Here is a 277,604-nt window from a genome sequence, read left to right as displayed (position 1 = left end):
TGCTGGAATGCAGCCACCTCTGGGGAAGGCCCATTTAACGGCACACAGCAACAGCAGGGAAGCAAAGGGAGACGCCTCACAGATTAAACCTGTCACCTAGAAAGCGGGATTACCTCGTAGGCATCCGTCAGTTGCCTCAGGCCTCTCTTCAAGTAGTGGTAATGCTTCTCGCGCTGCAGGACAAATCTGAAAGGCAAACGGGAGGTGAAGAGCATTCGGAGGCTTCACCCAGCATTTATCAGCCTGCTTGCGTCTTCCATCCCAGGGACACCTGCCATAGGCAGCAAACGGGCAGAGCAGCAAAGCTGTTGGGTTTGAAGACTCAGCAAATCACCCTAATGCTTAGCCGGGAGGTGACGACGGGGCCCTCGTTTTAGGGACGTTCGGCTATTCCTCCTGCCTCCCAACATGCAGCCCGACAGCTGGGGCCAAAGTGGAGCAATGCATGATGGGACCTGTAGTTTCTGAATGAATATGAAAGGCAACATTAGGCTGTGCCAGTAGCTCCGCTAGGCCCCACGTCCAGCCAGAGCACGCTGCAAGCAAACATGGAGTTGAAAAGCAGAGACAGGGATGTCTCGCTCCGGGGCTCGTTCGATGGGCAAAAGGAGAGCGCCCGGTTCAATTGAGTCCACTTAATACACCAGACAATCCGCAGCAAGCCCAGGTAGAGCATTCGAGGCCCTGCTGCGACTTCGGCTAAACCACGAGCGGCGGACATGACAGACAAACGCACCATGCTGCAAAGCTCACCCAAGAATTCCAGGTCAAACCCTCCCTGGGCTTTCACTGCGTCTGCCAGGGACTTACTGTGAGACGTGGTGGTTCGTCGTGTAAGCACTGAAGACCTCCTGCACCAAGTCCTCCACTTTGGTCTGCAGCGAGTGAGGAGAAGAGAAAGAAAAAGAGCCTTAGTTTTGAAAAGCAACTCACCACATTTACCCAGCAAGCAGCATTTGCGACCCCAGCCCATCCAGCTCAGCTCAGCGCAGGGCGTGCCCAAACAGCAGAGTCCCCGACAGAGTAACAGGATTCCAACATAAGCAAAGACTATGCGGGGTCAGAGCCACACATGGCTCCTGTCGCTCTGATCCCCCGGCCGGCGAAAAGGCCTGTAGCGTGGCTACACGGCAGCAGCCTGAACATCACCGGCGGCTTCTCACGAGTGCGTAAGTTCACGCTCACTGAGGGAACGGCGAGAGAAACGCAGGGCTCAGTATCGACATGTGCTCCCAATCCGCAGGGTGGTCTGGTCCCGGGGCAATGGGTCAGGAACGCTTCTGTTCTCAGCCTGGCTCCACCCCCTGGTGGGGCTGTCACTCACCCGCTCTGCCTCGCTTTCCCAGTGCGCAGGGGGCTTTGGAGAGGATCACTCCGGGAGGCGTAGCTGAGCGCTTCGGCCTTGCCAGCCACACGCTGAACAGCCTACACTGTGCGGACTAGGGAAAGTGGGATCGCCTCTCCCTGGTGCAGCTGCAGTTCCGTCAGCGGCCCGGTCCTTCTACTCTACTGGTCCCATAAGGAAAGGGGAAAGAACTACACCCTGTAACTGTCCCAACGAGGGGTTGGAGCGGTACGCCGAAACGGGTCAAACACCGCCCCAACTGAAATAGTCACGTGGGTACAAACCCCCGCGCAGGCGTGTTATCCCTGGCGAGAGAAAGCAACACTGGGGGATGTTCTCCCTGTCCACACACACACACACCTAGGCACTGCCACTAGCGCACGCGGAGGACCTACGAGGCACACCAGTCAACGTGCAGGTCACAGGTAGCTCCCAGCCACCACGGGACAGCGGTGTGTCAAGATGACCAACCTTCGCCAGTCAACAAGAAAGAGCAACAAGGAAACAAACCTTTGAAGCGAGCAGTAACACCCAGCCGGCAATTACACACTCGCCTGGCAACACCTGGCCATGAATTACACACTCACCCATGAATTACACACTCACCCATGAATTACACACTTGCCCAGTAACACGAGCTGTTAAAAACCTTCCTCAGGGTGAGTGAGTGAGTGAGTGAGTGTGTAAGAGGAAGCGGGACACACGCCTGCAAAGGATGGGCTACGTTGACTTGGCTCTGCCCCAGCCCAGGGCTGGACTAGGGATGTACGAGATTACAAAAATGCCAGTTCCACCCAGCACTGTCTCCACGGGGGGCAGGGGAGGTAGAGGCGCTGCGGGAAACGGCGCAAGCGGGGACTGGAGCAGTCTCTGCTCGCACTGCTTCTGCGGCGATTCTCCCGGGAGCCGACACAGTCACGTGGTGAGCAGTGTGCTGGAACAGGGCCTTGGCCATGCAGAAGACGCGGTCCAGGGCCGGGCTCTTTGCTAGAACATCCCAGCTAGTCGGTTTTCAGGCTGGTGCGTCCGTCTCTTCCAATTGGCTGCGATGCGTCAGCTGCTCCGTTTCTGAGACACGAGAGCAGAGATGTCTCAGAGCACGCTAAGAACCACCCAAATGCCCCCCGACAACTGGCCTATGGCCCAAGAGCATCACTGTGTACCCTCGGTTGCTAACGTACAAAGCTGGATCCGGCAGCAAGGAGCGACGTGTTCTGTAAATTTCACTGCTCCCCGAAGGAATCAATTGACGCCAATAACTCTCAAGAGCTTTTCCTCTCTCCTGTCAGAGTCCCTGCCTGATCCAGCAGGGTTTATTTAGCGACGTGTATTATTAGCATTGCCTCACTGGCGGCACCTTTTCAAGGAATCAAAACCCACCCGTAAGCCATCAGTCAATCTCTGATCTGACTTTCGTTTGTCCAGGGAGAATTCATCTCTCCCCAACAGAGAAGCAGCGTATGAGGAAGCTCGAAAAGAAAACCACTCCACAGCCAGGGTCCAGTCCAACCAGCCATGAAGGGGGAAACAGTCGTTAAAAACCTGTTCACTTCACTCTGGGACCCTCCCCTCCGCTCCAAAACGTACTGTCCTCTGTAGCGGAACCTCACTGGCACGGAGGTGGCTGTCACTCTGAAAGGTTCGTCACACTGAACACTCACGGAGGTCTTTCAAAAGTTCACAACTGCACCTGCCTTAATTCAGCTTTGACACTTTCCTGTGCAGAAGAAAAATGCTGCCCCCTCTCCCTTTCATTTGAGTAGTTTATTTTTTTTGGTGTCTGGACACAAAAATACGCAATCAGGCAGCAGCAAACAAGGTGTGTGACTGGCCGGTCAGTTCCTGAGGTTCTGTTTAGGGATGTTAAGAGGCGGGTAATCGACTGATCATGTAGTCGATACAATTCGTATTGACCACACGATTAATATTGATTAGGGGAGACGCTCAGTCCCAGCTCACACCGGTCCCGGAGCTACCTCGCTGCGGCTCTGCAGTTTAAATGTAGTAAGCGCTGCCCAGCTCTTACTGCCTTTAAAATGCAGAGCCGCAGCAGGTATAGCTCACGGACCCAGCACGAATCGGGACTGAGCAATCCTGGCTCGTGCCAGTTCGGGACCACTGCACCTCTGCTAGGCAGCTATTACTACATTTAAAATGCAGAGGTCCCAGACCACTGCTCAGTCCCGGCTCACACCAGGTCCAGCAACTGCTATTCATGGCAGCCAGGGCTGGCCGTGGACAGGGGCTGCTGCCCGAACAACTTTGGCCCACCACGGGCAGAGGTTGCTTTGTAGCAGCCTTCCCTAACTCCCCACCCCCAATACAGGCAGCAGCGGAGAGGAGGGGCAGACAGCACCATGGAGACAGTGCTTGGGGGAAACCAGCTTTTAAGCCAGCTCCTCCCAGCACTGGTTCCTGTTTCCCCCCCTCTTGCTGCCTCTGATGAGGGGGAGCAAGTAGTTGAGAACTTGACTCGATTGCTCAAGCAGCCTAGGCTTATCAGATAGCTGAGCAGTCAACTTCTCACTTACATCCCTAGCTCTACTGCAATTAGCGTGTTGTTATATGGCATCTCCTCCAGCTTGAGTTAAGGCTGGGGGGGTGCTCTACCTCTCCAGACCTTCAAGTGTCATGAATGCCAAGGCCAGAAGACACGACTGTGACCACCCAGTCTGACCTCCTGGATAGCACAGGCCATAGTAGAACCTCTCTGAATTAATCCCTGGATGAACTCGAGTAGAACTTTCACAGGAACATCCCATCAACCCACCAAAGCCGCACGCAAGTCGTTCCGACGGTTACGAACCCTTGCTGAGCCTTCTTTCTAGTCTGAATTTCTCTCTCCTCCCCGTCCAGCCACTGGGTTGCATTCGACCTTGGGATTTCTTTAAAATGGATTCTAATTTTCCCGGGTGCGTGGTGCTCGTTTGGGGAGAGAATCACAGCATCTCTGGGATGCCGCTGACTCTTCAGTTACTCCGTTTTAACTATTTGTTGGGTAGGAATCCAAGAGATTAAGACATTTTCACATGACGATGATCTAGCAACAGATTTTGGTCCCTCCTGGCCTTATTGTGAATCACCGGCAGAATCTCACCCGCTGGCCCCCGCATCCATCCCAGACCAGGGAGAGCACAGAGTCTGAATTTAAACATCAACTCGGTGTGTTAGTATGACCCACCAGCCTGGCTTGGAAGCACACACACTGCGTGGCAGCCAAAGCCCATGGCAATATCTTTTCATCATGTAACGATCTGGATGTGGCTTGAGTATTCTTTGGATCCGGAAACCAATCCAGGTTTTTCTAGTGTTGCCGTTGACAAAATGAGGTTTTATTCCATGGGGAGAGCTGGGAAACTATAAACACAGCTCGTCACGCTGCTCCCTGGAGATGCAAATTAGAGGCCAGGCCTTGTGTGAGTCAGAAATACTGAGCTCCCCTCGCTGCTGTAGGGAATCTCTCCAGGACAGGAGTGAAGCAGCTCGGCGCTTACAAAGCCACAGTGAGAACAGAGGCTACCAGTCTCCAAGGACCTTAAGCCAACACCTTTCATTAGCACTAGAAATTATTTAGTGTTTCTCTCACAGGAGCACTCCCAGGCCCCTACTGGGATCAGGGCCTCTCTGCAGTAGGGGCTGGGCATGAAGAAGATCACAAGCCCTTTCCCCTGAGCGCTTCCATGCTAACTAGACAAGCCAAATAAACCAGAACTAGACAGTAAGCCCCTTGGAGCAGGGACTGTCATCATCTTGTGCCTGTACAGCGCCTAGCACCACAATGGGGGCGCCCAGGTGCTAACATCATACGTACGATCACAAGCAGGACGTCAGAAGAGATTTTTCTTCTCCTCAAGTCTCCCCCGTGTTCACTCTGTGTCCATCTGCTTCCACCACTGCTGACCCAGTGGGGCCCCCGCTTTCCACCTCGCAGGCCTCAAAGAAAGCAAGCCAGGCTCAGCCTGGGGAGGGCAGAAGAGCAGCCAACACATGCTGATTAAAGCAACACCCAACAAAACAATCCTCTGTTTCTAGGAAAACGCTCACGCGAGACGCATCTCAAAAAGCACCACTCGGAGCGGAGGCGTTGGGTAAACTCTTCCTAACAAAGGAGGGGAAAGAAACACCACTCAGCTGAATCAGGCCCCACAAAACTCTAAGAAAAGGGTCACAACGGGCGCATGCTTGGGCCACGTGCGTGCTTTACCAACAGCGTGAACACAATCATGAGATGTGCTCTCTCAAGAGCACCGGCCTTGCCCAGCGTAGGAAGCATTTGCACTCAACTACCCCAAACCAGGCACACAAATAGTTGTTTACCTGCTCTACGATACTGGACACTCTCCAAGAAACACGGCGCTTTTCTTTTGTAAATACCTGATTAACATGCTCCCCATGGCTGCCTGGTTCATCTGTCACGTCCACCTGCTGTTGCTCATGTTACACATAGGCCACAAGCTCTTTAGGACAGGGCCACCTGTGTTCTCCCCAGCTAGCACCTACCAGGGAGAGGTCTCAGTCCACGACTGGGGTCTCGGCTGCTCAGCAACCCAGATAGTGAACAAGAGCAGCTTCAGGTGCGCAGGACTCGGAAACTCTTCCAGAACCAGAGCGCCTTCCTTCTTCCCCTAAGCCAGCGTGTCCTGGGGAGCAGGCGAGCTCTCTGCGCTACAGCAGGGGAAAGCCCCACCTATTCAAATCCTTGCTTTGGGAAACGGCTCTCTCGCCGCCTTCACAAAATCCAGCTCCTATTGGTGCTGAACCTAGACAGCCCTTCACAAGTCCTAGTTCCACCCATCACCTCATGTTTATATGAAACCAAGAGCACGTTAGCCACTGTGAGAACATAAGAACAGCAAGAGTCAGAGCAAATGGTCATCTAGCCCAGAATCCTTCTGACAGTGGCCAATGCAAGGTGTCCCAGAGAAAGTTAACAGAATGGGGAACCATTAAGTGATTCCCATCCCTGTCATCCATTCCCAGCCTCTGACAAACAGAGGCTAGGGACACCATTCCTACCCATCCTGGCTAATAGCCACTGATAGGCCTAACCTCCATGAATTTATCTAGCTCTTTTTTGAACCCTGTTCAAGTCCTGGTCTTCACAACATCCTCTAGCAAGGAGTTCCACAGGTTGACTGTGCACTGTGTGAAGAAAAACCTCCTTTTGTTTGTTTTAAACCTGCTGCCGATTAATTTCATTTGGTGACTCCTAGTACTTATGTTATGGGAACAAGTAAATAACTTTTCCTTGTTCATTTTCTCTAAACTGGTCGTGATTTTATAGACCTCTATTATATCTCACCCTTCTCTTTTTTCCAAACTGAAAAGTCCCAGTCTTATTCTTCTCTCCTCCTAGAGAAACTTGGGGGTAGGCAAGAGAAATCAGAATCCTAAAGGGGTACGGAACCTGGAAAGGTTGAAAGCTGCTGGTTTAAACAAGGCACTGTTGACTGCTAATATTTAAAGACAACATTTTGCAGGTGTGCCCCAAACCAGGGTTAGATGGCCCAGTGGCAGCCTGAGGCTTGCACATATGGCGTTTGGGCACAAACTACAGGCAAGGCTACATACGCCAGCACCTGTCTCCCAACTCAGTACAAAGCTGGAGTGTGAGCAGGGTATTCATAGGAACACCTCACTGTGATTCGGCCCAGGAAGAGTGCACAGACACTAGTGCAGAACACTTCCAGTACACACAACCTGGGCAAGCAGCCCCTTAATAACGAGTCAAAAGACTTACACTGTGGAAAGGGGATGTAGCACTAACTGAACAGGTCTCTCTCTGAGAATCACCCAGGATTAGGGATGTTAAGTATCAGTTAATTGAACAGTCAAGTAACCTCGTGAATTCTTATCAGTTACTCGATTATTCCATAGTCCCCAGGAGTTGGGCCAGCAGCCAGTGCGCTCTGGCCCCACACTTGAGCTGCCAGGCGGGAGCTGCTCCGTGAGGAGGGCCAGTTTACAAACCAGCTCCCCTTGTGGACTGACTGCCTGTCACCCCACACTGCTGCATCTGATACAGAGGTAGCAGCATGGGGTGACAGCAGCCCGTCTGGAGGATGAGGCTGAGCTCCCAGGCCCAGCGTGAGCTAGAACTGAGCCAGACTGCCCACCCACCTGCCACCTAATACACTTTAAATGCAGAGCCACAGTGGGGGTAGGTCCCCGGCCTGGCACAAGCCGGGACTGAGGTGGGCTGCTGGCCAGCCTGCTAAAAAATGTACTGGAGCGGGGCGGAAATGCATGTAGTCTACAGCATTAACCTATAAGCTTTTGCTTATTGGTTAATCGACTCGCCTATTACATCCCAACCCAGGATCCAAAAGCATTTTCCTGCACGCTGCCCTGCCCTGGGGGGTGAACTCCAGAAATCAAAGGCAGAGCATGAGCCAGTGGCTGGAAGCTAGAGCAATTCAGGCTGGAAGGAAGGTGTAAATGTTTAACAGGGCAGGGAATTAACTACTAGAAGAACTTACCAAAGGTCACGGTGGATTCTCCATTACTGGCAAAGGTTAAAGTAAGACTGGATGCTTTTCTAACAGCTCTAGGGAGCGTTAGAGGGCAGGGCTCAGGCCCGTGGGAGTCAGACTGCGATGGCGCCTTCTGGCCTTGGAATCCATGAACATCCGGATCAGCACCAATGCTGAGGTATCAACAGGCCCTGCCATGAGTCTGAGCTGTAACGGAGTCCCCAAGGGCCCTGCCGATTTCCAAAACTAAGCAAAGGGGAGGATTTAAGTGGCTGCCATGGGACATTCAGAGGGGGGGGCCATTTCTTTTTGCAGACACTAATCAGTGAGAAGCGGGTAATGTTTGCTTATCAGGCTGGACTCCACAGACCGGGAGTGTGGCCGTGTGGCCCAAACCCATGGCTACTGGAAACAACTCCGACGTGCAGCACCGAACAGCCAGCACGCCCAGCTGCTCAATGCTGAGAGGAAGCCTCCAACAAGACTCACTGCTGAAATCTACAAGGCCTCAGTACTTTGTGGAGCTGGGGAACATTTCCTGCAGCCGGAAGAAAGACTATGCACGGTTATGCTGGCGCAAGCAACGTTTTCTGACATCAAAGTGGAAGTGTTCTAATTGCAAGCATGTTGTTCCACAGTGAGAATTAAGCATCAAGCCAGAGGGCTGACGAGACAGACATCCAGGGAAGACAATCAGTGCACAAAACTCTGGGTGGGTTAAGTATCGGTTCTGTATCCTACACTTCAGAATGCCAGGGCCATACTGACCTATTCTCAGCATGCATCTCCATTTCTCAGTGTTTTCTCCTTGTTAAACACACTTGGATATTTCTCCCTCCCCATCAGGCCTCTGACCTGACAGAGGTGACACATACAGAAAGAGAGAAGGAAGAAACATGCTCATCTTTGTTACCACCAGAGAGAACATACCATTTTCAACACAGATGCATCAGGTTTGAGTCAGACAATTAACGCAGAGCTCTCAATAAATACCACCCCCGTGACTAAGCGCGCACACATGCACCACACAGCCAGCCAGCATAGGCACCCAAATCTCTCAAGAGAAGGGATCAGGAACCAACAGCCTGTAGGTTAGATCTGGCCCCCAGCTTACTTTCATCTGGCCTGCAGTGAGGCTTCAGATTTAAGTTGATCAGTGAGGGTTTTTTTGCTTGTTGGGAGCCAGGTCACTGAGTTTTCGGGGGTGGTTGTTTTTGCTTCTCACTTGTGTGTGATCCCTGATTAATTTTTCTGTGGGTCACTAGCTCCGGACTGAAAAGAGGGTCCCTGCCCCCCATCTCAATCCTAATCAGCTACCCTCTGTGTGAAGAACCGTGCCCCTTTATATAAAGAGACAGCAGCCAACTGGTCCTGATTATGAAAGCTATTAATGGATCAAAGCCCAGCTGCATTAGAGACTGCATCTCCCCCTCTGAAGCCATGCAGAGCAGGGCAAAGAGTGCGAGAACCTGTAAGAAACTGAGATAAGGGACACAGGGGATTTGGCTGCAGCACTAGCTCTTTCACAGGAAATTAAACTAAACCAAAGCCTGAGCAGCTTTAGGAAACGTCACCCCATCTCCTTTAACACAGCTTCTCTGCCAGAAACAGAACAACTCCGAGTACAACAAACCTACCCCCAAAAAGAGCTTCCCAAGGCCAGAGAAAGGAGAAGAGCCGGAAGACTCCATGTCCTCGTGATGCCTATCTGGTGAACGTGGAGGGGGCCCAGATCCTAGGGTGATGGGCACCAGTACAAAACCCTAAAGCGGATGGATCTTTTTTGAGATCTTTCCACCGCTCTGAGCCAATGCTAGTAGCTGCTTCTGAAATTGCCACTGGGCATAGAGATGAGGACAGAGATTATCACCCCCCCAGATAAAAAAACCCTTCTATTATCTGGGTCACTAACACCAGCCTGGCCTCTTTTGTCCGCTCCTTCCAGCCTTCCCATCGCTCCGGCCAACAGACCCAGGCAAGGCCAGCGCACGCGGCTCCACAGCCACATGCCCCTTTCCCATGCCTGGGAAGAGCCAGCCAAGCACCTTGCCACAGCAGCCGGTGGCCAGCGACGCTTAAACTAAGTCCCCACACGCGCGAGTCTGCAGGGAGCGGGGCGCTGGGCAGGGCACCCGCGCTGGGTGCCATGCGCCCTCCGCCCCGGGGGAAACTGAGGCAGGGGGCAAGGAAGGGATTTGCCCAGCGTCTCCCGGCAGGGCAGTGGCAGGGAGGGGGGGCAGCTCCCGGGCCGCTCAGGCCCCAGCCCAGGGCGCCGCTGGTTCGGCTACGCGGGCTCCTCGTTATAACCCCCCCCCCCGCACCCCAGCCAGCGGCAGGGCAGGTACCCGCCCGAGCTAGAGCCAGAATGGCCCCTCCCCCCGCTACACCCCCCTGCCCCCTTTTAACCCCTCCACCGCCGAGCCCCTCCCCCCTTTGCACCCCCCTGCCCCCCTTTTAACCCCTCCCCCGCCGAGCCCCTCCCCCCTTTGCACCCCCTGGCCTCCCCCTTTTAACCCCTCCCCCGCCGAGCCCCTCCCCCCTTTGCACCCCCCTGCCCCCCTTTTAACCCCTCCCCCGCCGAGCCCCTCCCCCCTTTGCACCCCCCTGCCCCCCCTTTTAACCCCTCCCCCGCCGAGCCCCTCCCCCCTTTGCACCCCCCTGCCCCCCCTTTTAACCCCTCCCCCGCCGAGCCCGACCCCGCGCGGGGCACGCCGGGAGCCGGAGCGGCCCGGGCCCCCACCTGCTCGGCCGAGGTGAGGCTGCGCACGCCGTCGTCCCGCAGGCGCTCCCGGCCGGGCCCGGAGCCGGGTGGGGGCCGGGCGGCGGCCGCCATGCTCCGCAGCGGAGGGAGCCGGACGGTGGCGCAGCGAGGACAGAAAAGCTCCGGCGCGAGCCGCTCGCCCGCGCCGCCTCCGGACGTGGAGCGGCCCCCGCCCGCGGCCTGCGCGGCGCCCGCTGCCTCCCCCTGCCGGCCCTGGCCGGGACTGCAGCGCTGCTGCCTCCTTGGCGCACGCGCGGCCCCTGCTGTGCGCGTCGCGTGTCTTCGCCATGCGCCTCGCGTGTGCCCCCTGTGCCCCCAAGCATGCCCGGGCCTGCCCCCTCCTGTGTGCCCCTCGCGGCTCCCCTTCCTCTGCCTGCCCCACACATGGCCTCTGCATTGCCCCTAGCATGTCTCCTCCCTCTGCCTGCCCCTCGCGGCTCCCCTTCCTCTGCCTGCCCCACACATGGCCTCTGCATTGCCCCTAGCATGTCTCCTTCCTCTGCCTGCCCCTCGCCGCTCCCCTTCCTCTGCCTGCCCCACACATGGCCTCTGCATTGCCCCTAGCATGTCTCCTTCCTCTGCCTGCCCCTCGCGGCTCCCCTTCCTCTGCCTGCCCCACACATGGCCTCTGCATTGCCCCTAGCATGTCTCCTTCCTCTGCCTGCCCCTCGCCGCTCCCCTTCCTCTGCCTGCCCACACATGGCCTCTGCATTGCCCCTAGCATGTCTCCTTCCTCTGCCTGCCCCTCGCCGCTCCCCTTCCTCTGCCTGCCCCACACATGGCCTCTGCATTGCCCCTAGCATGTCTCCTTCCTCTGCCTGCCCCTCGCCGCTCCCCTTCCTCTGCCTGCCCACACATGGCCTCTGCATTGCCCCTAGCATGTCTCCTTCCTCTGCCTGCCCCTCGCCGCTCCCCTTCCTCTGCCTGCCCACACATGGCCTCTGCATTGCCCCTAGCATGTCTCCTTCCTCTGCCTGCCCCTCGCCGCTCCCCTTCCTCTGCCTGCCCCACACATGGCCTCTGCATTGCCCCTAGCATGTCTCCTTCCTCTGCCTGCCCTTAGGGTTTTGCCTGCCTGCCCCAGCATGTCCCACACCCAGCTCCTGCTGGGACCCTCCCAGGATGCGGTGGCTGCCTGCCCCCACCCTCACTGGAGCATAAGAACTGCCAGACTGGGTCAGACCAAGGCTGTATCTAGACTACAAGCCTCTTTCGAAAGAGAGCATCTAGACGGCAACCCCTTCTTTCGAAAAAGCGAGCCGCTTTTTGGAAAGAGCGCACCCAGGACGTCTGCACGTTCTCTTTTGGAAAAGCCCTGTTTGCCTTCAAGAACGCCTTTTTTCGAAAAAGCACTTTGGAAAAAAAGGCATTCTTCCTCGTAAAATGAGGCTTACCGCAGTCGAAAAACTGCCACGTTCTTTTGATTTAATTTCAAAAGAACACGGAGGCAGCCTAGACGCAGGGGAAGTTTTTTTGGAAAAACCCTGTAGTCTAGATACACCCCAAAGCTCCATGTAGCCCAGTGTCCTGTATTCCAACAGTGGCCAATGCCAAGTGCCCCAGAGGGAGTGAACAGGACAGGGAATCATCAAGTGATCCCTCTCCTGTCACCCATTTCCAGCCCCTGACAGAGGCTACGGATGCCCTTCCCACCCATCCTGGCTAAGAGCCATTGATGGACCCATCCTTCAGCACTGTGGCGGGGGACAGAACCTGCCCACAAGGAATGGCAGGCAGCAGGCACCGGCTGGTCCTATTGAGGACACAGGAGTGGAAGTCCCAGCCCCAGCTCCCCCTTCCATCCATGCTCGTTCTCTCCCTCGCAGGGTGGGGTTGAGAGCAGGCAGAGGTGGCTGAAGCTCCGATTGGGCTTGGCGAGAGGGCTGTCAGATACTTGTTCTGCACTGGAAGCAAGAGGCAGGAAACCAGAAAGAGTCCCTCTTCCTCCATCCAGAGGGGGGTCCCCACGGGGGCCTTGGCCCAGTGCCAGGCAGATGGTAACCTGCTGCAGCTGGCACACGGGGGCAGAGAAAGCTGCCTGGCGAGCGAGATGCCCACAGTGGGCAGGGGCTGGAAATCTGCTTGAAGGGGAAAGCGGCTGGAGACTGAGACAGCACTGGGGGAGAGGAGATTTACTGAGGAAGCTGGACCACGGAGGGCCATGTGCCAGGAGCCCCACCACGAGGACACAGCGCATGTGGATCGGCGCAGGTAGCCACTGGGACACCGATGCCCATGGGACAGTGTTGGCCCTGTGGATTAGAAGCTGCCAGAAAGAGCTGCTGTGTGATGAGCCAGGGGAAGCAAAGACAGGCTGGCAGGGGTGAAACTGAACTTAGCAACCAGAGGAGGGAGAGTTGAGTCCCGCTTGGGGTGACAAGGCAGCATGGGGTGGAAAAACTCCTTTTGCAGGGATGGTATTTTACAGTTTTGTCTTTTCTTCAGCAGGCATCTGATGTTGCTTCTGATTCTTTCTGGTCTATTATTGTTTGGTTATTTCTTTTCTATTAGTCGGCCTGCCGCATTTCTGGGGATTTCTTCTAGACAGTTTAATGTAAGGGTCTCTCCAGTGGGTTGCTTTGCTCCAGCCTCTCCTCCCAGTAGGCAGAACCTAGCCAAGGCATGGATCACCGGTCAATTTCCTCCAACAGCCAAGCCCCGAGGGAGAATCCTGCAGTCTGTGCACATAGAAAGGTGTCTTTTTGCAAGTGAACGTGGGCCAAATCCGTATGCAGTTGGCAAAGGCAACATAATCCAGGAGGCAAAGGGTGCTGATGCCTACATGGAGTGCGCATGTCTGCCTCTTGTCAGTGAGCTCCCCTTTTCCTAGTGCCTAGCCCTGGCGCTGGGAGCTTGCACGGTGTTTGTGTGTGTGCTCGCTCTGCCTCCCCTTGGTTGCTATGGCAGATCTCCGCAGTGGTGCCCTCACATCCTGTGGGAACGGGGAGCCTGTTCGAGAGGCCTGAGCTCACACGCAGCACGGACTCTGCTCCAATCCATGCTGAGGGCGACACGATGGTTTGACTGTGTTTCCTGCTGCCTCCTTGCAGCCAGCCACAGCTGCCTCCAGCAGAGGAGGGAACAAGACGATTGGTGTCTCCTCACACAAGGACCAGAGGGTGATTAATAGAGAAAAAAAGGAAGAAATGGAAAACAGAGAGAAGGAAATCCCTTCTCGACCGGTCGGGCGATTGGCCTGTGGAACTCATTGCCACAGGAAGACATGAGGAGGGCCAAAAGCTGAGCAAGATTCCAAAAGGGACCAGACACTTCTGTGCAGGCCAAGACTATCCAGAGCTGGCACATGTTCTGGCAGACACAGGAGTTCATCGCTGTGGGAGACCAGGATGTCTAACCCACCTGGTTCTAGCCACTCTCAGGGCCAGGATCCTGAGTAGATGGGCCTGGGGTCTGATTCAGGCAGTGTTTATGCTCCTGAAAAGAGGAGTGACTTTATTCCATGTTACACAGCAGCACCTGATCCACATTGTGCCAGGCATGACATACCCACAGAACAGACAGGCCCTGCCAGCCTGGAGTTTGATGGAACAAACTGCCCACCATTCAAATAACAACACAGAACTTTTCAAATAAACCTAGGGGCTACGTCTAGACTGGTATGATTTTGCGGAAATACTTTTCACGGAAAAGTTTTTCCATTAAAAGTATTTCCGCAAAAGCGCGTCTAGATTGGCAAGGATGCTTTTGCGCAAGAAAGCTCTGATGGCCATTTTAGCCATCGGGTTTTCTTGCGCAAAAAATTAAGGTGCCTGTCTACATTGGCCCTCTTGCGCAAGTATTCTTGCACAAGAGGGCTTATCCCTGAGCGGGAGCATGAAAGTATTTGCGCAAGAAGCACTGATTTTGTACATTACAAAGTCAGTGCTCTTGCGCAAATTCAAGCGGCCAGTGTAGACAGCTGGCAAGTTTTTGCACAAAAGCAGCTGCTTTTACGGAAAAGCTTGCCAGTCTAGATGCAGCCAGGGAGTTCAGTACAAGTAAATATGTTAAAAAAAAACAACAACAACCCACATGCAAGTTGCAATGTCCAGCACTCAAAAGGCAGAAAACATTCCAAAACCAGGGGTTGCTTTTGCAGCCTGAACACAGCAGTCTGCAGCATCAGGCAGCCCATAACAACACGATCAGAGAGTTCTTTTTCCCATAGGCCCACTGCAGCGTTCAGCACGCAAACTGCCCTTCTTAGTTTGTTTGGTCTTTGTTTTCGTCTCAGCTAAAATGCTTCCACTGCTTCCTAGAAAAGGAGGAGGGGACGATCCATTAATTTGCCCCCCGGGCATCATTTCAGAAGAATTCTGGGGCAGGCAAATTGTGCCAGCACAGAGGAAAATATATATGATATAGACTGTGAAGTCGGGAGCAGGGGGATCAGAAAGGAGAGCAGGTAGACTTAGGAAGAGCAATGGAGCGGGCCAAATGCCCCATGTATAGGGCCCTACCAAATTCATGGCCATGAAAAACCCATCACAAACTATAACATCTGATCATCCCGCCATGAAATCTGGTCCTCTCTGTGCTTTTACTCTATATGGATTTCATGGGACAGATCAGCATTTCTCAAATGGGGGTTCTCACTCAAAAGGGAGTTGCATGGGATTGCAAGATTATTATGTATGGGGGGGGGGGTTACCGTACTGCCACCCTTACTTTTTTGCTGTTTTAAGAGCTGGGTGGCCAGAGAATGGCAGGTGTTGGTTGGATGCCCAGCTATGAAGGCAGAACCTTGCCAGCAATACCATTCCATGCCACCTTACTTCTGCACTGCTACCCCTCTGCTGCCAGAGTCGGGTTTCTGGCTAGCAGCTGCTGTTCTCCAGCCACCTACCTCTGAAGGCTGTGCTACCATCGGCAGCAGTGCAGAAGTAAGGTAGCAATACTATAACCCCTTTCCCTGCCCACAGCTCCTTTTTGGGTCAGGACCCCTACAATTACAACACTGTGAAATTTCAGATTCCAATATCAGAAATAATGACATTTATGCTATTTAAAATCCTATGCCGATGAAATTGACCAAAAGGGACTATGATTTTGCTAGCAAAAGGACAGCCCTGTTTTGCCCCTGTTACAAAATTCTTGGAACTGTTTCACTGAGAAGCACTAGCTTTTCCTTGCTTTGCAAGCAGGGGCTTTAGAGGGGCTTATTACAGTGAAAATCCAACTAAATCTGGCAAAATGACCAACCTTTTTAAAATGTCAGTTTGCACATGCTCAGAAGAGACTTGCTAGAGCTGGGCAGCTAAAATCTCAGTAGAGTTCATCCACCGGCCATGTTCCAGCCAAAGGCCACAGCACTTGTCCCTGCAATTGCAGCAGGGGAGAGGAATTGCAGACTGCAAGGGGGCCAAGGGCAGGAGCAGAAAGGGGTGGGAGAGAGGATAGAAGAGGGGAAAAGGTAAAGGGGAAAGGAGTTGGAGCAGGGAGGCAGTAGCAGGAGCTAGAGAGTGGAGATTGGGACAGAGAGAGGCAGGGACAGAAGAGTCTGTAACCACTAGACACTGCCCTCCAGACTCTTGGCAAGGGCAGCCTTCATCTCTCCGTGCCTCAGTTTCCCACGTGTGTCCACCATGAGTGCTGTGAAGATCATTCATTCATGTTTGAGATGTTCCCAGCCATAATGCCTCAGGGAATGCCCTGGAGGAAATGGACTGTTCTGTTTGGATGCTGCAGTGAATAACGCAGGGGATGTGCACTGACTCGGGAAGATAACAGGCCGTATTGAACAACTGCCCATGCCCAGAAGGAGACAGGGCTCTATGGAACCAATAGCAGACCGGGCATCTCCTAATTTTTAAGGGCTCTACATTGCAACTTAAATGTTCTTTCAGTGGAGGGCTTTCTAACGTTGTTATTCCTGTAGATTGTGTCTGCAGTGCGAGGTGTAGCTCCCTATCTCTTAGGGAGAGCTGCAGGGTGGGATTTCACACCCTGTCAAACGGGCAATCACCGGCAGATGTCTCGGAGAAGGAAAACCCACTACAAGCATTGGCTTCCCGAGAGGTCTCTGCTGGGCCTGCATGATGGCCAGAGAGGAAGGAGAAAGAGCGACTGTTGCCTGTAAAGAGGCAGGAACATTAGCTGTGCTTTAAGCAATAGGAGTTGCAGCTGGCCAGACTCAAAGCAGACTGAGGGGAAAGCAATTAGTCCGAATTCCCAGCACTATTGCAATGGCTGAAGGCAGAGAAATGAAGCCAGGGTACAGGTGTGTTGTGACAGCACTGGGAGCACCCTGTGGTGCCAGGTGCTGCCCAGACACACAGTGACAGACAGGCCCTGTCCCGGCTGAGATCAGGGTCCTGTGGGGCAGGGCGCTGCCCAGACACACAGCAAGAGACGGGCCCTGTTCCAGGGTACGCACTTCTGAGCCCCAGACACAGTGAGACAGGCTCTGCCCGGAACAGCTAACAGTCTAAATGCACAAGGGATGAGAGGGGAAGGCAGGTGCCCCTCTCCCCTCACCCCCAGGACCCTTTGGGTTAATCCGGTCTGTTCAGAGACCCATGGCTAGTAAATGTCATTCCACAGCCTCATTCCTCACAGCCTCTCCAGGCCAAGGAGGCATTTGAAAGCTGATGCCACCAAGCTCTCTGCAGCACGGTTCCATACCCAACAGGGTGCCCCTTTGCCTGGCAGCTCCCACAGAGCCAGGCACCGGAGACAGACAGGCACGTCCTAGGGCCTTTCCCCAGGGCAGAGTGTAGATCTGCAGCTGCAGGGCCATGCCCAGATATGCCACGGCCAACAGAGGCGCTTCGGGCCAGGAGCTGCCAGCAGGGCAGGATTAGCACTGCCCAGGGCAGCAGGCACACTCCAGCACGGCTCCCCCCTCACGCTGGAGCCCCGCCCCACCCCTGCTTGGGGTGGCAACGGCAGGGGCCAACCTCCCAAAAGCGACCGGTCTCTGAGTGAGTCACCCCAACCCATCCTGCCCAGAGCCACTGCCCTGGCCCCTACCCCCCCTCCTCCTGCCCACGGCCACTGCCCCCCACCTCTCCCCCTCCTGCCCACAGACACTGCCCCCCACCTCTCCCCTTCCTGCCCACAGACACTGCCCCCCACCTCTCCCCCTCCTGTCCACAGACACTGCCCCTCACCTCTCCCCCTCCTGTCCACAGACACTGCCCCCCACCTCTCCCCCTCCTGCCCACAGACAATGCCCCCCACCTCTCCCCCTCCTGCCCACAGACACTGCCCCCACCTTTCCCCCTCCTGCCCACGGACACTGCCCCCCACCTCTCCCCCTCCTGCCCACGGACACTGCCCCCCACCTCTCCCCCTCCTGCCCACGGACACTGCCCCCCACCTCTCCCCCTCCTGCCCACGGACACTGCCCCCACCTCTCCCCCTCCTGCCCACGGACACTGCCCCCCACCTCTCCCCCTCCTGCCCACGGACACTGCCCCCACCTCTCCCCCTCCTGCCCACGGACACTGCCCCCCACCTCTCCCCCTCCTGCCCACGGACACTGCCCCCACCTCTCCCCCTCCTGCCCACAGACACTGCCCCCCACCTCTCCCCCTCCTGCCCACGGACACTGCCCCCCACCTCTCCCCCTCCTGCCCACAGACACTGCCCCCCACCTCTCCCCCTCCTGCCCATAGACACTGCCCCCACCTCTCCCCTTCCTGCCCACGGACACTGCCCCCCACCTCTCCCCCTCCTGCCCACAGACACTGCCCCCCACCTCTCCCCCTCCTGCCCACGGACACTGCCCCCCACCTCTCCCCCTCCTGCCCATAGACACTGCCCCCACCTCTCCCCTTCCTGCCCACGGACACTGCCCCCCACCTCTCCCCCTCCTGCCCACAGACACTGCCCCCCACCTCTCCCCCTCCTGCCCATAGACACTGCCCCCACCTCTCCCCCTCCTGCCCACGGACACTGCTCCCCACCTCTCCCCCTCCTTCCCCTGGCCAGCGCCCCCGGCCCCGCCGCGCCCCCTGCAGCCCGGGCAGGTCCCCCCCCAGCCCGGCTCTGCGGCGGCGCGGCCCCGCTCTCCCCCCGCCGGCGGGCGCTGGGGCTGCAGCCGGGCCGGACGCGGCGGGCGGGCGGCGATGGCAGCGGCAGGCGCGGCGCGGGGCTGAGCCCGCAGCCCGCCCGGCTCCCCGCCATGGCCAAGCAGTACGACGTGCTGTTCCGCCTGCTGCTGCTGGGCGACTCGGGCGTGGGCAAGACCTGCCTGCTCTGCCGCTTCACCGACAGCGAGTTCCACCCCTCGCACATCTCCACCATCGGTACCGCCCTGCCCGGCCGGCGCGCGGGGGGGGGCGCTGGTGCCTTGCAGGTGGGGGAGAGGGGGCCCTGGTGCCGGGCAGAGGGGGGCCTTGCAAGGGGGCCCTGGTACCGGGGGTCTGGGCTTGCAGGTGGGGGAGAGGGGGCCCTGGTGCCGGGCAGAGGGGGGCCTTGCAAGGGGGCCCTGGTACCGGGGGTCTGGGCTTGCAGGTGGGGGAGAGGGGGCCCTGGTGCCGGGCAGAGGGGGGCCTTGCAAGGGGGCCCTGGTACCGGGCGATGGGCTTGCAGGTGGGGGAGGGGTCGCCCTGGTGCCGGGGGGCTGGGCTTGCAGGTGGGGGAGAGGGGGCCCTGGTGCCGGGGGGGGGCTTGCAGGTGGGGGAGAGGGGGCCCTGGTGCCGGGCAGAGGGGGGGCCTTGCAAGGGGGCCCTGGTACCGGGCGATGGGCTTGCAGGTGGGGGAGGGGTCGCCCTGGTGCCGGGGGGCTGGGCTTGCAGGTGGGGGAGAGGGGGCCCTGGTGCCGGGGGGGGGGCTTGCAGGTGGGGGAGAGGGGGCCCTGGTGCCGGGGGGGGGGCTTGCAGGTGGGGGAGAGGGGGCCCTGGTGCCGGGCAGAGGGGGGGCCTTGCAAGGGGCGCCCTGGTACCGGGGGTCTGGGCTTGCAGGTTGGGGAGGGCACCCTGGTACCGGGGAGAGGGGGGGCCTTGCAAGGGGCGCCCTAGTACCGGGGGTCTGGGCTTGCAGGTGGGAGAGGGGGCGCCCTGGTGCCGGGCGATGGGCTTGCAGGTGGGGGAGAGGGGGCCCTGGTGCCGGGGGGGGGGCTTGCAGGTGGGGGAGGGGGCGCCCTGGTGCCGGGGGCTGGGCTTGCAGGTGGGGGAGGGGGCGCCCTGGTGCTTGGGGGCTGGGCTTGCAGGTGGGGGAGAGGGCGCCCTGGTGCTGGAGGATGGACTTACAGGTGGGGGAGGGGGTGCCCTGGTACCGGGGGGGGGGGGGCCTTGCAGATGGGGGAGGGGGCGCCCAGGTGCCGGGGGATGGACTTGCAGGTGGGGGAAGGGGTGCCCTGGTACCCGGGGGGGGGGGCTTGCAGATGGGGGAGGGGGCACCCAGGTGCCGGGGGTCTGTGGGGAGCCAGAGGAGCTTGAGAGGGGGCGCCCTGGGATCCTGCGGCTTGTGCGGCGCGTGGGGTCCCTGTGGGGGCACCAGGGGAAGCGGCTCTTTGTTCATCCCCGCGCTGACCTGAGTGCGGGCTGCCGGAGGGGGGGGATCGATGGGGCCGGGCTGGGAGCAAGCAGGGGAAGGGAGAAATAGGCGGGGCTAGGCTGGGAACCACGCCGCGAGAGGGGGGAGTTGATGGGGTCTGTCTGGCAGCCATGGGGTGGAGGCAAGGCGGGAAATCAGTGGGGCTGGGGAGGGAACAAGGCCCCTTCCATGGAAGCTCTCCCCACTCTTGGGTGAGGGGCTGCTGGGGGCCCCATCAGCCGTCACCCACGTGAGTGGCTCCTGGGGGGACTTCAGCAAAGTTTTCTGCATGTGCCCTGTCCCCAAAGGGCCCCTGCACCTCTGCCAGGAAACCTCCTAGAGCAGGTGCTGTCCCTGCTCCGGGTCTCTCCTTGTCCCTGGGGGTATGTGCTGGCTCTTGGCCTAATGCCTGGGGGAGAAATCCTGTGTTCCACAGTCTGGTGACGCCTAAGGGGGCCTGGGTGCTGGAGATCCTACATGTGCTGCTGTAGCTAGTCTGTGACTGAGCCCTCCTGAACATGCCCTGCCCTCAGGTGTGAGGGGCTGGGGAGGAGTAAAACTAAGGTCCTGGCCACGCCATGCTGAGGAGAGGCCCTCTGGCGTGTGGTGCTAGGACGGTCCGTCTTGGTGTCAGGGACAGGTCCCACATTAGGGATGCCATCAGCCATACTCAGTTAGACCAAAGGCCCATCTGGCCCAGTGTCCTGTCTTCTGACAGTGGCCACTGCCAGGTTGCCCAAAAGGGCAGGGAATCATCAAGCAATCCCTCCCCTGTCACTCATTCCCAGCTTCTGATAAAGGCTAGCGGCACCATCCCTGCCCATCCTGGCTAATAGCCATTGAGGCACCTGTCCTCCATGAATTTATCTAGCTCTTTTTTTAACCCTGTTCTAGTCATGGATTTCACAACATCCTCTGGCAAGGAGTTCCACAGATTGACAGTGCGCTGTGTGAAGAAATACTGCCTTTTCTTTGTTTTAATCCTGCTACCTGTTAATTTCATTGGGTGACCCCTACTTCTTGTGTTGTGGGAAGGAGTAAATAATTCTTCTTTATTTACTTTCCCCTAACAAGTCATGCTTTTATAGACCTCTATCCTATCCCTCCTTAGTCTTCAGATAATGCCAAATAATTACCTCCTCTTCTGGAGTTTCTTCCCTTCCCAAACCGGAGCATAGGGCTGTGCGGTGGCTGCACATCAATGACTGTAGCATGTATTGAGTGTGTGGAAAATGTATAGGGTAGCTAGAACCAGGGAGAGAACTCCTGACTGCATATTCCCAGCTCTGCCATGGCTCTGTGGTGTGACCTGGGTTCTGTGCCTCAGTTTCCCTTCCCCAGTTAGTGTCTGTTCAGATGATGAGCTCTGTGGGGCAGGGCCAATCTCTGCTTTCGGCACAGTGCCTGGCACGAAGGGAACCTGAGCTGGGTTTCGAAGCACCGGGCGCTACTGAAATCCCCCTAATGATTAATAGAACCGCCCTTCCCTCCTCCCACACTTCTGGCTCCTTTCCACACTCCTCCAATTTCTCATCCCGCAGCTGATGTTGAGCATTTGCTGGCATCGATACGCTGCTCTTCTGTCTGGGCACACATGCCCTAATCTAGATCCACCAGGCAGGGTGTCAACTTTCTGATTCCCGGAGCAAACGAAGGGGAGTCTGGGTGGGGGTGGGGGTGCTGGAGCATGGGTAGCTCCTGAGGAGGCTTTGAAAGCTTCATAAGCTATTTTAGGAGCGCAGCGGATCAGGTGACTATTGTAACACTCACTGCCTGTCGGCTCCAGCCCTAGTTAAGGTTGCCTGATGCTTTCCATTATAAGACCCTTTTTTTCAATTGCGTACAACTTTGGCCACCTTTAACCGTTTGTATGGAAACCTCCCGGGCACGGTGTCTGCCTCGCTGGCAGGATTGCAGGGGCCTTGGGTAACGTGTGTGTACGGGGGACTTCACCTGCCTGGAAGGGGAGGGGCCTTGTGTGGAACTGGTGGGACTGGAGCAGCCAGCCCCCAGCACTGCCCGGACGATGCAGCTCCCCCTTCCCCTCCATCCCTCAAAGCCGGCTAGAGAGCCATGCGTGGGGCTCCTGTGGTAACAGCAGCCAGGAGCTCCGGGCCCTTTAGGATCGCAGGATCTGTGGGCAATTGCCCCTCTTTGCCCTCCCGCCCCCTGGCGTCAGGCCTTGCTCAGGTGCAATCTCTTTGGGAAGTTGATGCAAAACCCATTCAGCAGTTTCCAAGAAGGGGTGGGGGAGGGAAAACCGATTGTTTTGCCCGTGTTTAAAAAACATTGTTCCAATGAGCGGCTCTCGCACCTCCTTGCTTTGGTTCAGCTGGGAGCTTGCCCTGGGCGTGCGGAGCCTCCTTGTGAAAACAGGTCTGTTTTGGGCCAAGTTATAAACTCTCGTTGCCCCTAGAGCCCTGAGTCTGGCAGCTCCTGGTGGCCTTTCGTTCTGGGGTCCCCTAACCCTTGCGCGCTGGGGCGGGCTCAGCGTGGCTTTTGGCGTGTGCTGACCGTGTATGGTGCAGTGCTGCCTAGTGGCCACAGACACCTCGGGCCTGTTTGTGCTGGGTGTTGTACAAACATACCACAGTCCCTGCCCCAAAGAGCTTCCAGTCTAACTAGCTGAGACAAAGGGTGCTGTGCTCACTCAGCAGTAGGGAAGCGAACCGGTAGCTGGTTAAATGGTTACCCAGTAAGTATCACTCGTAACTGTTTACTGGGTAACAGTTAACTGGTACCTGGAAGCAATCCCCTGCCTGTGGCCCGCCATGGGCGGAGAGCTGCTCCAGCCCTGTCACGCCCACCGCACCACCGGTGGGGGCGGGAGCCAGATTGCCCTGCCTGGCATGGGGCTGGTGGATGTGGAGGCTGCCACCACATAGGGCTGCCAGGGCCTGGGGAGGCAGCAACCTGGACTGAGGGGGCCAGTGGTAGTCCCTGCAGACTGGGGACTGCTCCAGCTGGCCTGATGCGCCCCCCCTCCCCATCCCACTTAATGGGTTAAATGGGATTTTACATCCCTCCTCAGCAGATCGGCAGCAAAACTGGGAGTGTCTGGGGTTTATGGCCAACTTCTGAACAGGGCCGGCTCTAGGTTTTTTGCTGCCCCAAGCAAACTATTTTTTGGCCACCTGCCCTTTTTTTGTTGGCTGTTACACGTTTGCACTTTGCAATTTTTTTTGTTTTGTTTTTGTTTTCGTCCTGGCATTTTAGCCCTATAAAGAGCAAATATCATTTTAATTCTTTTTTTCCCCATAAAGTCAAAGGCGCTTCAAGTAAACTCCCCCTGCCCTGTCACTCGTGGCTGGGTCACAACAGCCTTTTCCCAGCCCTGTCCAGCCCCTCCCTATAGACAAGCACCCCTCACTCCCCACCCGCAGGGGAAGCAGGGTGCAGGGACAGCGCAGGGTGCTGGTCTGATGTTTCCCTGAGTCCTTCTAGTCCAAACACAGCTGGGCCTGCAGCTTCTCTAGAGCGTGCACGAGTCGCCACAAAAGCTTAACTGACTCTTTTTCTCTTTTTGAAGCAAATATAGGGTAACTAGCAGATATACCCAGCATGGCTCAGGTCTGTAACTCAGTTCTTAAAAAAAAAAAAAAAGGAAAGTGTCCATGCTTTACTGAAATGCTCGTGTTTTTCACAAATATAGTGCTGTTTTTATGAGTTAATTTTAGTATTTTTTTCAAGTGTATTTTTATCTTCATCCCTATACATTCTTTTCATTTGTTGTGCTTTAACAAAAAAGGGCTCTAGTCTATTTGGTTTTCAGTTAGGCATATAAAATTCTGTTTAATTAGTAAACTGGTTTTACATTGTTTAACCAGTTAACCGATTAAAGGAGGTATGCATGGCTGGGCTGGAATGGTGCCCCCCTCCTGCCGAGACTGTGCTGGAGCATCCCACCCCCCCCCCCACAAGCAGGGGCGTCTCCAGCTGTGCCCGTGGGGCACTCAGAGCTGCTCCAAAGGGCCAGATCAGCTCCCTGCGCACAGCAGGCAGCATGTGTTTCTACTAGTGGTGCACATCTGCCTGTGCCTGGGTGCACATAACAAAATTTATTCTGCACATGATTGGAAAAAGATTAGAGAGCGCACTGGATTCTTGTCCCTTTGGCAAATGGCAGGAATTGCCCCTTCCTTCCCTAGGGACACTTCCTGAAATGCACAGAGACGCGAGAAATGCACGCTGATCACAAAGGCCCTTGCTATTGCTCCTGGGACAGCTTGGCTCCTGGAGACATCTGGCCCACCCTGGCTGGCTGTCCTAGACACGCTTTTGTGCTGTGCTCATCCCCGCGGTAGCTGAGGGCCTTCCAGCGATGCCTGCGCAATGTGATTAACATCTGTCACATGCTGGCAGGTCTCTCCCCTTGAGTGAGGGCAGGGCTTGTTTTGGTCGTGTTTTTCCAATAGAGCTGCATTGAGAAGAGATGGATCTTGGAAATGAGGGACGTGAAAGGGGAACTGGTTAACCGGTAGGCACCCCCCTAAACAGATGATACTTACCGATTCTGGTTAAGGGTTGGAGCAGGGGAATGCTGAGGGGGCCGCCACAGACACGGTCTATTCTCTTTCGGAGCAGCACCTGTCCACGGGGAGCCTGGACACCCCACAGGTAGGGGCTGCTCCGGCAGGGGCTGGGAGCTGGCAGTAACCCCAGCCCCCGTGTCAGGGCTGGGAGCCAGCAGAACCGGCCGCAGCTCCAGAGTGGCGCTGGGTCAGGAGCCCCGCAAGGTGGGGGCTGCCCCATTCGGGCTGGAGCGGTCCTCAGCTTGAATCCCGTTTTAGCTGGTTAACCGGGATTTTACATCCCTAGCGGAAGTGTTCCTGGCCTCAGAGCAGGGGCGGGGAAGGTTGGGACAGAGCGTAGTTCCTGAGGGAGTTGGTTCCCCACACTGGGACCAGGCCCAGAGGGTGCTCTGTCTCCTGCACTGATGGGCGTTGCCACGGCGACAGAGTCCCTGGTCCCAGGAGCTGAGGTGTCTGTCCTGCCAAGCAGGCCGCTCATAAGAGCCCCAGGCCAAAAGCGACTGTTATGATCATCTTGTCTGACCTCCTGCGTACCTGCCTCCAAACAATCCCTAGCTGTGGGAGCTGAGAGAGAACCAGCCAGGCTTGCTTTTAAATAGGGCCAGGGATGGGTGTTAAAACAAACAAAAGGAAGTTTTTCTTCACGCAGCACACAATCAACCTGTGGAACTCCTTGCCAGAGGATGTTGTGAGCATTAGGAATGTGAAAAGTTAACTGGTAAGCATCACCCAGGGCTGTGAATGTGGATGGCGAACATGGGGCCCAAGCTAACTGGCAACCCCCCTCCCAGACCACCTTGTTCTGTGGGCTCTGGCTTACCCAGGGATGCAGGCCAGATTACATCGAATGGGCCCTTCTGGCCTTCATGCCATTCTGTGCGACTGTGCAGAGCATGGGCCCACGGGCACATACTGCAGGCTGGCAACGGCAGGCCAATCACCCACATGGCTTTGGAGGGCAGCAGACGAGACAACGATGAAGCAATTGCACTCGGAAACAGCGCTGGGGCTATTTTTGGCTTGCCGAGGCGCTCTTGGGCTGTGATGTATGGGAGAGCAGCCGGGCTCGGCACCGCAGCGTCTTGCAGCAAAAGGCCAAAGAAAGGTGCTTTTGCAAGCGTGGTTACCTTTAAGGGGCAGGAGGAGGGGTACAGCCCCAGAGGGAACCAAAGACACCGAATATCCAACAGAAGGACGAGCCTCCTGTTCAGTTCATTGTATGTCTCCAAAAACTGGTGTATCGAGGACTGGATTGGAAGTCAAGCGGTGGCTGTCAGTCGGAGTCAGGCCCACCAATGGGGAGGGGGCAAAGGGGGCAGTTGCCCTGGGCCCTGGCAATTCAAAGGGGCCCGGGGCTCCCAGCTGCTGCCACTCCTACTACGGTGGCGACTGGAGCCCTGAGCCCTTTCAATTGCTCCACGTGGCTCTGAGGGGAGCGGGCAGTCCTGTGGTTTGGGTGGCACTGAGGACTGGCTGCCTGAGGCCCCGCCCCTTCTGCCTGAGGCCCCGCCCCTTCTGCCTGAGGCCCCACCCCTTCTGCCTGAGGCCCCGCCCCTTCTGCCTGAGACCCCACCCCTTCTGCCTGAGGCCCCGCCCCTTCCACTCTTACTGCTGTCAGCTCCCTTGGTTGGGGGGATTACCCTCGGCCTGGAAGGAGCTCAGCTGGTCCAGAGCGAAGCGAATGGGCTGTTTTGTGTGGAACCAGGAGGGGAAAAGCTACTTGGCGGGAAACCAGCAGACTCTGGCAACCCTGCACATGGACACTGGCAAACAAAATGTCTTGTGGGCCACACATAGAACCCCCCTGAGCCGTAGGTCGCCCACCACGGATCTAACGTCTCCGTGAGTGTGAACATAACACACGCAGATCTTGACGTGGGTTGGGTTTTCTAGGGGCCCGGGCAGTGCTCTCCGGTTCTTCCCATGAAGACAGAGGGTGAAGAGTTGCTTGTTGCTTTGCAAAACGGTTGCCCATTCGGGCCGAGGCTTGGTCTCTACTGTGGGCTGGATTGCCCTGGGATATCGCCGCACAAAGGGCATGGCCTTGCCTGAGAACAGAGCTAGGGAAGAGGTAGTGCGGCCGGTGTCTGAATTATTTCCCCGCTCTTCCTGGTTTTAGCACTTCCCGGCTTTGGAGTCAGGATGCGAAATCTTATAGGGTCCTAGGATCACAGAGGGGGCTTTCACCTTCCCTTTGTCAATCCTTCAGGTCTGGCCCTGGTGCCAAGTCCTGGAAGGGCCCCTTGCACAGACACAGGAAAACTTGGGCTTGCCCTTAACCCTCTGCTTTTTCCAGCTGCATGGCACATGCTCGCAAGCCTGCATGAGATGCCTGGGCCAGCCGGTCTCTGACATCAACATGCTCACTACCCTAGAGAAATCACGGGACTCTGAGCCAGGATATCATGAGTTTGAGCCCCTCTTCTGCTGCCTGTTGCTAATACAGGTTGAACCTCTCTGGTCTGGCATCCTTGGGACCTAACCAGTGCCGAACCAGAGAATTTGCTGAACCATGGGAGATCTATATTGTCTAGTAGCATCACCAACACGTCCACTGCTTTCTGGTCTCTCAGAAGGCATTTAGGGGTAAATTAGAGCTAAATAATGGACGCACTAATTTACTATTTCTTCCCCTTTTTTTTCCTTCTTCCCCCCACATTCCCTATTTAGTCAGAAACTGGACCTTTAATAACTACATTCATCTGAAGAAGTGGGTTGTGCCTGAAAAAATTCACAATCCCATCTACATGTTTTGTTAGTCTCTAAGGTGCTGCAGGACCATTTGTTGATTTTTTAAAGTTTTTTTTTAGCACAGAATACTGAAGAGCCAAGACTGATGGCTGGAAACAAACTTTATGGGACTGCTAGAAATTTGGCCACACTCATGATATGTGGACATTTGGCTCACCAAAATCATGTCAGACCAGAGAGTGCCAGACCAGAGAGGTTCAACCCGTACTGTTGAGTATTTCACAGCCCTGATTAATAGGTCTCAGATCCCGACTGTCAGAAGCAGGCAGATATCCTCTTCCTGTGTCTGTGTGGCGACTTACGCTTGCGTAAGGTCACTCCTGGCAGAACTGGGAACAGGAGCAGAGGCTCAGCTGCCCTGCCTCTCAGAATGTACCTGGCAGACCTGTGTGCTAGGCTCTGCTCTTAGAACCGCTGCTCTGCTCACTAGGCCTCACTGCTGGCCCGGAAGCAACACTCTCCCCCCGCACGTAGCCCATTGGCCTAGGAAGCGCTGGTGGGGTATGTGTGCCATCCACGAACGAGGCTTGGGAGATTAGCGTCAGCGTCTGAGAGCAAGGGGCTGGTAATCTGAATGGTTGATGCTCATCTCTAAGGCTCAGATTTTGTCTCTGGTATTTTTAGTAAAAGTCAGGGGCAGGTTGTGGGGAATAAAAATTCACAGAAGCACAGCCTGTCCCCGACTTTTACTAGAAATGCCCAGGAGGTGGGTGGGGGCAGCTAACAGTCCCTGTCCAGCTGCTGTTCCTGCAGCCATGGCTTGAGGAGCGAGCCCCTTAAAGTCATGGAATGACCAAATCGTATCCTTGCTCATCTCCTAAGCCCACTGACGGACAGCTGCAAACACCGAGCCCAGAGCACTGCCCGGGGGGCGGGTGAGCCTGCGAAACAGCACTCCAAGCCTGCCTGGCCAGCACCTCCAGAGCACCGGCCTGCTCCCAGCAGGATGGTTGGAGATGATGCTGTTGCCTACTATTGGGAGCCACCAGGCTTGGGCCAGCACCCTGGCTTCCCCCTACTGCTGCCCCTCTGCAGCACAGAGCCAGCACGCAGTGCGCCAGAGTATGCCACCTGCTCCTCCGAACCCTCCTCTAACACCCAGACAGGTCTCCCAGTCTTATGGAAAGGGGGAGAGGGCATGTTAAGGATGCCTGGCTGAAATCCAGCAGATCCTGGAGAGCAGTGTTCCCTCTAATTTTTTCCATCCATGTGCAGAATAAATTTTGTTATATGCGCTGCGGCATGTGCACCAGCAGTAGGAACACAGGCTGCCGGCTGGGGGCACTCTGCTAATCAGCCGAGTGGCATTGGAATCTCTCCTGGGGGGTGCCCAAGTGCTCAGCTTACAGGGCACCCTGCGGAGAGGGGAGGCTGCGGGGTGCGCAGATGGGATTGGGTGTCTCCGAGGCGTGGGGACCCGTGGGAAATGGGGAGCAGCTTGGGCAAGGAGTGAGCATCCGCCTACTCCTCTCTAACCACGGCACATGCTGCCCTCGAGGGGGATGCACATGGTTGGAGCTGCACAGGACCCAGCCCGCTCTCCTGTCCAGGCTCTGGCCTTACGAGCACAGCCTGGCTGAGAGCTGGAGAGGAGACACGGGGCTGCGTCCAACAGGGGCGGCTCCTGCTGACTCCAGTCGTACCAGGGCACCGTTCTGTCCCTCCGGCCTAGAGGGAGGGGGTGAGAGATCCTGGTAGAACTGCCCATCTCAGCTGGTCAGGGGTTGTCTCTAGCCTAGCACACCCGGGGCGTGCAGGCCTGTGCAAGTAGCTTGCTGTGGCTGCTGATCGCTGGGACGCGGCTCCCGGGATGCAAGTGGTGATCGCGTGGCGTTTGGGGCAGTTTGCAGCCCCGCTCCCTGTAACAGCTCTCCCCTCCCCCTTCCCTCCCCCAGGGGTGGACTTCAAGATGAAGACCATAGAAGTGGATGGTATCAAGGTGCGAATACAGATCTGGTGAGTGCCGAGGGCGGGAAGGGTGCGCTGATCCAGGCCGGGACCCCCCCCCCCCCCCCCCGCACCTCCCCAGCTGGGCCAGTCCTCGGTTTCCAGACCTCTGCCGAATATGCGGCGGCTGCAGGGAGGGGTGGCCATCCGTAGGGGGCGTTCTTCTTTCCCAGGGCCCCAGGGGTTGTGACGGGGGGGGGGGGTGGGGGGTGTCAGCTGCGCAGCCTCCATCAGCTGCAGTGTTCCTGTTTGTCCCCATCCCCACCCCTCTCTGCTGTCCTGCTGTGCTCCGTTCTTGAGCTGCCCAATCCTTCTGCAGAGGTGGAAGCATTGCAGCGGGGATGGGCATGTAGCGTGTGAACTGCTGTGGGACCGAAGGTGCAGAAGTCACTCCTGGGGGGGGGGGTACACACACACACACACACACACACACACACACACTCTCTTTCTCTCTCCTCCCCCTCCCCCCCCCATCCAGAGCTGCAGGGCACTGGAGTCACAGCTTGTTCTCCTCCCCCCCCCTCACTGCCAACAGGCCCTCCCCCACTGGCTCATGGAGAGGGGCCGGAGCTGCTGGCTGCAGTGCTCCCTGGCAGAGGCGCCGTGGCCACAGCTGTCTAGTGCCCGTCCTGGCAGTGCCCACTCACCCGCCGGGTAGCCAGGTGACCCTGCAGATAATGGCACCCGGACCAGAGCTCAGATGGAGGCATGGAGGAAGGAGAGTGTGTGTGTTTGTGGCTTTGCTGGCAGGGATGAGCCCTGCTGGGTGTGCCCCGACGAGACTTTCGGTCCATACCTGGGGCTTCGGCCGGGCACGTCCTGGGGCAGCTGCCCCCTGGTGCCGTCCGGCTGTGTTCTGGTTGTCGCACGCTGGTAGGTGCCGAGCTACCGTGGGTCTGTCTCCTGGAGCTGCAATTCACAGCTGCAGTGCCCTTAGCGTGTGGGGCTTGGCTCCGTGGGGCACCAACAACCAGTCCCCACGACTTCTGTCCATCCCGGGTCTGCTACTGGTCCCCCGCACCTCCCCTCCCCACTGTGCTGTTGCTTGTTCCATGCCTCTTGCTCCCACCCTGGGGCAGCAGGAGGTGCTGTCTCCCTGTCGGGGGCGATGGCACCACGGGCGCGCCCACGCGGGACATAACACTGCTCTGCTGCAGGGACACGGCGGGCCAGGAGCGGTACCAGACCATAACGAAGCAGTACTACCGACGAGCCCAGGTAACGCCGCCGCCCTGGCTGTGACGGCCATACCGGGGGCTGCGGGGTGGGCGGTGTGTGTCTCTATAGACCCTGAAGCTGGGAGCCAGGCCCAGAGTGGCACTTGTAAGACCTGCTGCTCAGGGGTGACCCCGGTAGATTCCAGGCCAGAATTTGGGCCCCGGCCTTCGCTGGCTGAGGAGCCGAGGGCCAGATGTGCTGTGCCAGGGACCGAGGGAGAGGCTGGGTAGCCGTGTGGGCAAATGGCACGGTGGGGATGGGGTTCTCAGGGGGCCACCGAGTGAATCGCTGCCCTGCAAGGTTTCTGTGTCCAGGGCTAGGCTGCCGGGTAGGGCAGGATCCCCCCTCCCCCAAAGAGCTCAATAGAAGGTGGAAGGACACAGGGTCAGGGAAGAGACCCCCCTCTTCAAAATCACCCAGCAGAGCACAGGCAGAGCTGGGGGTGGAACCCCAGTCTCCCAGCCCCCCGCCCCAAGGCCACCTGGGTTCCCTTATGGCTCTTTGTGGCTTGGCCTAAGCGGCCGCCAGGGCTGGTCACTGGGATGGTGGAAGGACTGTAGGTTAGAGATTTGTGCCGGGGCCATGGTATGCGGGAGGGTGGCGTGTCCTCTGCCCTGGTGCACTGTGGGTAAGGCCTCCTCTGCTCCCCTGTGCGCCGGGTCCCGTTGCAGGGGATATTCTTGGTCTACGACATCAGCAGCGAGCGCTCCTACCAGCACATCATGAAATGGGCCAGCGACGTGGATGAGGTGGGCGTCGGCTCAGAGCCGCTTGTCTTCCCTGGGGTCCTCTGGCTCCAAGGGGGGGCCCTCAGTGCGCGGGCAGGCGGGCTCCCTGCTGCGGGAGCCTGGCTCCCAGGAAATGCTACTTGAGCCACCGTGGCCAAGGCTGCCATTAGCACTGGGGGTGATGGGTGCTCAGTGGAGACCCCTTGGAAGGGCTTGGCTCTCAGACGGGGCTGGGCACTGTCCTCTGGGTCCGGCTCAGCCAGCGGGTCCTAGCTGGGTCCCGGGTCACCTGTGGCTTCTGGAAGCCCGAGGGGGATCTCTGCAGTGAGGTTGGGGATATGTGGTGGGCAGTGCCCCAGTGCATGCTGGGAGCCCCGGGATCATGCGTTGGAGCAAGGGAAGATGCTGGGAGCCCCGGGATCATGCGGTGGAGCAAGGGAAGATGCTGGGTGGTGCCCCAGTGCATGCTGGGAGCCCAGAGATTATGCGGTGGAGCAAGGGAAGATGCTGGGTGATGCCCCAGTGCATGCTGGGAGCCCAGAGATCATGCGGTGGAGCAAGGGAAGATGCTGGGTGGCGCCCCAGTGCATGCTGGGAGCCAGAGATCATGCGGTGGAGCAAGGGAAGATGCTGGGTGATGCCCCAGTGCATGCTGGGAGCCCAGAGATCATGTGGTGGAGCAAGGGAAGATGCTGGGTGGCGCCCCAGTGCATGCTGGGAGCCCCAGGATCATGCGGTGGAGCAAGGGAAGATGCTGGGTGGCACCCCAGTGCATGCTGGGAGCCCCGGGATCATGCGGTGGAGCAAGGGAAGATGCTGGGTGGCGCCCCAGTGCATGCTGGGAGCCCCGGGATCATGTGGTGGAGCAAGGGAGGATGCTGGGTGGCGCCCCAGTGCATGCTGGGAGCCCCGGGATCATGCGTTGGAGCAAGGGAAGATGCTGGGTGGCGCCCCAGTGCATGCTGGGAGCCCAGAGATCATGCGGTGGAGCAAGGGAAGATGCTGGGTGGCGCCCCAGTGCATGCTGGGAGCCCCGGGCTCATGCAGCAGGGCTGGAGGAGAGCTAGGCAGTGCTCCGTTGCAGGGTCCTGTGGTGGAGCTCGGGGAGGGCTGGGTGGCGCCCCAGTGCATGCTGGGATGGGCTAACGAGTCCTCCCTTGCCCCCAGTACGCGCCGGATGGGGTCCAGAAGATCCTCATCGGGAACAAAGCGGACGAGGAGCAGAAGAGACAAGTGGGCAGGGAACAAGGCCTGCAGGTGAGTGCCGCTGTCGGGCCTCACGCCACAGAGCACGTCCTGCTCCCCTCAGCAGGTGCCCATGGCCTGGCTCTCTGTGGGGCCCCGTCTCCCCCCCCACTCTGCCTTCCTGGCATGCAGGAGTGAGCGTGCATGTCTAGCGGGAGGGTGGGCTGGTCCCCACGGCACCGGGCTTGGCTTGTCAACCCTCTGAGCCCTGCTCTGTGGCTGTCTAAGGGACTCTCTTGCCTTCCAGCTGGCTAAGGAGTACGGCATGGACTTCTACGAAACAAGTGCCTGCACCAACTTCAACATTAAGGAGGTGAGAGCCCAGCAGTGTTCTGAGATGGGGGGCAGGGTGTGGGGTGCAAGCTCCTTTCCTTTCCGTCAGACAGGCAAGCCTTGGAAAAGAGCCCAGAGTGGATTTTGAGTCAGTCCCTCCCCTCGTCTCCCGGGAGTTCTCCTTTGGCCCGGCTCATCTCCCAAGATGGTGGTGGCTGTCTTGTCCCATGACCGTTATCTCAGGCCACGAATCCGAGAATGACTTTGCAGCTGTGGGTTTCTGCAGCTGTGGACGCGGATGCCAATTGTGTACCCGCGCAGGACTCTCTACATTTGGCAATGTGTACACGGTCTCTTGTAAGGGCTCGACCCAAGCTGTCCCGCCCTAAAAGCCTCACTTTCCTTGCAACAAGAACATGAGAATGGCCATCTCTGTGTCAGACCAATGGTCTATCTAGACCAGTATCCTATCGTCCGACAGTGACCAGTACCGGGTGCTTCAGAGGGAGTGAACAGGACAAGTCAATCATCAAATGATTCCTCCCCCGTCATCCAGTGCCAGCTTCTGGCAGACATAACTTTAGGGACACCTAGCACATGGGGTTGCGTCCCTGACCCTGTGGGTTAATAGCCATTGATGGACCTGCCCTTGGTGAACTTATCTAGCTTTTTTCTGAACCCGGTTATACTTTTGGCCTTTACAACATCATCTGGCAGAGAGTTCCACAGGTTAACTGTGAAGAATTATCTTTCTTGTGTGTTAAACCTGCAGCCTGATAATTTCATTGGATGACCCCTACTTCTTGTGTCATGGGAAGGAGGAAATAAGACTTCCTTATTCACTTTCTCCACTCCATTTGTGATCCGATAGACCTGGGTCATATTCCTTCTTGGTCATCTCTTCTCTGAGCTGAACAGTCCCCGTCTTTTTAATCTCTCCTCATATGGAAACTGTTCCATGGCCCCTAATCATTTTGTTGCCCTTCCCTGCACCTTTACCATTTCTAATGTGTCTTTTTGGACATAGCAGGACCAGAACTGTAGGTGTGGGGGTACATGGATTTATAGCGTGGCACTGTGATATTTTCGATCTTATCATCTATCCCTTTCCTAAAGGTTTCTATCAGTGTTAGCTTCTGCTGCTGCACATTGAGCAGAGATTTTCGGACCGTGACTCCACGGTCTGTCTTGAGTGCTAACAACTAACTTAGCCCCCCTCATTTTGTACGTACAGTTGGGATGACGTTTTCCAATGTTCATCACTTTGCACTTATCAACATGGAATTTCATCCGCCACCCCGTTTTGTGAAATCCCTTTGTAATTCTTCACAGCCCCCATTGGACCTCACCATCTTGAGCAACTTTGTCAAAAGCTTTCGGAAAGTCCAAGTACTCTGTGTCCTCTGGATTTCCCTTGTCCGCAGGCCTTGATGCCCTCCAAGAATCCTAGTGGATTGGTGAGGGGTGATTTCCCTTTACAAATAGGGTTGCCAGGTGTCCGGTATTGAACTGGACAGTTCGATATTTTCGCCCCCCTCCCCCACAGTCTGGTAAAAAAAAAATTCAGAAAATACTGGACACCTAAAATGTCCTGTACTTTCTGATTTTTTCCCGGCCAAGAGGCGAAAATCCTGGGCTGTCCAGCTCAATACGGAGGCAGCCTGGCAACCCTAGTGCTTACCGGATTCCACAGAGGAGCTGTCCGGCCTGGTGTGTTTTTTGCTGTCGTCGTTGTTGGGTATTTTTCCTGAAACCATCTGGCAACCCTATTTACAAAACCCGTGTTGACTCTTCCCCAACAAATCCTGTTCATCTATATACCTGATACTTCTGTTCTTTACTCCAGTTTCAGCCTGTTTCCCTGAATTTAGCCCTACCAGTCTGTCACTCCAGGGATCGCCTCTGAAGGCTTTTAAAAAAATCGCTGTCACTGTAGCTACCTTCCAGGCATCACACCAGTTTACATCTCACGCTTAGTAATTCCGCAATTTTTCTTCAGAACTCTCGTGTGAATCCCGTCTGGTCCTGGTGACTCATCACAGTGTAATTTATTAGTTTATTCCAAAGCTGCTTCTGTCGGCACCTCACTCGGGGACAGCTCCTCAGAGTCACTTAAAAAGAATGACTCAGATGTGGGAATCTCCCTTCCATCCTCTGCAGGGAAGAGAGATACAAAGAATTCATTTCACTTCTCTGCAATGGCTTTGTTTTCCTCCAGTGCTCCATTAGCGCCTGGATCGTCCAGCGGCCCCACCGGCTGCTTGGCAGCCTTCCTGCTTCTGATGTACGTAAAGAAAAATTGCCGTTAATTCTTATGTCTTTTGCAAATTTGCTCTTTAGATCCTTTCATGGCCAGCCTAGCATTTTAGTCTTGTCTCACGAGAGTTCATGCTACATTCAAAAGCATGGGCAGATATTAAGCTCTGTTCCCGACACTACTAGCTGAGTGGCTACATCTTGGTGCCATCTCTATTGATTTTCGTTCCTGTCCGCGGTCGCGGCTGTGACTTTCTGAGATGCTCTGATATCGGTCAGAGGATCTGCCATCTTTGGAACATTAATTCAGCCAATATTTCCCTTGATGGGGTGTCAATATCTTCCACAGTCAGCCCAACCCGAGTTCCCTGTCTTTGGCCAGGCCATCAGCTGCCTCGCTTCCACAATCACCGACCGGTGGTGGAATTCATTGATCAGTCAAGGAATTGCCTTCACATACACATACATCTATCTAGATGTCTCAAGAGATCTGCAACCTTCACACCAAGCAGGCAAGTCACCATACGGTTCTCCCGGTCATCACAAACCCAGCTATCTATGTTTCTAATAACTGAATCTTCCATTACTAACACTTACCTTTTCCTAATGACTGGAGTTCCTTCCCCCGGAGAGGTATCCTCAGTGCACAGTTAACCTGCGGAACTCCTTGCGAGAGGATGTGGTGAAGACTAGGACTTTAACAGGGTTCAAAAAAGAGCTAGATAGATTCATGGAGATTAGGTTAGACAGGATAGTAGGAACAGTGTCCCTAGCCTCTGCTTGTCTGGGCTGGGAAAAGACAGGAGAGGGATCACTTGATGATTATCTGTTTCTATTCACTCCCTCTGAGGCACCTGGCATTGGCCACTGTCAGCAGACAGGATACTGGGCTAGATGGACCTCTGGGCTACGTCTAGACTTCGAGCCTCTTTCGAAAAAGAGCATCTAGACTACAACCAGTATTTTCGAAAAAGCGAGCCACTTTTTCGAAAGAGGGCACCCAGGCAGTCTGGATGCTCTCTTTTGAAAAAGCACAGTTTGCATTACATAGCGCCTTTTTTCGAAAGAGCACTTTCGAAAAAAGGCGTTCTTCCTCGTAAAACGAGGTTTTCTGCGGTCGAAAAAGCTGCCGCGTTCTTTGGATTGACTTTCGACAGAACGCGGCAGCAGTCTGGACGCAGGTAAAGATTTTTCGAATAAAGGCCACTTTTTTCGGGAAATCCTTCTAGTCTAGACACACCCTTGGTCTGACCCAGTGTGGCCGTTCTTATGTTCTCCACCATCGGGGCCTCCCACTGTTGCTGGCCTGGAGTGAGTTCTGCCGGGCGGGCGTTCCCTCTCTGAGCCAGGATGGGCTAGCTGGGAAGAGGGGGAGGAAAGGAGAACGTGTGGCAGCCAATGCTTGGAACTCTCCATTGTTTGCGTTACTGTAGGCGTGACACTCAAGGAGAAGGGAGAGGACCCGGATAGAAGAGGGGGAGACCCGCATCTGAACCTGCCGGGGGGGAGGCGGAGCCCGCATCTGAACAGTAGCATGGGTTGGAGGAGGACATGGTGGCGGGAGCTGCTAGGCTGCCAGCCCGGCCGGGGCCCCTAACGCTGGGCTCTCTCCCGCAGTCCTTCACCCGGCTGACGGAGCTCGTGCTGCAGGCTCACAGGAAGGAGCTGGACGGACTGCGCGCCTACGCGGCCGGTGAACTGAACTTGGCCGAGCTGGAGGAGGAGGAGGGCAAACCCGAGGGGGCGGAGAACTCTCCCAAAGCCTGCTGGTGCTGAAGGGCGTCTCTGCTGCCCGGGCCCCCCTGCCCCACCACCGGCAGGGGCATCCCCAGCTCTGGCTGGCCTGCTCTGCTCTGGCCTCTGCCCGCTCCCTGCGCTGCTGGAGTCCTCCGGCTCCCCAGTGTGTCTCCTCCGCTGTCCCCTGGGTCTGCCGTGCTCTGTCGAGTCCTCCCACCGTGCTGTGTGCACCAGACGTCCCGGGGTCGCCCTGCTGGATTCGTGGCCCCCCACTGGAACTGGATCAGCCTCACGTGACCCTCCTCAGAGGCCCGCGCCGGCGCCGGGTGGATTTTGCCTCTGGCCAGGCTCTCCAGGGAGTGCTTCCTTGTGCTCGCATGGGCTTTGCTGGAACAGGCCTGGCCCCACAGTAACCTGGGGAGGGAGGCTGGGAACCGCCCCTCCTGCCGGTGCCCTTCTCCAGGCGGGGCGTCCCCGGCTGTGGCTTCCTGGAGGGGCATCCTAGACACACAGCTGGAAGCAGCGGCTGGGAGCAATAACTTCAGCTAAATTCTCCCCAGCCGCTGGGCTGCCTGCCATCTGGTGCCAGGCAGGAATCCGGGAGCCACAGAGAAGTGGCTGGCCGGCTAGTGCCTCTGCGAATGGGGCTGCTTGCCTGAGGGCCCGCACTGGGTGTAAGGGCCTTGGGGTTAGCTGCAGGGCTCCCCTGGGCGGGTGAGGGAGGGAGGCAGAGGAGGCCAGGCCTGTAACGCCAGGGGCTAGGCCCCAGCCTCTCAGCACTTGGATAGGCTCAGGCCGGCCTGCACCCTCCTGTGTCCGAGGCCTCCCTCTGCTCCGGACCGGCCGAAGAGCGTCGCGAGTCACTCAGGCCATCTGGCTGGATCCCGGGGGAGCTGGCTGGGTACCAGGAACATGGCGGAGACCTAGAGCCAGCGCCAGCTCAGCCCCTCTCGTGCCTGACTCCTGCTTGGCCGGCTCGAGGTGCTCGGCACCCTCCGGGGTCTTGGGGCTGGTCCGCCATCTTACCTGTGGGACTGTGCCCCCGGGGGTGTCGGAGCATCGCTACTCGTGCCCGGCTGCCTGTCCACGCTGCATGGTTCTGAGGCCAGTTCCCAGCCTGCATCCAGGAGCTTCCGCGGGCCAGAGAAATGGGGGCTGCTGGTGGGTACCCCGGCGAGGAGCTGCCCCGCTCAAGCGGCCCCTGCCTGGCTGGCAGACGGACCCTCCCCGCTTTGCGCTCTGCCCCTCTTGTCCCTTAGGATGTTCTTCGGGGCAGGCAGGCCCCACCTCGCCGGCTGGGAAAGGGGTTTGCTGCCCCTCCCCACCCCAGGAATGTGTTACACCCTCCTGTCTCTTCTCCACCCCTCCTGGCGTTGTGTGTGGGGGGGGGGAGGGGGGCTCCCTTTGTAAGTATTAACCCTTCCTGGGCCAGTGTCAGGGGCCTGGGCAGGACTGAGCATCCTGGACTGCGCGGGTGGGGAGGTGGCTGCTGGGTGAATCGGGCACTGGCTGTGTCCCCTCCCCCATGTCCCTGCGTGTCCTGGGCAGGGCAGGCTCGGCTTGAGTGTCCCCTGGCAAGGAGCGCTCCCCTTGAATCCCAGCAGGGACATGGGGTGGCGGCCCCGCCCCACCGCCGCTGTATGGCAGCGCTGGCTGGGTGCGGCGCAGCATGAGGGCCCCTGACGCTGCGTGGAGGCAAGATTGCACCGTGGGGGGTTGGTTTCCTAGAGGAACGCGCCCAGCTCCTTGGCCCCCCTCCTCCATTGCTAATGGGCCAGGCTTCCCCCCGCGCATGGATTCCACAAGGCCCCTCTGAGCCGGGCGTCCTGCCTGCGCTGTTACCCGTGGCTCTGTGCCACTGGCCTCTGTCCGCGGCCGCGCGCATCCCGTCCTGTTGGAAAACACCCCGCTGCCCCTGTGACCCCCCGGCTGTGTCCCCCCTCGTGCCCTCCGCCCGCCGGGGGGGGCGGCGTGTGACCTGGAGTTGATTATTTTAGACAGATATTTACAGAATAAAGGTGGTTTCAAACCGGTGCAGGGGCTGCATGTTCCTGCTGCTCGGCTGTGGGATCTCGCTGCCTGGAGACAGGGCTGCGGTGCCTTTGGGGGCCTGGCCCGGGTGGGCCCGTGGACGGGCAGCTGCTGCTGCCTCAGCCCAGGGCCACCTGCTCTCTGGGGCTGGGTGGGCGAAGGAGCCCTGACCCGCCTGTCTCTCCTGGCCCTGGGGGCCATCCGCCCGCTGGGGTTTGGGCATGTGGCTCTGCACTGGCTGAGAGCCGCCCCCAGCAGGGCAGAAGGTCAGCGACGCAGACAGGCATTTGGCCCGTGGCCTCTTGTAAGGTAAGTGCAGGATAAGAGCCCCCATGTGCCCCCTGAGTGAAGCCAGGACGGGCCTGGCGTGGTAGCCTGGCCCTGGCCTGGGCAGCTGCTCGTGGTACCAGCTGCAGCCAGGACAGGTAAAGCTGATGTCACGTCCTCATCAGGGGGCTCTGGTTTCTCCGCTGCCCATGGGACGGCTCTGGTTCCAGGCAGCTGCCCGAGGGCCCCGCTGGGCTGGCAATCGGATCCTGCTGCCAGTAATTCCAGCACCTTCTGCCTGGGACAGCAGGGGCTGAGCACCTGGGACCGTGTCCTCTCCTGGAGGGGATGGGAGCACGCAGGGGTGTTCCCTTTCCTCAGGGTGGGGGAGTCTCAAAGGTGATGGAGGTGAGCACTGGGGGCATTCCCCTCGGGGTGTGGGGCAAACTCCCAGGGAGGTTCCCTTCCCCGGGGAGGGATTAGCTGAGCTGCACAGCTGGGGGCAGTAGAGCGATCCCTTTGAGGACTGAGTCCCCGGGCGGTGCCTTCGGGGAGGTGTCTATTTGAATTCTACGGCCCGGCTCTAATGGGAGGTATTTTAAAAGTGTGTCTATAGAAACACACTGGGGTTTAATTCTTTGGGCTGTAATAGTCAAAGGTACGGTCCCAACAGAGTGCATTTGGAAGCAGCCACCTTTCCGAAGGGAGACGTGAAAGGCTCTGTTCTGAGCCAGTCAAAATCCTTTGTCCATTTTTTTTCCCCGAAACCCAATTTCATTGGCATCGACCTGCACGCAGAGCGGGCTGCCTTGCCTCACAATGACTTTTTCTGATGGGAAATCCTCTCCGAAGTTTTGACCTACTCAGGCAGAAGGGAAAAGAAAAGGAAACCCCAATGGAGTCGTGTTATGTTTGAAACGGCCTGTGTTTTTCCCCAGGGTTGAACACTTGTGGCTGGGGAGGCTGAAACAGTTGAGAGACAGGGCCTGCCTCTTGCTGTATCTGAGCAACGCCCAGCCCCACAGAGCCCTTATCTCAGCTGTGTGTCTGGGCAGCACCAGGCCCTGTGGGGCCCTGATCTCCAGATGTCTAGGGCCAGTGGACACGTACCAGTCCTTGTCTGATTCTCCCCCCAGCGCAATGTCTCTGCTAGAGGAGCCGGCAGACTTGAATTACAAGCTAGCCAGCGTATCAGGTTGGCCTGGATTTCCTGCCTGCACTAGCTGGCTGTGCACTGACACCTGCACAGCTCTGACCTGCTGCTTTGTTCTCGGGCTGGAAAGAGCTGGCTCGCTGGCAGGTGAGCGCTCCAATCCCCTCCCACGCGTGCCAGGGCGGGAGAGACCTTTGGAGCCGCCAATCACGTGGCGGGCGCAGGGAGCCTTAAGCCGGCGCCCGCCGTGGGCAGGGCTCACTGCTCGGCTGCAGCCATGGCTCACGTCGCCAAGTCCTTCTACGACCTCAGCGCCACCGACCTCCACGGGGAGAAGGTGGATTTCAACAACTTCCGGGGCCGGGTGGTGCTGATCGAGAACGTGGCGTCTCTCTGAGGCACGACGGTGCGGGACTACACCCAGCTCAACCAGCTGCAGGCCCGCTACCCCCGCCGGCTGGTCGTGCTGGGCTTCCCGTGCAACCAGTTTGGCTACCAGGTACGTGGGCCCCCTCCCCCATGTCCCCTGCCTCCCCAGGGAGCCCTGGGGGTTGCAGGATCATCCCCCGCCGGCACTGGCTTGGCACTTGGGGGACTCCCACCAGCTGGGGCCTGGGAACGGGGGATGTATGCAGCCCCTGCTCCTCCTGTGGCGTCTTGCCAGAGCAGAGCAGCCGCGGGTGCGCACATGGCAGGGAGGAGCCCAGCCCTGGCCACGCAGCAGCATGGTGCTCAGTCCAGCCTGGAAATCAGTTCCAGAGCCCAGGGAACGGGCTGCTTTCTGCCACGCTGCCTTGCACCAGGACGTGGGGCAGGAGCACCCCCGCCCCAGCTCATGCCCTCTTGCACGGCACAAGCAGGTCTCATTGCACTAGCTCATGTCAGCCACCGCTGCATCCAAAAGCCCGGGGGCCTGTGCTGCGCAGCGTGTGGGTTTCGGGTGTTTCTCCTCTCGGCCTCCATCCCTCTCCCTGGCCTGGCTGGCTCCTCCTGGCCACAAGCCCCCAGAGGCAGCCGGGGGGGGGGGGGGTTGGAGCGGCTCCACCCTCAGGCGGCAGAGGCGGGCCCCAGCCTGCGGATGCCTCCCCGGGCTGCCCCCAGAACCAGGCCAGTGTGAGAACGAGAGCAGCTAGAGAGGGGGCAGGGTGGCTGGGTCCCTTCCAGGAGCCTGGCCAGGGGGCTTCCCTGCTGGGACCGTACAAGCCAGTTTTCATTGGCGCTGGTCAGGGTGTTTCCCAGCTCCACGCGCCCCAGGGGGCAAGTCAATGACACAGGACACCCGGGGTCTCTCCCCAGCCCTGCCACAGATCTACTGGGTGCCCAATGGCAAGTCACTTCTCTGCCTGCTGCCTCAGTTTCCCCTTTGCCTGTCTTGTCCGTTCAGCGTGTGGGCTTACCAGGCAGGGACTGTCTCTCAGCCAGGCACCTGGCACCGTGGAGGATGGGACCCCCGTCAGGCAGGACACTGCCCCCCACACACACACACACACTCCTGCTCAGCCAGGGGCTGTGCGGCTTAGGCTGGTGGGATCTCGGTCACGCCCTGCATTCCTGCCGGGGAGCGGGCCAGAGGGAAGGCAAACACACACCTGGCAGAACAGGCCTGGCCAGCGTGGCGGGGGCTGGGACCATCCATGAGTCACGGCAGCAGGGCAGGGGGGGGCCAGGCTGGGCTCCCGTCCATCCCCAGGCTCCACCACGCCCTGCGCTCTGCCCGGCAGGAGAACTGCACCAACGAGGAAATCCTCCCCAGCCTCAAGTACGTGCGGCCGGGCGGCGGCTTCGAGCCCAACTTCACGCTGCTGCAGAAGTGCCAGGTGAACGGGCAGGACGTGCACCCCGTCTTCGCCTACCTGAAGGCCCACCTGCCCGCCCCGGCCGACGAGCCCGCCGCCCTCATGGCCGACCCCAAGTTCCTCGTGTGGAGCCCGGTGCGCCGCGACGACCTCTCCTGGAACTTCGAGAAGTTCCTGGTGGGGCCCGAGGGGGAGCCCTTCAAGCGCTACAGCCCCCGCTTCCAGACCAGCGCCATCGAGCCCGACATCCAGCGCCTCCTCAAGCTCGCCAAATAGCCGGCCCACCGCTCCCTGGCCGCAGCCCCCGGGGCCGGCGCCAGCGCTTTACCGGGTGACGGCCCCCTTCTAAACTGCACGGGGGGGGCCCGACGGGGGTAAAGGAGCTGCCCGCTCGGCCCCTGGGCACAGCCTGGGTCCAATAAACAAGCTGGAAGGAGGCCTGCGTCTGTATTTCCTACCCCCGCCCTCGCGGCAAAGCCCAGCATCAGCCGCCTCCCTCGGCCAGGAGGAACCGGCCTTCCCAGGGGAGGAGGGCAGCCTGCAAGGCTTCGTTCCCCCCCCCCCCCCGGTCTCATCCCAGCCATGTGGGCAAAGGGGCCTGAGCCCTTGCTACTGCCAGGGGAGGATGGAGAAAACGGCAGGGCCCTGAGCGCTCCCAGGGGCTGTGCACAGAGCAGTGCGTGCCCAGGGCAGCAAGCTGGGCACAGGGATGCCCGTCACCCAGGCTGGCAGGGAGGGAGGGGCCCCGCCCGTTAAACTGGCTGAGAGGGCCGGTGCCCCAGGGCCAAGCGGGTTCACAGCTCTTTGTGAGGTGGGTGAAAGGGCTGCAGAGTCTTGCCAAAGGCCAACAGCCCCTCGGCATGGTACCAGCCCGGGCCCCACAGCAAACCCAGACACTCTGCAGCCCCTGGCAAGCCCAGCCCCTCTGCCGCACATCAGGGGCCGTGCCCGGCAGGGGCTGCATGCCCTCACCCAGGAAGCCTTCCCCACCCCCACCCGGTGCAAGGGACCAGGAAGTGATTTCTCCCCCAAGCTCGTCCCTCTACCAGCCCAGCCCCCAGTGTGGTAGCCCCCCCCCCCCCGTACAGCTGCCCAGGGCCTGCCTTCCAGGAGCACCACTCAGAGCTGCTGCCCCATGCCACAAGCCCCACCTGGGGGCCATCAGCCCTGGCGCTGCCCTGCCACCAACAGGGCCCATCTGGCTCCTCTGGGGCGGCTGGAGCAGCCCGTGGGTCAGAATGAGCCTATTGCCAGGCCCCCTTTGTGCGCCCCAGGGACTGGCCCCTCCCTTGCTGCCGAGCTGCGCTCCAGCCCCCGCTCCGCCTGCCGCGGGGGGGACCGACACGGCCAGAGGCTGCCGAGAGTCTGAGCCCGTTGCTGGGGGCAGGGCTGGCCCTGGACGCGACAGACCCAGCAATGGTACCGGAGACAGCAGAGAGCCGGGGGGCCTTCGTGGCTCCCGGCCCCAACTAAGGCAGCCCAAGGTGGGTCCCTGCTGCCATGGTCCCCTCCACGCCCCCTCCCTCCTCTGCTCTGCCCTGCCTCTAGGATTGCAGCCGGGGTGGCTCTGGGGTGGGAGTCACAGAGGGCACCTTGGCCTGGGCCTGTGGTCTAGCAGCTAGCGTGCTGGGCTAAGCTGCAGGGGAGCTGGGTTCTAGTCCCAGCCCTTCCCAATTCCCCTTCACCCCCAACCCTGGGGGGAAGACAGCATCTCCCACTGAGCACGTGCAGCACCTAGCACAATGGGGCTGCTGGGCGCCAGTATAACAGGGCCAAGTGTTTTGGGAGAGAAGCTGGCAGTGGTGTCTCCAGCCCTGCTCTCCTCCTGGCCCTGCTGGCCCTGCCCTGCCAGAGGGGGGGGAGTGGTCCCCAAATGTTCCTGAGGAACAAGGCTTTGTCCTGCTGGCAGCAATGAAGCGTCCCCAACCAGGCCAGGGGTTTTAGCTCCCTGCCTCCCATTACAGTGCCCCTGGGCAGCACAGCCTAGTGGTGAGGGCCCTGGCTGTAGATCTGGGGTCAGGCCCTTCTCACCCAATCCGACCTCCTGTGTAACAGGCCGCAGCCCTTGTGCGGGAGGCATGGTGCCTAGACTCCCGGGGCTGCCTTTGGGGCGGTGGCTCCGCCACTCACCCCCCTTCCTGTTAAAAGCTCCTCTGAATAGCTGGTTTCCGTTCCCCCCACCAGCCCTTGCTGTGCCCAGGCCTCTAGCAGGAAACTCCTCCCCGGTGGCCCCCTGGGAGGTGGGAGCAAGTCGCCTCTTCACCTCTCTCCTGCAGAACTTAACCCACCTGGCAGTCAGGCCAGGCTGCCCCCGCCCCCATGCCAAGCTTCACCTGCCCCACTTGTTGGGGGGGCACTTGGTGCAGCCCCTGGGGATGGCTGGAGGAAAAGGCCCAGCCAGGTGCTCCGTGCTAAAGCCAAGTGACAGCGCCTGGCTAGTCGGGGACACACGGGCACTAGCACGCAGGGTGCCCCCCAGCACCCCATTTCTGTGGGGCAGCACAGACCTGCCCACGCCTGGCCACCCCTCCCAGCGCAGGGGCCCTGGCTTCATGTGCTCTGCGGGGGCAGGGCGCCGGCTGGGCGTAACGTGGCCCATTTCCCTGCCCGTAACAGCTGTGGGCACCTCACCAGCCCAGCCCCTTTCCCTCTGTCAGGGGGCACAGCCCCCCCGCATGCAAACCCGCCCAGGCAGGTCGGCCAGCCCCACCCTGCCCCGGGCTTGGTGGGAAGCAGCCAGGGTCCTGCCGCCGGGCCCCATTCCCACCAGGCCCCTTAGCACTGGGCTCGGGGGTTCCCAGCAGCCGCGTTTCCACGGCACCCTGCGTGGGCAGGCTGTAGCCAGCAAACACGGTGACGGGCCGGCCCCGCTCTCCGCCCCGCCCGCTGAGGGGCACTGCCAGCCGGAGGGAGCTGCACGGCGGGGCCCACCAGAGCCTGGGGGGAAGGGGAAGGGGGTTATGGAGGGCAGCCCCCTGCGGGGATGAAACCACCGCTCCCCGGGGGCTGGGCTGGCTGCAGGCAGCTCCGCTGTTCTGTGCGGCTGCAGCACCAGGCAGGATCGGGGCCCGGTTGAGCCAGGCAGGGGACAGCAACCTGGGGGATCCCACCGCTGCCCCAAAGCGCTCAGTTCACGACCCTGCGCACGCCTGAACAGCCGCTCTGTGCCTCTTCCCGAGGGGGGCAGCCCACTCAGCCAGCCCCGCAGGCGGGCCCAGGGGAGCAGGCGGGGGGGCACCTGTGGGTTCTGTAATGGCAGCCAGGGTGAATTTTATTAGAAACGTGTAAAAACTAGATCCAAGCAGCGCCCCTGGGCACCGGCTGCCAAATTACCCTGGCAGAGGTGGGCACATCCAGAGGAGGGCCCCAGGACATGACAGTAGCTGTAACCCAGGTCTGAGCCAAGGCCCTACCCACTCCTCCCCCTCTGCTCCTAAACACACAGCCTGTCTCCCAGGCAGGCCGGCTACCCCCCATCGCCCCCTCCTTCCTCCAGGCAGGCCAGCTACCCCGTCCCCCTCTTCCTCCAGGCAGACCGGCTACCCCCCATCACCCCCTCCTTCCTCCAGGCAGGCCAGCTACCCTGTCCCCCTCTTCCTCCAGGCAGGCCGGCCACCCCGTCCCCCTCTTCCTCCAGGCAGGCCAGCAACCCCCCGTCCCCCTCTTCCTCCAGGCAGGCCAGCTACCCCGTCCCCCTCTTCCTCCAGGCAGGCCAGCTACCCCGTCCCCCTCTTCCTCCAGGCAGGCCGGCCACCCATCCCCGCATGCCAGGCGGGGGGCCGAGGCAGTGAGGGGGTGCAGGGCGCCAGGCTGTGGGCGACTCAGTCCCAACACAAGGCAGGTGTTTAATGACATGGCGCTGGCAAGAACAGGTGCAGGACGGCGGCCAGACGCTCAGAACAAGGGGGCCGCCTGGCGAGGGTCGTCGGGCAGGATGCTGATGGAGTCCTCGGCCCTGCCGCACAGCAGGCACAGCATGGTGTACTCCTGCAACGAGAGCGCGCGTCAGGCGGGGCCGGGGATCCGGGGGCAACACTCCTTTGGGCTGGGGCAGGGGACGTGGGGGCGCACCCCCACCCTGGCCACAGAGGGGTTACGGAGACCAGGCAGCCCCACCCCACTACACCCGATGCAGGGTCAGGCCAGGAGGGAGGAGTTAAGTCTAGCGGGGGCAGGAAGGCAGAAGGTCCAGCCTGGGCAGGGAAGCAGATCTGCTCTCACTGGCTGTGGGTTAGGGCCTCCTTGCCGGACATGGGGCAGGGCCCGACCCTGAGAGCCCAGGCAAGAGTTAACGGGCCCGGCCGACCCTCTGTTCTGAGCTCCTTGTATTTGTTTCACAGCTTGGCTACCCCTGTAGGGGCAGAGCGTGGGTGTGAGCCGGCTGGGGGGCAGGGCCACTGCGGCACCACACCACACCACACCACACCACACCACAGGGGGCTGCTGAGCAGCGAAGCCCTGGAGGGAAACTGAGGCTGGAGGAGCAGTGCCACAGTGGGCCACCAGGGGGCAGAGATTCCACAGCCTGTCCCCAGGACACAGCACGCCCAAGCGAGTGCCACGCTGGACGGCCGCCCAGAGCACGTTAGCTGGCGGCTTGCCCCTGCCTGGCTCATCCCCGGGGGACTTGTGCAGGCCTGAGAGAGCAAGGAAACGCCTGCACCCAGCTGGCAGGGAGCCTGCCCCCCAGAGCCACAGACCGAACGGGTGCCCGAGCCAGGCAAGCGGCAAAACGCCTCCCTGGCGGCCAGACCAGACCTATGGGGCCTGCTGGTTTCCCCCAGGGGCCAGGCTGCATTGCTCCCTCCCAGCTACTCAGCAGGGGAGTCTCTTCCAGTTTAAAACGCCCCAGGAACTGGGGCATCCACCGCTCCCCCGGGAGAGTGGCCCACAGCTCAGCCTCAGCCTGGCAGGCGCCTCCAGCCTCCTCCTCTCCCTCTCCAGACAAAGCGCCCAGGCTCCCACGCAATGCCCGGCAGGGCAGCAGCGCAGCTGGGAGCTGCCTGGGACCAGCATCAGCAGGCAAGCAGCCCCCGCCAGCCAACGGCTTCGCACGGTCGGGAGACGCAGCGTGGAGCGGGGGGGAGGGGCACAGACTATCCCTGAACAGTCGGCACCTCTACCTGGGAAGGGGACTTGCCCGTGGGCATCTCGAGCCCAGAAGGGCCTGTTCTGCCCAGCGAGCCTGGCCTCCTGCCTCAACCTCCCCCCCCCACGCCTGCATCCAGAACTGCGAGCTGAGCCAGAGCCGAGCTGCAGAGACCACCCAGCCCGGGGGTACAGCCGCCCCGCCCCTGGGTCAGACTGTGGTCCGTGGGTAACGTCCCTCCCTGTTAAACACTGGCACCCTCCAATCTGAACACGTCCCTCTGGGGCGCCTAGCCCCGGGAGCGCGCGCGGCCGGTCTCTGGCAGATCACAGGGCCCCTGCTCGCAGAAATCTGCCCTGCGGAACCGTGATCAAGTCTCTGCTCCGCCGTCTCTTGGGCAAACAAAACCGAGTGGGCTTCGTCCAGCCTCCGCTAGAAGCAGCTTTTCAGAGCTGGACTCCTCCTCTTCGCTCTTTTCTGAGCTGTCCCCTTTGTAGCCCCCGTCGGGGGGGGGCAGCCTCCGGTACCAGGCCAAAGAGGCCTCGTCACCTCCCTGTGCCTGTTGCATGTTTCTCTGCTTGCACATGTGGTCCTGGGGCTCGTCCACCTGGTTTGCACCCAGAGCACAAAGCTTGTCCAAGTGTCCGCTCCCCCGGCTGCAGCCCTTGTTCCTAGTCGCCGGAGGCTGCATTGGGCTGCCCTGGAACACGCTGCTCAGGGGAGCGCAAGACCTGGGACAGGGAGCTGGGTTTGTTCACAGATTCCTGGTTCAAAGTGCAGGTCTCGCCTCCCAAATAACTACGCACCAGGGAACGTGACCAGAGCCTCCCCTAGAGGAAGGGCCAGGGTTAGAGGCGCAAGGAATTTACCCAGCTCCATTTTCCTTTTCCCCAATCCCCCTCCTAGTCACACCTGACTGATGGCAGCTGGGGGCCCACACTATGACAAACCCTCCTCTGCTTCGCAGCGCCCCTCGGGCCCAGACCTGCACTTCCCCACTTGGGGCTCACAGGAGCTGCAGGTGGCTGGTCTTCCTCTCCCCGGAGGCTCACCACACCATGGCCAGGCAGCGCCATGCTGGCTTGGGCAATGCAGGCACCGCCAGGAGGGAAGGACAAGGCCACTGAAGCTTTTAGCCGTCCAGGCTGCAAACCGCTGGCCTTGTTTTCATGCCGCCAACTGCACAGGGAATCGGCCACCCCACACAGACGAGCGCTCCCACGGTGGCCCAGCAGCCCAGCCCTGCAGCAAGCAGAGCCGGGATCAGCTTTATACAGAGGCCTCTAGGTATCCCGGGGTGCGGGGCGTCTGGGCCTGACAGAAACACGCCCCTCCCAGATAGAAGGGGAGAGAGGAGCGGAGGCTTCTCACAGGTGGGACAACTCCGGAAATACACAGCCGAGCCCACTCGCTCCCTCTGGCGCTCACACACGGCGCCCAACCCCAGAATCAGAGCACGCTCCAGCAACGGCGGGCGTGGAACAGACACAGGCTAACTCCAGCTTCCCCAGCTTGGCTCCAGCCACTTCCCTGGCTTTGCCTCTGGTGCGGGCAGCCTGAAGGTGCACCTCAGAGCCGCTAGCAACGGCCCCACAGTGCTGGGATGCCCCACAGCCGCCTGTCCAGCCGACGCACTGCCAAACTCGGCAACCCGGCCCCTCTTGCTGAGGTGCAGCTGTGCCCACTGCCGGGGGGTAATCCAGGGTCCGCCCGAGCTGTCCCCTCTTCCAGCACCACCTGCTCCCCATCTGCCTCCACCGGTCTGGCCATCTCCCACCATGCTGCACAGGCAGGGCTGCCAAACCCGGTGCCAAGGGGGAGGGAGAACACAGCTAGCCAGGGTAGGGGGCGGGTTACACCCATCGGGCCGGAGGCTTGTGGGCCTGGGGCTGCCTCTTAGGCTGGACTCGACCTGAAGACCCCTGCGGACTTTCCTGTGCATAAGAAATGAACAGCTGTGGCTTTTCCAGCAGGCGTGCTGGCGGGGTGTCCACCCTAAGGCCTGATTCAGCGGGGTCCTGCGCTCTCTCCGCTCTGTGTGAGTGTGGGTGGGAGGTGCTCAGCCCTGCCCCTGTGGCATCGGGTCCTAAGCACTCGGGCTGGGATTCTCTATGGTGCCTAAGGGAGTTAGGACCCCAAGTCCTATTCAAAGTCCGTGGGACTAGTCACATAGGTGCTTTTGGAAACAGACCCTCCCCAAGGAGACTTGTGTTCCCTAACCACTACATCCATGCACGGGGGATACAGAGTCCAACCCCCATGCTGCCTGGTCGCTCATCCGCAGGGTGCCCCCGTCGACCGACTCGGGGACCAAGCCAAGCGGGCGGAAGCGCAGCAGTGGCAGCGTGGAGCGCCCAGCTGGGAAGTCAAGCCCCAGGTGGCAGTGAAGCTGCCCTAAGCAAGCCCAGGCAGGGCAGCGAATTCGACCCTTCCCCTGGCTGACGCAGGGCACCTCCCCACGGGCCCCACCACAACTACAGCCTGCAGAAGCCTACAAAGCAAGAGCAGCTCCAGACGGAAACCCACAGAGCTCAACTTCCTGCTCCGGCTGCTGTGGACTTCGGGGCACCTTGTGCTTCCGGGACCCCACTCGCTGGGCTTTGCAAGTCTCAAGGCATTCGTAGGAACAAAGGAGTGTGGTGTCTGTGATTGCTGCATGTGTGACAAAGGGGGGATTTTCAGTGACATAAGAACGGCCATTCTGGGTCAGACCAAAGGTCCATCTAGCCCAGTGTCCTGTCTGCCAACAGTGGCCAATACCAGGTGCTCCAGAGGGAGGGAACACACCAGGAAATCCTTATGTGATCCCTCCCCTGTCACCCACCTCCAGAGAAACAGAGGCTAGGTACTATTCCAACACATCCTGGCTAACAGCCATGGATGGACCTAACCTCCATGAATCTATCTAGCTCCTTTTTGAACCCTGTTAAAGTTCTAGCCTTCACCACATCATCTGGCAAGGAATTCCACAGGTTAACTGTGTGCTGAGTGAAGAAAAACTTCCTTTTGTTTGTTTTAAACCTGCTGCCTATTCATTTCATTTGGTGACCCCTAGTGGGAATAAGTAAATAACATTTAGGGGGTGATGTTTTTATGCCCCCTAGTTTCCCCCATATTTTGCATATGGGGCTCTTTGTTCTCACGGCAGAGAACCAGGAAGGTGGAGGATAAGAGCTGGCTGTAGGAAGGAGTCGGGGCTCTCCTGTGGGAACTGACCACAGAGGTCGGACTGAGACAGAGCCTGAACAAAGCTTGGCTGGGCTCTGGGTGGAGCAGGATGGGCTTGGTACAGCGGTACCCTTCATTTCTCTGTGCTCCCCTACGGCCCTCCCGTGCACTGACTCATAAACCCAGCTGTTTTGGTAGCCCTGAGCGTCAGCGCGCACACAGCCCCTGCAGAGTGGGCACGTCTCTCCCATGCATCCAGCTCAGCTGGACTCACTGGGCAGAGCTCACAGGGTGAAGCAGGAGGGCTGGAGCTGAAACGGTTCAGTCGAAGGAGTGGGGAAGCCAGGCAGCCTGCTGTCAGGGACGAGCGAGACCCCGTGGGGGCCCGGCGTGCTGAAGGATGATTCGAACGCGGGGGTCTGAGCCTGTGGCTCCATGGTAACGACAAGACAACGTACCTGGTACTCGTCCACCACGCTGAACGTGTACTCGTGTCTGGCTATCATGTGATGGCAGTTCTTACACACATCTGGAACGAAAACCAGAGAGCCTGGAGGGAGAGCTCGCTCACCACAGGGGCAGGGAGAGTCTCGTTTCTTTGGACTGAAAATTGCACTGATCAGAGACCAAGGGCCTACTATCTGGGATTGGTGACAAAAAGCCCTCCTGGCCCAAGAGGGTGGGGAGTGGGGTCTGAAAGGCAAAGCCAAGTCCCCTTGGATCCCCCATGGCTAGGCCCACCCAGGCTTCCATTACATTTTGTGGATGTACCAAAGCAATTTTAACATTTGTATTTTACAGCCCCCCAAAAGCTCGGAGAAACTCTTTTAGGGGAGCAGGGCTATTTGTGGCTGGGAGCAGGAGAAATAGTTCAGAACTAGCCAACTTGTCTAACTTGGACCAGAAAAGGAGACTTTCTACTCCTTGACATCCCCCAAAGCAGCACACGCATCTATCCCAAAACCTGAACTCATCGGGAAAGGAGCTGTCTGAATTCAGGGGACTAAGGGGAACATGCCACCTTTAACCATTCCCCACTCCTTACCCGTGTCAACCTACAACCTGGTGCGAATGGCCTCTATTTAAAAGAAAGACGGCAACGAATCTATGAACGCTCCACTGGAACGGACTCTCTGAGCCTACAACTGGCTAGTGCATCTCCGAAGTCACTAACCTGGCTGCCCAAATCCAGCAGTCACAGTCAAACACAATCCCTCTCGCGCCACATCCATTCCATTCTCCTTCCTTGCATTTTGATGTGACTTTAAAAAACTCACGCACGTGGCAAGTAGGAGGTTTACTCCGGGGATTAGGAAGCAAGTGCCAGAGAATTTATGTTCTAAAAACAAAGGGTGAGCTGGCATGGATGCAAAATGCGAACAGACCCAGTGCTGCTTCCCTGATTCTGCAGCCAGTTAACCCCAGTCCCTCTATTGCGTCTGAGGAAAGCCGCAAGCAGCAGCAGATTGACATTAATGAGTCAGGTCAGCGTCACGGGGCTGTTCACAACCTGGGAATATCAGTGAAGCTGTCGAGAATGGCATCAGTTTCAGGCAGCAGCTTATGGGGAGTAGTGGGCAGCCACAGAGGCAGGCGCTGGCGCTGATCCCAGGTGACTCACGAACAGGCGGGTGAGAGACTCTGGCGCTTGCCTTGTCTCGGCAGTGGAGAAGCCGGTGAGGGGGGAGGAGAATGTAGAGTAGTCCGGAATCCTCCAGCCCTGGAACAGCCCTGATTCTGAGCACGGTGACGCACACGCTTACTCGCTGTAGTGCCAGTGCCGTACCACACAGGGTTGTATTGCTCTAGCTCTGTCGGGGGAGGGTGTGTGTGTGTGTGTGTGTGTGTGTGTGTGTGTGTGTGTGTGTGTGTGTGTGTGTGTGTGTGTGTGTGTGTGTGTGTGTGTGTGTGTGTGTGTGTGTGTGTGTGTGTGTGTGTGTGTGTGTGTGTGTGTGTGTGTGTGTGTGTGTGTGTGTGTGTGTGTGTGTGTGTGTGATTTTTTTTAACCCATCTAGTTATACTGGTATGAGCTAAGTTATCCCAGAAAAGATCATCCCCTTTCCTGTACTGAGACAAACCACTCGGATATAAACTCCTTCACGCTGGTATCTCAGCATCCGTGCGAGGAGATGCCCATATTTATAGATTCTTAGCTTAAGGCCAGATGGGACCATCAGATCATCTCATCTGACCTCCTGGACCACCCAGGCCAGGACTAACAGATCTTCCCGGAGGCCTGCGGTCTGGATCTGAAGCCTTGGCGAGAGGGAGCAGAAGCCCCTTCCCTCAGGGGGGATTATTCCAACAGCTCCTCCGAGGGTCGTGACTAGAAACGTGGCCCTTACTGATCATTTAACCTTGTCTGGCCTTAAACCCCAGCGCCTGGTACGGGAACCGCCCTGGGCTCATTTCAGTTGGACAGATTATATGGGTAGACAAGGTCTTATGCACGTTCCAGCCAGGGAGTTATGTGCTAGGGAGCTTGCGAGGAAGATCACAGGAGAATGGCAAAGTAGAAATTTTAGCAACTTTCTCTTTCCCTGGCTCCCTGACTCAGAGCTCTTTCAGGAGCTCCAGCCATCTTTCCAACCACCCTCTGGCTCCATGGGTTCCTAAACTGGAGGGCATGCCCCCTGAGGGGGAGCATGAAGAAATTCCAGGGGGGGCATAAGGTGACCCAGCCCCTCCCCATCAATCCTCCTCTCCCTAAGTTTTGCTGCTATTTTTGTTTTTCAGCCCCAGTCAGTTCCTTTGTTTTTTTTTGCTCAACAAGTTTTGCTGCTATTTGGGGGTGTGTGTGTGTGAGGGTTTCTCAAAAATCAAAAAGGGGGCATGATGCCGAAAAGTCTGGGAACCACTGGAGCCTAACCGATAGCCTATAATTTATTCAAGCCAAGTAATGGGTCTACTCCTCCCCTAAACAGGTGAAATAATAAAGCACCTCGCCTCCTCTGCAGCCTGGGTTCCTAAGGCCTGTGGCTGTGTGCACAATCGCTAGATGGGCAAAATAAGGGGAACGCCTTACGGTCATAAGTGATGATTTCCTCTCCATCATCGTCGTCCATGGCCCTGTTTGTGATCAGCACAAAGTCCCGCTTGTTGCACTCCACACACCCCACGTAGTTGAGCAGGAAGGATCCATTCTCCAGGCAAGTGTTACCCTGCAGTGTTGAGAGAAGAAATGTCCACACCCATCTCCGTGCTACTGTCAAACACCCAATGCCACAATACTGTATGCAGTGGAAATTACTGACAGCACTCACACGGGTTAGAGGAATGGTCAATGTCATTGTGTATGAACCCTGTGTCTAATTCTTTGAATTCCACTAACCTCTTGGTCTCAGCAATACCCCGTGGCAACGAGTTCCATAAGTTTTACAGAGCACAATTAAGTATTTCCTTTTATAGTTTTAAATGCATGTATTGTATTTCAACTCCCATTGTGTTCTTGTGTTACAACGAAGGGCTTGACTTGCCTTCTCTTATCATTCATATTTTTGCATCTCTCTATTGTGTTCCCTCTAATTTAACTCCTCTCTGAACAGCCCCATCTTTTCAGTCTCTTCCCCCAGAGCAGTCTTTCTACGCCCTCATTGTTTTTGTTACTATCTCAGAGCTCTGCTCATTCTGCTCTTTTTCAAGGTAACTCCAGCCCAGAGGCGGAGGCATGGCTGGTTTATGTAACGGCATCGCGATCTCTGCAGCATCATTTCCTTATCCCTTAGGCAGCTTCACACTGTGACTCCTTTGCCGCCTACCACGGCATGGGCAGGGGCTGGCGTCAGGCCGTGCAGAGGCATCGGGATCCTGACATGTGGGGGGGTCCCAGACGCGGGAGGGATTTTCAGAAGTGCCAGGCGCTGGCCTGGGGCCGCACCCGATAAAATCACCAGGAGTCTGTGAACCTAGCAGGGCGCAGGACAAACCCGTTGGGCTGCACGCGGGGTGCACCTGGGCCGCCAAAGGTGCCCAGAGCAGCTGGTAGCCCAGCCTGGCCCGCAGCTGCTCACCGTGACCGGGGGGAGGGGTGGAAGGGAAGGAGAGCAAATTCTGCAGAGGGAGATGGGAGTCTCCCCTCCATCAAGTCTTGAGTCCCGGCGCCCAGCCCCTCCCCCTTTAGCCCCACCCCCCCGCAGGGAGAGAACCCAGGAGTCCCAGCTCCCAGCCCCTCCCCCTTTAGCCCCGCCCCCGAGCAGGGAGAGAACCCAGGAGTCCCGGCTCCCAGCCCCTCCCCCTTTAGCCCCGCCCCCCGAGCAGGGAGAGAACCCAGGAGTCCCGGCTCCCAGCCCCTCCCCCTTTAGCCCCGCCCCCGAGCAGGGAGCGAACCCAGGAGTCCCGGCTCCCAGCCCCTCCCCCTTTAGCCCCGCCCCCGAGCAGGGAGAGAACCCAGGAGTCCCGGCTCCCAGACCCTCCCCCTTTAGCCCCGCCCCCGAGCAGGGAGAGAACCCAGGAGTCCCGGCTCCCAGACCCTCCCCCTTTAGCCCCGCCCCCCGAGCAGGGAGAGAACCCAGGAGTCCCGGCTCCCAGCCCCTCCCCCTTTAGCCCCGCCCCCGAGCAGGGAGCGAACCCAGGAGTCCCGGCTCCCAGCCCCTCCCCCTTTAGCCCCGCCCCCGAGCAGGGAGAGAACCCAGGAGTCCCGGCTCCCAGACCCTCCCCCTTTAGCCCCGCCCCCGAGCAGGGAGAGAACCCAGGAGTCCCGGCTCCCAGACCCTCCCCCTTTAGCCCCGCCCCCCGAGCAGGGAGAGAACCCAGGAGTCCCGGCTCCCAGCCCCTCCCCCTTTAGCCCCGCCCCCGAGCAGGGAGCGAACCCAGGAGTCCTGGCTCCCAGCCCCTCCCCCTTTAGCCCCGCCCCCCGAGCAGGGAGAGAACCCAGGAGTCCCGGCTCCCAGCCCCTCCCCCTTTAGCCCCGCCCCCGAGCAGGGAGAGAACCCAGGAGTCCCGGCTCCCAGCCCCTCCCCCTTTAGCCCCGCCCCCCACAGGGAGAGAACCCAGGAGTCCCGCCCCCCAGTCCCTCCCCCTTTAGCCCCCCCCCCCGAGCAGGGAGAGAACCCAGGAGTCCCGCCCCCCAGCCCCTCCCCCTTTAGCCCCGCCCCCCCGAGCAGGGAGAGAACCCAGGAGTCCCGGCGCCCAGCGCCTCCCCCTTTAGCCCCGCCCCCGAGCAGGGAGAGAACCCAGGAGTCCCGGCGCCCAGCGCCTCCCCCTTTAGCCCCGCCCCCCGCAGGGAGAGAACCCAGGAGTCCCGCCCCCCAGCCCCTCCCCCTTTAGCCCCGCCCCCCAGCAGGGAGAGAACCCAGGAGTCCCGCCCCCAGCCCCTCCCCCTTTAGCCCCGCCCCCCAGAGCAGGGAGAGAACCCAGGAGTCCCGGCTCCCAGCCCCTCCCCCTTTAGCCCCGCCCCCCGCAGGGAGCGAGCCCAGGAGTCCCGGCTCCCAGCCCCTCCCCCTTTAGCCCCGCCCCCCGCAGGGAGCGAGCCCAGAGTCCCGGCTCCCAGCCCCTCCCCCTTTAGCCCCGCCCCCCGCAGGGAGCGAGCCCAGGAGTCCCGGCTCCCAGCCCCTCCCCCTTTAGCCCCGCCCCCCGCAGGGAGCGAGCCCAGGAGTCCCGGCGCCAGTCCCCACTGCCAGGTGTGACGCAGGGAGGGGCCAGGCCCCGCCCCTTACCCGGGCCGGGTACTCGGTCTCTACGCAGCCCCCGCACATGACGCCGCCGCTGCCGCTTCTGCCTTCCGGGAGCCGCCCAGCCTCTCGCGAGAGCGGCCAGCCCCGGCGCCGCGCGCGGCTGGGAGCGTTAGGGGCGGGGCCTGAGCGGCAGGGGCGGGGCCTACGGGTTTAGGGTGGGGCCATGAGGGCCTGGGCGTGGCCTGCAAGGCAGAGGCGGGACTATTTGAATGGGGCGTGGCTTGAAGCATCAAGGTGGGGGGGCTATTGGGAATGGGCGTGGCCTCTGGGAAGGGGGTGTGGCCTGTCAGGGGAGGGGAGGGAGAGTGGCTGGGCCCCTCCCAGAGCAGGGTCTGGGGTCTCTGTGCATGGGAAATCACAGCGTGTGCAGAGAGCTGGGGGGCTCTGCGAAGCCAGCACTAGCCCCCCTAGCCCCATCCCTGGTTTTGTTCTTTTAACAGCCGGTTTCCAGCAAGCAGCAGTAGCATGGGAAGCCAACCCCCCCCCCACCAGTGTTCCTGCTAATCTCTTACATCCATGTGCAGAATAAATGTGAGGTGCACCAAGGCATGTGCAAATGTGCACCACCAGCCGAAATAAAAGAAACTAACTTTGCTAATTAGCTGGGCGGCATGCGAATCTTTTCTCAGCGATCGCCCAAGCGCTCCACTTACAGGGAACACGGCTCCCCACTCTAGCATCACAGGGCTGGGAAAGAGGGGGCGCCACCTACTCAAGACCAAAGGCCTGGCCACTTAGCTAAGGGGCAGGAGCCATAGAGCCCTGGCTTCAAATGAGGGTGTGGCCCATCAAATGAAAAAACAGGGAGTAGGGGGAGCAAAGGTTAATAATGAGGGAGGAAGAGGGCGACACTGAATGGAGAATTCCTGGCAACACCCAGTGCCCCTCAAAGTCAGTTAAAGAGCCAGGGCATTAATGAATTTGAAGGCCTGGTCTCCTTACCAAGAGACATGACAGTGGACCACGCCCAAGAGGAGTGTGGGTTGTACTGGCAGTGGCACCCCCTTCAAAGCTGGGCAGCTAGGGAGTGGCAGCTGCTGGCCAGGAGCCCTGCTCTGAAGGTAGACTAATGAAGCTGCTCTACCCCTTAGCTACTAGGAAGCTGGGTTTTAGCTCCGGCAGTAGATGCTCATGCACTATGCTCCGGCGATCCCAGGTTTTATTCTACCTGCTGACTGGCTGGGCTCTGTATTACACCAGCAGTGCAAAAGCAAGGGAGGCTAAACTGTAACCCCTTCTACAATAACCTTGCAAACGTCCCTCCTCCCCCAACTCCTTTCTGAGTCAGGGCTCTGACCTCTACAATTACAACACTGTAGAATTTCAGATTTAAATTGATTTAAACCTCATGCAATGTATGATTGTTTAAAAATCCTGTGACCATGAAATTGACTAAAACGGACTGTGAATTTGGTAGGGACCTAAATATATATGCTCCTCACTGCTACAAATTCACCGCTCATATTTCAAGTGGGCGCGGGCAACCTACCTTCATTAATCTCTGCGCCAGTTGGAACAGCTGTCCCTTATGCTGTGAAGGGCACACAGACCGATGCAAACACAATTGTGTGGGACACAACACATCAGTGGCACATTTCCTTTGGCGTTCCTTCTGTCTGCTATTGTAGCTAGGACTTAGGATTTCACTGATAAAACACCCTCAATACCCCCAAAATGAAATTGGGGTTTCTCCAATAAATATCAGAAAAGCACCCAAATGATTACTTAGTTTGTGCTGCCTTCATCCCAGTGCAATTTGTATAGACGATGTGCTGCTCCCTGGTTTGTATCGAAGGGTTTGTCTCCAATGGGGCCTTATGTGTACAACAAGGGTGTGATTTTTAAAGTCCAAGGTGCTGTGCACTGGCGTATGTAGACCCTGCTGGTGTGCACTAACGGTTCCCTAGTGCACCGTAATGTAGTGCTGTTTGAAGCAGAACTATGGGAAAACCCACTAGAGGAAAAAAGGCATTGAACACTAAACTGGGCATTCGATAACAAGGATGCAAAGTTTTGCCTAATATGTAAGTTATTTGTCTATATAGCATACACATTTAAATAGATCCTGTTTAGGCAAGAATTTTGGGAAGTACCTCTTAACACTCTTTTTGTTACAGAATCAAAGAGAAAGTCCCACCCCTCCCCAACAAAAAATCCTATTCCCTGATTTTTGAACATCTACATAGAACTGAGAACTTGCTAAAAATAACCTCCCCCAAATGACGTGAATGACCACCCCCCCCCCAAAAAACAGAGCCCCTTCACTTTAGGGCTCTGGATAAAACAGTCTTGCCAGCCTCAGGGGGCAGAGTTAAGACTGTGGGGCACAGAATTCATCTGTGCTTTAGCCTCCACACACTAGTGATGGGTGGTGTGTGGTCCATCAGAGCTGCCCTTGCTAGGGTTTCTAGGAAGATCATCGTGACCGGTGAAGTCAATGACATCATTGTCCTGTCATTACTGCCTCTGATAGTGCTTTTAGAACCGTCCAGGTGACAGATGCTCAGAGGTGACGGAAGGAGATGGCTTTTCCTAATTCCAGTTCAGCCTCAGGCTCCCTAGGGCTTCCTACAGGGAGCTGAAAAAAAGGAAAAAACAGTAAAAAGAATCGTGCAGCACCTTACAGACTAACAAAACATGTCGATGGGCTCATGAGCTTTGGTGGGCACAGCCCACTTCTTCAGCAGCGCTGTTCTACCGTGGACTCTGGTGTGAAGAGGTCTGGCTGCCCTCCTGCCTAGTGCTGTACAAAATGTTTCATTCGCACCTTTCTTCCAGCAAAACAGGCGCGTTCTGTGAATTCACATCAGCTTCGCCCAATCGTTTGAGTCGAAAAAATTTAAAAAAAAAAGTCTGAAAAAGTCAAATGTTTTGTTTTGACATTCTCAAAATGAAACAGCCTGAGAATTCAACCTGATTTGAAAGTAAAAATGTATAAAATGATCAAAGTGAAAGGAAATGTTTTGTTTGACTTAAAACAATTTTGGGTTAGTTGCCTAAGAACGGCCATACTAGATCAAATGAAAGGTCCATCTGGCCCAGTGTTCTGTCTTCCAACAGCAGCCGATGCCAGGTGCCCCAGAGGAAATGAACAGACCAGACAATCATCAAGTGATCCCTCTCCTGTTGCCCATTCCCAGCTTTTGGCAGTCAGAGGCGTGAGACATTCACAGCATGGTGTTGCATCCCTGATCATCTTTTTTGGCTAATAGCCATTGATGGACCTATCCTCCGTGAATGTATCTACTGCTTTTTTAAACCCTGCTATAGTTTTGGCCTTCACAACATCCTCTGGCAAGGAGTTCCACTGGTTGACTGTGCTTTGGATGAAAAAATACTTCCTTTTGTTTGTTTTAAATGGGCTGCCTATTAATTTAATTGAGTGACCCATGGTTTTTGTGTTATGTGAAAGGGTAAATAACACTTCCTTATTTATTTTCTACACACTGTTTATAGACCTCTTTCATATCCCCCCACCCCCCTTAGCAGTCTCTTTTCCAAGTTGGACAGTCCCAGTCTTATTGATCTCGTCTCATACAGAAGCTGTTCCATACCCCTAATCATTTGTACCGTTTCCAATTTCTCTTTGAGATGGGACGACCCACAGTCAAGGTGAGGGCGTACCACCGATTTATATAGCTGCATTATGATATTTTCTGTCTGATTATCTTTCCTAATGGTTCCTAACATGGTTAGCTTTTTTGACTCTCCTGCTGCTGCACTTTGAGCGGCTGTTTTCAGAGTCACCTTGGAGTCACTATCCAAGGTCTCTCTCTGGAGTGGTAGAAGCCAAATGAGCTGCACATTAAAAAAATGGTTTTAGTTTGGCCCTGAAACATGTTCCCCCCCAATTTTTGGAATTGCCGGCAAAGGGAAGAATCCATTGTTTGCCTGGCTCTGCTAACGAGCATGGGCTTCCTCACCAGGGTACCTGGGTGCTGTTAATGAGTTGCTGGGCCAACGTGCTCTTGGCTGCAAGGGTTCCATTATAGGAACATAAAAACGGCCAGACTGGGTCAGACCAAAGGTCCATCCAGCCCAGTATCCTGTCTGCCGACAGTGGCCACTGCCACGTGTGAACAGGTAAACAGAAAAAACAACAAATGGTCTGGTGGCACTGTAAAGACAAACAATACACATAGATGGGATCATGAGCTTTCGTGGGCACAGCCCACTTCCTCAGATGAATGGAGTGTTGGATGTCTAGGACCAAAATAAATAGGGGAGATGACGATGGGGTGGAAGAAGGGAAAATTGGGAGGAGAGGAACAAGAAAAGGCAGTGGGTAAAAAATATATCAAGGGAAAGCAGAGACTATAAGCATCTAAAGACTAGATACCCGTGTGACGGCGCGTCGGGGAGCCCCCGACCCTGCACCCCTGTCCGCAGTAAGATGTGACTCCACCAGCCAGTAGATTAGAGAGGGTTTATTGCTTCTCCGAGGTACAGCCCAGCATAGGATTGATGCAGGCATAAGACGATAAGCCGACGGCCTTAGTTCTCTTGGGGGATGGTGTTACAGGCCCCTGAGCCCCCCTACACTGGTTAGTCTGTTTCCTCCATGCTTCGCCAGGCTCTCACTGCCCAGCTCCTAGGCTCTGCCCCCCAGCCAGGTGGCCGTCTCCGCCTTCCTTCCTTTGTCTCTCCCCCTGGGAAGAGTCTTGTTATCTGCTCAGGCTGGGACTAGGTGTCTGGGCCAATCCACATGTGGGTGAGTCCGTGGGAATCGCACATCCCAGCGCAGCCAGGTGGGGACACTGGGTGACAGAGCAGACAGCCCCGCACTACGTCACGACCCATCATCCGTTCCCAACTTCTGGCAAACAGAGGCTAGGGACACCATCCCTGCCGGACCCCTTCTGTTGCTGCTTGGCATAGAAACCGCGGCTGGGCTAACCACAATCAGAGCGGAGCTGTCCAGAGTCTTGGCTCGCCATATGTTATTCCATATCGGCCTTTTCCTCCCGCATACCCGTCACCCTCCCATCTTCGAGCATCACACGCTGTTGGTTCCCTCTGCTTCAGCGACCTGACAGTTTCCCTCCTGGGAACGCTCCCGCTGGGAACTCGCTTCCTTTTAATTACCTTCCCCTCCCCATGCCATTCGTCTTTTACTTCGTTGCACCGTTCCTCCCCCCCCGGAGCCACGGCAGCGCCAGAGCCACGGCCCGACTGTCTGGGTGCCAGCAGAGCTCTGACAACACGGCGCCGCTGCCAGATGTTAATTAAGCAAAATCAAATCAAGCAAATTAAAACACTGGCTTGTTAAGCTCCCATCTAGGTAGTGAGTCACAAGTGCTTGTTTCTTAGGGGCAGGGTGACTCAGCCCGTTGGAATAAAATAGTCTGAGAGTCACAGACTGGGCTGATGTTCCTCCTGGACGGGCGTCACTTAGAAAGGGGCAGCGAATCGGAGGGAGGGATGTGATGGCCGGTCTCTAGAGCAGCGCTTGGTCTCCCGCCTTTTCAAACACAAAGTCACTTCAACAGTTTAAGTCAATCCAGGATCCAACTCAAACCCAAATGCCTTGGCCCCGCCTCCTTCCCCGCCCCTTCTCCGAGTCCCGCCTCCTTCCCCGCCCCTTCTCTGAGTCCCGCCTCTATCCCAGCCTTGCCCCCTTCCCTGTCCCTTCTCCAAGGCCCCGCCTCCTTCTCCGCCCCTTCTCCAAGGCCCCGCCTCTTCTCCAAGGCCCTGCCCTCCTCACTGGGTGGAGACGGGGTCCAGGGATGTGATGAGGGTAACACCCTGGCATCCCCCTCTTCTGCCTCCCCCCCGCCCAGCAAGCAGAAGGCTCCTGGGGGCAGCTCCAAGGCAGAGCACCAAACCGGAAAGGATCCTCTGTCACAGGCTCCAAGATCGACCAGAGGATCCCGATCTCCTGCTTGGTGACCCCTGCTCTAGAGACGTGTCCCGGGATGGTCTAAGGAGGGCAGGGGACAGTTGTCCTGGCAGGTCTGGGTTGTTCTAGCCACAGGGACGATTTGGGTGCCATAAGAGCTAAAGCCAGGATTACAGGAGAAAAAATCGTCCTCGATGGGATCCTTAGCTGGGGTCAGAACTGGGACGTGGGCTGTCTGGCCTAGTGGGCGGAGCACAAATGGTCAGGCCTAGTGGTCCAGGCCAGAAACAAGAACCAAGGCACAGTCATTGTCCCCTTGTGGGCGGGGCCTGTGGGAGGAGGCGGAGCTCTGCTAGCCCCTTCCAACAGCCGGGCGTGGCTGCCTGGAATGGGAGGGCTGCCAAGGCCCTGGGTTCAAGCCCTGCAAGCGGTGTCACTCAGAAGAGCAGCAGTTGAAGGGAGGGGCCGGTGGAGCGACCCTAGTCCATGCCAGCGGAGGAGCTGGGCCCATGCCGCGCAGGGGAAGAGCCGAGAAGGAGCTGGGGCCGTTTGCTGTGGCTAAGGAGCTGCGACTAACGGACGCGTTATCGGCGAGCCAGCTGGAGGGCGGCGGCGGAGGGGCTGCTTGTACCACGGGCCCTCCCACACTGAGTGGGGTGGAGGGGGGGTCATGCCGCTTGCTTGGCCTGGCAAGGGCTTGGCTGGGACAGGCCATTATCTGAAGCAGGCTCAGGCCGGGGCTTTGTGTTCTGCACCCCTCTGGCTGCTGCTCTTTATCTTTCGCGCTCTAGTGTGTCCATTGTTCGCTGATGTTACTTTGTATTGCACCCGGGCGCGCTGGCTGCAAAGGACCTGGCCCCTAACAGAGCGGGGAGCAAATGGGAACGGACAGTTATTCATCCGGAGCACCCCCAGGCCTTAGCCAACCGCCCCCGCCTGCCCCGTGTGCTAGACATCCAGGGCCACATTTTCCACCTGGTTCAGGGCCAGATTTCTAAGGACTCAGCACCCGCTGTTGGGGGAAGCGGTGATCATCCAACATGCTGGGCTCTCCAGAGCTTGGGGTCTCTTAAAAACCCTGGCCCTAGTAATCCCCCGGCCCTGTCCCAAATGCTTCTAGCTCCGCAGCCGTTCCAGGTGTCTGGCCCTTCTCAAACAGAAAGGGCTCGGGAAGTTTTTAAAGCCCTGGGATCTTGCCAGGCTTTCCGGTCCGGAGAGCTGGGCCCTTCAGTAGGTTCCTCTCCATGTGCCCCTCGGACAGGGAGGGCCAGTGGCCCCAGGCCCAGTTCTCAGGGCAGTACAGCCAGCGTGGGTCACCCAGGATTCAAAGAGACACGGGGTTGCTTTAGGCCAGCGCTGGGCAACTGAGGCTAGTGAGTGGGCGGCATAAGTGGCCCAACTTCATCTCACTGGGCTGCAAGATGGTCGGAACCAGGACGGGTCTCCCGGGAGAGGGCCGTTTTGCTCACTGTGCTGGAGTACCTGGAATGTGCCGGTGGTGCCAACTGAACCGTAGCAGCGCTGGGATTGGCTGCCGAGGGAGCGCCGGGCGCTCATCATCAGTGTTGTGAGCAATCAGCTCGCACCTCCCTCCACGTACCCCGGCTTTAGGTGCATGTCACTTTAGTAAAAATAGGAAAAAACCGACATGGATGGAAACCAGTGGAATCTGGCCACCCTGCGCGTGGGCCGTAATAACTAACATGTCTCCTGGGCCACACACAGCGCCCGATGGGCTACAGACAGCGTTCCCTCTCATTTTTCCATCCGAGTGTGGAATGCATTTTGTTCTGTGCACCGAGGCATGTGAGGACGTGCACCACCAGTACAAACACATGCTGCTGGCTGTGAGCACTTTGCTAATCAGTGGGGTGGGATTGGAATTTCTCCTGGGCAGCCGCCCAAGGGCTCTGCTGACAGGGAACACTGGCCACAGGTTGCTCCCCTCTGCTTTAGGCTCAATGCGGTAGGGTTTGGGAAAAGCCTCCGGCAAAGGGGCACATGCTCCTGGTGGCCTAGTCCCCCCACCCCAGCAGAGTCGGGGCTGGCAGGCAGACTGGCCCGGGACAGGCAGTTGATAAAACCCCTCACTCCTAAGAGCCAGGGGCTAGTTCCTGCACCTGCCTCACCAAGGGAGCAGGAACTGGGGCAGGGGGCACCCCCAGCTTGGATAGCATGGGCGAGCTGGCACGGCCAAGGGGCACCCCAGCTTGGATAGCATGGGCGAGCTGGCACGGCCAAGGGGCACCCCCAGCTTGGATAGCATGGGCGAGCTGGCACGGCCAAGGGGCACCCCCAGCTTGGATAGCATGGGCGAGCTGGCACGGCCAAGGGGCACCCCCAGCTTGGATAGCATGGGCGAGCTGGCACGGCCAAGGGGCACCCCCAGCTTGGATAGCATGGGCGAGCTGGCACGGCCAAGGGGCACCCCAGCTTGGATAGCATGGGCGAGCTGGCACGGCCAAGGGGCACCCCCAGCTTGGATAGCATGGGCGAGCTGGCACGGCCAAGGGGCACCCCCAGCTTGGATAGCATGGGCGAGCTGGCACGGCCAAGGGGAACCCCAGCTTGGATAGCATGGACGAGCTGGCACGGCCAAGGGGCATCCCAGCTTGGATAGCATGGGCGAGCTGGCACGGCCAAGGGGCACCCCCAGCTTGGATAGCATGGGCGAGCTGGCACGGCCAAGGGGCACCCCCAGCTTGGATAGCATGGGCGAGCTGGCACGGCCAAGGGGCACCCCCAGCTTGGATAGCATGGGCGAGCTGGCACGGCCAAGGGGAACCCCAGCTTGGATAGCATGGGCGAGCTGGCACGGCCAAGGGGCACCCCCAGCTTGGATAGCATGGGCGAGCTGGCACGGCCAAGGGGCACCCCCAGCTTGGATAGCATGGGCGAGCTGGCACGGCCAAGGGGCACCCCCAGCTTGGATAGCATGGGCGAGCTGGCACGGCCAAGGGGCACCCCAGCTTGGATAGCATGGGCGAGCTGGCACGGCCAAGGGGCACCCCCAGCTTGGATAGCATGGGCGAGCTGGCACGGCCAAGGGGAACCCCAGCTTGGATAGCATGGGCGAGCTGGCACGGCCAAGGGGAACCCCAGCTTGGATAGCATGGGCGAGCTGGCACGGCCAAGGGGCACCCCCAGCTTGGATAGCATGGGCGAGCTGGCACGGCCAAGGGGCACCCCCAGCTTGGATAGCATGGGCGAGCTGGCACGGCCAAGGGGCACCCCCAGCTTGGATAGCATGGGCGAGCTGGCACGGCCAAGGGGCACCCCAGCTTGGATAGCATGGGCGAGCTGGCACGGCCAAGGGGCACCCCAGCTTGGATAGCATGGGCGAGCTGGCACAGCCAAGGGGCACCCCAGACTGGCTGGTGTGGAGGACCTGGAATGCCCAAGGAGCCAGGGGGAGCTGGCATGGCCCAGGGGCACCCCGCTGGCCAGGGTGTTGCCATGGCAGAGGCGGGCCCTGGTGCCACCCAACCTGCAAGCAGCAGCGGCAGCAGCAGCAGCAGCATCCCCTCCCCCCGCAGCGCCAGCCCCGCCGCACCGCGCCGGGTGTGGCTGAGCCCCGGTGCGGGCCTGCTGCCCTCGGCGCCGCCGCTGCGCTGGGCAGCGCCCGGTGCCCGCTGCTGGCGCTGGCCTGGGGGCCCGCCGTGCTGCATTGCGGGGCGGGCGGCGCCTCCCCCGCCCTCCCCTGGAGCCGCGGGACTATCTGGGCCGGGCAGCAGCGCTGTCCTCGGGCAGGAATGTCCCTGCTCGCCCAGATAATGTTATTTATATCGCAGGGCAGGGCGGCTCCGCGCCGCGCTCCCCCAGCCCCGCCGCGCCCCCGCCTCGCCGCCGCCCGGGACTCCGCGCTGCCGCCGCTGCTCGGCACAGGTGAGTCCGCGCCACCGGCCGGGACTTGCGAGGGGAGGGGGCCGGCTCCGAGGCGCACGAGGGGAGAAAGGGGCCGGATCGGGGGCTCGCGGAGAGGGGCCGCAGGGAGAGAGAAAGTGTCCGGCTCCGGGGCGCACGGCGGGGAAGGGTCCGGCTCCGGGACGCATGGTGAAGAGGGTCCGGATCCAGGGCGCACGGGGGGAAGGGTCCAACTCCGGGGCGCATGGAGGGGGACAGGGCCGGGGCGCACGGAGGAGAAGAGTCCGGCTCCGGGGCGCATGGTGAAGAGGGTCCGGATCTAGAGCGCGCGGAGGGGAAGGATCCAACTCCGGGGCGCACGGAGGGGGACAGAGCAGGGGCGCGCGGAGGGGAAGAGTCCGGCTTCGGGGCGCACGGAGGAGGACAGGGCAGGGGCGCACGGAGGGGAAAGGTTCGGCTCCGGGGCGCACTGAAAGGGGGCCGAACGCAAGGGGGCCGGGTGCAAGGGAGGCTGCAGGGGCGCAGAGAGGGACACAGCCGGGGCGCACAGAGAGGGGGCAGAACGGGGAGAGACCCCCCCACCCCCGCCTTGCTCTGGGCACCGGCCCAGCCCTCTGAGAGGGAGGGGTACTGTGCTGCAGGGAGCTGCCCGGAATGATGCGCCTGGAGAAGCCTATTTATAGCGAGGACTTGGAGACAGTTTCCTGGCAAGCAGCTGGCAGGTGTGCGGTGCGGGGTTGTTTCAGTCCCTCCGTGGCCCCTCCAGCAGGGAGAGTTGCTTGAGGGTCCCTCCCTCCTTCTGGGGGTGGGGAGAAGCCAGTTCCCGGTGTTTCCCCGTGTCCTGGGCTCAGGGACCCTCTCCCAGCAGGGCCCCCTGTGGCCCGGTCTCTGGAAAGCTCTGGTACAGCAGGAGTAAAAGCTGGAGTCGGTGTGTGTTTGGGGCCTGAGTGCCCTACCCCCCTGGTCACCTGGTTGTTCAGATTGCAAGGCCAAGACTGCAGGGCTGGTCCTGGCTTTTGTTCAGCACCCAGGGTCCCGGGCCTATCCCAGGGCTCCTAGGTCCTGCCACAGTGCGAATAAAAAACAAGGGAACGTGGGTGGAGGCAGCCGTCCTGGTACCAGCCTTGTAAAGGGCCGGTGGGCCCAGCTCCCTGTGGGGGTAGACGCTGTGTACAGCCCAGCTGGGTAGGAGGGGCAGGGTGGGTTATGGAGCCTTTCCCCTGGGGGGGCTCCGGCCTGAATCCAGCCGGTTGGTAAGAAGCTGCTGCCATTGTGTGGTGTCTGGCGTGAATGGAGCAGGTCTGGGTTTTGTGGTGGCAGCTGCCCGGAGCCCCTGCCAACCTCCGCTGCTGGCCCCATGGCCTTGCAGGCATCAGGATGGGGGAGGGGTACGCGAGATGGGATCCTGTCTTTGTTGAGTGATGGGAGCTTCCGTGTTTCCCTGGGGCAGGCCAGTGATTGAAAAGAAACTTCCTTGGAAGGTAGACGTGGCTCTTCCCCACTGGGCTGTGGGGGGCGGGGGCACGGGCCGCTCGGTGGCCCCCACGCCAGCAGTGTGGGTGTCTCTCAATCCAGCTCTTGGAAAGTGAGGGAGACTGCCCATGTTGCGTGTGTAGCGTCTGCTCTGAACCCTGGGCTGGGACAGCTGCCGTCCCCCAGCTCGGACTGGCTTCCCCACTTGTCCAGCTGACATGGCCCGCCCTTCCTGTACATGAGCCTGCCGTCTCGTCCTCCCGCCAGCCTCTCTCTGGGGCTGTGTCTCTCCAGCTATGGTCACTGTCGCGGACAGGAGCCAGGGAGGGGCTGTCTGGCACCCCTGTCATGTCTTTGGTGGTTACACCTGCCCAAATGCCAGAAAACACCCCTCTACCCTCCAGGCTGTTCTTTGAATACAACCGGGTGCCATGCCGGAGCACCTACAGCCCACAGGGACAGGGACGCTACAGGGTGTTTCCTGAACCGGCACAACACCCCAGTCGTGTCTCCATCCCCGAGCACCTGGCAGTCCCAGCCCCGGTTTTAGCTTCCTCCCCGCAGTTAATATCTAGACATCCAAGGTGCAAACCCTCAGGCAGAAGGCTCGAGGTGGTGGCTTGGCTCCGGACAGCTGTGCAGATGCTGGGTTGGATGGGGGCATCCTCCTGACACTGAGGATAGGAGCCAAGCGGGCGGTCAGCGCTTTCACGCTTCCGGACTTTCTCCCACGGTGCCCCTAGGGGTGTTAGGCGCTGCCCCGAGCAGGGCCGGTGCCCGAAAGAGCTGCCCAGGGACAGAGCTTGCAAAGAAAACATCTGCTGTTGGGGCCTCCCTGAGCTTCAGATTGGGTGGGCGAGGGGAGCCCCACTCAGCACGCGTGGATGTGCAGACTTTGCGAGAGAGGCCAAGAGGCCACCCAGGAGAGATTCAGGTGCTGCCCAGCTGGTTAGCAGAGCGCCCCCAGCCAGCACCATGTGTTCTTACTGGTGGTGCACATCCACACGTCTTGGTGCACAGAACAAAATTTATTCCACACATGGATGGAAAAAAATAGCGGGAACATGGGACCCCTCTGGATTCAGCTTCTTGCTCCACCACAGACCCCCTGTGTGACATTAGCTTGTCCGTTGGTCCCCTCTGCCGGTGTGTGGCGAGACACCTAAAGGTGGCGAGCTGCTTGGGGTGGGGAGGAGCCATGCGACTTACGCAGCCAGCGAATTCCGTGGGGCAGAGGCCCTGTGTTGTTCTGCATGGGCACAGCACCTCACCCGGCGGGGCTTGTCCTGGGAAACTGAGGCGCCACAAGAAGACACAAACAGGAGAGAGGAAGGGAGACAGGTGCCCAGCGCCCCAGCTGTGGTGGCCATGGCTGTGCACGAGGGGCTTTTACTGGCTGTTTTTGGCCTGGGTCTCAGACTGGCCAAGCGCCACCCTGCTCCCAATTCTGGGTTCTTTGGTTACACTCTTTGCCTTCATCAGAAAGCCTGGATAGCCAGAGCCTGTCCATAGATCCCGGCTCCCCTCAGCTAGGACCCTTGCCTAGGGCAGGCAGTGTTGCCTAGTGGATATAGCACCAGGCTGGGCTTCAGGAGACCTGGGTTTAGTCCCGGGTCTGTCACTGCCTTGCGGGGTGGCCTGGAATAAATCCTTTCTCCTGCCTTTGCTTCAGCTTCCCCATCAGTCAAAGGAGCCTGCTGGCTCTTTAATTATGAGGGCGGATACCTGAGCTTCCATATAGTCCTGACCGGAGCCGCTGGGTGCAGCTGTGACAGGAACATATTTCATTTTCTGACCCCAGATGCATAAGCCCCGACTTTGCCTCCATTTGGGGGGTGCTTGACCCTCTTTCTCCGCCCCAGGCCCCGCACTCACTCCACCCCTCCCCAAGCCCTTCCCCATCTCTGCCTGTGCCTCGTCCCCATTCCACTCCTTCCCCAAGCCCTGCCCCCATCCCACCTCCTCCCACGAGCGCACCCAGTCCCTGCCTCTCCCCAGCCTTCCTAGTGCTTCCTGAACACTGGGAATCAGCTGTTTGCGGCATTCTGGGAGTGCTGGAAGGGTGGGGGAGGAGGTCGGCGGGGCCGCCCACGCACGAGAGGCACAGGGGGGAAGAGATTGGTGCCGGTGGGTGTGCTGCACCCACTAATTTCCCCCTGTGGGTGTTCCAGCCCTGGGGCACCCACGGAGTTGGCACCTATGCCCAGATGCACACTAGCAAGTCAGATAGCGGAGCGGAAGGTAGTGGGAGGGATTTTCTGAGCTCCTCCCACAAAACAGGCTCCGCCCACATGATTTACAGGCCCTGTCACACTAGGCTATGTGGATGTGCAGGACAGGGGCCTGCTGCTTTCTTGGGCTGGGCTGAGCCCGGCTGCGCGTCCCAAAGGCCACACCCGTGCAGCACCAGGAGCCGCCGTGCGCCATGAGCCAGAGGGGCAGCCCCGTCCCTTCCTGACATCCCCTCCCTGCAAAGAACGGGGCAGCTCTCACCTGAGAGCGCCGTGGGCGCAGGCTCTCTGCAGACTCAGGGCTGGGTCCACGTGGCCCCCTGGCGGGCCTATTGCTTCTCACCGCCGGAGCGGCTGACGTCCGACTGTCTTTCGGTGAAAACTGGGATTCTGCAGCTGGAGCGGGAGGCGTCTCTTTGCTGTTCCTGCGCTAATTTCTCCTCTCCTCCTGGCCTGACGTGGCCAGAGCTTTAAAAAACCAGCGAAGCTGCAGGAAGGGGCCGATGGCCTCCGCAGACGGCCAGACCCTCAAATGGCGAGAGGCTTTAGACAGACCAGCCGCGCTTTTCCTTTTCCTCTGAGTTGTGCCCAGCCACGGCTGCTGTTCCCCTTGCTGCAGATTGTTTATCTCCCCACACAGGAAATCGAAGGAAGGTTTCGTCTCCACGACACAGCTTCCAGCCACCCGGGGCTGTGCGGTGTAGACAAAGCCTTATGACTAACTCTCAGCGTGTGTAATCTTCAAAGGGATTTCCAGAGAGTCCCTGACCCCAGGGAGCTCCTGAGCGAATCGTGCGGGATTAGCATCTTGATCCCTATAATGCTGTTTTCCTGGGGCAGCCGCTAACAATTGACACCAGTGACTTAAAAGGAGACCTCCTCCGCCCGGCCTGGCCGCGGGAGAGACGGAGAGGACACGTGAGTGGCAGCGTGCGTTTCCCTGTGGTCTCCCCAGACCCTCTAGGGAGGACTCAGAATTCACACGGATCAAATGCAGCACGAGCCGTGGGGGGGGGCAAGTGTTTGATCATCTGTTATAACTGGGTCACGGGGAAATGTGGATTTCCTCTGCAATAACCTGCAATTAGCCTGATGAAAGTCACCCAACTGGCTCTGTGATGGGGGGGGGCAGGGGGAGGCTACCGTTGCAGTGAAGCTGATCTGCCCATAAGTGCTGGCCGGCGCTAGGCCGGATCCCTTCCTGTTCAGCCGGTCCAGCCGAGTGTCGATTACCACGAAGGATTCCTCCCCGTCCACCTCATGCGCCGCACTGAGACGCCCACCCCCTGCGCTGGCAGTGCTGTGAATGGAAGCAGCCGCCACACCCGTCAGACTCTGCCCCTCCGAGGCCCGGTCTCTCACACCCTGCCCTGGTGTTTGAGACGGGGCTTGATTTCCCACCCGTGGCGCTTCGCGTTGGGGTTGAAAACAGGCCGGGCTCCCCGCGGGCTCTGGGGCTCTGAAGCTCTGTGCAGGGCCCAGAGCGAGTGTTGCTTTAGCTCCATCTCAGGCACCGACGTCTGGTCCTCGTTCTACCGGCGGCTTTGGGCAGGCGGCTCTATCCAGCTTTGGGGTCTGTGGGGTTCCCCCCATTGCTGGAGTCTCTCAATGGATTCAGCCTCGTGTCACGGAGTCATAGGAGCTGGTCTGTGCCGCAGTCCCCTGGCAGGGACCCCTTTAGTGTACCAGGCCTCCAGACCCCACACAGCTCCACAGGGGCGCCAGTAGCCCCCCCGAATTAAAATTGGGAGAGTGTTTGAATTTACAAGGGGGTGTCAGGGCCGATGAGGGGTGACACTGTGAGGGTGAAGGTGGGCTGAATAGCACCATCGTTCATAAAACTGGGGGCGGGTTGGGGAAATGTAGGGGAGTATACACCCACATAGGGGGGTGTAGGGAAAGCCATGCCTACGGCTTCCACCCCTCCCTCACGGTCCTCTCTCTCCATGACTCCTTGCACCAAATCCAGCAACACTAGGCCCCCTCCCCCCCCCGTAGGAGGCCTGTCCCATGGCCCCTGGAGCACAAAGCTCCCCCGGGTATATCCAGTGACAGGGGCAGCCTTTGCCTAACGAGTTGCTCCTTGATTAGTTGCCTGGCTGCAGACCCTGAGAGGCCGGAGAAACTCTGCCATCGCCTAGAGCCCCTCCCCACAAGCCAGTGCCCTGGTGTGATGAAGTGGTGCCGTATTCGCTTCGTTCGCTTTGTTACCTTACGTGTGATTGCGACTGTCCTGCGTTAACCTCCGGTGTGCCTCAGTTTCCCTGGGCACTGCACCAGTGGCAACATGGCGATGGGGTTTTGGGTGGGACGGCCTCCTGCAGGCACACAATAGCTGATGCTTTCTGTTACCGGAACCTGGGAGGGGGGTGTGACCAGGCAACACCTTTTGCCCAGGAAGCAGGAGGCAGGGCGGGCTGCAGGGGCAGACTGGCTGCTGGGGAGGTGAGTGACTCTGGCTGGCTTGGGGTGCAGAGATGGGGGCAGGGCCCTTGGCTCTGATCACCCCTCTTCCCAAGTTGGATGGTGCTGGCTGCTCCTGGTCCCTGTGCTGACCAGTCTGTGCTGCGCTGGGTCCCTGTCACCTAAGACACCTTCTCTCTCCCCACTGGCTGGAGGCTCCTCTGGCTGTGGATGGGGGTGCAGGGCCCGGTGGCTCCCCACCCCTCGGACACACCTGGTTAGCCAGCATCTCTGCTCTCCGTCGCGTCCCTTTGTCCACCAAGGAGAGAGCCCCGCCCCGTCCCTCCCGACTCCTTTTCCCCTTGTTCTCCAGGAACGGTCCCACCTCCTCCTGCCCGAGGGGGGTCGTTCTGCTGTGGGGCGCGACCTGCTCAGGCCTTGGGGGAAGCTCTTTGTCAGGCTGCTGATTTTTCTCCTTTCCAGGCCCTGGTGCCCGGGGAGGGGCTGGGGGGTGAGAAAGCCAGGAGCTTTGCAGCAGGGGTGGGAGTGAGGCTGGGGGGCAGCCGGGGGAAGGAAGCCTTGGCTGGAGCCCAGAGCAGAGGGAGGGTTTGCGTTCCCCGCCCCACTGCCGAGGAAGGTGGGATGAGCTCTGGGAGCAACAGAGCCCCCCCCCCCCAGCCTGCCCTGCACACTCACGGCTGGGGCAGCCTACTGCAGGGAGGGAAGCGACACCCCAGGAGAGCCAGAGCCCAGCAGTAGCCAGCACATGTGTGCGCCCGTCCCTGCCCTCGCCCCACCCAGCCCCTCTCCTAGTTCTGGCAAGGTCCTGGCTACGTGTTTGACACGTGTGTGTGAGAGAGAAAGAGAGAGAGAGAGAGAGAGACTATCGTGTGTGTGTATGCGTGTGTGTGTGTATGTGGGCAAGAGAGAGAGAGACTATCGTGTGTGTGTGTGGGTGTGTGTGGGTGTGAGAGAGAGAGAGACTATTATGTGTGGGTGTGTGTATGTGGGTGAGAGAGAGACTATCGTGTGTGTGTGTGTGTGTGTGAGAGAGAGAGAGAGAGAGAGAGAGAGAGACTATTGTGTGTGTGTGTGTGTGAGAGAGACACTATCGTGTGTGTGTGTGTGTGTGTGTGAGAGAGAGAGAGAGAGAGACTATTGTATGTGTGTGTGTGTATGTGGGTGAGAGAGACTATTGTGTGTGTGTGTGTGTGTGGGTATGTGGGTGTGAGAGAGAGAGACTATCATGTGTGTGGGTGTGAGAGAGAGACTATCGTGTGCGTGTGTGTGTATGTGTGTGTGAGTGTATGTGTGTGTGAGAGAGAGAGAGAGAGACTCTTCTGTCTCTGTGTGTGTGTGTGAAAGAGAAAGACTCGTATGGGTGGGTGTGAAAGAGAGAGACTTGTCTCTGTGTGTGAGACAGACTCTCGTGAGCATGTGAGACGGTGAGAGATTCTTGTGTGTGTGAGATACTCGTGTATCTGTGTGAGAGACAATTGTGTATATGTCTGTGAGTGAGAGAGACTCTTGTGTGTGACATTCATGTTGTATGTGAGATACGTGTGTATATGTGTGTGAGAAACTCGTGCGTGTTGACACTTGTGTGTGTGAGAGAGATATGTGTATGTGTGAGAGAGACTTGTGAGTGACACGTGTGTGAGAGAGATGTGTATGTGCGTGAGAGACTTGTGAGTGACACTTGTGTGTCAGAGAGATATGTGTATGTGTGAGAGACTTGTGAGTGACACTTGTGTGTGAGAGAGATATGTGTATGTGTGAGAGACTTGTGAGTGACACTTGTGTGTGAGAGAGATATGTGTATGTGTGAGAGACTTGTGAGTGACACTTGTGTGTGAGAGAGATATGTGTATGTGTGAGAGAGACTTGTGAGTGACACTTGTGTGTGAGAGAGATATGTGTATGTGTGAGAGAGACTTGTGAGTGACACTTGTGTGTGAGAGAGATATGTGTATGTGTGAGAGAGACTTGTGAGTGACACTTGTGTGTGAGAGAGATATGTGTATGTGTGAGAGACTTGTGAGTGACACTTGTGTGTGAGAGAGATATGTGTATGTGTGAGAGAGACTTGTGAGTGACACTTGTGTGTGAGAGAGATATGTGTATGTGTGAGAGACTTGTGAGTGACACTTGTGTGTGAGAGAGATATGTGTATGTGTGAGAGAAACTTGTGCGTGACACGTATGTGTGAGAGAGATATGTGTATGTGTGAGAGAGACTTGTGCGTGACACGTATGTGTGAGAGAGATATGTGTGTGTGTGTGTATGAGAGAGTCTCGTGCGTGTGACACCCGTGTGTGTGAAACAGACATGCGTGTGTAAGTGTGTGAGTGAGAGGCAGAGAGACTTTGTGTGTGTGTGTCTCATCCATTCCCAGTGGGAGTTGGTTTCTCGTGGGGCCTCCCTGTGACCCGACCTCTCGTTGTTTCGGCCCCACCTGGGCGTTCCCCAATTTCCACCCCTCTGTTCTAGGCCTGGCTGGCTCAGGGTGGACCCAGACCAAGCCTGCCGGAGAGTCTGAAATGGGGGCTTCCTTCCCTGTAATGCCCTGGAGTCTGGAAAGCTCCGGCCCAGCCAGCGTGACCGTGCTGGGCAGGCCGGGGCGCTGGGCAAAGCGCTGGCTCTCTGTGGAGAGCAGCAGGCGGCAGCTCCCGCCCTGGGCTAGCCCGGCAGTCGGTGCAGCGACGGTGGCAGCAGAAAGCTGTCCTCCGCGTCCCTCTGTCTGTCCTTGCCCCGCCCCCGGGCGCCAGCACAGCCGCATCTCTACCTCACTCGGGCCTCCAGCCGCTCGGAACGTGCTTGCGGGGGAGGTGGGCAGAGCCGTGGCTGTGGGGGAAATGACTTTGCCGGCGCCGTTAACCTTCCTCGCTCCTCCTTGTCAGAGCGTCTCTGCTGGCTCAGGCTCCTGCGGAGCCAGGGCACGCGCTTTGGCTGCCAACTCCTGCCCTCACGCCCAAAATACGACACCCAGCTGCTCTGGAGCCAAGAGCCACGGTTCCCAGCTCAGGGCAGAGCCAGACAAAGCCAGGCTGAGTGAGCCGGGGCTGGGAGCGGGGCCACCATGGGGGCTGGCCCACCTACTTCTGCTGGGTGTTTCTATTACAGTTATATCCACAGTCCTGACTGGCATCGGGGCCTCCCCGTGCTGGCTGTTGCGCCCTCATGCCTCATTGTGTCGAGACAGCCCACCGATAATGGCACGGCCAGGGAGGAGACAAGGGGGGAGGCGCTGTGCGTAGACACAGATACCCCCTCACTCTTTTGCCAGCTGCTTCGTTTTGCAATTTCGTAGACTCCAAGGTCAGAAGGGACCCCTGTGATCATCTTGTCCGATCTCTGGTGTTCACCCAGGCCAGCATCTGGCCCCCAAATAATTCCCTGAGCAGAGCTGTTAGAAAAACATCCAGGCTTTTAAAATAGCCAGGGAGGGAGAAACTTCTGCAAGCCTTGGTAAACTGGTCCAATGGGTAATTAATGTCAGTGTTAAAAATGTGCATCTTATTTCCAGGCTGGATTTGTCTAAATTCAGCTTCCAGCTGCTGGATCATGTTAGACCTCTCTTTGCTAGAGGATCATAGGATCCTCGAATTGGAAGGGACCTTGAGAGATCATCAAGTCCAGTCCTCTACCCTCACGGCAGGACCAAGCACCATCTAGATCATCCCTTACAGGTGTCTGTCTAACCTGCTCTTAAATATCTCCAGTGATGAAGATTCCACAACCTCCCTGGGCAATTTATTCCAGTGTTTAAGCACCGGGACAGTTCGGAACTTTTTTCTAATGTCCAACCTAAACCTCCCTTGCTGCAGTCTATCCTCAGAGGCCAAGGAATTTTTCTTCCACCTCTTTGTGACACCCTTTTAGATACTTGAAAACTGCTCTCATGTCCCCTCTCAGTCTTCTCTTTTCTGAACTAAACAAGCCCAATTCTTTCAGTCTTCGCTCACAGCTCATGTTTTCTAGGCTTTTAATTATTTTTGTTGCTCTTCTCTGGACTCTCTCCAGTTTCTCCACGTCTTTCTTGAAATGTGGTGTCCAGAACTGGCTGCAAGAGTGGTCCAAGGCGGGCCACGGCAGCTGGTGCCCCAGGCAGAACGCATGATCAGCACCCCCACCTGCAAAGCCGTCAATGGGGTGACATCATCATTGGGTGCCCCAGAAGCCCCGTGATGTCATCATCGGGTGCCCCAGAAGCCCCGTGATGTCATCATCGGGCACTGTTGAAGGCAGCGCCCTAGGCGATGGCCAAGTCGGCCTATAGTCACAGGCCGCCCCGACTGGACACAATACTCCAACTGAGGCCTGATCAGCGCAGAATAGAGTGGAAGAATGACTTCTTGTGTCTTGCTCACAACACTCCTGTTAATGCCTCCCAGAATAATGTTAGCTTTTTTTGCAACAGTGTCACATTGTTGACTCATATATTTCAATATATCAAATATTTCTTCCCCATGTGAATATTTATAGCCTGTCACCAAGTCACCTCTTTACTTTCTCTTTGTTAAGCTAAATAGAGTGACCCGCTTGAGTCTATTGCTGTGAGGCAGGTTTCTCTCCAGTCAGTTAATTAGTCTCATGACTCTTCTCTGAATCCTCTCCAATTTGTCAGCATCCTTCTGGAATTGTGGGCACCAGAACGGGCTGCAGGATTCCAGATGCAGTTGCACCCGTGTCAAAAGCAAAGGGAAAATAACCTCTCTGCTCCTACTCATGCTCTCCCTGTTTACACGTCCAGAGACTGCATTAGGAACTTGGCCACATCATTGCTCTAGGAGCTTCTGTTTGGCTGATTGTCCACCGCAACCCGTAAACCTGAAGAAGAGCTGTGTGTGGCTCCAAAGCTTTTCTTGCAGCAACAGAAGTGGGTAAAAGATAATATTACCTCACCCACCTTGTCTCCTGTCAATTTTATATCATTCTAGAATTTTCATCAAAATGTCACGTGGGACCAGGTCAAATGCTTGCCGAAGGCTAAGTGTATGACACCAAATGGGTAATCTCTTCAAGAAAAGGTATCATGTTAGTCTGGCAAGTTATCTCTTCCATAGACCCACGTTGCCTGGCCTTGATTACATTACCTCTCTTTAATTCTTGATTAGTCAAGTCCCAATTCAGCCTCTCCATTATCTTCTCCAGAACTGATGTCAGGCTGACAGATGTATAATCACCTGGCTCGTCCCATTTATCCTGTGTAAACATTAGCATAAACATTCACTTTCTTCCAGACTTCTAGAACCTCCCCAGCATTCCACAATGTATTGAAAATCAACATTCACAGGTGAGCAAGCTCCTCGGCCAGCTCTTTTACAACTCTTGGGTGCAGATTCTCTGGACCTGCTAATTGTAAAATGTCTGACTTCCACAGCCACTGCTTAACATCTTCCTGAGATACTAGTGGAATAAAAAAGTGTTATCATCATCACCACAAGATGTTTTTTCCCAAATGCAAACTGTCTTTTCCACATTAGTCTTTATGACTGTACCATTTTCATCTAGTAATGGACCAGTACTATGGTTAGGTTTCTTTTTGTTCCTATTATATTAAAACAATCATTTTTATTGTCCTCAGCTCTGCTGGCCATCCATTTCTAAACAGAGCATAAAAACGGCCACACTAGGTCAGAGCAAAGGTCCCTCTAGCCTAGTATCCTGTCTTCTGACTTTAGCCTTCAACTTTCTGAAGGGAGGTTCCAAAGAGGCCGGAGAGAGGCTGTTCTCAGTAGTGACAGATGGCAGACCGAGGGGCAATGGTCTCAAGTTACAGTGGAGGAGGTCTAGGTTGGATATTAGGAAAAGCTATTTCCCTAGGGGTGTGTCTAAACTACATGGCTCCATCAATGGAGCCATGTAGATTAGGCTGATCAGCAGAGGGAAATGAAGCTGCGATTTAAATAATCGCGGCTTCATTTAAATTTAAATGGCTGCCACGCTGAGCCAGACAAACAGCTGATCAGCTGTTTGTTGGCTTAGCACGCTAGTCTGGATGCTCCCGCACAGACCTGAAAGCCCTTTATCGACCTCCCGGTTATGCCTCGTAGGATGAGGTTTACCGGGGAGGTCGATAAAGGGCTTTCATGTCGGCAGGGGAGCGTCCAGACTGCCCCGATCTCCCGACAAACAGCTGATTGGCAGAGCGGGGCAGCCATTTAAATTTAAATGAAGCTGCGATTATTTAAATCGCATTTCCCTTTGCCGAACAAACAAATCTACATGGCTCCGTCGACGGAGCCATGTCGTCTAGACGTACCCTAGGCGCTTGGGGAAGCACTGGGATGGGTTACCTAGGGAGGGGGTGGAATCTCCATCCCTAGAGGTTTTTACGTCTCCGCTTGAAATTTCCCCATCTGGGATGCTTGAGTTGGGGTTGGCCCTGCCTTGAGCAGGGGGTTGGACTTGATGGTCTCTTGCGATCTCTTCCAGCTCTCATCTTCTATGATTCTACGGCAGTGGCCAGTGCCAGGTGCTTTAGATGGAGTGAACAGAACAGAACAATTTATCCAGTGATCTGTTGCCTGCCACCTAGTCCCAGGGTCTGGCAGTCAGGCGTTTAGGGACCCCCACGGCCCGAAGTTATGTCCCTGACCACTCTCTGGTCTGACAACATCCGTGGTCTGGCATGATTTTAGTGAGCCAGATGTCCACTAGTGTGGCCAACTTTCCACAGTCCCATAAAGTTTGTTTCCAGCCACCAGGCCTGGCTCTCAGTGCTCTGTGCTGTTATTTAGCACGAATTCACCCCTAGATGTCTTCTCAGAGCCCAGTAAGCAGTGGACGTGTTGGTAACATTGCTAGACAATATTGACCTCCTGTGGTTTGGCAAATTCTTTGGTTCGGCACCGGTCAGGTCCGAGGCTGCCGGACTAGAGAGGTTCAGCGTATAGATTGGTGATGCTTGATTTCCCTTTCCAAAAGCTTGCTTTGATTCTTCCCCAGCATGGCCCATCCTGTGCTTTTCCGCGTGGGATAATTCTGCTCTTTACTATTGTCTCAACCAACTTGCCCACCGCTGCGGAGTCGCAGGAGAATGCTGTAGCACTGCTCCCTTGGAAGCCTTTCAGGACACCGAGGCAGCATGCCTGCTGTGTTTGAGCACACTACCGCCGGGGCAAGAAACCGACGCAGCTTTGACCTTCCTGGGTCTAGCCCTGGAGCATTCAGCACTCCTGTTCACCGGGTTTTCGCCTGGACTGTCCGTTATTTGGGTCCCCCATCCAGTAAAAAAAACAGAAAATACCGGACATGTGAAATGTCCAATAGTTCCCGTTTCCCTCTGACGGAAGCCTGGCAGGGACAATTTTCCCCTGCCGCATCTGGCGGGGGAGTGAGGAGTGTGGGGCTATTTAAAGGCACAGCACCTTTTTTTTCCCCCCTTTTTTTTGTGCGGGGGGTGTTTGATCTGGCAACCCTAAGTGAGTCTGCCTGGATGGGCCTCTTGGAGATGCTAAAGGGTTCTGCCCCCTAACTCTGCAGTTCACCATGACTCTCGGCCAGTGTGTAAAATGGAAGGTTCTTTAGTCTCCAGGGACACCACATAGAAGGGCTGAAGGCCTCCCCTTGCACTCCTGACCTGCTTCCAGCTGCCTGGCTCCTAACATGCCCATTGCCTTTCCTCCAGTCTTTGCTTTCCGGGCAGTGTCGCCTAGTTGCAACCCCCTCCTGGTTTTCAGGTTACAAAAGGTTGCCTCCCCTACCCTGAGGGCCTCAGCAAAAGTCCCACACCCGTCCACCTTGGGGAGGCGCGGCTGTAATTTAGGCCTGGCCTACACTGCAGGGCTAGGTCCGTGTGACCTGCCTTGTGTCGACCTGGCTGGGGAAGGGTCTTCACTTAAATCTGGCTCCCAACGAGGTCAGCGACTTAGGAACTCAGCCTCCCCGTGCGGCGCCCAGTCACAGCCGGCGTGGTTAGGTTGACGCAGTGGCCGTGTAGATGCAGCGTTGCTCATGTCAACCGTCACCGGCTTTCAGGAGCCAATGGCGCCAGCTTTGTGGGGACTCCAGGGCTCAAGCACCCCCCCAAAAAATAGAAGATGGTCCCCACCCTTTTGTGGGGCCCAGCGCCTGGACCGGGACCCCGTATCCTGCTCTGCTCACACCCTCCCCTGAGACCCTGACCCCACTCAGCTTCTTTCCACTGAGGCCCCGCCCAGGCTCCCTTCGAGGCCCCGCCCACGCTCGGCCTCTTTCCCTTGAGGCCCCGCCTATGCTCCACTCCGAAGCTCCGCCCACGCTCGGCCTCTTTCCCTTGAGGCCCCGCCTATGCTCCGCTCCGAAGCTCCGCCCACGCTTGGCCTCTCCCGGCCACTGGCCTCTATATTCTTTTTGGCTTTGTGCTGGGGGTGGGCAGGCGCGGGCATGTGGTTTGCCATCACAGCACTCTGTTCAGATGTGACATGGTAGAGCCTCAGGCGCTCCCTAGACCTCGACTTGGACCCGCTTTGGTGGTCAGCGGGGCCAGTAGATAATCTGACCTCCCAGCCCTGCCCAGGGCTGTATCACTGATCACTCAGTTAGCAGAACAGTATCTGAGAAGTTCTTATTGGGTGGCCACATTGCAGGGATGGAAGGGGCTGGAGCTTTTGAGGCTGCAGCTGCTACTCCAGCTCTAAGCCCTGAGCAAAAACGCTTTGCGCAGATGAGCCCTAACGTGGGATCCTGTGCCCCTCAATGTTGCAATGCAGCGATTCCCTGGCCCACAGAGTGGGGAGCAAGCTGTGGCATCCGTGAGCACATGGTACCTGTCAGGGGAAGTAAGATTGGTGGGGGGCTGGTGTTTAATTGAATGACATGTGCCTGAGGCTGCAGGCAACCTGGAGCGCCAGCTCATGAGCCATTCCCAGGGGTGTGCTGCTTAAATGTCATCATTAGGCTCCAAAGTGAACACCATTACCTCTTTCAGTGCTGACTGTTTGAGGAGCAATGTCCACTGGAGGTGCCAGCATTATTGAGGGGAGATATCAGGGAGTTGGTTGCTGGGGTAACGGTGAAGGATTCTGGCTCTCCTGCTCTCAAAAAAAGTCCCCTCCATCTTACTTCAACCGGGTTGACGTGCCCTTTTCCCAAGCCAGATTGGCCCAGCGTGGCGCGCACCTCTCAGTCTGAACCATGGGGCTGGAGTGAGGAAAGGGAGAAACAGCTGTGGCACGGGATCTTTCATTGCTTGTGAAAGGCAGCCACCTCTGGGGCAGAATATGGCGGCTGTTTATTACACCATCCATCGGAAGCCCACACTTCCGCTTGAGAACGCTTCCCTCTGTCGCTGGCTCTGCTGACGGAAAATGTTCCTAAAACACGTGAGAGATTAGCAGGGCAGCTAGGCCCGGACCACTTGGCAGCGCTTTGTGGTGTGTCTTTCGTGCAGCAATCGGGGAGGGAAAAACGTGCTTTGAAAGACCCAGGAAAATGTGATTGGAAACCTCCCTCCCCTCCCCCTCCACTCCTGAGTCAGATCAGACTTGGTAACTGACTAGATTTGACCTTCACTGCGGCCCTTAGCAGCTCCCAGCCAGACTCCGCAGCCATCTGGGCTGCAGGTGGAACGGCCAGGAAAGTGAGGCTGGCAGCCGGCACCGAACCAGGGCCAGGGCGGTGGGGTTCCCAGGTGTCCTCCTTAGCAGAGTGCCTCAGGCTGGTGAACGACAAGGTGGGGAGGGCCTCGTTTGCCACCTGACCCAACTCACAGCCGTCCCAGCCCCACCGTGGGGCACCGGCTTTCTCTTGGATTCCTCCCTTCCTCACACTGCCAGTCAGGGTGGGCCCCGCAGAAGTGCCTGCCCTAGGCTCGGAGTTGGTCTGGCTTGTTGTCAGGCCAGAAGTGCGCACACACACAGACACACACACACACACGCCATTCTCTCTCCGTGCTCGGTGGCTAGCAGCTGGTAGGGCACGCCTGCTATTTGCTGTCCTCGCAAACTGCCCCCGCTGGCCTCGCATGCAGGATACTATCCGCTCTTGTCCTGTCTGCGACCGCTGCTGGCCTTGCACATGCACCTAACTGTGGTGGTTTTCAGCCAAGGGCAGATGCCTCCCCCCAGGCGTGCGCAGGGTCTTCCACGCGGGACAGCAACAATTTGCCTAGTTTTACAACAGGCTCCATAAAAAGTGGGTGCGAAGTCTGTACAGACGACACTTTGCTACCGATAATGACGTATTCGTACGGCTCTGTGTCCCGTCCGCTGACATGTGAGCACAAGAGTTGTGATCCAGTTGATGTATTTTACAGTGATGCGGTAAAAAGGAGGAAGTCAGCAATTTTGCAGTACTCGTGAGGCCGGGACACTTTTGTCGTCTTAGGTCCGGTTTTGTGAGCACGTGGTTTTGAAGTGAGGTGAAACGTGGGGGTTGATAAAACAAATCAGATTCCTGAAAGGGGTGCAGTCATCTGGAAGGGTCGAGAGCCCCTTCCTTACAGCTCCTTTGCCTGTGGTCACGCTGTGTACACAGGTGTGTACACGCCTGGCTGCTCTGGGACTGTGTCCACAATGCAGCCATGCTAGTAGCTAACCCATCACACCCGGCTCCAGTACTGTAGGGAAGGTGTCTTCGTGCTGTCCTCTCCCCACTCGTATTGCTACACACATGCGGCCCACCGTTGTGCTCTCCTGCTGTGAGAATGGGCACCCAGAGACGCTCTGTGCCATCGCCGGGTGCTTTGTGACTACTTGCTCTCTGCTCGCAGTCAGTGCACATGGAGATTCCTCTTTCTCGCTGCCTGGCTGCTGGGTCTTGCTCCCATGATCAGGGTCCCCCTGTTCCCCAGATTTGGGGTTAGGAAGGAATTTGCCCTTGGGTCGGATCAGCTGGGCTCTTGAGGGTTGTTTCTTCTGTCACTGAGGCATGGGGAGCAGCTGGCCTGCTGGGATTGGCTGGGCCCCTCTCAGTTCCCTGGGTGGTACCTTGGTCTCTCCTGGTCTCTGCGGGTGGCTTGCAACAGATTCAACGCTTGAGAGCTGAAATGCTTCAAGTCACTGGGTATCCGGACGGTGCAGGCGGCCTGTACCGGGGGACTGGAATCATCTGATTCCCCTTTTGGCCTGCCGCCGCAGAAACTCCTTGGGATGAGAGCAGGAGAAACGTGATAGCGGAACAAACGTCTGCAGCGCTGTGATGGGGCCAGTGGGTGGAGACTGGCCTGGCTCCAGCTGACGATCTGCCCCGGGAGGGGGAGGGATGAGACCCGCTGCTCACTGTGTGCGAGGTGGCCAGGAACACTCCGACTTGTGACAGCGTCCCCAGACAGGCAGTGAACCTGCAGCCCTCTCTGTGCCGGGTTGGATCCCAGGCAGCGCCAACGTGCTTCTATTCTCCAAGAGGCGTGGTGGCTGGGCCCCTGCTAAGCACGACTGGTTATCTCCAGTGAAACCATCCAGCAGCTTTTGACTGACAGGCCCTTTTGCTGTCTCTGTAGAAATCAGCTTTACTGTGGGGTGAATTAGACACACAGGCTGCCCTCCCCGCCCCCCACCCAGGGCCTGCTCCTGCCTGCCTGGGCTCAGTGCACCTACCTACCTGGGCTCTGCCTGCATGCATGGCGGCAGCCGGAGTCAATGCTACGGCTTCCTAGCTCCAAAGCGGTACCGAGCCAAGGGCCAGCCCTGGTATTTCTGATTAGGGCATTCCCATAGGTGTGGACGGAACGCACTGCGAGATAAGCCCGGGGTGCCGCACAGCCCTGCCTGCCCCAGATAAAGGGCGTTGGCTGGCTTGTTTGGAGAGGGAGGGGGCTTTTGCTTGTTTTTGTCTTCTTTAAAAAACGCTTGTGGCCCCACCAAAGAGCGTTCCAGGGTCTAGAACAGGGCTCTACCATGCTGGCCACGGGTGGGGCTGAGTGAGCCATGGCCCACCCACTTTGTACCCAGGCTCCCCCACCAGCTCGCCATGCACTCCAGCTGGGAGCAGGGCCAGAGCACCAGGGCTTACCCCCCCTTACTACCCCGCCCTCCATTTTTGCACCCCCCCCCGAAATCTGGGCCCATCTAAGTGGTCCCTTCTGGCTACGCCAGCACAGTAGAGCCAAGGGGGGCTGGCTCTGGGATTCTTCCATTTCAGGGCCAAAAAGGGATAAGAGTGATCTGCAAGTCCAGAGACCTGTCTCACCTGGGCCAGAGACCTGCCCCCAAATCATCCCTAGAGCTTGTAGAAAGCAAATCCAGTCTTGATTTTAAGCACCGACATCGCAGCCGGGGTAAATCATCCCAACGGCTTGCAGCTCGCTCTGTTACCGACATGCCTCGTCCTTCCAGCCGGAATTTGCCTCGCTCTGACGTCCAGCCATTGGAGCCCGTTAGACCTTTCTGGGCTAGACAGAAGAGCCCATTCCGAAGTCCTCGTTCCCCGGTGGGGATGTGGAGACTGGGGCGCGTTGAGTCGGTTGCTGTACGGTGGGATTTCTAGCACTTTCATCCTTTTCGGGGCTCTCCCCTCGCCTGGGTAGCAACACCCTTCTGGAATGCTGGGCCCCCCCAGCTGGACACAGGATTCCAGCTGCGGGTGCCCCCCAGCCAAAGGCTCCTCCTCGGGACTCTGCTGTTTATGCACCCAGGGTCCCATCAGCTGGTGTGACCAGAGCGTCCCACAGGGAGCTCATGTTCAGTTGACTGTCGGCCACGGCCCACAAGTGTTTTCAAATCCCAGCTCCCTGGGGAGAGGACCCCAGGCTGTAAGTGTGGCCGAAGCTCTTTGACACACACCCCCTTTGCGGAGCCCAAGTGACCCCGTGATCCGATCGCTCTGTATCTATGGGGTGTCTCCTCCGTCACTGGCCCCTCCCCCATCGGTGTCTTTGCACCCCCTGCGACCTTTCTCAGCCATCAGGTCACTGATGAAACTAACCCTCGGAAGGGCCAGGGGCTGGTCTGAGCTGATCCCCATCAGAAACACCCCCGTGGGATGCAGCCTGCCCATTTACAATGCCATGCTGAGACCTGCCAGCCGGGTTTAGGACTCGTGACGCAGGCCGCAGGCCGTTTATATTGTTCTGGGTTTCTAATGGACGTGTCCTGCGGGGCCAAGTCGAAGGCTTGCCCAAAGCAAGGCCCAGCCAAGCTGCATTTGTAGTTTCCAAGGGCTCCCCAGCTGGCAGTGCCGTTGGCTGGCGTGATGTGGCCCTTGCTCCCGGAGGAAGCAGGTGATGCTTCCCAGGTTCCCGGCTGGGACACGAGTGGGGTGCTGGACAGCCTGCCGGCATCCCCCAAAGGCACTGGCGTGGCTGCTGTCCTTAAAGCAACAGTCCCTGTGCGGCGTGGCCAGTGAGACGGGGCCATCCCTGATTCCTTGGAAAAGGGCCGGAGGTTCTGTGACATCCTCCAGGGAGAGCTCCAGAGACCGGCCGAGGGGACCTGGGTGCAAGACACGTCCCCAGCTGGTGTCAGTCCGTTCTAGCTCCCTGAGAGCCAGACACCAGATCCCCAGCGGCTGGCGTTCATGGGGCAGCGCTCCGGCTGATGCCCATTGGCACGGGCACCGTGGGACCCAACGGGACCCTCTCCCCAGTTGGTGTCAATCCGTGCAGCTGCCCTGCAGACAACGGGAGCAGCTGGTGGGAATCAGTGCCACTCCCTGGGCACCTCTTGCCACGAAGGGCCTGGCTGGGAACCTTTCCAGAGCAGGGGACGTAGCGCAGGCGGTGGCGCAGCTCTGAGCTGTGCTCCACCGGAGCCTTGCCCTGCCCGGCTGGGCTGTCTGTGTCGGATCCCTCGGGACGGCTGAGAGCTCGGGCAGGTCCCATGGGGAGGCAGGAAGCGGCGGCCTCCTGTGCTGGCTTCTCCAGACAAGGCTGAACGGCTGAGCCCCTGGGTGCCACCAGTGTTGGTGACAGAAGGGCCCTTCTGGGCCACGGAATCCGGCCCAGCCGTGGCAGGTCACCCCGCCCTAAGAGCCTCGGGTAGTCAGGTTCTGAGCCCGTGGGGCGCCTCGTGGCCCCATGGTCCTGGACCTCCCTCCCCTGGGGGTGGGAACCGTCTTCTCCTTCCCAGCCCCGGATCCCTGCTGGCCAGTCTGTCACCGCGTGTCCTCCTTCCAGCCCGTGCTCCCTCCCATTGTCCCCACACGGGCGCAGAAGGGCCTGTGTGATGCGCCCCAGCGCGGAGCGGGTGCGTCGCACCTCGCCTCCAGACGGGGGCACCCTCCGTATTCCTGGGGGAGGGGAGCCGAGGGCTTTGGAGTGTGGAAGGGGGCTCGGGGCCGGGGAAGAGGGCTGGGGTTTGGGATTACGAGCGCCAGCTGGGGGCGGGGTGAGCTCTGGGTTAGGCCGGGGACGAGCGGTTTGGGGTGCAGTCTCCACAGGGTCTGCGGCCGAGAGAGAGGACTCCCCGCAGCTCTCTCGCCCCACAGCAGCACTGGGGCTGGAGGGGAGAGGTGCCTCTCCCCTGGCCCTGCAGGGCCATGCTGGGGCTGGGGGCAAGTCCGGGTGCATCCGGGACAGGTCCATGTTGGGGCTGGCTGGCAGAGGCGCCTCTCCCCACTGCATCCCTGATCCCCTGTGTGGGGTTGACTAGGCAGGTGTGCAGCCCACAGGGAGCTTAGGCACCAGCGTTGGGAGCTTCCTGGCTCTTCACCCTGCCTGGGGCTCCCAGCCTGGCTACAGAGAGCGATCGGATCCCCTCCACCTGCACTGCCCAGCTCTTCCCGTCTCCTCCCACCGTATCGGCCTTACAATCCCCTGCTCATCCCACTAGCTCATCTCTGGGCCTTTTCTAGCTGCAGTTCATCGGCCTCGGCCCAGGGGACCTGCTTGGGATCGGTAGCGCAGACGCCACCTCCCGCATGCCCAGCGGTGAAAGTGACGTCACGTTCCTCACAGGCGCTGTCCTGTCGCAGCCCGGGGCCCTGCCAGCTCTGGGAATAGCTCCCTGCTGGCTGTTCCCAGCTCAGCCAGCTCTTGCCGGAGCCGCGCACCAGGGCGCCCCCGCGTACCGTCGCCTCTGCGTGCGCCTCCGACTCGAGGTGGAGGAGAGGGGCGGGACAGTTGGGTGCCGCGGGGAGGCCAGACTGGCCCTTTCTGCCCGTGAGATCTGTGCAGCCTTCCCCTGCCACCTTCCCTTTGGGGGGCCAAAGCGGGAAAACGAAGGGCTCCGTTTCCCAAGGGAGTCTGGGAAGCCTGGCCGGGCTTTGGCGTCCGCCGTGCTGCCGGGGCCGCGAGAGGCCTCCAACCCTTTCCGAACCGTCTCTTGCTTCCCGGCAGCTATAGATAGTAACCGTGCCGACGGAAATCTTTCAAATGACCCGCACGGGTGTGCGGCGCCTCCCTCCCCCCCCGCCTGGAGCATCGGACAGCTGGGCTGATAGCGTCTGAGCCAAGCTATTCAGAGCTGGGCTACTTTTAGAGGGGAATTTCCACCCCAGGCACGCTGCAAAGAGCTCTTCCGCCCACCAGGCCGAGGGGGGGTTGGAGGAGGGGGGCTTGTGTACTCGGAATAGCCGGGGCTTGGCTCCAGCTGCTCCGGGCGATACTGCCCCTTGCGCTATTCGGCAAGATGGACGATCATACCGTGGAGCTGTGCCTGGGGAACGCCTTCAGCACAACCCCCCATCCAGGGCCCTTTCGCTCCCCGCTCAGCTTTCAACCGCCTGCCGGCTTTCGGAGGAACGCCGGGGTTCCCATCCTGAGTATCTGATTGCACCGGGAAGCAACGTTCCCTCTAATCCTTTCCATTCCCTGCGTGGAACAAATTTTTAGGCGCACCGAGGCATGTGCACCACCAGTAGAAACAAAACCTCGCCGTGGGCACTCTCTGATCAGCTGGGCGGCACGGGAATGTCTCGTGAGCGGCTCCATACGCGCACGGGTTACAGGGGACGCTGCTGAGAAGACTCTTGCACCGTCTGGGCCATGGGCCATCAGCCCCTCTCCCTTCGAGCCGCCCTCCCCTGCGTGAAGTGGCCAAGCTGAGCAGTGAGGGCAAGGCCACACTTTTACCTCCCGGCCAGCTTTTCCTCCCCTCCCCCTGCGTTCAGTGCCCTCCGTGTGTACCTGCTGCTTTGCAATCCCGCCCTCACCTTGCACCTGCCCCCCGTTCGGAATGAGCGCTGAGCGTTCTGCTCCATCCCATGGTGCATTGCTCAGCCGCTGCTCTGCAGCCCTTCGGGGACTCAGAGTTGGGGGGAGCCCGCGATCTGGGCCGGGGGATGCTGCGTTCGTGGGCAGCCGGTGCTTTGCCCGAGCACGGGGCCCTCCCGCTTGGGCAGGGAGCTGGCAGGTGCCACGTTCATGATGCACGCCCCACGGGAGTTCTGAATCAGGGGCCTTGCTCATCTCATCCCTCCCCCCGTGTCCCACGTGGAATGGGGGTGGGAGCGAGGCCCCACGCCGGCTCGGCGGCGCATCGGGTCGCAGCCAGGCCAGCCTGGGAGAGGGACACGCATCCTGGAGAAGCAGCTGCGCCCAGGCAGGGGGCATGTGCCGCGAGCCAGGCCGGGGGGCTTCCTCCCCGACGAGCCCCTCTCAGAGACAAGGCTGGGAAAACTTCCTGCCCCTCCCTTGGGACCTGGCCTTGCCTATGCAGCTCTGGGGGGCCCCAGCTTCTCGGTGTAAAGGAGAAGTGGGCCGGGCTGTGCTCTCAAGGACCAGGGCGCGGTTCCTAGCTGTGCAGTCGACCTGCTACTGGTCTTGGACATTTCCTTTCCCTCTGCAGTTAGATGCAAACTCTTTGGGGCAGGACCTGTCTCTAGGCAGCACCTGGCCCCCCAGGGCTCCGATCTCAGCTGGGGCAGGGCCTGTCTCTCGCTGTGTCTGGGCAGCGCTCAGCACGACCAGGCCTTGATCTGCACTGGGGCCCCACGCGGCTATTGTAATGCCGATAATGAATACACGTATTGTGCCCTGTGTCTCTTCGAACGCAGCCGCTCCAGCCGTGTCGCTATCAACGCCTGCAGATGGGGCAGGCGGGTGGGGCCAGGGCAGTGGTCCAGCCTAGAAAACAGATGTACAGACCACCCTGCGGTTTGACCTGGTAACTAGTGATAGGCTGAACCTCCGAGGGTTGAAAAGCCCCTGAAATCCAGGCCTGCTTGGCCAGCCCTCGCTCCGCTGCGAGATCCTGCTGGTTGGTGTCGGCCCGGCTCTTCCTTAGCTCTGCGATGCCTCGCTGGACGGTGATAGCTGCTGGGCAAACAGCTGCGGGAACAGGATGCGTGGGGGAGTCTTAGTCACACTGGGGTGGACCTGGTGTGTGCTAGGGACAGCGCTGCTGCAGCAGTGTGGGTGCTGGAGGGGATGAGGGAGGATTTCTGGTGGCATTTCTCTGCCCCCCCAACAGTCACCCTGACAGAAAAGTGCTTTTGCGGGCGTTGCAGCTGACCCGGCCAACCTCTTCTCGCCTCGCCTTTGCCGGGGGCTAACGACAGTCCCCACACCAGGGGCAGGCCTGGTGAAGCACGCAGGGCAGCAGAGCGTCACTCGCCTCGCTCTTTCCGGGGGCTAATGACGGTCCCAACACCAGGGGCAGGCCTGGTGAAGCACGCAGGGCAGCACGGCGTCACTCGCCTCACCCTTGCCGGGGGCTAATGACTGTCCCGACACCAGGGGCAGGCCTAGTGAAGCACGCAGGGGAGCACAGCGTCACTCGCCTCACTCTTGCCGGGGGCTAACGATGGTCCCAATACCTGGGGCAGGCCCAGCAAAGCACTCAGGGCAGCACGGCGTCACTCGCCTCGCCCTTGCCAGGGGCTAATGACGGTCCCAACACCAGGGGCAGGCCCAGTGAAGCACGCAGGGCAGCACGGCGTCACATACCTGAGCCGGCGGAGGGGACCTGTGGGAGTGCCTAGGTTTCCCCTCCACCTGCTAACGCAGGGGAAGGCTCCCAGCTGCCCATGTCTTTGCTAGGCCTTCCCCGGGGAGAGCGAGAAGGCCCCTTTGTTTCCTTAGCGATGACTAGGCTGAACAGGCTCCTCTCGTGCAGCGTTTGGGTTCATGGACCAGCCCTGCCTTCGCCAATGGGCAGGCGGTGATTGTCCTATCTCAGGCTTGCTTTGAGGTTCAGCTGGATGGGGCTCAGGGGCCCGCCAGGACTGGGGGCAGGTATTTCTGTGCAGAGCAGTACAGTCACAAGGCACTTTGGGGTCCCACGCGCCCCCTGCCCCGAATCACCGGCAGCGGCAATGTAATGCAGGGTGCATGAGGGGAGGAAGCAGCAGGTGGGGATCGGCTTTTTAAGGGGTTCTCCGGTGTATGGACCTGGGGCGCCCCAAGGCAGTCAGGGGAAAGGATCCATGCACCTAGACAATGAGCTTTGCCCGCTTCCAAGCCCTAGCTAAACGGGTCTCCTTCCTTCTTCTCCCCACACCCTTCCCCAGCCCAGGGAGCAGCCCAGTGAAGCTGGTAACCATTCCCCAAGGGCGTTCTGCTGGGGTGGCCCTCCAGGGAACCGGCAGCGGGTCGGGGCCACAGCCCCATTTCTACCGAGGTGCCCATCAGAAGCCAGCCCCAGCCTGTACTGAAACCTCCATGGCTGGGCACCTCCCGCCCACCCTGCTTCCTTTCCGGGTGTGGGTCCCGCAGTGAGCTGCCTGGGGGGCTCTGGGAAGGGGGTAGCAGGGTCCTCTGCCATGCAGAGCATGCGCAGGGTCCCTGTGGCTCACTTCCTGTCCCACGCTACACTGTGGCGCGTCGTCTCCTCCCACTGCCCTCGGGCTGCTCCGGGATGGGGCGCAGAGCTGGGACAGTGCTGGCTGGCTGGCCGTTTGGAGGGGCTGTAGACCCGCAGCGGGGCCGTGCCTTACCCCAGAGAACGACGCAGGGCGTCGCGGGAGATCCTGGCCAAGCAAGCAGATAGGAAGTGGGCATTGCAGACTGGAACCTGCCGCCCGGGGTAGCAGATCCATACATAATGGGGCCTGGCGGCTTCCTGTCTGGGACACACCTCTCCCCCAGGCAGATTTATCGTTGCCTCCAGAGGCCTGGCCACGCTCCCAACCAGCCAGCGCCCGATGAGCGCGTCCAAAGCTGCGTGAGACACGACATCCTCATGGGCAGATTAAACATAGACTCATCGCGGGAACTCCCCAGCCGGGCCCATCCCCTGGCGCGACTCCACCTGCTGCAATGGAGAGAGCTCAGCCAAACAGCCCTGGCCGCCCATCGGCTCCCTGCCTGACAGGGCCCTGCCAGAGGCATGCCAGGGGCTTTCCTTGGGCGGGGTGCCCTGCAGAGAGGGGGCAGAGCCCTGCTGCTTGGGTAGTAGCTTCCCCGTTCTGCTCCTGGCCCGGCCCCGTGGGCAGAGATCAGGAAGTAACATTGGCCAAACTTTTTCAACTAAGCATTTTTTTTTTCCATTGGAAAATGCTGATTTATTATAGACATTGCATGGGAATGGACCAGTTTCCGTTACATTTGGCCTGGAAAGGTTTCGGGGGTCAGGGAGGGGTTTCTCGTCCCACCCCCTCTATAGCCCAATGGTTAGGGAACTCTTCAGGGGTGTGGGAGAGCCAGCATCACCTCTTCTCTAGCCATCAGTTGTTCTCAAAGCACTTTACAAAGTATCTCTCTCCATGAGGCAGATGGGGAAACTGAGGCACGGGAGGTGGGGAAGTGGCTCGTGTAGCTCACTCACATCCCCTGTGTCCTAGTGCAGGGCTCTCACTGGGCCTCAGGACACAGTTTAGGGCTGCTGACACAGGAGCCCTGCCCGGTTAGGCTGCTTGTTTTTTGTGGCTCCTGGCTCAGTGTTTCTATGGCAGTGGGAACTGGGCCGTTCTCCAGTGTTAGTCCAAGTCTAGCCTTGCGGAACGAGGCTGTGAGTTTGGCAGGTTTGAAATCGCACCCTGTAGCCCAGTAAGAGCCCTGGACTAGGACATAGGAGATGTGGGTGAGCCTGCGCAAGTTACTTCCCTGCGCTCTGTTCCTCAGTTTCCCCTTCTGCTCCATCGAAATAGAAATCTCCTTCTACTGGTGCAATTTCTGCTTCCTGGGCATGCCCACCGGACGGTCCTGCTCCATGCATTGACAACTGAAGTTGGCAGAGACGTGTCATTGTGCTTGATGGTTCATTTTTACATGTGGCTTCTACAGTGCCAGGGATTGGTCCTTTGCTCACTGCCTTGAAAGCATTGCTGCATGCTGTTAGACAGTGGACGTGTTTCGCCCCAGAGGAGGCTACATTTCCATGCAAAGTGCCTACTAGAGTGATAGCTAGAATGGCATGTGTATCCCTGGAACTCCTGGAGGTGGGACGCCCTGCCAGTAGCCTGCTATGGGATCACCTCTCTCCCTGGCCGCTTCCCCTTTGGATTTCCTGCAGGAGAAAGAGATTAGTCCTTGGCATTGCAAACAAAATGCCTTTGGCCAGTGCAGGCTTGTTAGGGAAGGTAACAAGTGACTCAGGGACTTTTTGGTGTAGAACATCTACCCACTCGGCAGGTGTGTAGCTGAATTCTGGGAGGACCTGGTGCTGGAACCATCGCATCAGCCGGGTCCTGCCTTCTGTAAAACACAAAAGCTGCTTCCTGGACCTCTCACTCTTTCACGGGGACTTTCTGTGGGAGCTGCCAACCTGGTCCGCAATGTTCCCTCTAATTGTTTCCATCCACGTGTGGAATAATTTGTGTTTCGTGCACTGAGGCATGTGCTGATGTGCACCACCAACAGAAACACATGCTGCCAGTTGTGGGAGGCTGTGGGTGCTCTGCTAATCAGCTGGGCAACATTGTGCCTCTCCTGGGCAGCCGCCCAAGCACTCAGCTTACAGGAAACACTGCTAGTCAGCATAGGCGACTGGTACCTGCGGGGAGAGGGAGTGCAGGGAGGGCCACCGAGAGGAACAGAGAGGGGCCATGAGGAGGCAATTCAAATTTTTGGTGGGGCAAAGAGGGGTGATGCACCTCCTGGCGGCTCATGGTAGCACTCTCTTCTGGTCAGGAAGCTTCCATCAACGTGTTTTTTCCATGGAAAATGCATTTTCTGCCAAAATTTTAATGGAATTTTACCAAATTTTTATGGAATTTTACCAAATGGTACCCCTGACAATTGATTTTTTTTTCCCCACTGGGGAAAATCTAAAGAAAATATTTCGGCCTATGGCACTTTGTGATTAATCTGTATCTGCCAGAGCGGTAATGGGGCCTCGTGCCTTCATTCTCCTCTGCGGGCGTGGGTGGACTACATCTCCCATGAGGCTCTGCGGCAGTTGAGCTTTGCCACCGGGCAGCGTGGACCTGAAACGTTTCGTGCTGAACTTTCTGGGGAACTTTCCATTTAGCACAATGTTTTGATGTGTCAGCTTTTCATCCTGCTTCAGGACACAATAGTGGGGTTTCCCGTAGGCCAGGCTGTCTGGCCCTCTGGCCTGACACGATGATTTACACACGCCAGGGCTGTTTTGACTCTGGCACGGTGTTTACCACTGGGCCTATCGGTTGTGCTGCTAGAGAGACGTAGATTGTGATTCAAGACGGGCTTGAAATCAAACCCATGCTTGTCTGACAGAAATCAGTGGAATTTAAGCACTGACCTAAATTGAATCATGCTGGGTCGCCAAACCCGAAACTTTAAAAATCACTGGAACAGCATTAAGACTGGTTTAAAAAAAATCTTGAGATTTTGACCAAGTTATCCTTTTCAGGTCACGTTTTCCAGCTTTTCTCTGCAACCGGGAGGGCTAGAAATATATTGCAAAAAACAAGTATTCCTGTGGCACCTTAGGGTATGTCTACACTACCCCCCCTAGTTCGAAGTAGGGGGGGGTAATGTAGTCATACGGAGTTGCAAATGAAGCTCGGGATTTGAATTTCCCGGGCTTCATTTGCATAAAGCCGGCCGGCGCCATTTTTAAATGCCGGCTAGGTCGGACCCCGTGTCGCGCGGCTACACGCGGCACGGACTAGCTATTTCGGATTAGGCTTCCTATCCGAACTAGCTGTACACCTCGTTCCATACCAGCACCTGGGGGCACCAGGCAAGTAGATTTTGTGTGCTCCAGCCTCACAGGGAAGTGGCAGGGGGGCTGGAGAGCCAGCATAGGCTCCCCAACACTGGGTGGGGAGCCCTGAGCCTCAGGGGCCAGATCCAGGCAAGCTGGAGGCCACATATGGCCCCCGGGCCTTTGGTTCCCCTCCCCTGGCTTATTGGAATGACAAGTTACGCAAGTGTTGTCCCTGCACGAGGAAAAAGGCCAGCATCCCCGCAGAGCTGTATGCACAAGCATCCCCGGTTTCTTGTGAGATACGTCCCCAGCTACTGGGCACAGAGACTCGAGCGCCTTCCGTTCTGCCGGGCTGTCCTACGCAATATTGCCTAGCGGGCCAGAAATCCCTGCAGGTGGCCGTCAGAAATGCCCATCTCAACGCAGGGCTCCTCTGCATGAGCTGGTCGCGTGGGAGGTGGCAAGTCACTTTCCCTGGAGTTTCCCAGGGAGGTGGTGACACTCTCCTGTGGCTTTCCTGCAGGGCCCCTTTCCCCGTAACCGAAGCCAGAGCAGCTGTGGCAGGCCCGGAACATGACCTCCACCCCCGACTACGATCACTTGGAGATACAGCAGCAGTACAGCCGGATTAACGCGCGCTGGGAGGCCTCCGACGATGAGCTGGACAACGACAACAGCTCTGCCAGGCTCTTCGAGAGATCCCGGATCAAAGCTCTGGCAGGTACCATGCTTAACCCTTTGGGGCGCTCGGTAGCGGCCTCTCCCCTCTGGGCCGCGGGGCCTCCTGGGTGGAACCCGTCTGGGCCTCTTCCCTCCTGAACCTTTGGGTTCCCCGATTCAGGAAGACACCTATGCACAGGCTTAAATTTGGGCTGTGCCGTTAAAAACCGGGCAGGTACTTGGAGAAAGGGTAGCGTGCTGAGCTGGGGCCCCAGCGAACACAGCGGAGTGCGGTAGACCATCCCCACCGTAGGGACTTTGGGGGAATCAGGGTTTCCCTTGGGTCGAAGAATTTGTGGGGCTCCTTCCATTCATGGATGGTCAGTCCCTGTGGGGGACATGTAGCCGTGTATCTCTGTAAGCACAAAGGCTCAGAGTGTGCCTGGTCTCTGGGGCTGAGGGGAGTAACGGGGACGTCGATGCCAGCTCTGCGGGTGCTCCAAAAACCAAGACTGGGTGTTCAGACACAATGCTGATCCCCTGTTCGTAGGGGTGGCAGGAGGCTCTTGGAGGGGAGGGCACAGGGTAGGGTAGGAAGAGGGGGGTCTCAGGGAAGAGGCTGGGTAAGGGCGGGGCCTGTGAGGAAGGGGCGGAGTAAGGGCGGGGCCTCAAAGAGGAATGGGTGTGGAACTCACCCGATAAAATACACGTCAAGGCCTGAGGCCTCAGACATAGCAGCAGCCAGACACAGAACTGTTCAGAGTGGTGGGCCCAGGTCGGGGCTGGCTGACTGGGACGGAGACAGAGCACCAGACAAGCCAAAACCCTGCAAGGTTCTTCTGTCCTTGCTGGGCCTCATACTGATGAATCCTAGAATCCTAGAACACTACAACTGGAAGGGACCATGAGAGATCGAGTCCAGTCCCCTCCCCTCACGGCAGGACCCAGCACCATCCCCGACAGGTGTCTGTCCAACCTGCTTTTCAATATCTCCAGAGATGGAAATTGCACAACCTCCCTGGGCCATTTATTCCAGTGTTTCACCACCCTGACAGTTAGGAACTTTTTCCTAATGTCCAACCTAACCCTCCCTTGCTGCAGTTTAAGCCCCTTGTTTCTTGTCCTATCCTCTGCGGCCAAAGAGAACAATTTTTCTCCTGCCTCCTTGCAACACCCTTTTAGGTACTTGAAAACGGCTCTCATGTCCCCCCTCAGTCTTCTCCTTTCCAAACTAAACAAGCCCAATTCTTTCAGTCTTCCCTCATAGTTCCTGTTTTCTAGACCTTTCATCATTTTTGTTGCTCTTCTCTGGACTCTCTTCAGTTTCTTGAAATGCGGTGCCCAGAACTGGACACGATACTCCAGCTGAGGCCTACCCAGCGCAGAGTAGAGCGGAAGAAGGACTTCTCCTGTCTTGCTCACAACCCCCGTTAATGCCTCCCAGAGTCGTGTTTGCTTTGAAGACTCAGCTGGCTCTCCCCTTCCCTGCAGGCAAAGTGCTTCCATCTAGGCCCCCTTCCCAATATCTCCCCCGCCCCTCGGCCACCCTCTGCTTCTTCCTCCTTGCTCTCTCTGCCCTCCAGCCATTAGCCCGCCTGCCTGCTGCCCCTGGCAGACCCAACAGGAAATGGGAGTCAGGGGTAAAGCCGGTGAGAAACGACAGGGGGGTTGTTCCTCCCCTCCCTCCCCAACCTTTTATCAGATACTTTCATTTTACTGCATGGGGCCAAGTGGAGGAGGGGAAAACGCTTCCCCAAGCAGCATTTTTTTAGCAAGGGAGAGTGGAGTGAGCCGCCAACGAAGGCTGCCTGCGTCTTTCAGCCCGTGAGTGCAGCAGCCCACGGAGCCGCCTCAGGCCCTGTGCTAATTGAAATAGTAATGGAAGGAAAAGCAGGCGGCCTCACTGTGCTGCGATTACTCACCCCCTATCCCGGCTTTGTGATGCAGCCTCTGGCCGCTCCTTTGTCCGGAGGAGCAATGCGTTCACTGAAGCTGGAAAGAGCGCAGCCAGCTGCAAAGGCGAAATGCCCTTCCCCCCCCCCCCCGACTGGCACACCCCAGAGCTGGGCGCAATGCAACCGCAGAAAGGTGTATGGAGAAGAAGGGGGATAGAGACACTGCCGCGCACTCGTCGTGGGTTCTAGCTGACTAAGTTGCAGCCCCAGTGGAAGAGAAACTGTAGCCAGTGCAAGAAGGACGCTGGGCCCAAGGGGAGGGGGGCAGAAAATATTCTTCTTATTCTGAAACAAAAAACAGGACAATGTAGCACTTTAAAGACTAACAAGATGGTTTATTAGATGATGAGCTTTCGTGGGCCAGACCCACTTCCTCAGATCAAATAGTGGAAGAAAATAGTCACAACTATATATACCAAAGGATACAGTTAAAAACACCAATTCTGGTTTGTCTTCAGGACCTATACATCTTTTGCCTTTCACTTGTGTTACATTGCCACCCACAGGCCATAGGCAGCATTACAGCCCCGGTGCACTGGGCACTCTACAAGCACCTGGCTGGTGGAAATATGTCTGCAGAGAAATCCGTTTTTGATGGAAAGCTGTTTTGGGCAAAAGAACTTGTTGTAGCAAAAAGTTCTGCTTCCTAAGGGAAGTGTTGATTTTTCCTCAAAAAACTGAATGTCCCCAAAATTGGGGATGTGAACAGGTAACTGGTTACCTGGTAAGCATCACCCTTTATACCAGGTAATGCTTAACCCATTACCTGGGAGCAGCCCTTTGTGCCTGCATGGGCTGGGAGTGGGCAGGCTTGCATGGGGTGAAAGCGGCAGCCCTCCCCGCCCCTCCACCGCTGCTGCTGCTTCTGCTCCCTCCTCCATGCAAGGTTGCTGACTCCTGAGCTAGCAGCCCATGGGGCTGGAGCAGCTCTTGCCCACGGCACAGGGGCTGCCCCAGCCGGATTGTGGCGGGAGCAGAGGGGGCTGCTCTGGAACGGCCCCCCCACCGATCCCCATTTAATCAGTTTACCAGTTAAACTTAATGTTTAACCAGTTAACTAATTAAACAGGATTTTACATCCCTAATTTCAATTCATAACAGTTGTAGTTCGGGGTGCGTCATATCCCCATTTTCCTTTGTGGGCTGCGCTTCCAGCTGGACTACATCTCCCACAATGCACCATGGCCAGGGACTCCCATGATGCACTACCTTCATTCCACAAGAGGGTGCATCTTGGGAGATGTAGTCTGAGCAGGTAGCCTGGCCTACCAACAAGAATGGGAGGATGGGGCACTGGCCTACCAACAAGAATGGGAGGATGGGGCACTTGAATGACTGCTCCCTGCAGACGGCGTGGCTGCCTTGCTAAATGGAAGGGTTTCGGTTTTCAGCCAGCATGTTCTGGTATTTGAATTCCTCCAGAAAAATAAAAAATGTGCTTGGTCGTGTTAAGGAGTGATCGATCACTGCCTGTAAGTAATGAAACCACAAACCAAAGCTTCGCTAGCTGGACAAATGCAGACAGGAATGAAGGTGCGACTGTTTAATGGTGAAGGTAATTAAGCAGTGCACCAATTTGCCAAGGCTCACGGTGGCTTCTCCATCACCAGCAATTTTTAAGTCCAGTTTGGCTGTTTGGCTACAAGTTTTGCTCTCGGGATTATTTTGGGGCAGTTCTCTGGGCCTGTGTCACACAGGAGGTCAGACCAGATGGCCTCGGGACCTAGGACGTGTGGTGGGCCCTGGTGAGCATGAGCGCTGTGGAGCAGGGCCGACAAGCTAAGTGCTTGCCTGTGGGCTCTCCTGAACGGGAACGTGGGCCTGGCCCGGGGCCCAGCTCCATGGTGCTTGGGGCAGTTGTTTCTCTGCTCCCTGTCCCAGAATGCCAGGGCGGGACTCATCAGCGGGGCGCCGGGCCTCTCTCCCCTTGCAGATGAGCGGGAAGCCGTGCAGAAGAAAACCTTCACCAAGTGGGTGAACTCCCACCTCGCCCGCGTGACCTGCCGCATTTCCGACCTGTACATGGACCTCCGGGACGGGCGGATGCTGATCAAGCTACTGGAAGTGCTTTCGGGAGAGCCCCTGGTGAGTTCCCCGCCGCCAGGCTGCGTGGCGCCAGCTGCCGGTGCCCCTCCGAGCCTTTCCTCTGCTGTCGGGAGCAGCAGCGTGGAAACGTGGCCATCTCAGGGGGTGCAGCGGGCGGGGCTGGTCTGGAAACGCTTTGCTATGAAGGACTTAGCTGTCTTAGCTGTCTTGGTGGGACAAAAAGATTTGAAACCCTTGCAGGGCTGCATGGGAGTTGCAGGCTGGCTGGCTGCCTTGTGCCGCCGGCAGGACTTCATCCCCCAGGATGCACCTTTCGGGGTGGAGAGGCAGTGCATCATGAGAGCCCCTCCCGTGGGAATCTAGGCCCTGCAGCTCCATTAAGGGTGGAGTGTGTGGTGGGCTGCAGGGGTCCCCCACCAGGGGGAACATGGACAAATGTCTGGCCCACAGAAACCACCATCAAGCTGGCCCCTTGCAGGCAGAGCTCAGAAGGAGCAGGGGGCCAGCACATGCCCAGCTGGTAGCTGGTAGCCTGCATGTGAACATGAGGCTCTCTCGCACACCTGTTGCAGCTACCACAAACAAGGGAACCTCCCTGAGCTACACTTGCCCTTGCCCCAGCTCAAGGAGCCTACTTGAGAGGGGGGTACTCTAGTCCACCACCCTGTAGCCAGCTCCATCCCTGGGGCACCGTGCATGGGCTGTGCTGCTGCTCCTAGGATGGGTGAGTGGGGAGAGGACTCGAACCCACCACCCTGTGCTCCCCAGGCAAATTCCCTATCCCTAAGCCACTGCAGAACCTCCCCTCCCTGTAGATGAGGGGCAGCACACGGAGCCACTGCTGAACATGCCAGCTGCTTTCAGGAGTGGTGCAGGGCCAGGGCCAGTAACGCCGGCCCGGCTGCCGCTTTCCAGCTCTGGCTTGTTGCCTTAACCTCGCTGAGCGGGAGTCCCTGCCCATAGCTCTGGGCCGAATCCCTTTATTTGAAGTCTGAGGCCTGCAGCGGGCTGGGGAGGGCGCAGGGAGAGCCCCGCCAGCCGGTCTCCTCGGCCTCCCCGGGTTCGTGTGCATGGCTCCGGCGCCTGCACGCTCCAGCGGCACCAGGCCTGGTGGCCGCACGGCCCCCTCGGGTGACCGGCGCGCTGTCGTGCCCCAGCCCAAGCCGACCAAGGGGCGGATGCGCATCCACTGCCTGGAGAACGTGGACAAGGCGCTGCAGTTCCTCAAGGAGAAGCACGTGCACCTGGAGAACATGGGCTCCCACGACATCGTGGACGGCAACCACCGCCTGGTGCTGGGCCTCATCTGGACCATCATCCTCCGCTTCCAGGTAGGCCCGGCTCCCAGCCCAGCCAGGGACCCGTTTCGGAGAGAGAAGCAGCCTCTCCCTGCCCGTCCCATGGAAAGCAGGGGGGCAGGAGCAGCGGAAGCTGCCTGAAAGTGTGGGGAGGCACTGGTGCCTAAAACGTGGCCCCGCCCTCATGTTGCCCCTTCCCCTACGATCCCACCCCGTCCCCATAGGCCCCGCCCCATCCACTGAGACCCTACCCTGTCCCCTAAGGCCCCGCCCCTTCCCCTGAGACTCTGCCCTGTCCCCTTAGGCCCCGCCCCATCCACTGAGACCCCGCCCTGTCCCCTAAGGCCCCGCCCCATCCACTGAGACCCCGCCCTGTCCCCTAAGGCCTCACCCCTTCCCCTGAGACCCTGCCCTGTCCCCTAAGGCCCCGCCCCATCCACTGAGACCCTGCCCTGTCCCCTAAGGCCCTACCCCATCCACTGAGACCCCGCCCTGTCCCCTAAGGCCCCGCCCCATCCACTGAGACCCCGCCCTGTCCCCTAAGGCCCCACTCCTTCCCCTGAGACCCTGCCCTGTCCCCTAAGGCCCCGCCCCATCCACTGAGACCCTGCCCTGTCCCCTAAGGCCCCGCCCTTTCCTCTGAGACCCCACCCTGTCCCCTAAGGCCCTGCCCCATTCCCTGAGGCCCCGCCCTGTCCCCTAAGGCCCCGCCCCTTCCCCTGAGACCCTGCCCTGTCCCCTAAGGCCCCGCCCCATCCACTGAGACCCCACCCTGTCCCCTAAGGCCCCGCCCCATTCCCTGAGGCCCCGCCCTGTCCCCTGAGGCCTCGCCCTTTCCCCTGGAGACCCTGCCCTTTTGTTGCCCTTTCCCTGAGGCCCCACCTCACAGCACCCCTACCCACTCAGGCCCTGCCCTTATATTGTCCCTTCCCCAAGACCCTGTCCTCATGTTGGGCTTTCTCCCGAGGCCCCGCCCCCGCACTCCCTGCTCCTTTGCTCCCTCCTCCCCCCAAGACGCTGCCTCCTGCTCACTCTTCTCCACCCCCAACGCGCTCTCACTTGCTGCTACAGCCCTTGCCCCCTTGCCTCCCCTTCCCGTGCCCCTGCTGGGCTCGGAGCAGGTCTCCCGTCCTGTGAAAACTTTCGAGCTTTCAGAAATGTTTCCCATCCCAATCCGGGTGCAACGTCAAACGTTTGACCATTTTCCCAAACCGAAAAGCCGGAAAAGGGGCCTCTGTACCCAAACCGTCAACCCGTTGTGTTTCTGGCTTGACCGTTTTCCTTTAAAGAGACAGATTTTTGCCTCGGCAAACGGGCTTCTGTTTCCACCCGGAGCGGCCTCGTGAGCCAGACATTGGAAGTGTGTTTGAGTGAAGGAATGGATTGTTCCCGTCCAGCCGGCACGTTTCAGTTTTGCTAAATCTGCATTTTTCACCCCCAGGATTTTGTTAGGAAACTGCTGCCCAGGGCTGCCCCCGGGTCTGCACAGCAGGGACGTGTTCTGCCCCCGGTGTGGGGCTGGCATAGGCGGACATGATCCAAGTCACCGTCTGCTTGCTGCGCTGCTCCTGGGGCAGAGTCATGGCAGAGACCTGGAGGAGCCGGCTCGGGGGTGGCAGGAGCTGCTGCCCGGGAGAGGGGGTGGGCAGAAGGGAGACCGGTGCTTGGGGCACCCCAAAATTTCCTGCTTCTGCCCGCCTGGCACGTGGGCTCTCAGGGCCCCTCAGCTCACTGCTGTGCGCCAGGGGGCTCTCCGGGAGCAGCCCAGGGAGTCCTGGGGTGCAGCGCGAGTTGGCCCAAGGAGCTCGGACACCTGGCTCCACTGTTTCCTTTCAAATCCCAACGTTTCGTTTCCGTTTTCCCAAACCGAACGTTTTTCGGCATGTCCATCCCGCGGGGAGATTTCTAAGCGTCTCCTTGTTGCTCCATTGGGGAGGGAAAAGGCCGTGGTCGCGTCGGCCTTTCCTGGCTGGTTCCCGTCTCTGGAACTCTCGAGTCGCTGGGCACATAGGAGCCTCCGACGGCTGAACCGTTCCTCCCGGCGGTGGGAGGGGGAGCGCCTCTGGTTTCTTCTGGAGTCGGGGTTCTTCTGGAACGGGCTTTTTCCTTCTCTCAGATCGAAGACATCATCGTCCAGACACCGGAAGGCCAGGAGACGCGCTCTGCCAAGGAAGCGCTGCTGCTCTGGTGCCAGATGAAAACGGCGGGGTACGATCCAGCTAATGCTAGGAACGATTATCACAACCACCAGACTGGGTCCGACCCAAGGCCCATCTAGCCCAGTATCCTGCCTTCCAACAGTGGTCACTGCCAAATGCCGCAGCGGGAATAATCATCAAGCAATCCCTCCTCTGTCGCCCATTCCCAACTTCTGACAAACAGAGGCTAGGGACACCGCCCCTGACCATCCTGGCTAATAGCTATTGACAAACCTGTCCTCCATGAATGTACCTAGCTCTTTTTTTAACCCTGTTATAGTTTTGGACTTCGCAACATCCTCTGGCAAGGAGTTCCACAGATTGACCGTGCATTGTGTGAAGTAGCATTTCCTTTTGTTTGTTTTAAATGTGCTATCTATTTCATTGGGTGACCCCTAGTTCTTATGTTATGGGAAGGAGTAAATAACTCTTCTTTAGTCACTTTCTCCACACCACTCATGATTGTATACACCTCTATCATGAGCCCCCTTGGTCGTCTCTTTTCTAAACTGAGGAATCCCAGTCTTCTTAATCTCTCCTGTTCTGTACTCCTAGACATTTTTGCTGCCCTTCTCGGAGCGTGTTCCAGTGCCCAGACATCTTTTTTGAGATGAGGCAACTGCAGTCACTCTCCCCCACTCCAAGAAGCAGAGCGACCACATGAGTCTGGTTTATGGGCACTGGCGTTTTCCAGTCCCGGCTGCGGAATGAGAGCAGCATCTGGAGTTCCCACCATCTAATGGGCACCTGAATCCCATTGGCACCAGTGGGGGTTGGGGAGAGGGGGCGTCTGTGTCTCCAATAGTCTAGTGTCCCTCTGGCGTGCTAGGCGCATCCTGCCTTCCCACGGTGTAAGACGTGCTTAGCGTCTGTATTTGGCGTTGAAAACCACACAGAGAAATAGGAAGGCTGGGATTTCTCAAGTGGCTTTCTCTGGGATTCAGGCTCCCGGTTCCCCTTTGGTTTTGGTAGGTTCCTCTGTTTTCCCAGGCACGTATCTGAGTCTCACACGACCACACAGCATGGGGGGGAGAGGAAGAGGGAGCCATGCCCAGCACAGCACTTGGGCCAGAGGGTGACACCATGTTTCCTCTTTGCCTTGCAGCTACCCCCATGTTAACGTGACCAACTTTACCTCCAGCTGGAAGGACGGCCTGGCCTTCAACGCCCTGATCCACAAGCACAGGTCAGAGCCCCTTCGCCCAGGGGCAACACGGACACCTGTCTCCCCTCACTAACGGGGGGAGGGGAGCGTTCTGGGGCTAGGATGGCCCAACGGTTTGTGTCCTGCCCTGGGACTTGAGAAACCTGGACTCAGCTCCCTGCTTTGCCCCAGATTTGCTGGGTGACCTTGAGCAAGTCACTTAGGCGCCGTGCCTCAGTTTCCCTTCTGCCGACAGGGCATCGTAGCCCTGCTCAGCTGCCCGAGGGACTTGGTGCTCGGATCCTGCAGAGCTGAGGGCTGGACGAGGACCCAAACAGCTGCCAGCTTGACAATGGCGCTGGTCACGTGGCGCTTCCTTCCGCTCCCTTCGTGCAGATCGCAACCTTCCTCTGCATTTTCAGGCCCGACTTGATCGACTTTAAGAACCTGGAGCATTCCAACGCCCGGCACAACCTGGAGCACGCCTTCAGCGTGGCAGAGCGGCAGCTGGGCATCACCCAGCTCCTCGACCCGGAAGGTAAGAGACCCCTCAGCCTCCAGGTACACCCCCCGAGGTAACTGCCATGCGCTCGGCTCTGCCTCGCCCTGCCCCCACACAAAGACAGAGCTGCATGGGAAGGCTTGGGGCAAAATATTCAAGGTTGCGTGCACCCTCCCCCATTCTGCAATTTCCTGTGCTGTTAGGAAATGTCTCCCAGTGGTTAGAGCACTGGACTGGTTCTATTCCTGGCCCTGCTGGGTGAGCTAGGGCAAGTCATGCCCCAGCCGGGCCTCAGTTTCCCCATTTGTAAAAAATGATCCCCAGTGCTCCTGTCCGCTTTTGGAAGGCACTTTGGGATGCACCGAGGACACACGCCGGACAAGAGCCAGGAGCCCGTATTCCTCTGTAATCTTCATAGGGCACGTTCTGTGCCAGGCGCCCCTTTGAGAAGCCCCGGCCTGCCTGTGTGCTGTGCAGCTGCTGCTGCTGGGGAGAGCCGCCAGGCCTGGTTAGAGCCAGGGTGCAAGCCCCCGAGGAAGTCAGCCGGCGTCCCCACCACGGTGCCGTTTTCATCCAAGCAGTGGCGGGAAGGCTGCCCGCGGTCGCGGGTTTCCGGGAAAGGAGACCTCGTGGCCGTGGTGGGGGGAGCGGTTTTGCATCCACGAACGGGCCCCTTGTAGCCCCTGTGCCATGGACCGTTCTCAGGGTTTTTCCCCTCGCCCAGCGGCTGCCGTTGCATGTTGGAGGGCGAGGGGCGGGGAATGGGACGTACTGGCGCACGCGACCGGGGGCAACGCTTTGGGTTCGGGCGCGGTGCCTCACCGAACGCCCACGATTTCCAGCCAGCCCTTCTCTCCCAGCGTCCTTAACTGCCTCCTCTGCCGCTCTGCCCTGCAGACGTCTTCACGGAGAACCCCGACGAGAAATCCATCATCACCTACGTGGTGGCGTTTTACCACTACTTCTCCAAGATGAAGGTGCTGGCGGTGGAAGGGAAACGGGTCGGCAAGGTGAGCACGGCGCCCGGGGCTCCGGCCTCCTTGTGCCAGGACCTCCCGTTTCTTCTGGTCAGGCGTCACCCAGCCGGAAGCCGCTGCGGCAGTTCACGGCACTCCCGGGACATATGTACAAGGGATGGGAACCCAGCAGACCCTCCCAAAGCATAGCCCCCAGGAGCTGCATCACAGCCCCTGCTCTGCCGGCATCTCCCAGGCCTGCTCTGCTTTAGGTCAGCGCCGCGTGGCCTGTTCTTCGGTGCAGTCCTGAATCTAAGGGGCCAGGGCTGGTGTGAAGTGTGCACACCGGCTGAAGAGCAAGTCCAGGGGCGGGAAGATACGGCTCATGGGCTGAATCCAGCCCGCCAAGCCTTTGGATCTGGCCTGCAGCCCGCCCCGCCGGCCCCTGTCTGTCGCTGCTCCAGGCCGCTCAAAGCAGCTGGCTGCGCCGTGGGCCTCTGTGCCGCACGCAGGGAGGGGAGATTCCCGCGCTGCCCCTGCCCCCGGCACAATCATCGGAGCCTGTCCGGGGGTCCTGCTGGGGTGCTGTCTGGGAGCCGCCTAGGTAGCACCTCCTGGACAGAGCCTCTAGCACCCCACTTCCTCCTACACCCCAACTTCCTGCCCCAGGTCACCACCCAAACCTTCTGCACCCTTCTTCCCCCCAGTACACAATTCCAGCACCTCCCCCAGTCAGAATCCTCTCCTGCACCCATAGCCCCTCCCTGGCCTGGCACCTCAATCTCCTGCCCCAGGTCACCACCCCCTCCTTCAGCCAAGCCCCCTCTCAGACCTCACGCCGTCTCCGGCACCCAGCCACCTACCCCCAGCTCCCTTCTGCACCCGACCTCCATCCCAGACCCCGCAGACACTCCATAGAAAAGTGCAGCCCTTAACCACTTGCCAAAATCTTGCAGTGCCCCCCCCATCAAAAATTATCACCCATCCCTGCACTAGTCCCTTTGGCCAAGGCCATGAGACAATGAGAGAGAGAGAGAGAGAAAGAGAGAGAGAGAGAGAGAGAGAGAGAGAGAAAGAGAGAGACCCAGCCCAGCTTGGCCCAGGGTCAGGTGTCTGGCCTGTGATGGGTCTGTGATGTGGGGGGCCCAGCCCTAGCCCAGCACAGCTCGGCCTGGTGTTCCCGCTGGGCACCTCCCTGGGCAGACACCCAGAGGGGTCCCCGGCCATGCAGACACTCAGACGCTGTGGTGGCAGCAGCCGGCTGAGAGCATCGCTCTCCTCTGCTTGTTGAAGGTGATGGACCACTTGATGGAGATGGAGCGGATGATCGAGCGCTACGGAGGGCTGGCCTCCGACCTGCTGACCTGGATCGAGCAAACCATCACTGTGCTCAACAGCCGCAAGTTTGCCAACTCCCTGAGCGGGGTGCAGCAGCAGCTGCAGTGTTTCAGCACCTACCGCACTGTGGAAAAGCCCCCCAAGTAAGCAGCCCTCGGGTCAGGTGCCGGCTCCGCTGTACTCGCCGTCCCCGCTGGCCTTACGGCACTTTTCATCCGCCAAGCTCAGTGAGCTTCGCAAAGGAGCCAGCGTTAGCTGTGCGGTTGGGGAAACTGAGGCGTGGAGCAGCCATGACTCACCCATGGTTGCAGCACAAGATGGGTGGCAGAGCCGGGGACCACACCCAGACTTATGATGCCCTGCCCACTGGACCATGCTGCCTCTCGGGGGCTATGTCTACACTGCCCCTCTCTTGTGCAAAAACATATGCAAATGAGGCGAAGCATGGAATATCGCCATGCCTCATTTGCATAATTAATGAGGCTCCATTTTTTTGCGCAAACCCCCCCATCTTGCACAAGAGCCGTTCTTCCGGGAATAAAAAGCCTTTTGTGCAAAAACGGTGCCTCGTTAATTATGCAAATGAGGCATGGCGATATTCCACGCTTCGCCTCATTTGCATATGTTTTTGCGGAAAAGGATATAGCGTAGACATAGCCTTAATATCGACTCTTGGCTGAAATGCAGTCCAAAGCCGTGGTTCTCAGCCAGCGTTCCCTTCCATCTCGGTGTGGAATGAATTTTATGGTGTGCACTAGTATGGAGGTGACGTGTAGCATCACAAAATTCATGTGCTGGGAGTGGAGCCAACGGGATCAGCATGTGGGAGGGGGGCTCTGGGCAGGGAAAGAGGGCTGGTGTGCAGGGGGGTGAGGGATCTGGCTGGGGTGCAGGCTCCCGAGTGGGGCTGGGGGTGAGGGGCTTGGGGTGCAGGCTGTCCCAGGGAGAAAAGACTCCCCCAGCTCTCTCTCTGCACCAACATGCTGGTGGATCTGGGCCAGGCGGGTTCCCTGAGCACCTGCGCAGCACTGACTAGGTTGCTGTGCATCCATGCAGCTTACAGGGAACTTAGTTCTCCACCTTCAGGGTCTTGGGACTGGTTTGTACCTCTTGCTGGCCTGTCGTGCCTCAATGAAAAGCCTGGGGGTGGAGGCAGTAGGGTCAGAGCCTGCCCCCCAAGTGTGGGGCATTGGGTCCTGCCCAGTGCTCACCCCACAGCGCCTGTGCTCTGCAGCTGGCTGGGCTTGGGTCTCCCCTGCAGGTGTTACAACCCCTTCTCCGCAGCAGGGGTTTGCGTCCATCTTTCCCGAGCCAGATGACCAGAGCTGGCAGCACTATTCCAGAGGAGGCCCTACTGGTGCCTCGTACGGGGGCCCGCTAGCCCCCCCCTTGTGGAAACGTGTAAATTCGCCCCACAGTCACCTGGATGTTCTGCTGGCCCTGCCCATTGCTGCCTGTCGGGGCCCAGCTGGCTTGGAACGTGCCGTCCCTCGGCGATGGCGTGGCAGGGCTGGCCCTTGACTGCGACCCCCCCTTTTTGCCGCGCAGGTTCCAGGAGAAGGGGAATCTCGAGGTCCTGCTCTTCACCATCCAGTCCCGGATGCGAGCCAACAACCAGAAAGTGTTCACCCCGCACGAAGGGAGACTGGTGTCCGACATCAACCGGGTACCTGGCCCTGCCGCCTCCCACCTGCGGGGGGGGGGGCCCGGGTCACGTGGGGGGGTCTGCCCGGCAGTCAGAGGGTGGGACCCCAGCACATGGAGACACCCCCCCAGCCAGCTTTGATCTGGCGCCCGCCCCTACCAGATAGCTACCTCCGCTGGGCTTGCGTGGCCCACGCGGCTGCGGCTTCCCTGCGGATCCAAGCTGCGTGTGCAGCGGTGGCAGCCCGGACAGCAGCGTAGACAGGCCCCGAGGCGCAGAGCGGGCAGGCCCGGGGCTTCACTCCGCTTTGGGGGCCTGTTTGCAGCTTGCCCATGGGCCCCGCTCACATTGGAGCCAGGGGGGTTTAACCACGGGCTTAACCTTAGGCGGGGGCTTCCCTGGATTTCCGTAGGGCTCCGCGGTCGTTTCCGTGGAAGCACATAGCGATACCGCACAGATTTCAATACGGCTGCCAGGAAGGGGCGATTCCTCCCAGGTTGCTGGCACGAAGGATTCCCGGGGGAGCAAGGGTTCTAGGGAGGCGGGGGGCGTTCTGGCTGGGCCGTCTGCTGGGGACGTCATTAGCCCTGCCCGGGCCTGCCGCCTGGTTTCGCGTGCCCGGGCGGGGCCTCACTCTTCCCTCTGCTGCCGCCGAGCAGGCCTGGGAATGGCTGGAGAAGGCGGAGCACGAGCGGGAGCTGGCCCTGCGAAACGAGCTCATTCGGCAGGAGAAGCTGGAGCAGCTGGCCCGGCGCTTCGACCGCAAGGCGGTCATGCGGGAGACGTGGCTGAGCGAAAACCAGCGCCTGCTGGCCCAGGTGCGGGGGAGCGGGCTGCCGGCGGGGGGATGCAGCAGGCCGGACGCAGGGCTGCCGTAATCGGGTGGCGCCGATGGGCAGCCCGTGGAGGGCGGTGTGTGCTGGCGCTCGCAGCGGCGGCCTGGCCGTGAGCGCAGAGCTTTACCCCACGTCCTGCCTGGCCGCCCCAGGTCCTGCGCTTGGGGGGGTCCTGCGGCAGCTGCCTCAACTGTCCTATGGACAGACAGCAGGGATTCCCCCTCTCCCGCATTCACTGGGATGGCGGGAGTCAGGGTAGGGGAAGAGGCAGGAGGGGGTGTAGTCGAGCAGAGCAGGGGTGGAGTTTCGGGGTGGGGGTGGGGCAGAGGCGGAGCCTGTGGGAGGTCGCCCCAAGCCCCATGCCTGGGGCAGCAGCAGGGGGTTGCCCCAGGCCCCGTGCCCCCTCCAGCACATCCCTGCTTCCCCTCATGGCCCTTCCTCTGCCCGTTGTCCGGAGAGCTGCACCCGGCCGCACTAAGGCCTGGCGTCATCAGCCCCTGCACGGGTCTGGGCATGAGTCCCAGCCGGGACTGACCCAGGGAGCGTACCACCGATGCTGCTGCAGCGCAAGCTACAGCTCTGTAAAGGCTGGGACAGCTCATCTCCACGATGCACCCGGCCCAGAGAGGGCCCTGGAGCTGGAGCCTGGCCTCATTATTTTGTACAAAGCCCTTTGGGGAGAAAAATGCAGATTCAGCAGAAACGTGACGTCCCTCCCCCCACCGAGTGGCAGGTTTCCCACATGGGCAGCACATTGAAAAAACGAATCGGAAAAACAATATTGAAACTTTTCTGTGATTTTTCTGGTTCCAAACAACCATTGGTCTCCACATTTTCTTTGCGTTAGAAAACAAATAACACACGTTTCACAGTCATCCAGCTTAGAAAATCCCTTGTTTTCATAGAATCATAGAACGCCAAGTCCAGTCCCCTGCCCTCACGGCAGGACCAAGCATCTTCTAGATCTTCTGACAGGTGTCTGTCTAACCTGCCCTTAAATGTCTCCAGTGATGGAGATTCCACGACCTCCCTGGGCAATTTATTCCAGTGTTTAACCACCCTGACAGCTCAGACGTTTTTCCTAATGTCCAACCTAAACCGCCCTTGCTGCAGGTTACACCCCTTGCTGCTTGTCCTATCCGCAGAGGCCAAGGAGAACAATTTTTCTCCACCCTCCTTGTAACACCCTTTTAGATACTTGAAAACCGCTCTCATGTCCCCTCTCAGTCTTCTCCTTTCCAAACTAAACGGCTGTGTCTACACTGGGCCACTTATTCCGGAAAATCAGCCGCTTTTCCGGAATAAGCTGCGAGCTGTCTACACTGGCCCTTGAATTTCTGGAAAAGCAACGACGCTCTACTGTACAAAATCAGCCGCTATTCCGGAAAAGCTACGCTGCTCCCGCTCAGGCATAAGTCCTTATTCCAGAACACTGTTCCGGAAAAGGGCCAGTGTAGACAGCCCAGTAGTCTTTTCCGGAAAAAAGCCCTGATCGCGAAAATGACGCTCGGGGCTCTTTTCCGGAAAAGCGCGTCTACATTGGCCACAGATGCTTTTCCGGAAAAAGGGCTTTTCCGGAAAAGCAGCCTGCCAATGTAGACGCTCCTTTTCCGGAAATATTTATAACTAAAACTATTCTGTTTTAAGCATTTCCGGAAATTCATGCCAGTGTAGGCACAGCCAACAAGTGCAATTCTTTCAGTCTGCTCTCATAGCTCATGTTCTCTAGGCCTTTCATCGTTTCGGGTGCAACCTAACACAGTGCCCTGCCTCGCCCCAAGTTTTCAGCATTTCTGGCACCCCGAGAAGCCCATGATCTGCTTGGCAGTGTGTGTGACTCCCCCTTCCCTGTGGGCTCCACCAGACCCTACTTCCCCATGCAGTGCAGCCCCCCGGCTCGCTGCACCGCCCACAGACACGTGGGGCAAGCATGGGGCCTGCCGGAGCATTGGGTGCCTCCCTGTGTCCCCGCTGGACAGAGGTGCAGAGGCCTGGGCTGTCGACCGGTGGGGTTCAGAGGCTCCACTCCCGTTAACGGCGTCGGGGCGGGCTGTGCCTGAGCGGGGCTGTCTCTGGGCAGGATAATTTCGGCTGCGACCTGCCGGCGGTGGAGGCTGCCAAGAAGAAGCACGAGGCCCTCGAGACGGACACGGCGGCCTACAAGGAGCGGGTGCAGGCCATCGAGGAGGTGGCCCGGGAGCTGGAGGCGGAGAACTACCACGACCTCAAGCGCATCAAGGCCCGGAAGGACAACATCCTGCGTCTGTGGGACTACCTGCAGGAGCTGCTGCGCGCCCGGCGCCAGCGGCTGGAAATGAACCTGACACTGCAGCATCTCTTCCAGGACATGTTGCACAGCATCAGCTGGATGGACGAGTTGAAGGTGAGGCCGCCGGGGGGGGGCTGAGCAAGTCCAGGGCCGGGACCGGAGCCCGCTCCGGGGCCTGCTGCCCACGGGCCCAGGCGCTGACTCCGTGGGTCCCGGAGCACCCGCAGAGCCAGCGCCCACTAGCTGCTGCTGCTTGGCGGGGCCCTGGCGGTTAGCCGTGCCGCGGCCATTGGCTGTTTGGCGGCTGGTGGGTGGGGAGCAATGGGCAAGTGGGGCCATGGGAGAGGGGGTGAAGTGGGGCTGGAAGAGGCACCACGAGGCGGGGGGCTCGGGAGAGGACGGGAAGAGGTGGAGGGCAGGGCCTCAGGGGAAAGAGCCGGGCCCACTGATGGGGAGGGGGCAAGAGGGGGCAGTTGCTCTGGGAAAGGAGCTTGGGGCCCTATACTACCGTTGCCATAGTAGCCATGGCAGCGGCCAGAGGTGGGGCACTCAGGGCTGGCTGTCACTGGCCCCACTCCTTTTGTCGGAGGCCCCACCCCTTCTGGGGCCGGGGAGCTGCCCCCCCCCATCACACCTTGCCTCGGGGTCTGTGGTGGTAGAGCCTCGGGGGTGGGGAATCAAAGCCAGGGTCTAAAGCACAGGGCAGGTCTCTCATGCATCTTTTAGTTATTTATTAGCCCCTCGAGTTATCCCTCTGCCAAGTGGCAGCAGCTTTGGGTGCCATGCGGGTCGGCTTCCTAACGGAGGAGAGATCACTGCTGTGGGGTCTGGCTACTTAGTGCCTGTTGCTTATTTACCCAGGCTGTAACTCAGTCCTGGAACAGAGGTGGCCCTAAACAGCATGCTCAGCCCACACACCCAGGGCCTTGGCCCGAGAACTGCCTTTGGGTGGAGAGGTCCAAGCAGAGCGCAAACCCTCTTCTGTCTGGAAGAGCTGCCCCGCCAGAGATCGGGCATCCCAAGACTGGCGCCAATGCAGCCTCTCGCCAGAGACCCGGCATCGCTTGCTGAGAGAAGGACTTGTAAGAGAGGGTGGAACAGCGCCCCCTGCTGTCCCAGTGATAGCACGGACCCAGCCTTTCTGTGCCAGGCCTCCTGTCACGTGTTTGTGGTTGCTCCTGTTGTCTCCCTCTGCAATTTTTGGTACAGATGTTTAATTAATGATGCTTCTAACCCCCCACCATATGAGCTAGGGACAGCACTATTATCCCCCCTTGGGGGAAACTGAGGCACACAAGGGTTCCGTGCCCAAGGGCTCAGATGAGTCGGTGGAAGAGCAGGGAGTAGAACCCAAGGCTCTAGAGCAGGGGCCTGGGAACCAGGCCCGGTGGCACAGGCACAGGGTGCTGCAGGCGAGGGCCAGGGAAAGGAAACGTAGCTTGTCCCCAGGGTGAATGAGTCGCCCCGCCCCAACGCGGCTCCCTCTCGCCCTGCTCCGTGTAGGCGCGGCTCTCCTCGCCCGAGTTCGGCAAGCACCTGCTGGAGGTGGAGGACTTGCTGCAGAAGCACAAGCTGGTGGAAGCCGACATGGCCCTCCAGGCGGAGAAGGTGCAGGACGTGAGCACGGCGGCCCTTGCCTTTGCCAACGGCGACGGTAGGTGGAAGGGGCGAGCGGCACGGCTCGTCCTGGCAGCGCCGGCTGCAGGGGACGAGGCTGGGTGAGCATCCATCAAAGGAGCCACATGGTACCGCTCTGACCTAGGAATGTAAAATCCCATTGAATTGGGTAACCGGTTAGACATTGCGTTTAACCAGTTAACCAATGAAGGGAGGCAGGCAGGGGTGCCACTCCAGCCTAGCTGCAGAAGTTCCCCTGAGCCCTACCATGGACAGGGGCTGCTCCTGCCCATACCAGTCAGCCAGAACTGGTAACCTCACCCCTTAAGGGAGCATTCACATCCCTGCTCTGACCTCTCCTCAGCCCTGCCCCGAGCCTTCCCTGGTGGCTCGCCTTTTACCTACATCTCCCCAGAGAGGAGTTGCAGGGCCCATGGCGGGGCGGAAAGCCATCTGTGTTCTTACTGCTCCAGGCCAGAGCGCTGAAAACGAGCACACCAAGTGGGAGAGCTAGGGAGACGGCTGGCTTCGTGGCTGTGACGGACCGGGCCGTGTCCGGGCACAGCTGAGGGCGTCCGCTCAGGGCGAATTGCTCAAATCCGGGGCTCCTTACAGCCCCCATATTGGTGACCTCTCCAAACAGGCCACAAACCAGTCCCACAGAGCGCTTCAGCAGCCTGCCTGAAGCCTCATGAGCAAAACCCCTCCGACACCCCTGCAATATCCGTGCCCCAGATAGTCCCGGGCCTCAGGCACAGGTGGGAGGGGGGTCCTAGCACCCAATCCCACCTACCCCGAACAAGTTCTGTCCGGTTCCAAGAAACCAGCCACAGATCCCTGGTCAATTTACCCTCTGGACCTTACCCACAAATCACACTGGGCCAATCCTTTAGAATCTACATCTAAAGGTTTATTATCACAAGAAAGAAAAGCATGAGAGTGAGGTTGTTCAAGAATAGTACGTTACATGCACCGAATCTCCCAGTCCTCGATGCAGGCTCTAGCAGAGATGTTACAGCTGCTGGTTTAAAAGTTCTTGTTGCACATCCTAGCATCAGGATGGGTTCACAGGTCTTCCGGGCTCTTCGATCCCTGCAATGCTGCCTCTGGGATGAAGTGCTGAAATGAGAACCAAGATGGCGTCGACCACATGGCCTCTTTATACCTCCTTCCTGGTCCCTTCTTGGCTGTAGTTGGTCACCTGGCCAGCGGCCAATCTCTGTGTTCCCTGCTGGCAGCTCTCAGGTGACAGCCCCCATTCTTTAGGTGTGTCCTTGGCCCATTGAGTGCCATTGTCCCACAGGGCCTCGCTAATTAGCATGTCCACAGGCCCGGCCCTGCCCAATGCTCAACCACATGCAGGGAAATCTTCAGTGTCCATACAATTACATGCTAATAATTGCACACACCGACATTCTACAAACACATGAACAGCGTACATAGGATTATCAGGCAGTAAGCTTCTATTCAATACCTCACATGGCCCCCTTCTATACCATTTTTGGGGCCAACACCCCCACCTATGGGTGCATCAGTGATCTGGCTGTTCCCCTCAAGATCCAGTAACGTGACAGTGGCTTAGGGTGTGTCTGCTGTAGCTGGGAGGTGGGATTCCCTGGACGGCGTTCCCTGCTCTAAAGCTGCCTGTGTTCTCTCCCTTCCCCCGCCCCCCACAGGCTATCGGCCGTGCGACCCTCAGGTTATCCGGGACCGCGTCAGCCACCTGGAGCTGTGCCACCAGGAGCTGCTGGAGATGGCGGCCGCCAGGAAGGCTCGGCTGGAGCAGTCCAAGCGCCTGTGGAAGTTCTTCTGGGAGCTGGACGAGGCGGAGAGCTGGATCAAGGAGAAGGAGCAGATCTATTCCTCCCTGGACTATGGGAAGGACCTGACCAGCGTGCTCACCCTGCAGCGGAAGCACAAGGCCTTTGAGGACGAGCTGCAGGGCCTGGGCACCCGCCTGCATCAAACCATCCAGGACGGGGAGGACATGGTGGCTCGGGGGCACTTCGGCGCCTCCCGGATCCGCAGCAGGACGGAGAAAGTGGCGGCGCTGTGGGCGCAGCTCCAGGAGCTGGCCGCCTTCCGCGAGAAGAACCTGCGGGTGGCCGAGAGCTTCTTCCAGTTCCAGGTGGATGCAGACGACCTGAAGGCTTGGCTGCAGGATGCCCAGCGCCTGGTGGCCAGCGACGAGGTGGGCCACGACCACTCCTCCACGCAGGCGCTGGTCCGAAAGCACCGAGAGCTGCTGGAGGAGGTGGCGGACAACAAGGGCGTGATGGACGGCCTGAGCCAGCAGGCCCAGAGCTTCCCGGCCGAGCTGCGGGGCGCCCCGGAGTTCCAGAACCGGCTGCAGGCCATCCGGGCCCTCTACGCCGAGGTGGTGTCCCTGGCGGAGCTGCGCCGGCAGAAGCTGCAGGATGCTCTGGATCTCTACACCATCTTCAGCGAGACGGACGCCTGCGAGCTGTGGATGAGCGAGAAGGAGAAGTGGCTGGAGCAGATGGAGATTCCGGACACGCTGGAGGACCTGGACGTAGTGCAGCACAGGTACCACCATGGGGGACAGCCAGGTACCCTCTTCCCCCCAGCCCTGAGCTAGCTAGGTACTTGTAGGACCTGGGGCCAGGGAAGCCTCCTATTCCAGCATCTCCGGCTTTGCCACCTCCCTGTGGCGCCCCCCGAATGCTGACAGCCGTGGGTGTGGATGAGGTGTGTGTGGCTCCTTGGCTTCCCTCTCTCCATGCTCAACAGTGGGCAGGGAGCCTTGCTTTATGTGAGGTTTCTCTGAAAACATCCGCTCCGTGTGCAGCAGCAGTCAAAAAAGCAAACACAATGTTAGGAATCATTAAAAAGGGGATAGAGAGTAAGACAGAGAATATCTTATTGCCTCTGTATAAATCCATGGTACGCCCACGTCTTGAATGCTGCATATGGATGTGGTTGCCTCATCTCAAAAAGATATATTGGCATTGGAAAAGGCTCAAAGAAGGGCAACAAAAATGTTTAGGGGGTTGGAACGGTTCCCATATGAAGAGAGATTAAAAAGACTGGGACGTTTCAGCTTAGAAAAGAGGAGATCCGGGGGAGGAGAGATATAATAGAGGTCTGTAAAATCATGGCTGGTGTGGAAAAAGTGCATAAGGAAAAGTTATGTACTTGTTCCCATAATATAGGAACTAGTCACCAAAGGAAATGAATAGGTGGCAGGTTTAAAACAAACAAAAGGAGGTTTTTCTTCACACCGTGCACAGTCAACCTGTGGAACTCCTTGCTAGGGGATGTTGTGAAGACCAGGGCTTTAACAGGGTTCAAAAAAGAGCTAGGTACATTCCTGGAGGTTAGGTCCATCAATAGCTATTAGCCAGGATGGGGAGGAATGGAGTCCCTACCCTCTGTTTGTTTGGAAATGGATCACAGGGGAGGGATCATGTGGGGATTACCTGCTGTGTTCCCTCCCTCAGGGGCCTCTGGCATTGGCCACTGTCGGCAGACAGGCTACTGGGCTAGATGGACCTTTGGTCTGACCCAGTCTGGCTGCTCTTATGTGCGACGGCCGCAGCCCCGTCCCTCGCCCACCCCGGCGCTGCTTGCAAACACCACGTGGCATCGTCAGGGTTAGCTCCTGGCTCTGGGCGCTCGGCCCAGGATGCCGCCCGGCGCCAGTGGGAAATGCCCCGTGCTCCGGGCCTGTGCCCAGCTCAGCCAGGGTGGGGAGCTAAGCACAGTGCCTGCAGGGTTGGCTCGTCCCGGTGCTGCCCCTGCCCAACGCTGCCGGTGTCCCCGCAGGTTTGACATCCTGGAGCAGGAGATGAGCATGCCGGCCTCCCAGATCGACGGCGTCGACCGCGCTGCCGGCAGCCTCGTCGAGAGCGGGCACCCGCGCAGCGGCCGCATCAGGCAGTGCCAGGAGCGTCTGAACAGCAGGTACCGCCCCGCCCTGCTGCTAGCACCAGCGTAGAGAGCCGCACCGGCGTGTCCCAGGCCGGCCTGTCGGGACAGGGCTGTCAGCTAGACAGCGCGTTCCAGCGGTCCTGTGCCCCGGGGTGCTCACGCCACAGCCGCCGTGGGCACCCCACCCCTAGCCCGTTGCCAGGACACTCTGCAGGGACCGGAAAAGATGGATCAGAATAGGAAAAGGCACAAAGAGGGGCAACAGAAATGATGGAGGATCCGGAACAGCTGCCACAGGAGAGAGCTGAAAGAGACTGGCACTTCTGGGAGAGACAGCTCATGGAAGATAGGAGGGGGGCTGTCAAATCGTGGCCGATTGTCAGGCATGCTGGCCCTATGAGAGGCTGGCGGTCGCTAGCTTCCCCTTTTCAGCCCTGCCCTCCCTTCCACTCCCCCAGCTCAGGACCCCACGGCCTGTGAGGAAGGGCAGGAAGATGCCGGAGAACAGCTAGGATGGGGCGGGGAAGTGGCCAGACTCTTAAGGCAGTGCCCTGTGAGGTCAGGAGCATGGGCAGCCAGCCTGGGGGTATCCCTGGCCAAGCTTTCTTCCCAGTCAGTCAGCCTGCCCCACTTTGGGGGCAGCCATGGCCCAGCACCGTAGGGTGGGGGGGTTCCTGGGGCTGGTGCCATCCGGGGCTGGTGCCATCCCTGTCCGTGCAGACCCAGCACAATTGTGTCTGGGATCGCAGACACCGAGTGCTCCGGCCGGAGAGCGCCTGAAACCCTTCTCCCCCTGCCTGTTTGGGGCTGGGTGCCCTGGCGCAGGGAGGGGCTCGCGCGCGAGGCAGGGGCTGTGAGATTGCTCGAGGAGGGCACCCCTGAGCTGTGACGGCGGCCGTGTCCTCTGCAGGTGGCGGGACTTCCAGGAGAAGGTGGGGGAGCGGCGGAAAGCGGTGGACTTGGCGCTGAGCCTGCACAACTACTGCGTGGACTGCGAGGAGACCCGCAAATGGATCCTGGACAAGACGGCGGTGATCAGGTCCACCCAGGAGATGAGCAGAGACCTGGCGGGCGTGCTCGCCATCCAGCGGCGGCTCTACGGCATCGAGCGCGACCTGGCCGCCATCCAGACCCGGCTGGAGGCGCTGCAGGAGGAGGCCCGCCGGCTGGCCGAGGAGCTCCCCGACTTGGCCCCCGACATCTACAGCCGGGTGTCCACCGTTGCCGGCCTGTGGCAGGATCTGCAGCGGACGCTGGAGAGCCAGGAGGCCTCGCTCGGGGAGGCCAGCAAGCTGCAGAAGTTCCTGCAGGACCTGGATGACTTCCAGGCCTGGCTGTTCAAGGCGCAGCAGGCCGTGGCTTCGGAGGAGGTGCCCGGCTCCCTGGCCGAGGCGGAGCAGTTCTGGCAGGAGCACGCCGCCATCAAGGAGGAGATCGACGGGCACGAGGGCGACTACCGCAGCGTCCGGGAGACGGGGGAGAGGGTGACGCGCGGGCAGACGGACCCGGAGTACCTGCAGCTGCAGCAGCGCCTGGAAGGGGTGGAGATGGGCTGGAGCGCCCTGTGCAAGATGTGGGAGAGCCGAGAGAAGTTCCTCGCCCAGTGCCTGGGCTTCCAGGAGTTCCTCAAGGATGCCAAACAGACCGAAGCCATCCTGAGCAGCCAGGTAGGGAAGCGGCGGCCTCGGTTCCCAGGCCGAGGGGCCTTACCGTCCCGGCCCTGCAGGACTCACTGAGGAGACAGGGCGAAGGGCGATGGGGCTTACCCAAGGGCAAATGGTAGAGCTGGGAGTGGAAGCCTTGTCTCCTGGGACCCTAGCCACTAGGCCCCGCTGCCACCTCCTTGCACCTACCAAGCATGCCTGCCGATGCAGGGAGGGGGGAGGGAGCAATTGCCTTGGCATCCATTGATTCAAAGGGGGCCGGGGCTGCTGGCCACTGCTGTTGCTATAGGAGTGGCCAGAGCGCTGGGGCCCTTTAAATCTCCGCCGGAGCCCCGCGCCACATGCTCCAGGCAGTGCTAAGGGCTGGGAGGGGGGAACTAGGCTCCATGTAGTGCGGAGGCCCCTCCTGCTTGAGGCCCCGCCCCTTCTGGGGGCACGGAGCTGCCCCCCCCTTGCCTAGGAGCCCACGTAAGGCCCAGGGCAACTCTCCTGCTGCTCTGCCTCTGGTCCATCTCTTCCCAGGCCTGGCCCCTGCTCCACCCCCTTGCTCCCTCTCTGAGCAATGGGGCCCTGGGGACTATGGGGCCTGGCGCAGGGTGTCAACAGGAGCTGTCCCCGCCCCCGTGGACCGGCCGGGCAGCCTGCTCTGACTCGTCCTGTGGAGCAGGACACTCTGCTGCTGTCTCAGCCTTGTCAGTGCAGTGGCTTGGCTGGAGCACTGGTCCCGGGCCCGGCAGGATCAATGTGGGGAGGGGGGCAGGGCAGGTGCGCCAGGCCCTGCTCAGTCACACCCCCCGCCCGTTCCAGGAGTACACCCTGGCTCACGTGGAGCCCCCCGACTCCTTGGTAGCGTCGGAAGTCGCCGTGCGGAAGTACGAGGGTTTCCTGGCCACCATGGAGGCCAACAAGGAGAAAGTAACGGGGCCGGTGGAAAGCGGGGAGAAGCTGGCGGCCGACAGGAATATTTACGCCGAGAAAATTAATGAGAAGGCCCAGCTCTTACAGGAGAGGTAAATTCACCTGCACCCCATGTGCGAGGGGTCCCTGGGAACGCCCGCCGAGCAAGGCGATCCCGTGCCCCCGCTGGCGGAGAACTCTCTCCCCCGCGGAGACACGCTCCTGTGGCAGCTCAGTGTCCTCTCTGCTTTCCAGGGCCAGGGCGAATGTGGCAAAGTCGAAGGACGCGCTGGTTCTCCTGAAGGACAATCACGCCCTGCAGAGCTTCTTGCAGAAGTGCCAAGAGGTAGGCTGCTGGGCGAGCCGTTACCGCTGGCCGGGAGAGAGGTTCCCCCGGCCCACGACACGCCCTGAGTCCCCTGGCGGGACCCTCAGAACCAAAGCTTGCGGGAAACACTCGCGGGAGCCTTTTCCTGCTCTTTCAGCCCACGGGAAAAGGCTTCAGAACATCACGTTGCTTTTGTCGAAATTCTGTGTTAGGGAAGAAATTGGCGGGGATTGGCACCGAGTTCTGAGGTGCCCCACCGGGCCGTTGTCACAATGAAACATTCCCGTTTCTCGTTGTATGGCGTGTTGGCGGTTGTCAGGAGCGGCCCGAGGCCAGCTGCGGCAGCTGACCCCCCCAGGCGGAAGGCGCGATCGACGCCCCCACCTGCACGGCCGTCAATGGCCGTGATGTCATCATTGGGCTCCTGGGCCGGCGCCGTCCTAGGCAACTGCCTAGTTTGCCTACGCTCACGGGCTGCCCCTGGTGGTTGTACATTATATTCTAGAGCAGGGTGGGGAACCTATGGCTCGGGGCCGGATGCAGCCCCCGGCTTGCCTGGATCCAGCCCCTGGAGCTCAAGGCTCCCTCCAGCACTGGGGAGAGCCCATGCTGGTGAGAGGTGGATTTTTTTTGGTTTCTCACTTGTGTGCAGCCCCTGACTGATTTTTCTGTGGCTTCAGTGGCCCCCAACCCTAAAAAGGTCCCCCACCCCATGGCTAGAGTCTTGGAGCCATGCTGCCTGCAGCCAAGTCTCCAAGGGGAACTGCATTAGTCTGTAGCTTGTGGCACCTGAAAGATTCACGAATGTATTTGGGCATAAGCTGTTGTGGGCATCAACCCACCTGTCTCAGCTGGGACAGATATGGAGTCTTAGAGCCCAGGGGTGTATCGCAGGGGCGGGGGGAGGGGGAAGGTCATCACAGCCCCTGGTTCAGCAAGTGATGCTGCCACCTCTGCTGTGCCGCGTCCGAGGTGCACAGGTGACAGTACGCGGGGATGCCCTGGGGCGCGTCTCCGGCAAGAGCTGGCTGAGCTGCGGCAAAAGCCAGCAGGGGGCTATTTAAAGAGCTGGGAGGGATCCGGGTTGGGATAGACCAGCACCTGTAAGAAAGTGTAAGTTACTTTCACCGCAGCCTAGGTCTGATCCAGGCCGGACTGGGTTGGAGCCGGGAGGGTGCCCCAGCCGCGGCAGGTCGGGGGTGTGCTGGGACTGGCGGGGGCAGGCCACTTAGGTGATGACTGAGCAGAGAGAATGTTGAGTCTTAATTACTGGAGGGGGAAACCAAATGACATCTAGGCCTTTTGCAGAGCCCCCCGCACCAGGCAGCAACACCTGTCCCTGTCCTCTGTCTTCCACATGGGTTTGGCTCACTGCTCCCTGCCCGGGCAGGGAGGGTGGCTGCCTTAATTAGAGCATGTTGGGTACGGATCTGCTGCCTTTTAGCAATGCTATAAGGTGGGACGTAGGGAGGGTGCTGTAACATTCACTGCTGTATTGGGTGTGGGTGGGTGGGTGGGTGGGTGTGTACCTCAGTTCCCTTCCCCCCTGCAGCTCTCTCTGCATGAGGAGGGAGAGGCCAGGCATGACTCACTGTGGAAGTATAGTAATAGAGAGGTAGCCGTGTTAGTCTGATCTTGCTAAAACAAAAGGAAAAACTATGTAGCACTTTAAAGACTAACAAGATGGTTTAATAGGTGATGAGCTTTTGTGGGCCAGACCCACTTTCTCACCTCCTGAGGACCAGGTGACAACAGATACACCTTGGATCTGGGAGCAGGACAGAGGGATATAGGTGGGGCTGCCTGGGGGCCTATTGACCAGTGGCTGGGAGGGTGAGTTAGTCTTGGCTGAGAAGGATGAGGAGAGCAGGAAAGGGGGGTTCAGTGCCCGTGAGCCCCTTCCCCCAAGAGGAATAAAGTGTCTACTCTTGGGCTACATCTACACTGGCATGATTTTCCAGAAATGCTTTTAACGGAAAAGTTTTCCGTTAAAAGCATTTTCGGAAAAGCGCATCTAGATTGGCAGGATACTTTTCCGGAAAAGCACTTTTTCCGGAAAAGCGTCCGTGGCCAATCTAGACACGCTTTTCCGCAAAAAAGCCCTGATCGTCATTTTCGCGATCGGGGCTTTTTTGCGGAAAACACTACTGTGCTGTCTACACTGGTCCTTTTCTGGAACAGTTTTCCGGAAAAAGACTTTTGCCCGAACAGGAGCAGCATAGTTTTTCCGGAAAAGCACTGATGATTTTACATTAGATCGTCAGTGCTTTTCCAGAAATTCAAGCGGCCAGTGTAGACAGCTGGCAAGTTTTTCCGGAAAAATGGCTGATTTTCCAGAATAACTTGCCAGTCTAGACACAGCCTTGGTGTCTGAGCTAACATCACTCTATGCTGCGCTGTGTCTCTGAGAAGCAATAAAACCGTCTACTCTCCTGGGTGGCTGAGAGTCGCATCTGGCTGCGGATGGGGGTGCAGGGTTGGGGACCCCTCCCTGACATGCTGTCAGCAACCACATGTCATTTCCCTGCATCCAAGACTTAAGTGAATGTTAACCTAAAACACCCACATGTGTAGAAGGTCTGTGTGTGGCTCCCCTTGGCAAAGGAGGCCTGTCTTTGCAGAGAGAGTTTACTCCCGAGCTTTCTTCCTTCAGCTCATCAGAAGACAGTTCATTCAGACCCGGCTTCCGTTCCCTCTCCTTGGTTCTCATGGGAAAGGAAGGCAGAAGCCGGACAAGATGTTTGAATTGGCTGGAAAGGGGGAGGGTTTTTTCCCCACCAGATTTTTCGTTTATTTTGTGTGGCTGAGAATTTTGAAATCGAGGTTTTTTTTGTTCAGAACAAAGCCAGACGCCAACGTCGCCTTCGTGGAACAGAATTTCCATCCTCCACCCGGCTCTGTTCAGAACAGGGCTTCCGCTGCCAAACGGGAGTGTGTGTGTGTGTGTGTGTGTCTGTTTGCAACACAAATGGGCAGTGATGGACTCATGGCAGCAGGGGTCGTGTGGATTGCGTCGGAACCACTGGAATCTGCTGCCTGCTCCATTGTGTCCAGGCCCTAGCGGCTTTTTGCCCCTTTCATTCTTATTAGGCACAAGGCAGGCAGGTCTATGTAAGAATGTGGGGGGAACTTTTCCTCCAAAACAGTTTTCACGGGGGCCTTGGGACTTTGAAATTCGTCCGAAACAAGGTCACAGCTTGTTTCCATGGCCCTGTCTCAGGCTTTCTGCAAACACAGACAGATATCGTTGCATGGGCCACATTTTCAAGGTTTTCTTCACAACCACAACAGCTAGAGACCGACTTTGAAAGACAGCTGAGACGAGAGAACTCTGGTCACATTCCCTCTGCTAGTTCTCCTTTGTCCCAAAATGGGCTTACACCTCAGCCTGAGGCAAACAGTGATCTAAACCTTGCTGGGCTACCGCCCTTCCCCCCCCCCCCCCCCATGGTCATCTGCAATAGGGTGTTGCCACATTATTTATTTTGATTTGTGTTCATAGCCCTTGTCACGGAGCAGGTCCCAGTTGTGGTAGACACTGTACAAACCCACCGCCCAAAGCTCTTCTCCCAAGGGGTCTGCAATGTAAGTGTGAGGCAAATGAGAACAGCTGGGCTGTGTCCAGACAGATGGGAGTGGGGAATGGTGAGACCTAACTGGTGGATGCCAAAATGAATGTCAGCCCCGAAAATACCCTTTCAGTGCTGACTTGTGTAGCAGGAACAGCAGTCGCCATGGTAACCAACTGATACAGTCCAGGCCTCTTTTTAAATGTTTTGTTCCCAGTACCGAGTTCTATTCCCACGTGTTTTGCAAAGAGGCTTATCCGTCAAAGACTCCAGGAAGAGACTAACATGCTTTTTGCCCTTGCCTCATCCAAAATGTGTCTCTTGATTCTTGGACCTTTCATAGGTGTTGAGGAGGAGCTGAAGTCTGGGTCCCCACCTGGCTGGCTGAAAATCAGGCCCGTCCTCATTTTGGGCACCCTCGTACCTCCCAATGGGCTCACGTTTAGTAAGCGGAATGTTAGCTTTTTCCGTATCCTCTCTGGAGAGAAGCAGCTTGTACCAGGGGCCCAGGTAAACGCAGCGTTGAAATGCACCATTGGCCAACACCATTTTCTCACAGTTCCTCCTGGAGGCCAATAGTGTTTCGGTGAATGGAGAAGACGACACCGTTGTGCTGACTTGGCATTTTAGCCCTGCTCTGTAGAAACCCCTCCCCCCAAGTAAGTTGTGCCTTTGTGGTAATTTAGCAGGCATTGGTGAGGCAGAAATATTTTTAAGGGATTTCCATTTCTCATCCCTCATACTAACAGTTTGAAGAAGTGGCCACCCTACCGCTACCATAACCCTTGAACTCTGAGTCTTTCGAGCTTTTCACACACAGAGTGCCTGCTAGTTGGACAGTCTAGGATTGTCTTCTTTAAATTACACTTCTTCGTCGCCGTAATGGTCGGGGTCCTGTCTTTTGCCAACTAAATGTGCTTTTGCCAACTGAATAGTTCTGCAATGGGGTGGCATTCTCTTCTCATGAGTGCCTCCCTTTGGCTGAGTGCCTGAGCCTGCACTCTCTCCTGTTCAAACCCCCTTCAGCAACTAAGTCCTGTGGCCGAGTCACATGCACCCTGTTTGCAAATCAACAAAACCAGTCGATGTGCCCATCAGAAGGGAGGCTGTTTGGAGCGTGTCTGAGTCTGTTCCCCACTCTGTGAGAGTGGTGCCTCTAGGGCTTCCCTTCCTGGAGGCAGTGTCTTTGCCGTCACCTCAGGGCTTTATCTCAGGCCATGTCTTCACTCCGGACAATGCCACAATTGATCTTCCGGAGCTCCATTTAGCGGGTCTAGTAAAGACCCGCTAAATCAAACTCAGAGGGTGCTCCCATCAGCGGCCAGTACTCCCGCTCCTGCGAGGAGTAGAGGAAGCTGACGGGAGCGTTTGCTCCTTTTGGCCTCTTGGTGTGGAGATAGCAGGGAAACTCGAATCAAGACATGTAATTAACAGAGCTGGAGTTGCGTATCTTGATTTGACCTTCCCCTTTAGTGTAGACCTGGCCTCAGAGTCTCAGCATAGGCTGCCAGTCTGCAGTAAGCAATCCACGGGGAGCTGTCCATGGTTCTGCTCTTCTCTCAGCCAGCTTGTCAGCCAGTCTATCCCTGGAGCTCCACACTGCACTTAACTGCTGCTCTGCTTTGCATCTCCTTTTATAGAGCCTTCCTGGCCGCTTCCCCAGTAGCCACTCTAGCCTCCCTGGAGGACCTTTTCTGGGAAGGGCAGTGGCAAGGCTTCAGGGCCTAGTCCCTCCCATCACAGGTTCCCAGAGCCATTCTTCTCTAGCTTCCTCACCAGCAGCTTGCAAGGTCTGGGCAGAATAATGAACTCCTTGTGGAGTAACACCATCGGCACCCGCCCTGTTGAATCCTGTCTCTTCAGTCATCTGAAGCTGGTCTTGTGGTATAACAGCGCCTGGTGTCTCTTTCCCACTCACGTCCTCATTATTTTCCCCGTTTTTCACTTGCATTATTAGAGCCCCGTGCGGATACGAAATTTGCATCCACATCTGCAAAAATGAGCCCTGGCTATAAAGTGGAGATCTGCAAATGTGCAGCGTTCTAGATACATAATTTGTATCCGCAAAAATGAGCTGCAGATGCAGATGCCCTCTGATGAGGCCAATTTGTGGGGCTCTACTCATCACCAGTTTCATCTTTTTTTCCTTTTCTTCCTGATCGTCTGTCATACACCTGACAGATTCGGCGACAGGGGCAGGTACGAGGAGTACTGGGGTGCTGCCGCAGGATCTGGCTCGAAGGGGTGTCCATCACATACAGGTTTACAGTTTGGTGAAGCGGTGCTCAGCAGCCCCACTATACGTATTGATCCAGCCCCCTGGATTTGGCTATTTCATCTGCATTGTCAGCGATAGGGCTCCAGAGCTGCTTCGGAGACATCTCGGAACCACTGCTGACTTTGGGAGTGGTCGCCTGTGGGTGTGCAGAAGTGTGGTCGGCTTCCCAGTGAGTGTGCAGGGATGGGCTGGTGGGGAATTGTTTGCCACCTGCAGTCTGCTGCCTTTGAACTCCGAGCGCAGACCCGGCAAGATGAGCAACTACCAAAGAAATAAGCTCGCCCTTCACCAGTTGCTTCACTTCGTGCTGGACTCTGGTTGCAAGGGCAGCAGCGACTTACATATTTTCATCCTTTATTGGCAGTTTATTGCCAAAAAACTTGGAAACTGTTAAGGGTTTAAGCTTCCATCAGTTTCAGATGTCTGCCGCCCTCGGTTGCTGATTCGAGGCAAGCGTCAAGCAGCATTAGGTTCCTTAGTCTGCACTTTTATTGACTGGCTTTTCATCAGACTCCAGAGCACGGTGGCTCGAGGCGAGAGTCTGGTTTGTTTGGGGCCCGGAGAGCTGGGATTAAGCATGGGAGCGTGTCTCGCTCGGGGCTAGCTTCTCTGGCGTCAGGACGGCCATGGCCGGGGGATGTTGTAGCTCCCTGGCAGTGGGCTGCAAAGAAGGGGTTTGAGGAGGGAGCCGACGACGGGCTGGGACAGGCCGTGGTCGTGTTGTAAACTTTCTGTCCTGTGGTCTAAGGGCTACACTTCCAGCCCCTGCGGGGGGGTATGAGCAGCCAGGCAGTGTCCCTGGGAAGCCATGTGGCTTTGAGTGCCTCCGGGTCCCCATTCCTCAGGCAGGGCATCCGAGGGCCTGCAGGACTCAGGCCGGCATCACTCATTGCTCTGCTGGCGCGGAGGAGGAGGCAGACGGAGATTTCAGGGTTTCCGCAGGAGCCCAGAGGTGGGGCACCTGAATCCGGAGGCCCCATGGCAAGGTCCAGTGCTGGGGCGGGCGCTGTGACCTGTGCTCCCTTCCCTGCCTTTTCAGCTCACCCTCTGGATCGACGAGAAGATGCTGACAGCTCAGGACACGTCCTACGATGAAGCCCGGAACCTGCACAGCAAGTGGCAGAAGCACCAGGCCTTCATGGCTGAGCTGGCCTCTCAGCAAGGCTGGCTGGAGAAGGTGGACGAGGTTGGTGCTCTCCCGCGGGGGTAAAGGGGAACCCTCCAGTGCCTGGCCCCCGACGCTCAGGGCACCCCAAAGGCAGCTCACGGGCTGAGCAGAGCCCGGCTTCCAGCAACCACAGTGGGGCTTCAAGATGCTTCGCTTTAAGCACGTGCTAAGGAGCTGCCTCAGGACTGAGTGAGGCTGTCGCGGGCAGCAGGACTGAGGTCGCAGTGGGGCAGGAGAGCAGGAGCGGGTCCGATACTGCCCTCCGCTGGGTCCTTGCATAGGTACCATTACTGCCCTCCCCCCCCCCCCCCAGCCAGCTGCCTTTGTCCAATCTGCAGCCCCCTCCCCCCGACCAGGAGTCCCATGCAGCGTGGGAGTGAGTGTCCCACTCGGCGGACACTGGTGAGGTCTCAGCTGGACACCGGGTTCCGTCGGGGGAACTGGGCTTTAGGCAAGATGGGGACAAAGTGGAGACGGTCTAGAGGAGAGTGACAAAAATCACCAAGAGTTTAGCGAACCTGGGCTGGGTGAGGGAAGGCTTTAAGGCGGCGCGGGGTGGGGGGGGACCTCAGGCCCGGGAGCTTGACTGGATCTGGGCCCTGAGGTTCAGGGACCCTCTAGTATTGGGGAGCCTGGGCTGGTGCTCCAGCCCCACTGCTGCCCTCCTGGGGACTGGAGCACACAGAATCTCCTAGGCTGGACCCCCCGGGCTCTGGTGTGCGAGGGAAGCATGGGGAGTGTCTCTCTCCTCAGTCAGGGGTCACAATGAGGTTGGTTTTTTTTTCCGTTTCTCGCTTGTGTGCAGCCCCCGACTGATTTTTCTGTGGGTCAGTGGCCCCCAACCCAAAAACGGTTCCCCAGCCCCGATTTTAAGGACTGGGCAGGTTTAGTCTAGAGAAGAGAAGGCTGGGGGTGGGGGAATAACAGTCCTCAGACACGTACTGGGAGGTTCTAAGCAGGATGACACGTATCAGAGGGGCAGCCGTGTTAGTCTGAATCTGCATAAGCAACAAGAAGTCCTGTGGCACTTCATAGACTGACAGCTTATGCTCCAATCAATGTCAGTCTAGAAGGTGCCACAGGACTAAGCAGGATGGCGATGGGTGGTTCTCCATGTTGTCTGATGGCAGGACAAGAAGGAACCAGCTTTTGCTTCCAGCCGGGGAGACTGAGGTTGGATGTTAGGAAACATTCCCTCACCGTCAGGGTAGCTCAGCGCAGGACCAGGCTCTCCGGGGCGGGTGTGGACTCTCCCTCACTGGAGGTTCATAAGAACAGTTCGACAGATGCCTGTCAGGGCTGGTCTGGGGTTGCTTGGACCTGCCTCAGTGCAGGGCTGGACTAGATGCTCGCCAGAGGCCCTTTGCGGCCCCACGTTGCTACGATTCTCTTTTCCCTCCGCCTGTCTCCAGGAGGGGCGGCAGCTGGCCCGGGAGAAGCCGCAGTTCAGTGCGGTGGTCTCGCAGCGGCTGACGGAGCTGCACCGGCTCTGGAACAAGCTCCGATCGACGACCGAGGAGAAGGCCCAGCACCTCTTCGACGCCAACCGCTCGGAGCTGTACGCGCAGAGCTTCTCCAAGCTGAACGCGTGGATCGGGGAGGTGGAGGCGCAGCTGCAGTCGGACGAGCGGGGCACCGACCTGACAAGCACCAACAGGCTGCTGAAGAAGCTGGCGGTAGGTGGTGAACTCCGTTGAGCATGGGCGCCACGGGGGAGGGATCGCTCTGGGGCAGGAGCTGGGGCAGCAGACGCAAAGCAGCCAACTCCCAGGCAGTGCGGGGAAGGGATTCTCCAGCAGTTGTTCATTCCAGCTTGTTCCAGCAGCTTATTCCAGCTCAGATCCACCAGAGGCTGCTACCGGCCCCGCCTGTGCCAGTCCACTGATCAGTTGGAAGCTCTTTTCTATTTTGGTTTGAATTCAGTCTAAGCCAGCATGAACATTCAGTGTGTGTGTGTGTGTATCATGCTGCCCCACAGCAAGGTTGGCTCTGGGATTGAACCTCTGGATCTAACCGCAGGACTGGGCACTGTTGGGCCCAGGTCTGTCCAGACTCATAAACCTACAGCCATTAGCAGGGGACTGGGTTAATTGCACTAGATTAGCCTGGGTCATGTTCGGAATTAGGAGCTGTGAAGAACTTTGGTGGAAGAATGGGTTGGAAAATGAGCTTTTTTTTCACAGCAAATTGTTTGAAAAGAAAATTTTTGTCAAAAACTTTCTCACAGTAAAGTTCAGTTTTGTGACGAAGAATCAAAGCCTTGAAATCTTCAATAGGGAAATGCATCTTTGGTGCCTCATGGGAGCTGTAGTCCAGGGGCCTCATGCTCCCATGTCCCCTGTAATCCAGGTTCTCTGGTTGGACTACATCTCCCATGTTGCATCATGGTGTCCCTTCACCGTGCATGAAACAATTGCATCATGGGAATACCTGGCTGTAATGCATCATGGGAGATGTAGTCTGGCCAGATAGCCAAGACCATAGAGGAAAATGAATAACGGTTTCCGTACAGCACTGCAACAGGCTTTCTGAATGGATATTGTTCAGTTTTTAAGGCATTCGGTTTTTCAGTGAAAAAAAAACATTTTTTTTGTAGAAAGCAAACACTTTTTGCAAACAATGTAGTGGAGTCAAAAAGCCGACTTTCTGTAAAACAAACAAAAACCGGTAACCACTGAATTTTGGGTGGTGATGAATTGGTTTGTACGAGGAAACAGGGAGAAGCCCAGAGAGGTGAATGATTTACGGCTTGCCTATGCTTCCAACGACCTCCTGTTTCACGGGATCACCACCAGACTTACGCAGGGATATTGTCAAAGCTGCAAGACTGGGCAGGACAAACTCAGTAACACAAATAGGAAAAGACATACAGAAGTAGGGAAACGAGGGCTCCTGGGAGGGGGGGGAGAGAAAGGAGGGGGAACTTGGGGGGCTGATATTCTTTGCATCGAGGTGGTTTATCCAAATGTCAGTTGATTAGCCAGTGGCTGTTGCTGCAACCGTGGCTGCGTGCTGTTGCCCGGCTGGGCATGGTGAGCTGCCAGCCTTTGCTTGCAGAGACTCGATGAGCAAGTGGGCACGCAGAAGAGAGAGTTGGAAGAGCTGCTGTCGCAGGCCCCTCCGCTCAGAGGGGACGTGCACGAGGCGGACAGCCAGCGGCAGAGCATCGAGAGGAGGTTCCTGGATCTTCTGGAGCCCTTGGAGAAGAGGAGGAAGGAGCTGGAGTCGTCCAGAGCCAAGTACCAGCTCAACCGGGATCTGGCAGATGAAACGGTAAGTTCCCTGAACAGTCGTGTGTGCCCCATCTGCTTCTCCCGGTGCTCCCTGGGCCTCTGACCCTAGTGCCTCCCAGCTCCTTGGGAGTGGCACCCACGCCCTGGCTGATACAGCAAGGTGCTTCACACAATTTATGAGGTGTGTTACGGTAGCTCTGAGGAGCTCCATCCATGGACCAACCTCACAGTAGGCGCTGCACATTATTAGGTGTATTACGGTAGCTCCTAAGCTCTGCAGGCATGGACCAGACCCCCAGGCAGCTGGGCGCTGTACGTTATTAAGGGTATTATGGTAGCTCCTAGGCACTCCAGCCAATGAGCAGGGGGTAGGGTGCTAGGCGCTGTATACTATTCCTAGCTCTGCAGCCATGGACCAGACCCCCAGGCAGCTGGGCGCTGTACGTTATTAGGTGTATTATGGTAGCCCCTAGGCACTCCAGCCAATGAGCAGAGGGGCAGGGTGCTAGGCGCTGTATACTATTCCTAGCTTTGCAGCCATGGACCATAGCTCCAGGCGCTGTATGTTATTAGGTGTATTACGGTAGCTCCTGTTGCTCCAGCCAATTATCAGAGTTACAGGGTGCCAAGCACTGTACGTTATTAGGTGCATTACGGTAGCTCCTAGGCTCTGCAGCCATGGCCCATCGCCCCAGGTGCTAGGTGCTGCACAGAGACAGAGCAAAGGGAAGTCCCTGCACACAGAGCTTCCATTGCTTGCTGCTTGGCCGCCAGCAGCGTGTTCCCAGGCCAGCTCCCGGGAGCAGGGTCGCTGCTCGGCAGCCCCAGAGCAGCTGGCGGGGGGGTCAGTGGGCCGGATTCACAGCGAGAGGATCCAGATGCAGGGAGCTGGCGCTGCAGCTCGCATGGAGCCTGTTGACGGGCAGAGGGCTTGAGTGGGCAGCTCGCCACTCGGCCAGATCACGGGCCCCGTGCGCCCCAGGCTGAACCGCAGCCTCCCGGCACCCTGCCCGCCCCTCCACAGCAGCCCCTCCATTCTCCTCCGCTCTGCCTTGCAGCTCTGGGTGCAGGAGAGGCTGCCCCTGGCCAGGTCCACTGACCACGGCACCGACCTCCAGACCGTGCAGCTTCTGATGAAGAAGAATCAGGTGAGTCTGGCTGAGCGCTGAGGTCAGAGCGGGGCAGCTCAAGGCTCGATGGGCGCTGGGTAAATGGCACCAGCGGCCTGGCCTCTCGCCAGAGGCATTCAGGGAGCTGCAGGTGCAGGGGGTGCCTGGGAGCCTGCCCCAGAGGCATCCTCTGGGAGTCTGGTACCTCTCACCTTGGAGAGCAGCAGCAGCGGAGGCTTTCAGCCCTAAGGGATTTGGACGCCCGAGTTCCATGCAGATGAATGGCATCCGGGTGCCCAGCCCCCCTCAGTGGCATGGCAGGGTCTTGGCCACAGTGCAGCTGCCACGCTCTTGCGGCCCCCCGGCCCGGTGCCGCGCCGTGGGACGGTTACATCATGGGTGGGCACCTTGGGGCAGGAGGCATTTCTTCCCCGGGCTCTTCCCCTGTTGGCCCAGCCGGGCTCCACTCCCCTCTGTGCTGCTGCCCGTGCCGTGGGTCAGGAGCTAGAGGGCACCACACGTCTCCTTCCTCCCCCGCGTCCAGAGCTTGTGAATGACGCCGAAGTCAGATGGCTACAGGGAGCGCCCCATTGCTACAGACAGTGGCCGGGGGTGGAGCTGGAATCCTCCTGGCTCATCCCTTCCCCTGGGGAGTGGGACCCCTTCGCTGGCCTCAACACCCTCCTCCCGCTCTTCAGCATTAACCCCTTCATGCCTGTGGCCTCTGTCTCACTGGGTATTTTGATGTTGCTCTTGATTAGCCGTATCAGCCTCCTGCCTAGGAGCAGCCCCGCCCCCTGTGCTAGGTGCTGGACAAACACAGAACGAGAAGACGAGATTCACACCCATATTAGTGTCCTTGTTTCCCAGCGCCTGGGCACCAGCCCGACACGGCCGTTGAGCAGGGAAGAGGCAGGCCTGCCCCTGCGCCGGGCGGGTGAGCTGGGAAGTCGCTGGCGTGTCTGCGGGAACTCCGGCCCTCCCCTCTGCTGGGCCTTCGCCATGCCGGCCGGGGCAGCGGGTGTGATTCAGGGCGGTAACGCCAACTCTCGCCCCGCCAGACTCTGCAGAAGGAGATGGCGGGCCGGGCGCCGCGGGTGGAGGACGTCCTGCGCAGGGCGGAGCGCACGGTGGCGGCGGCGGACGGGGACTGCAGCGGCGTGGAGGAGCAGCGGCAGCTGCTGCAGGGGGCGTGGCGCACCTTGCAGGAGGAGACGGAGAGGAGGCTGCGGCGGCTGCAGCAGGCGAACGAGGCCCAGCAGTATTACCTGGACGCTGGCGAGGCAGAGGCCTGGATCAGCGAGCAGGAGCTCTATGTGGTGGCGGATGAGAAGCCGCAGGTGAGAACGGCCGGAGCTTAGCAATGAGCGCAGAGAGCGGGCGCCATCCCGCCACGGTCCGTGAGGTGGGTCTGGGCCAGGGCTTCCTGTAAGTTGTGCACTTGGGCAACTGCCCAGGAGAGATTCAAATGCTGCACAGTGCCCACAGCCGGCAGCCTGTGTTTCTACTAGTGGTGCGCATCCACACATGCCTCGGTGCACAAAACAAAATTTATTCCACACGTGGATGGAAACAATCAGAGAGAACATTGGTCTGGGTGGAATATAGCCCTCATTTTTAAAACAAATGTTCACACACAAATTGGTTTTGGGTGGGGAGGGGAATCCCCCTCCTTATACCCCCAGATCTAACCATCAGCAAAGAATCTCGGCAGAGGCATTAAGCCACATTTCTGGCCTCCTGACCCTGGGGTTCACAGAGGCTTGGGTATAACTTAGCCATAGGGGCTTGTTTAAGTTACAGCAGCCTTCCCTGGCTGCCCCCTCATCACTGTGTGTCCCAGCCCCACCCCTGGCACGGCCCCTGTTCTGTGGGGGATTCTTTAGAGGACAGTGTGTAACCCATGCCTGCTGGAGGTGGCACTCTGTCCCCCTCAGTGGCACCTAGATGGTCCCTTAGGGCACGTCTACACAGCAGGGCAGAAGTCAAGTTAAGCGACATAATTCAGCTGTGTCAGTTGCGTAGCTGAAGTCAAAGTAGCTGAACTCGGCTTTTGGTGCTGTCGACACAGCAGGAAGTCGAAAGGAGAACGCTCCTTGCTCCTGGTGAGATGGGGGTTACCGGAGTCGGAATGAGAAGTCCGTCAGCACGATATTGTTCCAAAATAACGCTGCTGTGTGGACGTACCCTCAGGACTGAGTCTGCTACAGCCTTCGCTCAGAGCCACGTGGCTTGTAGCTCGTTCTGTAGCAACTTATGCACTAAGTTTCAGAGGTCTCAGGTTTGATCCTGCCTGCCCAGTGAATCTTCTTCCCCGCTAAGGCATCAAACCAGTCACAAAAAGCACTTCTGTTTGCCGCACTGGCCAGCAGGAAGTTACACCAGCTTCCCCCTTAGACACCTCAGCTTTTCCTGTGCCACAACCGGCACCGCTCCTTACTCAGACGAGAGGTTACGAAACCAGTCTCTCCAACTCCGAACAGCTTCTACCGATCCCAGTGGGCCCGCCACACTCCCAGGTCCATTTATACCTCAGCTCTTACCCAAAAGAGCTTGCTGGGCCAATCCTCTAGCATCTAAAGGGTTATTAATAAAAGAAAGAAAAGATCGGGGGTGAAATTGTGAAAGGAATCAAATTCCATCCACCAACGCAAAGTTCCTGGCGCAGGCGTGTAGCACAGAGAGAACAAACTGCTAGCTTAAAAATCTTTGGAGTGCTCCCTTTGTAAGGGTGGGTCATCAGTCCTGGGCCCTTTGTTTATAGCAGGGATGGGGAACCGCAGGTCGGGGGCCAGGTGCGGAACCTGGCTTGCCTGGATCTAGCCCCTGGGGCTCAGGGCTCCTCCCCCCAGCATTGGGGAGCCCATGCCAGCGCTCCAGTCCCCACTGCCTCCCACCCGACTGATTTTTCTGTGGGTCAGCAGGCCCCGGCCCAAAAAAGGACTCCCACCCCTGGTTTACAGCCAAGATGCTTCTGATGCGATGAGCAGGACTGAAGACAAATGGAGGAACTCGTAGGGCCCTTTTTATAGCCTTGCCCACGTGGCGGGAATCCCATTGTTCTCGCTGTGTGATGGTACCTTCCAAAAAAGGGGTCTGTCACACGAGCAAGTCACCTGTCCTTGTCTTTTGTAGACAGGCAGCCATGGCTTAGCTGCTGGTCCGCAGGCTTCCAGCAGCATTCCTCAGATGTGTGTTGGCAACACTTCAGGTTCATTGTCAGCCGAGTACGGCCAGTCACATCTCCGCTGCTCACAGCCGGCGGGCGATGCCTGCGCATGTTTCCCACAAGCAAACGCTGGACGTACAGAGCCCACGCTCAGAACGTCCCTTTCAAAAATCCTACGGGCACATGAGCAGTGTAAACAGAATCAGCAAAGCATCAGCTTTCAATGGACGCCTCCCTGGGCCCCCTTTGCACAGCATTCAGGGCAAACACACCGCAGTGGGCGCGACAGTGTTTTCTGCACGTTCCCATGGAAAATCCAATAACATCACCCTGGGGATTTAAGAAAAAGCCCAAAACTATAGGTTGAACCTCTCTAGTCTGGCAACCTCCATTGTCCGGAATGATATTTGTTTGCTGATGTCTGCTTACGGGTGGGGGCTGAGTTTCCTGGGGTCCCATAAAGTTTGTTTCTAGCCCTGGCTCTCAGCTGTTATTTAGCTCGTATTTACTCTGAATATCTTAAATTAAGGGAGAGTGCCTATCTCCTAGAACTGGAAGGGACCTTGAAAGGTTATTGAGTCTAGTCCCCTGCCTTCAGGACCAAGTACCATGCTTTACAAATTTTTCCCCAAATCCCTAAATGGTCTCTGCAAGGATTGAACTCACAACCCTGGGTTTAGCAGTCTACTGCTCAAACCACTGAGCTATCCCTCCCCTCCAGGCTCTTCTCAGAGCCCAGCAAGCAGTGGACGTGTTGGCAATGCTGCTGGACAATATTGACCTCCTGTGGTCTGGCAAATTCTCTCGTTCAGCACCAGTCAGGTGCCAGGGGTGCTGGACTAGAAAGGTTCAACCTTTACTGTTTGGTAGCACTTATGGCCATGGGCCTGGGTGGCTCGTGGCTTCCTCCTGCAGCAAGCCACGTGCCACTCTTAGTGGCCCACCATGGGAGGCTACAACCCCCTGGTAGGGGGTGGCTGGGCCAAAGCAGTGTGGCAGGAGTCCTGCCCTTGGCGCTTGTTTGCCTGGAGGGTGGCAGGAGCCTCTTCGAGCAAGCGAGGGCCCAGTTCCCGGCTCGGCGGCCCGCGCTCTGCCCCGGTGTACGGCCAGTGGGGGAGCGTCGGAACGGGCGCGTTTGCCCAGAGGTGCGGGGGCTCTTTCTGTGGGCCCCCAGTGCTAAGCCTGGCTGGTTGCAGGACGAAGAGAGCAGCATCGTGATGCTGAAGCGACAGGTTCGCCAGCAGCGCGCCGTGGAGGACTATGGCAAGACCATCAAGCAGCTGGCCGGCAGGGCGCAGGCGCTGCTCTCCGCGGGCCATCCGGAAGGGTGCGTACGAGCCAGGCAGGGGGCCCCTTAACACCGACGCATCAGCCCGCCCCCCGGGGATACTGAGCGGGAGGATCCCGCCGGCCTGCTCTCGCTAGTGGCTTCGCTTCCAGCTCCGAGCGCCCATAAAAGCGCAGGGATAGCTCCAGCACTGTCGGCTCTGCCGTGGGCGGGTTCGAGGTGTGTCCACTCTAGGGATGTAAGCGAGTTGCCGACTATTCGACTGCTCACTTCCCCCCTGTGCAGCAGCAGGGAGGGAGGGAGAGAAACAGGAGCTGGTGCTGCGGGAGGCCTGGCCCCCCCCCCCCGCCTCCATCAGACGCAATGGTGGGAAGGAGTAGGGGAGGCTGCTGTGAAGGAGCCTATGTCCAGAGCAAGGCAGAGGCTGCTCCGGAAGCAGCCCCTGTTCGTGGCAGCCAGAACCACCACAAACAGGGGCTGCTGGCCGGGACTGCTTGGTCCTGGCTCGTGCCAGTCCAGGATGCTGCGCCTCTGCATTTTAAATGTCGGAGGTGGTCCACCAGGCTCTTCCGACATTTAAAAGGCAGAGCCGCTGTGGTCCAGAGCCGGCATGCGCCGGGATGGCTTAGGCCGGCTACATGATTAGCCAGATCCTCGCAGTTTCACACCCTGAGCCCACGCTGCGGCGGGACACTTGCTCTGCGGCTGTGCCGGTTTCAATGACGTTCCCTTTTGCAAAAGAATGGGGCACCCCCCCCCATTCGGCCCGAAGAGGCAGGGTATCTCAAGTGCTGGGATCGCTTGGAATTGGCTTGTGAGTTGCCGCACAAGAGCCGTCCGTTTTAGCAGCCGGAATTGGGACGGTTCTGCTCCCCCCGGCCCTGATTTCAAACACCATTGTGTGTTGTGGAGAACATGGGGCCTTGCTTTGGTTCCCACCGGGCACACCAGCCACGTCTGAACCGCGGGGTTCCCGGCTACCGCGGCTCCTGACCCGCCGGCTGCCTGTGCCTCGCAGGGAGCAGATCATCCGGCTGCAGGGCCGGGTGGACAAGCAGTACGCGGGGCTGAAGGACCTGGCGGAGGAGCGCCGGCACAGGCTGGAGAACATGTGCCACCTCTTCCAGCTGAAGCGGGAGGTGGACGAGCTGGAGCAGTGGATCGCGGAGCGCGACATGGCCGCCTCCTCGCAGGAGCTGGGGCAGGACTACGACCATGTCACGGTGAGTCAGCGAGCCAGGCCGAGGGAGCGGCTTGGGACACCGGGCCTGCCCAGTGCTCAGCTGCAGACTCCTGCTGGCGTGCGCACCGTGCCAGGGCATGGAGAGGTGGGGGCAGAGCCCAGCGTGTGGGGGGATCTGTCAGGAAACAAGGCTGTGGGGCACCCTAGGCATGGGGGCAGAGAAAGGAGGAGCACCCAAGGCGGGGTACAGAGCAGTGCACCCAGAATGGGGGGGGACTGGACAGAGGAACGTGCCATGGTGAGGTAGGAGAAGGGGGTAGGAGGAACATGCCACGGTGAGGTGGCAGGAGAGGTTAGGAGGAACGTGCCACGGTGAGGTAGGAGGAGGGGTTAGGAGGAACATGCCACGGTGAGGTAGGAGGAGGGGTTAGGAGGAACATGCCACGGTGAGGTAGGAGGCGGGGCTAGGAGGAACGTGCCACGGTGAGGTAGGAGGAGGGGTTAGGAGGAACATGCCACGGTGAGGTAGGAGGAGGGGGTAGGAGGAACGTGCCACGGTGAGGTAGGAGGCGGGGCTAGGAGGAACGTGCCACGGTGAGGTAGGAGGAGGGAGTAGGAGGAGGGGGTAGGAGGAACAGGCCACGGTGAGGTGGCAGGAGGGGTTAGGAGGAAAGTGCCACGGTGAGGTAGGAGGAGGGGGTAGGAGGAACGTGCCACGGTGAGGTAGGAGGAGGGGGTAGGAGGAAGGTGCCCACGGTGAGGTGGCAGGAGGGGTTAGGAGGAACGTGCCATGGCGAGGTAGGAGGGGTTAGGAGGAACGTGCCACGGTGAGGTAGGAGGAGGGGGTAGGAGGAATGTGCCACGGTGAGGTAGGAGGAGGGGGTAGGAGGAAGGTGCCCACGGTGAGGTGGTAGGAGGGGTTAGGAGGAACGTGCCATGGCGAGGTAGGAGGAGGGGTTAGGAGGAACGTGCCACGGTGAGGTAGGAGGGAGTAGGAGGAGGGGGTAGGAGGAACGTGCCACGGTGAGGTAGGAGGAGGGGGTAGGAGGAAGGTGCCCACGGTAACGTGGCAGGAGGGGTTAGGAGGAACGTGCCATGGTGAGGTAGGAGAAGGGGTAGGAGGAAGGTGCCCACGGTGACGTGGCAGGAGGGGGTAGGAGGAAGGTGCCCACGGTGACGTGGCAGGAGGGGGTAGGAGGAAGGTGCCCACGGTAACGTGGCAGGAGGGAGTAGGAGGAATGTGCCCGCAGCAAGGTCTTTGTGTCGGGCAGCTGCTGCGGGAGAAGTTCCGGGACTTTGCGCGGGAGACGGGCAGCCTGGGCCAGGAGCGCGTGGACAACGTGAACCTGGCCATCGAGCAGCTGATCGACGCCGGGCACGCGGAGGCGGCCACCATTGCCGAGTGGAAGGACGGGCTGAACGAGAGCTGGGCCGACCTGCTGGAGCTGATCGACACGCGGGTGCAGCTGCTGACCACCTCCTACGAGCTGCACAAGTTCTTCTACGACGGCGCCGAGACGCTGGCGCTCATCCAGGAGAAGCGGCGGGAGCTGCCCGCGGAGCTGGGCCAGGACGCCCACACGGCCGAGTCCTTCCACCGCATGCACACGGCCTTCGAGCGTGACATCCACCTGCTGGAGGGACAGGTACGGCTCCCCCGCTGCAGACCCCTGGGCCACCCGCCCCCACTCCAGCTCCGGGCCTAGGAGCAGGCTCCTCTCTGCTTCCACAGAGCAGCTATTCCCAGGGGGTGGCCTTGGTCCTGCCGTCCTGTCCTAGCAGCACCGGGGCTCGCTGGGGTGTGGCCAGTGGGGGGCAGGGAGGGGCGGTGTCTGCCGTGCCGTGGGGCCGTGCTCTGCACATGTGGGTCGCACACCCTGGCTTGCAGGTGATGTGTGCATTACAGGGCCAGACGGCCTGGAAACCAACCCCAGAGCTTCCCTCCGGGAGCCCCATGGCCAACCCAGACCACCCGCTTCAGGAGACTGTCCGGCCTGGATCCATATCCCGGAGGGGGAACCCCGCTCTGCCCCGGGCCTGCTGTTCCCTGCGGAGCATCCCCATCTCCTGGCCAGCGTCCCAGCCGCTGGCTCCCACACGGGGCGTCCAACCAGCGGTTTCAAATGTTGGAGCACAGCCCTGTTTGAATGGGGCCCCAGGGCTGGCTTTGGACTGGCTGGGACCCAGGGCTGAAGCCTTTGGTCTTCAGCTCCTCCCGACCTGGGGCGGTGAGGTTCAGGTCTCAGGCCCCCCCTCCTTGCACCCCCACCCAGAGAAGCAGGGCCCAGGGCAGCAATTGTTGTCAGAAGGGGGCTGGCGGTGCAGGGACGTCTGAGAACCGCCGTGCCGGACGCCAGAGCTCCTGCTAGCTGGCATGTCCTCCCCAGCCCGGCGGAGCAGGAGTGAGCCACCTCGCCACCTTCCCGGGACAAACTCGCCCGGTCGGCCTCCCTCAGGGCCCCAGGCCTTGCGCCGCCCCATTGCGCCTCAGGGAGCCCTGCCCCGTTTTCAAGACCCTGGGTGCAGGATGGGCACCGGGCGGGGACGATCTGTAGGAACGAGGCAGCTGGCACCATCCAGACGCAGCGCCACCGCCGGCCCCTCCCCAGTATTGTCCCGCTCGCCCTCCTCACGACAGCCTCGCCCGCCTGCGCCTGCCGGGTCCCAGGTGCCTTTCAGAAGCCCTGTGCGCCGAGATCAGCCCCCTGGGCAGTAAGCATGAGGCTCTGACAGGCTGGGAGCCCCCAGGGTAGAGCTCAAGGAAGGTGCTAGAATGGGGCCCAAGAGTCGTGCAACCCGGAGCTCACCTGCTCCCTCCCCCCCCAGGTCCAGCAGTTCCGGGAGGTGGCCGCGCGGCTGCAGACGGCCTACGCGGGGGAGAAAGCCACCACCATCCAGCAGCAAGAGCAGGAGGTGGTGGGGGCCTGGAAGGCCCTGCTGGATGCCTGCAGTGGGCGGCGGGCGCAGCTGGTGAACACGGCGGAGAAATTCCGCTTCTTCAGCATGGTCCGGGACCTCCTGTCTTGGATGGAGAGCGTCGTCCGGCAGATCGAAACCCAGGACAAGCCCAGGTAAACACCCCTGAGGGGGAGCGGCCCTGGCCCATCCCGACTCGCCTGCTCCCTACATGCCCTGGGGTCATCTCTAGGCCCAGCCTTTACTTCCTCAGCAGACACCAGAGGTGGCAGAAGCTGCCTAAAAGTGGGGGGTGCCACCCGAACCCCAAGTGTGGTCCCATCTCCTGAGCCACCCCTTCTCCTGAGGTCCTGCCCTTTCCCTCAAGCTCCTCCCCTTGCACCGCCCCTTACCCTGAGGCTCTGCCCTTTCCCTCGAGCTCCTCCCCTTGCACCGCCCCTTCTCCTGAGGTCCCACCCTTTCCCTTGAGCTCCTCCCCTTGCACCGCCCCTTCTCCTGAGGCCCCGCCCTTTCCCTCAAGCTCCTCCCCTTGCACCGCCCCTTCTCCTGAGGTCCCACCCTTTCCCTTGAGCTCCTCCCCTTGCTCCGCCCCTTCCCCTGAGGCCCTGCCTCCTTCCACCTCTTCCCTGAGTCCCTGCCCCACTCCGCCTCTTTTCCAAAGACCATGCACCTTCTCGCTCCTTTCTGACCCCACCCCCTGTAGCTCGCCCTTACGGCCAGTAGAAAGCAATGGGGCCGTCCGTGGCCCCGCCTGACTCTCATCAGAGGCTGAGCAGCTGGCCCGGGCTTGGCAACCCTCCCTCTCCGCAGGGACGTGTCGTCCGTGGAGCTGCTGATGAAATACCACCAGGACATCAAGTCCGAGATCGAGACCCGGCAGAAAAGCTTCACCAGCTGCCTGGACCTGGGGCAGAAGCTGCTGCAGCGCAGGCACCAAGCAGCCGCTGAGGTGAGGCGCACGGTGCCTCCCCCTCACACTTGTCTCTAGGGCAGGGCTGGGCAATAATTTTCTATGGGGGGGGCCATTTTGGTTAGTGGTCAAGGGCCGCACTTTTCTGTGGAGGGGCTGCAGAGTCTGGGACAGAGGCTGGGTGCAGAAGGGAGCTCGGGTAGGGGACTGCGGTGCAGAAGGGAGGGGTGTTTGGGTGAAGGAGGGGTTCTGATCTGGGGCAGGGGGTGCAAGAGAAGATTCTGGCCTAGGGGAGAAGTGTCAGAGGGGATGCAGGGTCCGGGAGGGAGTTGTGACCTGAAGGAGCAGGGGAAGGAGGATGCAGAGGATTTGGGTGGTAACCTGGGGCAGGAGGAGGTCATGGTCTGGGATAAGGAGTTGGGGTGCAGGAGGGGCAGGGGTGCCAGAGGCAGGCTCTGGCCAGGAGGCACTTACCTAGGCAGCTCCCAGCCAGCAGCCCTGCAGGACCCTGAGGCAGGCTCCCTGCCTGCTGCAGCTGCTGGCTGCTCCCTGTGGGTGTCTGCCCCGAGCACCGGGGGAGGGAGGAGAAGGGGGAGCTCCACACACTGCCCCCACTCCTAGCAAAATCTCTCAGCTCCCATTAGCCAGTCTGGCCAATGGGAGCTGACAGATTTTGCTGAGGGCAGGACAGCACAGGAAGCCTCCATCTCCCCCCGGCGTAGAGCGCCACAGGGAGCAGCCAGGTGGCCCCCAAGTTGTATCGGGCGGCCCGGTGGCTTGGTGGGTCAGATCTGGCCCTAGGGCCATATCTCGCCCGCTGGTGCTCTTGAGGCAGGGCACCCTTGCCTGACTACATCTCCCAGGGTGCACTGCAGCCTTGCCTCCCACTGCAGTCCCTCACGGGAGAGGGAGTTTGGCGAGGGAGCCCAGCCCATCCAAGGAAACGGGAGCCTGGTGAACCCAAACTACAACTCCCATGAGGCACCGGGGCAGCATTGCCGAATTGAAATCGTCCGCTTTTCCAGGGGGGTTGTTTTTCCATCAAAACCGCAGTGCTTTCTGTGGAAAACGTAGATGAAAAATTAATTTTTTTCTTTGCGCCCAAACTTTCCACGGTGCGCCCCTCCCCCCACTTCCCAACCTCTCCTCGGAGGCCCGTCATCCCTCATTCAGAGCCTGCGAAGGCCCCATAAAGCGATAATTGACGGCGATTTCCCGCCCATGGTCCCTCCGGAGCAGCACGAGGCAGAGCCAAGCTTCACCCCAGAGCGCAGGGCCAGTGAGAGAGAGGCCCGCTGGAGCTGGGAATGGGAAACCCCGCGGTCCAGGGGCCCTTCCGTCATTCCTCTCCTCTCTCCCCTTCCAGATCAAAGAGAAGCTGCAGCAGCTGATGGAGAAGAGGCAGGCGATGATGGAGACGTGGGACAGACGCTGGGAGTGGCTCCGTCTGTGTGAGCGCTGCAGGGGCGTATCATGGGCGGGGGCACGGGGAAACTGGTGGGGCTTCACCCAGCTAGTGCTCAGCACCTTCCCAGCCCGGCACACTGAGCTCTGGCCAGTCCAGCCTGTGGCCTGCAGCAACACTTCGTTTACAGGTGGATTCCCGGGGCAGGGTTCCCTGTAAGCTTGGGTGCCTCCCAGGAGAGATTCAAATGCCGCCCGGCTGATTAGCAGAGCACCCCAGCCAGCAGCGTGTGTTTCTACTGGTGGTGCACATCTGCACAGGCCTCGGTGCGTGGAATAAAATTTATTCCACACGTGTATGGGGAAAAAATGAGGGAGTGCTGCCTGGGGGCAGAGGCAGGAGGGATGAACCTGGGACCTGCGCTGTTGACTCAGTCTCTGCTGCAACGCTGCCCCCTGCTGGCCAGCACCTCTCACTTCTTCCAGAGCAGCACCCTCACCAAGCAGAAAGTTTTCCTTGGGCTCCCCGGGCCAGGAGATCTCTGGGACCCCTCCCCAGGGCTGGTCTCTCCATTATCTCGCTGGACTCTCCTGTGTTGGAGTCATTATGGGCCGCGCTGTCCCCTCCCGGGTGTATGTGGGCGCTTCCTGTCCGAGGACCAGCTAGAACTGCAGCCCCCTGGGCTGCTCCTGCGATTCCCTCCCAACTCGCAGGAGAGGAGGTCCCAGGGCCCAGCCCCACCCCTTGCCCCAGCTGGCAGATCTGCCCATTCCCGGGGAGGGGAAAGCAAGTTGCCCCCCAGGCTGGGTGTCACATGGGCTCTCCCTAGCGCGACATGGGAGCCCAAACCACTCGCTTGCCGTGGCCTCAGCAGCGGGGCCTGGCGTAGGGGCTTTGCAGAGGGGGCGGTTTTCACTTGTGAGGGGCAGGGGTGTCCTGCCGCCCTGGGCACCCAGATCCTGAAAACTCCCTGCTGGGAGTCTCCCTCCTCCCCAGTCCATCGGGCAGGCGATGCTCATGCTCTGATCTCTGCAGAGTGCGGGGCACGCCAGGGCATCCCCTCCTGCATGGTGGAGCCAGCCCCGGCACTCCCACCCCTCCAGCATGTAACCCGCCTCCCCACTCTCTCGCGGCAGTGCTGGAAGTGTGCCAGTTCTCCAGGGACGCCTCGGTGGCCGAGGCCTGGCTGATCACCCAGGAGCCGTACCTGGCCAGCGGCGACTATGGCCACACTGTGGACGGCGTCGAGAAGCTGCTGAAAAGGCACAACGCCTTCGAGAAGTCCACCGCCACGTGGGCGGAGCGCTTCACCGCGCTGCAGAGGCCGACCACGGTGAGCGAGGCCCGGGCCTGGCGGGGCATCGGCTCTGGGCATTGAACCGGGGAATGCGGCAGCTGAAATGCCGGGAGCAGGCAGAAAGGGCTGGGGAGCCTGCACAGGGAGGCAGGGCAGATCCCTTGCCCAGCTGGGCACAGTCCCTGGTGCTTTAGCCGCTCCGGTTATAAATTGCCCAAACAACAGGGCTTCCCTGCTTCCCTCCGGAGACCCTCCGCCAGCCTGGTGGGTCTCCCAAGGTGGACTCCCCCCCGGACACCCTTTGGCAGAGCTGCCTCCAGCCTCCCCCCGCCCTCAGCTCTCCCTCCACCCTTCGCCCGCAGCCCTCCGCCGAGTCCGGGGGCCTTCTGCCATTTGCAAATCTGCAACCTGTAAGCAGCCCCCCTCCCTTTCCAGCTGGAGTTGCTAGGGACACGGACGCCCCAAGAGGAGGCCGCGCAGCGCAAAGCGACCCGGACCGTCGCCCCCCAGTACGACGTCCATCCAGGGGCTTTGGAAGAGCCGGGGTAAGTGGCGAGCTCCTGCCTTTTGCAGCACAGTGACAGGGACACCCCGACCTGCCCTTCGGGCCTGTGGGGCAGGGCTCTGCGCCCCTGCAGGCCGGGGGAGTCTCACAGCTCCTGTTATGACAGACTGGAGAGGCAGGGCCAGTGGGGGTCCTGGCCTGCTAGCGGTTCTACCCGTGGAAGCAAAGCCCAGGGTTGGTTCGCTTCCTAGCGCCCGACGGGGGAGTGCTGGCGGCTGCCGCGGCAAGGCCTAGCCAGCCGGGAGAGTCCCTGCCGGGCGGCCGATGCACCAGGCAGTTCCGGGCGCACTTGGAGAGGAACGGCGCTTGGTAAATGACTCCAGAAGCGCAGCCCGGCCGCCCCGCCGGCAGCTCACTGGTTGCAAAGCTGGGCCGGGGGCCTTTGCAGCCGTTGGTGCTGGCCCCTACCAAGCCGTAGGGCCCCGCTCTGGTCCCTTGGGGCATGAGCTGCCAAGGCCCAGTTCCGAGGGGAAGCTGTTCCGAGTGGCTCCGCTCCATGGGAATTCTGCCCCAGCCATCCGTGGGGCTGGCCAGCGGAGCTTCTGCTGGATCGGGGCCACAGCAGGCAGGCCCCTGCGGCGGTCAGTCACACGGCAGCACCCTGCCCATCTCAGAAGCTGGGCTGGAGCTGAGTGCCCACCAGTCTCAGGCCCCTCTGCCCGCCCCAGGGCCTCCCCTCACGCTGGTATCTGGGCGCTTCCTGTGTCCAGTCAATGACAACAGCAAAGCCCCCAGTGGACTCCATGGGGTTGCTGGCCCTTCTCAGGTGAGGGGATATTCTCTACCACCTTGGCATCAGCTTAGTCAGGTTCTTGGGGGCAGAAAGAGGGTCAGCGTGGGGTTTGGACAGAGAAGGGGGCACCAGTTTTGGCTGAAAGAGGGATCTACGTTGAGGGGTCAGGGTTAGGGTGTTGGTGGTAGGAGGGGCCAGCGCTGGGGGTTTGGGTGGTGGAAGGGGGGAGCAGTGCTGAGGACCAGGGAGAGGCTGCACTGGGGGTCAGGAATGGGGGGTCATGGATCGGTGCCCTCACTAAAACCCAGCCTGGGTCATTACAGCCTGCTGGCTCGCTTCTCTGGGCCGCGCAAATGGCAGAAGAGATTCCCTTTTTTAATAACCTTATTCTTGAGTCTTGCTGTGGCCCATTAAACAGCTGCCATGTCCCACCCCAGAGGCAGCCGCATTTCAGCCGTGGGTGAAGTGACTCCTCTAGACTTTGTGAGCAGAGTGGGAGGCTCTTGCGAGGCCAGAGGCTGCAGGGCCGGGGTTTTGGGGGGCTCCAGCATTTTGCCTGGCAGCCCTCGCACCGTGCAGGGTGTTTGTAAATCCCAGGAGAGACCCGAGGAGTCCAGATCTGGAGCAACCCCCTGAGAAACACCCGCTCTCCAAAGCATCGGCTTCCAAACACCACCAGTCATTCCGGGCCAGCCATTTGCACCGCCCATTGCGGGCCTCTTGCTCCACAGAAAATACCCGAGTCCCCTTTCTAACGGGGGTGCTGTTTGCCCTAGGTCTCAGGACGAAGAGACAAGGGCGGGGCTAATTTCACAGGACCTCTCTGCACCTGCTACAGAAGACTCCTCACTGGTCAGTTACCGATTTTAGTTTTCTTCCTGGGACCCGTCCCCCCAGCAACCTATTTCCCCGGGATTTTTTATAAAACTGCAAATCACGGCCTGTCTGCCGAAGCCTGTTACCAACGTGCCAATGTTTCCCTCCGACACACGCCTCCTGTGTTCTTATTTGCTTTGTGTTTGCACGTCCCCCCGGTCCTTTCCAGCTCTGCTGTCCATGTGGCGGGGGGAAGGTTTTTGTACCACGCAGCCAGCCCTTGGTTCTTTGCCCAGTTTAATAAATGTTCACATCGCAAAGAGTTTACTATTCACCACAGAAACACCCCCCACCCGCATGCACATCCCCCCCACACACACACCAGAAACACAATCACCGCACACCACACACACTCACCACACACACACAGTCTGTTTTTCCACCCCGAAAAAAGGCTGGTTTGTTAACCCCGCGGGAATTCCTCCAAGAGCCAAGGATGCCCTGTTCATGCCTCGCGGGGTGCATCTGTCCCTCACTGGGCTGTGGGAAGGGTCTGCTTGTCTCCAGGTGGGGAGTACGAGTGTGCCGCAAAGATCCACAGAGGGAACCCCGAGGAGGGATTTCCTTACACCCCCCCCGTGGCAGTGTATACCCCCCCTGAATTTCCCCAACACCCTCCCAGTTTTGTGAACTATGATGCCATACAGCCCACCTTCATCCTCACGGTCTCACCCCTCATCGGCCCGGACACCCTTCTGTACATTCAAACACCCCGCCCAAATTTCAATTCCTGGGGAGGCTACAACACCCCCCCATGGACTCAGCTCCCAGCCCGTGTCTGTTCACTGGTCACAGACCCAGATGAGCCGGTCCTGTCCTCTCTGGAGGTCTGATCCTGTCTCAGCCGGAATGGCTGCTATGGACCAGCGGTCCTTAGCCAGCCCCGCCCCCTTGCCACGGGGCCTCAGACACGCTGGCAGGGGCAGGCTTCTCGGCGCTCAAGAGCGCGCCCCGTGCCCTGCTCCCGCCGGGGCGTGCCTGGGGCTCCCGGTGCACACGTGGGCGTCGCAAGCCCCCAGGGAGGGCGAGCGCTTTGCTGCTCTTTGGGAGGAGCTGGCTGAGCTGCGGCAAAAGCCAGCAGGGAGCTATTCCCAGAGCTGGCAGGACCCCGGCTTGCAAGAGGATGGCGCCTGTGAGAAATGTAAGTTCCGAGCTGCCTACCTGCATCCCAGCTGCTGTCTCCGGGCATTTATACCCCGCTCGCCAACGGGCGCTGCAGCGGCAGCAGGGCCTCACGCCCATAGACCTGCGCATGGACCAGGGCAGCTGCCAGGAGCGAAACGGCACCAGCAAATCACTCCCAGCAGCAGAGCTTCCCACGGTCGCTTCCTGCCCCAGGCAGGTGGAGCCAATGACGCTGCTGCAGCGCCCGTTGCTCAGGAAGCCGGCACAAGCCCTTGGGTTGCCCGTGTGTGCTGGGTCTCCGGTGGGGGGTTGCCAGACCAGCTCTTCCCCAGGCAGCAGGAGAGTCCTGGCGGGAGAGTTACCCTGCGGGGCGCATGTGGCAAGGTGAAGCGCCCTGGAGAGAGGCCAGGCAGGGGCTGGGCAAGAGGGGTATACGGAGGGCTGAGGAGTGTGCCCCCCCCTTCCGAGCTGCGTGGCTCACACTCCAGCGCCCGTGGGGCAGCCGGAGGAGCGGGGCAGCCTGGGGGAGCACAAGGAGGACGTGCACGGGGGGAGAGGCGCCCCAGAGCCGTCGGTTCCAACGGGCCTGTGACGACTAGCCACGTTCATCCAGCCCGACCTCTGCTCAGTCTCTGTTTGCCGCGGGGCCGTAGCAGGGCCCCTGGCCTTCCGCTTGGCCCACCAGCTTGGGGAGCCGTCCACCCGCCCGCACGCCTGCTGGGCCCTCCCCCGGGAAGCTGGGGCTCTCTGCATTTGCCCGTAGCTGCTCCGCTCCTGTTCTTCCCCCTGCGCCGAGGAGCCGGGGCGCTCCTGTGCCAGACACTGGGCCTCCCCCCCAGCGGCAGGCGGCCTCCTTAGCCCCGCAGACGCCTGCTCCCAGCGGCGGCACTTTGGGTTCCCCACCAGCCAAGGGACAGGCCCCCTGCTCCCCTCACATCCCGCTCCGGGAGGCGGGGCTGTGGCTGCCTGTGTCGCCTTCCCAGGACGTCAGCCCGGGGGCAGGCCAGGCTTCCTCCCAGAGGCCAGGGGCCTGGCCTGCCCGGGCGCCCCACCGCAGCGCCTCGGGAGCCAGGGAGGGGGGCTGAGGGAGCAGGGACTGGCTGAGGGCTCAGAACTGGCTCTGCTACTTACCAGGGGGGTGACCTGGGCCAGTCAATCCCCCCAGGGTCTCAGCGCAGCTGTCGGGGGGGGGGGGGGGAGATGGGCCTTCCCTGCCTCGCGGCTAAACCTACCCACTGCTGTTAGTGGGTGACGGCCCATCGATCCAGGACTAGGCAGCCGGTCGGGTCCTGCCCCATCCGTGTGAGCTGGGCATTGGCCGCGCCGCCACGGGGCAATTGTCTGCAGCTCCCCTGTAGCGGGATGACCCATCTGGCCTGTGTGTCTAGGGCACCCCAGGCCTGTGTGCCGGGAGGGGAGAATCTCTGCCCCCTCCTCTCTCCAGGCAGAGTCCGGGAGCACTCGTCACACACCAGCCTGCCTTGCCCAGCACCTCCGGGCTCAGGTTTCCAGGTGCGCTCACACCCCTGAGCCTCCAGCCTGCTGCGTCTCATGGGGTGGGAACGGGACCTCACTGCACCTCGGTCCCTTCCGCCGAGGCCTGTTGGCGACCGCCCGGCACAGCGTCTGTGTGTTTCCTCCAGCTCCCCTAGCGCGGCGAACCGCTGGGCTGGCCGGACACAGCCCAGCGAAGTGCAGAAGCCTCTCGACACCGCATGGCACCGAGGAGCCGAGGAGAGGCGGGGGGGGGCGGATTTCATCTCCTGACACCCCCCGCCATGTGTTAGACTCCGGCTCCTCCCCTGCTAACCTCTCGCCGTTGTTTTCTTTGGAAGAATGACGCCCCAGCCGAGGCCGGCCCTGCGGAGACCCCCGAGCGGCGCCCGGCGTCGGTGGGACACCCGGACGGCTCCTCAGATGCTCGGCCGCCTTGGGATGGGCGGCCAACGCTCTCGGTGCTGCTCGGCCCTAGCGCCGCCTCTTGCACCAGCTCCCGTCTGCGGGCTCTGCTCCCGCCTCTCTGCCTTCTTGCATCTTCCTCCTCCTCTCGCGCCAGGCCCGGCCCTTCGCTCTCCTGGCCGGCCGGCCTTCTCCTCCCGGGCCATCTCTCTCCAGCGCTGGCCCGGGCTACGCCTCTTCCTGGCTGCGCCTCGGGGGCGCCCTTCCCGCTCGCTTCCGCCGGCCCGTGCGCTTGCAGAAGGCGGCCCTGTGTCTGAGCCAGCGGCGTCGCCCCCCTCCCAGCTCCCGCGTCTTTTTCCGCTGGCTGCGGCGCCCTGCGCTCTTCCTCTGCCTCCATCTCCGGCCCAGTCGCCCCGCTCCCGTGGGCCTCTGCTCCAGCCCTTGCCTCTTGCCCTGCTCCCGCCCGCTGCCCTGCCCGGAGACGCTGCCCCTGCTGCCTCCTCTGCTTCAGGCTCCCGGGCGAGCGCCCTCCTGGGACTTAGTCTCCCCCGCGCTTTCTGCTGTCACAGGCCTCGTGTCGCGCGCCAGCCCTGCCCCTCCAAGCTGGGGGGTGCTACAGCCTCCATCTCTCATAGCTTCTCCTAGAGCCCGGGGCCGGGCGTGGGGCCTTTCCTCCCGTTCTCTGCCTCTTCCCCTCGCCGCGCTGGCCCCGGGCGGGGTGAGCGAAGGCTGCCGGGCAGGCCGGGCCGCGGTTTGTACGACGGAAACAGCGCCTGGCGGTGGCGTAACCAAGGAGCCCGGGCCCCGTCGGGCTGGTGCCAGTCACCAGGCCGAGCTCTCGTTCCTGGCCTGCACCACGGTGACTGACAGAGCCCTGGGGGTCCATGGACTGGGGACCCCCTGAAGAACACTGCTCCCCCTCCCCCGCCCTGGATCAGGCCCACCCCACTGAATGCTGCCCCTTTACCTCACCGCAGGAGCCCCTGAGAAATGTGGACCCCCCCACCCCAGAGCAGGGCCCCCTCATGGAGCGCTGAGCCCAACCCCCTACCCAGGACCCCCACCCTGGAGCATGGTCCCCCCCCCCGAGGAATGCTGCTCCCCCACCCCAGAGCAGGGCCCCCTCATGGAGCGCTGAGCCCAACCCCCCCATGCAGGAGCAGGGTCCCCTCAAATGGTGCATCCCATGAGCATCCTGCCTCCTTAGTGCTAACACTGACGAACCCAGGCTCCCTGCAGCCTCAGGCAGTGCCCTGCGGCAGACACACCGGGGTCTGTTCCAGAAATGAGCGCGAGGGGCCTTTTCTTCCCTCTGCGAGAGCTGAGCAGCTGGAGAACAAACCGCCAGGTCCCAGACCCGCCCTGGGGTGACGGAGCCCGGAGCCCTGCCCGGCGCGGCCCCTTTGCCTTACAGGCCCAGCCGTTAGCCCACAAGCCTTCTCTACGACCCAGAAAGGGGTCCCTGCAAAGGCCGGCCCAGCCCGCCACACACAGCCCCTCGCCTGGGTGGCCGCCTGAGTGCTCCGCTCACAGGGAACACTGGTGCTGAGTGGCCCCCAGGGGAGTTCAAGCAGCCAAGGCCCCCGCCCCACTGCTCCGTGCCTTCTCCCCGGGGCTCTCAGCTACTCGGCATTTCCAGCGCGATGGCAGCCGCCGGCAGCGTTCCCACAGCCCTCCTCAGCCCCACACACACTGGAGATGGTGGGCCCCTGCCCGTAGAACGAGGGCGATGCCGTGGAATGCAGGGCTGGCTCCTTTAACCCCAGGGCACGCCAGGGAGGCCAGGACTCCCACCGGCTAATTCCAGGGGCCGGAAACTGCAGGGGCCGTGATGCCAGCCTGGGACCTGCCCCGCGGCTGCGTGCTTTGCGCAGGTGTGGGGTGGGGTACGGGGCCCGCACCAAGATCAGGATGGAATGCAAAGCCGCTGCATGGTGCATCGGCCCAGGTGCATTGTGGGAGGGGGGTCTTCAAGGCCAAGGGGCATCATGGGAGGGGGCTCTCCTTTCTTTAAAGGGCCAGCTACGGGCTCTTGTCGGGGCGGGAGGTGAGGCAAAATCAATGGTGGGTCAGACGTGTTTGTCACCTGCCCGGAGGGGGATGCAGAATCTCAGAGCTTCCCTCTGTGGTGGGGCAAACTCGCAAGCCTGGCTCCAGCCCGGTCTCTGCCAGCACCGGCTCGCTCAGCCCGGGAGGAGCCCCGAGCCTCTGTCCCCCCACATGGCTGGAAAGATAGCAGGAGGCAGACAGGGGCAGTGACGCTTTCCCACGCTCCGCCCACACGTGTCCCCGGAACAGAACACTGCTCACCTGACGGGGCAGGCCCGGATGCAGCACCGAGCCCCTCTGATCTCTGTGGGCCTGGCTTCCCCTTTGTGTGGGGTGAACAGGCACAGCTGGGATCTTTTTTGGCTGGGGGGGAGGGGCAGGAAATAACCAAGCAACTCCTGATAGCTGCCCTAGCATGGTCCCAAAATGAGCCATGTGGCAAATTGTGTCAGTGATTGGCACAGCTGCACATGCCTTTCCTCCCGACTTGCCTTGGGGAACTGAGAGAGGTGAGGCTAAGGGTGCGGCCAGGCAGGAAAGGTTAACGTTATACCCGTATAACCACACCCGGCGCTGTAAGGCCCAGGGGGACGCGCTAGGCTGTAATCACACCCATTGCTGTAAGGCCCAGGGGGACGTGCTAGGCTGTAATCACACCCATTGCTGTAAGGCCCAGTGGGACACGCTAGGCTGTAATCACACCCATTGCTGTAAGGCCCAGGGGGACACGCTAGGCTGTAATCACACCCATTGCTGTAAGGCCCAGGGGGACGTGCTAGGCTGTAATCACACCCATTGCTGTAAGGCCCAGGGGGACGCGCTAGGCTGTAATCACACCCATTGCTGTAAGGCCCAGGGGGACGCGCTAGGCTGTAATCACACCCATTGCTGTAAGGCCCAGGGGGACACGCTAGGCTGTAATCACACCCATTGCTGTAAGGCCCAGGGGGACGTGCTAGGCTGTAATCACACCCATTGCTGTAAGGCCCAGGGGGACATGCTAGGCTGTAATCACACCCATTGCTGTAAGGCCCAGGGGGACGCGCTAGGCTGTAATCACACCCATTGCTGTAAGGCCCAGTGGGACACGCTAGGCTGTAATCACACCCATTGCTGTAAGGCCCAGGGGGACGCGCTAGGCTGTAATCACACCCATTGCTGTAAGGCCCAGGGGGACGCGCTAGGCTGTAATCACACCCATTGCTGTAAGGCCCAGTGGGACACGCTAGGCTGTAATCACACCCATTGCTGTAAGGCCCAGGGGGACACGCTAGGCTGTAATCACACCCATTGCTGTAAGGCCCAGGGGGACGCGCTAGGCTGTAATCACACCCATTGCTGTAAGGCCCAGGGGGACGCGCTAGGCTGTAATCACACCCATTGCTGTAAGGTCCAGGGGGACGCGCTAGGCCGTAATCATACCCATTGCTGTAAGGTCCAGGGGGACATGCTAGGCTGTAATCACACCCGGCGCTGTAAGGCCCAGGAGGACGTGCTAGGCTGTAATCACACCCGGCGCTGTAAGGCCCAGGGGGACGTGCTAGGCTGTAATCACACCCGGTGCTGTAAGGCCCAGCAGGACACGCTAGGCTGTAATCACACCCGGTGCTGTAAGGCCCAGGGGGACGCGCTAGGCTGTAATCACACCCAGCGCTGTAAGGTCCAGGGGGACATGCTAGGCTGTAATTACACCCGGTGCTGTAAGGCCCAGGGGGACATGCTAGGCTGTAATCACACCCGGCACTGTAAGGCCCAGGGGGACATGCTAGGCTGTAATCACACCCGGCGCTGTAAGGCCCAGGGGGACGTGCTAGGCTGTAATCACACCCGGCGCTGTAAGGCCCAGCGGGACACGCTAGGCTGTAATCACACCCGGTGCTGTAAGGCCCAGGGGGACGCGCTAGGCTGTAATCACACCCGGTGCTGTAAGGCCCAGGGGGACGCACTAGGCAGTAATCACACCCAGCACTGTAAGGTCCAGGGGGACATGCTAGGCTGTAATCACACCCGGCGCTGTAAGGCCCAGGGGGACGCGCTAGGCTGTAATCACACCCATTGCTGTAAGGCCCAGGGGGACATACTAGGCTGTAATTACACCCATTGCTGTAAGACCGGGGGACGCGCATGTCTGTAATCCAAGTGGCTCAATAAGATTAGCTGGATCTGCTTCCAGAGCACCCCGGAGGTCGGGAGGGAGTCTTTCCGTGAGGCACTGCTGGTCTGGAGCATCAGGAATGGCTGCAGGGGGAGAGGGCTCCCAAGCCAGAAAGGGTCAGAGTCCTTGCTTAGCTGCCTGGTTCTTGCCTGTCTACCTGGGGGCCAGAAGGGGACCGAGAAGGAATTTTCCCAGGTCAGACCAGCTGGAATCTGAGCGGGGGCGTGTATAGATGTAACATTGGCCTGGGGGCACCACTGAGAGGGTCAGATCAGGGTGAATTGCTTAGAACCAGGGCTACGTACAGCCCAAGACCGGGATCCTTCCCATTAAGGCATCAAAACAGTCGCACCGAGCGCTTCAGCGGCCTCCTAGCAAGAAGTCCCACCAGCAACCCACTTAGACATCCCAGCGTTCCCTGTGCCACAGCCAGCCCCGCTCCTTACACAGGGGAGAGGTTACGAAAACCAGTCTCACCGACTCCAAACAGCTTCGACCCGTCCCAGAGGGCCCGCCACACTCCCAGGTCCCTTTATACCTCAGCTCTTACCCAAAGGCGCTCGCTGGGCCAGTCCGTTAGCATCTCCCATCCAAAGGGTTATTAATGACAGAAAGAAGGAGAAGCCTGAGGGTAACATTGTGAAAGGGATCATAATACATCCACCAACACAAAGTTCCTGGGGCAGGCGTGTAGCAGCGATGGGATAAGCTGCTGTCTTAAAAGTCTCTGGCATCCATCCTGTGTTAGGATGGGCCATGAGTTGTTCTGGGCTCAATTCATAGCAAAGATGCTCCTGTAGTGACGAGCTGGACTGAAGACAAATGGAAGAACCTCTAGGACCCTTTTTATAGCCTGGCGCATGAGGAGGGAATCCCGTTGCTCTCCTGGGCTATGTCTAGACTGCAAGCCTCTTTCGAAAGAGAGCGTCTAGACTGCACGCGGAACTTTCGAAAAAGCAAGCCGCTTTTTCGAAAGGCAGTCTGGATGCTCTCTTTTGAAAAACCCCTGTTTGCATTCAAGAACGCCTTTTTTCGAAAGAGCACTTTCGAAAAAAGGCGTTCTTCCTCGTAAATTGAGGTTTACCACCGTCGAAAGAAAAGCCGCGTTCTTTCGATTTAATTTCGAAAGAACGCAGCTGCAGTCTAGACGCAGGTGAAGTTTTTTCGGAAAAAGGCTACTTTTTCAGAAAAAACCTCTGAGTCTGGACACAGCCCTGGTGTGGATGTACCTCCCAACATGGAGCTTGTCGCATGAGTCGGGCACTTGTCCAGATATGACTTGGCCCTTTTTAGGCTGCAGCCATGTTGGTCTGGACGCTGCCAGCGAAGTCCCTCCAATGTGGATTGGCTCCACTGAAGGTTCATTGTCAGTCAAGTCCCTCTGTTCACCTGACTAGCCACCCTTCCACACTAGGTGGGCGAAGCCTGTTGAGGGCTCCCGGAAGCAAACACTGGAAATACAAGCACGGAGCCAAAACGATGCAGGCACATGAGCTGTGTAAACCGAATCAGCGCATCATAAGCTTCCCATAAACCCCTCCCTTGGCCCACTTTGTACAAGCATTTGCAGCAATGATTTGCCTGTCCACATCGGAATCCAGTAACGTCACAAGCGCGCCAGCCATTTTCCCGACTAAAGAGACAGTTAGGGGGTGACTTGATCACCCTCTGTAAGGATCCACAGGGGGGCCAATAGTAAGTGTGCTCTTTGGCCCAGCAGGGAAAGGGAGAGCAAGATCCGATGGCAGAAGAAATTGAGACAGGAACTCAGATGTGTCTCTTGAACCATGCGAGTCGGTAACCACTGGAACTCACCACGGGCTGTGGTGGATTCTCCGTCACTGAGCATGTTTAAGTGAAGATTGGATCTAAGCTCTGCTCTGGGCAGTATTTTGGGGCTTCTTTCACCTGTGTTGGAGGGGGGGGGGGTCAGACTAGCTCAGTGGTTCTCAGACTCTGGGTCGGGACCCTGTTTTAATGGGGTGCCAGGGCTGGCGTTAGACTTGTGGGGCCCGGGCCAAAGCCAAAGGCCGAGGGCACATCAGCCTTAAGTGGTGGGGCTCAGGTTACAGCCCCCCTTTGGCGTCGCCCCCCTCACCTGGGCTGGCAGGGCTCAGGCCTTGGTCCTTCCTCCCAGGGTCAGAGTTATTTGTGTTGTCCGAAGGGGGTCGTGGTGCAGTGAACTTTGAGAGCCCCTGGACTAGGTGTGCACAACGGTCCCGCCTAGGAGCCTGTGCAGACGTAGCGAGTGGGTGACGGAGGCTGAGCCCTGGCCAGTCAGAGGAGGGAGCTGACGGTGCAATGGCCTCTGCGAGATGAGAGGTCATGGGGGGCCCTCGAGCGCGGATAAGAGGACAGATCTCAGCCCGGAGTCGCAGACGGGTGTGTACTTCTGAGCACTGAGCAGACTAGCACGTCATGCTGAAATATAGCCCTAGCGCCTTCCATGCATTTTCACACACCTCCGCTCAGTCAGACTCTCAACCACCAAGCCCCGTCTCCTGTGGGGCAAGATCCCCGCCCGACTCATGAGGGAAACTGAGGCACGGGGCAACATGTTCCAGAGCGAGGCTCTCCTTTCCCAAATCAGACCTGCGTACTTAGGAGCCAATGCCCTGTTGACCGTCCAGGGGGTTTCGGCTCCTACGGGCCCGAGTCCCTTTCAGAAGTTAACAGGGAGTCTGGTGGCGCCTGAAAGACTCACAGATTTATTTGGGCATCAGCTTTCGTGGGCAAAACCCCCACTTTGCCAGATGGGGTTGCCCGCGCTGCTTCCCGCAGCTCCCATTGGTCGGGAAGAATGAGCCATGGCCAATAGGAGCTGCTGTACCTGCGGACGCTCAGGTACCTAATGTGTCTGGTGGCCCTCCAAGGGCTTGCAAACTACTCAGTGCCCACGGCTGATATACAGGCAGCAGAGCTGAGCCACACACCTGTCTCTGGCCTCCGCCCTTCTCTCTGTTCCCCTCCCGGCCTCCCTCCCAGCCCTTTTCTAGCCCCTGGTTAATTGGCCTAGCAGCTATTGCAGACTCAGGCCTAGTCAGCCAGCTCCAGCTGACTCCCCTTGCTTGGGGCTGGCGTGGCAGGGGGCTGCTCAAACTCTCCTTACAAGGGCAGACCTGGCCAATTCCCTGCAGGAAGAAAGTGGCCGGGACAGAGAGAAAAAAGCAGGTGCACCCTGCTCTCACCACTAGTCTGCACTCCCCTCACGCGGTAGCACCGGGTGAGCAGTGGATTTTTTGGTTCACTGGCAACTCTGAAAAACCAGGGAAAAGACTGGTCTGGGGTGGCCGGAATCTTTCCGACACTTTTGTCAAATTGGGAAATGGAAAGAAAATGGAGTTGGGTCAAAGAAAACGTCTCACCTCGACAGTTTTTAAAGAGATGAAAAATAAAACGGCAGGCATGCCGGAGAGACAAGGAGCTTTCTGAGCAGAGAAAATCAAAGCGTGGCATTCCAAAAGGGCCCACGTGAAACCATTCCCATTTTCCAGCGTTCGGTTTCTCCCCAAACCAGCGACCCAGATACGGGCTGTGAACCATGCCGGTGTGGCCAGCTCGGCCGTTTGTGCCAGGTAATGGGTTCCTCCCCCAAAGGCCTCCCCGCTGTGGCAGTGGGGTCAGCGCTAGAGCGGGGCAGGGACAGCGGGAGCTGCAGCGTCCCTGACCCACCCTGCTCTCGGTAACGCGCTGTGCTCCGTGATCCCACGGCAGGTGCAGGAGGAGAAAGCAGGCCCAGCCCAGGCCCTGGAGGAGCTGACGGAAGCCGAGCAGCCTGAGGTGGAGACAAAAGCCGACCAGGAGGAGCCCTCTGCCAAGGAGCCGCTGTTCAAAGTCCTCCAGACACCTGTGAGTGAGATTGATGAGACCGCCACGCTGCCGGCGCAGCTGGACCGCTCGCACAGCCTGCAGATGGAGGGCTACCTGGGCCGCAAACACGACCTGGAGGCTCCGAACAAGAAGGCGTCCAACAGGTGCACGGGGAAGGCGTGGCATCCCCCAGGGGACAGTCCTGGCTCAGCTGCGCCCGGCCTGGGGAGGCACTGGCCGTGCCCCACCAAGCCCAGCCGGGGGAGGTTGCAGACAGGCGGGGCAGGGGCGTGACCGTAGCAGAGGGCCTCTTGGATCTACACGGAGGCTACAAGTGGGGACATACACATGTTGGGGGTGGGACCCATTGGCAAAGGCACTTCCGCTACCCTCCTCGGCAGGGCACTACCTGCCATGCTGCCCCAGAGACAGCCTGGCCCCCCCGGGCACGCTTCTGCCTCCCATGCAGAGTTGCCAGATGTCCGGTATTCACCCGGAGAGTCCGGTATTTCCACCTCCTGTCCGGTAAAAAAAATCAGAAAATACCAGACACCTAAGATGTCTGGTATTTTCTGATTTTTTTTCCCTGACCAGGAGGCGAAAATGCTGGGCACCTGGCAACCCTACAAACACTCAGCGCCCAGCCTCTCCCCCCACCCCCGAGACCTCAGCCCCCCGGCACCAAACCCCATGCTTACCTGGTTTCACAAGGCTGCTGGTATGAAATGGCTTCTGGCAAAAAGACCAAGGGGAAGCAATGACTCCCCTGGGTCTTAGTGCTCAACTTCTGCCCTGTTCCTATCCCTGCACTCACTCTTAAAGGGGACATGCTGTTTTAATGCTATTTTTTTTTCTCAACAACTTTGGTCTCCCCCTTTTTTTTTTCTTCAACAGAATTTTTTCCTGGTGTTTCTTTTTGGCGGGGAGGGGGCGAGTATTTGGTATTTTTGTTTCAACCATCTGGCAACCCTACTCCCATGACCCCACCACTCTGTTACCCGTGTGCTCTGCGGTGCCCACCTGTCCCTGCCGCGGGCTCCAGGTGCAACCTGGCGAATTTAGGCCCTTTTCCGGTTTCTAGGCCCCCACCCCTGAGCAACGTAGCCTGAGGGATTGTGGGTCCCTGGCGTAGCAGCAGCCGGGGTCACCCCCCACTCTCACACTCACTGCATGTGTGGCAGGAGCTGGAGCAGCCGGGCAGCCTACTCCTTTTCGCTCCACCACACTGCCCTCCTGGTCTGCTGCGCCTCGCTTCTCCGCGGCAGCCCTGGGGCCAGAGAGCTCTGCTTCCTGCCACCATGGCAAAGCGCAGCACAGGCGCTGGGAGAGGGCTGAGCGGGTGCCTCCTGTCCATGGGATGGCTGGGACAGCTGCCGCGAAGCCCCCAAAAGCACAGGGTCTGGGGCAGCTGCCCTGAACCATCCTATGGACGGGCCAGCTCTGGCCTCAGGCCTCACACTTCGGTACAGAATTACGGCTGCAGCCCGGGGCCTGGTGCAGCACCATCTACCCTGGCCCCTCTGGCTGGTCCAACTCGCCTTAGCCGACTCGGCCCGTTGGATGGCGACTCAGATGGCCCTGCTGGGCGTGGGAGCAATTCCTCAGCCCGCTGGGAGCCGACACTCCCCCCACGGCACAGCCACTTTGCAGAGGGGTCGGAGCGGAGCCAGAAGGACCAGTGAAGGGTTCAAACCTGCCTCGCAGCAGAGGCCTCAGGGAGGCTCAGCCCCGTTAGCCCAGCAGAGACAGGCCCGGGGGCGCCTGATCAGGGCGGATAAGCCTGTACTCAGGGAACAAACATTTCCTACTGGGCTCTGCAGTCTAGCCGAGCCAGGGCTGCCAGGGCCCAATGGCCGGACGCTGAAGTTAGACACAGGCAGCGGGGAACCACAGGGCCCGGGGTGGTGATACATCCACCGTCGCTGGCTGGTTGTCCCAGTGAGCTCTGCTGTAGGAATTGAAATCTGTGCAGAACCCATTTCAGCCCAACTGCCTGAGACCCCCGCATGGGACGAGGCAGACCAGAGAGCCCCAGCCAGGGCAAGAACCCCGTTACTCCTGGCTGGGCCGGAGCGGGGCTTTTACCAGGAGAAGCCAGGCTGCGAGCGATGGGAAACCCGCCTGCGGTTGTGAGCGTTCCTCCCCTCCCTGGGAAAACCCGGAGCCCTCTCTCCACTCCCGGGGTGCCTCCGGCGCCAGCTTCCAGGCCTGGGAACTCATCGAGAGTCACCAGCCCCTCCGAATTCTCTTCCCGCGTGGGTCCCGCCAGCCCATCATCAGGTCCCCCGCCAGCAGCAGCCCCTGGGCGTGTGGGTGTCTGGCTCGGTGTGCGTGTGAGGGCTGCTCCACTGGAGTAACCGCATGTCCGCCGGCCTGGCCCGCAGGTCCTGGGCCACGCTGTACTGCGTGCTCCGGAGAAGCGAGCTGGCCTTCTACAAGGATGCCAAGAGCCTGGCCTTGGGAGTGCCTTACCACGGGGAGGAGCCCTTCCAGCTGTGGAACGCCCTCTGCCAGGTGGCCACCGGCTACAAGAAGAAGAAGCACGTCTTCAAGCTGAGGTGAGCCGCAGACAGTGGCCTGGGGCCTGGGCCTGCAGCCGGCCTGCTCTGGGACCCCCGCATGCCAGCACTGGGTACACGGCAGCCCGCAACCCCCCCCTACCCCCGCGGCTGGCAGCCTGCAGTAGCCATGTCACACTGCAGGGGGACCCACACCAACCGCAAGGGGTGAGATTTACTAGCACCGACGCCGTCCCAGGGGGCCCGAACCCCAAGGGCCCAGAATGGGGGTCACTCCAGGCCGTCCCCAGCGGGTGGGAGCAACCAAGCGGTGTTAGGGGGAGATGGGTTGTGCTGGGCTGTTAAGATAGGGGGAACGGGGGGGCTTTGAGATCATTGCCCAGCCCCCCATGTTAACCCCTTCATGCCCGTCCCTTTGCCACCCTGAGGATCATGGTCCTGGGTGCAGCCCCTGCAGTGACGGGCCCCGGAGACTTCTTGTACTGGTGTTCGGCCAGCAGTCAGCTGGGGAGGTCTCCCCTGGGGCTCCAGCCACGTCTCGGTGGCAGCAGGACCGAGCCCTTTAAATATTAACACTGGCTTCCAACTCTACGTGCTGGGGAAGGGCGGCCTGTTGTGAGCGGGGTCATCTGGGAGGGGCGGGGCGCTCGAGGGGGGTTCAGGAGCCCTGGGGAGGGAGATCCTGCCTGTACGTCGGTTCACTCAGGCCTATCTAAGGGCTGTCGGCACAACCAGGAATCTCCCCTCTCCCCTCCCCTCTGCTTTCCAGGCTCAGCAACGGCAGCGAGTGGCTCTTTCATGGCAAGGATGAGGTAGGTGCCGGCGTGGGCTGTTTGGGGCTGGAGGGGATGCGGGATGCCTCATGAGCAGTGGTCCAGGCCTGGCTGCTTGGACGGGCATGGAGGCTGTCATGAGCGCTCCCTGTCCTCAGGGTGACACTGGAGGGGGCTGAGGTGCCCTAGCCACAAAGAAAGGGGGAGCCACTAGCTGAGGGAAAGTTCTAGACAGGTAATCCCATGGGAAAGCTATGCAGTAGGGCTGGGTTGGGGCAAAGCATGCTGGGAGATAAGCCTGCCATGGCCACAAGCTAGGCTGAGGATGGGTCTCTCCAGAGAGCCAGGCGCAGTCGGGGTATTTGGGATCGCCGTATGTGGGGTCGGGAAGGAATTTTCCTCCAGGGTAGATTGGCAGAGGCCCTGGAGGTTTTTCGCCTTCCTCCGTAGCAAGGGGTACATGTCACAGCTGGAGGATTCTCTGCATCTTGGGGCATTTAAACTATTTGAAGGCTTCAATATCTGAGATATAGGTGAGAGGATTAGTCCAGGAGGGGGTGGGTGAGATTCTGTGGCCTGCACTGTGCAGGGGGTCAGACTAGATGATCATAATGGTCCCTTCTGACCTTAGACTCTATGAGGGTTGGGAGTAGTGTGGGGGGGAGGGACAGAGGCCCCTGCGTCCCCATTCCCACACTTGGCTGTGTGGCTCTGCTGAGGCACAGGCTTGCGCCACATGAACAGTCCCTGACTTTCACTTGGAACCCTGTAGCCTCTGGCTCCCTCAGCTCCTGCCTCCCTTCTCTGTTTGCCTCCTGCATGGCTCGCCATCTTTTCACTGAGCCCCGCAATTCACTGAGCCCCGTGTTAGCTCTGCCAACATGGTGCCCATCACAAGTTTCCCCTCCAAATGTTTTTCAGACAGAAAATGTGACGCGTCCTTCTCCGTGGAGTAGATGTTAATTCTGCCCAAATGGATCCTTCCTCTGAGTCTGGCTAAGCCACCGCAGTCCCTTGTGGGAGCTGTAGTTCAGCTGCCTCGCACCCCCATTCTCCACTATGGGATAGGTGCCCAGGCCAGACTACACCTCCCATGATAGCCCAGCCAGCCAGAAGCCCATAGTGCATCCTGGGGTATATAATCTGTTTCAGGATAATTTCATGGAGGTTAGGTCCATAAAAGACTATTAGCCAGGGGATAAAATGGTGTCCTTGGCGTCTGTTTGTCAGAGGCTGGAGAGGGATGGCAGGAGACAAATCTCTTGATCATTGTCTTCGGTCCACCCTCTCTGGGGCACCTGGTGCTGGCCACTGTCGGCAGACAGGCTACTGGGCTAGATGGACCTTTGGTCTGACCCAGTACGGCCGTTCTTATGTTCTTATGGGAACCTAGCCAGTAGGGTTGAATGTGAGCACGAGACACCTGAACTACAACTCCCATGATGCACTGCAGCAACTCTAGCAAGACACGCATTACCATGGATCTGACTTGCCCATGAGACTGTTCGGCCGTGTCAGAACTCTCTGGTCCGTCAAGCTGGGCTGAGCCAGCTTTCTGCTCGGCCTCTCCCCACATGGGCCTCTGCCCCGGGACGGACATTCCGATTTCCGATCCGCTCTGATTGCTCCCCAGCATCTGTGCAGAGCATCAGATTAGCCCGGCAGCCCACTGGTCTTCGTGCCTGTGGCTAGCCCTGAGATCCTGGTCCTCTAGCTCCCCCCCGCCACGTCCCGCAGGGCTGCGGCTGCAGGACAATACAGCAGTCTCCTTTACCCCTTGCCCCGTTGGGCAGTGCTGGAGCCTGGGACCCAGCGAGCCCCGAGTGAGTGCCTCACAGGTTTTTAGGTGCCCAGCTCCCAGTGATTTGGGGGGGGTCTAAACAGCCCATGGGACTGAGTGGCCCCAATCCCTGCAAATGGCGTGGCAGTCGGGTGCCTGCTCCCTGCAGTGCCTTGGACGACTCCAGTGAACCTCGGAAGGCCACTGAGAGGCCTGGGGAATGATGCCAGGTGCCCAGTGGGGGCGCTTAGGAGGAGGAGTGACGGCTGAGTGGGAGGGCAGGCTGGGTTAGACACAGGGTGACCCGTGTTCCCTGTCAGCTGGGTGCTTGTGTGGCTGCCCAGGAGGGATTCAGATGCCACCCAGGCGATGAGCAGAGCGCCCACTGCTAGGTTTGTTGATACTGGTGGTGCACATCCGCACGTGCCTCAGTGCACATAGACACATTTATTCCACACATGGATGGAAAGGATTAGAGGGACCATTGAGGGTGACTCCTGGCCTCCCTCCCCCCAACAAGGCGTGGGACTCTGGGGGGGGGGGGAGTGCTGAGGGCAGGAGGCTCAGAGGCCGCCATCCTGGGGTGGCGACTGAGGGGAGCTCTCTCCATCTCGCCCCGGCAGGAGGAGATGCGCACCTGGCTGCAGGGGCTCGGCAGCGCCATCACGGAATCCCAGAACATGAAAGCCAAGACGCTGAGCCTGCCCCTGCCCTCCAGCACCGCCCCGGACGCCGGCCTGGCCAAGAAGGACAAAGAGAAAAGATTTAGCTTCTTTCCCAAGAAGAAGTAGCCCGAGAGGGGGCCTGGAGCAGCCTGCTGGGCTGCCTACGAACTGTGCGGGGGGTGTCCCTGAGCGCGCTGGGCCCTGCCAGCACCCACCCCCCCCGCCCCTCCAGCGGCAGCCCCGGGTGAGCCCCACACAGCGCTGGGCACCGCCCCCATGCCCCACCCTGCTCCCACTGTGAGGGCCGAGGAGGGGCCCTGCCAGAGGCCAGACGCGGGGCCCTCGGTTGCATCGCCCACGGCTGGGGGAGCCCACGCGGGGGTCTGGCGGAGGAGGCAGCAGGACCACAGTGCCGGGGGCAGGAAGGAGGCGGTTGCTCTGCAGAGCCGTCATGACAGACACCTTGCTGGGCACGCGCCTGGCAGGGCTGCCTGCAGCCAGGAGGGGGCGACGGGTACAAATGTCTGGGCAGGGCTGCTGGGCCTTCCAGCTGGGGGTATGACACACGTGCTGTCGCTCACACACGCCCATCCCCCAAGCCACAACCACGCCGCACCCTTCGGCCCATCTGTGCGTGGCAAAAGAGCGATGCACAATCGAGAGCAAATGTGTGCCAGAGAAGTGGTGTAAGAATGTGTGTGCATGGGCATGCATGCGTGTGTGTGCGCATCTGTGCACGTGTGTATGCATCTGTCTGTGTGTGTGTGTGTGTGTGCGTGCATCTGTGTGTGCAGGTGTATCTGTGTTTGTGTGTGCGTGTGTGTCTGTGCATCTGTGTGTGCAGGTGTATCTGTGTTTGTGTGTGCGTGTGTGTCTGTGCATCTGTGTGTGCAGGTGTATCTGTGTGTGGGGTGTGTGTGTGCGTGCGCCTGCTTATTAGTGTGTGACATCCCGCATCCCACCTGGAAACACAGTTGTCCCGGGTTTGTGCTGTTCCTGGCCTGCGGCGTGGTTCTGGCTCTGACCTGGATTCCCATCCTATCCCCTGTGGGCTGAGCCAGACCCCCAAAAGCCAAGGTCTCCACAGCCCCCAGCCCTCCCCTGGGCGTCCTTGCTGCTCCCCGGGGGTGGGGAACCCCTGTGCTGGGTGCCCAGCTCACCAAGCAGTGCCAGGGGGCAGGATGCCCCCTGGTGCGCCTGCAGGGCCACTGGCGCAGCCTGGGAGGCGGGCGGGAACAGGGGCCTTCTCCTCTGGCTCCCACAGACCCGGGTGCACACGGTGTGGGAGGCAGGAGTCCCACGCTACCAAGCTCTGCAGCCTGCGAGTTCCTGCAGGTCTCCCCCCAGCCAGGTCCCTCCGGGGAGGATTTGCTTCCTGGCCCAGGCTGGGGGCGATGCTGGCGGGGCAGGGAAACCCAGCAGCGTGTGCACTGCTCGGGGGCGCAGGCCAGCGGCCTAGTCGCGCGGCTCCCTTGGCACGGGCCCCGCCTGGAAAGTGCCTTACCTGCAATAAGGGAAACCAACCCAACGTGCTGAGGCGCCGGGCCCTGAAAACGCCAGGGCCAGTGCCCCCCCTGTGCCCCCAAACAACGGCACCCCCCCGCCACCAATCTCTGCCCCACACAGGCGCTGGGGGAGCATGGGCTGAGCAAGCTCCCCCAGAGCAGCGTTTGGGGGGGGGGCTCAGTGACCGGCAACAGCCTGCCTGACAAGCCCAGAGCCTCCCCGTGGGGGGTGGGGGAGCACAGTGCCCGGGTACGAGCCGGTGTGGGAGCCCCACAGGCAGACCCATGGCCCATGGGGCTGGTGCTATCACCACTGGGAGAGCGGCACTGGTGGGGTGATGTGGCTCTTGGGCAGCTGGGGACCTGCCCTGGCAGGCCACAGAGTCCCTCATGGCACTGCTGTCCTTCCATGCCAGGCTGGGTGGGCACAACCCACAGCCAGCCATGCTGGGGCCTGGCCACTACCTGGCCGTCCTCCAAGCCTGCTGGAAAAGCTGCCCAGGGCTGTTGGAGCCCAGAAGCACCCCACAGAGCCAACCAGATCCCCTCAGCACCCTGCATGCCCTTGCCTAGAGTAGCCAGATACCTTCACAAAAAATCCCGAACAGGCAGGGAAAAATTGGTTGAAGAAAACAAAAAGAGGTCGCTGCGCCTTTAAATGACCACGCCCACGCAGAAGACAGTGGCCATCCATCCCAGGAAAACAGAAAATACCAGGCGTTTTACATGTCCAGTATTCTCTGGGGGGGTTTTCCGGATGGAAGACCAAAATACCGAACGGTCTGAGTGAAAACCAGACACCTGGCAACCCTACCCCTGCATCGGCGAAGCGCCAGACCCTCGGCCCTGGCTAGCGCCATGGCAACTGGCGTGGCACCTCCTGGGCGTAGATGAGGAAATGCCCCCCCCCAACTCTCAGCACCGTGGGTCCCGTGGTTATTGGGGCTGGCAGCCCCAAATGAGGCTGCGTCCGGTCCCTGGATTTGTTCCTGCCCTGCCGTGGGCCAGAAGCCGACCGACAGCTTCCTAAGGCCGCGTGGGTGGCTTTTGCACGGAGCTGAGCCCCTCACCCTGCTGATTCTGGCTGGACAGGCCTTTCCTGGCCTCTGTGGGGCTGTCCTGCCACAGCCAAGGGACCCAGGTGCTTGTGTGCCAGCGCCATGTCTGGCCCTTTTCTGCACCAGGAGACACCTCTACTCTCAGTGGAGGCAGCAAGGGCAGGGAGTGGGGGTGTCTCTGTGACGCCCCAAGAACCAAAGCACCTTGGCAAGGGGTGGTTAGAACCCATGCAGGTGTTTATCTCAGGAGAGGGATGCGCACGCACACACACACACACTCACTCACTCTCACTAGTGATAAGCAACGTTCACTGCCCCTCGTGCACTCATTTCCACCAGTGCAAAGCATGTGTGAACTGCTTTCTGATCACCAGGGGAGCAGGTGAATGTGGTGCTGGGGGCAGGGCAGTGGTGGAGGTGCACATGCAAGAGAGTGAACGTGCGTGCGCCCTTTGCCACCCTCCTTGGGCTGTGCAAGGAACAGTTCTCATGTTCAGGCACTAACCATGCAGGGTGGGCCTGACCCCCGGCTGGAAATCACCCGGAGCCCTGGGCACCAGTGGGCACTGCAGTCAGCCACGCGCTGGGTTTTACATGCATTTCCCACTGGCGCCGTGTTTCCAGGCCCAGCTGTCCCTTGCTGAGTGGTGTTTCCTCGCCCCCCGGCTGTGGAAGGGTTGCGGTTCCAGCCCTTTCTGCGTGTTGCTGGGCTCAAGCACCGTGTGTTTCTCATCATCCCCCCACCTCACTCCCCTGCCCTGATCACACCCAGCATCACTGGATCGGTCCAGAAAGCAGCCGCTTTACCCAGCGTGACGCCAGTTGACTCCTGGTGGCTTCCTCCCCCTTCAGGCGGAATTCACCTGGGCGGGATGGCTGCTCCGTGGGGCTGCTCTGCCAGCCTGTGCAGCCTGGGGGAGGGCGGGTGCAGGCTCAGGGCAGACACCCCCGGGGGCAGGAGCCCTCGCTGTCTGCAGGAGAGGTTCTCGGAGAGACGGGGCTGCCCCCATTGCTCAAGAGAGGCGCCGCCTTCCGCGCTCTGTCTCCGATTTCCACTGTGCACAGAACAGGCTGCACCTCCCAAAGTGGCCACAGAAGTATTTTAATGAAGGGTTTTTTTCTACTCAAGAAATAAATAAGCCAAACCCCTCTCCGGCTGCCGTCTCTGCTTTGATTTTACCCAGCAGGTTCAGACAGACAAAGCACTGGGGATGCTCCACTGGAGGCCTAGTGCGTGGGAGGGGCACCGTGCCCAGACAGAGGTGAGCCACGTGAGCGTGGCTAGAGGAGCGGGATGGAAATGGCCCAAGGCTCAGCAAACCCGGCTTTGCAGCTGGAGCGTTTAGTCTGCAGAGAAGGTCGAGGGGGGCTCCTGAGAGCAGCCGTCGGGGCAGCCTGGGCTAGCGAGCGGCCCGACTTCATCCCAGGGGGCCGCGAGATTGTTGGAACCAAGATGGTCTCCTGGGACCGGGCCCTGTCGCTCACGGTGCTGGTGCGCTTAGAATGTGCGGGGGGCGCCGACGGACCGGTGGCAGCGCTGGGGGGGATGCGGCTCCCACAGCCAGTTGTGAGCAATCAGCACCCACCTCGCTTCCCATGGCCCGGCTGTAGGGGCGCGTCCCTTTAGTAAGACGGGTGGGAAAGAAGCGACGTGGACGGAAACCAGGGGACTCTGGCAACCCTGCGGGTGGGCAACGGGAAACAAGAATCTCTCACGGGCTATCGTAGAACCCCAGCGGGCCCACGTGGCCCTCAGGATGCAGGTGCCCCCCCTTGTGACCTAAGAGACCAGGGACCAGTTGGTCTCCGTGGCCACCCAGGGTAGGAAAAGGGGGAAACGAGGTGAATTTGCAGCAGGTTAGATTTTAGGAACAGCTTCCTACCCTTCTGCGCAGCCAGATCTCCCCAGACGTGGGTAGCCCAGGCGGCTGTGGGACCTGGAGGGTTTGAAGATCAGGGTGGGCTGATGCCCATCAGGGCTGGGCTGAGGGTGGAGATAGCCCCAGACACGCTCCTGGCTGAGCCCAGAGAGGGCGTTTCAAAAACCAAACGGGAACATTTCCCCAAGCAGCTCAGTGACGGGGGGAGCCCAAATCCCTGGGGAAGCCAAGGGGACTTAGGCTCTGGGGCCTGGCTTGGGACGGGCTTTAGGCACCTACAGGTGCAGCGAGGTGCTGAGTGGGGATGTGGCAAGGCCCCCAAAGAGGCACCTTGGGAAGTTTTCCACAGCGACTCCCAGCCAGAGGGACGGTGAGAGCCGGGCCCAGGCTGCTCCTGGCAGTTGGCGCTAGGCCGGGAATGGGCAACAAGGCCATGCCAAGCCCAGAGCCCACTGCAGTTGGGGGGCAGCTCCCTACGGTCCCATTATACAGGCCCTCACCCTCCCTGACAGGGCTGTATAATGGGACCGTAGGGCCTCCGCGCTGGGCCTTGCGGGAGAGGGTGTGGGGCAGCAGCCAGGCCAGACTGGTGGTCAGGACACTGGAGGCGGCGCTGGGAGACCTGGGCCCAGTTCCATGCTCGGGCCTGTGCGGCTGGTGTGCTCCGGGCAACTCACATGGGGGGGATGAGCCCAGGTAGCCTACGGGGGCTCGCTGGCACCTAGCTGGGTGACACCGGCTTCACCCGCTTCTAGGCCGCAAGGGCCCCTTGTGCTCAAATCACAGAGGGTGGTAGCCACGGGCTACCTGCCCCAAAGGCAATGAAAGCTGGCACGGGGGCGCTCCTGTGCCCCGATCCCCTCTCCAGCTGAGTGTGGCCGTGCCCCAGGGAAGCAGTAATGGGGAAGGGGTTTGGGCCCGCGCCTCCCCCACCCTCAGCGAGGGCCAGCCTGGGCCATGCCACCGTGCTGCAGCCACACGCTGGTTCCTGGAGCGGCCGTGTGCTCCGGGCACAGGCCGATGCCCGGGGGCCAGGACCAGCTAACCCCCCCAGTGCATGTGAATGCTGGTAACCCCCTCCCGCGCATTGCTGGGCTGCAGAGCCAAGCCCCTGTCTGTGTCCCCCCCGCACCATGGGACGGCAGCTGCCCTGCAGCACAGAGGGGAGGCCCCCCCCCTGAAGACAGCAAGGGCCAGATACCACAGTGATGGGCGTCAAGTAAGGCCCTTCGCTATCCAGGCAGGTGCGTGCCAGAGTTCCAGGCCGAAGGGCTGAAAGGAAGGCTGGGATGAGCAATAGTTTCCCCACTGGGGACAGGACCAAGCCGCCAGGGCTCAGCTGAGGGGGCCTCCAACACCCACCTGTGGGTCACGCCCCCAGCCAGCCCATCAGCTGCTGGGCCAGGCCCAAGTGCTCTGCAGGGCTCAGCTGGCACGTGCCTGGGCTGTACTGAATGGTTGAGTATGGCCTTCACCCAGGGATCTACTGGGGTGTCTGGGTAATGGTATGGGGCAGGGGGGGAGCATGTTCCCAGTGACCCAGCAGGGGCGTGGCCTTTGCACAGGGCCATGGGGGGATGCACAGAGCTAGCTGGGAGGCATTTGCGCAGATAGCAGGGCCATGGGATGCCTGCCTGGGCCTGTCTCAGGAGTGGGGCAGTTGCACAGTGGAATACAGGGAGTTAGGGTTGTCAGGTGTCCAGGTGACCCGGACAGTCTGGTATTTTCACCTCCTGTCCAATAAAAAAATTCAGAAAATACCAGACACTTAAAATGTCCAGTATTTTCTAATTCTTTCCTAGCCAGAAGGCAAAAATCCTGGGTGCTTACTGGGTTCCACAGGCCCCCAACAGCCTTAGGGCTAAAAAGCCTCAAAAGCGTTTCTTAAAGGGGCCATGATAATTTAAATTTTTTTTTTTTTTTTTTGTGCTTAATAACTCTTGGAGTCTTTTTTTTTTTTTTCCCTCAACAACTTTGGTCTCCCCTTTTTTTCCCCTCATCAGAATTTTTTTCCCTGGTGGTTTGTGTGTGTGTGTGTGTGTGTGTGTGTGTGTATGGAAGTGTTCGGTATTTTTGGTTAAACCATCTGGCAACTCTACAGGGGGCTGTGGGTATCAGTACAGTGAGGTTCCAGGGCAGGGGAGTGGCACTTGTACAGTGTCAGGGGCATGTAGTGTTTGCACAGTGATTTGTTAGGAGGGACCTTTAAGAGCTATGGGGGGTACTGGGCTCATAGTGACAGATCTGTGAGCGGGGGTATTTATACAGGGACAGCAGGGGAACATGGTGTTTGTACGGGGGGGGGTAGTGATCTAGCAAGGGGGGGTGTGGCATCTGCACAGAGCTACTGGGGTGCTTGTCCAACAGCAGGGGGCAGCATTTGCAGGGACACAGAAGGGGATTGTGGGGCATTTGCACAGAGGTCTATTGGGGTGGGGTTTGCACAAAATGATGGTGGGAGCACGACATTTGCAGTGACTTCTGGGGGTGCACTTGTCCAGCAATGTAGCAGGGGAGTGGGGCATCTGCATATTACTGTCAGGGCATGAGGCAGTTGCACAGTGCTTGCCTGGGGTGTTTGCAGGGTGATGCAGGGGGCTGGGGTGTTTGCAGGGGGATGCAGGGGGCTGGGGTGTTTGCAGGGGGATGCAGGGGGCTGGGGTGTTTGCAGGGGGATGTATCACAGTGGCTGGCCAGGTGGTTGGAGCTCTCTCAGGGAGGTGTAGGCCGTCAGTCATGGCTGTATTGGGGGGGGGGGGGGGGGGGAGAGTGAGGGTTTTTGAATAATTGAATTTTCCATCCCCAGGTCCCACAGGTTGAGGCCGGGGGCTGCAGAGTCTCACACGTATCTGGTGGGGGAGGGGAGCCCCCTTGGCTGCATGAGACTTGCGACTTTCACCTACCTCAGAGGCTGGCCTGCCCCCACTCACAGACCAGCGTGGCCCCTTGCTTGGCCCAGCACGGGCAGGCCCTGCCCAACCTCAGGCCGTACCCCTACCCAGGGCAGGGAGGGGGCAGGAGCCGGCTGGAGAGGGGAGAGCCCAGCTCTGTGAGCCCCACCTCCCACAGGGCCCCCCCCCCCCCCCACAGAAGCCGGGGTTGCCGGGGGGCTGCAGCTATTCCTCGCGGTGCGGTCCCAGGGGAATAGCAGAGCGAAGAGAAGGCAGCAGTTCTCCACCACGGGGACCACCCCAGTAAGCCCAAAGTTCCCACCCAGCCCCACGCACACGAGCGCGCAGCACCAGGCCCAGGGCTGGGGGGCTGCTCTGCTCACACCCCAGGGGGCTGCAGCCAGGTGAGCGGCAGTCCTCAAACCCGGCCTGGAAAGTCTGACCAAGAAAGGCAGCCCCATACCCCCCCCCCCCCCGCGGGCACAGCTGGGCTGGCACTGTCCCCCCCCCCCCCCGGCACAGCTGGGCTTAGAAGATGAGCAGCCAGGGGGAGGGCGCTGGCACCAGGGGCAAGCAGCCAGCCGGCTACGGGGCAGACACGAGCGGAGCCCCCCTCAGAGTAAGCCGCTGGCTGGACACCCCCAGCCTGGCCCCTGGGCCCCAAGGACAGCCCCTGCCCTGGAGAAGGGGAGCCCACAGCACCCCCTTGCCTGGGTGGCCCAGCAGAAGCCAGAGCTGCCCTGCCCAGCCTGTGCCAAGCTCTGAGCCTGAGCGGATATCGCCCAGGGCACCACCCTACGGCCTCACCCCGTGGGCCCTGCTCTGCCCCCAGTGCCAAGGGGCCAGCCCACCCCAGCCCCCACTGCTGAGCTGTAGGGAGGGGATGGGGATGGATCAGGCCCGGGACCTGGCCCTTTCCTGGTGTGGACGGGTGCGCGTGCTGGCACTTGTGCTGGAGGGGGCCGGCCTGGGAACCGGGGCTGTAAGAGTCCCTGGCAGCTCCGAGCTCCCGGGCAGCCACCCATGCTGGGTGGGGAGCTCTCAGGTCAGCGGCCTTGGGCAGCCCTCCTGCTCTTCGACAGCTGCTTCTGCCATCACCTCCCAAGCCTCCCGCTGGGGGATCCGGTGCCCCGTCCCCTCCCCGACACGGCGCCCGAGAGCCCCTGCGTCCCCGCCCCAGGATGCTGCCGGGCATTCAGACACGCTCCAGGACCTGCCCCCACGGCCACGCAGCCTCCCTGGCTGAAGAGCAGTAGGGCAGAGATGGCAGGAGACACGACCAGAGGGGCAGAGGTGTGATTATTACAGCCAACCCGACCCTGCTGTACACGGCAGCCTCGCGCCCCCTCCCACACAGCCCGGCACGGGGCAAAACCCCTCCCTCCGGGTCCGGCCGGGGACTGGCCCCAGAGTGCAGGCAGGCCGCAGCGCAGGGTCCCGATGGTGGGCACGGCCCGCTGCTCCTGCCAGCCCCGGCTCTGCAGAGCCCCCGAGGACAGCGTGGCTCTGAGCACAGCCCGGCCCGGCCCCGTGGCTGGGGCAGGAGAGGCGCTCGCTCTGTAGCCCCCCCGCACGAACAGGGCAGGCCCAGCGTCCCTGAGCTCGTCCGCAGGCCTGGCGCCCGCTCAGCTGGCAGCGTTCAAAGTCTGGAACTTCTCCCGCAGGTTCCTCACGCGGCCCGGCTGGGTGGCCGCCCCCTGGTCCCGGCCCGCGGCCCGGCCGGGCTCTGGGGCTGGGCCCTCCTCCCGCTGCCGGTATTCGTCCGACTCCTGGTAGGCCTTGCAGCGCTCCGCCACCGCCTTGAGCGAGATCCTCTCCCGCGAGGTGGGCGAGCGGATCTGCACGTAGCTGGCGGCGTCGGGCGGCTCCTCCAGGGCGGGCGGCTCCTCCAGGGCGGGCGGCTCCTTCTCCATGATGACCACCCGCTGCTCGCCCAGCATGGCCTCCGCCGTGACGCGCAGCCCGCCGGTGCTGTGGTTCCGCTGGCGCCCCCGGGAGCTGGGGGCCTGGCTCTCCTCCTGGCTCCAGCCCGCCTGTCCCGGGACGTCTCCGGACAGCTCCTCCGCCATGTGCGCCGGCGCCGAGCGGCTCCTGTTGACGGGGGGGGGGCCGGCGCAGGCTGGGGGCGGCCGTGGGGAGGGAGTACCTGGAGCGCAGCTCCCGCACGTCGGGCCAGGGGAAGGTCTCCGCCACGATGGGGCTGAGCGGGCTGCAGGCCGAGGGGCCGGGCGAGGCCGGGTGGGGGCTGGGCGAGGCGCAGCTGCCGGGCGAGGCAGGGCAGGAGGGGCTGAAGGAGAAGCGCTTGGGCGACTTGTCCCGCGAGGAGGAGGAGGCAGCGGAGAGCGGCGTGTGGGGGCTGTACTCCTGCAGCACCACCTGCTCGTAGGACACGACAGACCACGCCGGCTTCTGCGGGCCTGGGGAACCACACGCTGGTCAGGGGAGACCACCTGCCTGCCTAGCCCCACAGCCCAGAAAGCCTGTGCAGCCCCGGGCCAGCCCCCCTGGCCGGACCCACACGGCCCATAGAGCCTGCCCAGCCCCACACAGCCCAGGGAGCCTGCCCAGCCCCACTCCAGCCCTCCTACCCAGCCCCACACAGCCCAGGGAGCCTGCCCAGCCCCACTCCAGCCCTCCTACCCAGCCCCACACAGCCCAGGGAGCCTGCCCAGCCCCACTCCAGCCCTCCTACCCAGCCCCACACAGCCCAGGGAGCCTGCCCAGCCCCACTCCAGCCCTCCTACCCAGCCCCACACAGCCCAGGGAGCCTGCCCAGCCCCACTCCAGCCCTCCTGCCCAGCCCCACACAGCCCAGGGAGCCTGCCCAGCCCCACTCCAGCCCTCCTGCCCAGCCCCACACAGCCCAGGGAGCCTGCCCAGCCCCACTCCAGCCCTCCTGCCCAGCCCCACACAGCCCAGGGAGCCTGCCCAGCCCCACACCAGCCCTCCTACCCAGCCCCACATGGACCAGGCAGCCTGCCCAGCCAAATGCCAGCCCTCCTGCCCAGCCCCACCAGGGCCCAGGGAACATGCCCAGCCTGGAACCGCCCCACATAGCCCAGCCTCATGCCAGCCCCTCTGCCCAGCCCCACAGTCAGGGGAGCTTTTCTTGCCCTGGGCCAGCCCCCTTCCTGGCCCCACAGCCCTGGAGAGCACCCACCTGTGCCTCTCTTCACCTCCCGCTGCCCATCGTGGAACGGGGGCGCCGCACAGCTCCTCAGCTGCTCCAGCTTGGCCAGGCGCCCGTGCCCGGCGGGCTGGCGGCCCTTGATGCGCAGGCTGTACTGGCGCGCCAGCTGGTACACCTTATTCCGCAGGCGCTCGCTCAGCTCGGCCTCGGAGAGCCGCAGGAGGTGGGGGGGCGGCGTGGCAAGGGGGCCCGGTTCCCGCACCAGCCGGGGAGGCGCCGCCCGCTCCGTGGGGGACCGGCTCTCCGGCGAGGGCACAGCCGACTCCTCCGCGATGGCGCTCAGCTCGTCGTCCTCCAGGATGAGCAGGGGCTCGCGCAGGTCCAAGCCGTTCTCCTGGCTCCTGCCCGGGGGCCACGCGGTGCCGGTGCTGCCGCCGCCCTTCTCCAGGCAGGGCTGGGCGCTGCTCAGCCTCTCCATGCCCTCCCACACCGGGAGCAGCTCGGTGGGCGGGCGGAACTCCTCCTCGCCCGCGGGGGTGCTGGCCTCGGCCCGCTCCGGGGAGGTGGCTCCGGGCCTACCGGCACGGGTGCCCCTCAGGACCCAGGCGGCTGTCTGGCTGCCACTGGGCGCATCCCCCACTCTGTGCCTGGCCTCGGCGGGTGGCTCGAGGCTGTTGAGGCGGCAGACCGAGCTCCTCACCAGCCCCGGGGGGATGTAGGAGAGGCTCTCCCGGCGCCGGATGCTGAAGCCGGCGTCCCGGTGCTCCGCCCCCTCGTAGTAGTTCTTGATCTTGTCCAGCAGCAGCCGGTCCCGCGGGGAGAGCAAGGACTCCTTCCTGCGGCATGGGGGGCGTGCGGGCTCGGGGGAGGCGGCCCCACTGCGCTCCGAGCCCCCGGCCTCGCCCAGCAGCGAGACATGGCTCAAGGAGTCCGTGGCGCTGCCGTGCCGCTGCCCGGTCTCGCTGCCCTCCAGGCTCAGCACGCTGCTGCTCCGGCTCACCAGCCGGGGCGTCAGGAAGCCCCCGGGCCGGCCCTCGTCCAGCGCCAGGCTGCTGCGTCGCGAGAAGCTGCTGCCGAACATCTCGGCGATGACACTGGCGTGGTCCAGCACCGATGGGGGCAGGATGCTCTTCGGCCCGGCCTCCTCCTCCTCCTCCTCCTCCTCCTCGCTGCTCAGGGCTTTGGGAGGCTCCGTGCTCTCCGCCGGGGCTGGCTCCGGGCCCTGCTCCTGTTCCGTCTCCCTCTGCTGGGCCGGCAGGGCTGGCTTGGGGACCAACGGGGGCTCCTCCGGGGGCTCTTCCTCAGAGAGGGCGTCGGGCTCCGGGATGGCCTGTGGGCGGGGAGAGCCGGGAGAGGAGCGTGCTTGGGGCGTGTGGTGGGTTTGCCCCAGAGTTTGGGCCCAGTGAGGGGTCTAGTGAAAGCAGGTAATGTGATCTCAGCCTTTCCTTTCCTTTCCTAATAGTCCTTTAGATCAGGGTGGGGAACCCCCGGCCTGGGGGCCGGACGCGGCCCCCACCTTGCCTGGATTTGGCCCGAGGCTCAGCCCCATCCCCCTGCATTGGGGAGCCCACTCCGGCGCTCCAGCCCCTCCCACGACTCCCCCACAGGGCTGGAGCCCGCAAAATCGACTAGGCCGTTCCCGCCCGGGCTCTGGTGTGTGAGGGGAATGCGGGGAGTGCCTGTCTCCTCCTCGCTCAGGGGCCACATCAGCGAGGGGGGGGGGGGTTGCGCCTCACTTTTGTGCGGCGCCGACTGATTTTTCTGTGGGTCAGTGCCCCCCCCACCCAAAAAAGTCTCCCCACCCCGGCTTTAGACCCCCACGGGAGGGGCAAGCAGTGGGCCCACGGGGCCGTCGTCCACTCACCTCCAGGCTGGCCGAGACCGTCTCTGCACTGTCGTGGTTTTCATGGCTCCCTGCCTCCAGGCTGCCCCTGGGCTCCTTGCTCTGAAACACAGCAAAGGGGGCACGTTACGCGGCCGCGCCGGGGCTCCGACAGCGCTGGCGGCCCCGCGTCGGCCCAGAACAGAGCCCCACAGGCAGCCCCAGCAGGGCCTCAAATCCGACCCGGTCCCGCGCCAGCCGCCTCCAGTCTCGGTGCAGCCCCAGAGCGGCAGAGCAGATCCCAGGGGCCGTGCCCCAGACGGGTTTCGGCATCGGCGCTCCCTGCGGAGGCCCGGCGCTGTTCCCGTCGGCTCCCCGTCGCCCTCACGCTGCAGCCGGCTTCCTCTCAGAAACGTCTTCGGGGCCCAGCCATGAGTGGGGTTAGCCGGGGCGGGCGGGTGCAAAGCATGCTGGGACTCGCAGCGGCCGCTGCGTCACAGTCAGTGAAGGGTTAAGAGTGGAGCCGGGTGCTGATCCGGGGGGGTGCCGGTCCACGTGCCTCAAGAAGGGGGGCAGGAGAGGGACAGAGGGCAGCAGCCCCAAGCCATGCGCCAGGCAGCATGCAAGAGGGGTTGGAGAGACACCTCACCGTGCGGCCCCGGGAAAAAAGCAAAGCGTTGGCCCGAATGTGCCATCCGTGCAGCGCCGCCAGCAGGGAGCTTGCAAAGTCTGCTACCTGCTCTTCGCCCATCGGGCCCTCCTCCTCCGGCCCGGCCTCCTTCTCGCTGTCACTCACAGCCAGCTCCTCCAGCGAGCCCTTCCCCCGGGCCCGCTCTTCCTCCATCCCCACAGCCTCTTCCTCCTCCTCCGCACCCCCCTGGGTCTCCTCCGGCTGCCAGGCGCTGCCAGGGGGCGGGAAGGGCACCCCAGGCTCCAGGAGGGCTCCGGCACTGCCAGAGTGCTGTTCGGAGGACAAACAGGCTCCCTTTAGCGCTGCCTCGTGCCTGGGCGCTGGAGCTGCTGGCGGGGCCCTGACAGGGCCAGTCGTGGGCTCCCCCCCCAGTGCCTGTCCCGAGTCCACACATCTGCAAGAAGCTGGGGACCACTGGGCACGCGTGCTGGGGCACAAGTGCATGGGTGTGAACATGCGTGCAACCGGTGAGGAGGGATACGCGTGTGTGATGCGCAGAGTGTTGAGGGGCCATGGGCTGCGTGGGAGCCTTGCAGCAGGGCCCCCCACACCCACTGCAGCCTCCCACCACCCCGCGGCTTGGGCAGCTTCCAGCTCTCTGGCCCTGTCCCACACGACATGCAACGTTCCCTCTCATTTTGCCCATCCGTGTGCGGAATAAACATTGTTCTGTGCACCGAGGCATGTGCGGCTGTGCACCACCAGTAGTAACACAGGCTGCCGGCTGTGGGTGCTCTGCTAATCCGCTGGGCGGCACCTGCATCTCTCCGGGGTGGCCACCCAAGTGCTCTGCTCACAGGGAGTTTTGGTGACATTGTACAAGGTAAGCTGCAGAAACACAGGCGGCAGAACCACCACGACGTGGTTAAACCGGCGCAAAGGAAGGGTGACTCGTCACGGGACGGTGTCGGAGTGCAGGGTGGCCCGTAGTGGGGCTCCGCAGGGAGCTGCTCTGGGTCCTGTGTGGTTTAGCATCTTTACTAACGCCCTGGCTGCAGGAAGAGAGCTAGCACTAGAGCCCTGAGCGGATACAAAATTTTGTATCTGCACCAAGGCGCCACGAAGATCGGCACCCCCGTCGGCAGCTATCAAGCGGCGAGCCGCAAACCGGCAGGGGTCTCGATCCAGAGCTTGTAGCTGCCTCTGCAGAAACAAAGCACGGCTCTCCGCATCCACGCTGGCGGAGGCAGTGCACGGAGCCCCGGACTGGCGGGGCTCTAGGTAAAACCAGCTCCGGGAAGTTCGACACGGCCCAATGTCGGGTGCGGCACGTGGCGGAGAAACACCAAAAGGATCGGAAGGGGGGAGGGCTGGCGTAGGCGGGTCTCACCCGAAACCTGAGTGAGTGGGCACAGCCAGGCGGTTGCAAAAACAAAAGCCAGAGGCGAGTCCAGGCGGCGTGGAGAGGGGCAGGGTGGCACGTCAGGGGGAAAGGAGGGGGTACCGCTCCACTCAGCCTCGGCTCCGCTTGCCCCCTGCTAGGGGAAAGGACATGGAGACACTGGGAGGACCCAGCGGCAAGTGACAAAGAGGGTCAAAGGGAGGCTGAAGGAACCGGGCAGGCAGCCTGGCAAAGAGGAATCGCAGCTTTCAAGGCTGCCCTGCCATGGATGGAGAAACGCTGCTCTCTGGGGCCACAGCGGGCAGGCCGAGAGGCACCGGGCTCCAGCCGCCGCACGGCAGAGTTAGAACGAACCTCGGGAAACGCTTCCTTGGCGGGAGAGCAGCCGGAGAATGGGGCAAACGCCCGGGGAGGCCGAGGTAGCTCCCGCCGGGGGGTTCCAAAGGCGGCGGGATGGGGGGTTTGACAACAAAGCGAGCCTCTTGGCAGGGGCTGGGCTCGACGGCCCTTGTGGTCCCTTCTCCCCTCGGGGGCCAGGATCTTACCTTCAGTCCTGCTGCTGCATCGCCAGCGCATGGAAGAGAGGAGACAAGCAATTAGCAAAGGGGCCGCCCTGCCACGGGAGGGGAGGGGGCCGAGGGGGGGGCTGGCGGTGTCGGGAGCGGACCTGTCACCGAGAGAGGGGCTGGGGCTGCTCCAACGCGTTGGGGGCTGGTCCCTTTGCGCCAGCGGAGACTCGACTCGGCCTCTAGGCTCCAGGGAGCGGCAGGGACTCCCCGGGCAGGCGCACTGGGGTGAGGGCACCGAGTCTGCTCCCTCAGGGCACCGCGCAGGGGGAGGGCCACAGGGGGCTTGGCAGGGCCACACGTGGCCTGGGGGGGGGTATAAAGGCAGGTGGGGGCAGCTCCTGCGGTCGGGTGCGCCAGGCCTCAGCCACCTGGCCGAGCAGGCTGGGCACGGACAGCGACCGGCCCGGAGCGGGCAGCCACCCCGTAGCCACTCACCTCTCTCCACCAGCTGCTGGGCAAGCCTCCTGGTGGGCTCTGTGGGGGAAGCCGCGAGTGAGAGGTCTGCCAGCCGGACCCCGCCCCCGGGACCGGAGCAGGCCTGGCCCCCCGGGGGACCGCCAGGAGACGCCTGCTTTCTGCCCAGCCCCGCCCGGCCGGCACGGCGCCACTCAACCCCACCTCGAGCCCCACGCTGAAAAGGGGAGCTGGCACCAGAGTGCGGGCACGCCAGCCCCACGCTGCCACGCAGAGCATCCGGGAGCTTCTCCCCACGGCGTTGGGGGGGAAGGGCTCTGAGGCTAGGGACAGACACAGCCACTGGGACAGAGCAGCTCTGCTATCGGTGGGGTACCCTGCACCCAACCACGGCCCCCCAGACACGGCTGCCCTACCTACAGCCACGCTACCCCCGCCACCGTGTACCCTGCACCCCCACCCCCGAGACACGGCTGCCCTACCTACAGCCACGCTACCCCCGCCACCGTGTACCCTGCACCCCCACCCCCGAGACACGGCTGCCCTACCTACAGCCACGCTACCCCCGCCACCGTGTACCCTGCACCCCCACCCCCGAGACACGGCTGCCCTACCTACAGCCACGCTACCCCCGCCACCATGTACCCTGCACTCCAACCCCCGAGACACGGCTTCCCTACCTACAGCCACGCTACCCCCACCCCTGTGTATCCTGCACCCCAACCCCCGACTGCCCTACCTACAGCCACGCTACCCCCACCACTGTGTATCTGGTGTGGCACTGGCAGCAGGGCACTGACCTGGTCCCCCACCTCCCTGCAGTGCAGCAGGGGAAAGAGACCTGCCGGGCCGCTCTGGTTTAGGGGGATACCGAAGGGGCCATTTCTCACCCCCAGCAGGGAACAGGGACCCTCCACACCCAGCGACCCCAGGGGCAGGGCCCTGCCTGCTGTCCTGGCGACCGCAGCGAGTTGGTGCCTTCCTGGGAGCTAGCCTGGCCCAGAGCCAGTAGCCTTGGGCGGCCGAGGGTGGCTGGTGCCAGGTGGGATCCCGGAAAGGGGGACAACACAGGGATGAGGGAGCCTGGTGCCTTGGTCCCTTAACTGCCCACAGACACGCAGCTCCGCTGCCCACAGCAGGCAGGGCGCCAGCCTCTGGCCAGCCAATCCGAATGGCTGGCCGGTGGCGGTTTGCTGTTGGACCCGCTGTTGTTTGCCTGCAGCCTCCAGCCACTGGGAGATGGCCTTGAACTTCGCCCTGCTGGCAGCAATGCACAGGGGACGGGCGGGAGGCCAAGCCTCACTTTGGGGTCAGCCTGGCTGGGAATTCCTCCTGCGGGGAGGGGGCGCAGACCGCTCAGGGAGCCAGGCAATCCGAGTTCTGAGCCGCAGCCTTCTGCTGTCAGCAAATGACTGGGAAACCCACTGGCTGAGGGTCTCTCCCTCAGGCAGGTCCACAGACCGGATGACAACCTTCTACTGCTACCAGTCACGCGGTGAGTTCAAGCAGCAGATGGCTGTGAGGTGGATCCAGAGGTTCCAACTCTGCTGGTATCACGGAGATGACACCGTAGGATGGAGCGGACGTTTTACAGCTGCAAACGCTCACCTTAGGAAAGGCCAGCAGAGGCTGCCCGGATCCCCTTAACTCTGCCCCCCGTGAGGTATGCATCATAAGGCAATTTTTAGGGTACTGTGCTTGCCCACAAAATCCTGCCTCCTCCCCAGAGCAGGGCCGACTTTGAACGATGAGGAGCCGCTATCGAACGGCAGCTTGTTCCTCACGCGCCATCCCAGCTGTGCAATGCACGGAGCAGGGGTCTTGGGGAAACCAGCCTGCAAACGGGTCATTAGAGACGAGGGGGAGAGCGAAGGCTGCCTAGACGGCCTGCACTCTGGCCTTTCCCAAGGCCCCAGCGCCAGCCTGGGGGTAACGGCGTGTAACTTACGAGTGACCATTCGCTGCGATTCATTCAAGGACGCCTCCCGAGGGCTCAATACACAAGATTCACCGACTGGGGGGGGCGGAAAGGGGCTGGTTCCTAGGCGGCAGCTGGAGCATCCCTAGTAACTAGCCTCTTGGGTGTCGTGCCACACGCTGCAGCCGCCTGGCACCCACGGTCCAGGCCGACCTAGGATCACCTCCAAGGCAGCTCCCACTGCCTCCAAGCCACCCACCCCCACTGCTCCGCCGCCAGGCCCCTCGCTCAGGGACTCCTGCTTCCATCAGCCCCTCCCTGCCCTGCCATCTGCCCCGTGGCGACCCCGTCCCACGCCCTGATCCCTGGGGCCACCAGCCGGTGGGTAGCGCCAGCAGCGGTGCCACGCGAGTGCCAGGAGACACGGCCACGAGGGGGGTGAGCACTGAGTGCTCCCAGGCACGCAGGCCACGTCCCAGTCTGGCTGCACCCTCCCTCGGCACACCCCCGCCAGGGACAGATCTCCCCTCTCACCTGACTGCCGGCGGCCCTGCCGGGCCTGCGCCGGCACCTCGTCCATGGGATGGCACGACTTGGCTTTCTTCAGCCGCTCCGGGCTGTACCTGTAGCGAGCGGGGTCTGGGAGAGGCAGGGAGAGGAGTGTAGGTCAACGCCTCTGCCCCGCCCCAGGGCGAGCGGGGAGATTGGGGGCAACCCCCCCGGCAGTGCCCCAGAGCGAGCGGGGAGATTGGGGGCGACCCCCCCCCCCCGGCAGCGCCCCAGGGCGAGCGGGGAGATTGGGGGCAACCCCCCCGGCAGCGCCCCGGAGCGAGCGGGGAGATTGGGGGCAACCCCCCCGGCAGCGCCCCAGGGCGAGCGGGGAGATTGGGGGCAACCCCCCCGGCAGCGCCCCAGGGCGAGCGGGGAGATTGGGGGCGACCCCCCCCGGCAGCGCCCCAGGGCGAGCGGGGAGATTGGGGGCAACCCCCCCCCGGCAGCGCCCCAGGGCGAGCGGGGAGATTGGGGGCAACCCCCCCCCGGCAGCGCCCCAGGGCGAGCGGGGAGACTGGGGGCGACCCCCCCCGGCAGCGCCCCAGGGCGAGCGGGGAGATTGGGGGCGACCCCCCTCTCGGCAGCGCCCCAGGGCGAGCGGGGAGATTGGGGGCGACCCCCCCCGGCAGCGCCCCAGGGCGAGCGGGGAGATTGGGGGCGACCCCCCCCGGCAGCGCCCCAGAGCGAGCGGGGAGATTGGGGGCAACCCCCCCGGCAGCGCCCCAGGGCGAGCGGGGAGATTGGGGGCAACCCCCCCGGCAGCGCCCCAGGGCGAGCGGGGAGATTGGGGGCAACCCCCCCCCGGCAGCGCCCCGGAGCGAGCGGGGAGATTGGGGGCGACCCCCCCCGGCAGCGCCCCAGGGCGAGCGGGGAGATTGGGGGCAACCCCCCCCCGGCAGCGCCCCGGAGCGAGCGGGGAGATTGGGGGCGACCCCCCCCGGCAGCGCCCCAGGGCGAGCGGGGAGATTGGGGGCGACCCCCCCCGGCAGCGCCCCAGAGCGAGCGGGGAGATTGGGGGCAACCCCCCCGGCAGCGCCCCAGGGCGAGCGGGGAGATTGGGGGCAACCCCCCCCCGGCAGCGCCCCGGAGCGAGCGGGGAGATTGGGGGCGACCCCCCCCGGCAGCGCCCCAGGGCGAGCGGGGAGATTGGGGGCAACCCCCCCGGCAGCGCCCCGGCAGCGCCCCGGAGCGAGCGGGGAGATTGGGGGCGACCCCCCCCGGCAGCGCCCCAGGGCGAGCGGGGAGATTGGGGGCGACCCCCCCCCGGCAGCGCCCCAGGGCGAGCGGGGAGATTGGGGGCGAGACCCCGCCCCCAGGAGTGCATGAAAGTGAACAGAGGCTGAGATGGGCCCCAGCCCTGACCTGGCATCCAGTCCCCGGCCCTACAGTGTCCTGCCCCACAGAGCGGCTTATGATCTTGCCAGGCTCCATGGGCCAGGGACTGGCGCCAGGAGACCCAAAAGGCCCCGCTGCAGCCCTGCAGTGCAGGAGAGAAGCGCCAGCCATGGTGCCCCGCCCCAGACACACAACCCATCCCTCCCCCCGAGACACAGAGCTGGAGGGAGACTTACGGGAGGAGTCCATTTCCAGGATGGCTTCCTTAGCCTGCGGGGCAGAGATGAGGCAGTTAGCGTGTGTGTGTATGTGGGGGGGGAAGGGGCAGTACCACAGGAGGATGAAGTGGAAAGTTTTCATGGGTGCGTGCTGTGCCTCAGTTTCCCCTAAGGTGCTGGTGGGGAGGAGGTTTGAGATTCGCAGGGCTCCAGGTGAGACTGATGCCCGGGGCCCTGGCACCCCCCATGCCCGTGGGGAGTCCCCAGCTGGCACCTACCTACTGTGGCTGCCCCACCCTCTGCAGGCAGCCGCCGGCGTGACCAGGTGGGGCCCCGCAGGGCCTGGGAACAAGTACAGAGGGCTGACAAGGGGCTGCTGGCAGGGGGAGCGACCCAGAGGCCTCGGCCCCCTGCTGACTGAGCCCGGCGCAGGGGGGGGGGGGGGGTTGCCATGCTCCCGTGGGGGGGACACGCCAGCTGGAGGCGCTGAGGGAGCTCAGGGTGTGCTCCCCTGTCAGCCCCCGTCCCTCTGCCCCACCCCCAGGGCCCAGCCCACCCCCAGGGCCCAGTGGGGGCCGCGAGGCCCTCGCCTTCTGGGGGATGATGGCGTGGTGGTTCTCCAGGATGAGCCTCTTGATGTGGTGGGTCCAGACCCGCTTCTCCTCCGCGCTCCTGGCCTGAGGCAAAGGAGAGGCAATGTCACGGAGACCCGACCCGACCCTCCAGGGCAGCCTAGCCCCCTCGCTGGCCCTCCTCCCCCACTCACCCACCCAGCCCCCCTCCCCACACCCACCCAGCCCCCCTTCCCCCCCACAGCCAGCCCCCCGCCTCACCTGGATGGTGTAGTGCTGCTTGCTGTGCTTGTAGTGGGTGACGCTGAAGCAGAGCGAGTCCCTGGTGCTCTCGATCAGCATCAAGGAGGAGCACTGGGGCGAGAGGGGGGCGTCAGCGCGTCTTCCCACCCAGGGGCTGGGCAGGGGCCCACCAGGCCGCTGCCTTCCCCCCGGGGCTCCCCTCCCCGCACTTCTATTGCCCACCCTGGCAGCTCCCCCCTCCCTGCCTCCACTATCCACCCCACCCGTGTGTTCCCCACACTGCACCCCCACTAGCTCCCCTCCTCACACCCCTGAAGCGCCCAGCGCAGGGACAAAGGGGAGGAATGGGGGACAGGCCGGAGGCCATGCCACCCAGCTAGCTCAACCAGCTGCCAACCTCACAGGGGGGCTGTGGGGAATGGGAGGGGCTGGGCTCGGCCCTACGGCGCCCTGGGGGCTGGCTTACCGGGATGTGGCTCTTCCAGATGAAGTGGTCGCCCCGTCGCTTGGTGATGAGCAGGGTGCGGTCGAAGAGGAAGAAGGTGCGCTCGTTGCGCACCCGGTGCACCCGGAAGGTGCCCTCCAGCACCAGCTCCCCAAAGGTCGTCAGGTCCGGCCCCTTCCAGTGCAGCAGCAGGGACTGGATCTCCTGGGGTCAGGGGGGAGGGGACAGCCTCAGGCTGGGAGCCTCAGACCCAGGGGGAGAGGTGGGTGTCTCGGCCCTTCTGCCCCCCATTGTGGGCCCTGCCAGCACCCAGCCGGGCTGCATCCCAGCTCCAGGGCACCTCAGGCCACAGGGACATGGGGCCGGGCTCACCAGGAGGTACCTAGACTTCTGCCAGGGGCAGATCAAGGGTGCCTGACGTGGGCCAGAGGCAGCAGCGGGGAGGGACTCGCTACCGCCCCCCACAGGCGCCTCCGGGAAGCGCACGCAGCCCCCGGCTCCCAGCCAGCCCCAGGGAGCAGCTGCCCAGATGGCAGTGCCCGGGAGCTGGGCTGGCACGGCCGGGGTGCCCTGCCCCCCCCCCCGCTCACCTGCAGCCGCACAGCGTGCTCGTGTCTGCGCTTCATGTCGTTGATGTACCAGGCCACGCCGGTCATGGTGTCAATTGCTTCCTCCACCACCTCGTAGCCGGCCTCCTCCACGTCAAAGTGCTTCGTGATCTCCTAGGGGCACCACCCAGCGTGAGGGCTCACGGCCCCGCCCGCCAGCTGCGCCCCGCTCCCCCCGCCCTCCCCAGGCCTCAGCCCCGGCCGAGCACTGCCAAGCAGGAGCATGGAGGCAGGGCTGAGCTGGGGGGCACCTCTAGGGTTCAGTGTGTAGCCCTGCAGCTTGGGGGGGATGAGGTGCCCGGGATGGAGGGAAGGAAGGGGACTGCAGTGTCCCTGGAGGGCCGGCAGGCCTGTGATGCTGCCGCGGTGGGAATGCAGGGAGGGGACGTGGGTGCCGCAGTAGGGGAGGGAGGCGGTGTCATGAGGCCGTGACTCTAGGATGCCCAAGCAACAGGACAGAGGCACCAGGTGGCGGGGGGAGTGCCATGCCCCAATGCCCATGCAGTGGGAGGAGGGAGGCCCTGCAATGGCCACGCAGTGTATGAGGAAAGCACTGCGATACCCACGCAATGAGGGGGGAGGCAACACTGATGGCCATGCAGTAAGGGGGGTGTTCCTTGCAGTGGATGGGGGAAGCACTGCAATACCCGTGCAGTGAAATGGAAGGGAGGCACTGCAATGGTAGTGGGGGGGATGCTATACAGTGGGTGAGAGAAGTACTGCAGTGGGGGTGCCGTGCAGTGAGTGAGCGAAGTGCTGCCATGGCCAAGTAGGGTGTGTGTGCTGGGCAGTATATGAGGGAGCACTGCAAAACCCATGCAGTGGGGAGGGGGTGCTGTGCAGTGGATGAAGTAAGCACTGCAATGGCCATGCAGTGGGAAGTTTTGTGCAGTGACTGAAGGGAGCACTGCAAAGCCCATGCAGTGGGGGGGGGGGGAGAGACACTGCAATGGCCACGTAGTATTAGGGGGTGTTGTGCAGTGGCTGAGGGAAGCACTGCAATAACCATGCAGTGGGGAGGGGGCAGGCGCCCCCCACTTACCTGGAGCAGCAGGTGGTACTTGAGGATCCTCTGGACTGGCTTGAGCAGGTAGGAGCCCAGGGGCAGCGCGTGGCCGATCTGCTCCTGGCGCTCGCGGAAGAACTTCGCCTGCTGTTTGTTCCTCATGCACTCGGTCAGAGCCGCCACCGAGCTGCAGGGACCAGACACAGCGCTGAGGGGAGACGCACGGGGGCAGGGGCCTGGCACGGCGCTGAGGGGAGACGCACGGGGGCAGGGGCCTGGCACGGCGCTGAGGGGAGACGCACGGGGGCAGGGGCCTGGCACGGCGCTGAGGGGAGACGCACGGGGGCAGGGGCCTGGCACGGCGCTGAGGGGAGACGCACGGGGGCAGGGGCCTGGCACGGCGCTGAGGGGAGACGCACGGGGGCAGGGGCCTGGCACGGCGCTGAGGGGAGATGCACGGGGGCAGGGGCCTGGCACAGTGCTGAGGGGAGACGCATGGGGGCAGGGGCCTGGCACAGCGCTGAGGGGAGACGCACGGGGGCAGGGGCCTGGCACGGCGCTGAGGGGAGACGCACGGGGGCAGGGGCCTGGCACGGCGCCCGCACACCCCGGTGATGGGAGACGCCCACCCACACGGGGCCCGGGCCCGGCAGGGCGCCCAGACTCCAGGGTGAGGGACACAAGGCACAAGTACATGGCACAGATAGGGCGGGGGCGGAAGCCAGCCCCTCTTGCTCCTGCATGTGGGTTTCTCTCTCTTCCCAGGGCCAGTGACTGGGATGCTGGAGAGGCTGCTGCAGGAGGGGGCCCGGCCCCCGTCTCAGTGTACTCCCCACAACAGCAAGAGCAATAGGATGGGGGCACCCTCCCCCAAAACTGGCAGCACCGACCCACAAAGGCTGCTGGGGTCGCCCGCCCCAGGGAGCGCCCTTGCAGGGCAACAGTGCCAGTCCCACAGCGGCTGGGGGCCCCGCCCGCGTGCACTCACTTGGGGTAGTTGTTGCAGTACTGGGTGTAGATATCAAAATCCTGGCTCTGCGGGGGGGAGAGAGTCTGTGAGGGAGTCTACAGGGGGAACCCCCCAGTGGCTTTGCTCTGCCCCCCTCCCTGGGCCCCGCCATAGCTGCCAGCGAGTGCTCCCCGCCTCGGCATCCTGCAACAGTGCCTGGGGCTGTGAGCTTCCCCAGCAGTGCCCCAGCCACTCCCCCTGAGCTCGGCTGTCCCCGGGAACCCACCATGCAAAGAAGCTCCCAGTTAGCACAAGCCCAGAGTGCATACGCTTGCCTGGCCCAGGGCCCCCTTGCCAGCCGCTCACCCCAATACCCACCTCCAGAGCCCCCCTTACCCTGTCCACGAAGCACCTGGCCACCGCCACGGGGTCGCTGTCACAGCCGTCCAGGTCCTGCAGCAGCTCGCTGGGCAGGGGGAGAGAGGCCGTCAGTCAGCAAGGCGCCCCGCACGGGGCCCACCAAAACCACACGTGCTCCCGGGCCGGGCCTGCCAAGCACACGTGTTCTCCAGGGGACACACGGGCCAGGCACATGCTGCAGCATGCAAGGAACTCCCCCCCTTCCCCCCAGCCAGCGGCAGGCAAGCAGCGGAGCATGCAGCACACCCGGGTGGTACCCACCTGTGGGGCAGAGCCCCCTCCAGCGCTAGCAGGGTTTGAAAACAGAGCAAGTTATGAGCAGAGAGACGCGCACTGGCTGCCCCCTCTCCAGGGGCCCCCAGGCCGGCGCTCAGCCCCGCCACCTGCGTTAGAGCCATGCCACACGGGCCCCGACCAGACACCCCAAAGAGTCCAATGGACGGGACCCCCAACCTGGCCGTTTTCGGGCCCTCGGCTGAGGCGGCCTCAGGGCCACGCCGAAGGAGGTGGAGAAGGTACAGGTGGGCACCAGCCCCTCTTTGCTGGAGACGGGCTCAAAAATCAGAAATCTGTGGGGCAGGACTGAGGGGCACTGGCAGAGCCGTGAGGGGAGGGCAGGGCTGGGCTGGGCTAGCAGGGGCTGTGGGGCAGGACTGTGGGGCACCAGCAGATCTGGGGCAGGAACCCCAACTTCTTTCTGCTGAGCACTAACACGGACTTCTCCAGTGCTAGGGGGACGCCCATCTTGCGGTATTTACTCTTCATCCTCTTTGGTTGGGACGGGGGGGGGGGGAGGGGGAGAAGCGGGGCAGGGGGGTGGAATAGAGTAGGCGGGGCAGAGCAGGAGGGGAAATCAGGAGGCCTGGGCTGGAACAGGGGCTCGGGCCGGGGGCAGAAAGGGAGAGGGCTGAGATTAGGGGGCCAGGCTGAAGCGGGCTGGGACGAGAGCGGGCCGGGCCGGGCTGGCGGGGGCCAGTTATCAGCTGCGGGGGCTGGGCCTGGCTCACCTGTTGAGCGCGTAGATGTCCTCGATGTTCCCGAAGAGCGCGCTGACCTGCTCCGGCCGCAGCAGCTGCTCGGTGTCGATGACCCGCCCCAGGTAGTCCTGCCAAGCGGCCGGGCGCAGCCAGCGACAGAGAGGGGCTGTCAGCCCACGCGGCCAGGCCCCCGGTCTCCCCTCCCGCCAGGGCCATGGAACAGAGCGTCCCCCAGGCCAGGCGGGTAGGAGCAGGCGCGGGTCCCCTCCCTTGCCAGCTCCCCCCCCGATGGGAACTCACCCCGCTATCAAACCAACCAGTTGGAGAAGCCAACCAGCAATTCAGGGGGGAAAGTCGCCCCCCTTGAACCTCCCCATGGGGCATTTGGGGCACAGGCTTGGCACAGCACCATGCCCTTCCCCGCTGCTGGTACCAATGGGGCACAGCTCAGAGGGAGTGCCTCCCCAGACACCCTAGCTCCAGGGATGAGGGGCTAGGGGGGCACCGCAGCACCGCACAGGGCCAGCAGGGGGTGCTGCCGTCCAGCAAGGCGCAGAGGGGACCCGCCCGTGGCCGGCTCACCTCCACAATGCTGCGCAGGTCCCGCACGTACATTCGCTCCGACTCCACCAGCTCCAGCACCACCTGCTCCAGGTAGCTCAGCTTGTGGTTGGTGCCGGCGGGGGCCCGGGGGCCGAAGGGCGAGAGGGAGCGGGAGCCCCTGCGGCCCAGCCAGCCCCCCGGCGAGGCGTTGTTGTTGCTGTTGAGCAGCTGGCTGGCCCGCGGGGCGTCCCCATCCCGGGGTGGCGCGGGGCCAGGGGCCTTGTCCCGCCCCTCCATGGGCACGTGGCTCACTGGGCGCTCTGGGGGGTGCCCGCCTGCGACAGGCATCCTGTCATCGCTGCCAGGGCAGGGCGCTGCTGGCAGCCGGGGGGATTCTGCAGGGAGGGAGGGAGGCCATGGGGTTAGAAGGGGCACAGCCCCCCGCCCACCCTGCTCACAAGACGCGGCCGGAGAAGCGGCTGGGAGCAAACCCTTGGAGCCATGTGTCGACCTCCCGCCCCCCTTGGTCCCAGCCCCCCAATACAGGCGGCGCCAGATCAGCCAGGGGCCAGCCTGCCTCAGGGAGCCAACCAGAGCAGCGCTTCCCACAGCCTGGCTACTAGACATGGCCGCCAGGCAGCCCAGTGCTACGGGCCGGCTCTAGGCACCCACGGATCGTGCCCACAGCCCCCCACGCCAGGACGGGGGCAGGGCTCACAGCGCCACGTGCGTCAGACAGCTAGGTGCTGGCCTGGGGCCACCATGCATTGGACCCCCAGAGGCCAGGCCCTGGGCCCCCAATCCTGCCAGGCACCAGCGTGCAAGCGAGGCCCCTGCTTTGCCTAGGGACACAGGCCCCTTTGTTCTACACACACAGGCCAGCTGGCAGATACGGGCATGGCCCCCTGCCTCCCATGGGCCCCGACAGGCCTGGCCACTGCCTCCGTCCCTACTACAGCCTGGGTATCACCCCCTCCCCCTCCCAGCTTCAGTCATAGCCCCTGGCTCCGTGCTGCCCAGGCGGGGGGCAAACGTCTGGCCGGGAGGGGCCCGACTGGCTCGCCACAGCTCTCCGAGCTCCCGGCTTCCCCGAAAAGAAAAATCAAACCCGTCCCCAGCAACGCGCGTGGTCATGGAACCCTTCCCGATACGCCCGGGGAGCCCAGGGCCGGAGCCCGCCAGGTGAGAGAGACACAGCCACGTGCCTGCGGCTGCAGAGACCCAGAACCCATTCCGGGGAGGGGGAGAGCTGCCCCGGGTGTGAGCCTCTCCGAGCTGGGCCCGTCCAGGTCACTGGGGGCTAAGGGAGATCGACGCCCACCCTGCAAATTCTCCCCGGAAAGGGGCAGGGAGGCTGTGGGGTGAGGAAGGGACCACCAATGCCGACCCCCGGACCCTGCTGCCATGCACTGCCCCCCTTTCCTGCCTGCGAGACTGGCCAGGCCCCAGAGGAGAGGGGCTTGCCCCACGGCTCCCAGCCTGGCCAGTTGTGTCCTCGCTGTTAGGGCACAAGGGAAAGCAGCACGCGACCTCACTGCCACGGCAGAGGGGAGGCAGCTCCAGCATGCGGGTGGATAAGGGTGGCTTGGCCAACAGAGGCAGCTCTGCCTGGCTTCAGGGCATGGGAAATCCGCTCTACTCTGCGCTGGTTAGGCCTCCGTTGGAGTCTTGTGTCCAGTTCCGGGCACCGCATTTCAAGAAAGATGTGGAGAAATTGGAGAGAGTCCAGAGAAGAGCAACGAGAATGATGAAAGGTCTAGAGAACATGACCAATGAGGGAAGGCTGAAGGAATTGGGTTTGTTTAGTTAGAAAAGAGAAGACTGAGGGGGGACATGAGAGCCGTTTTCAGGTATCTAAAAGGGTGTCATAAGCAGGAGGGAGAAAACTGGTTCATCTTGGATAGGACAAGAAGCAATGGGCTTAAACTGCAGCAAGGGAGGTTTAGGTTGGACATTAGGAAAAAGTTTCTAACTGTCAGGGTGGTTAAACACTGGAATAAATTGCCCAGGAAGGTTGTGGAATCCCCATCTCTGGAGATATTTAAGAGCAGGTTAGATAAATGTCTATCAGGGATGGTCTAGACAGTGCTGGGTCCTGCCATGGGGGCAGGGGACTGGACTCAATGACCTCTCGAGGTCCCTTCCAGTCCTAGTATTCTAGGAAATGGCAGCCAAACCACCCCTGGCCAAGAGACGTGACCCCCTCCAGGAAGGGTCAGATCTGTCCCGGGTGCGCCCTGTGCGAGCCCGGTTACCTCAGCGGCGGCAGAGGGGCGCGCAGGGGAGCCGGGTGGGAATGCTGCTGGCGGCGCGGTGGCAGGCCTGGCATCCGCCCTCCCGCCCGGCTCTGCCCGCTCCCTGGGGGAGGCGGATGGGCCGGGGCGAGGGAGCGATCCCCATTTCCCACCTGGGGAGCTGCGGCACAGAGAGATCCAAGCCGAGCAGCCACGATTTCTGGGGCCACCCAGACGGGACCTGCCCTCCCGACTCCAGCCAGGCGGGGGCCCAGCTCAGCGTAACGACTCTCGTGTGAGTGACACCCAGGTCAGGAACGGAGCCGGGGGCGGGCAGGATCCCGTGCGGCTCTCCCAAGCCCCGGGAGGTGAGAGCAAGGCCAGCAAGCGCTGGGCACAGCCTCAGAGCGCCGCCCCACGGGTGTGCTCCCGGCCAGGCGAGGGCAGCTGCCCTCTGCCCCTCCCCATCCCTCGCAGGCAGGGAGCGAGCGGGGCCTTTTGCAGAGGGCAGGTCCGTCCTCACTGGGTCGCATTCCCCAGCCTGGGCTGCGGAAGCCAGGCCAAGGGATCCCAACCGGGCCGCCGGCCTGAAAACAACAAGCCATTCCCCGCTGCCCAGCAGCAAAGAATCCCAGCAATTCCTGACAGCGCAAAAAGGCCGTTCCCTCCCCAACACATGGGCACAGTCACATGGGCAGTGTGACAGACACACACGGGCGCTCTGACAGACACACACAGAGTCACACAGACACGCGCTCTGACAGACACACACAGAGTCACACACACACACGGGCACAATGACAGACACACAGTCACACACGGGCACTGTGACAGACACAGTCACACAGACACACGGACGCTCTGACAGACACACACAGTCGCATAGACACACACGGGCGCAATGACAGACACACACAGAGTCACACAGACACACACACGGGCGCAATGACAGACACACACAGAGTCACACAGACACACACACGGGCGCAATGACAGACACACACAGAGTCACACAGACACACGGGCACGATGACAGACACACACAGAGTCACACAGACACACACACGGGCGCAATGACAGACACACAGAGTCACACAGACACACACGGGCGCGATGACAGACACACAGTCACACACAGACACACGGGCGCTCTGACAGACACACACAGTCGCATAGACACACACGGGCGCTCTGACAGACACACACAGTCGCACACAGAGTCACACACGAGCGGGCGCTCTCCCAGCAGACACACACACACACGGGCAGGCGGGCGCTGTGCTCTCCCAAGCACACAGCGATGGCGGCTGCGAGAGGCGTGTGTCTGTCTGACTCATCCCTCGCACCCAGCGGAACCGGAGTAGCACCGGCCCAGAAGAGGGCTGGACGTGTCTGAGAACCGGGGCTCAGCCCGGGAAACGGCTCCCAGGCCATCACCAGAGCACCAGGCCAGACCAGCCAGGGGCCCCGTACCAAGTCCGGAGGTGGGGACGGAGGATGCCCCAGCCCCAGCCCCCCCGAAAGTCAGGGAGACCCAGGGCCTGACTAAAGGGGACCCAAGACTCTCCGGTCCCAGGTGTGGGGCTCTGCCCAGAGACCCCCCCCCCCCAGCACCTTGCCATTCCCCCTCCCCCAGCAGGGCTCTGCATTCCTGGCAGCCTGCGTAACTGGGATCCCACCCTCCCCCCACCCCCTTGGGCAGGGCAGGCAGGCGTGTGGCTGCAGGCCTGCAACAGGCAGGCTCCCTTGGCCGCCAGCCACAGCCCCCCCCCCCCCCCAACTCCTCTGGCTCCGGGCCGCCCCGGCAGGGCTCCGGGCCTCTCTCCCCTTACCCCACAGTTTGGAGATGCGGGCCGGGAGCCAGGGCAGGCTGATCTCCTCCCAGAGGAACATGCCGCGTCCCAGCGGGCCAGGATGGGCGAGGGGACTGGCCGGGGGGGGAGCCGGCGCTGCCTTCCTGGGAGCGTCCGGAGAGACAGCAGGGCAGGGCGCAGACACTGCTGTGCTGTCGTCAGACCTCACCTGCAGCCGCTCCGGGCGCCGCCCCCTCCACACCAAGGAGCGGCATGTCAGCGCCTCGCCCACGGGGGACTCGCCCGCCAGGGCTCCCTGTCGGCACAGCGGGGCTGGGCCTCAGCCGGCACCCACCAGCCGTGCCCACGAACAGCCCCACAGAACCCCCCCGACAGCAGCCCCGAAATGCAGCCAGCTCTGGGGCGGGGACAACCACCAGGAGTCCTGGGGGCAGGGGGGATGATTCCAGACCCGGCAGTGGGGCACAGCACATGGGAAAGGCCCCGGGGGGAGCCAGAGGGCCCACTCAGAGACCTGGCAGAGAGAGAGGCACTGGGCACCCCAGACCCCTCTGAGAAGGGCTGCAAGTGCATGCAGGGGAAAGGTGCCCGGGGGGGGGGGCTGTTTCTGGCCTGTCGCAGGATCCGAGCCTTCCCCGGGGTTCACAGCCTGGGGGCCTGGCTCTCGGCCCAGGAGGTTTGCAATCAGCGCACACTTGAGTGCACAGCCCAGCGCTAGTCCCACCTGCAGAACCGGCCACAACCCGGCCCCCCTCGCCTGCACCATGCCGGGCCCAGCTCGAGCTGAGACGCCACACGCAGCTCACCCAGCCCAGGGGATCCCACACTCTGCCCCCCACCGTGCACAACACGCAGCCCCATCTCCCTCAAAAGGGCCACGGCCCAGGCGCTGCTGACCAGATGGGCCACGCAGGCCAGCGGCGGGTGCAGGGGGTGGGCGCAGCTAGAGCACGGCTACCCACAGCAGAACACAGCCGGGGGGCTCCCCCATGGGTCCCTCACGCACTGCCGGGGACAGGCAGAGGTAACACTGTTTCCCAGGTAACTGACGGGGTCCCCTCTCCAGGAAAGGGGGTGTCACGAACAGCTGCTCGGCACGAATAGCCACGTTGCGAAACGGCGACCACCGAGAGTTCACCAGGCCCCACGCTTGTATCCCAAGCCGCCCGCCATGCAGCGGCACCTCCGCGGCGCGTTCCCGAAATCCCCAGCTCCCGGAGTCAGGGGCATCTGGGATTTCTGGTTTGTTTTTATTTTTAAGTCACCAGCCTGCGTGGCTGGGGAGAAAAGCTTGAAAACGTGACCCCGAAAGGCTCCATTCAGCAGAGCGAGAGCCTCCCTCCTCTAACGATCTCCTGATTTTCAAGCCAGTCGCCCGAGTTCTGAACCACGCCGGTATCGGGGAAGGGGGGGGGTGTGGAATCCTCCCAAACAGGGCAGTAAAATAACTGGCTGCAGTCTTCAGCAGCTCTGAGGCAGAGGGGAGAATCTGGACCTTTGAAAAACAACACAACAGCCCCCCCTCTGACCAGCCAGCCTCCCCCAGCCATGCCGCAGGGCTGGGAACAGCAGAGACGCAATCCGCCTGGAGGTACAGCTGCCAAATGCTGGAGACTCATCCAGGCTCTGGATCAGCTGTTCTGATGGTTAATTTCCTGCTTGGTTACACACAGCCCTTATCACCGGCCACGGCCCAGGGCGGCTAGCGGGAAGAGCCCGCAGCCAACAGGAATCGCCTCCCTCCTCCGAATATTAGCTAACTCCACGTGGTGCATGGGGGGGGGGCTGGGTCGGGACACCATCAGGGAGCCCCAGGAAGGCCAGCAAGTGTCCACAACAACAGAGACCTTGCAGCCTGGTGGGGGTGGCGCGTGAGAGAGATCAGAGCCTGGGTGTGGGGCATGGGCCCCTCTCTTGGGATCCGAGAGGGGCCCCAGGCATCAGTGCGTGCAGCCAGGGAGGGACCGGCCAGACCGGCTGGGGAACGTGCCTCCCGCCCTGGGTCACAGAGGGGCCATGTGGGAACCTGCCCAGCCCTCCGTGGGCAGCAGCTCGGCCAGAGCATCGGCCTGGCACTAATGGCGGGCAGACACCTAAGCCGCTTTGCCAGGCCGGGGAGGGGATTTCTCAGCTCCAAGGATCCTGACTGGAAACCACCTGTTTAACCCCGCCTGCGCCAGAGCACCGGAAGGAGCAGCAGCTCCCCTGCGTTAACCCTGGCGCAAAGCCCAGCAGCGCCTAGAAGCAAAGGCCCCCGGCGCGATGCTCGGCGTGGTCAGAGGCGGCAGCCTGGCCCAGCGGTTAGGGTGCTGCGCCAGGGCACCTGGGTTCCATGCCTAACTTTCTGCCTGGTGGCCTTGGGCAAGCCCCTCCCCCCCCCACCTCCTTAGGCCTCAGTTTCCCTCCTACTCTTGATCTAGTCGGACTGGAAGCTTTTGGGAGCAGGGGTGGTGTCCATGCAGCGCCCAGCGCGACAGGCACTGGTCTCAGCTGGGGGTGGGGCCAAGGAACTGCCTACCACCCCTGAAAGCAGGGAAGTGGGAACTGAAGGGCAGAGGGATGTCTGGACCGGATAACCCAGCACCCTGGGGTGCCGCAAGCAGCTAGCCACCCTCCCCCCACCCCCCCGCTAACAGCTGCCTCCCACCACACACCTCCCCAGCTACAAAAACAGCCATGGGTCAGGACTCAGCTCCAGCCAGCCAGGTCTCCCCCTCCCCCTCCCCACTCCACCCAGGGACCCCCCAACACAGACTCAGTTTCCCCAGGAAGCCATGGGCAATGGGCGCTATAGAAACCTTTGTGGAAGGGGGAGGGGAGTTCTCCAGGATTTCAATTCGTGGCCTCTCTTTGATGCAAGACCAGAGCTTTCGTGGCAGCCCTGCCCAGGCCCACAGATCCCAGGCAGCCCAGCGGCAGCGAGTTGAGTGAGGGAAGAGCTGGTCACAGGCCAAGTGAATATTTTCCCAGGTACAGGCCAAGGCAGCACAGGTGCCAGCCAGGGACGGGCACCATGCCCGTTCCCCACCATGGCTCCACACACGAGGGGCTGCCGGGAGAGGTGCAGATTCCCCCCATTGGTCGGGGAGGGGAACCAGCTAGGGGCGGGAGTCAACCTCCTCTCCTATTCTCCGGTGTGAAAGGAAGAGGAAACCTGCCCCAGCAACCACACAGGGATCCTCACCCAGCATGGAAATGCAGCTTTTTCTGGGGAGGCGCAGCAGCTGTTTCTTTGCCAAGTTGACTCCATCGCCACAGGGATTCCTGCGAGGGACCAGCCACGACTCGGCCCTGGACAGCAGCAGGAGCCCCCAGCACACAACCTGAGCTTCCCTGGGCTCTGCCCGCCAGGCCAGTGCCAACTACAGGGGGCAGGAAGCAGCACCCAGCCCTGGGCTGGACAGACAGGAGCAGCCAAGCGTCCACCTTAGCCACCATCCCACAGTGCCGGAACGTTCCGCCCACCACAGACACGCCGCCCGGGAACCGTCAGTGCGGGCGCTTGGACGGACTCACCTGCAACGGGCGTAGCCATGCCTGGCACCGCCTGAGCCAGGACACCACCCCCTGCTCCGGGGCCATAGCTCAGCCCGACTCGCCCCTGCCGGCGGGACCCCAAATCAGAACCACCACACAGACATGGGAGGAGAGAGCTGGACGGCGGGGTGGGCTGGAGAGATTACAGGATTGGGGGACACGAGCAGGAAATCGGGAAATACCGATCCACGTCCCTGGGATGAAACCAGCACCGCCCAGGATGGCACGTCCCAGGGTCCTGGGTGCATCTGCGCACCCCCTGAGTATTGCTCCTCATGGACGCAGCTCTGAGAAGATCCACCTGGAGGTTTCTCGTCCCCACAACGTTTACATGAGCGCTGCTCCTAATTCGAGTCCTGTCCACACTCTAAGCCCCTTCCTTCCAGGGCTTGGGGCTGGTACCTCCAGCAGGCCGGCCCCTCCAGGAACAAGGCATCGCTCGAGAGCGCAACGCAAAGGCAGGCCAGTCCTCCAAAGCCATCGCACAATTCCGCCCCACCTGCTCGGAAAGGGCAGACAACTCCTCCCACAACCCCCTGCCTACAGCATCTCAGCTTCCTGCAGCGCAGAGAGTCACAGACAACCCCAGAGGACCCAGCAACCCACACGAATATTACTGCAGACGCAGCAGCCCCATTGTTCCGGCACGGCACGGCCGCTCTCACGCCAGCGAGGCAACTGCAAGTACTGCTGTAGCAAGCCGGACCCGCGGGGATGCAGCCTGTAATATGAACGTGGCCCCGGGGGCACGGCTCTATCATCCCAGAGTGCTTTGCAAATAGAGCCACCGGCTAGACATGCTGCACTTGGGGAGCACAGTCTCTGTTGCTGACATGCAGCCACTTCTGGGGTGAAACGTGGCAGCTGCTGAACACAGAGCAACACTTTGGTAAAGGAGCTGAGGATGTTCCACCGGGAATAGCAGGGAAAACTTATTTAGCGCCTCTAGCCATAGCAACTGCTTGCTTATCAGGAGCAAAGGCAAACTGCATGAACCCGACACCCAGGGCTCAGCCCTCAGGCTGGTGGAACGTAACTCACTCAAGCCCTGTGCTCAAGAGAAGGGATGTGGGATCTTTAATGCCCCTATTTACATTTCACCTGCAGCAGAGAACCTCACCCTAGAGCTAGGGGAAGAGCTAAATAGAAAGGGGCAGGAGGGGAAACTGAGGCACAGGGACAGTGCTCCCTGTAAGCTGTGAGCTTGTGCAGCCGCTCAGGAGAAATTTAAATGTCACCCACCTAATCAGGAGAGCACCCACAGCTAGGCTTTGTGTTTCTATTGGTGGTGCACATTGGCACATGTCTCAGTGCACATAAAAGTTACTCCACACATGCATGAAAAAAAATCTGCGCGTGGATGGAAAAAAACTAGAGGGAGATGGAGAGACCAATAGACTTGCCCAATGTCTCTGGCTTCCCACCCATTCATTCCAACCTGCTGCCTCCCATGAGGCTACACTACTGGTCCAGGAGGAAGAACAGCCCTTATGGACAATACCTGCCCCACACTGGCAGGTCCCCCTCCATGCCACATTCTACCCTGAACTTGTGTTGCAGCCCGCCCCGTGTGCGGGGGTCCCAGCCCAGAGGTGCCATGCGGCAGGGAAGCGGTTAACACAGCAGGGGGAGCGGCTAGGAGGCGGCTTTGAAGCTAAAGAGCAGCAAACCGCCTCCTGGAGCAGAGGCTGATAAAAGTGATTCAGAAGTCAGTTCTGCTGGCCCGTCACATTCCCAGCATTGCTCGCTGATAGGCGCAGCCGGGGCCCAGGGATCTCCCCGGCCCCATTCCCAGGCTCTGCTGGACACCCATCCCCTCCCAAACTCAGGTCCATTCATGGCGTCCCAAATGGAGACAGCTGGGAACACAGGAAGTGCCAGACTGGGCCCGGACCAATCAGCACCACCTCTCCCGGTGCCAGCCCATCGCCATGTGGAGCACGATCCAGAGCGTGTGTGTCTGACAGAGTCTCCGACAGCAGGGGGATGCCCATGGCCGCCAGTTGGCATCGGATAGTCTGGAGAGCTCTCACCGCAGGGTGCACGCAGCCACGGGCTACAGCCCTGAGGGTCCCTCTCTAGGAGGCGCTGGCTGCGGCCTGGGGTGGTCCCACGGTTCCCAGCCAAGGCGGGCGTGGCAGGGCCCTTGGCCTCAGACCCGGGCTACGTGGCCCAGTCCCCCTGCCCCAGAGGCGGCAGCAGGGCGGGGGGAGCTGGCTCACATGCCCCACGGCTCTGAGCAGGCAGGCGGTGCGGGGTGCTTCGGTGCCATGGCGACCCAGCGCTCTCCCCACAGCCTGGCAAGGGACGTAGGCTGGAGGCCGCCCGAGAGGCGCTAGCTTTTGTGGATGCTACTTCTGCAGCTCACCCTCCCCTGACCCTTCCTCCCCCACTGCGATCCTCCGCACTCCTGTGCCAGCAGCCTGCTAAATTCCACATCCCCCTGGGACAGAGCCCAAACCGGCTGGCCCCGGGCACCACTCCCAGCCTGACGCTGCCCTTGCACCCGGCTGAACCAAACGCGGGGGTGTGGGGGAGCAGGTTGGACCCCCCCCCCAGGTGGGAGGTCGGTGGAGAGGTCGCACGTCAGAACCTGCATTCAGCCCCCGCTCCCTCCCTTGGGATCCAAGCCTGCGTCTTAAGAAAAATCCTCCTGCCACTTTCAGACACTAGGTCTCTCCAAAGGAAGCCAGGGCCGGCGGGGGGAGGAGAAGGGGGGGCTGGAATTCAGAGCATCTCCCTGCGGCTAGAACTGGGCCTCGGAAGTCCCCTGGCCGCCCTTGGGAAGTCCCTGCCCCTCTCAGTTTCCCCATCTGTAAAACGGGGATAAAGACACTGAAGTGCATTGACATCAATGGCTGAAAAGCATGAGGGATTATCACGGGCGCTGCCCCAGCACAGTGGGGCTGGGCTATTCCCTGGGGGGGGGGGGGGAGGCCTGTGCTTTAGCAGTCTTTGCGGCTCACCTCTAAGTGCCACCCACACCGTCCCGCCCCTGCTGTCCTTCGAGATGCGCTAATCTGCTCAGCGGGAGGGTTTGGGATTATGGTACTGCTGGGGGGACGCTGCCACCGAAGGAGCCATGCCTCTCCTGCTCTCGGGCAGCCATCCCTGAGCACCCCTCCCTGTGAGTGGGGCAGCCGGAGCCTTTATCCTCTTACCTTAACCCCCACCCCCCCCAGCAAGCACCCGGCAGGCCAGAGCCTGCAGATTTCTCCCTGCAGCCTCCTCAGCCACCAGATCAGATCTAACTTGACACCCAGGAGGCACCACTTCAAAACACAGCCCAGCTGGGGGCTGCAGAAGCAGACTCTCAAACTGGCCTCCCTCTCCAAAACAGGGAGCCAGGGGCATGCACCACACAGATCCTCCCTGCCCCATTGCATGGCATCTCCCGCCCGGCCCAGGCCCCTGACAGAACCAAGACCAGATGCTGGACAGTTCAACCACAGCGCTCTCCATTCCCCCCCCCCCCACACACACACACCCCCACACACACACCCCCCCCGGGGGTGTGCACAATTCCATGGACATCTGATTCTTAAAAACCCCTCTGCAGAACCATCATTTCAATGGGGGGGAGGGGAGGAGAGGGACTCATCCCTTCCTGCAACTCCAGGTCACCCCGCTGACGGAAACGTTGAGGACAGTGTTCTCGGAAACAGGTGGTGTGATGAACTGCTGGAGAGCACATTCTCCCACAAGCCCTGCGATACGAAATCAGACCAGCCTAGAACAATTACGTCGCTCTGTAACCAAGGTACGTTTAGTGACACTTTAGCACTGGGAGGTCAAACTTGCCGTCTTCACAGAGGTGTCGGCCTGCAACCGACGGCCCTGGGAGATCCCTCAGTGCTCGGAACAGGAGCCGGGTCGATATGCTTAACATTAAGGGGAGCCCCAAGTAGCACTGCTGTCACTCATGTGCGTGTCACTTTAGTAATACCGGTAGGAAAAAAACTGACAGACGCAAACCAGGGCAATCCAGCAACCCCGCACATGGACAACAGGAAACAAAATGTCCCGCAGGCCACCTGGCGAGCCCCACGGGCCACAGGTCGCCCACCACTGGAGTAAGACACCAGCATCAGGCAGAAATCACTGGACTCTATCCACAACAGCATGCCCACAGCTCCAGAGCATGCATTGCTAATTAACATGCAATTCATTACAATCCCAAAGCAACGTCATACAAAATCCTGCCTTCACTTTGGTGTTGGTCGCTCTTAGTTACCAAGAGGGAGACAAAGGGCACCAACTAATCCCTGAACCTATGGAGAATTTCTCCTCGGAGGGACCTGGTTAAACACACGTCTCAGGGGCACCTCACAAGCCACAAGAAGGGCACGTTTCCTATGCAGCTGGAACACATGAACACACACATCTGTGGAACTGAACCAAAACGTGGGGCGACCCTAAACATAGGCCTTTGCAGGCCTGTCCGATAGTTAATAAAGCGCCCATTGATCTTCATCAACAGTCGATTCTGTGTCCGAGTGAACTGCACATGTTCATCACAGCAACACAAAGTCGGCTCCTTTGTCGAGGGCACTGATCATTCTAAACTCTGGGGGATTCTGCACAATGACAGTACCGGGAACCAAATTCTTGCAGGGACAAAGCTGTGTATTCCAGAAACACGCACCCAATCACTCTCTGCCCTTCCAAAATGCTACCTGGAAGTCTTCTCTGGAAAGCAAGCTGAGGTGTTTGAAGTCATTCCTCAAAAGGGTACACCCACCTGCCAAACCAGTTTCACATGCAGCGTGTGTGTCCCGTTCTCAACAAGTGTTCACATACTAGGGGGAGAGCTGCAACAGCACAGAACGGAAGGAGGCGGCCGAATCGGGGAGACAGCCAACTTTCGGGATGGCACCGAGGCACACAAAGACGTCTGAGTCTTTGCTGCTCTTTATTCGACCTCCCAGACCTGCACATTGCTATGTGCGCCTTGGAGCAGCAGAAGACTTTATGATGCGCTTTTTTACTTTAGAGGTAGCCAACTATTCTGCCTGGGTCCTTGCTGAGATAAGAGGTACAGAAGAGTCCAACCCTGATGTAGGGGAGACATTCCAACAAGGGAAACTGGACTGTCAAAAAGTCACCAGATCCTCTCTGGGTGCTTGGTTCAGATGAAGCCTTTGAAATATGAAATCAGTGCAATGGAAATAGAATCTGGGGACCGACTGGCTAAGCTGCAGTCCAGCAGGAAAGGATCTGGGGATAACAGGGATGAGAAGCTGGCTAGGAGTCACCAGTGTGCCCTTGTAGCCAAGAAGGCTAATGGCATACTAGGTTGCATTAAGAGGACCATTGCCAGCAGATCCAGAGATGTGATTATTCCCCTTTATTCGGCTCTGGTGAGGCCACATCTGGAGTATTGTGTCCAGTTCTGGGCCCCCCACTACAAAAAGGATGTGGACACATTGGAGAGGGTCCAGCGGAGGGCAACCAAAATGATTCGGGGGCTGGAGCATGTGACTTATGAGGAGAGGCTGAGGGATTTGGGCTTGTTTAGTCTACAGCAGAGTTTCCCAATTGGTGCTCCAGGGTTCTGCGAAGAGCCCCCGCCCCCTCTTAAAGAGACAGTGGGAATCACAGCGGCAGGGCTTTTCTTTTCTTTTTTTAAGGCAATCCTAGGGGTTCTGTGGCCAAATAAAATTGGGAAACACTAGTCCACAGAAGAGTGAGGGGGGATTTGATAGCAGCTTCTAACAACTTGAAGGGAGGTTCCAGAGAAGATGGAGAGAGGCTGTTCTCGGTGGTGACGGATGGCAGAACAAGGAGCAATGGGCTCAAGTTACAGTGGGGGAGGTCTAGGTTAGATATTAGGGGAAATTATTTTCCTAGGAGGGTGGGGAAGCACTGGGATGAGTTACTTAGGGAGGTGGTGAAGCCTTTGAACTTCATCAAATTTGAAACAAAACAGGAAGCATGACTGCCATAATTTCCCCACATATAACCAAACCCCAGCTATATGATTAGATGTCAAGGAGGGGCAATTTTATCTTACACACACTGGCCATCCATTTGTGTCTGACGGACTGGCGTGAATTACTAGCCCGGCGAAAGCGGTCTTCAGCAAAGGGGAAGCTGAACATGTCAGAGTGGATACTTCAGGCCAGAACTTCTACGACGCTTTCAAAACCCACAGAATTAACCAAGGCTCTGTCAGTCCCTGAGCTCCACTCAAGAACAGCCTAAAGCTGTGTGGGAACGCAAAAAAGGAAGCCAGGGTGCAGGTGGCAGGAGATATTAAAGAGCTAACCGCTGTCTGTCTGACTCCTGGTCACGTCCAGATCTCAGCAGGATGCTCGTCTACACGAGACTTTGGAAAGCAGGAGTTCTCCAGGGTACCACGATCAAGGTTTGAATGCGACGGAACACACACACACACACACACACACCCACCCCCCCACCCAGCAAAAAGCAAACTCAGGCACATCTTGCCTGATCTTCCTAAGCCAGCACTGATTGACAATGCAAGAGCTCTCTTATGCCATTAAAGGACTTCCTGCGTGGCAATCCCAGATGGCATAGCTGAGGTACACTGCACTGGGAGGCTACAGGGCAAAATGACAAAGTCCACCCTATGTTTGATACACATACAGAAGAATCAATCAAAAGTGTAAGCAGAAAGAAGAAACTCCCTTTACTGCACCTATCCGATACGAACGTCAATGACACCACAAACTCCAATATCAAAAGGCAGAAATCTCTGTGTCATACTTACACAAAGGATGAAGTAACTGCACACCTTGCCAGGAAATCACACTAGCAGTCAAAGACCTGCTGGAAGAATTTTGCCATCGCATGGTGCAGTAAAGATGCTGCCCTACCCGGCTCAGTGGAATTTCTCTGTAGTGTTCACACGAGGGCGGACACTCAAATTACCTTGCCTGCCACCCATGCCGCACAGAGCGAGACTTCTCAGCTGCAAAGACCAGGACGTACTTGTGCTGTCGGTAAGATGCCACCCAAGACTTCTGTGAGATGCTGGTTTCGTGTCTGCTGCTGGGGAACAGAATCACTGGACCATCAAATATCACCCACTGCCAGGTCCTCATGCCTGTTCAAGAGGTGACGCTGCTGGAAGGCTGCCCAGATAGACCAAATTTTCTTACTGGGTGGCATTTGATGCAACCTCCAAAGACTCTAGAAGAGCTCAGAATGGCTGAGAAATACCAAGAAGGCCATAAATGCACAGGAGGGATTTGTAAGCCAAGTTTACCATTTAGAGATCAACATTATGGCACTTGCAAAGCAATCGGTGGAGATTGACCAAGATGTATTTATACCCCCTATCAAGAGGTCAGATCATCAAGCAATGGAACAGCAAGTCCAAAACGACCCTCCACTCTCAGGCCCAGATGGACTGATCACGCCAGTTGTGTGTGCTGCCAAATCAATCCTTCTGCCAATCAAACATGGGGGTGCAAAGACCAGCTGCTCACTGCCCGGCAAAAGTTTGGCTGGCAGCCTGCCTCGTGCAGAGAGGAGTGCCCTGAAAGGAGACCACCATGAGGAGGGCTTGGCTTCCCTACTGGTCTCTGTTTAGTCCTTCCAGGAGAGCAGGGGACTGGACTAGATGACCTCTCTAGGTCCCTTCCAGTGCTAGGCTTTGACATGAAGCCCAACTCTCCTAGACGGACCAACGTTTTATGTACCTCGGAGTTCCAGAACGATTAAAAACAACACCGATCATTAGGCATTCTCTTGGCCGTCGAGCTATGGAATTGTTCTAGGTTTGCTTCCACGTGTCCCTGGGAGAAAGAGCTTTTGAACCATCTCCTGCGCCACCTGTTCCCGATGACAACAGAGCCTCAACATTTACATTAACTGGAGGACCTGGAGCCAGAAATGGGGAGGGGACAGTGAGGGCCACCCCCTCCCCCCCGCCATGTGACACATGGAAACTATGGTTCTGCAGTATTTAGGCATCACTTAACGCTGCCCTCACCTGTCTAGCAGTAGCTTGCCCATGGAAGGAGATTTCGCGACCTCGCGCTCCCAGACCGGCGGCAGTGAAGAGGAATCAGGCAATAGCCCTTTCGATACTTTGGGAGCCTGCTAGCAGCGCTCCCCAGGCTGTGTGTGGCAGAATCCACCAGTGCGCAGATGGAGCAAGACCTGGCCCCTTCCGTACTTTCAGTAAACACAGATGTCCGTCTGCGCACGTGTCTCCTTCAGGTTGGCACCACGGGGCTGGGGGCAGAAGCCGCCCCGCCAGCCCAGGGGGGACTATTAAGCAGGGAAGTAGCAGGCAGGCATGCAGGATTCATGGGTTTAATTCCCAGCCACATCACCAGCCTGGGGCAAGTCCCTTCACCTGCCCGGTGCCTCGGCCCTGCATGCTGGAGTGAGTCCTTCCCTCGCCACAGGGGCCAGGCCATGGTGAGGCAGTTGGGAAGCCCCGAGGTAGAAAGAAGGCTCTTCCAGCGCTCTACAGCAAGACGCCAGTCTCCCTTTTACGCCTCCTTTACTTACGCCACATTGATGTATGAGCTGGACCCATGGCCAAGACACACTGGACGCATTCCAGAGAGACTAACAAACCTACACCCCACCAGCAATCTCAGCCTGGACCATTCAACACGAGAGATGCACTTCCTGGACACCACAGTACAAATCACTAACGGAAAATTAAATACCACTCTCTACGGAAAACCCACTGACTGCTACACTTACCTACATGCCTCCAGCTTCCATCCAGGACACACCATACAATCCATCATCTATAGTCAAGCGCATCTGCTCTAATCCCACTGACAGAGACCAGAAACTTCAAGATCTCTACTAAACATTTGTAAATCTCTATTACCCACTGGGGGAAATAAAAAAAAAAATTGAAAGAGCCAGACGAATACCCAGAAACCGTCTACTTCAAGATAGGCCCAAGAAAACCAACAATAGAACACCACTCGTCATCACCTATAGCCCCCAACTTAAACCCCTCCAACGCATTATCAATAACCTACAACCTAAACTGGAACAGGATACTAAACTCCGAGAGGCTCTGGGGGACAGCCCCATAGTCTCCTATAGACAACCACCTAACCTCAGGAAGATTCTTACCAACAACCACAGGACATACCACATTGATACCAACCCTGGAACTTTCCCTTGCAACAAACCCCGTTGCCAACTTTGTCCACATATTTACTCTGGTGACACCATCACTGGACCGAACCATGTCAGTTACATGATCAAGAACACATATTCCTGTTCATCTAGAAATACAATTTATGCCATCATGTGCCAACGGTGTCCTTCTGCTATGTATATTGGACAGACTTCTCAGACACTTCGCCAAAGAATTAATGCCCACAAATCAGACATCAGAAAAACCAGTTGCTTTTCATTTCAGCCTACCTGGACATAGTCTTAACGACCTTACTACATGCATTTTACTTCAAAGAGACTTTAACACCAGATTATAGAGGGAAACTTCAGAACTTTCTTTCATTCTTAAATTTGACACTTTACAAATGGGCCTTAACAAAGATACTAATTACCTTAACCATTACAAAGATAGCTTCCCACTTATCACCCCGATTGGCCAGTCATTGACTCAAAGAGCTATTCCCTTCTTCCCTTCCCCTTAGCCCACCTTCTGTACTAAATCTGATTTGTCAGTTGAATAATGTGTTCACTTTTTTCATTGTATTCCTTTGGTCTACAGTATATGGTCGTGCCAATTCTCTTCCAGAATATGATCTGAGGAAGTGGGCCTGGCCCAGAAAAGCTCATCACTTATTAAACCATCTTTCCTTTTGTTACTCTGGGGGCAGCCTTGTGGGCCCATCGCTGCCAGGTCCCCCTGCAAGGGCAGAGCTGACCCCATTGCTGGAGGCTGGGCAGCGGGAGTCAGCTGTTCTGCTCCCCAGACTCCTCCAGAGCCCAGCCCTCCTCAACGGTGCCCTGCTGCTTGTTTTGGCTCTCCGATCACAGCTGGCTCCAGGGCTCTCATTAACCCTAGCTGTGCATTCACCCCAGGAGCAGCCCAGAACATGGGGCAGCCTCCGAGACCAGGCTGAGGTCCAGGCCTCAGCTGCAGGGCACAGCATCCCTCTGCACCGGCGACAGACCTACACCCGGCGAGACCGCCGCGCCCATGAGCCTGTGGCTGGAGCTGGAAGCCCAGGGCCTGCAGGAGGGAAACCAAGGCACAGTACCAGACCCAGCACAGCAAGGCAGCGTGAACCAGGGGTGCAAGAGGGAAGCCAGGCCTGGGCCTGCAGCCCGTCACCCGGCAGCACCAACGTCAGAGCCCTCAGCCTGGCCTCTCCCACTTCCGGCACGCACCATGGGAAAACATTCCATAGAAACCTGGCACCTGCTGAAGGACTTAAAGGGACACGCCGATATTTTACAGCCTCACCAACACGCTACCCTTTGAGCTGAGCCAAGTTAAAGGCAGCTATTGTCCCTCCCACGATACCTGGCTCCGCGCCCCAGCCTGCAGCACCCTGCCGAAAGCTCAGCAACATGTCACAGCACATGGCTCCGTCTTCTATCACCTGGGTGCTAACGGGGACGCCAGGGGCCTCCTTTTCATCCTTGAACTGGGATCCCGACTCCTCACAGCCCCGTGAGACTTCAACCAATAATCTTACAGTCAGAATCAGTAACAGTCGCGTGTGTTAATGCCTAGAAACCTCCACTGAGATCAGAGCCGGTGGGTGCTGCCCAGACACAGTGAGACAGGCCCTGCCCCAGCTGGGATCAGGGCTCCGTGGGGCTGGGCGCTGCCCAGACACAGTGAGACAGGCCCTGCCCCAGCTGGGATCAGGGCTCCGTGGGGCTGGGCGCTGCCCAGACACAGTGAGACAGGCCCTGCCCCAGCTGGGATCAGGGCTCCGTGGGGCCGGGCACTGCCCAGACACAGTGAGACAGGCCCTGCCCCAGCTGGGATCAGGGCTCCATGGGGCCGGGCACTGCCCAGACACAGCGAGACAGGCCCTGCCCCAGCTGGGATCAGGGCTCCGTGGGGCTGGGCGCTGCCTAGACACAGTGAGACAGGCCCTGTCCTGGCTGAGATCAGGGCTCCGTGGGGCCGAGCGCTGCCTAGACACAGTGAGACAGGCCCTGCACTAGCTGCGATCAGGGCCCTGTTGAGCAGAGCGTTGCTGGGACACATGCAGACAGTCCCTGCAGTGAACAAACAGAGGGCAGGAGGGGAAATGGTTGGCCAAGGTCACCCTACAGACCAGGAGCAGTCGGGAGCAGAACCCAGCTTGGAGCCCTCTCTAGGAGGCCTTGCGGCTGCCAACACAAGCATCTAATAAATAAACCCTACCAGGGGCTGGCCAGGCCGGACTGCCACTGGCACCAGGGCCCCGACTGCCTGAACAACCGAACACCAGCACCTGGCAGCCAGGGATGTGCTGAGCTGGGAGACACCCCAGCATGGCTGGGTCATGGGCCATTCAGCACAGGGCAGCAAGCCGGCTTGGCTAAGGAGGGAGAGGTGTTAAGGCCGGGGGGGGGCAGTGGGTTAACCCCCAGTGACTGGCGCTGCGGTGAGCAAGGGGGGCCGCTCCCGCACAGGGCACAGCTGGGATCTCCATGCAATGGCAGGCGCAGGATGAGCTCACGGGGAGCCGGTTGTCTTGGCGAGGGGCTGGCTCCGGCAGCTGGGGCCCTGGGTGCGCGTCTCCCAGCTGCAAGCTGGCCGGGGGCTGCGCTCAGGCGGGGCGAGGCCGCAGCTGGGGAATGGGACGATGTGCCCAAGCGCCGTGCACCGGGGGGCCAGAGAGCCCCAGCGACTGCAGAGCCAGGTCCCAGTCTGGCCTTCGCCAGGGGTGGGATTTCCCCAGCACGGCAGCACAACTGGGGGGCGGGGGGGTGCTGCGGGGACAACTAGAGGTGGCAGAATCTGCCCTGGGCTCCATTCCCACGCCAGGGGCGCAGGCACCAACACTCGGGAGCAGCCAGACTGGGGCGTGGGGAGGAGAAGGGAGCCCAGGGCAGGCGGGGAGCAGAGCCAAGCTGGGATGGGCCCAGCCCTCAGCTTTCTGGCCTGCAGGAAGGAGCCTCTCAGGACGGCCCATTACACATTCCTGCACAGGAAACTCTGAGCAAGGCAGCTGGCCCAAGGTGCTTTCCCATGGGCTGGGGGGGGGGGGGGGAGCATTCGAGAAAGCAGCTGGCTCCACTGGCCCAGCCGGGGAGCAGGGGTCTGGGACCAGAGGGGGAAGACATCCCCACAGCTGCAACTCCCCAGTCCCTGCCAGCTCCCAGCCCACGAGTGGAGGAGCAGCAGGAGAGCTGGGTGGTGGATTCCAGGCCCACGCCCAGCACTAGGGGAAGGAAACGCAGAAAGGGGAAGCCATGTAAGGGAAAGCTTTCCATTCCTCCACTGCTCCGAGGGCCCTGCACGGAGGGCAGGCCTGAGCCAGGGCAGGGGCCCCGCTATGCCCAGCCGGCTCTACTCTGCAAGGGGCAGCCGCTTCCAGCGACGCTAGGTCCAATGGGCTCCCTCCACAAGCACAATCACAGAGTTTTCCTAGCCACTCCAGAGTTCGGAAAGTCCTGCTGGCCCCGCACGCATCCGCTCCACCAACGAGGCTGGGCCAGACGCAGCCACACACCGATTCACACCCTGGCCCTGTGCTGGCAGCACCTGCTGGCACGCTGAGGGCCAGGTTCCCAGGCAGACCGAGAGCCCGGGCGCCAAACCCATCTGCAGAGCTGGCCCCACAGTGCACCCAGAACCCTTCTGGGAACACCAGCTGCAGCGACGGCTCCGCGACCCTGCTCTGCCCAAGCTCTGCCGCCAGAGACCACGCCGGGACGGGCCCTCCTGTCTCACTGCCTCTCCTACAGCCCCCGCTGCTCTGTGGGGCCCACGGGGCAGTCAGGGGCAGTGACTTCAGCCCCCGAAGGCAGGAAGCGAGCGGAATATGCAAGCGGAGCTGATAGGGGGAGCAGTCCGCCCCACTTCCCAGTCGTATGGAAATGCTGACAGGTGCCTGGCCAGCACGGCCCGAGCCAGCCTGTGCCAGGAGAGTCAGGGACAGACAGACGTTGCTCAGTCTCCCAGGACAAGCCCTACACCCTCTCCTGGAAACACAGCACTGGTAGCCAAGCCCCGACCATTTCAACCCCTCAAGGCCCAGAACCCACAGCCCAGCGGCTGAGGAACTAGTGTGGGTCAATCACTCCACTGCTGCCTCAGCAGCGTGCCATGCACCCAGGCTGCCCTAGGTCCCTCCTAGAGCAAGGGCCTAGCCCTCAGGCCGGGCATGGGGCCAGCTAGCAGCACCACACAGGCCTGGGGGGTTTCCCTGTCAAACTAAGAGCTGGCTGAGTCCTCCTCTGGTGTCAGACCCCCCACGGGTCTCCTGTAGGGAAAGGGAGCAGGGTCTCTCTTCACACAGCCTGGCCTAGCCCACCCCCTTCCAGAACCCACGGGCAGCGACGGGCCACTGAATGCCAGCACCTCAGACCCCGCTGCCCAGCAGCACCGCAGCGGCCAGGAGCTGCCAGCCAACACGTGGGCTGGACCCGGGCCAGTGCCAGGTGACCCAGGGACGGGAGGCTCAGCAGGATACAGAGAGACGCATTCCTAGGTCCGGTGTGTTTCTGAAATTCAGCCTCCGGGTTTCCCAGAATCCCACCGCATGTCACATGGGGGGGGGGGTGGAGAGGGGGGCTGGTTCCACTCTCCTGGCATGACTACATTCCTGAGCAGCAGGGGGCAGACACTCTGCAGCCCCACTATAGTCAACAGCCCCAAACTCCCCCCTCCCCCCCACCATACACATTCTCTCCACCCTTAGCTCACAGGGCAGCAGCTGCCCAGTCCCTCTGCATTATCCATGGGGCCAGGCTAGGACAAAGGGGCCAGAGCCCTTCCTGGGAGGATCCTGGGCTTCTCCTCCAAGGCAAAAGCCCCTCAAGGGGCAACTGTCCAGGCTCTGTCACCCCACCAGGCAGTAGGAGCTAACCTCTGCAGCAGTGTTTCAGAGACCTGAGTGGGGGGAGGAAGGGAAGCATATCGATGGGGCTGGCTCTCCGGTGGGTGCTGGAGGAAGCTAGCTCTGCCAGCCGGGCAGCACAACATAATACCTGTGCACACCGGCCAATCCTGTGTGGGCTGAGAAAGCCTCTTATAAGCCCTGGGGGGAGAAGGCAGGCAGGCCTGGATAGCAGCAGCAGCCTTGTCGTGCCCAACACCTGCCCCTAGGCCCCAGAGAGTCTACACCTGGCTGTTATGTGACCAAGCCGCTGGCTCAAAAGGCAGTGGACAGGACAGGATCCTGCTGCACCTGGGGCCACCTGCCACCCCTCTGTGCCACCCTTCCAGGGCACGCAGCCCGGCTGGGCTCAGCTGAGACCCACACACTAGCCGCACAGGGGGCTTCTCGTGGCTGGGTCAAATCCGTGTACCCCAAAGCCTCACCACCACACGCACAGCCGTGCCCCTCACCCCACCGCAGTACCACCCTCCCGCAGCCTGCCCCTGCTCCCCACCAGGGCACTGACCCCCTGCAGCCTGTCCCTGCGCCCCACCGACACCCCCGGCAGCACCGACACCCCGCAGCCTGTCCCTGCACCCCACCGACACCCCCGGCAGCACCGACACCCCGCAGCCTGTCCCTGCACCCCACCGACACCCCCGGCAGCACCGACACCCCGCAGCCTGTCCCTGCACCCCACCGACACCCCCGGCAGCACCGACACCCCGCAGCCTGTCCCTGCGCCCCACCGACGCCCCGGCAGCAACAACGCCCCGCAGCCTGTCCCTGCGCCCCACCGCGGCACCGACCCCCTGCAACCTTTCCCTGCAACCCTTCCCTGCGTCCCACCGACACCCCCGGCAGCAACAACGCCCCGCAGCCTGTCCCTGCACCCCACCGACACCCCCGGCAGCACCGACACCCCGCAGCCTGTCCCTGCGCCCCACCGACCCCCCCCCGGCAGCAACAACGCCCCGCAGCCTGTCCCTGCGCCCCACCGACCCCCCCGGCAGCAACAACGCCCCGCAGCCTGTCCCTGAGCCCCACCGCGGCACCGACCCCCTGCAACCTTTCCCTGCGCCCCACCGACACCCCCCGGCAGCACCAACGCCCCGCAGCCTGTCCTTGCGCCCCACCGCGGCACTGCCCCCCCGCAGCCTGTCCTTGCGCCCCACCACGGCGTCGATTCCCCCCACAACCTACCCCCGCGCCCGCCCAGCCTGCCCCCGCTACTCACCGGGACCTGGTTCCACGCCGGCGGGGATCGCGGGATCGCAGGAAGTGCCGCGCGGACCCGCCCAGCCCGCGGGAGGAGCGCGCAAGGGCGGTAGCCGCGCCCCCACCCCGGGCGGGAAGCAGGGAGCCGCCAGAGCCCCGCCGTGCCCTGCCCGCGGCGGGGAAACTGAGGCAGGGCGGGGGGCCCGGTTACCACGCAGGGCAGGAGCTAGAATCCAGGCGTCCTCCGGCCACCCTGCTCTCTCCGCTCGCCAAGGGTTGCAGGGCACCCGGGGCCTGGCCAGTGCTGCGGGGGCAGGGGACGGGTGCCGCCCCGTTGTCCCAGCCTGCCCTGGAATATCTACCTGGCCCCGACACCGCCAGGGCCTCCTGTCCCGGGCATCCCCCTGGGGAGAGGCAGCGGGCGGGGCCGCTCCAGGGTTGCAAAGGAGAAGGCTCTTGCGCCAGGAGAAATCACATAGGAAATAAGATGCACGAGTCTCCCAGTGGGATGGGTCACGCACCACACGACAGGTTCCCTGCCTGCGGGGGGGGGGATTTGCCAGCCCCTGGCCCCAGAGTCTGCACATCCACCCCCAGGCTCTGCTCTAAAAGCTCCGTCCTGGCTGCACAAGATACGGGCTGGTGGCAGGGCCAGGCCGGGGTGCGGCTCTAGGGATGGGGAGGAGCGTGTTCTGCCGGAGGTCAGACTAGCTGGTCACAGTGGGCCCTGAAATCTAGAACGCTCTGGACAGGAGTGTAAACGCTGCCTGTGGTGGGCGAAGGGGTCTGGGCGGTTTTACAAAGGTTTTTCCCAACTTGTGTTTTCTCTCTCCCAAGCCAGGCCCAGTCTCCTCTGAGGGCTCGGTGCGGAGGCAGGAACTGGGCAGCTCTGCGTTGGAAGAGGGCAGCTGAATGTCCCACAAGGACCGTTTTACCCCACTCTTTGATCCACTATTTGATCTGAGGAAGTGGGTCTGGCCCACGAAAGCTCATCACCAAATAAACCATCTTGTTAGTCTTTAAAGTGCTACATTGTCCTGGTTTTCGTTTTATCCCACGTGTGCCTCTGGGATTTGAGTTGGATACATGGTCACGCCTCCCCACACATGCCGTGTGAAGCAACGAGGGTTCACCTTTTCCCTCCATTCACCAGCTTTCGCTTGCCTTGTGTCTGGGCTGTCCCAGCCTGCTCAGCTCTCCAGTCATCCCAGAAAATCAGAGCCTCCAAGACTTGAAATTCTAGAGTGAAAAAAGGTAGAGACACGCCCTTCTGTTTAGCAAAGGTTTGGGCCTTGCATGTGGGACACAAAGCAAGCAAGGCGCACGGATGTTTTCCCTTTGCGGGTCGCCATGAATGTTTGCCCACGGCCACCCAGGGAGTCTGTCATTGTAGGACAGGGGTGGGGAACCTTTTCTGGGTCGGGGGCTGCTGACCCATAGAAAAACCAGGCAAGGGAGAAGCAAAAAACCCCAAATAAACTCTCACTGACATGGCCCCCGGTTGAGAAGCAGAAAGACACTCCCCACGTTCCCCTTGTGCACCAGCACCCAGGGGGCCTAGGCTAGTAGATGTTGTGTGGTCCAGCCCTGCAGTGGGGTGGGACAGGGGGCAGGTTCCTTAGGGGTGGGGGGTGAGGCTCAGCCTTGGGGGCCAGATCCAGGCAAGCTGGGAGCTGCATCCAGTCCTCGGGCCTGAGGTTCCCCACCCCTGCTGTAGGACTTTCAGATGGGGTCTGCACCTTCTCTACCATGAGCCCAGTGGAGAAACCAGCTCCAAGAGAGAACACTTCTGAAACCCTGGGCTGGGAGCCCTAGCAGCGCCCTACTTGCTAACCGAGAGGGGGCGAATGAGACAGGCCCAGGTATCTTGGCTTTCAAGATCCATGCTCCAGCCACTAGACTCTACTGCCTTTCTGCATCATGAGTAGCTCCCACAGGGTGAACCTCATGGGCTGGGCTGTTCCCCCTCAGGGAAGCCGCTTGCAGCCTTCCCAACGGCATGCGGCCGGTTCTTCGTGATACAGACACTCCTGATACCCTCCCTGCTCCCTGTCTTCCCCACAGCAAGCACGAAGCTCCTTCGCGAGGAGAACGAGCGGGGTCAGAAGAGGGGGGGAGAGGAGGATGGTGAGCGATGTCCCTCAATGACTCACCAAACCCTGCTCTCCCCCACCACGCCAACTGGGTCTGTCTCACTCATTCCCTCCCGGCATCACAGGGCAGATGTTCCGGGATCCCGTAACCATGGGACTCACCCTCAGCCACACAACGGCCTCTTTGCCCCTTTCCGACTGCTTAAAGTGGGGGGCTGTGAACCTCCTCCTGGAATTTTACAGTCCCCATGTAGCCTTAACTCTCCCCCTCACACGTACGCGTTATGAATACTGAGGTCGGAAGGGACCATTGTGCCTGGATAATCTCACTCCCTGTCTCTCATAGGCTGGAGACCTGCCCCCAGACCAGAGCAGAGCTGTGAGGAAAACACCCTGTCCTGACTGAAACAGGGCCAGTGATGGAGACCCCACTGTGACCCTTGATAAATTGTTCCACTCGCACCGGTAGAAATGCAGCCCTTCCTTCCAGCCTCAATCCATCTGGTCAGCCATTGGCTCCTGTTAGCACTTTCTCTGCTCTACTGAAAAGCCCTTCACTAAATACGTGTTCCCCACATCAGGACGTACAGGCCGCGAGGTCACTGGGTGTACCGCCGTGAGGCAGGTTTTCTGATCCCTTACTCATTCTCGCAGCTCTTCTCTGACCAACATCCTGCTGGAACAATGAGCATCAGGACTGGACGCAGGATTCCAGCTGCGGGTGCACACGGGAAAAGCTCCCATGTCTGGTTTTCTGTGTCAAATGCAGAGGGAAAATTATCTCCCTCCTCCTACTCGAGATGCCCCTGTTCCTGCACCCCAGGGTGGCAATGGCCCTGTTAGCCACAGAGTCACGCTGGGAGCTCATGTGTAGCCGGTAATGCACCCTGCCCCCAAGTGCTCTTCAAAGTGCCTCATCCTGTGGGTTTTCTTTAGGTGTGTCCATTTACATTTCATTTACATTGGATTATTGTTTGCTTACGCCCAGTGTACCATGGGAGCCAGACGGCTGGGGAGGAAGAGCAGCTCTGAGTCCTGGGGACGTGACCCAGTGCCATGCAGTGCCCAATCCGGTGTGCGTGGCTCCGTGGTGCCATGCAGTGCCTGAGGAGGTGCGCGTGGCTCCGTGGTGCCATGCAGTGCCCAAGCCGGTGTGCATGGCTCCGTGGGGCTATGCAGTGCCCAAGCCGGTGTGCGTGGCTCCGTGGGGCTATGCAGTGCCCAAGCCGGTGCGCGTGGCTCCGTGGTGCCATGCAGTGCCCAAGCCGGTGCGCGTGGCTCCGTGGTGCCATGCAGTGCCCGAGGAGGTGTGCCTGGCTCCGAGGTGCCATGCAGTGCCCAAGCCGGTGTGCGTGGCTCCGTGGTGCCATGCAGTGCCCAATCCGGTGTGCGTGGCTCCGTGGTGCCATGCAGTGCCCGAGGAGGTGTGCCTGGCTCCGAGGTGCCATGCAGTGCCCAATCCGGTGTGCGTGGCTCCGTGGTGCCATGCAGTGCCCGAGGAGGTGTGCCTGGCTCCGAGGTGCCATGCAGTGCCCAAGCCGGTGTGCGTGGCTCCGTGGTGCCATGCAGTGCCCAAGCCGGTGTGCGTGGCTCCGTGGTGCCATGCAGTGCCCAAGCCGGTGTGCGTGGCTCCGTGGTGCCATGCAGTGCCCAAGCCGGTGCGTGTGGCTCCGTGGTGCCATGCAGTGCCCGAGGCGGTGTGCATGGTTGTGTGGTGCCATGCAGTGCCCGAGGCGGTGTGCATGGTTGTGTGGTGCCATGCAGTGCCCGAGGCGGTGTGCATGGTTGTGTGGTGCCCAAGGTGGTGCGCATGGCTCCGTAGGTCCATCGTTGCTATGGGCAGCGGGGGTGAACGTGTGTGGACTTGGGGGAGGGGCAGGGTAGCCAAGGGAGCAGTGAGGGATCTGGGTGGGAGGGCATGAGGAAAGGAGGTAGGTGTGGGATGGGAGGGGCTGAGAGGGAGGGGTGGGGAGATTGGGGCGGAAGGGAAGAAGTGAGTGGCCAGGGGGCACGAGGCAGAGGGAGAGGGGTTGGTCCAAGGGATGCAGTGGGTGGGCAGAAGGAAATGAGGGACAGGGAGCAGAGGAAGAAGCCTAGGGGGAAGGGAGGTGCCCATAGGGTGGGAATGAGGGATGTAGGGAGGGGAGTGGGGGTCGGCATCCAGAGCCCCCTGCAGCATGTGCTGGCCCGCTGTGCCCTGGCGCTCGGTGCCCAGCCGGCCGGCACCTGGGCGCACTAGAATGGCCCATTCTGCAGGCACAGAGGGCTTTGTGCTGCTGGGCTGGCCCTCATGCTGCGGGCTCAAAGGGACAATTGTTCAGGCTTGCAGCCTGCCACCCACCCCCAGCCGCAGACGGTGGATTCCAGCACATCCCTCGCCCCGGGCGTGTGGGAGCCCAGCCTGGGGCCCGGGGCCACCCGTACAGACTCCTGCTGTGGGCAGAGGAGGGCTGCTCCCTGGATACTGGTTAACCATAACCCGGTTACCCATTAACCCCCCTAATGAGCACGGCTTCTGGGAGGGACAGGGCCCCTGGCACAGACCTGTCTGGCCTTGGCACAGGGCCCCCATCGTTACACAGCAAGGGATGGTGCCGGACAGCACTGAGAGGGGCAGACACAGCGGGAGCGGGGGGGGACTCCCGAGCTGGGACATCAGGGGGCAGTGGGGTGGGGTGTGATGGCAGGTGGCTGCTCACTGGGAGTGAGGGGCACTGGCAGGGCTAGGGGAGCTAAGGGCTGGGATGACAGAGGCCAGCGATTGGGGACTGAGGGGCACTGGCTGGGCTGTGGTGGGGCAGGGGGTTGGGCTTGAGGGCCATTGGCTGAGCAGTACGTGGGGGTTTGGCTGCAGGGGGCTGTTTGAAGCTGCAGTGACGTTTTCCTGCCCCCGAGCCGCTTCGCCCTGCGTGCCAGCCTTGTTCTCACAGCGAGCAGGCACGCCCCTGTTCTGTACAATGGGGAGGGTGCAGGGGGGGGCCTAGAGGCAGAGTTGCACGGGGGGGCAGTGCTGGCTGCAGGGATGAGACGGGGGGAGGTGGCTGGGTGCAGGCTCAGTGCTGCTTGCGCTCTTGGCTGTCTGAGGCCCGCGCGGGCATGAGGGAGGCCTGGCACAGCCGGCACCAGCCCGGCACACAGGCACCAGCTCCTGGGATCAGCTCTGGGCCCAGGCAAGGTACTGCTGCCCTCTAGAGGGGGCCAGGACAGCCTGTCTCTCCTTTACTCCGTGGGACTTTCCTGGCCTGTCAAGTCGGAGGTGGGGAGGGGAGAAGAGAGGAACTGGGCCCCTGGACCAGCCAGGCGCTGACCCAGTCCCTGCAGCTGTGCTCAGGGGCCCAAGATCAGGGCCCCCTGACACTGGGCCCCACCAGTGGAAGGTGCCCTCCCTAATCGGCTAGGCAGGGGGATTCCCAGCCCCACGGCTCCCCACCTCCCACCCCCGGGCTCTGCTATTAGAACGGTCGCACCAAGAGACTCCAGGCGCTCCTCCGCCGGCAGGGCCTGGCCCATGATCAGAAGCGCAGTGCTGGCTGCATTTCCTCCAGGCAGGAACTCGCAGGCACCCGGCTCCTCCCAAGGGCTGGCAGGGTGAAACTAATTAGGGCTAAGTTCCTTTCACTTCTGGGGCAGATCCAAGGGCAGGGAACTGGGGGGAAGCAGTGGAGGGGAGCAAGCAAAACACTCACAGGGCAGCACGCAAGGGGCCCTTTTCCCCCAAGCATCACCCCATGTGCTTGGTAGCCGAACCTCGGGCTCCTCTTGGCACTGGGCAGGGTCGGCTCATTGCAAAGCCAGTAACTGCAGAACCTAGGACTGTGCCAACCACAGATCACAGGCCACCACCCTTAGGCTTCACGGTCATAAGCATGGAGTCATCAGGCAGCCCCCCCGGAGCGCCGTCCTGCGGCCAGCTGTGATAGGACACCTGCCTCAGTTTCCCCTCCTGGCTAACCCGAGGACTCCATTCCAGGCGCTCTGTCTTCCACAGGTGCCTTCCTTGGGGAAGTTTTATTATCGAAAGTGCAAACCAGTCTGTGACGGGGTGGTCCTTTAAGAGGAAATCAGCTGACTCCAATTAGGCACCTGGCTGGGCCTCGGGATAGGAAAAAGCTAGTGTTGGATACAGGAAGCTGCTGATTGCCAGAGTCCTCTGGTAGGAGAGGAAGTGAGAGCCAGAGAGTGTAGAGATGGAAAAATCTCCCGGTGATTGCAGCCCAGGGGGGAGCCGAGGAACTGGTTTTGCTTAAGGCTGGGTGAGAAAGCAGCCTCGGAGGCTATCTTGTAACTCTGGACCCCTTGCTCCAGTCATCTGAAGAAGTGGGCTGTGCCCACGAAAGCTCATGATCCCATCGACATGGTTTGTTAGCTCCTAAGGTGCTGCAGGACCACGCGTCGTTTTGTAAGTTTGCCCATAACAGTTACTAGCCACGGCCATTTGCCACCCTGGAGCATGTAGCCCTTAAAAGGCCAAGTGCTCGCGATCCGTGACTCAGAAGGAGTTTAGAAGGGACAGGCCTGCTCTGAACCCCTTCACATCTGTTCTGATTGCTCCTAGAGGCCCCTCGTGCCGGGCGCTGCACAGACACCGCGAGACACAGCCCCTGCTCCAGCCACCTCACCAGCTGAAATAGACAAGGCAGGGTGGGAGGGGAATGAGATGTACACAAAGAGGAAGGGACTTGCCCAAGCTTGCCGCCACCTCTGCAGTAGAGCCCTGCCAACAAGGTGCAGCAGTTTGGGCTGGGAAGTGATTGCTCTCCCACCGGAACAGCACAGGGAGCCTAGGGAGGCAGCATGTAAGGGAGCCTAGGGAGGCAGCATGTAAAGGACCCACATTTACGGTTAAAAAATGTGAAACTCTTCCTTTGGCATGTGGCTGGCTCTATAATGGTGAGAAATAAGGACTCCTGATGGCTCAGAAGGTCCAGCATTATGCTGAATAAGCTCCCCACGAGAGTTCAGTTGGAAGGCAAGGCTAATCCAGGAAAGCAGCCCTCTTCGGGGCCCACCGACTTCAGGTTTCAAATTAAGCACAGGCTGCAATGCTTTCCTGAGCCAGGGCCTATTCCTTTTCCTTATCACCAAGCACAAGTAAGTATGAATGTTCATTTTTTTTTCCACGACAGTCCCTGCAATATTGCTGGAGGAATGTACCCGGTGAAACAGGTAAAACCAGCATGATCAATACCTTCCGAGTCACCGATCTGTGACCTTGCCCGGCAGCCGGTAAACTACAATGGAAAATTCATGTCACGCTTGTCTGCTGTAACCCCGGCGTGAACTGCCATAAAATGCTAATGGGAACAGGAACACACACATGCCAACCTGGCTGTGGTAACAAAGAATGAGAGGAGTTTTCTGACCCTGCTGTATTTGTAAATTTCTCTGGTGACATCTGCCCGGTGGCTGCTGAAACCTATGGGGATTCCAGGTGGTAGGAAGAAGTCCTGTCTGCCTATGGGTTTTCTACCACTATCCCTCCCTGTTTCAGGCCCAGATCCAGAGAGAAATTTAGGCTCCAACTTCTATAGCAAGGCCTTTGTGGATCTGGGTCTTGGTGTCTCCACGTAAAGTCTATGCTTCACATGCCCTTACAAATACAGAAAGGATTTCTGCCCCATTTTAGTCTGGGTTATTAACATTTCACAAATACTTGTTTGGGGGAAGATACGTTGATAATTGACCATCCATGCGGAGTTAAGATTCTATGGTGACTGTCTCTGGTAGTGGCCAGATCTGGCTATGGAGTAAAGGTGAAGATGCCAGCTGAGAAGCTGGGCCCTGGCCAATGTTCCCTCTAATCTTTTCCATCTGTGTGTGGAATAAATTTTTATATGTGCACTGAGGCAGGTGCACCACCAATAGAAACACAAACCTAGCTGTGGGCACTCTGCTGAACAGCCAGGCTGCATTTGAATCTCTCCTGAGTGGCTGCACAAGCACACAGCTTTGTTTGGGTCAGGGTCTGCTGACCCACAGAAAAATCAGTCAGAACACCCCCCCCCCCCCGAAAAAGCACTGTCTGACATGACCCCTGACTGAGGAAGAAGAGACTCCCCACATTCCCTTCACACACAAGAGCCAGGGGGAGGGGTCCAGGCTAGTGGGGGGCTGGAGTGCCAGTGCAGGCTCCCCAATGCTGGGGGGGACCCCAATCCTCAGGGGCTGGATCCAGGCAGGCCAGGGGCCACATCCGGCTCCTGGGCCTTAGGTTCCCCACTTGTGGCTTAAAGGCAACACTGGCTGTGGCCCTTTGAGATTGTGGGAGTGAGCACCTATCCCATCTTGTAGAGTATGGGTGTCAGACCCTTTCTAGTTGCTGCACCCCAAAAAAAAGCCACAATCTGCTCCTTGCAAGGTAACAGAGCCAGGGCTCTTAGCATGCTAGGTGGTGGGTTCAATTCCAGACAGACCCTCTCCTTAAAAGAGCAGAAACCATTCCCAAGTTCAAGTAAAGGATCCGTGTCCGCTGTCAGCCAGTTACCAGCTGTCTGGGGAAATAACAAAAGGCTTCTGCCAAGAGGTCTGACAGGACTGGATTTGGTTGGGAAATTACACCCAGGCCCATGGTGATGTTAATGCAAATACTACTGAATCAAACACAAACAAGGAGAGCATGAGATGTTATACTGGGCTCAGAGCCTGGTTTTAGGCCTAACCAGTAAAGAAGGTCTAAATATAAACAAGAAGCCTCCAGATAGGATACGGGGGGGGGAAATAGACAGGGCAGTATTTCATGGTACCATCTTGCTTGTTGAAGAACTGCAGGGCTACAGCCATGGGGCAGAGCATGGGGACACCCACCAAAGCTTTTGTGAAGCCTCAGAGGCATAATAGGTAAGGTTATGATTTAATCATGGGTATTTTTAGTAAATGTCATGGACAGATCCCAGGCAAGAAACAAAACATCTCAACCTGTGATCAGTCCATGGCTTAGAGTACCCTTGATCAAATCTTAGGGTCATGAGGAGCCCCAGAGCCATTGCACCAGCTATTGGGGAGGGGAGCCCTGGAGCAGTTGCTGGGGAAGGGGTGACTGTCCCCAGAAGGCCAGCTGCTTGGGTGTCCCCAGTCAGCTGCACAGGCTGCTGCAGAAGTCCCCGACATTGCAGGAAATCAGCGAACGTGTGACAAACAGAGAGCCCCTTGGTAAGACTGATTACCCAGCGAGTATCAATCTGATAAAATCATGTATCAGAGGGGTATCCATGTTAGTCTGAATCTGCAAAAGCGGTGAGGAGTCCTGTGGCACCTTATAGACTAACTGAAGTGCCCACGAAAGCTTATGCTCCTACACGTCAGTTAGTCTATAAGGTGCCACAGGATTCCTCGCTGTTTTTGATAAAATCATGTTCCTCTTTTTTTTCTTTTTTTTTGCAGGGTGGGGTGTGTGGTTATTCATTGGCTGAGATTCCTGACTCCCAGTATAAGGCACACCACTTCCACCAGCTAATGGAAATAAGGCATTATTGTGTTAGTAATAAAGCCATTATTGTTTCGGTAAGTTCCCTCTGAGCGCTGTAGTGTTAATGCTCCAAGGGCTACCTAATAAGTCTGCCAGTACAGTGGCTGGCTCCACAGGCGTGTGCCCTCACAAGGAGTATGCCTACCCAATCATGCAAACCTCGTGAAGCTCACAGTTCTAGGTTCAAACCCTGCTCAAGCCATTATTCCCATGATCTATAGTGCTGTGTCTGCCTCTCAAGCTAGATGTTTCCCTTGTCTCCTTTCCTAATTCAGTAGAGTCACAACCTTGCAGGTAGAACCAAAGTGTCGGTGTTACACACAAGAGCTGAGAGGTGCTCAGGACTGGGGCAATGATACAGGCACTGCAAAGTGTGGCAAAGCCCATTTGCAGCAGCTGCAGGTGTCCCTTCTCTGTAGGCTACTGTGCTTTCAGTGTTTATTGTCATTTCTCCCAGGAATGTGTCAGTGTTTATAACGACAACAATAAAAACAGGTGAAAATCAGTGCAGAAGCGATTCATCATTTTTCTGGGTAAATAGAGTTTCTTTTGGTGGATGGAAAGCCGGGGAAAAGTGTTCAATACATTAATACTTTGAATTCTGTTCTTGGGATGGCTTGCTGCAGCGCAGAACTCAAAACACAATGCCACCTCTGAGTTTAACACAACAATAGCTGTCTAATCCCTAAATAAAACTTTTCAATGGAATGAACAGTTTACTGTTGTTGACTTAGAACTATTAGACCATAAATATTTACATTTAACAACTGGGTCACAACAAATACACCGCACACACTCAACCTCATCCTTTTCTCCTGTTTTTGTTTTTAACTTTCTAATACGTGTTTGTGCTCTGAAACATATTCTTGATACAGATTTTTGTTTTCTCCCCATTTTAGTATGCCAAATCTTTCAACTGCGGTCCATTATCGGCTAGCAGCTTGAAATGTGTACGTGATAGACGTGAGATGCATCAGTACATTCAGATGCACGTGCACTTTAGAGCTTGTGTGTGTGCCTCTTTGGTTTATTGTTTGTGTGTTCCAGACTAATACAAAGCTTTACTTCACAGGCAGCTTTGCATAGATGCACAGACTAATATTTTATTGTACTGCGTAGATCTCACAAAATGTATTTTCCTAATCAAACAAGCTGTTTTTATATAGTTAAATGATACAACAGCAGGATGAAAAACAGAAAAAAATATTTTTTGTAAAACCCAGGACATTTTTGGTTAAAAAAAATGGGTTTAAACCAAAAACAAAGGGGTTTAGCCACATAGTGCACTCTCTAGCCTTGTGGTTAGGAGACTGGTCTGGGATGTTAGAGACCCTGGCGCAAATCTTTCAGAGCAAGTTAGACAGGGAGGCTCTGTCAGGGAGGAGCTAAATCAAGGGTGGGGAACCTAACGTCCAGGGGCTGCATGGGGCCCTCGGTTTGCCTGGATCTGGCCCCAAGGCTTGGGGCTCCTGTGGTGGCCCTCCAGTCCCCCCTGCCACCCGCTGCCCCACTGTGGGGCTGGAGCACACAAAATCTACTAGGCTGGGCCCCCCTAGGCTCTGGTGTGGAGGGAAATGTGAGGAGGGTCTTTCTTCTTCCGTCGGGGGCCACCTCAGTGCAGCCCTCGAGTGGTTTTTCGGTGGCTCAGTGGCTCTGGCTCAAGAGAAGCTCCCCACCCCTTAGCTAGACGGGGCGTGGTGGTCTCTGGAGGTCCCCCCCGCGCTGGGGCTCTATGATGCTCAGGGCTGGTGCCTGGGGGGGGCTTGCTCAAGTTTGGCTACTTTGCACCCCCCGGGGCGACTGGTGCCTGTAGACAGAAGGGTCCGGGGGGGGGGGCAGTGCACGCATGAGCGCGAGCCGCCCGCCCAGGCAGGGGGAATCCTCGTCCTCGCGCGCCACATGGGGGGGGGGGGGTTTGGCCGAACGCGGCAGTCCCGGGCGCGCGCTGCAGGCACGTGGCGCGGTGCGGCCCCTGACGTCACAAGAATCCTTGGGTGGCTCCCGCAGGGGGCCGGGAAGGGGCGGGGCCTCAGCCGAGGGCCCCGCCCCTTGCGCCTCGGTCCCGTCCCCGGCTTCCCGTGGGGCCGCGCGGCGCGCGGGAAGGGAAGATGGCGGCGGCGCTGGCCGAGCGGAGCTGCCTGGAGCTGAGCGGGGCCGAGCGCGGCCCGCGCCGCCGCGTCCGGGAGCTCGCGCTGAGCCCGCCAGGTAGCGGGGCCCGCCTGGGACACCCCCTCCCCGCATCGGCTCCCCAGCCCCATCTGGCCCCGCCCCCCAGCACCTGGCCCCGCCCCCAAGCAGCTGCCCCGCCCCCCCAGCTCCTGCCTGGCCGCCCCCCCCCCCCCGCAGCTCCTACCCGACCCCAGCCCCGGGGCATCCCTGCAGCCTCCTCCCTGCCCCGCCCCAGACACCTCCTGCCAGTAGCCCCCATCCCAGCCCCCCGCCTGCTCCTCCCAGCCCCCCCAACGCACTCCCCTCCAGTCCCCTCCAGTCCCCCAACGCACTCCCCTCCAGTCCCCCAACGCACTCCCCTCCAGTCCCCCCAGTCCCCCAACGCACTCCCCTCCAGTCCCCCCAACGCACTCCCCTCCAGTCCCCCCAACGCACTCCCCTCCAGTCCCCCCAACCCCCCAACGCACTCCCCTCCAGTCCCCCAACGCACTCCCCTCCAGTCCCCCAACGCACTCCCCTCCAGTCCCCCCAGTCCCCCAACGCACTCCCCTCCAGTCCCCCCAACGCACTCCCCTCCAGTCCCCCAACGCACTCCCCTCCAGTCCCCCCAGTCCCCCAACGCACTCCCCTCCAGTCCCCCCAACGCACTCCCCTCCAGTCCCCCCAACGCACTCCCCTCCAGTCCCCCCAACCCCCCAACGCACTCCCCTCCAGTCCCCCAACGCACTCCCCTCCAGTCCCCCCAACCCCCCAACGCACTCCCCTCCAGTCCCCCCAACCCCCCAACGCACTCCCCTCCAGTCCCCCAACGCACTCCCCTCCAGTCCCCCCAACCCCCCAACGCACTCCCCTCCAGTCCCCTCCAGTCCCCCAACGCACTCCCCTCCAGTCCCCCAACGCACTCCCCTCCAGTCCCCCCAACCCCCCAACGCACTCCCCTCCAGTCCCCCAACGCACTCCCCTCCAGTCCCCCCAACCCCCCAACGCACTCCCCTCCAGTCCCCCAACGCACTCCCCTCCAGTCCCCCCAACCCCCCAACGCACTCCCCACCTGCCCCCCAACCCGCCCCCCAATGCACTCCCCTCCAGCCCCCCAATGCACTCCCCTCCAGCCCCCCAACGCACTCCCCACCTGCCCCCCCAACCTGCCCCCCAATGCACTCCCCTCCAGCCCCCCAACGCACTCCCCACCTGCCCCCCCAACCTGCCCCCAATGCACTCCCCTCCAGCCCCCCAATGCACTCCCCACCTGCCCCCCAACCTGCCCCCCCAACGCACTCCCCGCCAGCCCCCCAACGCACTCCCCGCCAGCCCCCTCCGCTCCTCAGACACCCTCACTCTGCCTCTTTGCCTGCCCCCCCAGCTCTCGTGACACCCCCCCTCTGCCCCTGAGTGTTGCACCCTCCCACTCTGCTTACACTGACCCTTCTCTCCCTCTCCCCCCACAGGTGTCAGTGCAGGCTCCGGAGCTGGGCGCTATGCAGACAGCGCCGGTGGGTTCTGCTACCAGGAGAGCGCCCAGCTGGTGTCAGTCACCCGGAACCGCTTTATTCATTGGTAAATGGTGGGGAGACTACATGGGTATCCGAATCAGAGGCAGCAAGGGGCAGGGGGGGGGATTGCCTGTAGTCTACAAGATTAACTGAGAGGCCCAGGCTACGTGTTGTCATCCCTAATTTGAGCACATGCTCAACTGCTTTGCTGAATGGGTTGAGCTTTTGCATGGAGGTCCTGAGAAATCAGTGGGAATAAGCAGAGTCTGTGGCTAGGTTGATGTGAGGAAATTAGGTCAGTGTAACTGTGTCATACAGAAAGAGTTGACAAATCTATATCTCCAAGCAATACAGTTAAACTGATCTAACCCCTAGTTTAGACAGCACTATGTCCACCAGTTGGAGAAGCCCTCTTGCTGGGAAAGTGCTGCAGCGATGCCGCTCCAGTGTTCTAAGTGTAGACCTGCCCTGTAAGTCTAAAGGCTTTGTAATCATGAAGATAAAAAGCTTTTTCCTGTTTTCAGGACCGCTTCCGGAGATACTTTGGAGCTGGTAGAGGAATCGCTGGATATAAATCTCCTGAATAATGCCATTCGGCTCAAAATCCAGAACTGCAGCCTCTTACCTGGAGGGGTGCATGTGTGTGAAACGCAGAATCTCGTCGTCATCTTGATTGTGACCAATCAGACTGTGCACCGTCTGGTCCTGCCGCACCCTGCTCGCATGTACAGGAGTGTAAGTAGTCGAGGTGGAAATAACTGCGTGCTTGCTTTGAGATAGTTTATTAGAATTACTTTCTCGAAACAAACTGAAAACTTTTAGAATCAATTATTGGTCTTGGCATGAACGAAGCTCTGGCCTGGGTTGTTGGAATGAACTTTGATGGAAAGTGATCTGAAAGCTGTAGTTTTTCTATTGAGCACTTTCTTGTATTTTTAAAAACCCTGGAGCATTTTTAGCGTACAAACTGGCTGAAATAGTAGTGCAGATACCACTCTGGATATTGCATGTACGTGTGAAATACATGCCTGTGCTAATATGCTTTTTGAATACAAAGGTTAGGACTTTCAAAGGATTTTAGGGAGTTAGGCACCCAAATCCATGGGAACTTAAACATGGGGACCTAAATTGCTTAAAATCTTTGGCCATTACCATTTCAAGAAATGTAGAGTAGGAGTGCAAGCTCAGAGGGGTCTCTATCACAAACGCTTCATGTAAATAGTCACTTGTGCAACTGTGATTCCCATGTGTTTCTGCTGGGACGCCTGTAGAAATATGACACGCATTCTTAGTTCCCAAACTAAATGATTCCAAATCATCTTGGTCATCTCGTCTGACCTCCTAGATAACACAGGACAGAGAACTAGAACAATAACATATTCCAAAATAATTCCTAGAGCAGAGCTTTGAGACAATGCATCCAATCTGGATTTAAAAATTGTGTGTGATCTGTAAAGCTAGGGTTTAGTTATGGGTAATTTTAGTAAAAGTCATGGTCTAGGGATGGACAATAATCAAAAGTTCACAGCCCCCGTGACCAGCCAATGACTTGTGCTATATACCTCTGACTAAATCTTGGGTGTTTTGGGGGGGAAGTTTGAGGGTGCAGCTGCTGCTCTGGAGCGGTGGCCTCTGGGGCTCCCAGTGGTGTTTGGAGAGCGAGGAGGGCTTCTGGGGTAGGGATGTAAGCAACTAGTCGACTAGTGATGCAGCAGGTCACTCCACTCCCCGTCCCCCCGCTGCCTCTATCAGAGAGAGGCAGCAAGTGGGGGGAAGCCAGCTTAAAAGCCAGTTCCCCCCAGCACTGCCTCCGCAAAGGGCAGGGGAGGTAGAGGCACAGGGGGAAATGGTGCAAGTGGGGACTGAAGCAGTCTCCGTTCGTGCTGCTTCTGCTGCGATTCTGCTTTTGAAATGTACAAGAGCCCCCGCGGGCGCTCTTGTACATTTCAAAGGGTCAGGCCTACAGGGAGCAGGTGCCAGCTGGCCCAGTGCTTCCTGCAGGGTTTCCCAGTAGGGCTCTTGTACATTTCAAAAGGAAGCTCTGCAGGACTGGGACTCGCCTGCTGGCCCTGCGCTCCCTGCAGCGCCTGAGCCTTTGAAATGTACAAGAGCCCAGCAGGGTTCTTGCTATAGTTCAAAGGTGGAGGTGCCCTTATAGACTAATAGAATAGTCAATGAAAATCCCATTGACTATTCGATTAGTTAATTAATCTAAAATTAACATCCCTACTCTGGGGTGCTCCTGGCGCTCCAGGGCGGGGTGGGCTGGTGCAGCTGGTCCTGAGGCCACTTGAGTTGCTCCAGTGGCCCTCAGGTCAGTTGTGCCTGCCAGCTGCAGAGGTCACAGACTTGCGGCCTTAGTGATGGAGAATCCAAGCTTTGTATGTTGTTCCAGTGATTAATTACTGTCACTGTTTAAAAAAAAAAGTCTACTTTATTTCAGTGTGAAATTGATCATTTTTTGAAAACAGCATCTGTTCAACCTCAGCATTTTGGGGAGTGTTAAACACCAAGGGACAGAACCTTATATTTTGGTGAAAATAGAAAACTGGAAAAGCTCAGTATCACTAAAATTCCCGTTTGATCACTCGTGATGCAGAGGTAAAGCAGTGACTTCGCAGGCCTGTGGCAGTGGAGCAGAGCCCCTCTGAATACAGGGGTGTGTGTGACTCCAGAGTTAAGGTTGAGGTTTGGGTTTGATTTAGTAAGTTCCTCACCTGCCAACTTTGTCCATGGACAGGCCCTCCCAGTTAGGCATGGCCATAGTGAGGGTGAAGGGTCCAGCTGGGTGTACAGCTTGGCCTACATACGCCATGAAGTGTGCAACCCTCCAGTTATTCTGTGGGATGCAAATCGTGTGCAGGAATGTGGTGGTGTTCTCAGGCTCCTGGCATATCTCTGGGAGGCAGGTAGGTCTGCAAGTGAATCATGGTTCTCTAACCCTCTTACACTTTGAGATCTGCTCTTAAGTGGTCACACCCTTGCCAGTTAAAAATCAGGGAAAAAGCCAATTTAGTTGACCAGGAAACTGACCTCAAAAGATCTTTTCTCAGTAAGTAAACACCAGGAGACTATGCATGTGTCATTCCTTTGGCGGTTTCTTAGATATCTAGTGTAACGATTCTTGTGTTCCTGGGACCTGCACTCTTCTCTCTCTTTCTCCCTCTAACAGGAGCTGATAACTGAAGGCCAGATGCAGTCGGTATTTACAGATATAGGAAAAGTTAATTTTAGGGACCCTTCAAACTACCACATAATCCCCTCCATTCCTGGACTGGCCTCTAACTCCACTGCTTCAGCAGCTTGGCTTAGCAGCGATGGCGAGGCTCTCTTCGCTCTGCCGTCTGCTTCAGGAGGAATATTTGTCCTCAAGCTGCCTCCTCACGATGCACAAGGTAAGTGTTTGGGAGTGTGTATGTAAAGTGTGTAGTAGTGTTGTTCTGCTCATGAAAGACAGCTGTATTTCATGCTGGTGTTTCAGAAGGGTGACCATGATTAAATCAATACTGGTCTGAATCCAGATACTGTGTCCAAGCTTCCCACTCATCCTTGTGGCTTTGTCAGTGCATTTCAGCCCTGACCACTGGCCTCCTTTCCTATTTCAATTTTGGGCTTCAGTTGAGCTCAACTTTGTCTTGAGCACTGACTGTACCCAACCTGCCTAAAGTCCTGGTAATTCAAGCCAGTCGATGCAGCGAGTGATGTACGTTGCTCAGCCATTTTGTTTATTTTTTTCAGGGATCGTTTCAGTGGTGGAGCTGAAGCAGAGCTCTGTGATGCAGCGTTTGCTCACGGGTTGGATGCCGACTGCTATCAGGTTAGTGCTGTCGTCTGGGAAATTGGACTGTCCTTGTCCGAGGAAGTGCCTGGAGTGAATTCAGAGAAATTCAGAGGTAGACAAGCACCCGAATGGGTTAATGCTCAGCATGTGAATAACACTTTTAAAAAGAGGTTAGGACAAGCTGGGCAAGATTCAGCCTGGGAACCAGATCTGGCCCTCCTAACACTTTGATCCAGCCCCCCTGGACAGCATCTGGCTGCTTTCTATTTATATCCTGCTGCCTGTGCCACTGAATTTCCATGCAGTGGCTTGGGCATTAGGATCCTATTTAAATGGCTCCTGGCTTGTGGTCATGATGATACCCCGGAAGAGGCTGGAGCTACAAGCCTTTTAAATAGCTGCAGCAACTCCAAGCAGCTGCCCAGCAGCGAAGTGGGGGACCACAAACCCTTTGCTGTGTTTTTAATTCAAAGCCTGCAGCCCCAGACAACTCTGGGGGGTGGTTAGTCCCCAGCCCCGCCCCTTCTAGGGGGTGGAGCCAGCCCGTGACCATGTTGCAAAATTAAGTACCCCCAACCCACACAAAAATGATTGCCCACCCCTGGGTTAGGAGCTTGCTGTAGGTCACACAGTCATGGTGACAGAGTTGGGACCTGGAGTGAGGAGCTGGCTTAATCCAGTGGACTGCCCCTCTGCACGGCTAAGATCTCCATGAATACGTTACATTTAGTAATTGACACGTGGACTTTTATCCAGGAGCGCGTTGGCCACCAGGGCAGATTAAGGATGACAATTGTGCTGTCTTAGTTGGCCAGGCAAAATACGTTATGAAATCTAAGAGTGACAGATGCATGGATCACTGTGGTCCGCACTTGTGTACAACCAGTGAAATCTCGTGGGTTCTGAAGACAGTACAAGGTGTTCCTAGCCATTGTTGCTCTAAGGGCGTCTGACAGCAGGGACAAGTCTAGTAAAACCCCAAATTACTTGGACTACTGTTGGGAAAGCTTCCCATAATTTAGGGAGCCATCATAGATCTGACCACTTCAATATGCTTTCTCCTGTCTTGACTTTCATAAGAACTGAAGACTGTCCATATTAGCTCAGATCCATGGTCCATCTAGTCTAGTGTCCCGTTTTCTGACAGTGAGCATTCTCATGCTGGCCTCTGTCCTTTGCGGTCACTCACAAAGGCTCTAGTCTGTGGCTCACCCATCCCTGCCAGCCCTCGCTGTCCAGTCTGTCGCACCTTTTGTTAGTCAAAGGCATCTGTTAGATCTGAAAATACTAGCAAGAACTTGTGACTTATCTGTTGCCATCAGCGCTGTCTCTGTGCCAGGAAGCATAATTAGTGGATCCATGATCTCTGAGGGAAAGCTCTTGGGTGATGTAACCTAAGGTGTGAGTTTAATAATACTGTTATACTGACATAAGCCCCTATCAGGACATTCTCATAAGCACTGGAATCAATTGCCCAGGGAGGTTGTGGAATTTCCATCACTGGAGATATTTAAGAGCAGGTTAGATAAACACCTGTCAGTGATCTAGACAGTGCTTGCTCCTGCCGTGAGGGCAGGGGACTGGACTTGACCTCTCCAGGTCCCTTCCAGTTCTAGGATTCTGTCATGAGTTCCCCTTTTCTGTTTAGCTTGTTGTTTGGGGGAAGGAATTTAAGCTAAATGTTTAAGTTGCTTTTCTGTTGGAATAAGTGTGTCCCCACAAGGGGAGGTTATGTCAGTACAGCTGGTAAAACTTTCTCATTTCAAGGATTCTTGAAGCACGTGTTGTAGTAAAATGCAGCGTAATTAGCCTGCATGCATCCTTGTGGTCTTCATCGGAGGGGACTGGTTAGAGGCTGAGTGGTAATCTGCAAGCACAGATAGTTCAGGGGACTTTTTGAGGAGGGAGGTGTTAAGAACATCAGTGTTCTAAGTAACTTGCTGGAGACCTCAGTTTGTCCTCTCTCCCTATAGTCTGACAGCATTGCCGGGCATTACGATTAAATAACTACAATGGTATAAAATTAACATGGCACAAATAAACGGATTAAAAGCTGATAGGTCTCCAAATCAGGGACTCAGTGAACGGGAGTGTTTCTAATGGAGCCCTGCAGGGATCACTCCTGAGCTTTCCCCCAGAACACTCGATGAAATATAAAACCATCGCTGGCCATTGTCAAGTGGCACAACAAGTTGAAGAGGACAGGCCAAAGGACAGGTCGCGGATACCGAGCAAACGGGATCTCATGGTAGCAGACAAGACCCGTTTTCATATGGCTAAGTGTAGCTGTCTAGGAACAAAGAATACAGGCCACGCTTACAGGACGGGCGAGGCTATCCTGGGAAGCCATGACACTAAAAGATATTTTCGTGGAGGGACTGATAATCAGCTGAGCAGGAGCACTCAGTGCAACTGTCAGGCTTAATGTGATCCTTGGGGGTGTAAACAGGAATCCTGAGTAGCAGCAGAGAGGGTATTTTTACCTCTGTATTCGGTGCTGGTGTGATGGCTGCTAGAATCCTCTGTCCAGATCTGGTGCCCACACTTCAAAAACGGATGTTGATAAATTGGAGAGGGGTCAGAGAAGAGCCCCAAGAATGATTTAAGGGATTAGAAAGTCTGTGGCCTAGTGACAGACCCAAGGAGCACAATCTATAGCTTAACAAAGAGAAGCTTAAGGGGTGAGTTGAACACAGTCAATGAGTATCCATGTAGGGAACAAATATTTAGTAATGGGTTATTTGCTCTGTCAGAGAAAGGCCTAACACCGCCCAGTGACTGGAAGATGACTCTAGATAAATTCAGGTGGACAGAGGGTGTCAATTTTGAACAATGTGAGTAATTAACCATGGGAGCAACCTACCAAGGGTTGTGGTGGATTCACTATTACCAACATTTTTTAATATCAAGATTGGATGTATTTCTGAAAGCTCTGCTCCAGGTATTAGGACAAGTCTCTGGCCTTTGTTGTCTGGGAAGTCAGACTAGATGCTCACAAAGGTTCCAACCTTGGAATCTGAGTAATTATTCACCTGTTATGCTGCAAGCCCCTTGTGACAGGCAGCTCACTCTGTTTCATGTGCACAGAGATGCAACCTCCTCTGCCCCGCTTAATGAAATCGTTCTGAAAGATTGCTTGTGTTTTCAGAGGTGACCAGGCCCCTTCAGACCTTCCCATCAGCCTCTCCGTTCACTGCCTTGAGCACGATGCCTTCCTGTTCGCACTCTGCCAGGATCACAAACTCCGGATGTGGTCTTACAAAGTGAGTGAGTGTTGGGACTTCTGGCTTTCTTTGCACATGGGGTTGAGTCTAGGGGTGTAAAAAATCAGTTAAAATGTAACCGTTAAAAGTCTTAGCGGTTCCACACACTACGGGCTGTGCAGTATAAAGTTATACTGCAGAGCCTGCAATGTAGCCGGCTTGGGGTTGGCAGCCGGGGGCGGGTATGTACTGGGAGCTCCAGGCTGTCATCCCTGCTTCCAGGGTCCTGGTTTCACTGCGGGCTCTGCAGTATAACTTTATACGGCACAGCCCACAGCATGGGGTGTCAGCCGGCTCCCCAGGAGCAGGAGCTGGCATGTAACTAACAGAAACCAATAAGCTGATGCTTGTCAGTTAACCAATTAAGCTGTTACACTTTTAAAACAAACAAAAGGCTGTATTTCTTCATGCAACACACAGTTAACCTGTGGAACTCCTTGACAGAGGATGTTGTGAAGACCAGGACTTTAACAGGGTTCAAAAAAAGAAGTAGGTAAATTTAGAGGCTAGGTCCATAAATGGTTATTAGTCAGGTGCGGACACGGTGCGGTCCGGAAGAGGGTTGGGAACTGCTGCAGGACGTGCTGTGTGTCTTTGTCTGCAGGACCAAATGTGTCTGATGGTAGCCGACCTGCTGGAGTTTGTACCTGTGAATAAGGACCTGCGGCTTGCTGCTGGAACTGGACACCGATTGCGGCTGGCCTATTCGCAGTCCCTGGGGCTCTACCTTGGTGTTTACATGCATGCCCCCAAACGAGGACAGGTACGTGTTGGCCTGAGCCTTTAAGATCTGCCATTGTAGGCAAGGGTGGTGATTTACTGGTATGCTCCCAGTTTGCTGAGCTTGTACACGTGGTGGCATGTAACAGCACAGAGAGCATCTGCCAACACCCCTGCAGGCATTTCTCAGTGCAAAACGCTTTGCCAGATACTTGCGCATCTTTGCTAACCCTAGAACTTTCCATGCTTGGGGTCTGCCACTGGGTTTGCTGCTTGGGAAACTAGGAAGAGGAAAAGGGGTTTGCTTTTGAGACTGGGTAGAGTGGAACGCTGGTGCCCTTCTAACAAATTCTCTCATTGCTTTTTAAACTTCTGAAGTGAGTTGGGAGCTGACATTTGAGACCTGATGTGTTGATAAACCTTGGGGTGAAGGATCTCAGACAGGCTGGTTTTGATTTAGTTAGGGAGGTTTTAAAATCATTCCTGATGAGCATTTTCGTGAGCTACTTCTGTGTGTGAAGAAGCTACCTTCCAGCTGGGTAAATCAGGGCTGCATAGGCAGGCATAGCTTATGTGAGCAGTAATCACTCCATGTTTAGCTACTGAAAGAGTGCAGAATTTTGCATATTAAGTCCTTAGAGCCAAGCACCATTGCAAATGTTATGCTCGGGGTGCATAAAAGGCTGATGGGCAAACTGGTTTCGTGGTGGGATTGGGGAGGGGCTTTGTGACTAAGGGCATCTAGGAAATTCCCAGCACCCAAATATCCAGGAGAAAAACCTTAAGTTTGTAAAAGAAAGCAAACAAAAGTGTAATTGATCAAACAGCATTATCTCTGGAAACTTGGGGTGTATGTGACTTGATTGTCTTTACCTAGGTTCCTATATAATAATCTGTGTGGGAGCCATGCCTTATTCAGTGCACAATGAATGATACAGGGATGCAACATTTTTTTTTTAAATATCTTGCTAGAGTAGAAATGAAGAGGACAGAGATATACAGAATGCATCTGCAGTCTGTCAACCAGTTTCCTTTTGTTAACGCTCTAAAAGTGAGAGTTAGCATTCTGTATTTGAAACTAAGCAGGAACGTATTTTGCAGTATTTCTGTGCTCAATGTTTCCATCGCAGACTCGTCCACTGTTGTAATTTCAGTGAGCATGGATTGGCAGGCCCCTTGACGCATCTACCAAATGCCTTTAGTTGTGTGTGTCACTTTAACTTTGGCAGCTTCTGGCTCGAGTGCTATATTTTGCGTTTCTATGGAAGAGTCTCACTCCTGGACCCAGGGCCAATGTTTCCTCTAATCTTTTCCATCCAGGTGTGAATAATTTTGTGTGTGCCAATGCACATGTGAATATGCATCACCAATAGAAACAAAACTTAGCTGGAGGTGCTCCGTTAATCAGTTGGGCAGCATTGGAATCTCTCCTGAGCAGCCACACACATGCCCAGCTTACAGGGGGGACTACCCAGTACCCCATTGTGCTAGGCGCTCTACGGACATGGAACAAACAGGCGGTCCCTGAGTCAGAGAGTTTACATCTTCCCTGCATAGTTTAGAACTAAGTCATTGTATGGATCAGGCTTTCTTATCCAATCTGAGCGCTTGGGCTTTCAGAACTGTGTGGGACGCTTGACACTGTGCGTGCGTGCATGCGCGCGCGCGCGTGCACAGCTTCTCTGGGTGAAGCAATTGTGTTTCAGTGCAGTACGCACTGCCTTGTACTATTTGGCACTTGTGTAGTTCTTTCCGTTGTAAGATTCCAAAGGACTCCAGTATCAGGTGCTTGGATAGCACCATGATGGGCCTGGGATAAGAACGGGAGTAGAACGATTTGACACTGCCACTTTGATAGCACCTTTCTTTTAATTAGGTTGGCTTTTTTCCAGCCATTGACTTTCCTTGTATGTGTTCAGTTCTGTGTCTTCCAGCTGGTGAGCACGGAGAGTAACCGCTACAGTCTTGACCACATATCCTCCCTATTCACTTCTCAGGTGAGTGCTAATGCTATGCTCCTTGTGGAGACAAAGCGAGTAGCAAGCAGAGTCTCACCAGAAGAAGAGTACAGATCCGTAAATCAGATACCAGCTTGGGGGCTTTTCGTAAGAACAGAGAAGGTCTGGGTTTACCTCTGTGAGCATGACAAAAGAGCATTGCCTGTTTCTCTGGCTTCTACACTTGTACACACTGAATGCCAACTTGAAAGGCCCATGTGTTAATCAAGTCTCCATGCGATCTTTTTCCCCTAGGAGACACTTGTTGATTTTGCCTTAACACCAGCTGAGATCTGGGCACTGTGGCATGATGATGAGAATCAGACCATTGTGAAATACATCAACTTTGAGCAGTGAGTCTCCCTCTTACATTCCTGATTAACCTTGTGGGATAGTAATTGTGAGGGCCATTTGAACCGTGGGTTAAAATCTTTCCTACATTTGCTTGCCTCCACTTGCTTCCTCTCATAGGCTCTTGTACTCAGTTTTTCAGAAATAGTTTATAGTTTATTAGCTAATTTCCTTAATATCCCAGGGCGCCTGGTGTCTGTCCACTCCTTTCTCCTTGCACAACAAGTTATTGAGATGTTTTTAGCCCTGCTTTATTGTAGCATCTAGAGCTATGATAGCAAGCTAGCAGGGCTAAGAATTCAGGGGTCTGACATGGCTTGAATATTACAAGCAATATCTGTGCCCTGTCAGCTTCCTCCTCACACTTTTGCAAACTTTTACATATTTATCTTGGGCACGTAGTTGTTTGGAGGACCAGGGAGTAAAGGTATTAATTGATTCATTAGCCTTGTGGAGGTGAACAACTAGACACTGTATCTGGGCCCCTGGACTGACAGAAATATCTGAGTAAAATGAGGTACAACTGTGCTGCTTCCCCTTTAGCAGATACATCTGCCATAAATTCTAAGTGGGCAAGAGTTTCAGAATCAGCCCATCTATACTAGGGCTGTAAGAGTTTAACTGGTGAACCGATCAGCATTAGCTTGTTGGTTAACCTTACCGGTTAAACTCCTGGGAGCCAGCGTTGAACCATCTAGCCACTAGAATTTCAATGTTAGAGGGATTTTTAAAATGTTATATCCCTAAGCTATACATACTTGCCAGTGAAGCAAAAGGAGGACATAATTTAATATTACAATGATGGGCTTAGGGTAAGTGTCTGGACTGCTGGCTAGATGTACTTGTGGGTGACCTGGAAGAAAGTAAACAAATAAGGATGTTGCACTTGTACAGATGTCATTAGTCATCTTGGTTAAGAGTATTCTAGCATGTGCCCCATCTTCACCAGCACTGAATTAAAATCTGCCTCTCTGATGAAAATGCTGTAGTTAAACTTCACTCATACTAGGATGACCAGAGAGGTTATTTCATTGCACCTGACAGACATGGCTGATGGAAATTCTTTTTTTTCCCCTCAGAAATATCGCAGGCCAGTGGAATCAGGTTTTTATGCAGCCTCTGCCGGAAGAAGAAGTGACTATTCGAGATGACCAGGATCCGAGAGTGAGTGGACAAATGATACCAACCAGAAGCAACTTTGACCGTGTCCTTAGCTTCCTTTCTATCTTTTGCTGCAAGGGATTGGAGGAGAGAGACCGTTAGGGACAGATCCGTGTCACTTTATGCACGTTGTCCTTTATGCAAACGGTATCTTTGGTGCATCACAGAAGGACATGACACGAGAGACAGTGTACGTCACGGTGGTGTAAAACATTTAAAAGGGCCATACAGCCTGTAAGTAGGGAGGAGCAGAAAGGGTTTATAAGCACGGTAGAAAGTCTTCGGAGATTTGTAAATGGCTTGACTTCAGCAGGCAGAATCATAGAATCATAGAATAGTAGGACTGGAAGGGACCTCGAGAGGTCATCGAGTCCAGCCCCCCGCCCTCAAGGCAGGATCAAGCTCCGTCTACACCATCCCTGACAGATGTCTATCTAACCTGTTCTTAAATATCTCCAGAGAGGGAGATTCTACCACCTCCCTTGGCAATTTATTCCAATATTTGACCACCCTGACAGTTAGGAATTTTTTCCTAATGTCCAATCTAAACCTCCCCTGCTGCACTTTAAGCCCATTACTCCTTGTCCTGTCCTCAGAAACCAAGAGGAACAAATTTTCGCCTTCCTCCTTGTGACACCCTTTTAGATATTAAGGGGGGACATGATAGCGGTTTTCAAATCTTCTTTTTTCCAAACTAAACAAGCCCAGTTCATGAAGCCTGGCTTCATAGGTCATGTTCTCTAGACCTTTAATCATTCTTGTCGCTCTTCTCTGTACCCTTTCCAATTTCTCCACATCTTTCTTGAAATGTAGCGCCCAGAACTGGACACAGTACTCCAGCTGAGGCCTAACTAGTGCAGAATAGAGCGGCAGAATGACTTCACGAGTTTTGCTTACAACACACCTGTTGATACAACCTAGAATCATATTTGCTTTTTTTGCAACAGCATCACACTGTTGACTCATATTCAACTTGTGGTCCACTATGACCCCTAGATCCCTTTCCGCCATGCTCCTTCCTAGACAGTCGCTTCCCATCTTGTATGTATGGAACTGATTGTTCCTTCCTAAGTGGAGCACTTTGCATTTCTCTTTATTAAACCTCATCCTGTTTACCTCTGACCATTTCTCTAACTTGCTAAGGTCATTTTGAATTATGTCCCTATCCTCCAAAGAAGTCGCAACCCCACCCAGTTTGGTATCATCTGCAAACTTAATAAGAGTACTCTCTATCCCAATATCTACATCATTGATGAAGATATTGAACAGTACGGGTCCCAAAACAGACCCTTGAGGAACTCCACTTGTTATCCCTTTCCAGCAGGATTTAGAACCGTTAACAACAACTCTCTGACTACGGTTATCCAGCCAATTATGCACCCACCTTATCGTGGCCCTATCTAAGTTATATAAGAATGATACAGGGTGGCCGCTTCTGATGGCAGGGGTGGTGAAGGCCGATTTGAGAGAGGTTGGAGCAAGTGTGGGTTCCCAGCTTGAGCAGGAATGAGGATCCGGTTGGATGGTCTAGGGATGGAGTGCAGGAGCAGAGCATGGTGCTCATGAATGGATGTGAGAAGGCCAGGGGAGAGAAGGCGAACCGGCAGGAGAAGCAGTAATGGGACTGTAGGGGCACAGGAACACATGGGAAGTGGAGTAGGAATTTGGCATGGCAGCCCGAGGGTGCTGCCGTCACTGCATACGGCCACGGTGGATTGGGGGGAGGGGTGCTGAACTCCAAGGGATGCTACAAAACCCAGCTGCTTAGTTTACCGGCACCAAGGACACATAGGAAAGAGCTCTTCCTTGCAGGCTCCAGTCAGGCTGTCAGCTGCGGAGTGCAGGCCTGCAGTGGGTGTCTGGCTGCCTTGCGTTCTGGGGTGGCTGAGCTTGTTTGGGGGGCGTGCCAGGTTTCCGATAGTCAGAGCCCTCGAGAGGCCGGTGCATTGCACTGCACGGTGCCACCTGGTAGCAGGCTGCTGCAGAAGAGATGCAAAATTTCAGGAGCCTGGAACGAAGAATCTGCATTGTTTTGCATAAGCGCCCTTCCCTGAACTGCCATTTTGTTCTTTCACAGGAAACTTATCTGGAGTCTCTCTTCATGCCTGGCCGGTTCACAAACGCTGCTCTACTCAAAGCTCTCCAGGTTAGCAAGCTGTCCGCTTGTGCTCCCTCGGTTCCAGCCACGCTGTGCGCAAAGCCACCACTGGCTGCTGTAGGAGCTGGGCTCTCTGCTGATCTGCTGCCTTCCATTGGCATAAGATCCCACAGAAACCAGCCCCAACACGTTAGAGCAGCCATTAAACATGTCTAACGTGGGCTGGGAAGGGAGGCAGAGCTCCCACTTCCCCTGAACTGGCAAGGGTTCGTTACAGGAGAACATCCAGGTCTACAGAAGGCACATTTCTGAGGTTGCACCGTGTCCTCCTGTGCTTGAGGCACTACAGGAAAGTGAAAGCTCCCTGCCCTGAGGCACTTAGTTCTCCAGGCACGTAACCGTGCAAGGTCCAGGGAGGGGCAGGAGGAAGAGGGCTCTAGCAGTAAAAAGTCCCCAGGGTGCTGAACTGGGGAGAGGAAGGGGGAAGGCTGGTGGCTGGGCCTGCTGGCTGAAGAACAGTGTGCGATTAGGGTGTTACGCAGTGGCTGGGTGGGGCAGGCAAATGGTCGGGGCTAGGTCTCTATGGATGGGGACCTTTGGGGGTACGTGGGGAGAAGGCATGGGAGGGGGCCAGGGGACAATAGCAGAGTGGGATTGAGCAGGCAGGAGGTTTCCGGGCAGGACCTAGGGTGCAGCAGAAGATGGAGAGAGAGAATGGGGTAGCGGAAGATCATGCTACACTTAATCTTCGCTGGTGTGGAAAGGGGAGGAAGGAGCCAGAGGGATCAAATAGCTCACCTGCCTCAGGGGGAGTTGGGGGTGTGGACAAGATAGCAAAGGTGCCTGAGGAGTCTAGACCCTCTGCAGAAGATCTTCTGGGCTGAGGATTTGCTGCTGAAGTTTGTGGCGTAGGATCAGGAGTGGGGCGGTGAGTACTAGGTGGGAGCCAGGCTGCCCTTGGAGGAGCGGGCATCGCATGGTGCAGGCGTGAGGGGGTTAACCCCGGAGCTGAGGGAGGAGGGGAAGGTTTGGGCAGCAGGGAGAGCTGGCAGACTGGAGAGTGCAGGAGGAGGCAGGGCGAGGGGTTGAAGGGGAGGCAATGCTGCTGCTGCTGCTCTGTGATTCTGATGGAGAAACTGGCGGGCAGTGCTGTGTCCGGTTCTCCCCAGTGCTACCCTGGTGTGATGCCCTTGCACTCACTGGTGGGACAGTGGATAGTCAGGCCCCTGGTGCGCACCTTGCCTGCTCCAAGAACGCCACCCGGAGCTCCCTTTGGGCAGGGCAGGGGGAGCTGGTCACTGGGCTTGCTCCTAAAGCAGTGTGACTGCTGGGCTAGACCTGCTGGGCTGCGGCTCCAGGGGAGCAGGGACCTCACCGGCTAGCACCAGAAACCTTGCTGTACCTATCACGTATGGACATAATTTTAATACAGGGCAGGCTGCTAGAAGCCCCCTTCCTCTATTCTGGCCAGTCCCTCTAGTGGGTCCCCAAGCCCCCACTACAGCCAGTCCCTCACTCGTAGGGGCAAAGGGCCGGGGTGAACCCACAGTCGGTATCCTTAAGCAGTGAAGTGCGGAGCCCTGCAGTAATGCCAGCCGTCGCTTGGCTCTGGTGGAACTGGGCTGCCTGTCCCTAGCTGGTTCTCTGCAGCGAGGGATGTAACTCACCTGTTCCCACCTTCCCGCCCTGCTGCCCCTTACGTGGGCTCGTGGCAAGTCTGCTGCTTCAAAACAGAAATGTTTTGTAATGTTTTTCCAGATCTTCTCCCAAGGAGGAGAGAGAATCATGGATCTGACCTGGGATGAGTTGAAAAAAGAGGTGACCTTAGCTGTGGAAAATGAGGTGAGGTTTCCACTGAGGTTTTTATGACGACACCCATCACTGTGGTATCTTGGTGCCTTATGTAGAGTTAAAAGCGAAATCCACAGATGGCTCGTGGCATGCACAGACACACGCATTCTCACACTCTCTCTCTCCCCCCTCTGCCACCATCCTGGGCTCTTTTTGATGCGTGTGCCACAGTGAGTTGCCCTTCCTTTCTGTTTGGCGTCTGTTTTCATTGCAGCTCAGTGAGCACTTGGCATAAAGACAGCGGTGCTGGGTTTTGGTCAGTTTCCGTTCCTGTCGTGTGCATGTCATTGGCCCGCATGTTTTCTCCATGCTGCAGCAACGAGAGCCCTGGAGGTGTGGGGGCCGCAGGAGTGGGCATGTCACCACGACTCCACGCACCTCAGAGAGGGGTGTAGATGTTGGCGGGGGGAGGGGTCTCAGTGCTGCTGCTGAAGGGGAGACCAGCAGGCACACGGGGTGGGGACAGACAAGTCCATTTGCTGCTCTTCTAGAGCTTGTCATCTTTCCTTTGGTGGAAGACCCTTAAGCATCAGCAGGGAGACGACAAAACGGCTGTAGAACTGCTCTGCTTTCTATAGCCAGTGCAGCTGGGCAGAAAGGCGCTTATTAGAAATTGGCTTTTTAAACAGGTTCCCATCCCTGAGCTAGACTATGGCCCACGGGTTGGATCTGACCCTGGCTTGCCCTGATCCAGCCTCTGGCGAGCCACAAGGCTTCCTTTCTGCAGTGGGGCAAGCTGGCACTGGCACTCCAGCCCCGCAGTGAGTCTCAGCTCCCCCACAACCCTCCACATGGCCAGGGGAGGCACAGCCCTGCATGGCCGGGGGGAGGAAGTGGCTCTGCACACTGGTTTCCCTCTCCCTCCGCAGCTGGTGCAGGGAAGGTAATGTAGGGAAACTCTGTCCCTGCACTTGCCTGCAGGTTCCACCCCTGTTGTGCCCGTTGGTTGGGAGTCGTGGCCCATGGGAGTGTCGGGGGGCAGTACCTGCAAGGGGGGGGTGATGCAGAGCCACCTGTGCCCTCCCACCAAACGGGAACTGTGCGAGTCTCCTGCCTCCTCCTCCCCCTTCCATCCCAGATACTCCACCCCACCCCAGCCCGCTTTTGCACCTTCCTCCTGCCCAGACCCCACGTTCCTACCCCACTCCTGGCAGCCCCCTCCCACACACTGAACCTCCCCCCCATTTTTGGCCCCACTCCGGAGCCTAGAGATGCCCCACAAAATCTAGTAGTCCTGGGCCCCCAGAAGAGTTAATCTAGTCCTGGGAAGAAGCCCAGAACCTCAGCGCCTCTCCTGCCCTCCCCCCCCCCCATGGGGCTGTAGCACAAGGGGAATCCCGGTGCCCCGAGTTGCATGAGTGATGTGAGTGTCTCCCTCTTTTCTTTTCTCCTTAGTTGGGGACCACATCAGTGTGATTTTTTTTTTGTTTGTTTTTGGTTTGGGTTGGGCTTTTTTTACTTCTCACTTGTGTGAGGTCCTGGACTGATTTTTCTGTGGGTCAGTGGCCCCCAACCCTAAAAAGATTCTCCACTCCTTGACTAGCTAAACGACGCTCTCTGTTTCACTGTGTGTCCCTGGGTCTCAGTGCAAAGGTGGTCTGCGAACTCACTATGAATTTGTAGAGATTTTTACCCTTAAGGAACTGATGCCCTGTGTGTTGGGTCTCAGACACTTGTCTGGCTCAGAGTTCATGATACTCAGTAGTAGAGGGTGCAACATATTAGGTATGTTAAATTTCGATGGAATTTCCATCAGTTTCTCGATAAGAGGGAGGGGGATGCTTACTATCCTGGCTGTGCCTCAGCCTTTTAAGAGCAGCGGGGAACACGGGGCAAGTATGGAGGGCTCTGGCTACATTTCAAAGGCTGAAACGCCGCAGTTGGAACCCAACGCATGTGGGGACTGCTTCGGTCACAGCTTGCGCTGTTTCCACGCTGTGCCTCTGCCTCCCTTGTCCCCTTCTGCTGAGATGGGATGGGGGAGCCAGCTTTTAAGCTGGCTTTCCCCAGCACCGACTCCCACTCTCTCCCCCACCTTGCTGCCTCTCTCTGATAGAGGGGTGGGGAGTGTGACTAGTTGAGACACTGCTTGACTGCCCGATAAGCTTATGTTTATCGGGTAGCCGAGTAGCCCCTTATGTCCCTACAACATATCTATAATCTAAAAGCGCAGAAGAGATTGATATGGCATTTTCAGAATATGCAGTCGTGTGATTAGCTGGCAATAGATAGTTACTATAGATGGGCAATAGACACTCCCAAGGGAAGAGGATCAGAGCTCCATGCGTAGCTGTCTCTGCCATTTCCCGAGGTCTGAGTGCCTGGCTGTGCAGTGCTGCCCTTCCTATGACTCCTGTAAGTTGAATGTACCAGCCACAAAAAAATGTTACCCTCCTTCAGTTGGGGGCCAAGCTGTAAAATCTCATTTTAGTGCTGAATTGCTGGCCTTGGAGAGTCCAACGCTGGCCTGACATTCTGCCATGTTCTCGCCAGCTCCAGGGCAGCGTGACCGAGTACGAATTCTCCCAGGAAGAGTTTCGACAGTTGCAGGTTGAGTTCTGGTCCAAGTTCTATGCCTGCTGCCTTCAGTACCAAGAAGCACTTTCGCGCCCTCTTGCCCTCCACCTGAATCCGTACACCAGCATGGTGTGCCTGCTAAAAAAGGTGAGATGTAAAACGCCGCAGCTGCTTTATGCTGCAGAGACCTGGAGTTGGTGTGGTCTGAATGTAGTGAGTCACCATTGGTGTTCCTTAGGGGAGGCCGGGCATTTTCCTCACTGCGCCTTAAACGACGTGTGTATCTTTCACTTCCCCAGGGATTCCTGTCTTTCCTTGTGCCCTGTTCCCTGGTGGATCATCTGTATCTCTTGCCGGATGAGCACCTGTTCGCTGAGGAGGACAGCACCATCTCTGATGGTAAAGGGGAGGGAGGTTGGAGAAGCCGTTCCACTGTAGAGGAAACTGCAGCCTTTGTGTCACGAGCTCTGGCATTAAGGGCGTACTAGTTTCCGTGTTAATCCTCTCTATGTGCCCAGAAGTGTCTGAGGCTGTCTGGGTTGAAACGTCCCCCGCTTAGCCTGTGTCTAGATTCCCTTTTGGAGAAGCCTGGAGACTTGAAAAGCACGTATGCTCGGTGACTGACTTCCAGGAAATCAGAGTGGCGTTATAACCAGGCAGAGCATAAGGGAGCCAGTGATGGGCACTTGCTTTGCTATTTCAGGGGATGCAGTGGCTTTGAACACTGATAGCAGGAACGTTGCATTCCCATCCCGGGTGTGGTCGGGGTTCAGCTTAACCAGATGGAGACATCATCTGGGTCCCTCTCTTTAGCCTGGTCTAGTTGGGTGCTTCTAGGACAGGGGCAAGCAATAATTTTTGATGGGGAGAGCACTCCAAGAATTTGGCAAGTGGTCCAGGGCTGTATTCTTCCATGATATTAATGGAGGTGGGGTGGGGTCTGGGATGGCAGTTGGGTGCAGAAGGAAGCTTGGGGTAAGAGATTGGAGTGCGGGGAGGGAGTTTGGGTGGAGGGAGGGGGTTGTGACCGGGGACGGGGGGTCTGGGTGCAAGAAGGGATTCTGACCAGGAGGAGAGGTGGAAGATGGGGTGCCGGGTCTGGAAGGTATTGAGACCTGGGGCAGGGCTTTGGGCTGTAGCTTAGGGCCAGTGGGAACTGTGAGGTTGTGCTGGGGGCGGGGAGCACACAAAGCCTCTCCCCTGACCCCTTAACATCCCCTGGTTTGCAGTGGTGCTTGGGCACATGGCCCCTGCAGCCGGCTGCTCTGAGCGGTGGGCGGGGCTGAGGCTCCTGCTGGGCTGCATCCAGTGGCTTATCTTGTCCACCTCTCTTCTAGGATTAGAGCAAGGGAGGCTTAAGGGCACCGTGCTAGGTTCGTGGGTGGGTGTGGTGGCAGCCGTGATTAAGACCACCATGCCCTGTCCTCTGCACCTCTCCTTTCCCGGCAAGTTGCCAAGTGATGCCCAGGAAAAGATGGCAGCTTTGTCCTGTTAAAAATACCCCATCAAAACATGATCACTTCTTCCTTCTATTATCATCATCTTGGCCTTGGGCTCAGCAATTTTGTAACCCCGCCACGGGCCTTGAAAGACCCCTGCTCCCCAAAAGTCAACTTAAAACGGTCTAGTTTGTACTCCTCTGCCAAGCTCTTCGTTTTCCCTTCTTTCATGAGCTCTCGTGGATGTGCAGGGGTCACAGGTCAGAATGGACTTTTACTCCCCACCCACTTGAGCCTTCTTTGTTCTGCCCTCGCCTGATGTTGGAGGCTTAATTTCCTTTAACGTGGCTTTGTTGTGTTACATGCACGTACATTGAAAGGGTGCCTGTGTAATGTTCAGGTTTCAGCTCTATAACCCCTGAAAGTTATGGGATGTAAAATCTCTTGTTCTGATTGTAATATGATCTTGGCAGCTGCTTGCCCTGCATGCGGCTTGGAATACGTTGGGCTGTGCATTTCACAACAAAGTAGGAATAGAAAATACTCTGTGAGGTGCAGTCTGGCTGAGCTGAAGTTCCAGCTCTGCGTTCACTTGGCGTATGCCGACTGCTTGTGATTAACAGGGAAGTCTTAGCACCGATCCGTATCCCCTTGCCTTGGATTGAAGTTCTTTTGCCTGCCATCCATATTCAGAGTTCCCGGACTCTAAGCTTCATTGCATTCAGAGAAGCAGAGCTGGAAGCTCAAGAAATCCAAGGAAATCCCCTTGCCCTAGCAGCCTTACCCCTTGCTTGTTTCAAACCGCTCCAGTTAGATTTTTGTTGAAATATTTGAAATCGCCTTTAGGACACAGATCAGGGACAAAAGTTTTGTCTATAGCAGTGATTTTTTTCCCCCTGAAAGCTTTTAAGTGCAACAGTGGTTGTTTATAACCGAAACCTTCTTGCGGGTTCACCTATGGCAAATGATTGCTATACGATAAGTGTTTCCTATTGGAAGATACCATAAGACTTCCAAGAGCAGACAGGTGGGCCAGGGGAGGTGTTATGGGCCTGGATTAGAAATGGCTGTTCCTTAGTTTAGAGTTTTTAAAAATACATGGATTAGAGCCTGCAGGGTTGCGCTTGATATGCGAGACACCACTGGGCTGTGGGTGGGCTATCTCTGGTCCTTACCAGCTGCTGGGACTTTGGATGCATTGTGTTGGTGGATGGGCACCAGGGAGATAGTACAAAAGAAAGAAACTGCTTTCAGATGCAGTGTGCAACTGAATTCTTGTTCTGCATAGACGGAGCCAACGCATGACAGGCCAAGCCTGGCTGTGAGTTTTATTTTCTAGGCACGGTTTCCCTGCGTCTTCAGTTGATTTTCATCCAGCTCCTTTAACTGGAGCAGCTTGAAGGGAAACCAAGCGGCGCTGAAATCTTACCACCTTCAGCTCCTCCCTGTAAAGTCAGCCTGTAATGAACTTATTAGGTGTGGGATCAGACTGAGTCTTGTGTTGCTGGGACGAAAGTGCTGAAACAAAATGAGCTGAACTCACTTGGTTTTGCACAAGAGTTCAGTGAGGTTTTTCCCCTGCAGATCTGGAGATGTCGCGTGATGTCGTGTGTCTGGTCCAGTGCCTTCGGCTGATTGGAGAGTCTATTTCCACGGAAATGGCATTCGCAATGGAGATGGCTTGCTCCCGCCTTCAGCCTCCAGAGAAGGCTGCAGAGCAGATCCTGGAAGACTTGATAGCCAATGACACGTAAGGGACCTCTTTGTTCAGTGTTTGTCCTTTGTGCAGAGATTAATGTGGGAATTGTCTGTGTTGTCTAACCCTTAACCCGAGTCTAAGCAGGATTCAGGGTGTGTGAATTCAGGCTTCACTGTGGGAGATTTTCCCAGAGGACTTAGGAGCACATATCATGATTGGCTTTCTGTGTATTTATGCTCCTAAATCCTGTAGGTTTTTGTACTGGTCACCCTGTTGTCAGGTCAGGATTTACTGCCATGTTTCTGACCGGTCTCTGGCTCCATCAGTGATGATATCCAGAGGGCTGCGTGTGTGCATGCTCCATGGTGTGGGCCGTGTTGATTTGTGCAATTAGTCACTACCGCAGACCCCAAGAAAGCCCCCAAAGACCACAGATCAGATAAGGATCGAAGGCTCCCAGTCAGGTTTATTGACAAGCGCAGTACAGGAATAGTCAGTAGACTCTACTGAACCGCTGTGCAAATCTACCCGCAATAATGGACAAAGCTCAACCAGAGGGAGGTGCCACTGCCCCTCGGCTGGACAAAGACTGCCCGTTCCAAGACACCACTTTATATACAGGTAGAAACAAGTTACCTCACTCCTGACATTGTCAGGTTACCACCCATCACCCTGTACCTTGTGGGTTGATTGGAACGTCTCTATCCATCATGCTGCTGTTTTAGACCCTTTCCTGAACCTGGGTCTGTATCTGTGGGGAGTGGATACCAAGGTCTTTTTTAACGAGCTGGTATTACCATCCTTTTGGAATGTGCTTTCAACCTATGCCTAGTACCAATCACTGTTTTACATTCCAGTATCAGAGGGGTAGCCTTGTTAGTCTGAATCTGCAAAAGCAGCAAGGAGTCCTGTGGCACCTTATAGACTAACTGAAGTGTAGGAGCATAAGCTTTCGTGGGCAAAGACCCACTTTGTCAGATGCATCTGACGAAGCGGGTCTTTGTCCACAAAAGCTTATGCTCCTACACTTCAGTTAGTCTATAAGGTGCCACAGGACTCCTCGCCGCTGTTTTACAGTCGGTACCTAGTACCAGTAACTGTTCTGCACCTGGGCCTATGACCAATTAGGGTTTTACACGCTCAGCCCTGTTTGTGCCAAGTTCTGTGAGCGGGGTCTGCCTCTTGCTCACAGCTCAGCTTTGCTTTGTTAGCCATGTTTTGTCCATCGTTAGCTGGGCCTCAGGCTTCTAATCAGGCCTGTGCTGCGTGGGCTTTTGTTTTAGGCCCTCCTCTTACTACAGACCCCTTTCACGCAGCGAGCTTCCCACTGGTTTTCATACTTAACGCTGTTGGAAATGCGAGAGGTGTGAAGCAGGGCTTGGGGTGGAGGCTGACAGTTGGTGACACCCCGTGTAATAACCTCGCAACCCCCCAGTTTGAGAACCCCTGCTGCAGATGCTTGGAAACTTTCCTCAGTGATGATTAAAGTGGTGGGGGTTTCTGGGCCATGGTGCCCAGAAGAAGAGCTTCCATTTTGAGCTGGATAACCCTCTTGGCAACATAAAAGCAAGTATCTGCATTGCTGAACCTCCTTGGGTAGGTGGTTCCAGAAGGATCCAAGCACCGCCATCTCATGGAGCATCTGTGTTATACAAGTTACTCCTCTGCAGAGGGGGTGAAAGACGGGCGAGTGGATCCACTCTGAGTATGGGCCTTCATGCATCAAAAAGATGTTTCCTATGACAGTGGAGATGGAGGGGACTTTCCCTTCCCCAGTATCTGAAGTGGGCAGACCAGTTTCACTTCTGGGTCTCCGGCAACCGGGGTCATTGGTAGAGGCTGTCTGTTGACATGACGTACATTGGTGCCAGTGCATTTTGTTTGCCCTTGCAGAGACAATGTGATGGAAGATATTCACAGTAAGCTGCAGGAGATCAGAAACCCCGTTCATGCCATTGGGCTGCTGATCCGGGAAATGGACTACGAGACAGAGCTGGAAATGGAAAGAGGTGACAGGGCCCAACCTTTGCAGTTTGGCTAGGAGAGGGGGAGTGGATTGAGGGTTGTGGTTTACCTGGCTTCATTCTTACCCCGTCTTTCAGCTCAGCCCCTCAACGTACGAATGAACCTCTCTCAGCTCTATGGGAGTGGCACAGCAGTGAACATAGTCTGCCGAGCGGTGTGCAAGATCGCCACCACCCGCTTCTTAATCTGCCGGGACTTGTTGATTTTACAGCAGCTGCTGCTGAGGCTTGGCAATGCGGTGAGTATGGTCCAGAAACCTATCGATGATCTTTTGGGATCTTGCTCTCCCCTGGCACTGGAGCCAGGGCTCTTTTCCTGCAGTCGTCCAGTGCTGTTCAGACGTGGCCAGGCCCTTCCTGCCCTTACCCCAGAGGCTTTGCCTGCCTTGGTGCAAACAAAGGAGCAGTCCAGCAATCCTGTCTTAGCATCGGCACACTGAGCAATAGAGCAGCCGCAAGCAAGTCACTGTCTCCCCTGCCCTGGAGGGGTGCAGCGTTTCCAAGGCTTGGTTCCCGAACAGCACCGCTTGCAGGTTTACCCCCCCTCTGCACCTGCACTGGGATGAAGGGCTGGGGAATAACAGGCTAAAGGCTAACGACTTGTCCTGGTTGGAAGACTGTCCCACTTCAGCCAGGCTGGGGAAGCAAAAGCAGTGTGGAGCGGATTTAGTTCTGTCATCGTGTTTAAGGCCAGAAGGAAATCCCCCACTCGTCTAGTCTGACCTCCCATGTGTAGTCTGCAGGAAAAGAGCCACGGCTCACCAACACCACCCTGCATAAGTCTTACAGCCTGCAGGACGCTCGGCCATTTGGTGATGCAGGCAGAGAATGGGAGGGACCGAGGTTATACCCAGCAGCTCCCATGATGGCAGGGAAATGTGTGAGATACACCCAGAGATTCCTTGCAAGCAACCTGTACCCACACGCTGTATAGCGAGGTGAAAACCCCCAAGGTCACTGCCAGCCTGACCTGGGGGGGGAGGAGGGGGGATCCCTTCCCGCACCTGTCAGCAAGAACCAGCCATCTTAGCACCTGCAGGAGACTGCTCAGTTCCACCGCAGCTCTCGCTTCATTCTGCCATTTTCTAACCTCCACGACGTAGCTTTCGTGGCTGATCCGTCTCTCTTTCCATCCCCTATAGCAAGGCTGGGTAAGATGCGGCACGGGGGCAAGATGCAGCCCACCTAACACTTTGATCCAGCCCCTGCTCTGCATCTGGCTGCTTTCTGTTTATTTCTTGTGGCTTGTGCCACCAAATTTCTAGGCAGTGGCTCAGGCAGAAGGATCCTATGAGCCTTTTAAATAGCCGCAACAGCCCCAGGCGACTGCCTGGCAACGTGGTAGCACAGGGCCGGGAGCTGTGAGCCCTTTGCTGTGTTTTTAATTCAAAGCCTCCGGCCCTGGAGGACTCTGGGGGGAGGCTAGTCTCCAGCCCCACCCCTTCTGCCCTAAACCCCGCCTCTTCCCAGGGGGTGGAGCCGGCCCATGACCGTGTACCAAAATTCTTTGTGGCCCTCCTGTGAAAATTATTGCTCACCCCTGCCCTATAGGCTCTTTGGCCTTTCCCCTGTGACCTTTTTTAAAGGGGTTGATTAATCATTGAGCTGGGTCTGGAGGCTTTCCCCGTAAGTCCCCTCCACTTGCATGCGATGCAAATTGCAGACCGTTTTTTTTTGTTGATTTAAAGAAATTCCAAACCTCCATCTATAAGTCCTTGAGCCATCCAGTCCAGCTGACTTCAACTGATCCACATAGTTCCCCAACGTCTGCCCTTGAGAAATCAAACTTCAGTGTTGGCGACCTGGTTTTGATTATCATTCCGTTCAGTTGAACTTGACTCAACCTGGGGCCAAGTGGCCATGAGTTAATTCCTACCACCAGCTTACCAGACTTAACAAAAGCCTAAAATTGGTTCAGTGCCCATCCGAGGAAGAACTGTCTATTTCAGGAAGGGGAATAACCAGGGCCCGTGGCAAGTAGATTGCAACCCGGAAGAGCTGGGTTCGGGTGATCTGCGCATGCACGGAACAATCTGCGCATGTGCAGATCGTTGGACAGCGCGGCTGGCGAGCGGGGCTTGCCACGGTTCGGCGAGCCTGGGAATAACTATAACTGAAATAGTGATACCAACACAACTGACACATAGACTGGGCCTAAAAAGTGCTGCTGCCTGAAGACCAATTTCAACCTTAGATTTCCTGTTCATAATTAACAGGAAAGAAAGAGAATTGTGCATCCCTTTGTGGAACTCAGATCAACTCCTCTCCCCTCTTTGTGCGTCGTGCCCTTCAAATCTTGGCAGGCTTAACCCTGTGTTAAGCTTTTACCGGGTGGCCCAGGCCCTGGGTAAGGTCTGAGCTGCACACAGACTTGCAATGAAGTGTTGAACCTAAAGGAATGTGCAACTTTCAGTGCAGGCCTGTTGAATGCTTGAGAATGAAAGTGTTTCCCGTTAGCTGATGTTCTGTGACCACTAATGGAAAGTCTTTGGCGCTCTTTGTGATGTCACTTCTGTCTCAGCTGAAGCCCTTTCCTGTCTCCGCCCATTACAATGCCAGCTGCTTTGGTTTCCTTACAGATGATTTTGGGAGGGGGCCAGCTGTTCCAGTCTCAGCAGGACTTGCTGCACCGCACTTCACCCTTGCTGTTGTCTTATTACCTGATCAGGTGGGCGAGTCAGTGCTTGGCATCGGACGTTCCTGTCGACACGCTGTAAGTGCTTGTGTTCCCAATCTTTCTCTAGTCAGTGTGCATTGCTAGGCTTCATACAAATCCTTTGCGATGGCTGAAATGCCCTTTAGACAGCTGAGAAATCAGCCTGGAATCTAATTCTAAGTATCTTTGGGGGGGAAAAATTACCTCTCTGAGGCTACATCTATACTGCTTTCCTCTTCTGAAAGAGAGCATGCAAATGAGGAAAGAGGAAATTCAAATGAAGTGCTGATTAGCATATTCTTGTGCTTCATTTGCATATCCTTGTCTTATCCTTTTTTTGGAAGAGATTTTTTCGGGGGGAAAAAAGCAGTCTAGATGGCGTTTTTCGCGCAAAAACCTCCTTTTTCAAAAAAAAAACCCTTCTTCAAAAAATGAGGTTTACAGGGTTCTTTCAAAAAAAGGGGGGTTTTGCATGAAAAACCTTGTCTAGACTGCTTTTTTTCTGAAAAAATCTCTTCCGAAAAAAGGATCAGAAGAGGCTATGCAAATGAAGCACGAGAATATGCTAATCAGTGCTTCGTTTGAATTTCATCTTTCGGAAGAGGAAAGCAGTCTAGACGTAGCCTGAATGAAAAGTGAGTTTTAAAGGCACATTTAAGACGCTGTTTGTCAGCTCGGATCTTGGGTCTAACTTTCTCCTTGCAAAGCGAGGAAATTCGGTCACTTCTGTTCTCCCAGGAAGATTTGTGCTGAAGTGCCTCTGTTTACCATGTTATTACGGCAGAGATGGTTCTTCCTGGTGAATGGAGTGGAAGCTTCTTTTTAGGAATTCTACAAAGTCATAAACAAAAGTCCCGTCGTCCCGTCCTGTCCCGTTCCCCCCCCTCCCTACTCCTCCTGCCCCCCAACCAACGCTGTTCAGAGTCCTGGGAGATTTGCAGGAGGCTGCTTTGGGCAGGAGAGTTTCTGGTGGCTGTATTATCTCTGATCAGTAAAACTGAGTGAAATACAAGGCTATGTCTACATTGCGCTCTCTTGCACAAGAACATATGCAAATTAGGCACAGTGATGAATATCACCACCTCATTTGCATACTTAATGAGCTGCCATTTTTGCACAAGGGGCTTTTGTGCAAGAAGGAGCCGTCTACACTTATTTTCAGGCAGAACGGTTCTTGCACAAGAGGGGGCTTTTGTGCAAAAAGGAGCTGTGTAGACAGCTCTTTCTTGTGCAAAAGCCCCTTGTGCAAAAATGGTGGCTCATTTAGTATGCAAATGAGGTGCGGTGATATTCATCACTGTGCCTTATTTGCATATGTTTTTGCACAAGGGAGCACAATGTAGACATAGCCCAAGTGTCTAGATAGGTATAAAACTCTGAAAAGAGAGTTTGATTTTTTTTTTTAACCCCCCAGCTTTGATTAGTTCTTTTCCTGTCCTGATTCCCAGCTTTTTATATTTTTGTATTGTCATTTTGGGATAATGGTTAGCGATTGGGTTTTTACTGTTAATAAAAACTCTCTGAAATGTGAGCTGCTCTTTGCATCTGTTGAGCCAGAGCAGTCCTGTTTGAGTATCTGTACTGATGCAGAGTAGCTTTGACAATTGTAAATGATCGTTTCTCTTTCCAGCTGTATTGCTAATGGATACCAAAAATTCCAAAAGATTTCTGATGTTCCCTTGGGTACTGAGGGTCTCTGCTGTGCAGTGGCAGGCTTCACCCCTCTGCCATTTCACACAGTGTTAAGGTGTGTAACACAGGTGTGCTCGTCTCTCTTTATAGCTACATTTGTCTCCTCTAGGGAATCCAACCTGCAGCACTTATCCGTACTGGAGCTAACCGACACCACAGCCTTATCTCCACATAAACTAGGTAAGAGGGGAGCTGCTATGTCTTCAGTTCTGACTTTAAGCTCAGTGATTAGTGATTTGGGAGTGGGAGGGGTCTCAGTTCTTGGGCGCCCAGTTTCAAGGAGCTTGTCTTTCGATATGTTCCTCACCTACCCTCTTGAAGGCAGTATGCGGGTCCACAGAAATTGGTGATTTTCTCTATTCAGACTAAGGATGTTAAGGAGCAGGTATTTGGCTATTTGTGTAGTTGATAAAATTTGTATCGACTACATGATTAGTTGATAACGGGAGGTGCTCTGCAGAGGAATAAGGGGAGGAATAGCTCCTGGAGCTGGCGTGAGCTGGGACTGAGCAGTCCCAGCTCGTAGCAGGTCCCAGACTGCTGCGCCTCTGACCCCCCCTTCCTCCTCTGCACAGTGGAGACAGTGCTAGAGGAACTGGCTTTTAAGTTTGCTCCCCCCGCCCCTTGCTATCTCTATATCAGAGGCAGCAAGATGTGGGGCAAAATGCAAGTACAGGCAGTCCCCGGGTTACATACAAGATAGGGACTGTAGGTTTGTTCTTAAGTTGAATCTGTATGTAAGTCGGAACTGGCATCAGCCGCTGCTGAAACTGATCAGTTTCAACAGCTGCTGAATCTGGACACCAGTTCCACTTACATACAGATTCAAGATAAGAACACCAGGCGTCCCCAAGTCAGCTGCTGCTGAAACTGATCAGCAGCTGATTCCAGGAAGCCCAGGGCAGAGCAACTCTGCCTCGGGCTTCCTGTAGTCAGCCGTTGGTCAGTTTCAGCAGCGGCTGATTTTGGGACGCCTGGGGCAGAGCAGCTCGGGTGCTGCTGGCTTGGTCCAGTAGCGCGGCTGCTCCTCGGAGCTACTGGACCAACCCAGCAGCACCCCAGCTGCTCTGCCCCAGGCATCCTGATTCAGTCACTGCTGAAACTGATCAGCAGCTGAATCAGGACGCCTGGGGCAGAGCAGCTGGGGTGCTGCCGGGTTGGTCCAGTAGCGCCAAGAAGCGGTGCTGCGGGACCAACCGGCAGTGCCCCACCTGCTCTACCACAGGCGCCCGGCTTTGCTCCACGTCTCCCTGGTCTGCTGGGGGGGCACTAGCTGGGGGGGCACTAGCAGAACAGACAATCAAGTGATCCATTCCCTGTCACCCATTCTGAGCTTCTGACAGAGGCGAGGGACACCGTTCCTACCCATCTTGGCTAATAGCCATTGATGGACCTAACCTCCATGAATCTATCTAGTTCTTTCTACAACCCTGTTAAAGTCCTGGTCTTCACAAACTCCTCTGGCAAGGAGTTCCACAGGCCGACCGTGCGCTGCATGAAGAAAAACTTCTTTTTGTTTCTTTTAAATCTGCTACCTATTGATTTCATTTGGTGACCCCTAGTTCTTATGTTATGGGAACAAGTAAATAACTTTTCCTTGTTCACTTTTTCCACACCAAAATACCCTCTAGTCTGTCCTATCCCCGCTTAGTCTCCTTCTTTCTAAGATGAAAAGTCCCAGTCTTTTTTATCTCTCTTCATAGAGCAGCCACTCCAAACCCCTAATCATTTTTGTTGCCCTTTTCTGAACCTTTTCCAGTGTTAATATATCTTTTCTGAGATGAGGCGACCACATCTGTACGCAGAATTCACAATGTGGGCGTATCATGGTTTTATATAGAGGCAATAAGATATTTTCTGTCTTATTCTCTATCCCTTTTTAAATGATTCCTAACATTGTTTGCTTTTTTGACCATAGCTGCACACTGAGTGGATGTTTTCAGAGAACTATCCACAATGACTCCAAGATCTCTCTCGAGTAGTTGTAGCTAAATTAGTCCCCCTCATATTGTATGTGTAGTTGGGATTATTTTTTCCAGTGTGCATTACTTTACATTTGTCAACATTAAATTTCATTTGCCATTTTGTTGCCCAGTCACTTAGTTTAGTGAGATCTTTTTGAAGCTCTTCACAGTCTGCTTTGGTCTTAACTATCCTGAGCAGTTTAGTATCATCTGCAAATTTGCCACCTCACTGTTTACCCCTTTCTCCAGATCATCTATAAGTAAGTTGAATAGAATTGGTCCCAGAACGGACCCTTGGGGGACACCATTAGTAACTTCTCTCCCTTCTGAAAACTGGCCATTTATTCCTCCCCTTTGTTTCCTGTCTTTTAACCAGTTATCAGTCCATGAGAGGGCCTTCCCTCTTATCCCATGACAACTTACTTTACTTAAGAGCCTTTGCTGAGGGACCTTGTCAAAGGCTTTCTGGAAATCTAAGTACACTTTATCTACTGAAGCCAAGATGAGTTGATGCATCTCATAGCAGACCTCAGCATACCCCCAGGGGTAGGTGTTAGTGTTAAACGCTGGGTGTTTGAGTAGCCTTGGAGCCCTTGTGACCAGCACAGTATGTAGATTTGGCTAGGAAGAGATGTGTACTATGCTGTGTATCTGTAGCTTGTGAACTCTTCTTTCATTTATTTTTTAGTGTCCAGCCCGCAGACCATCGTGGAGTTATTTTTTCAGGAAGTGGCCAGAAAACACATCATCTCTCACCTCTTCTCCCAGCCTCGCACCTCTCCGAGCGAAACTCGTTTGAATTGGCTTCATCTGGTCACTGCAATTGCCGCCGATCTCTTGACTCTTTTGTATCCTTGAATGACTGAGCCAGCGTGAAGGGGTGTGTCTAACTGCACGTTGCAGTGTACCGTAGGCTGTAAATAGGCATACGTCTCCCTGGAGAGTGGGCGGAGTGTTTCCCCATTAATGAGGCCAACGCTGTCAATCCTGGGCTTCAACGTCTGTGTTTAGCCCAGAATAAGAATGAACTGATTCCAGTTCTCTCTGCTAGGATTTGTGGGTGTGCACGTCTCCTCAAAATCAGGCTGCCTTGTTGGTGCGCACACAAGGGTTCTAGGCCACTGACTTGGGGCCCTCGGGTTTGAAATGTTTGGCTGAGATGCTTGGTGGGGGTGTTCTTTGTGGCGTAAGGTGGGAAAGGACAGGTGTGAACTCTGAGCACCAGAGGCGTACCTGTTCCAAGCCGGTTCTCAGAGCTCTTCTCTGACGCTGGAGGAATTGCTCCATTCCTTAGCTCATGTTCAGATGGCCCAGTAATCCTGGTTTCCTCTTCCCAGAATGTTTGATGGGCAGCTGTCAGTACACCCAGCTGCAGGTAGGCATGCGCGACACACTGCGAATGTGTTTGTCTCTTTGACAGCAGGGCCTGCCTCATGAGCAACATGTCTGTTCTGCTTACTCTTGCAGCCAGGACAGATCTGGGGAGGGGGGCAGGGCGGGAGAGGAGGACAGCTGGAGACCAGCCGGAGAAGCTTGTGTGTGACGGAGCCTATTTGTAACCAGCTTGGTGGAGGTTGAGAGCAACTTAATAGGAAAGTATATTAAGGATGGTTTCACAGGGGTGTTCTCTCAGCCCCCCTTGCATCTGAAGATCATCTTGTCACAGTTCTGAGCTAGCTGTATCTTTGACCTTTACGACTGCACCCCCTTCAGGTCTCACACAAAATGGATTGCCCCTGGGAGCAGGGATCAGCATGCTGCAGTTTATGTACAAAACACCCCATATTCTTCCCGTCTGAAAGAATGTCAGAATTGCCAAGTATTCTGCTCCGGAAATGGCAGAGTTGTTTGTGCCACCTGATTCCTGCCTCCTTGTGCTTGTATGATGATGCAGATTTTGATGGTACCATCACACACACATTTTCTGCAGGGCTGCTACCTTAGAATCCTAGAATCCTAGGATTGGAAGGCACCTCGAGAGGTCGAGTCCAGTCCCCTGCCCTCATGGCTGGACCCAATTCTGTCTAGACCATCCCTGACAGACATTTATCTAACCTGCTCTTAAATATCTCTCGAGATGGAAATTCCACAACCTCCCTTATTCACGTCCCAGGAAGGGCAGCAGGGAGAGGCTCAACATTTATTTTTGGCGTCTGTTCAAAAAGTATCCGTATCCCTCACCGCTTGCAACCTTCTGCTCTGCTTCTCTCCCCCACTTTCCCCTGGCCTATGTATTGCGTGTAATCATGCTTTATATGGTTGTAAATTTGGAACAACCTCAGTGAATTTATTCCAGATTTATATCCTGATGATCACACACAGACCGTTACTCGGAATAAGAGACAGATTCCCTGAATCTGCTACTGAATGAGGGAAAGGTTCTGGGACCAGCATGTAGACAGGAAGGATGACTCAGGATAGGCGGTTAGTTTGGACTCGGGAAACGTTGGTTCCTCCTGCTTCATCATAGGAATGTAATCGTATAGTCGACTAACCGATAAGCAAAAACATATCGGTTAATGTTATAGACGACGCTCATTCCTCCTCTCTGCCCCCCCACCAGTACATTTTTTTTTTTTTTTTTTTAGCAGGCTGGCCAGCACAGCCCAGCTCAGTCCAGGCCTGCATCAGTTCCGGGACCTACCCCTGCTGCGGCTCTGCATTTAAAGTATATTAGGAGTTAGGTGGACAGGCAGCCTGGCTCAGTCCCAGCTCACACCAGGTCTGAGATATCAGATGCCCTCCCCAGCCCCGGACAGGGGCTGCCACCCTGTGCTGCTGCCTCTAATACAGAAGCCGCAGTGCGGAGTGGCAAGGGGCTCTCGGGTTACTCGACTATTCAGTTAACTGATATTTAACATCTCCACTTCATCAGGCTCTGTCTGATCTTAGGCAAGTCCCTTAGTGTGTCTTTGCCTCCTTTTCCATCTGCACAGGAGATGAACACACTAGGTGTGGGGCTGTCTGATACTAGAATAGTGGGGGCCGGAGATGCACCCTAAGTAGGTAGGACACCGATGACTAGCTAAATTCTCTTGATGCATGTGCACAAGTGTTCAGTTCCCAGCTCTGCCCCACCTTTGCCTCTCGTAACGCGAGTGCTTCACTCTGCAAGCGTGCGTTCTTTTGGCACACGTTCCAAATGCAGTCTTGCTTTGTGAAAAGGGGAGAGAGCAAAGAGCGTGAGCTGGCACTGCTTGTGAAAGGGTGTTTCTCTCCCAGGGGGCTGTGAGCCCCAGGGGTCCCGCACAGCAAGCTGCGGGGAGAAGGCCGTGAGAGCTTGTATACCAATCTAATGCAAAGAATTCTCTGGTTCTCTCCCCGCATACCCTGACCCCTCAAAGTCACGTATCCTCTGGAAACACCCGCCAATACACAGACCTGCTGCTGTCTCTGATGCATTTCTTCTCTCTTATAATCAATGTGACGTGAACGTTTCTCACTGAAATGCTTGCCAGCCTGAAATGGGCGGGGCCACTGTGGGAGTCTGCTGGCCATGTGTCAGTGTACACTGATGTGGGGCTTCTTCCGACCCCCCTGTATGCAGTGTGCCAGATACCTCATTCCATGCCCCCTGCACAGAGAATGTGACCGGGAGGGAGAGGGGTTGGTCTGTAGTCGTGTGTAGTGCTGAGGAAGTGACGCTGGTGGGAGATTGTTAAACTCTTCTTAGGCGTGAGTTTGTATCCGATAACTGTTGATCCCTTTCCACTCGGTCAGATCAAAATGTCTTTTTCCTCCCACTCCAAAGGCGCGTGTCTGACTTGGGGCGTATTCGAATGCTAAATTTCCAGTTCCTCTTGCCTCTGACTGAAAAGCTGGAGCTGCTCAGATGAGGCCATTTACTGATGGCAAGTGTGTGCGGGAGCTTTCCCCACCACCTTGTGCCAAAAGTACTTTTCTTCTCATGGAATTTTCCTGTGGAGATTTCCAGTCCAGGAGATCTGCCCAAAAGGGGAGTGACTCTTACAAGCACCTGAAAAAGGCCCTTTGGAATGGAAGCACATAGGTGCAGGTAACTAGGTTGTTGCTATGTACTCTGTTGATAATACACTTTATGCTTTCCATGTCTGTCTTGAAATGTGCCCAGAACTGGACACAAGGCCTCAACTGGAGTATTGTGTCCAGTTCTGGGCACCACATTTCAGGAAAGATGTGGAGAAATTGGAGAAGGTCCAGAGAAAAGCAACAAAAATGATTCAGGGTCTAGAAAACAGGAGCCATGAGGGATTTCTGAAAGAACTGGGCTCGTTTAGTTTAGAAAAGAGAAAACTGAGAGGGGACATGATAGCAGCTTTCATATATCTAAAGGGGTGTTACAAGGAGGGAGAAAAATTGTTCTTGGCCTCTGAGGATAGAACAAGAAGCAATGGGCTTAAACTGCAGCAAGGGAGGTTTAAGTTGGACATTAGGAAAAACTTCCTAACTGTCAGGGTGGTTAAACACTGGAATAAATTGCCTGGGGAAGTTGTGGAATCTCCATCATTGGAGATATTTAAGAGCAGGTTGGATAGGCACCTTCTCAGGGATAATCTGGACAGTGCTTGGTCCTGCCGTGAGGGCAGGGGACCAGACTCGATGCCCTCTCGAGGTCCTTTCCAGTTCTAGTGTGCTATGGTTCTAGGGTTAAGATCTAGGAATAGAATCGGCAGAACATGGAGTCACCCTGGGGCTCTGTGCTAGGCTGTAGTGTTATAGTCACAGGGTGCTGCTAAAGTGGCATTGCGGGAATCTAAAGCTGAAATCCCCAGTAGGTTTCTCTAGTAGAACAGGGACTGTCTTGTGGCAATACGGGTGCACGTTGTTCCATAACCAGCTGTTAAGGGAATGTTAAAGCTTTTGTGTGTTTGATCTGAGGATGCCTTTGTCTCTTAGGAATACATTCGCCTGCTGCAGCCCTGGTGTCATGTGAACGTGGGCTCTTGTCGCTTCCTGATGGGAAGGTGTTACCTGGTTATGGGCGAGGGGCACAAGGTACAAAATAGCCTCTTGACTTGCAGGAGTGGGGCATTGCTCCGTCCGCAGGGTTCAGCGGTGGGGGTGGGGAACCTCGCTGTCATGCTTGCCTGGCTGCTGGCTACATTCTGCTCCTAGGGCTAGCAGATGTGTTGCTCAGAAAAGTGCCAACTCCTGAGGTTAACGAGAGAAACTTCAGTTGACTTTCCAGGGAGTGGGGGGGAGTCCCTTGGTGTTTGATTTAGTGAGTCTTTACTAGACCCACTAAATCAAACCCTGGAAAATTGATCACTGGTGCATCAATCCTCTGGTAAGTGGACATATGGCCTGAGAAGAGGGAGTGCTTAGCAGCTTTATTTTCCTTCCAGGCTCTAGATTGTTTCTGTCAAGCTGCATCAGAAGTTGGAAAAGAGGAGTTCTTGGACCGGCTGATCCGAGCCGAGGATGGCGAGATGGCTTCCACCCCACGCCTGCAGTATTATGACAAGGTATTGCTGTCACGACAGTACAGTGACTTGGCACTTGCTGTGCAAGTTCGGCCATGCATGCTGCATGGGCAGCTGATCTTCATGCTTCAGGCTTTTCTCCAGCCGTGCTATAGACTTGGATTTGCGCCAGCTTCTATGGTTAAGGCCACAAAATGGTCTCCACTAGATCTGGGGCCACATCTCGACCTGTAAGATGTCTGTTTTGCAAGAAGGCCCTCAGGTTTGTGCAGCCTGCAGATCTCTGGCTGCTGCTGGGTGAATACAAAACGAGGCTTGTTACTGAAAGAAACAGGTTAGCACAGCATCTCTTGTAGTGTGTGTCTGACATCAAAGGTGGGTGAGTACTCTGCCCCTCGGCTTTCAGTAAGCTCCAAGGATGGCTTGAGGTCTGGAGAACAAGCTGCTTTAGAGCGAGACATCAGAAGCTTGGTCTGTTTAAATGATCCAAGACAAGGTTAAGAGGTAACTTGGTTCTTGGAGACTGTAACCAGCGTGGGGAAGAGACTTCAGATGGCAGAGGGCTTTAATCTAGCGGCCAGAAGCAAAACAAGCAGCATGGGGTTGAAACCGAGCCCAGGCAATTCAGACTGGGGATAAGATGCCAGGGTTTTACAGGGAGGGTGATTTACTGTTGGAGTAACTGACCTAGGGAGGTGATAGAGTTTCTTGCTCCGTGCCTTTCATCCAGGCTCGGAAAGAGATGCTCTGGCGCACACAGTTGTGGGCTTGAATCTTTAGGTGAGAGTCTCTTGGCCTTCATCTGTGAATTCTGTTGCGTGCCTAGCTGAATTATGCTAGCAGCTGAGGTTGTAGGTGTGGGTCAGGGTCTGTCTTCGTTCTGTCTTTTCTGCGGCACCTGGCCCTGTGGGGAGCTGTTCCGTGACTCAGGTTCCTGGGTGCTACTGCGGTACAAAGAAGTTATCCAGGTGGTTTGGAGCTGGGGGCAGCAGAGTAGGGGCCAGCTGGTGCTTTTGGCACCTGGAGAGGTGTAAGCAGGGGCTCAGGATTGACAGGTAAGCATGTTAAGGATATCGCTCTTGGAATCATCCGCCCTGAAATGGTTTGTGCGCTGCCATTTGAATTGTCAATGCCCATTGAGATGAACCGAGCAGCCTGCATCTTTCACTGCTGCCGTTCCAGTCTGCACACACGTGCACTCTGGACAGCATTGCCTTTGCTTTACAGGCTTGTTCTTTGGCAAGTTTTGCACCCATCAGGGTGTTTAAATAGCGAGATAGAGATGTTTAGGTTGTGAGTTACAATCCTGTGGGTTGGATTCTGCAGAAAAGTCCCTAGCTGAGAAACACCCCGATGCCTTGACTCAATCCCCCAGTTCATAAGCATCCCCATTTGGGGCTAAAACCTTCCATTCTTGACATCTGCTGGAAAACAGATGTGGTTTGTGGGTTGTTTTATTACAAATGTCAGCAGAATCTTTTCCTGAATTCAGTGAATGTGGAAATAATTTCCTCGTGGTAAACGAAACAAAATTCTCTCTGTTCTTTGCTGCTGCTGCATCCCAAACCAGAATCTGTCTTCTCTCTAGGTCCTGCGATTGCTGGATATTATTGGCTTACCTGAACTGGTCATCCAGTTAGCTACTCTAGCCATAACAGAAGCAGCTGATGATTGGAGAAGCCAGGTAGGCGTTCATTCTTTTGTGCTCAAACACTAAGGTTTTTCCATGCAGCACCTATTGCGTAGTACCAAGAATTGATCTTAACTGGTACAGAGAATATTGCCTGACCAAAGTTGCACTCTCTGGTGTTTTAGGCTACTTTGAGGACCTGCATTTTCAAACATCACTTGGATTTAGGGCACAATAGCCAAGCGTACGAGGCCTTAACCCAGAATCCAGATTCCAGCAGGTAACATCCTTGTGTCATTCAGCTCTCTGATCTGTGGGCTGCACGTAGTGTCTGACCAGCTCGTGCTCTCTCCGCTGTTAGTACAGAACGTTCACTGCCGTCTTGCGGGATGTTTACGCTGCTTGTCCTAGTCACATGTGGGCCCTTGCGCCGTAGCACTGTGAGAGATGGGACAGCAATACAGGCTTTGTGTTGCCAGGGCTGTCTGTATAACCAGTGAAACCATAGTACCAACCAGCCCTCCAGCCGCTTTTAGGGGCTGCTTGTACCCAGGAAGGTAGGCAGGTCAGCGGCAGCGAGCGTGGTGGGGCAGCACTGTCCCTGTTGCAAGCGGGCAGCAGTTTTCTGTGTAGCCCTTGGAGAGCTCCTGGCTGCCCTGCAGAGAGAAATGCCTATGTTTTCCTGGGGCTTGTCACCCAGCTGCTGGCTGTCCCATGCTGGGGCCCCAGGGGTTCCCAGCAAAGGCTTTGTCTGCACTGGGCGAGACGAAGTGTAGATGGAGTGCTGGATTTCAAACCCTGTAACCTGGCTGTGGCTAACTGAGGGTCTGCCTGCTGCCATGGCTCCTTCTCACTGCGGATGACAAGCCGTGTGTGCACTCGCACAGTGATATTGCCACCCTTGCTTCTGCACTGCTGCTGCTGGCCATGCTGCCTTCAGAGCTGCGTGACATGGTGTGGTGGGGGGGAAGTGGCCATCACAGACTGAAGTATTTTCAAAGGGGTTCCCAGCAAAAATAGTTGGAGAACCCCTCCTATAAGCCCACACTAACCGGGATCCAACTGACCGTCCATTGTCCAAGAAGCCCCTTCCTGACAGGAGAGGGGTACCGGCCCGGGGGGGCAGAGTTCACTTTGTCTTTCCCAGCCAGGCAGAGAGAGGCTTCCCCACCCAATCACATTCATAAGCCTGTGGGGGCAGGAGAGTGTGTGTGGGACTCGGCAGCGCAGGAGTTCGTCTGGATCCCTCACCTCCTGGCCAGTTAGGAAGGGGGAGCTCTCTTCTCTGGACTCCTCTGTCCAGGCTTCAGGATTCCAGCCACGCCTCCTGTGAATTTCTCCACCACCACCCCTTTTCTCCTCCCAAAAGCCTGGCCTGACACTAAATGCGATGGGGAGTCCTCCCCACCCCGTCACCAACCTGAACCTCTTGAGGCTTGTGCAGCTGTGAGCTGCCCTGCTGGCAGATGTGCATCTGGCCGGCCTGCCTGTCCCCGTTCATGAGACTAGCTCTGCCTTGGTCTCTCCCTAGGCAGCTGGACTGTTTGCGCCAGCTGGTGGTGGTTCTCTGCGAGCGCTCCCAGCTGCAGGACCTGGTGGAGTTCCCCTACGTGAACCTCCATAACGAGGTAAGTCACCGGCCGCGGGGGGAAAACTAGGGTAGGGGAAGCTGGCTGAAAACTAGTTGTTTCTCCCCTGTCTTAGGTGGTGGGGATAATCGAGTCCCGAGCTCGAGCCGTGGACCTGATGACTCACAATTACTATGAGCTGCTCTATGCTTTCCACATCTACCGGCACAACTATCGCAAGGGTAAGGCTGCCGGACGTCACTCGTCCCTGGGGTCTGCTCTCCCCTTGCCTGGTACAGCTCTACAGCTATTCTTTGTATCCTGCATGCGCTCTTTGTTGGCTCAGATGCAATGGGCTCTCTCGGAGCTAGCACCACTCCTTGTCTCTTGGGCCAAGCCAGTGCCTCCCAGCCAATCCCCGGTGGAGTCAGTCCAATGGGACGAGAATTCTGCTGTGCTGAAACATTCACATTTTCTTCCCCAGCTGGGACGGTGATGTTCGAGTACGGCATGCGCCTGGGCAGGGAGGTGCGGACGCTCCGAGGGCTTCAGAAACAAGGGAACTGCTATCTTGCGGCCATCAACTGCTTGCGGCTGATCCGGCCGGAATACGCGTGGATAGTGCAGCCGGCTTCCGGAGCAGTGGTAGGAAAGCTGGAACCTTCTGCTTGTTTTAAAACCAAGTGCTGGCTTTGGGCCTGGCTTTTTAGTAGCAGCCCCTCTCGCTGTGAAGGTGCCTGCATGGTAAGGCTGTTCTGATGTCCCCTCTGGGGTTCGCTTGCCTTTCCTGCTACACATAGAGTATGCGAGGTCGGCCTCAGGCAGGGCCCTGCCAATTTCACAGCTGTGAAAAATGTGCCATAAACAGTGAAATAAACCCTTTCCCAGGAAATCTGATCTCCCCCTTTCTGCTGGGAGCTTCTAGCAGCTGCCCCAGCCAGGCTGGGGAGGGACAAGACTTGTTTTTCCACTGCACCACCACTGTCAGGGGGGAGAGGATCAGACCCACCTCCGAGTGCCTTCCCCTGTTGCAGGAAGCTCTGGGGTTGGACTGCAGCCAGAAGAGGCTTCCGCAGGTGGATTCAGTCCTCTGAACCTAATAGTCATGGTAACTGCCCTGAAGCTCACCTCTTGGTCCTGGTCAGGATGTGCTGTGCTTGTTTTAGTTGCTCACTTCTCCCTAGGAGTCACCCTCCAAAAGTGGGGGAGACGGCTTGGCCCTTAATTCCTCCATCACATACAGGTGGGGGGGGGGAATAGCTAAAATCAAGGACCAGGCTACAAATTCTGTCCTTGGTTTCCTTAGTTCTCCTTAACTTGGGTAGTTTTGTTTCTTTGGTAACTGCAGACACTTAGGATCCAGCAAGTGAGATCTTGCTGCATTTGTTGTGTTCTGGGTGGAGGAGAATACGTGAGACTCGTGCTGCTTTCTGTAACCAGAACCATACAGATGTGTCCTTTGCAATTGCTAAAAAGCTCCACAGCTCTTCCAGTGGGACAGGTGTGACATCCAGCACTAGATGGGAAAGGAGAAGTGACCTACCCTTCAAAATCCAACTTCAGCTAACCCTTTTCTCCTCCTGGCAGTATGAACGCCCCGGGGCATCCCCAAAGAGAAGCCACGATGGGGAATGCATGGCCGTCCCAAGTAAGTCGCTAGCATGTCCTGTATTCCAGCACTCTGCTTTTTGACTCAAAAATTGCTAGCAACCTGGGGAGAGGGCTCCCTCCTTCCACAGCCTTCTATGCCACTGAAAGTCCCACTAGAAACGTGTGCTGCCTTTCCCTAATCCCTCCCGTGGCCTTGGTGTTCACATTCTTAACATTCCAAAAAAAAGGATGTATAAAAAACCCAGTCTGCATAACAGACCTGCTCCCAGCGAGCCACAGGGAAGTGCATATTCCAGCCTGGCAAAATTAACTCTGACCTCTGCGTCATTTGACGAGTGCATTTATCCTCACTTCAGTATCTGCCTATTTTCTGAAAGCATACGACTTGGGTGCCACGTAGCATCTGCCTCTAGTTTTATTAACGTCTCCAAAGGCAAGAAACGATTAAAAAAAACGTGTCTAGTGCCTGGATCTGGCAGTTGTAATGTTCTTAACTGGATCTGTCTAAATGCTGCGTAGGAGTTAACAACTAGCAAGGGGAAGGTAGTCGGGTTGAATGCTGGTCTTCAATTGGCTGCTGGAATTGAACTCCAGAGGTCAAGAGAGGAACAGACAAACATGCCAGTCCAATGGCATGCTGCCCAGAGGAGCCATTTGGAAGACAGATAATCTAAAAGTCCTTCACTCATTTAAAGTATTGAGAGCAAATGCTAGTTGTTGCCTGCTAAAATGAGAGCCAGTATGTTCTAGATTCACAGGCAAGTCTAACCCTGCTTTATTCTGTGCCCCGGTTATATGCTTGAGCACAGCATGCTGCGTCCCCACAAGATCCATTTTTCTGCAGCCTTCCTAAAGCTGGAGTGGGCCATTCCCTGTCGCTCTTTCACCTCTGGCTGCCCTGACTCGGGTTGTTTGTAACGTTCCCGTTCATTGAGTGTTGCAGACAGGGCAAGGTGCGGTCCCAGCGTTAGCAGAGGTGGCCCCTACCCTGAATATCCTGCAATCCACGTCAGCTGTGATGTGAGCATGGAGGGAGCAGGGAGAGGAAGGGCCAGGGTTACAGTCGACAGGTACCTAATGTGACTCACTTGATGGGGCGGAGAAGCCCATTAGTCACCACAGCTGAGCGTGTTCTAACTTGGTTTCTTTTACACGCCATTGCAGCTTCTTTCAGAGGGTGCTCGGCATTGTTCCCGTAAGTGATGCTCTTGTGTGGCCCCTCTGGAGAGATTCAGATGCCACCCAGCTGATTGACAGAGTGCCCACAGCCAGCAGCCTGTGTTTCTACTGGTGGTGCACATCCGCACGTGCCTCGGTGCATATGGAGCACCAATGGAGAGCATCAGTGTTACCTCTAGTTTTGTCCATCCACGTGCAGGTTAATGTTTGTTGTGTGCACCGAGGGATGTGTTGATGTGCACCGCCAATAGAAACACAGGTTGCCAGCTGTCGTCACTCTGCTACTCAGCAGGCCAGCATTTGAATTCTGGGTGGCTGGCGAAGTGCTCAGCTTACAGGGAACACGGGTGCCTGGTGGTTGGAGCTCCCTTTCTGGCCTCGTCTGCCGTGCCTCCGCACTCTCTCCTGCAAGTGGGATTCACCACGTCCCGGCCCCCTCTCCTGTGTGATCAGCTTGTGGAAGGGTTGAGCTAGTGCCTGCCTCCGCTGCAGTTGTGAGGGGTGATTGCGGCACACAGAGAGATACCGGAGCTGGGTTAGGTAATGGGGTCAAAGCGGTCCGTGTGTGCTGTAGATGACCGTGTAGATGTATCCCCTAAATGACCCGCATTGGCTCTCTTTGATCACTGGTACGTTGCCTCCCAGTCATCCTCTATGTAGTGACCGATTAGACCATAAGCTCTGTAAAGCCAGGACTTTCCCATCCCCTCTGTGAGCCCCACAGTCCGCCTGGGGCACTCTCTGAACACACGTCTGTTCTGTACAGCGGCTCGCCACATAGAAATCCTGGAGCTGGAGGATCTGGAGAAGGAGTGCATGTTGGCTCGCATCCGACTGACGCTTGCCCAGCAGGACCCGTCCACAGCTGCTGTGGCAGGTAAGAACAGGGACACTGCTTGCAGAGAATAGGGGTTGGTTCGGATGCGCCGAGGGGTGACGTGGAAGGGTTTTGCACTGGCCGCCACATTGTCTTGGGCGCTCATCAGCACAAGCGAACCAGGGATGGAGCAGGCTCTACTGGAATGGGAACCCCGAAGTTTGGTGGAGAATCAAAGGGTCTGTCCGACAGCGGACCAGGGCTCAGGCTGAAGGGGCTGTTGAATTGAAGTTTTCAGTCAGGCTCAGCCTGGAGCTCTGGGACCCTCCCACCTCGCAGAGTGTCCGAGCCCAGGCTGAACATCGACACCCGAATCAAACAGCCCTGGAGCCCGAGCCCCACAAGCCTGAGTCAGTTGGCACGGGCCAGCTGTGGCTGTCTGACTGCCGGCTAGATTTCACCAGAGCGCTCCAGTGGTTTAGCTAAACGAAGGGAAGGTTAAGGGCTGGCTTGCCCACAATACAGTCTATAAGTACCTGCACTGGGAACAGATCTGCTGTACATTTCAGAGTGAGTCAGTCTGTCTGTTCCAGAACTCCTCCTAAATGGTGAGAGCTAGGGCCGCCAGATTCGATAGACAGCTTCCTCTCAGCGTAACGTACAGCACGGGCAGGGTTTGGTGGGGCCAGGAAAGTGGGATGTGCCTGGAATGGGATGGTCTCTTTTCTGTACGGTTTTATGAGACACTATCACCAGATCAAATACAGGCCTCAGAACTGACAACTCAGTGAATGTTGAACAAGGGCTCCAGGTGGGCTCAGTTCTGTTCTGGGCCAGCTGGGGGTTGTGCCCTCCTGCCAGCTGTGGCAACTCCATGCTGGGGCCCATGGGAGCGGGAGCCGCACCCCCTGCCAACCATGGCAGTTCGGTATTAGAGGGAGGGGGTGCTTCACTTCTTCCCCCCCCCCCAGCCTCCTCCCAGCCATGGCAGCCAACACAGAGCTGCTGCTGTTGGGGGACAGGTGGTCCTTCCATGGCTCCCACCCAGCCTCACCTGGACCTGCCCCAGCGGGGAGACATGCACCCCTCCTTCAGCTGTGCCCACTGGAGCTGCAGCGGCCATGGAAAGGGGCTTGTCACCTGGCCCCAAGCTGCTGCAGTGAGAGGGGGCTGGGGTACTCTCTCGCTGGGGCTGCCTGCATCCTGAACCCCTCCTCCCCAGCCCCACCCCAGAGCAGAGCAGATGAAGCCTGGACATTGTCATTTTATTTCTGACAACCAAAAATTGAGTTTAGGACCCGAGCAGCGCCCGGTAGATCTTCTGTATTTACAAATGGGCTCTTCAGTCTAGCAGGGAAAGGTCCAGCACCACCCAATGGCAGGGAAGTGAATTTGCTAAGGCTCATGGTGGATTCTCTGACCAATTTTAAGTCAAGACTGGGTGTTTTCCTCACAGCTCTGCGCTAGGGATTATTTGGGGGCACGTCTCCGGCCTGTGTCACACAGGAGGTCAGACAAGATGGTCCTAGCAGTCCCGTCTGGCCTGGGAATCTAGGCTCCTACAAGAAATGTGAATGGGGAGGATTCCTTCAGGCTGTTCTTTAACAAATGTCCGGGGCACTGCTGCTGTTGGTCACTTTCTTTGCTGCTGCTGTTCAGAAGTTTAGGTGGTGGTGGGAGGGGCGTAAATCTCTAAAGCGTCGCTGGCTCTCATCTCCTCCAACAAATTCCAACTCAGTTAATTACCCTTCTGCCTGCTTAACTTCCCCTGCCGTTTTAATTGGATACAGTAGTTTTCACATACCCTTGTGGGGCTTTTTGTGGTGTTCAACACTGCTGTGTTCCACCCCAGAGGCAGGAGCCCTCTTCAGCCCTTGAGATCGGTGGCTGGCAGCATCACACGAACACAGCCTAAGAGTGAGAACGCCCCCACCAATCTTCTTCCCTGCTACCAAGAGGCAAGCAGGGGTTTGGTTTATAGACCGAACGGCGCTTATGGCTAAATTTGCCCCACACTTTTCAGTTATTATCTGTTTTGATCCATTATAATTTTGCCAAGCTTAAACCATCCAGGCGGAGGCTTTCCGTGCCTACCCCTGTGTTGGGCTGATTGAGTGATTTATAATCCAGCCGTTTTGGAGAATGAGGTTACAGAATCTTCAGACTTTTCTAGGCATTGAGTGACTGTTTCAGCCAATTTTCCTGGCATTGAAGCCAAGCGTGTTTCTCTGTAATTTCCAGACTCTCCCACTATATTTTTTATGCTGTTTTTAACGTTGCCCCTTTGCCCAGTTGCCTTGTGGAGCATTTCCTGACTTTCAGTGCATTGCCCTTGCGTAGCTTTGGTGGAGAATCTATCCGTCAGGAGTCGCTCCAGGCTGCCGGGTTGCGTTTGAAGGAGGTGTGTGGGGATGTTCATTTTGTGGCATGCACTGACGGGATGCTCTGTTTGCCTAGGAAGCTCTTCGCCAGAAGAAATAGTCACTCTCCTGGTTCAGGCTGGCCTCTTCGACACAGCCGTCTCGCTCTGCCAGACCTTCAAACTCCCCCTGACGCCTGTCTTTGAGGGACTGGCTTTCAAGTACGTGACGCCTTGTATAACACAAACACTGAAGAACGTGCATTGCACAAGCTCTGTGGGATTTGGAATGTCCCTGGCCTGTCAATGCCCAGCTGTCTCCCGTGTCTGCGAATTGAAAGTGTTAGTCAGTGGTGCTCTCGGAAGCAGCTGGGTTTAACTGAGGAGGGAAGGGGTCACCGAGGGGTGGGGAGCCACCGGGCCATGCACCCCCGTCTGCAGCCAGCAGGTAGAACAAAAGGTTTATTGTTTCACAGGGACACAGTGTAGCACAGAACCAGGAGCAGCCAGCACCATCCATCTTGGAGAGAGGGGGGATCAGAGCCCAGAGTCCTACCCCCCCATCTCTGCGCCCCAAGCCAGCGAGACTCACTCACATGCCCCAGCAGCCCAGCTCTGTCTGCAGGCAGCCCCGCCTCCAGCCTTTGTTCTGCTTCTGGGCAAAAGGTGTTAGCTGGTCACACCCCCCTCCCAGGCGCAGGGTTACTGTGAGCCTGGGCCATTGTGACCTTGCTGGCCTGGGCAGCCCCCCTCAGTGAGTCACACCCGGAATCCTCATCCCCATCTAGATAGCGGTGCAGTGCCCAGGGAAACTGAGGCACAGTGGGTTCCCACAGGACAGTAGAGATTGCATGCAACATAACAAAGTGAGCACCATCCCTGCTTTGTGTCAGAGGGTTAGCGCTACCCTGTCCCCAGCCTGGGGTGGGGGGGAGCTAAGAGCGCACCATGGAGCTGCTGTGGGAGAGTCCCACACTTGTGTGCACATCTCTGCTGGAGTTTTTCAACCTCACATGATCTCGGACACTCATTGGGGCTAGGGGCTTCCCCCTAGGCTCCAAAAATCAAAAGGCCTGCCCGATCAAACCAGGCGTGTAATACATCCCTTCTGGGCGCTTGCTGCTGGCCTCTGCTGGTGGCTCCGTGCTTGCTGACCTGCACGGAGGGGCCCTCCACAAGCTGTGGCTGCCGACGCACGTGTGGGGCTGGCCTCTCCTCTCCAGATGCTGCCTCATCCCAGGAGCGCTGGCCTGTGCAAAGGCTGTGGTGCACAGGGGTCTGTGTTGGGAGCACTCGAGGCCATCCCTGCTTGCTGGCACATGCCGACGACACCCCCATGCTTAGTGTCCCGGCTCTGCCTCGGGCACACTGGGCTACTTGCTCTGGTTTGGGTTGGTGGGTGTGACGGCGCGTTGGGGGTCCCCCGTCTCCTGCACCCTGAAATGGCACAAACAGACTCCACCAGCCAGTGGAATTGAGGGTGGTTTATTGCTCCTCCAGGATACAGCACAGCACAGATGTAATCTGGTTACAGGAACTGGGGCTAAGAGGCCTCAGTGCTCCCCTTGAGATAGGGGAGTCCCAGCCCCCCTCCCCAGCTCCTTCTCCCCTGCTTTCCAGACAGGAACTAACTAACTCTCCTCCAGCCCTGCCCCCCAGCCAGGGCAGCATCCACCTTCCTTTGTTCCTCTCCATGGGGGGTGTCTGGTTCAACAAGTTTGGCATTAGCTTTGCATAGTGAGGTTTTCCCTGCTGGGTCTTGCTCCAGACAGCAGGGGTCACCACAGCCCAGCAAGTACCCCCACTACGTCACAGTGGGTTACTGGGGGGCTCTTGGCCCCTAGGAACGGTTGGGGGGTGGGGTTAGGTTTTTAAATTGACCTATCTGAAGAGTTTGATTTCAAGTAGTTTCCATTGTGTCTCCTGTTCCACCAGCTAAGCCAGGAGCTACTGGGAGTGGAACAGCATTGGGGAGGCCCCAGCTGGCTGACCAGTTTCACGGTGTAGCTGTGGGAAGGGAGGATAGCACAGGGCCCCGGCTTTCAGTGCAGCGAGGTCTGTACTGTGCTGGATGTTGTGTGTTCCAGATGCATCAAACTGCAGTTCGGAGGGGAAGCGGTTCAGGCAGAGGCCTGGGACTGGCTGGCAGCAAACCAGCTCTCGTCCGTCATTACCACCAAGGAGTCCAGGTAGGGTCCAGGAGGAGATGGTTCAGGGCTGCTCTTCCAAGGCAGGTGCTGCGGCAGCTTCTGCTGACAAAAAGCTCTGACAAAACCCAATGGTCTCGGGTTTGTCAAAATCCCAGGGTTCCAGGTGCTTTGGGGGGACCCTGTAGCCTCAAAGCTTTTGGGGAAGAGGCCGGGACTCTGGCAGGGTAATGCACACGCAGCCTCCTTGCTTCCCCCGCAGTAGCGCGTGTTCACCTTTCCTCGCCACTGCGCTCAGGTCTGCTAGTTAGTGCTCTGTCTGAAGCGTGAGCATTAAGCACACGCGGTTGGCCCGCTCCTCTCCCCCCCTCAGGTAAAAGCAGCCTCAGACTGCCAGTCCTTGGAAACACTGAATTCCCTTTGTGCCCGTATCTGGCTACAAGCTCCTCTTCCATTGGCTGCTCCCTCTCCGTGCCAGTCGTTTTGGTTTCCATATGGATCCGGCCCCTCTGTCGGAGCCTAAAGCCCAGGCTCCCCCATTTCAGTCTAACACGCTCTGTCCCGTCTTCTAGTGCCACAGACGAGGCCTGGCGGCTGCTGTCTTCCTACCTGGACAGATACAAATCCCAGAACCACCTGCATCATCACTGTGTGATCAACAAGCTCCTCTCACATGGGGTGCCGCTGCCTAACTGGCTTATCAATAGTTACAAGGTAAGTGAAGGGGAGCCACAGTCGCGGGGCTGTGTGTCAGCTTCTGATACACGGGGCTCGACAAACCCGTGGTGAGTAGATTTCAGCCGGTCGCTCCGCACGTCCCATTCACCGGCGCTGCGTGCATGCACAGTACCGGTCTGGCGCATGCGCGGTGCGGGGCTGGCGAGTAGTTCTTGCCACGGTTTGTCAAGCCCTGCTGATACGTCAGCTGCTGCGGGATTGCGTGCTCCTGCTGCGTGTCGAGCCCCTGCCGCCATGCAGAAGCCAAGACCGTGTCCAGGGCCAAACAGCGCCATCTCCAAACTAGACATCCCCTTCCCCAGCCCTGGAAACGGGTCACATTCGTAGCTGCTACAAAGCCAGGAGAATGGGGCAGCTTGGCCATTAAACCTTGGGTCTGGCCATGCTGCAAAGGGTGGAAGTAGGCAACTGCAATAGGTGACAGGATCAGAGAGACCTGTGGGGGGAGTAATTTTCCCTGTGGCTGGGGCCGCTGTGTTTGGAGGGTGTGGAAGGGCAGGAGGTTGGGGAACAGAGGGCTGCCGGGTGAGGTAGGGATGGGGCTTCTGACTAAGGAACTTAGTTGGTTGCTGTAGATATCGGGACTCTGTTGAGGTGAAGAAGGTGCTGGGAGGATGGCTTGTCAGCGGCTCTTGAGGGGAGAGCACGCTGGGGGCAGGGGTCTGCTGGAGGGGGCAGGACTCTTCAGGGCAGAGGGTGCGCTGAATGAGGCAGCAGCCGTGTGGAAAATATGGGATTCTGTAATTACAGACTGTCCTAATGCACAGGGCATGCGCAGATCGCCCGAACCCGGCTCTTCGGGTCATAATCTACTCACCACGGGCAACTAGATTGTATTATTAGTCGAGCCCTGCTAATGCATCTGCACAAGGGAGCCAAATTCAGTTTGCTCAGGCACCTGGAGACTCTCATGTGCTCTGTTTTGCAGCTTCGCTCTTCTTGTAAAGCATTTTCATGTCGTTTTCTCTGAGTTTTGTAGAAGCAAACTGAAAATTTGGCAGTTCATCATGTAGTTCTCATACGGACTTGGCAGCAGTAGTTGGTTGTCGTCCTCGGTGAGGGCAGGCACTAGAGAGGGACGAGGCCCTCATTTCACAGCTGTCCTTGTCCCAGCCTCCTGCCCCTTCTCTTCAGATCTTCACACTTCTGCATTCTAGATGGGTAGCTTCCTTCTCCGCCCCTTCAGGGTGGGGGGGGCCTAGGCACCAGCAGGGGGAGCATGGAGACTGCCACTTTGCCTGGCTGCCAGGACTAGCTATTGCTGGAAAATCCTGCTCTGTGCAGCCCAGGGATGGAGCATGCTCAGTGCAAGTGGAAACTGGCTAGTGTAGCTGTTACATTTTTAGCAGGTCTCTTCTGACCGTGTGCAAATGGAGACTTTCTGATGGTTTGGGCAGATTTTTATGGGGAGAGCAAAAGGCACATCTGTGGCACCATGGTAGCCCCCTACTCTGGCAGATTTCAATTTTCTGAGGTGCTAGAGCTTACCAGTCAAAGGGTAGGAGGAATTGTTTGTGTCATGGGCAAAACAGTGAGTTATTCTGACTCATTCAGTGGCATGCAGCATGGGACACTCCAGCCCAACTAGTTCAGCGCAGTGATAAGCAGCTGAAAGCAGGGTCTTAGAATGGGAACTCTTGGGCAGCCTTCGCTACTGGCGATGAAATGTGTCGAGATTGGTTGACGTTCAGATGGTCCAGCTGGTAGGGGACACAGCTCGTTCTGAGCGTGAGCTCAAATGAGGAGGCTTGTTTGTTTCTTCGTCTTGAATTTCAACCGCAGGGGAAGATACTTGAGGGAGTGAAAAGGAGAGACTGGCTGTAACCTTCTGTAGTGGTGGCAGCGTGGCTTGCTGTAACCGGGCAGTCTGAAACTTGCACTTCTCTGGCTCCTGGGAACATGACTCGAGTCAGCTTTGAAGTCTGGCTGACCCCACTTTCAGAAAGCAGCCGTATTCTTGGCAGAAATCTGGCAACAGCTCCACTCTAGCGGAGCCACAATAGCCTCAGCTACGGTTCTGCTCCTTTGAGAAGGAAATGCAAAGAAACTTCCCCAAGGCATGGCAGCCGTGACTGGGTTCCCGTGTGTGCCGTGGGCAGTCTGTCAGACCTGTGTGTGAAATGCCGGGCGTGTGGTTGTCTCTGGCCCAGCACAGTTACAGTGGAGAGGGACAGCGCTCCTTTCTCTCCTGGCTCGTCCAGTGAGATTGTAAGGCAAGCTGTGGCACTAACAGTAAGAGACACCCCACATACAAGCCCGAAGAGTATTCTAAGGGCAGGCTAGGAGATACTAGGGGGCATCAGTGGGTGGGGCTTTGTGCGGACAGGTGAGATGCGAGGAGCGGGCTGCCTGGCAGGCCGTTTGGGGGGTGAGGGTGTAGGAAGATGCAGAAGCCAGGAGAGGTAAGAGCCAGCAGAGTCCCAGGGGCTGTTAGAAAGGGGACCGGGTGCTTCGGGGACAAAGCATGCAGGGGCAGGAGCCCCCAGGAGCGAGGAGGGTGCTTTATTCTTGGCTGCTGGCAGAGGCTGTTGTGTGGCCCTGTGCAGCCCTGTGAGGGGCTGGTGCCATGGGCGAGGTAACCCCAAGTGCGATTCCTCTGGTTTCAGAGAACCCTTGCCCGGTGCTGAGGGCAGATCCCCAGCACGTCTGGCAGCTTTGAGTGGCTCGGGCAGCAGAGCCCGAGAACCCTGCTGGGAACCCTGGCCTCTGGCACCTCCCCGGGGACCCCCGAGCTTGGAGTGTCCACGCTGGGGTCAGAGGTTGAAAGGGACTCGGTCCCAGAGGCTCCGGGCCTGTGCTCTAGGCAGCGGCTGCTAGGCCTGTGAGCGCCTCCCAGACCCAGCCGCTCACTAACCCTGTCTGCTGGCAGAAGGTGGATGCTGCCGAGCTCCTTCGTCTCTACTTGAACTACGCCCTCCTGGAGGAAGCTGTGGACCTGGTGCTGGAGTACGTGGACGCCTTACTGGGGAAGGGCCACGAGCACTTTGGCATTGAGGTAGGCAAGGGCTGAAACGCGTCCCCCTCCCCCCACCAGCTCTCCTCCTTGGACCGTTCCCAGCGCCTTAGCTGTGGAGGGCAGCCCGCTCTGAGCTGAGGCGCCGCACATCTCCTCACTGGGACTGGGTTTCTCACTGCGGAGCCCCTCCAGCTGCACCTCCCTGGCTGGGTGCCTGCTGGGACCGTCACCGGGGTCTTCGCTCCTCCGAAGCCGAGATCTGGCCCCGGTGACTCCCTCCTTGCCTGCCACCGCGCTGAGCGGCTCTGCAGCGCACGTAGCCCAGTGTGAGGGAGGGCTGGCTGGGACTGCGCACATGGGTTCTGTGCCCGGCTCTGCGGCTGGCCTGCGGGGGGACTGGAGGCAAGTCACGTCTCCCCTGGACCTGGCTCCCGGTCTGAACAGTGCTGATAATTGAGGTCTGTAGGTTAAAAGTTCTAGAGACGTGCTTAGTGCTGCAGTTAGTAATGGCTGCTCTTCCCTTTAGCGTCCCTTGTCTGCTATGGCGCCCATGGTGTGGCTTCCGTACTCGGCTATTGACCAGCTGCTTCAGGCCTTGGGGGAGAACACGACAAACCATCACAGCGCGGTGGTGAGTACGGCTCCGCCCTGCTGCCGCCCAAAGCGCCGAGCCAGGCAGCTCTGCCCAGGGTGGGAGCAATACCAAGGGAGGCACTGGGGAGGAAGGGAGCAGCTGGGAGCCGGCTCTTTCTGAAATGAGTCTGCTAGGGCTCCATCTGATCTGCCTGTAACACAGAACCAGTAGGAGGAACGGAAGACGTTTAAAAGCGTTGGCAGGGGGATGAGCATCTGGAATTGGTGCCCCCGAGTGGGAGTCGGCCAAGGATGTGCCTTGGGAGGAAAGGGGCTTGTTTCTGTGAGCTCAGCGAGTGAATGAAGGACCATGGCAAGACACTGGAGGCCTGTATTGTCGAGCAAGTGTCTCCGCTCACCTGCATGTCTAAAGGCTCCTTTTGCCAAGCAGGCAGAGGGCGTCAGTGGTGTGATCAGGAATGGCCAGGCTGAGGGCCGATGCCCGGAGGGCTAGTGCAGGGAGTGGAGTGATTAGGAAACTTCCTGACTGAGTTGAAAAGGGGAGTAACCAGTACGTGGAGGGGGCAGGGTGACAGGTGAGTTGCTTTCCCTCGCAAAAGCAGGAGGAGCTGGGCAGGACATGAAGGATGGAGCTTGGCAAAGCCCTGCCTCCTGCACAGAGCAGGGAGACATGTGGAAAACGGCAAAGCTGCCAGAGCAGGATGACAGCGGCCAGCAGAGCAGTGAGAGGAGCCTGCAGGACGGGGGAAGGTCCTGCACTCTGGCATGCTGGCATTCGGTTCTGGGCACCCCGTGGCCCGCCAGGGCCCCCCCCGGGAAGTGGGCTGCAGGAACAAGATGGGTATGGCCAGGCAGAGAGGAGGGAGCGCTGCAGCATGCATCCTGCTCCGGGCTTTCTGCATCCCTCAGGCTGATGGGTAGAACCCTACAAAATTCCCCGTCCATCTTGATCAATTTCACAGGCCTGGCATTTTAAAAATGGTGAATTTCATGATTTCGGACATTTCAGTCTGAACTGTCCTAGTGTTGTAATGTTGGGCCCTGACCCAAAAAGGAGTCATGGGGGCGGCGGAGCACAGGGTTATTGTATGGGTAGCCGTGCTGTATAGCTCCACTACTGCAGTGGTGCTGCCTTCAGAGCTGGGCAGTGGAGAGCGGTGGCTGCTGGCTAGGAGTCCAGCTCTGCAGTGCCTTACAGCCACTGCTCTCCAGTTGCCCAGCTCTAAAGGCGGCCTGGACGTCAGGGTGTAAAACCGTGGTCCTCCTAAAATTCCTCATGATCCCCCTGCAATTCCCTTTGGGTCAAGACCTCTGGTTGAGGAATGCTGGTCTGCCCCGTGGAATGTGCGCCACACTGAGTGTAAGCACGCGGGGGGCAGGCTTCATGGGGGGACACAAGATTTCACAGTCTGTGGCGCATGTTGCATGGCTGGGAATTGGGCAGGGCCCTACTGATGGGAGTTCGCTGCAGCTAGGGTGCCCCACTCGACAAGCCACTCGGCTCCTCACGAGGGCGTGGGCCAGCCCGCAGATACTGCCATTCCATTCAGTGTGGGGTCTCGGATGCAGTCTGTGTCCTTCCGGGGGTGGGGAAATGGAGGGAAGCGTGGGGGTGTGGCGAAAGCAGAGCTGCTAGCAGGCACAGCAGAGGAGCAGGGTGTACCACCAGGTCCTGTGAAGGGCCGGTGTGACTGCGAGGGTCTGCGTGGGGACAGGAAGGGCACGACTGCCCCATCTGTCCCCAGAGCCACTGTCTCTCCTGATGGCTGCTCCCTCGTCTCTCCTAGCTGTACCAGAAGGTGCAGGACAAGCTGGAGGACTACCAACAACAGGTCGACCTGGCAACCCGAGATCTCTTGTATCGCCGGAACTAGCCGTCGGCGTGGCCTGTCTAACCCCCTGCTGCTTGCCAGGGGTAGTCACTGAGCCCCAGGCAGAGCTTGCACTGTTCTGCAGGGACTGTTCCACGCCTGAGACTCCATCTCTGCATGGGGCTGTCATCGCGAGCAGGGACGTGGGGGTCCCATGCCGCCCCGTGCACGCCTGCTGGTGCTACTCTATAAAGTCTGTTTTTCCAGACCGGTGCAAACCAGCATTCCCTGCACGAGTCAGGGGCCTGGAAAGCTTCTTTTTTTACTGCGTGGGAGACCCCCTCTGTATTGCTTTGATGTCCCCACTTCCAGCCAAGAGGACGGTGGGTTAGTTTGTTGCGCTGTCATCCTCCCACTCTACAAACTCCAAGTCCCTCCGTTTCTGTTTTTACTGAATGCCTTTGGCCGCGAGGCTCAGCCCGTATTATAAATGGGAATGAAAGGGCAGGTCATCTCTATTTATTGTGGCGTTTTTCAATGATCTTTAATAAAATGAGGCTTTGTTACAAGCCGGCGTGGAGATGGCGGCGTTAAGCCTTGCAATGGGGCGGGGCCCTACACGGCAGCTAAGGAGCTCTGGCTCGACGTCTGTGCTGCAGTGCTCATGGGACTGGTGCAAGGCTGCTTTGCTAGGCGACAGCTGGCTGACAGGAGATGCTGGTCTGGCACCGGGCGCTTTGGGCCAGTTGGCAACTTCTGCACCTTTGATGCTTCAGAGACGCTTCACCCCACGGAAGAAAACTCCTCAACACGAGGGCATCGCAGCCCTCATCCGTCTGACGGCCTCCGAATCGGAGACCATCTCAGCTTGCCTTTAACACCAGTTTCTGCTGAGGGTGTGGGGCGGGGACTGGTCCCTCTGTTCTGCCCGCAGAGCACCTTGTGGACATGCTGAAGGCTCCCAGGTGCTGCAGTCCCACACACATACTAACCCTTGTGGCCTTGAAGAGTATTTCGCTGCTGTGGTCTCTGCCTGAGTCGGCAGCTAGCTTGAGGCTGGGATTTGGGGCATGCGCTCCCTTCCTTAGCCCCTCTGTCGTGGTGGAACTGCGGCGCTGAAGCTGGATGACAGCTTGTGAAGGGTCCACGGCTGAGGCTCTTGGCTGGGGGCCCAAGGGAGATAGGAACAGGGAAGTGCAGACGCGCTTATGAGAGGAAGCCAGATGGAGACGCACAAAGGAGGCAGGAAATCTGTGGCTCAGAGGTGCCCCTACCAGGGAAGATTGTCCCTGCTGCACGTGCTGCCTGTAGGGCACCAGTTCCTAGACCTGCCTCTGGTGCTTGCAAGAGCTGTTTGCGTCCGTGTCTGGCTCCTCTGTCCTAGGCAGCCACCTCTACCTCAGAGGAACAGGCTCCCTGCCTCACGGGGAATGCCAGTGTGCAAAGCAAGGCTGGGGGCAGCTGGGGCTTGTAGCACAAAGGGATTTGAAATAGTGAGTTTGGAGCTCACGTCAGGCTCTAGTGCACCCTGCTGGAGAAGGGGGTTGTGCCCCGAAAGCTCATACCACCAGCTACGTTTGGTTAGTTGCTAAGGTGCTGAGGGACCATTTGTTGTTTGTTTTCTGAGCAACCTCTAAGGCAAGGGCCTCTTTCGGGTCCTCGGTGAACGGCCAAGGAGCCTCACCCACTCGAGGCTGCATCCAGCTTGGTCGTGCAGGGTTCAACTAGCCCATGTCCCTTGTTAACCGAAGAGAATTGGGCAAGAGAGGGAGGCTGGATTCTCCCATCCATCAGGGTCACTCGCTGCTCAGCAGTGTGTGCCCTTCATCCCATGCAGCCAGCTAGCAGCTGAATAAAGATGGGCAGGTAGCCCCTTCATTCAGCAGCCCCAGACCTAGACTCTACCTCGTCTCCTCGGCGCAGGACAACTGAGGTGGTTCATCACCCAGTGGCTGCACGTTCTCAGGTCCCGGCTGCGATTCCCTGCCCCCACCAGCAGTGGCCTTGCGGCATGAAGAAGGGTGCCAAAAGCCCTGCGCCTTGGCACCAAGAGGTAAAACCCCAGTGAGCGGGACCCTAAGGGGACTGATCACTGAAGGGTACTTCCCAGGACTGTTACAGAACCATATGAGAGCACTAGATATGTGAATCCATGACAGCTTGCACCTAGAGTAATCTGTCCTTTTCTCTAGGCAGCCCAGTTCAGCTACCTGGGGCTAGCTTCCACCCCCAGCTATGTCTACACTGCTGGGTTCTTGTGCAAGAATGTGTCCACACTGTCATGTGCTTTGGCACAAGAGCATCTATGGCAGTGGAGGTGCTTTCTTGCACAAGGAAGCTCTGATGGTCATTTTAGCCATAGGGCTTTCTTGCACAAGAAACGCCTACTGGGCGTCCGCACGGCCCTCCTGCGCAAGAGCTAGGGAGAAAAAGCAGAGGCTGTGGTTAAACTCGGGCAGGTCCACCCCACAGCACTGGGATAGGGCTTGCTGCAGGCTCAGGCTGGACAGGACACACACCCACCCAGCCTGGCACTGGGCTCGGGCTGGGCAGGACACACACACCTCTGGCACTGGGCTCGGGCTGGGCAGGACACACCCAGCACTGGGCTGAGTGGGACACACACACCTGGGGCTGGGCTGGGCATGACTCACACACACCCGGAGCTGGGCTGGGCACGACATACACACAGAGCCAGCACTGGGCTTGAGAGGGAGGACGCACAGGCTGGACGGACACACACACCCCCACCAGGGGCTGGACGGATGGACGGACACACACACACACACACCCACCAGGGGCTGGACGGATGGACGGACACACACACACCCCCACCAGGGGCTGGACGGATGGACGGACACACACACACACACACCCACCAGGGGCTGGACGGATGGACGGACACACACACACACACACCAGGGGCTGGACGGATGGACGGACACACACACACACACACCAGGGGCTGGACGGACACACACACACACACACACCAGGGGCTGGACGGATGGACGGACACACACACACACACCAGGGGCTGGACGGATGGACGGACACACACACACACTCACACACCAGGGGCTGGACGGACACACACACACACACACACCAGGGGCTGGACGGATGGACGGACACACACACACACACACACACCAGGGGCTGGACGGATGGACGGA

The 277,604-nt window shown here is 58.4% G+C and overlaps 7 protein-coding genes across 9 annotated transcripts in view; 4 read left to right on the top strand and 3 right to left on the bottom strand.

The window, feature by feature from the left end:
* Positions 1-10,749, bottom strand: part of FNTB (farnesyltransferase, CAAX box, subunit beta) — a 23,550-nt gene extending 12,801 nt beyond the window's left edge. The window contains exons 1-3 of the mRNA XM_075929069.1: positions 10,559-10,749; positions 811-875; positions 114-186 (exon numbers count right to left, since the gene is read on the bottom strand). Coding sequence (XP_075785184.1) covers positions 114-186; positions 811-875; positions 10,559-10,651 — 231 coding nt within the window. The 5' untranslated portion in view covers positions 10,652-10,749. The remainder of the gene's footprint in view (positions 1-113; positions 187-810; positions 876-10,558) is intronic.
* Positions 10,750-18,609: 7,860 nt separating this feature from the next.
* On the top strand, positions 18,610-38,950 carry RAB15 (RAB15, member RAS oncogene family). 2 transcript variants are annotated; one of them, XM_075929115.1, is made up of 7 exons: positions 18,610-18,831; positions 29,241-29,301; positions 30,450-30,510; positions 31,182-31,259; positions 32,406-32,495; positions 32,731-32,796; positions 36,630-38,950. In XM_075929115.1, the coding sequence occupies exons 1-7, from the start codon at positions 18,708-18,710 to the stop codon at positions 36,786-36,788; spliced, it is 639 nt and encodes a 212-aa protein (XP_075785230.1). In that variant the 5' UTR covers positions 18,610-18,707; the 3' UTR covers positions 36,789-38,950. The 2 variants fall into 2 exon arrangements, with proteins under 2 accessions (XP_075785230.1, XP_075785231.1); XM_075929116.1 differs by lacking the exon at positions 18,610-18,831 and adding an exon at positions 18,857-18,881.
* A 1,229-nt stretch (positions 38,951-40,179) lies between these two features.
* On the top strand, positions 40,180-42,433 carry GPX2 (glutathione peroxidase 2). The gene is made up of 2 exons (XM_075929120.1): positions 40,180-40,699; positions 41,922-42,433. Exons 1-2 carry the CDS (start codon positions 40,478-40,480, stop codon positions 42,270-42,272), a joined length of 573 nt encoding a protein of 190 aa, XP_075785235.1. The 5' UTR covers positions 40,180-40,477; the 3' UTR covers positions 42,273-42,433.
* Positions 42,434-45,821: 3,388 nt separating this feature from the next.
* Positions 45,822-56,053, bottom strand: CHURC1 (churchill domain containing 1). The gene is made up of 4 exons (XM_075929136.1): positions 55,908-56,053; positions 53,279-53,414; positions 50,712-50,782; positions 45,822-45,983 (listed from the first exon to the last, which is right to left on the bottom strand). Exons 1-4 carry the CDS (start codon positions 55,944-55,946, stop codon positions 45,891-45,893), a joined length of 339 nt encoding a protein of 112 aa, XP_075785251.1. The 5' UTR covers positions 55,947-56,053; the 3' UTR covers positions 45,822-45,890.
* Positions 56,054-65,365: 9,312 nt separating this feature from the next.
* On the top strand, positions 65,366-165,040 carry SPTB (spectrin beta, erythrocytic). 2 transcript variants are annotated; one of them, XM_075928868.1, is made up of 36 exons: positions 65,366-65,649; positions 94,134-94,331; positions 98,159-98,310; positions 99,429-99,602; positions 101,686-101,777; positions 102,873-102,953; positions 103,334-103,449; positions 104,311-104,423; positions 105,663-105,850; positions 107,256-107,373; positions 108,012-108,170; positions 110,269-110,571; positions 111,961-112,111; positions 113,751-114,621; positions 115,861-115,998; positions 116,876-117,632; positions 118,437-118,639; positions 118,782-118,872; positions 125,741-125,887; positions 127,282-127,545; positions 128,927-129,142; positions 130,161-130,250; positions 131,273-131,551; positions 134,577-134,707; positions 135,687-135,891; positions 137,123-137,497; positions 138,678-138,922; positions 139,578-139,716; positions 141,044-141,128; positions 142,219-142,415; positions 142,815-142,924; positions 144,454-144,529; positions 155,496-155,755; positions 157,976-158,149; positions 158,880-158,922; positions 161,287-165,040. In XM_075928868.1, the coding sequence occupies exons 2-36, from the start codon at positions 94,184-94,186 to the stop codon at positions 161,452-161,454; spliced, it is 7,059 nt and encodes a 2,352-aa protein (XP_075784983.1). In that variant the 5' UTR covers positions 65,366-65,649; positions 94,134-94,183; the 3' UTR covers positions 161,455-165,040. The 2 variants fall into 2 exon arrangements, with proteins under 2 accessions (XP_075784983.1, XP_075784984.1); XM_075928869.1 differs by lacking the exon at positions 65,366-65,649 and adding an exon at positions 69,266-70,250.
* A 5,098-nt stretch (positions 165,041-170,138) lies between these two features.
* On the bottom strand, positions 170,139-189,415 carry PLEKHG3 (pleckstrin homology and RhoGEF domain containing G3). The gene is given in 18 exon segments (XM_075928873.1): positions 170,139-170,770; positions 170,772-171,079; positions 171,823-173,122; positions 173,657-173,737; positions 174,264-174,575; positions 176,193-176,206; positions 176,652-176,690; positions 179,083-179,187; positions 180,672-180,705; positions 181,244-181,330; positions 181,487-181,579; positions 181,935-182,117; positions 182,504-182,635; positions 183,564-183,714; positions 184,516-184,562; positions 184,873-184,942; positions 185,904-186,001; positions 186,456-189,415. Coding segments are annotated over 18 exon segments (4,125 nt in total). The 5' UTR covers positions 187,044-189,415; the 3' UTR covers positions 170,139-170,287.
* A 31,367-nt stretch (positions 189,416-220,782) lies between these two features.
* On the top strand, positions 220,783-275,008 carry NUP160 (nucleoporin 160). Its single transcript, XM_075928872.1, has 36 exons — positions 220,783-220,946; positions 222,359-222,467; positions 222,928-223,138; positions 225,576-225,798; positions 226,142-226,220; positions 229,333-229,447; positions 230,052-230,210; positions 232,087-232,164; positions 232,420-232,517; positions 233,595-233,679; positions 235,754-235,822; positions 237,533-237,616; positions 240,119-240,289; positions 240,442-240,541; positions 243,166-243,331; positions 245,174-245,289; positions 245,383-245,543; positions 247,884-248,017; positions 249,762-249,832; positions 252,305-252,464; positions 252,922-252,991; positions 256,492-256,590; positions 256,941-257,060; positions 258,607-258,702; positions 258,834-258,928; positions 260,180-260,276; positions 260,353-260,458; positions 260,701-260,861; positions 261,804-261,864; positions 263,773-263,883; positions 266,281-266,404; positions 268,270-268,371; positions 268,902-269,043; positions 271,937-272,062; positions 272,550-272,654; positions 274,405-275,008. Exons 1-36 carry the CDS (start codon positions 220,850-220,852, stop codon positions 274,489-274,491), a joined length of 4,188 nt encoding a protein of 1,395 aa, XP_075784987.1. The 5' UTR covers positions 220,783-220,849; the 3' UTR covers positions 274,492-275,008.
* The last annotated feature ends 2,596 nt before the right edge of the window (positions 275,009-277,604 follow it).

Source organism: Pelodiscus sinensis, chromosome 4 (genome assembly GCF_049634645.1).
Source record: "Pelodiscus sinensis isolate JC-2024 chromosome 4, ASM4963464v1, whole genome shotgun sequence".
Lineage (NCBI taxonomy): Eukaryota > Metazoa > Chordata > Testudines > Trionychidae > Pelodiscus > Pelodiscus sinensis.
Note: the sequence above shows the minus strand (reverse complement) of the source record. Positions and strands in the feature narration are given on the sequence as shown.

Excerpts from the sequence above, each read along its gene's own strand:
- SPTB (XM_075928868.1), top strand. The coding sequence starts at position 94,184 with ATGACCTCCACCCCCGACTACGATCACTTGGAGATACAGCAGCAGTAC. Across the intron at positions 110,572-111,960 it reads GCTGGATGGACGAGTTGAAG|GCGCGGCTCTCCTCGCCCGA; the intron begins GTGAGGCCGCCG and ends TGCTCCGTGTAG. Across the intron at positions 127,546-128,926 it reads GGCTGCTGAAGAAGCTGGCG|AGACTCGATGAGCAAGTGGG; the intron begins GTAGGTGGTGAA and ends CTTTGCTTGCAG.
- CHURC1 (XM_075929136.1), bottom strand. The coding sequence starts at position 55,946 with ATGTGCGGGGGCTGCGTAGAGACCGAGTACCCGGCCCGG. Across the intron at positions 50,783-53,278 it reads GGAAATCATCACTTATGACC|ATGTGTGTAAGAACTGCCAT; the intron begins GTAAGGCGTTCC and ends TTTTCGTTCCAG. Across the intron at positions 45,984-50,711 it reads GCGTGGTGGACGAGTACCAG|GAGTACACCATGCTGTGCCT; the intron begins GTACGTTGTCTT and ends CTCTCGTTGCAG.
- RAB15 (XM_075929115.1), top strand. The coding sequence starts at position 18,708 with ATGGCCAAGCAGTACGACGTGCTGTTCCGCCTGCTGCTGCTGGGCGAC. Across the intron at positions 29,302-30,449 it reads AAGGTGCGAATACAGATCTG|GGACACGGCGGGCCAGGAGC; the intron begins GTGAGTGCCGAG and ends GCTCTGCTGCAG. Across the intron at positions 32,496-32,730 it reads GCAGGGAACAAGGCCTGCAG|CTGGCTAAGGAGTACGGCAT; the intron begins GTGAGTGCCGCT and ends CTTGCCTTCCAG.
- NUP160 (XM_075928872.1), top strand. The coding sequence starts at position 220,850 with ATGGCGGCGGCGCTGGCCGAGCGGAGCTGCCTGGAGCTGAGCGGGGCC. Across the intron at positions 240,542-243,165 it reads GGACAGCACCATCTCTGATG|ATCTGGAGATGTCGCGTGAT; the intron begins GTAAAGGGGAGG and ends TTTCCCCTGCAG. Across the intron at positions 252,992-256,491 it reads GTCAGTACACCCAGCTGCAG|GAATACATTCGCCTGCTGCA; the intron begins GTAGGCATGCGC and ends TTTGTCTCTTAG.